Source organism: Aquarana catesbeiana, linkage group LG05 (assembly GCF_042186555.1).
Source record: "Aquarana catesbeiana isolate 2022-GZ linkage group LG05, ASM4218655v1, whole genome shotgun sequence".
Lineage (NCBI taxonomy): Eukaryota > Metazoa > Chordata > Amphibia > Anura > Ranidae > Aquarana > Aquarana catesbeiana.
The window spans coordinates 442,857,272-443,145,629 of NC_133328.1; the positions used below are offsets into that span (position 1 = coordinate 442,857,272).

At 42.2% G+C, this 288,358-nt stretch overlaps 1 long non-coding RNA gene across 1 annotated transcript; it reads right to left on the minus strand.

Moving 5' to 3' along the window:
• Window positions 1–78,114: 78,114 nt before the first annotated feature.
• On the minus strand, window positions 78,115–232,464 carry LOC141145921 (uncharacterized). The gene is made up of 2 exons (XR_012244701.1): window positions 231,754–232,464; window positions 78,115–78,402 (listed from the first exon to the last, which is right to left on the minus strand). It is a non-coding gene; the product is annotated as an uncharacterized lncRNA (long non-coding RNA).
• Window positions 232,465–288,358: the final 55,894 nt, after the last annotated feature.

Here is a 288,358-nt window from a genome sequence, read left to right on the forward strand (position 1 = left end):
CCAGAAGGCCTAAGCCTCCCTGTGATTTAAGGCGGTAAAGTATTTTAGATGGGCATCTATAACCCTTATCGCCCCAGACAAAGCGTGTGATCTCTGATTGAAATTTACAAAGAAAATTCCTCGGAAGCGGGATTGGTAGAGAGCGGAACAGGTATAAAAAGATGGGGAAGGAGAGTCATCTTTACAGAATGCACTTTTCCCAGCCAGGACAGACCACACCTCGACCACTGTTGGAGATCCCCTCTGCACCTGGTGATCATGGAGGGATAGTTAGCTTTGAAGAGGGTATTTATATCCGGGGTTAAATACATCCCTAGGTAGGGGATAGTTGTGGGGGCCCAGGAAAACTCAAAGTTGTTATTTAGTTATGTCACTATGTCAGGAGGAACAGTGATGTTTAAGGCAATTGATTTAGTCATGTTGACCTTTAAGCCCGAGATTTTGCTGAATGAGTTCAGAACTCCGTAAATAATCGGAGTGGTTATTAAAGGTGAGGTGATGTATAGCAAGAGATCATCCACATAAAGTGCGCATTTGTGTTCCTGGTCCCCACACACCACACCCCTGATATCAGTATTTGTTCTGATTGCTATGGCCAGAGTTTCTATGGCCATCGCAAAAAGAAGGGGTGAGAGGGGGCAGCCCTGCCTGGTGCCCCTCCCAATTGTAAAGGAGTTCAAATATCTTCCCATTAACCTCACTTGGGCAGATGGATTGGAGTACATAGAGTTGATTATGTTTAGGAAATAGGGGCCGAAATTCCATCTTCTGAGGATCTCTGTAAGATAGTTCCATTCTATTGAATCGAACGCCTTATGAAGGTTGATAGAAAGAATAAAACCAGATTGGGGGGGCCTCCGTCCCATCTAGATTTAAGGAGGGAGATAACATCTATTGTCCTTGTAATCTGATCCGGACCTTGCCTCCCGGGTATAAAACCCACCTGATCTCTATGCATATATAAGGGGATAAAACTCGCTAATCTATTGGCTAATATCTTGGTCATAATTTTGATGTCGTTGTTAATTAAGGATATAGGCCTATCATTTCCAACTTTGCTTGTGTCTTTCCCCGGTTTGGGAATTACTGAAATGTATGCTGCATTTAAGTCTGCCCCCAGTGGGGAACCATTCCTGAGCAAATTGAAAAACTTTGTGAGATGTGGGGCTAAAGTTTCCCCAAATTTTTTGTAATACCCGGTTGAGAACCCATCAGGTCCATGAGAGGAGACGATTTTCAAGGATTTAATTGTGTCCAGAACCTCCGTGACTGAGAAGGGGCTCTCGAGTAGGTCCCTATGGTCTGAGGTCAAGGAAGGTAAAGGCAAGGAGTCAAGGAAACCTTTATGTGATTGACCTGAAGGGTGATGTTGAGATTTATATAGTTCCGAATAAAACTGGTGGAAGGCTTCCATAATCTTGGTAGGATTCTGGGTCAGGTCACCTGAGTTTAACTTAATTTTGGGGAATGCCAGTTGGCGAGGTTTAGGACTAAGTTTTACCCCTAATTTTGACCCTATCCTATCCCTCTGGGAGTAGAAGTGCGCCCCAGTCCACCTGAGATTCTTTTCAGCAGCTGTCGTTAGGTTCAGGTTGAGGAGGTCACGGGCCCTATCCAAGTGAGCAAGAGACTCCGACGTGGGATTTAGTTTGTGGGCTTTAGCGAGAGATCGGAAGTTTGCTGTTAATTTGATCGTGTCACTTTTGTGTTCCGCTTTTAGTGTAGCTGCTAATTGCATTAGTTTCCCCCTGATCACCGCTTTATGAGCAGCCCAAACTGTGGACGGGGAGACGTCAGGCGCAGTGCTTAGGCTAAAGTATTCCTTAATAAATTTCTCTATAATAGTAGCCTGTATGGGATTGTTAAGAATGGATTCCTGCAGTCGCCAACGGTTGCGCTCCCTATGTCCTGATGATCTATGGAGGATCAAAGTGACCATTGAGTGGTCCGATAGAGGGGAGTCCATAATCCGTGATCGTACAATCAAATGGATCGTAGTAGCATGTGTAAAGATGTGGTCTATCCTGACATAGGAGTTATGGGGTGCTGAGAAATGCGTATAATCTTTAGCGCAAGAGTTAGTTTCCCTCCAGGCGTCTACCAATCCCGCCTCATGTAGTAACTTAGCTACTTTAACGCTCTGTCTAGAAGGGCATGTGGATTTTGCCAACCCAGCTCCAGACTTGTCCAAGGAGAAGTCAAAAGCCATATTGGAATCCCCACCTATAATAGTTATGCCCTTAAAGTAAGGACGGAGTTTATGTAGTATGGATTCAAAAAAAGCCCTTTGGCCTTTATTAGGAGAATAATAGGATACAAAGGTGTATTGTTCACCATCTATGTTCCCCGAGACTAGAATAAAGTGTCCCAGAGGGTCTATAATCATCTGAGGTTGGGAGAGAGTGATATGTTTGGCAAAACATATTGCCACCCCTTTTGTTTTGTTGGGTGCGGATGATATGAAGAATTGGGGGAAGTTGCGATGGAGAAATGTGGGTTGGTATGAAATGGGAAAATAGGTCTCTTGTAAAAATAGAATGTCCGTGTGCATAGACTGATAGAGTTGAAACAGTTTCCTTCTTTTGACGGGCGAGTTCAGTCCCTGTGTATTATGCAATATCATTTTGAGGGTGGGAGGGACTTTAGGGGGGTAAGTCATATTTTGAGTTTTGCAAACTCATGCTTATGAGAAAGGTCTTACCTGTAGGTGTGGGAGAGAGTGCCTCGAAAATCTCTCGGAATAAACTTGACGGAAACCAAAGACCTGGCCAGAAGCAAATGCGGGATCTGGAAGAGCTCACGTGATGAGAGGGAGAAAAAGAAAGAAGAGGGGTGAAAAAAGGTATTAGAGAGAGTAGACAAATTACTGAGATCTGATCCATTAAACTGCCATACATGTAACAAGAACAAAACGCTATAATACAGGGGTCCCCAGACCCCTCCCTTACCCCAAGGTAGGATGGACTGGCCATACCTAACCCTTTAACCTGAGAGGGCCGGTGTCCAATCAGAAGAACTACCGGACTAGAAGCCAAATGCACGATCAGTGCCTCTGGTTTCATCTGGAGGTGCACTAAGTCCACCACGGCCCTGCCACCTGTAAAATCTTATAACTAGCGAGAATAAACCATTCTAATATTTCTTCAATTAAAATTAAAAAAAGGAAAAGAAAAACAGAGCAACCCTAGAATATAATGACTTTGTGTGATATAGGATTGCACTGCACCACCCGGGCCAAAAGCTTCAGTAGCAGAGCAGTGTAATCTGTTTAGGGGGGTCAGCAGGCACATTCGGTCACTAAAACGTGGTCAAGAATATTGCAAATACCAAAGTGAAAACAACTTCAGATTCAACCAGTGAGAAGAGGGTCCGACCAGTACCAGTACCTGAAAGTACCTAACTTTTCTGAGTACTGTTCAGAAATATATATATAAAAGTGGAGAAGCTCCCTCCTGCCCCTACCCCATCCCTGTTATCTCACAGGGTCAGCTGTTGCTAAGCCCGTGACAACCGAGATGGGAGACATGGAAAGTGCTGTAATGAACTAAAGCCTGACCATCATGTGGCTTCGTAACATGGGGCACAAAGTGAAACCTGGGGGGGTCGCTGTCGGATCGAGGATGTCCAAGGGGGATTTCCGGATCAGGTCCCTGATCCAAAAAGAGGACAGTACATCACGGGGGAAGATTTTCCTTGGAGCGTTTGGAGCTCTGTTTAAACCAGGTGGGTTGCAGCGGGCTTGCTGGTGGAGGCCTTTTCGTGGATGAAGAGGAGCTCCTGTTGGTCTGTGAGGACGAAGGGTCCTGGGAGATCAAACCCAGTTGCAGGAGCAGACGTTCTCCCTCAGTGAACAAAGAGAAGCCGTAATTTTTGTTCCTGTAGGAAAATTTCAATCGAAGGGGGAAGGACCAACAATATGTAATCTCTTTCTCCAGCAACATTTGAAGTAGCGGTTTGAGAGAGCGCCTTTATTGCACTGTATATGGTGACAAATCTGCAAAGATTTGGATCCTGTGTCCCATCAATTTGAGATTTTCTGAGCCCCTAGATCTTCTCATGACCTCCTCCTTTATGGAGAAAAAAAGGATTGAGATTTCCGCGCTCACAGACCAAGGCTTGCAGCCTCCCCTTACTCACCCCCTCGGGAGTGAGGTAAAAAATAAAGATATGTATGGATAGGGGCAAGTGGCGCTACCTGTATAGGATACGTACCAACTATGTGTAAGCTATATAGTTCTTAAATTAATTATGTGCTCTCCTAGTAGTGAACTATAAGTGTATTTAGACAAAACCGTGTAATAAAGTGTATATGTGCCCAATGGGATAAATATCCCGTACCGGAAAAAACATCCAAATTGGACCGGTATACCAGAAAAGTGTATATATATATATATATATATATATATATATATATATATATATATATATATATATTATATATATATATATATATATATATATATATACAAGTGTAACAAATAGCATCATCAGTGGTAATTTGACAATAGTTATAAATAATAAGTGTATCAGCACACAACCCTCTACTATTGTATAAGGGGTTAACCATATATTACAATTCGTTCTTGCAGCTGCTGCACTGGCTAATAAAAAGTCTCTTATCAGTCCACATCCAGTGCCATCCACTGGTTACATAGTACCACTAGATCTCCACTGTGCACAAATAACGTGACAAAAAAAATATATATAAATATATAACACATTAGAAATAAAAATAAGAAATTGTTTCAGAAATATACCAATTGTGACACAAATATAAAATATAGAAAATTGTAAATAAAGATCAATATTGTGAAAGTCCAATCTTGAAGATAATTCATTCAAAAGTTCCTGCGTGAAGTGACTGTAGTGATGACAGTTGAAATCCAGTGACTTATGTGCTCCCCCTCAAGGGTCCCCACTCACCCGCTCCCTGCACCCCTGCAGGGGTATAAGGCATCTAGTATCCTCGATGCTTTCTTGGAATCCGATGTAGTTATCCAATGGGGTTGTCCCTAGGGGGCTTCCGCTCCAGGTGTAACTATCCTTCAGGTTTAGGCTTTATCCTCATATAAAAGAAAACAGGGCTCCCATAGTGTGATAACGTATTGTATATATTAAAAAGTTATTAGGTCCAATGACCAGTAATATAAGTAAAAAAAATGAAAATGAAAGGTTTAAAAACAATTAACACTCCTGAGGGAGTGAAAGTATCACACTGCGTAAGGGAGATCAAGCCCGGAGAGGAGCTCGTGGATGTACGCTAACAGCTGAGCGGCGTGCGCCTCAGCTGCGCTCCACACTCTCTCCGACTAAGTCACTGGATTTCAACTGTCATCACTACAGTCACTTCACGCAGGAACTTTTGAATGAATTATCTTCAAGATTGGACTTTCACAATATTGATCTTTATTTACAATTTTCTATATTTTATATTTGTGTCACAATTGGTATATTTCTGAAACAATCGGTCACCTTATATACATTTCTTATTTTTATTTCTAATGTGTTATATATTTATATATATATTTTTTTGTCACGTTATTTGTGCACAGTGGAGATCTAGTGGTACTATATAACCAGTGGATGGCACTGGATGTGGACTGATAAGAGACTTTTTATTAGCCAGTGCAGCAGCTGCAAGAACGAATTGTAATATATGGTTAACCCCTTATACAATAGTAGAGGGTTGTGTGCTGATACACTTATTATTTATAACTATTGTCAAATTACCACTGATGATACTATTTGTTACACTTGTATATATATATATATATATATATACACTTTGCTGGTATACCGGTCCAATTTGGATGTTTTTTCCGGTACGGGATATTTATCCCATTGGGCACATATACACTTTATTACACGGTTTTGTCTAAACACACTTATAGTTCACTACTAGGAGAGCACATAATTAATTTAAGAACTATATAGCTTACACATAGTTGGTACGTATCCTATACAGGTAGCGCCACTTGCCCCTATCCATACATATCTTTATTCTTTACCTCACTCCCGAGGGGGTGAGTAAGGGGAGGCTGCAAGCCTTGGTCTGTGAGCGCGGAAATCTCAATCCTTTTTATACGTATAACCCCACAATATTTGTGGGGTGATCTTTCTGCAGCTATGGACATTTTTGGGTACATGACCAATAGAAATATAGACCTGGGGGGTATCTTTAGCCAGGAACAGGTCACTAATGCACAGGATATGCACAGCCTTATGAAACAACTCAAACATACCCTGGAGAAGCAATTAAGGGTATGGTGGGATGTGGCCACGCTAGAAACTTACATTACAGCAAAAATGACCCCCAGAAGGTTGAGATGGGATGTGCACCCCAATGATAATATCAATGATGGTGACCTGATGGCTGAATGGTTTTCCATCTTTAATAAGTGTGAAGGAGAGTTACTTCGAAATATTGTAAAACGGAGGCAATTTAAATTAAAGATGATAGAGAACAACATCACGGAAATTAAAAGTTTACTAGTACCATTTGCCAATCAGAGGGACTACAAAGATAAGGAAAGGGAGCTACAAGACTATATTAAGAAATATGATGGCGAAGTCCAGGCAAAGAAACAGAAAAAATTCAAGAGGGATGTCCTTGATTACAAAAACAACAGAGTCTACAAGTGGCAATCCACCATAGGTGACCCTAGCAATGATATGGAGGACAACCTAATGGATGAAGATCTGGAGGAACCCACTGAAGATGGACCACTGGGTCTAAGGGAAAACATCCCGATATTGGGAACGCCAACATACCCCACTATGAGCAACAGAGGGAGACCTAGAACACCAAACCAGTATGATGACACGCCTAGCTACAGGAGAGTTAGCTATCGGGAGCCCTCAGATCAGAGAACACCTAGAAACAGAAGCTATAATGTCTCCACTTATAACAGATATTCCCCCCTTAGAAACGCCTATCAATCCCATCCTCCATATAGAAGAGAAGCTGAGGAACAGAGGGATTTTCCCAGGGAAGGATACCGGGACAGACCCCCAGGAAGGTGGAAGGCCCCTGTACCCTACAGGACTCCAGGATGGAGAGCTCAACGTGGCAACGGAGGAGGACCTCCGAGAGGAGGACAAAGAAGACAGGGAAATCCCTTCCCCATGGAGAGGCGGGAAGGAGGGGGGAGACTACATCCCAACAATGGGTGGGAAAATGCTCAAGAGAGAAACAGGGACCTAATATCAAGCCATCCGGAAAGAAGAGACAGACAAGAGGAAGAAGAGGAGGTAGGAAGAAAAAGAAGGAGAGTATACTAGGAAAAGGGATTTTTAATCTCAGCAACTCTATTTTGTCTGATGAAGAACTTAAAGTGTTGGACCTGGGACTCAAGTTTGCTCCGGAAAAAATGTTAGACAAATTAGAAGTTTATATTGACCTCCAGAAGTTCATGAGAAAATTAAATCTCAAAAAATATTTCGCCTTGAACCAAGATACAAGAACTCGGGACATCTCTGAATACATACAAACTAATCTCAAAAATAACTCCATCTATAACCCGAAGACTCCAGGGAGCCAGTGTATGAATGTTTTTAAAAAAATGGTTGAAGAAGACCTCAGAAACCTGAAGAAGAAAGACAGAAAAGGGAAACATGTATGGGATGCCATTAAGAAATTGGGGGAACGGCATGAAGTAGTTATAAGACCAGCAGATAAGGGGGGAGGACTGGTCATCCTGGATAAAAAAGATTACCAGGAGGAAATGGAAAACCTTATAAGGGTGGAGGATACCTACAAGAAACTTAAGAGTAATCCCAAAAAGAGGTATCAGAAGAAATTGAAGACTTACATTGAAAAAGGGAAGAAAATGGGGATACTAAATCCCAAAGAAGCTGAATACCTGTTCTTAAAATCCACCAAAACTCCTATCATGTACTATACACCAAAAATACATAAAAGATTACATAAACCACCAGGAAGGCCCATAATCAGTGGGATTAATTCCATATTTTCAAGACTAGGGGAATATTTAGACAAATATCTGAAGCCGTTAGTACAACAAGGCAAATCATATCTACGGGATAGCCAACAGCTTATCCAGGAACTCCAAGAAATTAAAGAAGGCAGTAATTGGATCCTGGCAACCATAGATGTCAACTCTTTGTACACCAGTATTGTACAAAGAGATGGTCTGGCCGGAGTGGAAAAGGCGCTGCATGAAAATACAGGAATGAAGCAACAGCAGATTAACTATATATTAGAGGGGCTAAAGTTGGCCATGGAATGCAATTATTTTTGGTATAACAGAAATTATTATGTACAAACCAAAGGTGTAGCCATGGGGGCTCGTTATGCCCCCAGTGTAGCGAACCTCTTCCTGAATATGTGGGAGGAAGAATATATCTATGGAAGAAAAATCCCTCAGATTAAGATGTACAGGCGCTACATTGATGATCTGATCATCCTATGGGATGGAACACCAGAAGCCTTTGAAAACTTCCTTGAACAACTTGGTGATAATAAATATGGAATCACGTTCACAGGGAAATGGAATCCCCAGAAGATAGATTACCTAGACCTGGAAATATTTAAATCGGGAATATCCCTTTGTACTCGTACCTTTTTTAAGGACACAGATCGTAATGGGTATATACCCACTTCCAGCTGTCACCATCCAAGCTGGAAGGGAAATATCCCTAAGGGCCAATTAATGCGCCTTCGCAGGAACTGTGACCTAACTGCAGATTTTGATGAACAAGCGGATATGCTAATCCAAAGGTTCCAAGAGAAGGGATATGCAAAAGAGACCCTGGTAAATCTGAAGAAGGAGATAATGAAGGTGGACAGAAAGGCCTTACTAAACAACATGAAGAGGAAAAAGAACAAACAAGAAGAAATTCTGTTTATTACAGGATATAATAATCAATATAAAGAGGTCGAATGGATTATTAATAGATATTGGCCAATTTTACAAGAAGACAGGGTATTATCAAAAATCCTTCCCAGAAGACCCAAATTTGTGTATAGAAGAGCACCTTGCTTGCGGAATTATCTAGTACACAATGCTATAGACCCCCCGAAACAAGCAAAAATTAGTATGAATTTGAAGGGGTTCTATAAATGTCGTAGATGTTTGGGATGTAGGGTTACTAAGCCGCAACCTAGAAAGAAAGAAATATTTAAATCCACAGTTGATCACAAGCAATACAAAATAAAAAAACTAATCACATGTCAGACTACGCACGTAACGTACATTTTGGAATGTCCATGCCATCTTCAGTACGTGGGTAGAACTACCCAGCCTCTAGCAGTCAGAATAAGGGAACACATTAATAATATAAAGAAAGGGTTCCCCAAACACTACCTATATAGACACTTTGATGAGGTACATCAGAGGGACCCCACAGGTCTTGTGTTCTATGGTATAGATCACATTGAAGATCACTGGAGAGGGAACAATAAACTTACACTCATCTCTAGTAATGAAACTGATCTATCGACTACAATCTCTGGCCCCTAAGGGGTTAAATTTGGATATAGATCTAAACTGCTTCATCGCCAACCCTTAGCTATATAGCGGTTTATTATTATATACTGACATGTCATTTAGATGGTTGACTGTGGGGATATTATGGGAACTGTAATGTAGGTCCTGTGTTCATTTTCGTACCCCTTATCATCTTGAATATTGGCTCCCGCTACCTGGAGTAGGTCCCCAGCCCAGATAACCTTGTATGATAAGCTCTGAGGCTATTGTAGAAGACCTGGCAACACACTCCCTATACCCCCCCTTTTTCCTGTGGTCTTTGGATTTAGGTGGGCCCCCCCTTTTTATACCTTTATATTTTTATATTTTAAATTTTGAATTTTTTAGGTATAATCTTTTATTTATTATGTTTTACCATTCATCATTTTTTCATCATTCATCACTTTTGGCATTAGTCTTTTGATCTCTGTACTTTTGAGGCATGACTTGTCTATCTGGGTTTAGTCTATTTTATTTATGTTATTGTATCTTGGGTAATAGGCCTCTTAGAGTAGGATATTAGTGGCATCCCCCCAGATGAGACGGGCTAAGGTGGGGTTTATATGATATGAATCTGATGCCCCTACCTGTATTTAATAAATTGATGTATGCCCACTCTGGTTGGGGTAAAATGTACATCTAGCTGGATAAATCACTTATCTTGCATCTTGGGATATGTAAGCTTGGTGATACTAATTCCCCAAACCAATATATGCAAGTCTGTTTTGGCTAAAGAACCTGGATCCCGGAGGAGTGAGGGGAGTGGCCTATATAGGGACCAAATTGAGCATACATCTAAGCTTTAATTTTGGGATTTGTATATATATATTTATGAGGGCCACCTGTAATATCTTAAAATACCAATAGGGGTCATAATTTACAAACCCCAGTGCTATATTCCCGTGCATACTGGTGGGAGAAATGGTATCACCCAATGATTAATTCAGAATGGTCTATATTGAGCCATATGTAAAAAAGCACTTATGCCTGCATGTATAGGTTTATGTAAATGCCCAAGTCTGTCGTAATGTTGGCAAGCGGGGATAATAATACTCTATTATTGGGGCAATACACTTGAAGCACCCCCCGGCAGTTGGTTCGGTCCATTAAAGGCCGTTTGGGTAACACACACCATGGGACCCCGCCCAAGGGAGGAGAAATGCCCGCTTGCCTTCAAATAGCTTACCATTAGGGACGTTAGCTACGCCTTTGAGAACGTCGATGACGAAACGCGTAAGGCAGAGCTACGTACCTACGTCATACGCGGAAGTCGGAGAGAGTGTGGAGCGCAGCTGAGGCGCACGCCGCTCAGCTGTTAGCGTACATCCACGAGCTCCTCTCCGGGCTTGATCTCCCTTACGCAGTGTGATACTTTCACTCCCTCAGAAGTGTTAATTGTTTTTAAACCTTTCATTTTCATTTTTTTTACTTATATTACTGGTCATTGGACCTAATAACTTTTTAATATATACAATACGTTATCACACTATGGGAGCCCTGTTTTCTTTTATATGAGGATAAAGCCTAAACCTGAAGGATAGTTACACCTGGAGCGGAAGCCCCCTAGGGACAACCCCATTGGATAACTACATCGGATTCCAAGAAAGCATCGAGGATACTAGATGCCTTATACCCCTGCAGGGGTGCAGGGAGCGGGTGAGTGGGGACCCTTGAGGGGGAGCACATAAGTCACTGGATTTCAACTGTCATCACTACAGTCACTTCACGCAGGAACTTTTGAATGAATTTTTGAAATTTATTTACAATTTTCTATATTTTATATTTGTGTCACAATTGGTATATTTCTGGAACAATCGGTCACCTTATATACATTTCTTATTTTTATTTCTAATGTGTTATATATTTATATATATTTTTTTTGTCACGTTATTTGTGCACAGTGGAGATCTAGTGGTACTATGTAACCAGTGGATGGCACTGGATGTGGACTGATAAGAGACTTTTTATTAGCCAGTGCAGCAGCTGCAAGAACGAATTGTAATATATGGTTAACCCCTTATACAATAGTAGAGGGTTGTGTGCTGATACACTTATTATTTATAACTATTGTCAAATTACCACTGATGATACTATTTGTTACACTTGTATATATATATATATATATATATATACACTTTTCTGGTATACCGGTCCAATTTGGATGTTTTTTCCGGTACGGGATATTTATCCCATTGGGCACATATACACTTTATTACACGGTTTTGTCTAAACACACTTATAGTTCACTACTAGGAGAGCACATAATTAATTTAAGAACTATATAGCTTACACATAGTTGGTACGTATCCTATACAGGTAGCACCACTTGCCCCTATCCATACATATCTTTATCCTTTATGGAGAAGAAATGGGGTTTCACGATAATGTCTCTGGGAAGGCCATCTGATCGGGGGAGTTGAGCTCTGTCTAATTCCTGTTGTTGTTCCGTGATATCTGGTATGCGATTCCGTAAAAGGGTCTTCACAGCAGCATGAACATCCTTTTCGGATTCAGGGAGTCCTCGAACGCGGAAGTTATAGCGTCTCGATCTATTTTCGAGATCATTGATCTTTGCAAATGCTGTTTCAAGCTGGTCTTGCAAGTCCTGAATCCTTGCTGAGTTTTGATTAATCCGAGTTATCGTTTGATCCGCTTTCTTTTCTATTAAATCCATCCTCATCCCTATTTGCTGCAGATCAGCATGGATGGATGAGGTAATTTGTGCTGCATTTTGGGCTAAGCTCTTGGAGAGGAGCTCAGCCATCCTGCCCAGGAGGGACTCCGTGGATGAGGGGGAAGTAGCCAAGGGCAGGGGCGGAAAGTCTGTACCTGGAGACTGTGGTGGCTGTAGATGCTGTGAGTCCTGGTCGTTTATAGAGTGCTCCATCTCCTCCGTGTTATGCGGGCCTCGTGGAGCCGCCGCCATCTTGGCATAGCTGGCCTGCATGCCTGCAGCGGCCATCTGCCTCGTCAGGTTCCTGCGGACGTTCGTCATTGTCTAGGCAGAGTTCCTAGGGGTTTCCCCTGTTCGTGTGACCCGGTGAGGTGCTCGGGGGTTGCTCTGCTCGCTCCGGTGGCTATCACAGTGCCGTGGTGGAGCGGAGCTCTAACAGCCTGCGGCCATTTTAGGAGCTGCTGCGCATGCGCCTCCTCCTCTGTATTCTTTGTTCCCAATATTTTATCCCAATTTATGCCTTTTAGCAAGGTTTGTAGTTTAGGGAAGTTGGCTAGGACTTGCTACTATACTTACCTTGTGTTTTTGTGCTTTGGTCAACCTACCACTAATGCCCCCAATACTACCCTCTGGAATATCTTCCGCACTGACTATCTCTAACTCTGGACCCTCCCCCCATCGCCTAGTTTAAAAACCCCTCTAACTTTTTGGCCATCTTCATTCCCAGCAGATCTGCACCCTCCACATCATTGCCCTATGACTAGTTAAATATTTAGCAGTGAAAATAGTAATAAATTCAATAGATAAATGCAATATTCTTTCTGGAAAAAAGATTTTCCAAGGCTGCAAAACCAGACATCATGTCATAAGAAAACAATGTTTCAAATACATGTTTATGTAATTTTTTTGCACTTATCTAATCCTTTTCAACATTGGAATAGAAAATATAGATTTTTATCAATGTCTCAGAATGTTCCGCTTTAGAATTCACATGTTCAGCATTGAAATTTAGTTTTGTAAAAGCATACTGTATATGGAAACAATGTTACTATTTTTCACTGTTTAACCACTTCACTATTGGTGTACATTTTACTTAATTTATTTCTATTAAATTTTCATTGACAGAAAAAAAGTACAAAAGCATAAAAATAAATAAAATATATAAAAGATAAAAGGGGAGGATATAAAAATCTTTCATTTTCCATATTTCTTCTTCCTTAAACATAACCATGTACAGTATAAAATCTAGTCATATGTTTTTATATACATGCCTATATATTTTTCCTCCCCATCTTATATAAATACTAATATCATCATTATTTTTCCTAAAACTCTATTGAGCACCCCAAAAGGAAACAAAAGAACAAGAAAAAAAAACAAAAAAAAAACAAAGACAATAAGAGAGGCATATCCAAATAGATAGCTTATTTTACTTTACCATACTTTACCAACCTTAATCAATTTCAAAGTTTCAAAGCTTTACATTAATGCCCTAAAATCATCTGTTTCCATATACTGTATATTATGCAGGGGTCCACCTTAAACAAAATATCTTGCATCTATCATGTTGTTGTACAACTTTTCCTCCATCCTTATTAAATTGCACATCTCTATTGCCCATTCCCCAATCGTTGGGGATTTTGCAGACTGCCAGTGTCTCGGTATCCGAGCTCTGGCTGCATAAAGAAAGAACTTGAGTAATGGCTTCTTAATTGAGGAAATTGTACATGTGATTTCTAAATGCAACACCATCTTGGGTGTCTGCTCGTAATCTATTGGAACTACCCTGTTATATACCTGTTCTATTTTATCCCAAAACTGCTTAATTAGAGGGCAGGTTCACCAGATGTGTATGAGTGCCCAACACTCGAGAGGCATCGCCAACATTTATTTGAATTTATAGCAGATATTTGGTGCAACTTATAAGTAGGGATGGGTGAACGGTTTTGCCAGAGCATAAGTTGGGGCCGAGCTTTCGCTGTTAGGACTTTCGGCGAGTAGCCGAACAAATGGGTCTTTCGACCGTTTGTTCGCCCCCCCCCGAACCGACCACAATGCATTGCAGCGCTGAACAATGCATTGCAAACACCTGATTGGCTGAAGCAGTGAAATCTTTAGCCACTCAGGGCACAAAGCACTGTCAGAGTCATGATTGGACACCGTCATCATGACTTTATCCAATCATGGCTCATTCCCGCCCCACAGTATAAAAGTATTCTTTCAATGGCAGCCATTTTCGGTGTGATTTTGGCGTGGAGATAGAACAGGGCTCTGTTCAGTGCTATTAGTTAGTGTGCTATAATGTGCTATTTTGCTTCAATTGTCAGTGTAGAATATTAGTTTAGTATCAGTCTAGAGATGCCAGACCAGCGTTGCCAATAGCAGGGGCAGGACAGCAAGAGGGGGCAGGGGAACCCCACAGTGGCAGAACACCAGGGTCCGGTGACAAGACAACCTTTGCAACCCTGATAGTTCTCCCACTGCTTTGGACCCTTATATTTTCTTGGTATGCTGGTGACATATATCTCTTGTTTTCTGGGGGGCCCCAATACAGTAGGAAGAAAGTTCTCTGCAGAACATGTGAAAGGGTCCATTGTGGGTAAGTAAGTAAAGGGCCCCAGGATATATATATATATATATATATATATATATATATATATATTTATATAGGAAGGCCAGTATGGTGGCCTGAATTTATGGGAGGAGCCCGGGGGGTATTTAAGCAGCCCGCTCACCTGTGGTGCTTGTCGGTTTCCTGTGCGCAATATACATCACTAGGCCGACTATTGGAATACCAGCGTCCGCAAGTTCTTGTCTCGCAAGTTCCCGCATTCACAATTTCCGTGCTCGAGAGTTTCGAAATCCGTGTTACCGATTCGTAGTTCGTACCACGCGTCTGGCTCAGCTGTCGCAGGTAGGGTCCCATCGGACTTTTGTTTTCACGCATTGTTAGATATCATGTCACTAAACCGTGATATCAAACTCACGAATCACTCGAAAAATTTCACAACGTAACCGCAATGCATACCACTTGCACCATCGTTATGTTACCATTTCTCGTTATTTAAAAAACCACCGCGACGTAGACGTCGCTTCATTTCAGGCATGTCTAAATTGTTATCATGCGTCAGTAGATAACCGTTGTGATTCACAATTCGCAATTTCTTATTGACCCATGCCAATTCGATACCAAGTCATTTCTCATTTCAGAACATTTCTAAAACATTTCTAACATTTCAAACCATTTCGAATCATTTCATTCATTTCAGTCACGTACTGTGCTCCGATTCGAATCCAGTTGCATCTAAAGATGCACCAATTCGCTCCGTTGTGCCCCAGTAGTTACGGCCTCATTTCAGTACATGCTCCAGAGTCACGTTCATTGTCAGTCGCTCGTTACGACTCACCAATTCGTACCTCTGTCATTGTTATAATTTCACTGCCACATATCATGCTCCGATACAAATTCAGTCGCATGGAAATGCACCGATTCGTCTCGGCGTGCCCCAGGTATTTGCCACATTTCAGTACATGCTCCAAAGTCCGATTCGCAGTCAGCCACAACAGCGGCATGATCGATTTGCGCCTCTGTCATGGCAACAAACTGTTACACCTGCACTTACCGCGCTTCAGGTTCGAATCCAGTCGCATCTTCGATGCACCGATTCGTTACGGCATTCCCCAGGGCTCAGCCTCATTTCTGAACATGCTCCAGAGTCCGGATCGTAGCTAGTCGCAGACATCGGGCGACCGATCCGCATCTCTGTCATGGAATTATTACCATTCATTTCACTCCCACATATCGCATCACCGTTTCGAAACCAGTCGCATCCGAGATGCACCAATTCATCAAGGAATGCCCCAGTTGTTTCGTCCGTATCCATACCTATACCAGAGCTCGGTTCATTGCCAGTCGCAAATGTGGCACAACCAATTTGAGCCTCGGTCAAGGTAAAACATTTCTGTCATTTCGTTGTTTCATACTGCGCTCCAATTCGAATCCACATGCATCCAAAGATGCACCGATTCGTTCCGGTGTGCACCAATGTTTCTGTTGCCTCATTTCGGTACATGCTCCAGAGCCCAGTTTGTGGTCAGTCACAGTCGCGGTATGACCGAGCAGGAGCTCTGTCATGGTAAGAGATTTCATCCATTTCATGATCAAGGCAAACATTTCAAATCATTTTGTTTTCACTATATCACAACCGGCAGGCCCCAGTTGGCTTGGCCTCATTGGCGTAGTCACGGCACACCGATTCGTGCCTCTATCATGGCATAGACATTTCACCCATTCTATTTAATTTCATGCATCTGTCGCTTAAACACATTACAAATCACTTTTCAAGTCAGGTAGTCAAACCCTTCACCGGTTGTCATCTGTCATTTCCTCCAGGTCAGTCAAAGTTAAAAAAAAAAAAAAGCCACACCCCGTCTTCCTTCGAAGTTCAGTCATGGTCCCAATTCATTGGTTAAAACCTGCGCCTCACTACTATCCCCCCTTATATTCGCACAATCCGATTTATGTTGGTATCATTTCATACACCTTACAAACTGATTTGTATCAGGATTCATTGTATACAACATACAAAGATTCGTATCGGTTTAATTTCATACACGCTACAGCTTCGATTCAAATCTAGTCGTGTCGGTGGCACAGCGATTCACATCGGATCTAGATTCATACTCTTCATGATCCAATTTTACATTGGATTAATTTTCATACACTCTACAAATGGTTCTTATCAGAATGATTTCATATGACCGATTCGTATCGGATTCATTCATACACCTTACAACCAGTTCATATCGGACTAAATTTCATACACAAAAAAAATAAATAAATAAATAAAAGCACAACGTCTTGCAATCATTGCAAGCACGCATCCAAGCACAACTCCCCGCAATCGTTGCAAGCACGCATCCAAGCATAAACTTCTTGCATTTGTTGCAAGCACACCCAAGCACAATTTCTTGCAATCATTTCAAACACGCAACCATTCATAAACTTCTCGCAAACATTGCAGGCAGGCATTCAAGCATAACTTCTTGCAATCGTTGCAAGTACGCATCCAATTACAACTTCTTGCAATCGTTGCAAGTACGCATCCAATTACAGCTTCTTGCAATCGTTGCAAGCACACATCCAAGCATAACTCTTGCAGTCTTTGCAAGCACATGCAGTAACATGTACTTTTCACAGTCACCACAAACACATCTTCAGTGACGTAAACTCCCTTGCAACCGTTGCAAGCACATATTTAAGCACAACTCTTACAATCATTACAAGACACGCATCTTAGCATAACTTCTGGCAAACATTGCAAGCATACATCCAAGCATAACTTCTTGCAAACATTGCAAGCATACACTCAAGCATAACTTTCCGCAATCATTGCAAACATGCATCTAGTCACAACCTCTTGCAATTGTTGCAAGCACACATCTAAGCATAACTTCTTGCAATCATTGCAAGCACATATCCAAACAGAACTTCTCGCAATCATTGCGAACACGCATCCAAGCATAACTCCTTGCAGTCCGTGCAAGCACATGCAGTAATACGGACTTCTCACAGTCACTGCGAATACATCTCTATTGACACAAACTCCCTTGCAATCATTGCAAGCACGTATCTAAGCACAACTCTTGCAATCATTGCAGGCCTCGCATCTTAGCATGACTTCTTGCAATCAGTACAAACACATTCCTTAATAGGCCAGTTGTCTCCAGTGGCATCTTCATACGATCCACTCGTCATTTTCTGTATCATTTCTCGCTTAGGTCAGTTGAGTTCAGGTTCCATCCCGCACCAGGTATCGTATTGCCACACACAGCTGGCTCCTTCTCATAACACTATCAGGCTATACCTAGCCAGCATCCAGCATTTCCTGTCCTTACAGGACCCCAGAGAGCCATCTGTGTCTACGGCCCATACAGTAAGATCCCTTCTATGTGGCATCCAGAAGCATCAGCCCATAACTAACGGCAACACTTGCCCATAACAACTGCCATCTTTACGGACATGTCACAAACCTCACACATTCCCCAGTCTAGTCATCCAAGCAGCTATCTACCTGGCCTTCTGTGGTTTTCTACGGCCTAACAAATTCACTTTTACTGGCACTAGCAGCCAGGTACTACATAGACACCACTTGACTCGCTGATAAAACCATTACGTCTTTTCAGCTTGCGGTCTCCAAAACTCAACAACCGGAACCAAGGTCTACAATAACCTCTTCCAAACTAACAACTCAGCGCAGGCCAGCCTCCCCCTTGACAAGCTAACCCACATCAGGCCAGTTCCCCAAGACTTCACCCATACACGGGTGAGTACTAAGAAGCAGCTTCAGTCTTTCCCGGGAATGCTCAATTTTGCAATACAGGTCATTTCCCCAGGATCGATCTTCTGTGTCTTCCTCTCCCACACACAGGACCCCTTGCAGATCCTTAATTTAGATGCTGCAGCGGTAGCGGACCTATCAATGCCGGAAAGTCTCGTACTACGTGGATCGGTATATCAATGTTTATACCATCTATGTCGCCCTTATCACCCCAGGTAGTGACAGATGCCACAGCCTCCACAGGCTTCGCTGCAAATTTTGGCCACCATTTGTTTACAAGAACATGGCCTCCAGAGACACTCCTAAACCCCGTGTTTACATGGACTTCCTCCCTCTTCAAGCTATACCCAGTCATGGCAGCCGCTCAACTCTAGGGTCATATCTGGACAGGACAGCCCGTGGCTTTCGCCACCGACAACCGGTCCGAGGTGATCTTGATGAAGCCAGGTCCGCCTCGCTCTGTTATGTCCTTCCTGCTCAGGCTGGTGCAATTATCTTGGCAACACCAGTTTAATGTCCACTGTACGTTCATTCCAGGCTGCCATCTTCGGTGACATGTTTACTATCTTTACTAGTTCGCCATTTGGCCTTCTCCCCAGTTTGCTCATACAAGCAGCCATTTACTTAGCCTACTACGGGTTCTGGCGGCCCAGCGAGTTCACCCACAGCAATCCCACAGGCCAAGTTCTGAGTAGTTGGCTCTCTACCAACACCATTTCTTCCTTCACCTTGCAGCGTCTAAAACCCAGCAATCAAGCCCCACGATAGACATCCATCTCCATAAAATAAACAACGTCCAGTGTCCTGTAACCATACTCAGCCGCCTACTGTCACTCCTACCGGTACACTCAAACTCTAATCCCCTATTACCTTTTCGGGCAAACCCTTGAGTGCCTGCCAGTTCATCAAACACCTGGGGGTTCTTCTACGCAGTCTACACCTCGACCCCAGTCAGTACTCCGGTCACTCTTCAGTATCGGGGCAGCCTCGGCAGCATTTCGGCATGGGTCCCAGACCACGTCATTAAGAGACTTAGCAGGGGAAAATCTACCTCGCCCGGTACATCCCCACTCCTTAGGTGGAAACGGCACAAGCATCCACCAAACTTGCTCAATAAACAAAGATAAAACTAATAAAACTACACCCCTACCTGAATGTTTTTGCCCCCTTATTTTGGCATACCGGCCATCAGACCAAGGCACACTTTCAGCTCCATTTCATATGGTAAGTCCACACTTCCAGGTCTATTTCCGATGGTATGTCTTATGTTAACTATAAATGTTATCTATGTCCATATCGGACATAGGGCTCCAACCATAAGTAGGAAGGCCAGTATGGTGGCCTGAATTTATGGGAGGAGCCAAGGGGGTATTTAAGCAGCCCGCTCACCTGTGGTGCTTGTCGGTTTCCTGTGCGCGATACCCACCCTCCCATCCCCATTTCAGAGCATTTCTCAACTATTCATTTCTCTTTACAGAATAATCATTTCTTAAACTAGGGTATGCCCCCTTATTTTGGCATACCGGCCATCAGTCCAAGGCACACTTTCAGGTCCATTTCATATGGTAAGTCCACACTTCCAGGTCTATTTCCGATGGTAAGTCTTATGTTAACTATAAATGTTATCTATGTCCATATCAGACATAGGGCTCTAACCATAAATATATATATAATTGCATTTTATAGTTGCCCCCCTACTTTTGTCCCTGTCCCCCTATGTGCCCCCCCTAAATATGAAAGCTGGAGATGCCACTGGTGAGGAGGACCATCATTCAGCTTTGCATAGTGTGCATAGTGTGCAGCTAGAGTAGGGATTTCACTGTAGTGTAGTGAGACCGTGTCATTCATACATACATTAGTGTAGAGTAGGGACAGCTCCAAAAGTTTCAGTGGAGTGTAGTGAGACCATGTCAGTAACCTTTACTTTAGTGTATAGCTAGGGTAGGGACAGTTCAGATAGCATCAGTGTAGTGATGGTTGAACACAGTCTATTTGATTGCGTTACTGCCAGTTTAACGCCATATAGTTCTGTGTGCGTTACTGCCAGTTTAACGCCATATAGTTTTGTGTACTTTACTGCCAATTTAACACCATATAGTTTTGTGTGCATTACTGGCAGTTTAACGCCATATAGTTTTGTGTGTGTTACTGCCAGTTTAACGCCATATAGTTTTGTGCGTTACTGCCAGTTTAACGCCATTTACTTCTGTGTGCGTTACTGCCAGTTTAATGCCATGTAGTTCTGTGCGTCACTGTCCATTTGGTGCAATTTATTGCAGTATATTATAGTGCATCCATGGAGTGTGTCTGTGTGGTTTGAGTACTCAAATTAAAGTGCACCAAACACCTCTTTACATTGATTAATCTACATACAGATTTCAACTTCTTCTTTACATTTGCTTATAAGCGCTGCCCCTCCCTCCCAATAATGTCTGGGAGGACAACAAGGAGAGGCAGATGTTCCCTTGGCACTGTAAGGGGTCAGCAACAAATGTGTCCACAGGCAAAGGTGGACATGGTGGTCAGTCCTCAGGCAGGGCAACATTTCCTCTGTTTAGTGAGTTTGCCCATGCTATCGAGCTACAGCATGCAGAGGAGGTGGTGGACTGGCTTACTAAACCTTCCTCATCCTCTGTCACGCAAGCAGAGACTAGTGGGTAGTCCCCAGCAGTTGCCAGAGTGGGTAAACCTGCCTCCTTGTCCACATCTATTCCTGCCATAGCCCCAACATCAGCCATTGAGGATTCAGCTGAGTTATTTGACCACAGCGTCAGCTACTTGATTCTTGACTATGTCCAGCCATTACTGGATTCAGATGTTCATTCTTAGGTTGAGGATGACAGGAACATGAGCCTAGAGAGAGGGAGGAACACTGGTACACAAATTTGTCTCCAGTGTTAATGATAAAGATGGAGGAGATTGAAATAATGGTGATAATAAGGTCACTGATGCGACTTAGGTGCCAGATAGAGCAGAGGAGGAAACTGAAGGTGAGGCAGCACAACCCCAAGGAGGCCTACATCAAGAAAGAGTAGAGAGCAGCCACCCTATTCCATCACATTCTGAAGCTGTTATCTCCTGGTCCACTCCCCAAAGCTCAGCTGTCTGGGCCTTTTTCAGCACATCTGCAGCAGATCGCACTGTTGCTATCATCAAACGTGGCAAAAACACCAACCTTTTGGGTACCACATGCTTAACAAGGCATTTAACGTCCAACTACTCAGCCCGTTGGCAAGACCACCTAAAAGCCACACAAAAGGGGCACAAATCTGTCTTTCCTCCTCCTCCTTACCCAGTCTGCCCCTGCTATACCGAGTCATTAACTCTCAGCAGCCTCCACTGACAGGGATGATGCTATAGTACAGGTGTCCCAGGTTCTAGCAGTGATCACTGTATAACTGTTACGGGTGACACTGGTTAGTTAGTTTATTATTGATAGTATCAGGGCACCCGCCGTTTATTACCGAATAAAGGTTTAGCCCCCTAATCGCCCGGTGGTGATATAACTTAGGTTTTAGGGTCAGATAAGGTCTGCGTCACCCCAGGCAGCGTCAGGTTAGCACCAGTACCGCTAACACCCATGCACGCAGCAAACACTTCCCTTAGTGGTATAATATCTGAACGGATCAATATCTGATCCGATCAGATCTATACTAGCATCCCCAGCAGTTTAGGGTTCCCAAAAATGCAGTGTTAGTGGGATTAGCCCAGATACCTGCTAGCACCTGCGTTTTGCCCCTCCGCCCAGCCCAGCCCACCCAAGTGCAGTATCGATCAATCACTGTCACTTACAAAACACTAAACGCATAACTGCAGCATTCGCAGAGTCAGGCCTGATCCCTGTGATCACTAACAGTTTTTTTGGTAGCGTTTTGGGGAACTGGCAAGCACCAGCGGCCTAGTACACCCCAGTCGTAGTCAAACCACCCATGCAGTAACACTTGGTGACGTGGCGAGTCCCATAAGTGCAGTTCAAGCTGGTGAGGTGGCAAGCACAAGTAGTGTCCCGCTGCCACCAAGAAGAAGACAAACACAGGCCCGTCGTGCCCATAATGCCCTTCCTGATGCATTCGCCAATCCTAATTGGGAACCCACCACTTCTGCAGCATCCGTACTTCCCCCATTCACATCCCCAACCAAATGCAGTCATTTTCATGAGAGGCATTTTCTTTATGTCCTCCCGAGTACCCCTACCAAACGAACCCCCCAAAAAAGATGTTGTGTCTGCAGCAAACGCGGATATAGGCGTGACACCTGCTATTATTGTCCCTCCTGTTCTGACAATCCTGGTCTTTGCATTGGTGAATGTTTTGAACGCTACCATACACTAGTTGAGTATTAGCGTAGCATACAGCATTGCACAGACTAGGCACACTTTCACAGGGTCTCCTAAAATGCCATCGCATTTTGAGAGATCCGAACCTGGAACCGGTTACAGTTACAAAAGTTACAGTTACAAAAAAGTGTAAAAAAAACCCACAAAAAAATATAAAAAAAAAATAGTTGTTGTTTTATTGTTCTCTCTCTCTCTATTCTCTATCTATTGTTCTGCTCTTTTTTACTGTATTCTATTCTGCAATGTTTTATTGTTATTATGTTTTATCATGTTTGCTTTTCAGGTATGCAATTTTTTATACTTTACCGTTTACTGTGTTTTATTGTTAACCATTTTTTTGTCTTCAGGTACGCCATTCAGCTGCAGCGCGGATTTATTTATCTTGACAGCAACAGCGTTTGCTCCCACGATATATAAAGACATGACTCCAGCGGAGGTGATATATGCCGAAGCATGGGGGCAGCAGGGGCGGAGGAGCGATTTGCTCCTACCTTTTGCGGGAGGATGCCCCCATGCTTCGGCATAAATAAATGGTGCATGTATGCCCATCATTAGAAGTGGGTGGATGAAGTGAGGTATTCTAATGGTGGGCATACCCACCGATCAATCTCTTTTTTTCGTTCAGCCCACAGGCTGCATGAAAAAAAAAAGATTACAATATATGCTCAACAAGAACCAGCAACATACTGGTATGTTGCTGGATAGGGATGAGCCGAACACCCCCCTGTTCGGTTCGCACCAGAACATGCGAACAGGAAAAAAGTTCGTTCGAACACGCGAACACTGTTAAAGTCTATGGGACACGAACATGAATAATCAAAAGTGCTAATTTTAAAGGCTTATATGCAAGTTATTGTCATAAAAAGTGTTTGGGGTCCTGGGTCCTGCCCCAGGGGACATGGATCAATGCAAAAAAAAGTTTTAAAAACGGACGTTTTTCAGGAGCAGTGATTTTAATAATGCTTAAAGTCAAACAATAAAAGTGTAATATCCCTTTAAATTTCGTAGCTGGGGGGTGTCTATAGTATGCCTGTAAAGGGGCGCATGTTTCCCGTGTTTAGAACAGTCTGACAGCAAAATGACATTTCGAAGGAAAAAACCCATTTAAAACTACTCACGGCTATTGCATTGCCGACAATACACATAGAAGTTCATTGATAAAAACGGCATGGGAATTCCCCACAGGGGAACTCCGAACCAAAATTTAAAAAAAAAATGACGTGGGAGTCCCCCTAAATTCCATACCAGGCCCTTCAGGTCTGGTATGGATTTTAAGGGGAACCCTGTGCCAAAAAAAAACCGGCGTGGGGTCCCCCCTAAAATCCATACCAGACCCTTATCCAAGCACGCAACCTGGCAGGCCGCAGGAAAAGAGGGGGGATGAGAGTGCGGCCCCCCTCCTGAACCATACCAGGCCACATGCCCTCAACATTGGGAGGGTGCTTTGGGGTGGCCCCCCAAAACACCTTGTCCCCATGTTGATGAGGACAAGGGCCTCATCCCCACAACCCTGGCCGGTGGTTGTGGGGGTCTGCGGGCGGGGGGCTTATCGGAATCTGGAAGCCCCCTTTAAAAAGGGGAACCCCAGATCCCGGCCCCCCCCCGTGTGAAATGGTAAGGGGGTACTTACCCCTACCATTTCACTAAAAAACTGTCAAAAATGTTAAAAATGACAAGAGACAGTTTTTATTTAAATGCTTCTTCTTTCTTCTATCTTCCTTCATCTTCTTCTTCTGGTTCTTCTGGCTCTTCTGGTTCTTCCTCCGGCGTTCTCGTCCAGCATCTCCTCCGCGGCGTCTTCTATCTTCTTCTCCTCGGGCCGCTCCACACCCCTGGCATGGGGGGAGGCTCCTTCTCTTCATCTTCTTCATCTTCTTCTCTTCTTCTTTTCTTCTCTTCTTCTCTTCTTCTCTTCTTCATTTTCTTCTCCAGGCTGCTCCGCACCCATGCTGGCATGGAGGGAGGCTCCCGCTGTGTGATGGCGTCTCCTCGTCTGACGGTTCTTAAATAACGGGGGCGGGGCCACCCGGTGACCCCGCCCCCCTCTGACGCACGGTGACTTGACGGGACTTCCCTGTGACGTCACGGGGAATGCCACAGGGAAGTCTCGTCATGTCCCTACGGCAGAGGGGGGCGGGGTCACCAGGTGGCCCCCCCCGTTATTTGAGAACCGTCAGATGAGGAGACGCCGTCACACAGTGGGAGCCTCCCTCCATGCCAGCATGGATGCGGAGCGGCCCGGAGAAGAAAATGAAGAAGAGAAGAAGAGAAGAAGGAAGAATAGAAGAAGATGAAGAAGAAGATGAAGAGCGGGAGCCTCCCCCATGCCATGGGTGCAGAGCGGCCTGAGGAGAAGAAGATAGAAGATGCCGCGGAGGAGATGCTGGATGAGAACGCCGGAGGAAGAACCAGAAGAACCAGAAGAACCAGAAGAAGAAGAAGATGAAGGAAGATAGAAGGAAGAAGAAGCATTTAAATAAAGGAATTGTCAAAAACTGTCTCTTGTCATTTTTAACATTTTTGACAGTTTTTTACCATTTCACACAGGGGGGGCCGGGATCTGGGGGTCCCCTTGTTTAAGGGGGCTTCCAGATTCCGATAAGCCCCCCGCCCGCAGACCCCCACAACCACCGGCCAGGGTTGTGGGGATGAGGCGCTTGTCCTCATCAACATGGGGACAAAGTGTTTTGGGGGGCTACCCCAAAGCACCCTCCCAATGTTGAGGGCATGTGGCCTGGTATAGTTCAGGAGGGGGGCCGCACTCTCGTCCCCCCCTTTTTTCCTGTGGTCTGCCAGTTTGCGTGCTCAGATAAGGGTCTGGTATGGATCTTTGGGGGGACTCCACACCGTTTTTTTTTTTTTTTTGGCGCGGGGTTCCCCTTAAAATCCATACCAGACCTGAAGGGAATGGGAAACATGCGCCCCTTTACAGGCATATTATAGACACCCCCCAGCTACGAAATTTAAAGGGATATTACACTTTTATTGTTTGACTTTAAGCATTATTAAAATCACTTCTCCTGAAAAAACGGCCGTTTTTAAAACTTTTTTTTGCATTGATCCATGTCCGCTGGGGCAGGACCTGGGTCCCCAAACACTTTTTATGACAATAACTTGCATATAAGCCTTTAAAATTAGCACTTTTGATTTCTCCCATTGACTTTTGAAGGGTGTTCCGTGGCATTCGAATTTGCCGCGAACACCCCAAATTGTTCGCTGTTCGGCGAACTTGCGAACAGCCAATGTTCGAGTCAAACATGAGTTCGACTCGAACTCGAAGCTCATCCCTATTGCTGGACTTTGAGTGTTTATACCAGAATTATGCCTGCAGGTTTAGGTATCATCTTGGTATCATTCTTTTCAGCCAGCGGTCAGCTTTCATGTAAAAGCAATCCTAGCGGCTAATTATCCTCTAGACTGCTTTTACAAGCAGTGGGAGGTGAATGCCCCCCCCCCACCGTCTTCCATGTTTTTCTCTGGCTCTCCTGTCCCAACAGGGAACCTGAGAATGCAGCTGGTGATTCAGCCAGCTGACCATAGAGCCGATCAGAGACCAGAGTGGCTCCAAACATATCTATGGCCTAAGAAACCAGAAGCTACGAGCATTTCATGACTTAAACAGCGCCATTGTGAAATTGGGAAAGCATTTTATCACACCGATCTTGGAGTGGTCAGATTCTTTGAGGGCAGAGGAGAGATCTAGGGTCTAATAGACCTATTGCTATCATAGGGGATATTTACATTCCCTGAGATAACAATAAAAATGATAAAAAAAAAAAAATGAAAGGAACAGTTTAAAAATAAGATAAAAAAGCAAAAAAATAATAAAGAAAAAATTAAAGCATCCCTGTCCCCCCCCTGCTCTCGCACAAAGGCGAACGCAAGCGTCGGTCTGGCATCAAATGTAAACAGCAATTGCTCTATGCATGTGAGGTATCACTGTGAAGGTCAGATCGAGGGCAGTAATTTTAGCAGTAGACCTCCTCTGTAAATCTAAAGTGGTAACCTGTAAAGGCTTTTAAAGGCTTTTAAAATGTATTTAGTTTGTCGCCACTGCCACTGCACAATTTTAAAGCATGTCATGTTTGGTATCCATGTACTCGGCCTAAGATCATCTTTTTTATTTCATCAAACATTTGGGCAATATAGTGTGTTTTAGTGCATTAAAATTTAAAAATGTGTGTTTTTTCCCCAAAAAATGCGTTTGAAAAATTGCTGCGCAAATACTGTGTGAAAAAAAAAATGAAACACCCACCATTTTATTCTGTAGGGCATTTGCTTTTAAAAATATATAATGCTTGAGGGTTCACAGTAATTTTCTTGCAAAAAAAAAAAAATAATTTTTTCATGTAAACAAAAAGTGTCAGAAAGGGCTTTGTCTTCAAGTGGTTAGAAGAGTGGGTGATATGTGACATAAGCTTCTAAATGTTGTGCATAAAATGCCAGGAAAGTTCAAACCCCCCCAAATGACCCCATTTTGGAAAGTAGACACCCCAAGCTATTTGCTGAGAGGCATGTCGAGTCCATGGAATATTTTATATTGTGACACAAGTTGCGGGAAAGAGACACATTTTTTTTTTTTTTTTGCACAAAGTTGTCACTAAATAAAATATTGCTCAAACATGCCATGGGAATATGTGAAATTACACCACAAAATACATTCTGTTGCTTCTCCTGAGTATGGGGATACCACATGTGTGAGACTTTTTGGGAGCCTAGCCATGTGCGGGACCCCGAAAACCAAGCACCGCCTTCAGGCTTTCTAAGGGCGTAAATTTTTGATTTCACTCCTCACTACCTATTACAGTTTTGAAGGCCATAAAATGCCCAGGTGGCACAACCCCCCCAAATGACCCTATTTTGGAAAGTAGACACCCCAAGCTATTTGCTGAGAGGTATAGTGAGTATTTTGCAGACCTCACTTTTTGTCACAAAGTTTTGAAAATTGAAAAAAAAAAAAAAAAGTTTTTTCTTGTCTTTCTTCATTTTCAAAAACAAATGAGAGCTGCAAAATACTCACCATGCCTCTCAGCAAATAGCTTGGGATGTCTACTTTCCAAAATGGGGTCATTTGGGGGGGGTTGTGCCATCTGGGCATTCCATGGCCTCCAAAACTGTGATAGGCAGTGAAGAGTGAAATCAAAAATGTACGCCCTTAGAAATCCTGAAGGTGGTGATTGGTTTCCGGAGCCCGTACGCGGCTAGGCTCCCAAAAACTCCCACACATGTGGTATCCCGGTACTCAGCAGAAGCAGCTAAATGTATTTTGGGGTGCAATTCCACATATGCCCATGGCCTGTGTGAGCAATATATCATTTAGTGACAACTTTGTGCAAAAAAAAAATTTGTCACTTTCCCGCAACTTGTGTAAAAATATAAAATATTCCATGGACTGGCAAATAGCTTGGGGTGTCTACTTTCCAAAATGGGGTCATTTGGGGGGGGGTTTGTGCCATCTGGGCATTTTATGGGCTTCAAAACTGTGATAGGTAGTGAGGAATAAAATCAAAAATTTACGCCCTTAGAAATCCTGAAGGCGGTGATTGCTTTTCGGGGCCCCGTATGCGGCTAGGCTCCCAAAAATTCCCACACATGTGGTATCCCCGTACTCAGGAAAAGCAGCTGAATGTATTTTGGGGTGCAATTCCACATATGCCCATGGCCGGTGTGAGCAATATATCATTTAGTGACAACTTTTTTTAATTTTTTTTTTGTCATTATTCAATCACTTGGGACAAAAAAATTAATATTCAATGGGCTCAATATGCCTCTCAGCAATTTCCTTGGGATGTCTACTTTCCAAAATTGGGTAATTTGGGGGGGTTTTGTACTGCCCTGCCATTTTAGTACCTCAAGAAATGACATAGGCAGTCATAAATTAAAGGCTGTGTAAATTCCAGAAAATGTACCCTAGTTTGTAGGCGCTATAACTTTTGCGCAAACCAATAAATATACACTTATTGACATTCTTTTTACCAAAGACATGTGGCCGAATACATTTTGGCCTAAATGTATGACTAAAATTGAGTTTATTGGATTTTTTTTATAACAAAAGTAGAAAATATAATTTTTTTTCAAAATTTGCCATGGTCGGGAAGGGGGTAAATCCTTCCGGGGCTGAAGTGGTTAAGGGGAACCCCGCGCCAAAATTTTTTTTTAAAATGGCGTGGGGTCCCCCCAAAAATCCATACCAGACCCGTATCCAAGCACGCAACCTGGCAGGCTGCAGGAAAAGAGGGGGGACGAGAGAGCTGCCCCCCTCTTGAACTGTACCAGGCCACATGCCCTCAACATTGGGAGGGTGTTTTGGGGTCCCCCCAAAGCACCTTATCCCCATGTTGATGGGGACAAGGGCCTCATCCCCACAACCCTTGCCCGATGGTTGTGGGGGTCTGTGGGCGGGGGGCTTATCGGAATCTGGAAGCCCCCTTTAACAAGGGGACCCCCAGATCCCAGCCCCTCTGTGTGAAATGGTAAGGGGTACTTGTACCCCTACCATTTCACAAAAAAAGTGTCAAAAATGTTAAAAATGACAAGAGACAGTTTTTGTCAATTACTTTATTTAAAGTCTTCTTTCCATCTTCTTTCTTCTATCTTCTTTCTTCTATCTTCCTTCGGTTTCTTCCTCCACCTTCTTCTTCTTTCTCTGGTTCTTCCACTGATCTTTTGCTTCTTGCTCCGGTGTTCTTGTCTGGCATCTTCCTCCACGACGTCTTCTTCCCTTCTTCGTTCTCGGGCTGCTCCGCATCCATGATGGGAGGCTCCCGCTATGTGATGCTTCTCGTCTTCTGACACTTCTTAAATAATGGAGGGCGGAGCCACCCAGTGATGCTCTGATGCACGGGGACTTGATGGGGACTTCCCTGTGGCATTCCCCATGACATCGGAGGGGGGCGGCGACCCCAAAGCACCCTCCCAATGTTGAGGGCATGTGGCCTGGTACGGTTCAGGGGGGGGCGCTCTCTCGTCCCCCCGTCTTTTCCTGTGGCCTGCCAGGTTGCGTGCTCGGATAAGGTTCTGGTATGGATTTTTGGGAGGACCCCACGCCTTTTTTTTTTTAATTTTGGCGCGGGGTTCCCTTTAAAATCCATACCAAACCTGAAGGGTCTGGTATGGATTTTGAGAGGGACCCACACGCCATTTTTTTAAAATTTTGGTTCGGGGTTCCCCTGTGGGGAAATCCCATGCCATTTTTATCAATGAACTTTTATGTGTATTGTCGGCCTGACAATTTATTAATAGCCGCGAGTAGTTTTAAATGACTTTTTTTCCTTTGAAATGTCATTTTGCTGTCAGACTGTTCTAAACACGGGAAACATGCGCCCCTTTACAGGCATACTATAGACACCCGCCAGGTACGAAATTTAAAGGGATATTACACTTTTATTGTTTCACTTTAAGCATTATTAAAATCACTGCTCCCGAAAAAATGTCTGTTTTTAAAACTTTTTTTTGCATTGATCCATGTCCCCTGGGGCAGGACCAAGGTCCCCAAACACTTTTTATGACAATACTATGCATATAAGCCTTAAAATTAGCACTTTTGATTTCTCCCATAGACTTTTAAAGGGTGTTCGAATTTGCTGTGAACACCCCAAATTGTTCGCTGTTCGGCGAACTGATGAACAGCCAATGTTCGAGTCGAACATGAGTTTGACTCGAACTCGAAGCTCATCCCTAGTGGTGATGATGCCAGACCTGTGAGCTCTACCCCCTCCTCCTTCTCTTCCTCCGCCACCTCCAGGCCCTCCTCTGCACAATTGTCCTATGAACATCAGGTACCCCCTAAGCATTCAAAAGGCTATTCCCAGAGTCAGGCTAAAAGGTGCCATGCAGTGCTTCAGCTGGTGTGTTTAGGGGACAGGAACCACACCGGAGCAGAGATTCTTGCAGCTCTGCAGGGACAGGCCCAGCGGTGGTTCAAACCATGCAAGCTGGAGGCAGGAATGGTGGTGTGCGTTAATGGCTCAAACCTCCCGTCCACCCTTAGACAGGGAAAGTTGACACTTGTGCCCTACCTAGCACATGTCCTCAAATTGGTGGTGCAGCAATTCCTAAATACGTACCCAGGGTTGCAAGATGTGCTAAAGCTGGCCAAAAGAGTCTGTAGCCATTTCAGGCAGTCATACACAGCCAGTGCTCGGTTGGCTGAAATTCAGTGGGAAATCCACCTGCCCGTAAACCGCCTGATTTGTGATATGCCCACCAGGTGGAATTTGACTTTGTCAGTACTGCCAATACTGCAGCAGCTATACATGCAGCAGAGTGCTGTCAGCAAGTACCTGTGTTAAAACGGCACAACGACAGGCTCAGGCTGCCTCTGCTTTTTTCCCCATGCCAATGGGAAATTAATGGGGACTGCATCATTAAGGATGCATGCACTGTATTGTCACCATTTGAGGAGGCCACAAGGATGGTGAGCCGTGACAGTGCATGCATCAGTGACACAATCCCTGTTGTATTCCTGCTGGAGCAGACTCTGCGTAGCGTTATGGACAGGGCACTGGAGGAACAGCAGCAGAAGGAAGAGGAGGACTTCCTTATCTCTTAAGGCCCACTTTATCCAGACCTCTATCATTCCTATGTCACAGAACACACAGGAGGAGAGAGGGGAGGAGGATGAGGAGGAGGATTCTGGCATTTTCATAGGCTGCGAACAAGAGGAAGACATACATCAATCTGTAAGCAATGGCTTTCCAACCCCAGTACCCTTGGGTGTAGTTTGTGGCTGGGAGGAGGAAGTTCCAGATGCTGCCATCCTGAGTGACCCTGAGGAGTCTGCTTCTCAAGCCTCAGCAAATTTGAGATGCATGGGCAACCTCATGCTTCAAAGCCTGAGAAAGGACTCAAGAATACGTGGCATAAAGGAGAAGGATGATAACTGGTTGCCAACCCTCCTTGGCCACCATTAAAAGGGGAAGGTCTCAGAACTCATCCTGCCCCCACAGAGAGTGCAGAAGATAAAATCTCTTGAGGACACATTAAAGAGGACTTTATTGAACGTTTTTCCTGACTCCACTAGGTTACAGTGTCGTGGAAAATGTAGTTTTGAGTCTTCTGTTGGTCAAGAGAGGAGCATTGGAGAAGGCATCCGCCTAAGTGAGGCATTTCGGAATTTTTTTAGTCCTCGCTGCCCAGGGCTATCAGCTTCCACATCCCATCGGCAGAGTCTGCATCACATGGTGGATGATTACCTCACGGCCAAAACAGAGATGGAGAGCTTTCCAGTTGACGATCCACTGACTGGGTCATGAGAATAGACCACTGGCCAGAACTTGCCCAGTATGCTATTGAGTTATTGGGCTGCCCTGCATCCAGCGTGCTATCAGAATGGGCATTCAGTGCTGCAGGAGGTTTTGTTAATAATCATAGAATGCATCAGACTCCATGGACCGTTTGACTTTTATAAAAATTAATCAGTCCTGGATTACCAGCTATGAAGCTCCTGATGCCGATGTCACTGATTAAGTCTTTTTGGGATGTGGAATCTCTGCAGGACTTCGAGGCTGCCTAGCTTTGAGGGCGTTCAATCATTTCATCTGGAAGAATGTTTTTGGTATAGGTTTCATGGGCACAATTAGTACCCAAAGACCAATTTTTCAGCACCTGTTTGATAGGTGCCTTTAATTGCAATTTTTGTTTGCCTTCATCAAGAGCACCTCTATAGGGTTATGGTGGGAAGGCACCACCGACACCCAAAGACCAATCTTTAAGCACCCGTTACTTCTAAACAAAGTCAAAGTGACACCAGAATGCATCCAAAAAATCTCTAATCTTGTTCCCAGTGCACTACATTGTGGCCTCATCATACACACTGGCTCCCCAGCTGTTGCTGAGCAAAATAAAGGCAGCTTGCAGGGAAAATGTCTTTTTTTGGCTTTATAAATGCAATTATTGCTGCAGCAGATTCTAGACATGGTACAGATCTGCTACTTTACAGGTAGACTAAGGGGACACCCCAAGCACTATATTGGAAGGAATCTTTCATTTTTAAGCTTTCACTTTAAAAATAAAAAAAAACACTGCTCATTTAAAAAATGACGTTTTTCACAAACTCTTTTTTTTATTGATACATGTCCTCCAGGGCAGGATCTGGACCCCTATAACTATTGTATGCCCAATTACTTTTATATAAGCCTTCAAAATGGGTACTTTTGATTTTTGACATTTGGGTCCCATTTACTTTAATGGGGTTCGTTATTTGGGTACGAACTTTTGCGGTGTTCAGAAGTTCTGGTGTGAACCAAATAGGGGTCCATTCGGCCCATCCCTACTTATAAGGAGATCTATACGATTGAGTTAGCAGCTTATAGTTTATTTCTTGCATCTCGCTACTCCATTATGTGTAAGTGGTGGACAGGGGTGGATTAACTGAAACTGCAGAGTGCAAAATCTGGTGCAACTCTGCATAGAAACCAATCAGATTCCAGTTTTTTTTTTCTAAAAGATTAATTGAATGAGCAGAAGTTAGAAGCTGAGTTTCTACCATGCATAGCTGCAGCATACTTTGCACTCTCCAGTCTTGGTAAATCATCCCACAGTATACAGAGCTATATCAAGTGGCTTTGTTCCTTGTGATCCCTGTGATAGCAATCACACTAGAGTTCAAATTTGGGAGCCTTCCCTTTCCTATCACACGGGGGGAGGTAGGGAGGGAAGTAGCATTTATCAAGCAATGGGGAATGAATGCAGGGATAAGCAGCAGATTCATAGTGAGGGGTTTTAACTGATTGTATGATTTTCTTTAAGCCCTTTCATCCCCCCTCCTCTCCTATACAACTCATTGTCATGCTGTCTCTATGTGTCCTGTATATTAACCCTTCACAACCCCTATCCTGCACATTAATCTGCTCATTTAAATCCTCCCTCTGGGTATGACCTATACATTAATGATGCGCTGTGTGCCACTACCAAGCTCCAAGTTTTAACCACATCAATACTAGCACATTTTTTTAATTTCCAAATACATTGTGGCAAAAAATCTGATCACCTTGGTGGCCTACTTTCCAAAAAAAAATGGTTTTCTTTCAAAATAATTTTTTTTTTTTACAAAAAAAACACAAAACAGTGAATATTAAAAACAATTACCAAAAAAAGCTATACCTGGATCAAAAATGGTCTAAATGTAGCACCCTCTACCAATAGGTAAGTGCTAGTAATAGTTTTTTACTAGGGACAGTCACACAGGTAAATTTAGGCAGGCCTTTGCTGCAAGCTAGGCTTGTCTGTTTTGATGTGGGGGCTGGGAGTGGTCAGAGTAGCAGTGGGTGTGACCACCTGTGCTCTAGTTCTGGGGGCAGCCCCCCTGCTTCCAGAGAGAAGATTCTGGAAGAGGAGCTGGGCCTGGAACTGGAGTGGCAGGCCGCTCATGTGGGAGCCCTGACCAATCCCCAATTGGTATTCACAGGGGGCGGGCCTCCTATATAAGCTGAGATGATATGCCACTGGGGAAGAAGTCGGCTGAGTGAAGTGAGAAATGGAATACTAGACAGCAGCAGGAAGACACCCCCATCTGGGGGAGGTGTACCGATCGCAGGAGGAGGCCCAGGAAGTGCTGTGAGGGGACATTGCCTCTACACAGTCATTGGCAATGTCTTTGCCACCACACGGTCGGTGATGAGGAACTCCTGGAGCAGAGGGGCATCGGAATGTATGGTCCAGTCAAATTCCTCATCAAGGACTCAGGGCAGTGGAAGGTCGGTGAGTGTTACCACAGTGGAGGGCTGGATGTGCCAGGAAGTCTGTGAGAGAACTTTGCTTCTACACGGTCATTAGCAAAGTCTTCATAATTCACACAGTGAATAATGAGGAGTCCTGGATCAGAGAAGAGTTTGTGGGGATTTGTGTCAAGTCAATGTGTGCAGGAGGAAACAAGTTTGTGCAGGAGGGGAAAGCATTCTAAGACCATCATTTTTACAAGGTCAAAGGTAGTGTCTTCATCCTTCACACGGTGGTGGGTGGAGAATTCTTAGAAGGAATAGTCTGCGGAGGTTAAGCAGAGGAGGAGCAACAGTCTGCATGGAGATGCAGGAGGAGATTCATATTCAGTGTAAATGCACATCCAATCTTCTGGCTCTAACTAAGTGCTGTTGTGCTTAAATCTTAAAATACGATGGCAATAATAGATTCTATGGGCATCCCATATCCCCGTCCAAGTTGTACCCCCCAATAAAACAACAAAAACAAAACCAGCAAAAGACTGCTCATTGTCTCTGAAAGTGATGTATGAAGTCTGGCAGCGTGAATTGGTGGTTTGTTACTAGCGGCAACTACATCACTACATAAATAATTTGGGCTGTGCTGCATGACCAAGTAATTGTCAGTCAAACTATCACAGCACTAACAATTAAAAAATAGCCTGATAGTAAAGGGATATAACAGGATGGTACTCAAGTGGTTAAACAAAATGTAGTATGTAATATGTTTATTCAGATTTACAGGCAAAGAATCTTTGCCCCAGGCGCGCACTACAGTAATTGTTCAGATGCACAAAATATTTAAATGTAGTGTGCATCATATTTTCCCTATTGAAACCACAGTAAATTTAAGCCATTAGATTGGATATTTGGTAAATGTCATTTTGCTGTAATGAGAAAAGCCATTTGGGAAAGAGAAGAAACAATGGGATAATTCTTTCAAATTATACCATTTAGATCTATTTGAAAAGACAGCATTGTCAATAAGGAATGAACAGCAATCCGGCAGATTTTTCCAGTCCTTGAAATGTTTTGAACAAAAGCTTTCTGTTTACTGTTTGTAACACTTCCTCTTAAACATTTAAATAGAAATTAGGTCACTTTTTAATGTTACATCTCATTTATTATTCATAACAAACAGCATATGTATGGTATACTACTAAAGAACGTATACAGTAGCTTTATACTGTATTAGTTCATATGTATTTCATGTGACACTGTGATCCCAATTTAATAGCAAGTGAAGAGTAGTGCAGTAAAGTGAAGTTTACCTGTGCTCTCATCAAGTATCAATCATGACCATCATTTTGAGTCATTTTTTTTACACATGACAGTTTCAATCTTATTTGTTCTTTATTCAGCTAATGTATATAACAATACAGTACATACCAGTCACAAAGCCAAATAATGAAAGAACTAAACAAAAGTGAACATCACCTCAGTTGTCATGGAAGCATGCACATAGGTATTTGCATGTACTGAAATAAACTATATTACCAAGAGTATTGAGATACCTGCCTTTACGTGAACTTTAATGGCATCCCAGTCTTAATCCGTAGGGTTAAATATTGAGTTGGCCCACCCTTTGCAGCTATAACAGCTTCAACTCTTCTGTGAAGGCTGTCCACAAGGTTTAGGAGTTTGTTTATAAGAATGTTTGACCATTCTTCCAGAAGTACATTTGTGAGGTCAGGCACTGATGTAGACGAGAAGGCCTGGCCCAACAGTCTTTGCTTTAATTCATCCCAAAGCTGTTCTATCGGGTTGAGGTCAGGATTCTGTGCAGGCCAGTCAAGTTCCTCCACCCCAAACTTGCTCATCCACACTATATTGCCAAAAGTATTGGGCCACCCCACCAAATCATTCGGTGGAGGGGGGATTATGGTGTAAGATTGTTTTTCAAGTGTTGGGCTTGCCCCCCTAGTTCCAGTGAAGGGAACTCTTAAGGCATCAGCATACAAAGACATTTTGGACAATTTCATGCTCCCAACTTTGTGGGAACAGTTTGGGGATGGCCCCTTCCTGTTCCAAAATGACTGCACACTGGTGCACAAAGCAAGGTCCATAAACACATTAATGAGTGTGTTTGGGGTGGAGGAACTTGACTGGCCTGCACAAAGTCCTGACCTCAACCGATAGAACACCTTTGGGATAAATTAGAGCAGAGACTGAAAGCCAGGCCTTCTCATCCACATTGCCTGACCTTTACAAATGTGCTTCTGGAAGAATGGTCAAACATTCCCATAGACACACTCCTAAACCTTGTAGACAGCCTTCCCAGAAAAGTTGAAGCTGTTATAGCTGCAAAGGGTGGGCCAGAATATTGAGCCCTACGGACTAAGACTCGGATGCCATTAAAGTTCATGTGCATGTAAAGGCAGGCGCCCCAATACTTTTGGTAATATATTGTGGCCAAATTATTATGTACAAAAATAAAACAAAACAACAGTCTTTGCGCTAAATGTATGGAGTCCAAAACAAAAACACACTGACGAAGGGATTCATCAAGGGAAAGAGTTAATACAAAAGTCTATCCGACACCACACTCCTTGCAGCCCAGTGATCAATAGGAGACTGATAGCTGTGGAAACATAAGAGAAATACGAACGCACAGGCTCATGGTGCAAATAACGTTTGTTTATTGTAATATAAAAGATAAAATCGATACACTTACAAACGTACAGTGGGGACGGAAAGTATTCAGACCCCCTTAAACTTTTCACTCTTTGTTATATTGCAGCCATTTGTTCATTTTTTTTCCTCATTAATGTACATACAGCACCCGATATTAACAAAAAAACACAGAATTGTTGACATTTTTGCAGATTTATTAAAAAAGAAATACTGAAATATCACATGGTCCTAAGTATTCAGACCCTTTGCTCAGTATTTAGTAGAAGCACCTTTTTGATCTAATACAGCCATGAGTCTTTTTGGGAAAGATGCAACAAGTTTTTCACACCTGGATTTGGGGATCCTCTGCCATTCCTCCTTGCAGATCCTCCCAAGTTCCGTCAGGTTGGATGGTAAACATTGGTGGACAGCCATTTTTAGGTCTCTCCAGAGATGCTCAATTGGGTTTAAGTCAGGGCTCTGGCTGGGCCATTCAAGAACAGTCACAGAGTTGTTGTGAAGCCACTCCTTCGTTATTTTAGCTATGTGCTTAGGGTCATTGTCTTGTTGGAAGGTAAACCTTCGGCCCAGTCTGAGGTCCTGAGCACTCTGGAGAAGGTTTTCGTTCAGGATATCCTTGTACTTGGCCTAATTCATCTTTCCCTCAATTGCAACCAGTCGTCCTGTCCCTGCAGCTGAAAAACACCCCCACAGCATGATGCTGCCACCACCATGCTTCACTGTTGGGACTGTATTGGACAGGTGATGAGCAGTGTCTGGTTTTCGCCACACATACCGCTTAGAATTAAGGCCAAAAAGTTCTATCTTGGTCTCATCAGACCAAAGAATCTTATTTTTTTACCATCTTGGAGTCCTTCAGGTGTTTTTTTAGCAAACTCCATGCGGGCTTTCATGTGTCTTGCACTGAGGAGAGGCTTCTGTTGGGCCACTCTGCTATAAAGCCCCGACTGGTGGAGGGCTGCAGTGATGGTTGACTTTCTACAACTTTCTACAACTTTCTCCTATCTCCCGACTGCATCTCTGGAGCTCAGCCACAGTGATCTTTGGGTTCTTCTTTACCTCTCTCACCAAGGCTCTTCTCCCCTGATAGCTCAGTTTGGCCGAAAGGCCAGCTCTAGGAAGGGTTCTGGTCATCCCAAACGTCTTCCATTTAAGGATTATGGAGGCCACTGTGCTCTTGGGAACTTTAAGTGCAGCAGAAATTTTTTGTAACCTTGGCTAGATCTGTGCCTTTCCACAATTCTGTCTCTGAGCTCTTCAGGCAGTTCCTTTGACCTCATGATTCTCATTTGCTCTGATATGCACTGTGAGCTGTAAGGTCTTATATAGACAGGTGTGTGGCTTTCCTAATCAAATCCAATCAGTATAATCAAACACAGCTGGACTCAAATGAAGGTGTAGAACCATCTCAAGGATGATCAGAAGAAATGGACAGCACCTGAGTTAAATATATGAGTGTCACAGCAAAGGGTCTGAATACTTAGGACCATGTGATATTTCAGTTTTTCTTTTTTAATAAATCTGCAAAAAACGTCAACAATGCTGTGTTTATCTGTCAATATGGGGTGCTGTGTGTACATTAATGAGGAAAAAAATTAACTTAAATGATTTTAGCAAATGGCTGCAATAAAACAAAGAGTGAAAAATTTAAGGGGGTCCAAATACTTTCTGTCCCACAGTAGGTGAATCGTGAGCGTCAAAAAGTTCCTCCTGTAAAGAGCCCAGGGCCTGTGTGCTCATATTTCTCTTATTTCCTTGTCAAAAGAAGTTTATTGAGTATACAATGTTATAAAGATACATAAAGTAAGTTTACAAGGATCTATAAAGTAAGCTCATTGTTTTACAGTAGGGTTTATATAGGTAAATATCATGAAATTTCAAATATTAAACATTGGGTTCACATAAACCTAAATTAAAGATATATATCATTTCCTTAGTTACTTTTGTAGGTATTTAAATGATTTATACCTACTATACATATTGTTTACAAGTAGAGTGTATATAGGTCAAATAAATTCTGATAATGAGCTTTAATCGTAAGGTGGAGAAAAGGAAAGAGAAAGAAGAAAAAGGGTTGAAAGGTAGAGGTATGGTCCACAAGGTTGTCCCGCTCGTCAGTTTATTATTCTTTTTAGTTCTCTTTGAAGCCTTAGAATGGGTGTCTCTGTAAGTCATTTCATCTGTTACCATGGCAACAGGACAGAGTCATTGAAGTTTGACAGGAATTGTTGTTTTATCCAAGGATGCCAAAGTTTTTCAAATTTTGGAATTTGATTTTGATCGATGGCTACCATCTTAGCATGGGACATTGTATTATTCATTCTGTGAATTGTTTCTGCTAGTACCAATGTAGGAGATTTCCATGCCTTGGCCACTGTTTGTTTTGCAGCCGTTATTAGTTGGATCATAAGTTTGAATTGAGAGAGTGTTAACCATTCCGGTTTTAGATTAAGTAAAGTTAAATATGGATCTGGTTGTATTATTTTTTTAAATATTTTAGATGCAATCACGAAGACTTCCTTCCAGAAGGTTTGGATTACTGGGCACGTCCACCATATGTGTAAATATGTGCCTATTTCTGGACATCCTCGAAAACAAAGAGCTGAGGTATTAAGTGAATATTTTGCCACTCTAGCGGGTACAAGGTACCAGCGAGTTAGGACTTTATAATTTGTCTCCAGTGCTAAGATGTTGGGTGAAGATGACTTAGATGTGAGCCATATGTTAGACCAGTCCGTGTCTTCTAAAGTTCGTCCCAGGTCCTCCTCCCACCTCTGAACGTAAGAGGGTCTATTAAGATTTGCTGCTCCATATAATTGATTATAAAGTGATGAAATTGTACCTTTAGCAAATGGATCTTTTGTACAGATTGATTCAAAAATGGATAATTGGGATAATGGCGTATCCCCCTTTAGGAATGGTGTATAGAAATTTTTGATTTGGAGATATCTAAATATCTCAGAGTTTGGTAGATCATATTTTTCTCTAAGCAATGGGAATGAAAGGAATGATTTAGATGCTATGAAGTCAGTTAGTGTCTGAATGCCTGATGTTGTCCAAGCTTTAAAAGAATTTGGGTAGATCCATGCCGGATAAAAGGCCGGATTTCTGATAAAAGAAAGGAGAGGATTGTGTGGAGATTGTAACTGATATTTGGTTTTTAGTTTATCCCAGAGAGATAAGAAGTGTTTAGTTATGGGATTATGAATTTTAAAGCGGTCTTTAGGATCAAGCCATAATAAATTTGATATTAATAGAGGGTCATTTTCTGAAGCCTCTATAAATACCCATAAAGGGATTTCCTGTTTTGCATGGTATTTGGACAGACTGGCCAAATGTGCTGCTCTGTAGTAGTTAGTAAAATTAGGGTATCCCAGGCCTCCTTTATTTTTGGGAAGATGTAGTGTGTGTATAGGTATACGTGGTTTAGAAGAGCCCCATATAAACGAAGTTGCTCTTTTTTGTACTATTCTCAAAAAATAGGAAGGAATTGGAATAGGGAGGACTCTGAATAGATAAAGCAATTTGGGTAGAATAGTCATTTTGATTGCATTAATCTTCCCTATCCAGGATAAAGGAAGTTGCGACCATTGTTTTATTAGATTTGTGATCTGTCTTAATACAGGAGGATAATTGGTTGAGAATAAGTCAGAATGAGATGCTGTTAAATGAATTCCAAGATATGGGATTGATTTTTCTGCCCATGTGAATGGGAGTGCAGCCCTAGCCGGGATCAATTCCATGTTTGTGAGTGAAATATTAAGCACTAGGCATTTCTTAGGATTAATCATAAGGCCGGATAGGGCTGCAAATCCATCAAGAGCTGGTATTAAGTTAGGACCAGAGACCTGTGGTGATGATAGAAAAAGTAATATATCGTCTGCAAATATACATAATTTGTGTGTAATACCTCCTACTTCAATGCCAGTTATAGTTTGGTTTGTTCTGATGTATTGGGCCATGGGTTCGAGTATAAGGGCAAATAATAAGGGAGATAATGGGCAACCCTGTCGGGTACCTCTTTCGATATTAAAGGCTTCAGATTTGTATCCAGCATATTTTATATAGGCTTTGGGTTTATTATAATAAAAAAAGGGAATGAAACTGCGCTGTAGACCAAATAAACAATAAATCGTTGAAAAGCTGCAATCCTGACAATAAACATCAATTGTGGGAAAACATAAAAAATAAAAAGAATTGCGCTAATACATGTGCAAGGTAACATAAACAAGTATAGTGATAAGTGCAAAAGTGGAAAAATTAAATGTGAATAACAGTTAATACAAATCCACCATAATGTCCCAATGAAGTAAGAGCTCAATATAGTATGTAGAGAGCTCCAATTCGCCCAAAAAGTGCAAAAGCCAAAAGTCCAAGTGATAATGCGATTAGTGACATCAGAGGAGGGTCCACCACCCGGGATAGAAGGGGTTGCTCCTTACCAGATGGCCATGACTCCCCACTACAGAGAGTCACAGCAAGCAGATAGGATCGTAACACAGAGGTTAGAGACTTCTATCAGCATCCACCAGGGGTCGCCTCACCGCCAGTCACTCCAGCCAATGGCAAAGGTACACCATAGAATGAAAAAGGGGGCTCCTCTACAGACACTTCCAGAGATGTCTTCTCCACTCGTGGAGAAGTGTCTGTAGAGGAGCCCCCTTTTTCATTCTATGGTGTACCTTTGCCATTGGCTGGAGTGACTGGCGGTGAGGCGACCCCTGGTGGATGCTGATAGAAGTCTCTAACCTCTGTGTTACGATCCTATCTGCTTGCTGTGACTCTCTGTAGTGGGGAGTCATGGCCATCTGGTAAGGAGCAACCCCTTCTATCCCGGGTGGTGGACCCTCCTCTGATGTCACTAATCGCATTATCACTTGGACTTTTGGCTTTTGCACTTTTTGGGCGAATTGGAGCTCTCTACATACTATATTGAGCTCTTACTTCATTGGGACATTATGGTGGATTTGTATTAACTGTTATTCACATTTAATTTTTCCACTTTTGCACTTATCACTATACTTGTTTATGTTACCTTGCACATGTATTAGCGCAATTCTTTTTATTTTTTATTTTTTGGGTTTATTATATAATGCTTTGATCCATGTTAAAATGTGGGGTCCAAAACCCCATTTTTGTAATGAATATTGCATATATTGCCAGGATACTGTGTCAAATGCCCTCTTAATATCGAGAGATAGAAAACATTAAGGGATTTTCCGTTTTTTAGCAATATGTGCCAATAACACTGCCCTGCGTATATTATCGCCTGCCTGTCTATTTGGCATGAAGCCTACTTGAACTCTATGTATTAATTTTCCTATAATGCTATTGAGGCGTTTTGCTATTATTTTTGCTAATAATTTAATATCGAGGGTTAACAGAGAGATAGGGCGATAATTCACACAGGAAGTATCATCAGAAAGAGGTTTTGGGATCATACAAACGATTGCCATTAGTGTTTCTTGCCGAAAAGAATGTCCATCTAGAAGTTTGTTAAAAGTTTCAGTGAGAATGGGAGAGAGTATTTCTGAGAATGTTTTATAGTATAAAGCCGAGTAGCCGTCTGGGCCTGGTCTTTTGTTAAGTTTTAGGTCTTTTATGGCGTTAGCAACTTCATCTATAGTTATAGGCTCATCCAAACTGCTTTTTTGATTCTGAGATAACTCAGGTAAGGTTATTTTTGAGAAGAAGGATTCAGCCTCTGTAGGATTAAATTCATTGTTTGTCTTGTATAAAGTTGCGAGATGTGAGTGAAATTTATGGACTATTTTAACTGGATTACAAGTGTAAACATTTTTTGATAATTTCAAACGTATTGGTTTGAAAGATTTGTTAGTTGAATTTAATGCCCGAACCAAATATGTACCTGGTTTGTTTGTATTCATGTAGAAATTGTGTTTGGAGCGTTTGAGGGATTTATCAACTGACTCAGTGAGAAATAGATCGTATTCCAATCTAGATTTTTCCAGATGAGATTTTGTACTCTGAGATGGATTATCTTGAAATGATATGTAGGCTGCATTAAAATTGAGTTCTAGTTTTTTTGCTAGATTTTTGCATTCCCGTTTAAATAGTGCCATTTGTCTTTGTATTGTACCACGCAAGACAGGCTTATGAGCTTCCTACAGTGTTATTGGGGAGATGTCTGTTGTATTATTAATTGATATGTATTCCTTTAAAGCTTGTTCAATGGCCATCTGATGTAGTGGGTGTTTGAGCATTATGTCCGGTAAGTACCACGTTGGGTCATGCGCTTTTGGTATGGCTGAGGCTATAGTAGTGTATACTGCATTATGGTCAGACCACGGAATCGGAATTATATCTGATGCAATAATTTCTGGTATCATTCCTATTGTTAGAAAAATATGATCTATTCTGGTGAAGGTTTGATGAGGGTGCGAGAAATAAGTGAATTTCTTTTTCATTGGGTTACTTTCTCTCCACGAATCTACCAGATTGTATTTGGAAAGAAGTTGAGAAAAAGGTAATCTGGAGGTTATTTTAGATGGTGTAAAAGGTGATTTATCTAGAAATGGGAGGAGGACCTGGTTCAAATCCCCACACATTATCACTGTTCCTATTTTGTGTGTATTAATCACTTGTAATATATGTGAGAGGAATGGTGTAGGTTGTTTGTTAGGAGCGTAGTAGGAAATCACCGTGATTGCTGTATCCATTATATAACCCATGAGTATCAGGTATCTACCTTCTGGGTCTTTAATTTCTGATGATAAGGTGAATGGTGTGGATCGGTGAAATGCAATTAGAGTTCCCCTTTGCTTGGTACAGGCAGAAGCCGTGTAAATTTGTTGATAAAAAGGAGAAATATATTTTGGCGTAGAATCTTTGGTGAAGTGTGTTTCTTGGAGGCATACTATGTAAGCCTTCTTGTTATGAAAAGTACGGAAGGCTTTGGTCCTTTTTTGAGGGACATTTATTCCCTGAACATTCAGGGAAAGTATATTCAGTGGTGCCATGGCAACAGATCAAATAGTTTTGACTTACTTTTTGTTATGCAGAGCTGACTGCGCAGATCAACCTGTGTGGACTGAAGAGATGAATAGATAGAAAAGAAACCAGTGAATTCTGGAGTAAAGAGTAAACAAAAAACATATGAGATTAGATGATACATTGTATAAATTATTTTTTGCAAGTAATCACAATTTACCCGTGAAAGAGAATAAATATCTCTCTCAGGGGAATAAGTGCCTTTGTCACACTCCCACATAATATGGTTGGGAGAATGAGGAGGGCTAATGGGGGTACACTGATCTTCCGCTTACAGGAGAGAAGTGCTATGTCAAAAGACATCAAAATGATGTTTCATTAATTGGAGTGCAGAATATAGTTTTTGTTGAAATTATTTATTCCAGGGTGGTTGTATATGGTTAGTCTTGCCCTAGGCTAAATAATTCAGTTAGAAAGGTACTGTTAATAACTTTGGTATTGATGAAGATAGTTTGAATTATTTTGGGATTTTAACCCTTTTAGAGTAAACAATTACATATTTTATTCATATGTAACTGTTTAGATATGTTAACTCATAAAATTGAGGTTGTATTGCTTCAGATTAGAATAAACAAAAACATAATTCTAGGAACTAGTTAGGTAATAATATATTTGTTTTAAGAAAAGAAAGAAAAAGCTTCCATTACTTCTGGATTATTGAACATATTTGTCCTAAAAAGTAATAAATCTATTGTTATTACCTGATAATATATAACTGAACAAGAATTTCCTTATTTCACTTATATATTCTACGGCTATATGAATCAGAAGTAATAAGAAATATAACTGGAATGTAACATGATCCCACACAGTGTGTGACTATCAGAATGCAGTTACATTCAGTTATAAATATAGGTTTTTTTATAGAGAACCATCTCTTAGTATAATAAATGAAGAGATATCAGGAATTAGGATGTCAGTCCATTGAATCTTCTTGGTCCATGGATGATGTGGCATAACGGCCTCTTTTGTGAGAATGATGATTCCCATTTTGTTCTGAAATTTTCTGAGTGCTGCCTGAAGGTGAAGATGATGCCATTCTTCTGCGTGTGGGAGAGTTGCTGCTTGTGGGTTCTGTCAGATTTAATTTTAAAAGGGTTTGTTGTAGTTCATCTGCTGATCTGCTTCTGTAAATTGTACCTTGGTAGTTAAATCTGACTGAAAAGGGGAAGCCCCATTGATACATAATGTTGTGGCGTTGCAGTTCCATTAGTTGGGGTTTCATGGATCGTCTTTTAGTAATAGTAAGTTGGGATAGGTCAGCAAAAATTTGATAATTGTGTCCTTGAAAATTAAGTTCCTTTTTTTCTCTTGCAGCAATTAGTATTTTTTCTTTCGTTCTGTAATAATGAAATTTTGTGATTATATCACGTGGGGGTCCATCTTTCTTTTTGGCTGCGAGGGCTCTGTGTACTCTGTCCAGTTCTAAACGTTCAATAGGGATATCTGGCTTTAGTTCTTGTAATAGAGCAGTAATAGTAGATTGCAGGTCTGTCACAGTTTCAGGTATTCCCCTTATGCGCAAGTTTGAACGTCTGGCTCTATTTTCGTAATCTTCGAGCTTAGATTGAAGTATTAAATTCTCTTCTTTTAATTGTTCCAATTCTGTTATATTTTCTTGGGTTGTCATTTCAATTTCATCCATTTTTATTTCTAGGGCTGCGGTGCGGTTTCCCAGCTCTCTTATTTCTTTGGTTAGGCTTTTTGTTATTTGGTCTGAGGTTTGTTTTAAAGCCTTATGAAGCATCTTTTCAAATTGTAATAATATTACTGGGGATGCTGAGGAGGCTTGTGGAGAAGTTTGTGAGAGGATTTGTTCTGTATCTGACTCAAATGGAGAGTCTTGCTGTGACATTTTCTGTCTGTGAGAGCGCCCTGATGCTGTATCTTGTGAGGTGACTGGAGCTGCTTTAGTTGCAGTGAGTGCCTGTGAGCTCTTTGTGAGGTGATTTTTACTTCTGCCACGGTTTCCTCCCAGTACCATATTTCCTGCCCAAACTTTCACAGTTTGTTCCCTGGGGCAAAAAGGTTCAAATGGATACCTTTTGAGCCTGCAGGCTCCGCTTTGTCCTTCTCTTCTCTCCTCAGCGGTGCGGAGCTCTAACAATGCATGTCTGCTCTGCTAGGCTCCGCCCATCTCCCCCATATTTCTCTTATTTCCAATTTATTATGTACACCTGTTCAATTTCTTGGTAGCACAGATTGCTAATCAGCCAATCACATGGCAGCAACTCAATGCATTTAGGCATCTAGACGTGGTAAAGATGACTTGCTGCAGTTCAAACCGAGCATCAGAATGGGGAAGAAAGGGGATTTAAGTGACTTTGAATGTGTCACGCACAACCATCTCTAGGGTTTACAGAGAATGGCTCAGAAAAAGAGAACACATCCAGTGAGTGGCAGTTGTGTGAATGAAAATGCCTTGTTGATGTCAGAGGTGAGAGGAGAATGGGAAGACTGGTTCGAGATGATAGAAAGGCAACAGTAACTCAAATAACCACCCATTACAACCAAGGTATGCAGAATACCATCTCTGAATGCACAATACATCAAACCTTGAAGCAGGTGGGCTACAGCAACAGAAGACTATACCGGGTGCCACTCCTGTCAGCTAAGAACAGGACACTGAAGCTACAATTCACACAGGCTAACCAATAGAAGATTGAAAAAACATTGCCTGGTCTGATAAATATCAATTTCAGCTGTGACATTCAGAAAACAGGGTGAGAATTTGGCATACAAAAGATGAAAGTATGAATTCATCCTGCCTTGTATCAATGGTTCAGGCTGGTGATGGTGGTGTAATGGTTTGGGGGATATTTTCTTGGCACACTTTGGGATCCTTGGTATCAGGTGTGCATCACTTTATGACTACAGTGTACCCATCTTCTGATGATTACTTGCAGCAGGATAATCCACCTTGTCACAAAGCTCAAATCTTCTTAAACTGATTTCTTGAACATGACAATGAGTTCACTGTACTCCAATGGCCTCCACAGTCACCAGATCTCAATCCAATAGAGCACCTTTGGGATATATTGGAATGGGAGATTCACATCATGGATGTGCAGGTGACATATCTGCAGCAACTGTGTGATTCTATCATATCAATGTGGACCAAAATCTCTGAGAAATTTTTCCAACTCCTTGTTAAATCTATGCCATGAAGACTTAGGGCAGTTCTTAAGGCAAAAAGACAATACTACTAGCAAGGTGTACCTAATAAAGTGGCCAGTGAGTGTATATCCAGTATATCCAGTATGTTATATATATATATATATATATATATATATATATATATATATATATACTTTATAAATGTTGATTAGTGCATAGATATGTGATGTGAACTTAGTAAAACCATGTGCATGCACAAGAATGACACATTAAAGTGAAAATTATTACATTGTAAAAACTACCATATTTTCCAATTATAGTTTAACCTCATCAGATGGAAGAGGGCCAGAACTAAAGAAATGACAATGCTTCATTATTATTTATAGAAGAATTAATGAATTAACAGCAGGAATGTAATGTTCCTAAGTTAGCTTGCTCCCTGGAAATCATTATAACTCCACAATCTAAATGTTCTATGATAATAGGATTCATGTTGTTTCACAGTATTTCAGATTTGCCATTATCAGACAGAATATCCAACCTTTGTATTTTATGCCAAAGAACCAGCTCATTTATGGGTTGAAAGAGGTACTTCATTATACGGCCACCGGAATGTAAAATGAGGATACATTATGACCAAAAAAATTTCATATAATATGGTCTCATTAATGATTTTTCAGGGAAAACAAATTTGTAAGTTTTAGTAGATACGAGTAAGAGAGGCTTGTGAATTATTCCAGTTCCCAAATTTATGAAGGCTCATTCACATGGGGCAGTCCTTGCCGTTCCCCTGAAAAATGATCAGTGGTGAATCGCTTTCCAGAGGGTGTTTGACAATCAGTGAGGAGATATGTTGCTTCCTCGCCACCTGATTTAACCTTGTAAGTGCTGCACTTCTGCATCGTTTAGACTTAGATTAGTCGTGTTTGGTAAAGTAATGTCCGCCAAATGCTGTTTCATTTTTGGGGCAGCCTGAACCACAACATTGTGGAAATAGCATACAGCCCTGAGAAGCTGCATGCCCAGGTTTATGTGAGCAGTTGGGGGTAGTAAAATCATGGCTCAACTGCCTGGTTTTACCACCCCTTAGCTGCATGTGTGAATGAAGCCTAAGTAGCAGGAATGTGCATAGTTTTTATTAAAACTATGTTGTTCCATTTCCCCATTTTTTTTATTGGTATATTTGGATATACAAAAAACAGAGTATGCAGTAAGTACAAAGAAAAAAATTAGAGTACATTAACTAACCAAGTTAAATCATAGAAAGACAAACACAGCACTATCAATCGGCATAATACAATATAAACCTCCGACATAGCAAACATGAACATGTCAGATAGAAAACTAAGTATGAAAAAGGAAAGTAAGGAGGGAAGGACACCATGGATCTCAGGACATGAAAATTCAAGGGCTCAGCATTGCAAGAACAAATGAACATAGGCTATATCCATCTAGCAGTCTGGAAGGGACAATTTAGGGCAATAGACAGAATCATCAATCAAAGTAGTCAGGTGTTCCATCCTACGTGTATCAGATATGTTAGTTAGGATTTGGGAGATAGTGGGCGGGGAAGAAGACAGCCAACAACATGGAATTGCTCATTTTGCCGCTAATAGTATTAAGGCTATCAGCCTCCGTGCAGGTTTAGGGACACCTGGGAGGGGGAGGCCCAGCAAATGTATAGGATTTAAAGGTATAATCACATGCAATAGGTTTTGTAGAAGGGACTGGACAAAAGCCCAAAAGGGATTTTAAAAGGCAACAATCCCAGAAAATATGATAATGGGTACCTACATCCGTACCGCATCCCCAGTACATCTGGGAGGTTTTTGGGTATGAGCATTTAAAAAGTCTGGGGTCCTATACCAGAAAATAAGGATTTTGAAAGCAGTCTCTCTCTGTGCCACACATCGTGACACCTTAGAAGCAGATTCCCAAATTTTATCCCAATCTGATAGGGAGATAGATTGTTGGAGAGTATGGGACCGTCTACTCATATATGAATGGCTAGACTCGGTCAAGGGAGTAGCCTCGTGGAGAATTTTGTATATAGCTGAAATCAAATGAGGTTCATATGGCCGTTGAACACACATGAGTTCAAAACCAGTAGGTTTGTCCAAAGATAAGTTAGGACATTTAGCAGAAAAAAAAAATGTTTAATTTGTAAATAAGAGTAAAAAAGGGATTTCGGAACCTGATATTTAGATTGTAGATCTGTAAAGGTTAAAAGTGTACGAGTCACTGGATGGACTAAATGGCGTAGTTGAAAAACCCCAGCTTGGGTCCAGGGAAGTATACGGTTATAAGATAGGCTATCAGGGATATCTAGGTTATATAATACATTCAAAAGTGGAGGGCAAGGAAAAGAGAGTACTTTCCAGAACATCTTTTCCAAATGGTCAATGTAAATAACATTGGAGCTAGACAGAGACTTCTTAATTGGGGCATATGTCTGTCTAAAGCTGTCCATAACATAAAACACTCCCACTGATGCCCAGGAGATGACAGCTTGTAGATGTGTGGCATAGTTGTTTCTTACCGTACATCATGGGACACAGAGCCATAGTAGTTGCTATGTGGGTTATAGGCCACCTTCAGGTGATGGACACTGGCACGCCCTAAATTAAAAAGTGCACTCCCTATATAACCCCTCCCACTGGTAGGAGTACCTCAGTTTTTTCGCCAGTGTCTAAGGTGTTGGTCACGAGTAAAGATGTGCAGTGCTGAGCTCCTCTTGAGCAATCCTTGCTGGGGCTAGCCATGCAGCCAGATCCATTTAAAGTGTATTTTTGGCCGAATTGAATGGTACCCGAGCCTCATATCCGAAGAAACAAGGTCTTGCCTGTAACGCTTCTCTTTTTAGAGAGCTGGACCCCAGGATCCAGTACTTTTTGGTATTAAGGCCATAAAGCCTACCAGCCTTACCAGCGGTGGTGCTATTACAGGTCCAGGATTGTGGGTTTCCTCGAGGATCCCCAGCTCCTGAAGGTTTAAAGGAACCCACTGTCAAGGGTGAAGATTGGGTCTGTTGGTTTACCACAGAAAACCCTGCGGTGGGAAATGTAAGTGAAGTTTTCTAAGAAATTTTTAAAAATTTTCTTATGAATGTCTCCTTTAATTTAGTAAATACTGTAATGCTTATGTGTCACAACTGGGGGCTGTAAAGAGCACTCACCATCTCATGCTTCCCAGAGAGCCCACACTGTGTCTTGGAAGCTGCAGATGCCTCCTCCTCCGGCCAAACAGCAGACCTCCGGTAAGTCTAGGGGGGTTCCCTCTCCCCACCAGATGCCCCCCTGTGCTGGTTTTCTTCCTCTCTTCAGTGGGGAAAGAGCACCGCAAGTTTTGAAAAAAAAAAAAAGGCGTGAACGGCATGCCGCTCGGCGGCTTCCAGAACCCCCCTCGCCATTTCTGCTTCCCTCCCTTGAGCCCATAGAATCCGGAGCCTGGGAAAAAGTTTTCTTTTTTTAAAAAAAGAGAGAGGAAGGGCCATAAGCAACGTGGGAGGTGGGGCTTAGTGCAGCGTTGGCATCCTCCAACGTCCAGCATGGGGGGGTATGTGTTTAAAAGGCAACATGTGTGTTGTTGCAAGCTGCGGAGGGACACAAGAGTTAAAAAAGATGTTTTGTTTGCATATAAGAGTTTGGTGACTGTCAGAGAACCATTACAAATGCTCATTTCCGTGCGCCAGCCAGACGTGTGGCACGAACGCGTGAACCCCGGACCAGGCACGCACGTTAGTACTCTCATACGAACGAGTGCACGTTGGCGTGGGCACGTCCGCACGCCAACGAATCACAGCACAGGGCGCCCTATTTAAAGGATCAGCATACTAGTATCAGTGCTGGATTGTCTCAGCTAGTTCCTGTATCCTTGATTGCTGTTTGATTGAACCTTGATCCTGAAACCTTGGCCTTCCTGACTACTCTTTTGGATTATCCCTGCAACTCTGCTTACTTCTGCTTCCTGTACTGAACCCGGCTTGAACTTCTGACCACGGCTCTGTCTTCCGATCTTGTACCTCCCTAGCCTCTGACCATGAACCTGCCTATCGATTGTGTACCTTCCTGCCAGCACGTTGCCGACTCCTGCTTGTTCCCGACCTTGCAAGTTCTCCTGTTGGACTTTCCTGAACCAATCCAGGATCAACATCTCACCAGCACCTCTAAGGCTCCGGTGTTCCTGATCCTGCCAACAGGCACCTGCACCCTTCCGTTGCCCTAGCAGCCCTGTCTCCACCTCCAGGGGTGTTAGGACCGGAACCGTGCAAGAGGCCACCCTCGTCATTTCAGACTCCACAGTAAGGTACGTGACAGTGACACAGGCATTCCTTTGACACATTTACTACTGCATCAGGCCGAGCATTAATAGCAGTGACAGAGCTGGACTATTGCTCAGGCAGTGGATGTATTCGTTCTGATAGTACCTCTGATTTGTGCATCAGGCTATGCTCAGAAGGGGGTTAAAAACATCTAAAAAAAAAAGGGCTCTAGAAAGACTTTTACAAGTCAGACAGAAGCCTAGATCCATCCCAGTAAAGATGGCATCCTCCCCTGAGAGTAATATGGCTGGTCAGAGTGAGCCATCAGGAGGGGCAAGTGTTGCAGCTTCTCTTAAACACTGCAGCCCCTGTGTATATTACTAAGGAGGTTTTTCCTTCAGCCATTTCAAGTTTGAAGCAACAGATTGATGCTTAATCGCATCTCAGAGTGGGACTAAGCGTAGCAGGTCCCCATCCATTGCTCAAGACCCTCTTACTGAGGAACATGGAGCAAGAGATGACAAATTTCTTTTAAAGAACCAGGAAGAGGCTGATGTCTCCTCTTCGGAAGAACCTGATACGGAAGTGTCAGGTTTGCAGGAAAGGTTGTTGGTACAGTCTCTCACTGAATTGGTCCGCTCCACATTTTTACTGCCAATAAGCGCAATCAATTGATGAGCCCACTTCTGGTTTGGGTTCACTAAATCCTCCTCAATCTGTTTATGCTTTTCCTATCCATTCATGGCTAAAAAAGCTTATGTATTCTGAGTGGGAACACCCAGATAAACAGTTTTTTCCTCCAAAAAAGTTTTCAATACTGTATCCTATGGAGTAAGAGTTCTATAAGAAATGGGGATTTCCAGCAGTTGATGCTGCTATATCCTCTGTACCTGATTTGTCCAGTAGACAATGCTCATATGCTAAAGGATCCAACAGATAAGAAGTTGGAATTCCTTTTTAAAAGCTATATTTCGCTTGAAGATTAAGCCCGCACTGGCAGTGATCAGAGTATATCAGTCCTTATTTATAAGATAGAGTTTATGTTTATAGTATACAGTTCATGGAGGTACTCAAGTTTATTCCTTATGAGCAGGCCAAAGATGTAGCTGGGATATCAGAAGCGTTGTGTTTTACAGTAGACGCTATGAAAGATTCTATTCTCCAGGCCTCATGGCTCATGCTAGGGTTAGTACATGTGCATAGAATACTATGGTTGAAAAATTGGTCAGCCAAAGCGCCATGCAAAAGCTCTTGGCTAGTTTCCCATTTCACGGTAAACGGTTATTTGGAGACGATCTGGATTGGTATATCCAAAGAATTTCTAATGGGAAAAGTTCCCTTTTACCGGTTAAAAAGAAGTTTAAGCATTTTTTCTTTTAAAACATGTTTCTTCTCTGGTGAAATTGTTGGGAAAGATGGTGGCTTCTTTTGAGGCTGTTTCCTTTCTACCAGTTAACTGGAAGGTGGTAACAACAGATGCCAGCCTTCTGGGCTGGGGAGCAGTCCTGGAAGAAGCGTCTGTGCAAGGGAAAGGGTCCAAATCAGAGGTGACCTTGCCCATCAATATTCTAGAGATTTGGGCAATACACCTGGCCCTGGAGGCCTGGACACTCAGACTATGGAATTGTCCTGTCAGGATCCAATCCGACAATGCCACAGCTGTGCCCTATATCAATCACCAAGGGGGCACGAAAAGTTGTGCAGCCCAGAGAGAGGTGAATCATATTCTATCTTGGGAAAACAACATTCCTGAAAACAACATTCCTTGTCTATCAGCAATTTTCATTCCAGGGATAATGAATTGGCAGGCTGACTACTTTGAGTCACCAGGAATAGTTCCCGGGAGAATGGTCCCTCCACCTCAACATTTTTCTCTCAATATGCCAAAAATGGGGAGTTCTGGATGTGGATCTGTTTGCGTCCAGGTTCAACAACAAGATCGACAACTTTGTGTCAAGGACAAGAGATCCAATGGCATACGGGACAGATGCCTTGGTTTTTCCATGGGATCAGTTTTTCACTGATCTATGCGTTCCCTCCTGTTCTGCTGCTTCCGCGCCTTCTCGCGGGATCAAGCAAGAAGGGAAGGAGGTGATTCTTGTGGCCCCAGCGTGGTGCAGGAGATCTTGATTTGCCGAGATCATAAAAATGGTGGTAGGGGACCCTTGGACCCTACCGCTATGGCCAGGCCTTCTCTTGCAAGGTCCGGTATTCTATCCTACCTTACCCTAAATTTTGCGGTTTGGCTATTGAGACCCACATTCTAAAAGATTGTGGGCTGTTAGCTTCAGTAGTTCCTACTTGGTTAATGCTAGGAAGCCGGCCTCCGGAGTCATATACTATAGAATCTGGAAGGCATATGTCTCCATGAATCCAGGGGTTGGCACCCCAGGAAATATGTCATAGGTAGGATCCTATAGATAGGTTAGAAATGAAGCTGGCCTTGAGTACTATCAAGGCCAGATGTCGGCTTTATCAGTGTTTTTTCAACGACCACTTGCTTCACACTCTCTGGTTCATAACTTTATTCAGGGGGTAACATGGATTAATCCTCCAATCAGGTCACCTCTGAACCCATGGGATCTAAATTTAGTCCTGTCGGCTTTACAGAAGCAGCCTTTTGAGCCAATACGAGATATTCCCTTGGTCCTCTTGACGAGGAAAAATTATTTTCTTGGTTGCCATATCTTCTGAAGGGAGAGTATCAGAGTTGGCTGCTCTTTCTTGTAAAGAGCCATATTGGTTTATTCATAAGGATGAGGTTGTATTGCGGCCTCATCCTGAATTCCTACCAAAGGAAGTATCGGTTTTTCATTTAAACCAGGATATTGTTCTGTCTTAATTTTTTCCAGAACCTTGTTCTGTGGAAGAAAGGTCACTACATTCTCTTGATATGGTGAAAGCGGTCAAAGTCTATTAAAAGTGTCTGCTCAGATTCATAAAACAGATGTTTTGTTGTGTTGCCAGACGGTCCTAAAAGAGGACAGGCAGCGTCGAAATCTACTATTTCTAAATGGATTCGTCAAGTGATTGTTCATATTAAAGTGCACTTCTCCAGGGCTTTTACTGCTTTTTGGGCAGTGCATCACCAAGCCTCCATGGCTCAGATCTGCAAGGCCGCAACTTGGTCTTCAGTCCATACATTTACCAGATTCTATCAAGTAGATGTAAAAGATCATGAGGATATCGCCTTTGGGCTGCAGCATGAGTCCTCTAGTCTCTTGGTGCCCTACTTTTGTTGTGTCTCCCTCCCTTCAGTTGGCATTGCTATGGGACATCCTACATAGTAACTACTATGGCTCTGTGTCCCGTGATGTAGATAAGAAAATAGGATTTTTATAACAGCTTTACTGTAAAATCCTTTTCTTTGAAGTACATCACGGGACACAGAGGTCCCTCCCTTGTTTGGTATACACGTGTATTGCTTTGCTACAAAACTGAGGTACTAGCACCAGTGGGAGGGGTTATATACGGAGTGCACTTTTTAATTTAGGGCGCGCCAGTGTCCATCACCGGAAGGTGGCCTATAACTCACATAGTAACTACTATGGCTCTGTGTTCCATGATATACTTCAAAGAAAAGGATTTTACAGGTAAGCTGATTTTACAGGTAAAAATCCTAGTATTTCAGTAAATCTGGTGCACCCAGACCACCTCTAGATCTTAAAGTATGGACCACCGACCCTGCAATCCTATGGGAAGCTAGCTTCCATATAAAATTGAGAAAAGTTATTTGAAGTTTCAATTGGGATAGCGGGATCGGAACTGGAAGTGTCTCAAACAGATACACCAATTTTGGACGAATGGACATCTTAAGCACGTTAATTCTTCCAATAAGGGAGAGAGGGAAGGTGGTCCATGCTTCCGTAAACGATTGATTTCTGTAAATAAGGGGGGAAAATTGGCCTGATAAAGGGTAGAGTAGGAAGGGATTAGATAGACACCTAAATGTTTGAGCGCATGGGAACACCAGTGATATTTGAAATTTTGCTGGAGAGTATTGAGGAGAGGTGAGGGAATGTTTATGGGCAGGGCTTCAGTTTTGATAGGGTTACACTTAAAACCTGATAGAGCACCGTAAGGACCTTAAAATCTTATGTAATGAAGGGAGGAAGATAAGTGGGTGAGTTAACTTTAGTAGTACATTGACAGCAACAAGAGAAAGCTTATACTCCCTCTGTCACAGTCGCACCCCTCAAATGTCAGGTTGAGAATGTGAATGACAGCATTTAGAGGCTCCAAGCTGAGAATAAACAGTAAGGGTGATAGTGGCCATCCCTGCCTGGTGCCATTGAACAAGGGAAACGATTGCGACAGATGGGAGGCAAGTTGTACCTGGGAGGTGGGTATAGAATATAATGCTCGTAAGGCGTGAATTAATGGACATAAAAACCATAATGGGAGAGTGTAGCAAACATGAAGGACCAATTCAGGTAGTCAAAAGCCTTTTGGGCATCTAGGCTTAAAACCAGGGCAGGGCATTTAGTTTTAGTTAGGAGATCTAAAAGATCAATAGTACATCTAGCGTTATCACCTTTTTGTCTAGTAGGGACAAAAACCCACTTGATCCCTATGAATTAAGGATGGTAGAAGTAGTGAAAGTCTGTTTGCAAGCATTTTGGTAAAAAATTTGTAGTTTGAGTTTAATAATGCAATAGGGCAGTAATTATCGGGAATGGACAGATCCTTGCCTGTTTTCGGGATGACTGTAATATGGGCATAAAGAAATTGAGGATGGGGGATAGTACCCTTCATCAGGGAGGCAAAGAGGTTTAACAAATGTGGAGCTATAGTTGGGAGAAAGGTCTTATAATAGGAGTAAGGTAAACTGTCTGGACCCAGATATTTATGTGATGACAAATGTCTGATGACCTTCGCTATATCTTCAGCCGTATTAGGCATGTTTAGAGTAGATCTATTTGCTAAGGATAAGATAGGGAGCTGCAAAAGATGCAAAGAAGGAGTCAAACTCTCTCTGGGAAAAACTGAGAATGTGGGTCTGCACTCAAACAGTTATATAGCTTGTGGTACACAAGTCCCCAAAAACCTTGGACATAGTATGATAGCAATACATTGGAGTACCATCTGGTTGGAGGAGAAAATCAGGTATGGTAAGAAAAGCGCGGGGTTTAAGCCTTTGTACAAGCATTCTATGGGGTTTGTTAGCATATTAATACATTTTTTGTGTGGCCCAGAACATTGACTTTGAGATATTACTCATATCTAAAGATTTAATATGGTTACGTAAAATAACAGCATGTAGACGATCCACCATAGGGGAAAGCAGCAAGCGCAACTCAGCAGTACGCAATTGGTCAAGTAACAGCATTTTCTGAAGGGTGGACTCCTGTTTCAAATGAGAACCAGCAGAGATACATTTGCCCCTAAAAAAAAGTCTTATGGGCTTCCCATAGGGTGGAGGTCTCTGACACTGTACCGTCATTAAGTTGGAAAAACTCTGACAGCTTTTGTAGGAGTTGATCTTTGATTTTAAGATGCCGCAGGAGGGATTCATTGAGACGCCAATGACCTGTTTTTTTAGTTGGGGCAGACAGGGTGAGATCCTGAAGCATAGGTGCATGATCCGACCAGGTTATGGGATCAATAGGATACTAATTGCATTAATAAGGGTGCAGACACAAAGAAATGGTCTAGGCGGGAATAAAGTTTATGTGAGGGGGAGTAAAATGTATATTGCTTATGAGTGGGGTGTTTGACCCACCAGAAGTCGTAAAGGTTATGGGACCTAGTAAGTTTACAGAAAGATGTGGACAGTCTTTGAGTATGGATTGATGGGGTGGTTTGGAAAAGGGTGCGTCTGTCTTTAGTTGGGCACATGCACATGTTAAAATCACCGCCTATAATAATAAAGGGTTGTAAAAAGGTGTGCATTTCTCAAATACCTCTGTTAAAAACCCTATCTGTATATATATATCTATATATCTATATATAGATATATATATATATGTTAACCAAAGTAAAAGTTGTGTTCATGTAAGCACAGTTCAGGAGAATAAACCGACCATAAGGGTCCAGGAAGGATGATCTAATATGTAATGGACATGTACGTTTAATTAAAATCACTACACCAATCTTTCCAGAAGGATCAGAAGTGACAAAGGCGGTGGGAAAAAGTTTGGAAGCAAACTTAAAAGAACCCTCTGCATGAAAGTAAGTCTCCTGAATCATGATCATTTCAGCTTTAGAAGTTTTGAATTCCTTCAAAGCTAGCCATCTCTTATGGATAGAATTCAAACCTTTGACATTACATGAAAAAATACTTAAAGCCATAATGCCCTATACATAATCAATGCTGTCGTCATCTGATCAAAAGAAAATATGTTGTTCATGGTGTACAGAAAAAAAGAGTCTGTGGTGAACAAAAAATCAAAAAAAATTAAAGAGATAGCAAAAAATAGAAGGTGTAACCAAATACAGGTAAAAAAAAACCTGGCAAAAATAACAAAAAAAAAAAAAGATAATGGTGAGTGGCCTGAGGGGGTCCAAACCCTCAGGAATCCAGGGTCTATGCCAAGGATAATAGAGAGAAGCATAGGGGCCCATAAGACTAGACAAGTAGGCCCCGTCATCTTCCGAACAGCTTGAAAGTTGAAACAAAGTGAAGAGCCAAACAAATATGTTCATCCCACGGGTGAAGGAACAGATCTCTACACCGAGATCTTCAACATGCAGATGGAACATCAACCATCTGCACAAAAACAAATCAACTGGGATATCAGTAGGAGGCCATTAGGTGCGGTATCTAGATGATGCAGCCCGTTGAGGGGTGAAGGAAGCTTTCTGTGATCTCTGTCACACAGGGGTCCAGATCTTTCTAGGGGTGAAGAACGGCCGGTGAACAGGAAGGGGCAGTTGGAGCTCATGTCCAGGTAATGGTGGAAGGCCTAGATTACGTAAAAAGTCTTCGCCCTTGTAGAGATCCCACATTGAGTATTGTACCCCATCTTTGGAGGCTGACAGCTGAAAGGGGAACCCCCATGGATAGACGACCTGATGGTTTTGTAGGTGGGTAGTGACAGGTCTCAGGTTCTGTCATTTTGCCAAAGTGATAGCTGATAAATCACTAAAGATGTGGATCTTGGTGCCTTTATAACCCAGATGACTTCTATTACGGGTGGCTGTAGTGAGGATTTCTTTACTCTCATAATAATGGAAGCAATAATGTCCCTGGGATTGGCCCCAGATGGTGGTGTGGGGGACAGAGATCTGTGTGCCCTATCAAGACACCAATCAATATCTGGAATGTGGGGGGACAGGGTAACAAAAAGGCCCAGAAGATAAAGAAGTATTTCTTAGTCAGTTATGGACTCATGGACTCCACAAATCTGTAGATTCTGGCAGTGTTCCCTGTTTTCCAGGTCTTCTTGCTGTATTTGAATTGGAGAGACTGTATGCTTGAGGGCAGCATTATCTTCTTCCAAAATATGTACATACTGCACCAGTTCATCAAATTTGTTTTCAAGAGTATCGGTACGTCCCCCTAGTTGAGTAATTTCCCCCTTGAGTTCATGTGCAATCTTCCCCACCTCTCTGATAATATTGTGGGTTAAATCCTGTAGCAGGGTTTGCAGCTTCACATCCAGAACCTCCACAGTGACTGCCACGGCAGGCCCTTTTAGTGGTAGTGGGGGACCACCTATGGGTAGCCCATCCATGAGTGTAAGTGGGTCAGTGGGCTCCGGCGGGTCATCCTGAGTACCTGAGGCCAGGGATGGCATCCTAAGCAGAAACTGCTCCATGAGCTGAGAGGGCCGCGACTCGGTGTAAGACTTGTATATGTGTTTTTGAAAACCCATCTTACCTTACGGGATGCTTGGGCTCTTCCGGAGGTAGATGGTGTAGCTCCTGTGGTGATAAATGCAGTTGGAGCAGAGTGGGGGCCTCGGAAGAAGAGACGGGAACTGGAGCCTGGAGCTCACATGTTCGCTAACCTACAAGCCACGCATGCGCCCCCCATTTCCCATTTTTCACATTTGCAATCCATTAATATTTATTTTTCTTTATTCAGATTTTATTTATTGAAGAGTTTTTACATACATTTTATCCATATTAAAGTCTATTAAAGTGGAAGAAATTCCTAACTATAACTATTTTTAAAAATGTTTTATTCCCCTCCTCCTACCTATCCTGCCTAACCTGTATAAAAAAGACCTGTGTACTTACCTATTTTCAATCTGTTCTGGTCTCGTCACATGATCCAGAAGTGCTGTATAAGGGAATGCTTGACCACAATTGTGAAATGTGTGATGTCCACTGCCCATAGGCTTTCATAGCCCAGCCATTGCCGGTGCTCTCTCCTCTTCCCTGCAGCAGCCGCTGACTGACACAGAGGAGCTGGAGCTGCTGGATAACATGACCCCACAGGGGAATATTCAAAAGAGGTAAGTACAAACATCTTTTTAAAAACAGATTAGGCAGGATAAGTAGGAGGAAGGCAGAGGGAACAATTTTAAGAATCGTTTTGTTTGGGCTTTTCTTCAGCTTTAATATTTAACCACTTCCTGCCTGTAGGACATCATATGATGTCCTGAGGTTGAAGTGGTGATATCTGAATGATGCCTACAGCTACAGGTATCATTCATATATCTTTGTTTTCAGCCAGCGATTCCCTGTAATGTAAAAGCCACCCTAGCAGCTATTCAGCCACTGGATTGCTTTTACAAGCAGTGCTTTTACAGGCAGTGGAGGGGACATTTTTGATCTCATGCTTTCCAGGGAAGAGGAGATATATGGGGTCTTATTGACCCCAGATGTATCCATAAAGAGGACCCGTCATGCCTTATTCCACATAAGGGATGTTTACATTTCTTGTAATAGTAAATAAAAGTGATAAAAAAATAAAAATAAATTAGGGGACAGTGTAAAAATAAAAAATAAAATAAATATTAATTTTAAAAAAATGTTAAAAGTGGCAGTCCCCTTGTCATCGCACGCAGAGGCAAATGGATATGTAGGTTGTGCCCCCATATGTAAACCGCGTTCTAACCACACATGTGAGATAACGCTGCGAATGTTGGAGCAAGAGCAATAATTCTACCACAATACCTCCTCTGTAAATCTAAACTGGTAACCTGTAAAAGTTTTTAAATTGTTGCCTATGGGGATTTTTAAGTAGCAAAGTTTGGCGCCAGTGTAACATGTCTATTTACTTGGCATATCATCATCTTTCACATTATACAACATTTTTTTTTTTTAATTCGTTAAAGTATATTTTTTCCAAAACAAATTGCATTTGAAAAATTGCTGCTCAAATTTCATGTGACATACTGTATATATATATATATAATGTTTGGGGTTCCGAGTACTTTTCTAGCAAAAAAATTATGATTTTTACATGTAGGAGAGGAATGACAGAATTGGCCCGACATGGAAGTGGTTTTTAAAAAATATCTGCTTCATAATCTGCATATTATTATGTAAAGTTGGACCTCAAAAAACATAATTGGGAACTCTTTAGTTCAGCTATGTGCTACTTTAAAAGTAGGTATGCCAGCAATGTGGGCCAATCAGACTATGCTCCTGACATGTTTTAGATAATGTCTGGAAGGGGATGTGCTTCAGGCATCATTGTAGTGATGCATATTCATTTCAAGAGCAGGCAAGGAAGAAAAACAGGACGACTGCACATTGCAAATACTGGTATTTTAATTGTTTTTGGAAGAATAGCAAGCAAAAGAAAGTTCTGAAAATGGATGTGCTATGATACAAACAATATAGAACCGGATTAGGGCATGTTTTGCAGATTGCCTTGTTGATGTGACTACAAAATCCCTTGTTAAACCCCAGAATGTGCTCCTTGCTTGATGATAGGATTGACTATGCAGAATTGCACTTTTGTCAGGTAAAATATTTTATACAGCTTGTTTTTAATTGTATTTTAAAGGCCAGCTCCAGGATATTAGAAACCCCCCCCCCCATCCATCCCGCTTACCTGCTCTAACTAACGACTGGTATGAAAGCAGAAAAAATTATTGAAATGCCCATTTTACTTGCCTGAAGCCAAGGTCATGTGACTAACCCTCTCCCATCACTGCCTGTGTGATGTGGATGCCTCCTATTGTAGAAATGACACTTCCAGCTACTGGGTTCTCTCTCATAGGCTCCAGAGGCAGGGGGAACTCATGGGGAAGATAATTAACAGGGAAAAATGTCTGCTCCCCAGGGAAGGAAATTAGCTTGACTCATAGAGGAAACTGTGACTTTGATCTATTACACTGAAAGATGGCTTAGAAAGAGGTATTTGGAAATAAGGAAGAGTAAGGTAATCAATGCAAATGCACTATATAAATTTAATTATTGCCTGGAGTAAGTACTGTTATTATTTAACTGGATTTTATAGTGACAACAGTTTGCACAGCACTTTACAGAGGTTGAGCCAACAAGATTTGCACAGTGATTGTATATGGGACTGAAAGGAGACCTTAGATTCCAGAATTACATCTAGCACACTGCCAAGACTGTACATAAGTGATGCGCGAAGGAACATCGTGAGCTGATGAGTAGAAAGATAGATTTGAGTGCTGTTAGCATAGAACTAGTATAGGGAGCCATGGAAGGTTATGAGCTGATCCAGGGAAGAGGTTTAGATATGGAATAAAAGTTGTCAGAGGACAGAACCTTGGGGCAAAGAAGATGAGGAGAGGAGAAGGTAGAGTCGTAAGAGACACTGAAGGTGTGGTGAGATAGGTAAAAGGAGAATCAACAAAGAGCAGAGCCACAGAAACCAAGGTATTGGGTTTTTTTCTGGAGAAGACAGTGATCAACTTTATAAATGGCAGCAGAGAGGTCTAAGAGAAAGAGTATAGATTAATGACAAGATTGTATCTGCCAGTGTCAACCTCTACCTGTGGAGTTAGGATTTGACTGTTTCTCTTCAGTTGCACTTTAAACTAAAATTTAGAAAATGATTATACCATAACTTGGTCCCTCATTTTAATGTAAGAATACTGCCTCCTTGCTATGTTCAAGTCCACCTGTTATCATGCTGCTGCTCACAGTTTAAAACACTTGTTTTTAACATATCATATACCACCTTTAAGATGCACTTGCCTTTCCATCATTGTCCTTGGTCTTATGACACATGTACAGTCTAAACTTTTCTAAGCAAGCCCATAAGTGGCTGTGGTAATAATATCCCACCCTATGGCAACACCTAATCTATGGCAACTGACTGTGTTGATGGGGCAATTTTCTTTCCTGCAACCATGGGTGAGAAAATCGAATCATCCATGGCCGGTGTAAGAAAATCAATCAACTCTAGCAATATAGCTACACTAATATCTGCTTAAAACAATACAAATATTTGAAAGTGGAGGTGCATGCTTGAGGTTTTGAATGGTATTTGATCTCCCAGCTCTGTCGTGTACTGGCCATTGCTCCCAGAATCTGGTTGCACACTGGGACCCTGCAGACCAAAATCAGCACACATCAGGGCCTGACATAGCTAGCAAACATACCATGGCCAGGGGGAAGCTGAAGCTTACCTTCTCCAGGCTCCCAGGTGATCAGGAACTTGCCACAGCAGAAGATATCATAGCAACTGCAGCACAGCACAGTTCCTCTGGTCTGACCCATGAGTAAGAGATTGCTGCTATATTTACAGGGACTACGCTGCTGACATGGGTGAGCCCATTTCCCCTTCTGCATAATCATCAGTACATTTAGAGGGCAAGTCACTGGGCAGAGACTCTACACAAGCCACAGTCTCTTCCTTAGCTAGAGCAATGGGGGAAATAATTACAAGCCAGAGCAACCTTATATCCAGTTCAGAGCTTCATTCAGTACCATCCACAGCTGGAGTACTCTGTGAATCTCATTATTTTGGCAAGATTTTCTACACTATTGGAATAAGGTTTGGAAAAGGCCAGCAGGTATATCACTGTAGAACTTAAGCAGGAATTTAAAGAGCTGGGTAACTGTGTGCAAGTTATAGAGACTAAACTTGATGCTATGGTGGGCAGAACAAATCAGTGAACTTCATGTTCAATAGGATGCATCCCTAACCAAAATAGACCACTTAGAGAATAGGTACTGAAGATACAATTTCTGAATCAGGAGGCTCCCTGAACCCTTTACGCAGTCAGCGTTAGAGGATTCACTTCTGTCTGATCTGACTAAGCACAAATTAGAGCTCAATCGAGCTCATAGTGTGTTGACATGTCTGCATCCCAATGGCCATCCTAAAGACATTATCGTTAAGCTCCATTTTTATGGGGTCAAGGAACAACTCACGCAGAAAACCAGAGAGGACCCTAATATTCAGTTAGGTGGCTACAACATTCAAAACTTTGTAGACATTTCTCCAGCTACTGTCCAAAGGAAAACATTCAAACTTCTGCTTTAACCTTTACAAGAAAAGGGGATACAAATATTATTGGCTGTTTCTTTTTCATTTGCTGCTAACTTATTATGGAATGATTAATTTACTCTTTCCAAAATTCAGGGTCCTCCTTCATTTGAATCTCAGTACCCTTTTTTAGGGATCATTGGGATTTTCTCTCCATATAGTAGCAACTTTATCTCTGGTTTGTTTTATTAATAAAAGCTGAGATTATGGTTTATAGTCTATTGCTTCTTATTCATGCGTTTGAGATGTTTACCATTTCACCTATTCTAGGATTGATCACATCTTCACTTCATCCAGTGACATTCCTCTTCCTTTTGCTTGGTATTTAAACAAAACCCTTCTTAGTAACTCTTCTATCTGTTTTGACATTGAGTTGCATTTTAAACAAATTGTTACTATTAATGATTCTGAGCAAACTTCATCCATGATTCATTTGGAGTCTCATAAGGCTTCTACCAGGGGCATCTTCATTCAGTTGGCATCCAGATATAAAAACACTCGGAAGCCCTTATACAGCAGAAAGACTGATGCAACATTTTTTTATCAAGCTGACCAATCCAGAAAGTTGTTAGCCATCTTGCCGTTCTAAACGTACATTTATGAATTATTAACCATAAGATATGAGGTTGGTTAAATAAGGATTCTTATAGCCAGAAGTGAAAGCTTAAATATAATAACATTTATTAAAGAAGCATTAAAAGTCTACCTAATACACAGACAATATCTATAGTCTTAAGGGAGAAAATATTAGGTTATAGTACAAGAAGACAAAGTATAATCATTACAATACAAATGGTAAACAAACAAACATGACAAGCAGGTATACCTTTAAGTGCTGGAAGATGCTCTGATAATTACCTATATTATGAATGTTCCTGGGCCCAGGTCAGTTTTCATCTCCTCACTACTCTCTTTGGGATACCTTCTTATAGGCCCATCTCTCATTGAATTGAATAGGGCCAATCTGATTGGTTTATTCTGTTAGCCCTCTATTCCCACCAGGCGTATCTCCTAATTTGGGCAACTTCCTCCTGTTGTGGTAACGAGCTGGGGATAATTTGTTTGAAGAGGGATTAAGGTGAAAGTCATCACCTTCTCTTGAAAGGGGTACTTAACTTATGCATGGCCTTAGCCAGGGCAAAACCTCCTTTCCTGAACAGATGAAAGAAATATTCTCATCCTCTCAAACACCCCTTTGAAATGGACAAATGGTTGATTAGCATGGAGGAATACAAAGGCCTTTATTGACCTAATGAATTTGGCCCTGTAACAACTACACTTCAGATGGTATCTGTCCTTGACCCTTTGAACATCAAATATACGTAATCATCTGATTGTCTTCCCAGCACATCCTTCTCACATACTACAAGTAGCTGTTAAATGCATTAGCTCTTTTCAGCCAGATCCTGTCGCGTATTCACATCTAGCTAAATTACCCCTTTACTGAAACCCTGTCACATACACACAACTATTATTCCTTATCCAAAAATATATATATATATATACACATCTATATACAGATATTCTCAGTTGCTAATGGATATTACTCATAAACTCCTCATAAGGCAACAGATGACCCCTTGTGGCAAATTGAGACAGATGAGACGAGGCCACACTTAACTGAGTAATTGTTTATGTCTAATCTCCATTAGTGAGTTGAGTTTCTCCCTCTGCCATTTTAGAAGTCGGCCCAGATATATTACCATGCCCGTCATAAATAACAGTATCCCACACTGCAATATGAGAAGACCTTTTATCCCCATTTCCACCCAGGTCCTAGTGATGACTAAGCTGAAATCCCCATCATGTAAAAGTTCATTTAACCTTTTCCCTGTTTTCACCATATCATTACTGATTTGAATTATATGTGTATCCTTCCTTGCAAGCAGATTGTGAAGGTTTACTGACAGAGTATCAATTTTTATATCAAAATGGGGTATGTAGTTTCTAGGATCTGGGACATCAGGGGGACTCTCAATGATATAGTCTTCTGTTAGCACTGGTATGGGGGTTACTACTGTTTCCCCAATAATAGTGTACTCATGTGGAATGAAGCAGAAATTTGGATAGGGTATCGGACATGACTGACCCCCATAGAGAAATGTCTGGTGGTTGGTAACGACACAGTACAGTCCATCCATGTGGTAGGTGACCCTTGTGCTGGGTGTTCTCCATTTTGACAACTTCACGGGGCAGTTAGCTTCCATCTCACTTGGACTAGTTTCTTGAGGTGGTTGGCGTGGACTTTCCAGTTGGGGGTCCCTGGCTACTTTGGCTGTGGGATCCGGGTCATTGCTTAGACCACAGACTGGAGTGTCAATTTCGAACCCATCACAACGGCATAAGTACCTATTGTCTTTGACAGTGTAGCAGGCAGTGTGTGGTGCTTTCCATCGCCCTTGAACTTGAATGAGCATTTCGGGGAGGTGCAACCTTTCCTTGTACACGTCGTTTTCGAGGTACCCGAGGGAGTGTATGGACGCCATCGTGTTAAAGTAGTCGTCTTGGGGATGGAACACTGGCAGTGACATGGTGAAGGACACATACATCAGGTCACGGTAGGCGCACAGCGACTGGCTCTTCTTGCAAGCAAATGGCCCTCTATTGGGGTGTGGTGTCACTATCCCTATGTTTCGAATTGTGGAAACCGGCAAAGGTTTGCACTTGTCTCCAGAATGTACATTCATTCCACCACTAATATTAGTGTGAGTACAATACCATTGGGTAAGGTCTGTATCTTTTAATATATCAGGGATTTTACCTGCTTGAATATCTCTAATAACATTAGTGACTTTGGTTAAAACAAAATTCCCATATGCCGTGCATATCACTTCTTTGCCCATACCATCCTCTCTAGCTTTCTTATTATTTATATTTATGATTTCGTTTATTTTCTGTTGTGTTTTTTCAAACAACTGGGCAATGTCTTTCATGTTATAGACCGTAAACCTTTCCTCCTCTGCAAGCCCCTCAACACCCTGCAGAACCGGTTTCAGCACTTGCCGACCCTCTTTCTGTTCAAAATTTCCGATATGCCTGCGAATCGCTGACAAATCGGCTCGGTTCCAAATTGACATGCCAGATCCAAAAAGTCCTGGGATGGACCCAAGTATGTTGTCCAAGCCCTTTAACTTTCTGGATCTGAAAATGCCCCTGTGGGGAGTGAGGTTTGGTTCTGCAAATGGATCATGAGTTCGGCTTGCATGGGAGGCAATCAAATCTACCAGCAAGGAAGAATAAAACAAAGACACATTTGTCCAGGCACATGAGCCGAATTCAGCCATGTTCCACTGGGACAAATTAAGTACCACAGGTACATGAATGAACTTCACATTATCGAACAATATTCCCGGGATTGATGTTGCCGTTAGGCCACTAGGTGGTCCCTCTTGCAGTGATGGGCATTCCAATGATGTTGGTTTGTAATACGGGATTGCAGCTGTAGTTTTGGGCAAATTTGTAGAAGCAGGGGTGGTGTTACTCTTTGGGGACACATGCAAAGTAACTTTTCCTGGGACGTACTGAAGAGTGGATGCATGTGTGTTGCTGGCCAAGGGGATGGAGATAACAAAAGAATATTTCCACTCTCCTGCATCACTCAACCGTGTCTCTTGAATCAACAAGGATCCGTTTTGAAAGCTCATGACTCTATCCCGGTAGTCAGTGATATTCCCAGCAACGCCATTAACCCAGACTAAATGATTATCAATGGGACTCCACCAATAAACTTGCTTCCCCACAGTTCCTACAATGGCCACAGGCAATAAGACGGATTCCCCCTCTATGCAGTAGACCGGATTCTTCTCCACGATCACGCTGATGAGTGGTCCAGTCTCCTCTCCCTTGGTATGTCCGAACAGATGGAGCAGGATAACAATCCACATCGACTTCATGGCTCTAAAAGGGAAGAAAGCAGCACATTTTAGTTGATTTCTTTGGCTCCATGGAACTGTTTCAGTTGGTTCGCATGAACCCATTTATCTTGTGTCTTTTTGCCCGCTTCTATTCTGATTTTATATACAGAAGGACTTAACTTATCAATAATGGAAAATGGGCCTCTCCATTTTTGACATAAACTGTTATCCAGGGGACGTAGCTCCAAGAACATAACTCGGTCTCCTATGGCCCAAGTGCATTCTCGAACCCCTTTGTCAAAATACGCCTTGGCTTTCTTTTGACTTTTCCCCATTTGTGCTGCTGCAAATACATGGATCTCCCCAGTCTCATTTTGCAGTTTTTGCATGATTTCCTTAATGTTATCATCCTGCCTTTGTATGTCCGAAATATCCGGAACTTCTGTGCAGGATTTTGTGAGGGCACAAACAATGGGGCACAAGACTGGGTCCGGCAAATTCGAAGGAATTTCCCAGATCTCCCCTCCCTGTGCTCCTTGTTTGGCCAAGCAATCCGCCACCTCATTTTGTTCCCAGTATGGGGCAGTACCTGAATGACCTTTTACTTTGCACACCCATGGTTTGACTGGCAACTTTTGCACCAATGATACAATATATTTCAACAGGGATGCATGTTTAAGTGGAGACCCATCTGAGGACCTGTACTGGTGGGTGTGCCAGAAGGGCAGAAATTCTGTAAGAGCATTACAGACCCACGCAGAATCTGAGTATAAAACAATTTCTTGGTCCCCTTTCATCAGTTCTAGGGCATGAGCGATTGCAGCCATTTCAGCAAATTGTGCTGATTTGACTTGACATGACCGAAAGATTGATGTTTGGGTTTTTGCTTGTGAATTGATAAAGTATATTCCAAATCCTGCATGTGGGGACCCCTCCACGTAAAAACATGATCCATCTGTGAAAATTTGGACTGCGTTTTCAGGGACTATTTCCTTTGCTGACAAAGGTCTAAAGAATTGTTGCGCAGATGATTGGGGGGTGATCTCACATTCATGTGGTACTCCCTGGTAAAGGAGGCCATGGGCCCTAGTGGACGGATTATTTGTGTGTTGGACTTTAATGTCTCGGTCTTGAAGCAACAGTGCCCAGTGGGCTAATCTGGCATTGGATACATTGCCATCCTTCACTCGGTCTGTAAGTAAAAATTTAGTGGGAGTGTGCGTTGTGTGCAGGATGACTGGGTTAAGCCCTATGATGTACGTGAAGTATTTCACTGCCCAAAACGTAACTAGGAGGTGTTTTTCACATAGAGAGTACTTCATTTCCACAGGAGACAAAAGTTTAGATGCATATGAAATGGGTCTCTGTTGCCCATGGATTTCCTGTGACAGAACAGCTGACATGGCTGTCTCTGATATGGCATTCTCAATGTGAAAGGGCAGTTGGTACTCTGGGTTGGCTAACGCTGGCGCTTGCGCTAAAGCTTCTTTAAGCTCCTGCACTGCATTGGTGTGTTGCTCAGTCCAGTGCCATTGGGTATCCTTTTTTAACAAATCATACAGAGGTGCAGACTTTTGGGCAAAATCAGGGACGAAAGCCCGTGAATAATTTACCAATCCTAGAAAAGATCTCAGAGTAGGGATGCTCACTGGCAGAGGTAATTGTAGAATGGCTTTTACCTTTTCGGTTGCTATCTTACGCCCGTTTGCTGTCACTGTAATCCCAAGAAAAGACACAGATTCCTTCAACAATTGTGCCTTGATGGGATTACACTTCAGTCCCGCCTTTCCTAGGATCTGCAGAAGTTCCTCCAATAACCGCAAATGCTCTTCTTTGTTGCATGTGGCTAGCAACAGATCATCAACGTACTGGAAAAGATTCTTTGGAGAAGAAAAATCAATTAAAATATCTCTCATGGTTGCATGAAATAACGTAGGAGAGTTATGGAATCCTTGCGGGACAGAATTGAACGTATACTGTTTTCCCAGAAACGTAAATGCAAATTTGTATTGACATTCTTCTGACAAAGGTAATGACCAAAAACCGTTCGATATATCCAATACGGTTAAATATTTGTGTTTGGGATTCAACATGCTCAAGACATCAGGGACAGATGCAACTGTGGGAGCGCAATTGTTTGTAACACTGTTCAATTTGCGGTAATCAATTGTTAATCTCCACGAATTGTCAGTACTTTTGCGAATTGGCCATATTGACGCATTTGTTGTGGATACACATGGCCTGATGACCTTTTGGTCAAGCAGTGAATCTATGGTTTCCTGTATGTAGCTGATAGCTTCCTGTGGAAAGGGGTATTGTTTTTGCGGAGGTGGGTCTGGCCCACTGATGTGTATCACTGTATTTACCTTTCCACAGTCATGTTTATGTGTTGCAAAGGATCCCTGCTGTCTTTCTATCACCGGCTGTAGAAGCTGATGTTCTGGGTGATCTTTAATGATCTCCAGTATGTTATATTTTGAATCATTGAGTTTGATGGCTGCAATTGTGTGAGAATCAGGTATCACTATGGTGCTACCCTGATCAGTCGGAGCCCCTTGCAATAGTAAAAGGTTGGTCAGATCTAACATACATCCATTGGGAATTAAGAAGTCTGAACCCAGGAGGCTGGTTTCATTTGGCAAACACATTAATGCTACTGGCTGTTTTAGGGATAACTCACCAATTTGGATTGTCAGTGGCTTGGAAAAGGCAGACTCAACATTATGTCCAGCAAAGCTCTGGAGATTCAACGGCTTTCCTGAAGATAGTGTTGAGTTTAAGGGATCTTTGTCATGAATAATTGAAATGGCCGCACCCGTATCTAGAAGCACAGTACATTGACGGCCCCTAATCAATGCTGAGACTACAGGGCGCCCACACCTATCCAGAGAAATAGGTGCTAAAATTTTGGGGCCTTGTGGTTGTCACCATTGACGACGGTCAGCCTCTGTCTGAGAAGCTACCTGTACTTCCTTTCCAGGGCCTCCTTGAAAGGCCTGTAATTGTTGTCGTAACTCTGCATAAGTAGGAGCTCTTTGTGTCTCACTGACATGCTTGCCCTCTGATGGGTGGCTGTAAGAGTTTCCTCTTCCTCTGCCTCTGCCTCTGTAACCTGACTTCCCCCTATATCCCCTACCCCTCCCTTGTAAACTTTTGTCCCAATTAGGGTTGTATGGAGGATTTGATTCTCCAGGGGCGTGGGGGCCTTCTATGGTGGTAGTCCTGCATTGTAATGCAGCCACCTTCCTAAACAGCTGTTTCTCTTCTCTTTCCTTAAGCCTGTGCTGTTTATATGCTTGAATGGCATGGAATGATCTATGTATTAATCCAATGACCTCCTCATAGCTGTGTTTTCTTGGATCTATCAAATGCTCACATTTTATGCGAATAGCTGGATGGGCATTATGAATCAATAAGTTCTTATATTCCATGTCCTCTCTAGTGGTATTACCATTGTTAGTGTTATATGCTGCCCACAATCTATTGGCATACACTAAAGGGTTTTCCTCATTACTTTGTGTAATTTGATAGGCCACCATCAAACCTATAGCTGCGGGGTTTATGACTTTTTGCAATTCTGCTACAGTTGCTTGGTAGCTACCTTTGCCCTCCTTAATTTGATCTGGGAGTGCATTCCAGGTGTGGGCGTCAAGGGTTAATTGTAACACCTTAACCTGGTCACTAGGACTTTCCACACCTAAAAGCGCACACCTCTGTTGTACATTGTTCGCATGTGAAGTAATGTGTTCATTCGTTTTAATTTTGCCAATGAAATCAGCTACACTCATGAGGGTTTTTACAGGTTGAATTGGATATACTTTGGAGCTTACCTCATTCCCTTCACTATCAAACCCCAAAAGTGTTTGATTTCCTTCAGGAGAGGAGAAGATCTGTGTCCTACCCATGATGGGGAACTTGTCTTGCTCCTCACTTGTGGATAGCTGGTCCCCATTGTCTGGTGGGTCTGTGCCCATGGTGGCTTCTCGATTTTCCTGTGGCTCTGCGATTTCTCCCATCGCCACAGGAAAAGTAGAATTAGGACCCATATCTTCCTCTCCCCAGTACTTTTCATATTCCTCTGTGTCCCCAATTTCATAGGCACAAGTAGGTGCTGTAGCATTAGTATGTTCACATCTGCTAGCCACAGCCGCCTGTCCTTTAAGCATTGAAATTGTTTGTAGCAACTGTGACTCTGTTTGCATGCAATGTGTGTGATCTATACTTTTTCCTTGCTTAGCTTCATGTAACTGATTTTGGACTACTTTGTATGCAATCGTTATGTGGTCCAGTTCAGTCTCAACTTTAGTTAGCATGTTTTTATATTGTACCACTTCGTTTTGAGCCAATTTGCAATTTTTAACATTTTCCTCCTGTGAGGCATTAACCATTTGATTAAGGGTGGTTAAGGTTTGTATTTGGTTACGTAAAGCTGTATTCTCCTTTTCCCTCTCTGAAATTGTAATATTTATATTATTGACTATATCTTCCAATTGCTGTATTTTAGCATTCATAGCCATACAAGCCGCATACATGCCTGCTACAGCTAAACTTTTGAGTTTTTTACTCTTTTTGGTTGTTTTAAATTGTTCTTCAAATAATTCCTGCACATATACCCAAGGGGATAAATGCAGTTTAGCATCACAGGCAAATTCATTGCTTTTATGTTTTAGAGTATACGTTGCTATAAACTTTTCTAGACAGGACATGGCTGCCATTATTAACAACTAATATGCAGAAATTGTAAGGTAAATTACGTTAACTGTTCCCTTGTACTATACAGTCAATTTTGAGATTACCGTATAGAAGGAGGGAGAAAAAGACAATAAACAGAAACTCAAATACAATTCAGAAAATATAGTAAAGTTAGGAAAATAGAATATATTTTCAGATCTCTATAAAACAATCTTTTAGCTTAATGGAGACACGCTAACAATAGCCTGTAGCCTACACGGCATAGACAATAGCAACAATAGAATGGTAAACACAGCCGTGTTTACATCAATCTCTGTTAAAGGCAACTTAGTTTAACCACTTGACAACTGGGCACTTAAACCCCCTTCCTAACCAGACCAATTTTCAGCTTTCGGTGCTCTCACATTTTGAATGACAATTACTCAGTCATGCAACACTGTACCCATATGAAATTTTTGTCCTTTTTTTCACACAAATAGAGCTTTCTTTTGGTGGTATTTAATCACCGCTGGGTTCTTTATTTTTTGCGCTATAAAAGAAAAAAGACTGAAAATTCGGTAAAAAAATGAAATTTTCTTTGTTTCCGTTATAAAATTTAGCAAATTTAGTAATTTTTCTTCGTAAATTTTGGCCACAATTTATACTGCTACATATCTTTGGTAAAAATAACTACAAATCGGTGTAAATTATTTGGTCTTTGTGAAAGTTATAGAGTCCAAAAGCTATGGTGCCAATATCTGAAAATTGATCATACCTAAATTACTGACGGACTATCTATATTCTTGATACCCTAACATGCCAGAAAAGTACAAATACCCCCCAAATGACCCCTTTTTGGAAAGAAGACATTCCAAGGTATTTAGTAAGAGGCAGGGTGAGTTTTTTGAAGTTGTCAATTTTTCCCACGATTCTTTGCAAAATCAAGATTTTTTTTTCTTTTTTTTTTTTCCACAAAAATGTCATATTAGCAGGTTATTTCTCACACACCGCATATGCATACCACAAATTACACCCCAAAACACATTCTGCTATTACTCCCGAGTATTGCAATACCACATGTTTGAGACTTTTACACAGCGTGGCCACATACAGAGGCCCAACATGCACGGAGCACCTCCAGGCGTTCTGGAGCACCCAGGCCAATTCTGACATTTCTCTCCTAAATGTAAAAATCATCATTTATTTGCTAGAAAATTACATAGAACCCCAAAACATTATATATGTTTTTTTTAGCAAAGACCCTAGAGAATACAATGGTGGTTGTTGCAACTTTTTATCTTGCAAGGTATTTGCGCAGCAATTTTTTGAACGCTTTTTTGGGGGGAAAAAACAGTTTTGTGCTTTAAAAAAAAAAAAAAAACAGTAAAGTTGGCCCAATGTTTTTGCATAATGTGAAAGATGAAGTTACGCCGAGTAAATAGGTACCTAACATGTCATTCTTCAAAATTGCAAACGCTCGTGGAATAGCGCCAAACTTCGCTACTTAAAAATCCCCATTGGCGACGCTTTAACATTTTTTACTGGTTACATGTTTTGAGTTACAGAGGAGGTCTAGGGCCAAAATGATTTCTCTCGCTCTAACGTTCGCACCGATACCTCACATGTGTGGTTTGAACACCGTTTTCATATGTGGGCGGGACTTACGTGTGCATTCCCTTCTGCATGCGAGCACACGGACAGGGGCACTTTAAAATTTTTTTATTTTTTTTTATTGTTCATTTTACTTTATTTATTTTAGTTTGACACTTTTTTCCAAAAAAAAAAAAATTTTGATCACTTTTATTCCTATTACAAGGAATGTAAACATCCCTTGTAATAGGAATATGGCATGACAGGTCCTCTTTACAGTGAGATATGGGGTCAATAAGACCCCACATCTCACCTCTAGGCTGGGAAGCCTGAAATAAAAAAACAAAAAAAAAAAAAAAAAAAACGATCCTGGCTTCGATCGTAGTGGTGAGGCGGTAGAAGCACCGGAGGGCGGCGGGAAGGGGGGGTGGTCCCCTCTCGCCTCCCATAAGAACGATCAAGCAGTGGAATAGCCGCTATGATCATTCCTATGGTGTAGGGAATCGCCGGCTGAAAAAGATGATATCTGAATGATGCCTGTAGCTGCACCCATCATTCAGATATCCCCACACAAAGTCAAGGACGTTGTATGATGGCCGGCGGGCAGGAAGTGGTTAAAACACATTTTTTTTTAACACAAAGTTGTCCAGTTATACAATATTTCGAACACATAACATGTACATACCAAAAATGACACCCCGAAATAGATTCACCTACTCCCCCTGAGTACGGCGATACCCCATGTGTGAGACTTCCACAGCCTGGCCACATACAGAGGCCGAGTACAGCTGAATATGGCCGAGCATGGCTGCGCATGGCAGGGTATCGCCGAGTATGGCTGGGTATTGCAGGGTGTTGCAGAGTATTGCGGGGTGTTGCAGAGTATTGCGGGGTGTTGCAGAGTATTGCAGGGTGTTGCGGAGTAGTACAGAGTATTGCAGAGTATTGCGGGGTGTTGTGGAGTAGTGCAGAGTATTGCAGAGTATTGCGGGATGTTGTGGAGTAGTGCAGAGTATTGCGGGGTATTGCAGGGTATTGAAGAGTATTGTGGGGTGTTGCGGAGTATTTTGGGGTGTTGCGGAGTATTGTGGGGTATTGCAGAGTATTGTGGGGTATTGCAGAGTATTGTGGGGTATTGCAGAGTATTGCAGAGTATTGTGGGGTGTTGCAGAGTAGTGTGGGGTATTGTGGGGTGTTGTGGAGTATTGTGGGGTATTGCGGGGTATTGTGGGGTGTTGCGGAGTATTGTGGGGTATTGCGGGGTGTTGCGGAGTATTGTGGGGTATTGCTGTTTATTGTGGGGTATTGTGGGGTATTGTGGAGTGTTGCAGAGTAGTGCGGGGTATTGTGGGGTATTGCGGGGTATTGTGGGGTGTTGCAGAGTAGTGCGGGGTATTGTGGGGTATTGCGGGGTATTGTGGGGTGTTGCAGAGTAGTGCGGGGTATTGTAGAGTAGTGCAGAGTATTGTGGGGTATTATAGTATGGAGGGATGGCTGAGCATGGAGGGATGGATGGCTGGATGTGACTGTATTTGTCACAGAGCAGCGTTGTGGGCACTACAGATGCAGCCCACAACGCTGCTACCATCCGATCCCTCCCCCGCTCCTCCCCTTCTGTACCGATCGGTACACAGAGGGGAGGGAGGAACCGGCGTCATGACATGACGCCGGTTTGTTTACATGTGATCGCTCCGTCATTTGACGGAGCGATCACATGGTAAACGGCCGCGATTAGCGGCCGTTCACCGTGATCCGTGATGCGCCGGGTCCTCTGGACCCGGCGGTCACGGAAGTTCTCGGGTGCGCGCCCCAGGGGGCGCGCGAGAGCAGTATTCTGGGAGGACGTCCATGGACGTCCTCCCAGGATAAGCCGACCGCGCTGTGGCCGTCTTTCGGCTATGGCCCGGTCGGTATGTGGTTAAAGAAAAAAAAAACTGCCAAATAAACAAAAAAAAAACCAAGATACAACAATTTGAGTTTGTCAAAATATTGTATAATAGCGTATGCTATACTATATTAATAATCTTTATCAGATATTAGATTCAGTACCAAGACGTCCACCGTTTTGTACTTTAACTGACAACAATGAGAATGTTACTGCTTATAAATTCCCACAGTTAAAACAACTAGCAAGGCAAACAAACAAAATAAATAAAAAAACAAAAAAAATGCTAAACAAAGCAAAAAAAAAAAAAAAACGCGAAATCAAAGCAAGAATAAAAAAAAAAAATTTCTTAGTAGGTTAGTTTCAATGTCCATAAACCAATATCATTCCTTTTAGTGGACATACAATTTGACTACCAACCAAACCTATGAACCTGTTTCAAACTACACACAACAGAAAACAAGCACGTTTTTGTGTCTTAGACCTAAAGCATCAAACTAAACTAGTTCCAAAAAAAAAAAAAAAATTCAAAAACCAAATTAATACAATAAAAAAAAAAATTATTAATTATGAGAAAAAAAAAATTATTATTATTATTATTTTTTTTTTTTTTACAAAACGAAGGACCACTCTTTCAGCGTCCTCTTTCCATAAAACAACAATATTAAGAAAAAAAATCAAAACAGAATATTTCCCAATCTGTACTTCCTCCCCCTTAAATTTACCGGTTTTCTAAGGGTACATCCAAAGTACTATTTTCAAGTATAATTTTGGGATATTAAACAAAAAAAAAAAAAAAAAAATATATATCTGTGGTGTATATTCTCTCCTTAGAGTTACCCACTAATAAAAACACAAAAAATATTTACCTATATTTTTCCCTAGATAGATTGGATAAGCTGACTCAGCTTCAATTCCCCCTCATAACGTTAATCTCTAATACAAAAAATTTTGGTATTATATTAAATACTTTCAGTCCTGTGCTGGCTTAGTGGTCGCCACTCTTGCCGTTCTAAACGTACATTTATGAATTATTAACCATAAGATATGAGGTTGGTTAAATAAGGATTCTTATAGCCAGAAGTGAAAGCTTAAATATAATAACATTTATTAAAGAAGCATTAAAAGTCTACCTAATACACAGACAATATCTATAGTCTTAAGGGAGAAAATATTAGGTTATAGTACAAGAAGACAAAGTATAATCATTACAATACAAATGGTAAACAAACAAACATGACAAGCAGGTATACCTTTAAGTGCTGGAAGATGCTCTGATAATTACCTATATTATGAATGTTCCTGGGCCCAGGTCAGTTTTCATCTCCTCACTACTCTCTTTGGGATACCTTCTTATAGGCCCATCTCTCATTGAATTGAATAGGGCCAATCTGATTGGTTTATTCTGTTAGCCCTCTATTCCCACCAGGCGTATCTCCTAATTTGGGCAACTTCCTCCTGTTGTGGTAACGAGCTGGGGATAATTTGTTTGAAGAGGGATTAAGGTGAAAGTCATCACCTTCTCTTGAAAGGGGTACTTAACTTATGCATGGCCTTAGCCAGGGCAAAACCTCCTTTCCTGAACAGATGAAAGAAATATTCTCATCCTCTCAAACACCCCTTTGAAATGGACAAATGGTTGATTAGCATGGAGGAATACAAAGGCCTTTATTGACCTAATGAATTTGGCCCTGTAACAACTACACTTCAGATGGTATCTGTCCTTGACCCTTTGAACATCAAATATACGTAATCAGCTGATTGTCTTCCCAGCACATCCTTCTCGCATACTACAAGTAGCTGTTAAATGCATTAGCTCTTTTCAGCCAGATCCTGTCGCGTATTCACATCTAGCTAAATTACCCCTTTACTGAAACCCTGTCACATACACACAACTATTATTCCTTATCCAAAAATATATATATACACATCTATATACAGATATTCTCAGTTGCTAATGGATATTACTCATAAACTCCTCATAAGGCAACAGCCACAAAGTTAAATTCTAAGCCGTTAGTTACTTCTGTCCCTAAACTTAGGATCTTTTATCCAGAATCTGCAAGTGGTACTCAAAGAATCTCACTCTTATTACCAAAATTTATATAAAGATAATCATATTTCTTGTCAGCAGGAATCTGAATTTACATCACTGTGTCAGAAACCATGAAATCAGGCCGAGACAGAAGTACAGTTAAATCACACTTGTTTAATAATAAAAGTAAAAAGAACAAACGTAGTCAAAACATAACCAAAGTTCAGTAATGGAATAAATAGTCAACCAAGCCAGAAGTCATGAATTAATGTAGTGAACAGCAAGCAGGATCTGGAGCCAGAAGGGATGTCAGCAAAGCAAGTCTTTAACAGGATCGCAGGAGATTTCTGTGATGTTGACTAAGGCGAAGGCAGAGATCCTCTGGATTAGACAGCTTAAGTAGGCAGGACTGACGAGCAGGATATCATCAACAGCTGAGTATCTGTGGAAAGATAGAAGGTGGCAATTAGCCAACAGCTGAGCAGCCAGTTCAGAGAAGGAAGGGCCGAGCCCAGCCCTGACACACTGTTACCTATCCCTTCACTGTCAGAAGCTCATAGGGCAACTTGGAACAGGATATTACTCCAGAATCAAAAATTGTCATAATAAACAATCCAAATCTTCTAAGGCGCCTGGGCCTAATTGCTTTACGGCTTTATATAATAAAAAAATTGCAGTCATTATTATTGTTTTTCATACCCCTTTTAGTCAGTTAATTTAATGCCTTTTGACTATGGATATTGACTCCAACAGAGCCTTTATAAGTCTCATGCCAAAATCAAATACAGATCCAAGTGACATAGCAAATTATAGACCAATTTTTCTAATAAACTGTGATCCTAAATTGTTAACAAAAATATATGCTACTCGACTAAATCACTTTATTGCCCACAATATTTATGTTGATCAAGTTGGATTCAACTCCAATAGGCAGGCAGCTGACCAGATTTGAGAGGTCTATAGAGGACCTACATAGGAAAGGAATGGTATTCTCGCTTAATATTCAAAAAGCATTTGAGGCAGTCTCCTAGACCAACCTTTTCTAAATTCTGACCAAATGCAATTTTGGATCTAAATTCCTCTCTTTCATACATACCCTTTTTAGTACTTTATTGATCCAAATAACAGTAAAGGGTTATAAATCTGAGCCTATCACTATTGCATTAGGAACTAGACGGGGTGTCCCCTTTCCCCCCTTATTTGTTATTGCTATTAAAACTTTGGCTATTGCTGTTCGTTCTAACCGCAAGATTCCTGGGGTAATTATCACAAATGTGCTTTGTTTTTGTTTGCTGATTCTTTGTTCCTTTTCCTTATCCCCTTACATACCAACGTGCCAATTTTGATCTTTTTAGTCTGTTTTGGAAGGCCTCAGTTTAAAACCATGAATATCAATTTGGAGAAATAGATTTCAGTATGCATTTGCTTTGCAATCAAGCTTGATACCTTATCTAGGGATTAGATTGACCTCCAACATAGCTACACTCTATAGGACAAATTATTGAAATGTGTTTGATAAACTTATGGGGAAGTGGAGACGTTAATTTATTTTAGGTTTTTAGCTAAGTAAAATTGCAATAGGTATGGCATGGAAAAGTTCTGTGGTAGATCTTTCTATAATGAAATGAAAATTGATATTGATAATTCTTAATTAAAAAATTGTTAGTGCACTGAATGATACACAACCAGAGTTTAAGTAGGTCTGGTATCCTTGGATACTTCATATAAAATGGATAGGTCACTATCTTCTCTTTTTTTTCTCTTATTCTCTTCATCTTTCCTTCTTCCTTTACATGATAATGGATCTATGTATATGGTATCCAATTATTGCAATATCTGAAAGGAATAAATGCACCCTCCTTTATTGGTAGTGTGTGATCATCTTTCTTTCTCCTTGAGAATGGTAACACGATAAGCATACAATGGTTATGGGGGTCTGGGTACTGCCCTGGGGGACATGTATCAATGACAAAAAAGTTTGTAAAAACGTAATTTTTAACCACTTCAATACAGGGCACTTGTACCCACTTCCTGCCCAGACCAATTTTCAGCTTTCAGTGCTCCCACAATCTGAATGACAATTTCTCAGTCATGCTACATTGTACCCAAACAAAATTTTTATCATTTTTTTCACACAAAATAGAGCTTTCTTTTGGTGGTATTTAATCACCACTGTTTTTTTCCGATATAAGTAAAAAAAGAGCAAAACTTTTGAAAAAAAAAAAACACTTTTTTTAGCTTCTATTATATAGTGTGGCAAATAAGTAATTTTTGTTCATCAATTTGGGCCAAAATTTATACTGCTACATATCTTTGATAAAAATAACCCAAATTAGTGTATATTATTTGGTCTGTGTGGAAGTTAGAGCCTACAAGTTATGGTGCAAATTTATTAAAAATTGATCACACCTGGTGTATTGACAGCCTATCTCATTTCTTGAGGCCCTGAAATGTCAGGACAGTACAAATACCCCCCAAATTACCCCTTTGTGGAAAGTAGACAGTCCAAGGTATCTAGTAAGAAGCATGGTGAGTTTTTTGAAGTTGTAGTTTTTACACACAATTCTTGGGAAAATTATGTGTATGTGTGTGTGTGTATATATATATATTACACAAAATTGTCATAATAACAAGTTATTTCTCACATACAGCATAAACATACTTCATTTACACCCCAAAATACATTCTGCTACACATTTAATACGGGTACAGCTCACAGGGAACAGGCAAATCAACAAGAGGAAGGGGCAAATGGAAGGACAGGGGCACTTTAGACAGAACGACATGAGAACAGAATCAAAAAGTGTAAAAAAGGCAATGTCCCCTAAAGAAGACCTCAAAGTCATTAATTTATCTGACTTCACATTAGAAATTAGATATGCCCATCTATTACAGAAAGGAATGTCTTTCTCTCCATTAGACAATATTGATAAGTTCATGGTCTATAAAGAAGTTGTACTCTTCCTACCTAAAATCTTTTTCAAACCCTCTACGATCAATCTGAGTTACCTCAATCCGCCAATAAGGGGGAGGACACTAATGACAATCATGCTCTGGATATCCTAGTCTCGCTCCTTGAAGAAAATGAGGGAGAGGTTTCTTCCCCTATTTCTCCCCCCCTAAAAGAAAAGTGGACCTGAAAATCAAAAAAAAATGGCTGAGCCTATTTTTAGACATGTTCCAAATGATCTTTAAATCAATTAAATCAATTAAATGGAATGGTAATTTGAAGGACAACTTATCCACGGAGGAACAAAAGGCACTGAAGGAATTGAGGGAAGCTAGGGGTCTAATAATAAAGATAATAATAATTGGCATAATGGGCAGCACAGTGGTGTGAAAATAATGAAGTGATAGAACACTGTTCAAAGCTAGACAGCCTCGAAGTCCTGCAGAGATTCCACATCCCAAAAAGACTTAATCAGTGACATCCACATCAGGGGCTTCATAGCTGGTAATCCAGTACTGATTCATTTTTATAAAAGTCAAACGGTCCACGGAGTCTGTAGACAGATGCGTTCTATGATCAGTAATGAAACCTAGTGCAGCACTGAATGCCCGTTCTGAAAGCATGCTGAATGCAGGAAAGCCCAGCAACTCAATAGCATACTGGGCAAGTTCTGGCCAGTGGTCTAGTCTCATGACCCAATAAGTCATGGATCATCAGCTGGAAAGCTCTCCATCTCTGTTTTGGCCCTGAGGTAATTGTCCACCATGTGAAGCAGCCACTGCCTCACTTAGGCGGACACCTTCTCCAACGCTCCTCTCTTGACCAACAGAAGACGCAAAACTATGTTTTCCATGACACTGTAACCAAGTGGAGTCAGGAAAAACGTTCAATAAAATCCTCTTTAACGTGTCTTCTGCACTCTCTGTGGGGACGGGATGAGTTCTGAGACCTTCCTCTTATAACGGTGGTCAAGAAGGGTTGCCAACCAGTAATTATCCTTCTCCTTTATGTCACGTATTCTTGGGTCCTTTCACAGGCTTTGAAGCATGAGGTTGCCCATGCGCCTCAAATTTGCTGAGGCTTGAGAAGCAGACTCCTCAGGGTCACTCAGGATGACAGCATGTGGAACATCCTCCTCCCAGCCATGTACTACTCCCAAGGGTCCTGGGGTTGGAAAGCCATCGCTTACAGATTGACACATCTTCCTCTTCTTCGAAGCCTATGAAAGTGCCAGAATCCTCCTCCTCATCCTCCTCCCCTCTCTCCTCCTGTGTGACATAGGAATGATGGTGTCTGGATAAATGGCCTTGGGAGGAAAGGAAGTCCTCCTCTTCCTCCTGCTGCTCTGCCTCCAGTGCCCTGTCCATAATGCCATGCAGAGTCTGCTCCAGCAGGAACACAACAGGGATTGTGTTGCTGATGCATGCACTGTCACGGTTCACCATCCTTGCGGCCTCCTGAAATGGTGACAATACAGTGCATGCATCTTAATGATCAGCCATTGGCATAGGGAAAAAAAGCCGAGGCAACCTGAGCCTGTCACCATGCCGTACTTGCACTCAAACCACCTCTGGGCCTGTCCCTGCAGAGCTGCAAGAATCTCTGCTCCGGTGTGGTTCCTGTCCCCTAAACACACCAGCTGAAGCAATGCATGGCACCTTTTAGCCTGACTCATGGAATAGCCCTTTGAATACTTAGGGGTTACCTGATGTTCATAGGACAATTCTTCAGAGGAGGGCATGAAGGTGGCAGAGCAGGAGGGGGAGGAGGGGTAGAGCTCACAGGTCTGGCATCATCACCACCAACTGTATGGAGATATGGGGCACAACAAGCTGCAGCACCAAGCCCTGTCCTGCATCCTTTTAAGCTGCAAGCAGCGTTACCCAGTGTGCTGTGAATAAAATATATCGTCCCTGCCTTGCTTGCTTGACCACGTGTCAGCAGTAAGGTAGATTTTACGACTGACTGCCTTGTTCAACGATGCCAAAACATTTCCATCCATGTGATGGTAGAGAGATGGAGCGGCCTTACGTGAAAAGTAGTAGCGACTGGGAACCTGCCATTGTGGTACAGAACATTGTGTGAATTCACGGAAGGGGGCCCAATCCACCAGGCTGAAGTTGGAGAGTCAACAGCTTTGACAAGCTTGCATTTAGACACTGGGCATGTGGGTGGCAGGGACTGTATTTTTTTCCACTGCAGCAGATGGGGCAGAGAAATTTTCCGGCTACAGTCTACAGCTGGTGGTGTGCTGCTGGCAGATGTGCTGTTATGACCTGGGACACCCTGTGCTATACCATCATCCCTGTTAGTGGAGGCTGCTGAGAGGTAATGACTCAGTATAGCAGGGGCAGACTGAAGTGGGTAAGGAGGAGGAGGAGGGACAGATTTTTGCCCCTTTTGTGTGGCTTTTAGGTGCTCTTGCCAGCGGGCTGAGTGTTTGGACGTTAAATGCCTTGTTAAGCATGTAGTACCCAAATGGCTGGTGTTTTTCCATGATTGATGTGCCTGAGACAGTTTGCAAATAACAACAGTGTGATCTGCTGATGATATGCTGAAAAAGGCCCAGACAACTGAACTTTGGGGAGTGGGATGGGAGATAACAGCTGCAGAATATAATGGAATAGGGTGGCTGCTCTCTACTTTTTCTTGATGTAGGCCTCCTTGGGGTTGCGCCGCCTGATGATGGTATAGCACAGGGTGTCCCAGGTCCTAGCAGCACATCTGCCAGCAGCACATCACCAGCTGTAGACTGTAGCCAGCAAATTTCTCTGCCCCATCTTCTGCAGCGGAACAAAATACAGTCTCTGCCACCCACATGCCCAGCGTCTAAATGCAAGCTTGTCAAAGCTGTTGGCTCTCCAACTTCAGCCTGGTGGATTGTGCCCCCTTCTGTGAATTCACGCAATGTGCTGTACAACAATGGCAGGTTCCCAGTCGCTACTACTTTTCACAGAGCAAAAAAACAATAATAACCCGGCGCCAATGAGTGTACGCCTGGGGAGCTCAATCAAGACATGTGAAAAAATAATAACATATAATATGTAGTCAACAATCCATGTAATACATAGCATGTACTGAGTGAACTAGCATGACTTGAACTTGGGGGAGGGAAAGGGGGAGGGGGGAAAAAAGAGAAGGGAAATCAGTGCAGCTGGACTGACTATAACTGATAGATACAGATATAAAACAAAAACCAAAAGACAAACAGACTGTCTGCCTGTTGCTGATTGGACTTTTTGGCTGTTATATACTTTCTATTCAAGTGCAATATAGTGCTATTTACATGGGACTATTTTATACATTGTTTACCATTTGTTTTTATTATATACATTTATTAAATCTCTCAACTTTTATTTTTGGACTGCTGCTATTTGTCTGTGTGATATTCAGAGCGCTGGACATTTTTTGGTTTTTGTACTATTTTTCACATAAGGCTGTTCCATCTCTCTACCATCACATGGAAGGGAATGTTCTGGCATCGTTGAGCAAGGCAGTCAGCCGTAAAATCCACCTTACTGCTGACACTTGGTCCAGCAAGCATGGGCAGGGATGATATATTTTGTTCACAGCACACATGGGTAAACTATGTAGCTATTGGCAACCTTACTCATGAGTAAAGACTATGTAAATAATATGATTTTAAGGGGTTTTTTTCAATTTAAGTTAAATTAGTAGGCAGCTCCCACCCCAAGACAGTTCTCTATTTAAGGACAGGAGGCGTGATGTCACGCTGTCTTGACGAAGCTACGCTTGCACATAGCGAAACGAGTTGACGTCACAGCAGATGTCACGGACATCTGAGGTGGCATGCCTCATACAACAAGTAGCTAGCTGAACGCAACTAGGAATTTCCTTCACATCATATACTCCATTTTGCCGACACATGAGGGCGCACTAGTTGCATGTATCACACTAAGCTGGAAACAGGAAACCTATTCTGTCTACTAGGAGAAGTTAATCATGGTTGACTATGTGAAGCTAATCACCAACAGGTGTGTGGATCAACATTGACAGCAACACTGGACAGACATGCCGACATGGATGGGGATTGACTCACATTGGTGAGGTAAGACTGTCAGCTATCCAGTATTATCCGCAGCATATTTGCTCCACAGGACAGAACTGCTTCATTATTGCCAAAGAAAGTGTACTATACTCTTTTGGTCTCACCTAATGGCATTTCCCCAATGTATGTGACCTACACATACCTGTGAATACACAGCAGCTTTTATTTTCTTTCAGCGTGCCACTGCCCCCCGATGATCACTGGCTAGTAAGTAGGAATGCTACCTATCACTTTCCCTATCTGCATGTTAGGACTGTACCTCACTAAGGTCAATGGTGGATATATTGCATATTTTTGATTCCTTACTACAGCTTTCTGCTACAGTGCACTTAGGTATTGTGTGTTACCCGGGGGACATAGGTTATAAAGGTGTTTATTATATACTGTATGTCATTATTAGACACCCAAAGCCAATTTTGGGCTTTTGCATATACACAAGAACCCTATTAGCTCCCATATGATACGGATCTGTGTGTTGTGACTTGTTTTTAATATTGGTGAAGGATTTACCGTTGATACAGTGTTTACTACAAGGGCATGATACATACATTTTTTCAAACTATACGTTTATATAAGTTTTTTGTTCTACTACCAATATTAGCCGAGTCTGCTCAATTAACCGCTTGGATGCACCCTTTTGGGTTCTTTCCCAAGTGCATCCCCTTTTCTACTTTTTGCTATATGTGTATGGTTAGAGGGCAGACCACCTAACAGTGTTTCGGCATTGGAGTAGTGCAATTTCATAAAACCAAACCCCCAATTCCTCTTTTTCTTCATTGTACATTCTGCTACACCTCCTGAGTATGGTGATACCACATGTCTGATACTTTTTCACATCCTGGACACATAAGAGGCCCAATATGCAGAGAGCACCATCAGGCTTTCTAGGAGCATAAATTACACATCTAATTTCATTCTTACCTATCACACTTTTGAAGGTCCTGGAGCACCAGAACAGTGGAAGTACCCACAGAATTACCGCATTTTGGAAAGCAAAAAGTCCAGCGTATAATCTATGAGGCATTATGAGTCTTTTGAAAATGTCATTTTTTTCCACAAATTTTTGGAAAATGTGGAAAGAAAGGGAAAACATATTTGTTCTTACACAGAGTTGTCAATTTATAAGATTTTTCTCGGACATACCATGTACATAGCAAAAATTACCCCCAAAATATATTCTGCTACTTGTCCTGAGTATGGCAATACCATATGTGTGAGACTTTTTTACACAGCCAGGCCACAAAAGAGGCCGAATAGGCAGCATAATCAGGTGTTCTGGGAGCATAAATTACACATTTAGTTTCCTGACAACCTATCACACTTTTGAAGGTCGTGGAGCACCAGGACATCGGAAACACCCACAAAATGACCTCATTTTGAAAAGCAAACACCCCAATGTATATTCTGTGAGGCATGGGCTGGTGACATGTATTCTGGTACTCTGATGAGCTGGTGACAGGTACTCGGGTACTCTGATGGGCTGGTGACAGGTACTCGGGTACTCTGATGGGCTGGTGACAGGTACTCGGGTACTCTGATGGGCTGGTGACAGGTACTCGGGTACTCTGATGAGCTGGTGACAGGTACTCGGGTACTCTGATGAGCTGGTGACAGGTCCTCAGGTACTCTGATGGGCTGGTGACAGGTACTCGGGTACTCTGATGGGCTGGTGACAGGTACTCAGGTACTCTGATGGGCTGGTGAATGGTACTTGGGTACTCTGATGAGCTGGAGACAGGTGCTCATGTACTCTGATGGGCTGGTGACAGGTACTTGGGTACTCTGATGGGCTTCTGACAGGTACATGGGGTACTCTGATGAATTGGAGATAGGTACTCTGGTTATCTGATGGGCTGGTGACAGGTACTCGGGTACTCTGATGGGCTGGTGACAGGTACTCATGTACTCTGATGGGCTGGTGACAGGTACTCTGATGCCAGTGCCAGGTACTCTGATGGGCTGGTGACAGGTAATCTGGGGCTGGTGACAGGTACTCTGATGGGATGTGACAGGTACTCTGATGGGCTGGGACAATACTCTGAAGGGCTGTGACAGGTACTCTGATGGGCTGTGACAGGTACTCTTTATTTGGGGGGAGATCAGGCACTGTACTGTATTTATGGCAGCCAGGTCTCCTCCTCACACACTGAGGAGGGAGAACCCGGAAACAGCTCTACAGCCCTTTGTTGATATTTGTGATCGGCTGTGATTGGACACAGCCGGTCACGTGGCAAAGAGCCAATTTAATTGGCTCTTTACCCTGATCGGGGATGGGCTGTGACCGAGGGGCATGCCAAATCCCCGATCGCCACGCTGCGGGCCCCAGGGGCCTGTAAGAGTGTCGAGAACTGGAGGACGTCATATGAGGGAGGGAGGAGATGTTCCTGCTGGCATCATTTTCACTAGAATCCTATATTAGCAATAAAATAATTCCGCGTGGCCTAAGGGAACGAGTGGTGCCTGCCACCCATTTACAAACTAAGAAATTTTTTGATAAATGGCGGCAACAATGTATTGATCATGGGTTGGAGGTCATGAGACTTATTGTTGAGGAAGAAAAGCTACAATTGGAGACACTACAAACACACATTGCTGAAAGCAGCAACAAGCTTGAACCCCTCAAAGAAAAACCTTAATTTGATAAACTCAACAATCTCTTTAAAAAAAGAAATTGACAGGACGCAGAAAAATCTCAAAATGACCAAACAGTCTAAATTCAAAAGGGATCTTAATGACTGGGCTAGGGGTGAGAGCTTCGATCTTACTCCTAGAGGCAGCCGGAGTAGATTGTGGCGAAGCAGATTTCTCTCACAACAGTGCACGAGTGGAGGTACCCAATCCTCTGGAAGTGAGGACGAGTCACACCACTCGGTAACTTTTTTAGAGAAGGACCTGCAGGATCTGGAGGACCTTCCCCAAACCAGGGGAATATTAAAAGAAGGCAGATTAGACACAACTGAAGGAGGAAGGGGAATAGGAAAATGGAAACACAGAGAAAGAAGGGATCCGAGGAAAACTAACCAGACGACCACCAGGAGTCAGAATAACTCCTATTAAATAGTCCTATACCAGCAACTATTCCAATTGATGACATGAAAGTCATCTATCTTTCTGAATTTCAACTTAAGGATAAACATCTGAATCTCCTTAGAAGAGGCCTATCCTTTTCAACTACAGTATCTCACAAAAGTGAGTACACCCCTCACAATTTGCTGTCCCCTCAAAATAACTAAACACACAGCCATTAATGTCTAAACTGGTGGCAACAAAAGTGAGTACACCCCTAAGTGAAAATGTCCAAATTGGGCCCAATTAGCCATTTTCCCTCCCCAATGTCATGTGATATGTTAGTGTTACAAGGTCTCAGGTGTGGAGAGCAGGTGTGTTAAATTTGGTGTTATCGCTCTCACTCTCTCATACTGGTCACTGGAAGTTAAACATGGCACTTCATGTCAAAGAACTCACTGAGGATCTGAAAAAAAAGAATTGTTGCTCTACATAAAGATGGCCTTGGTTATAAGAAGATTGCTAAGACCCTGAAACTGAGCTGCAGCATGGTGGCCAAGACCATACAGCAGTTTAACAGGACAGGTTCCACTCAGAACAGGCCTCGTCATGGTCGATCAAAGGAGTTGAATGCACATGCTCAGCGTCATATCCAGAGATTGTCTTTGGGAAATAAACATATAAGTGCTGCCAGCATTGCTGCAGAGGTTGAAGGGGTGTGGAGTCAGCCTGTCAGTGCTCAGACCATACGCCGCACACTGCATCAAATTGGTCTGCATGGCTGTTGTCCCAGAAGGAAGCCTATACTAAAGATGATGCACAAGAAAGCAAACAGTTTGCTGAAGACAAGCATACTAAGGACATGGATTACTGGAACCTATTTCCTATTTTGGTCTGATGAAACAAGATAAACTTATTTGGTTCAGATGGTGTCAAGCGTGTGGCAGCAACCAGGTGGGGAGTACAAAGACAAGTGTGTCTTGCCTACAGTCAAGCATGGTGGTGGGAGTGTTATGGTCTGGGGCTGCATAAGTGCTGGGGAGCTACAGTTCATTGAGGGAACCATGAATGCCAACATGTACTGTGACATACTGAAGCAGAGAATGATCCTTCCCTTCGGAGAACGGGCTGCAGGGCAGTAATACAACATGATAACGACCCCAAACACACCTCCAAGACGACCACTGCCTTCCTAAAGAAGCTCAGGGTAAAAGTGATGGGCTGGCCAAGCATGTCTCAAGACCTAAACCCTATTGAGCATCTGTGGGGCATCCTCAAATGGAAGGTGGAGGAGTGCAAGGTCTCTAACATCCACCAGCTCCATGATGTCATCATGGAGGAGTGGAAGAGGACTCCAGTGGCAACATGTGAAGCTCTGGTGAACTCCATGCCCAAGAGGGTTAAGGCAGTGCTGGAAAATAATGATGGCCACACAAAATATTGAAACGTTGGGCCCAATTTGGACATTCTCACTTTTGTTGCCAGCTGTTTAGACATTAATGGCTGTGTAGTCAGTTATTTTGAGGGGACAGCAAATTTACACTGTTATACAAGCTGTACACTCACTACTTTACATTGTAGCAAAGTGTCATTTCTTCAGTGTTTTCACATGAAAAGATATAATAAAATATTTACAAAAATATAATAAAATATTTACAAAAATATTTACAAAAACGTGAGGGATGTACTCACTTTTGTGAGATACTGTATATCAAAAATGGATCATTTTGAAACCTGATTATTTTTGAGAAAAGTACACTACAAACTGTTATACTCAGAAAAACCTGCCATAGATCCTTCCCCCCATGAGGACAATCGGTTCGACCAAGAAGCCTTGGATCAACTGGTATCCTTATTAGATGAGGGTGGACCATTGTGGGAAAATGATGAACCCCTAACCATATTGCCTTCAAGAAGGAACCCTAATCTTAAAATAAGATCAACGTCCATGCCCCAATTTCGTAAAAACAAGTGGTTGGGGGTGTTCCTTGACCTCACCCAGGAGGACCTCCAAAAAGTCAACTGGATGGTTATAGGCAGTGATAATCTTACAAAAGAGGAATGTAAAGCTCTAACTGAACTCCAAAATGATGAGAGTGTGATTTTAAAGCCAAGTGACAAAGGTGGTAATGTGGTGCTCTTGTCAGCCAAGAGGTATGAGAGGGAAGTATGTAGACTGTTATCCGATAGCTTAACCCATAGAAAATTAGAATTAAATCCCTTTCAAGCACTAGTGGCCCTTATCAATGATAAATTATATTGGGCCCTCGAGGCTGATCTAATCACCAAAAAAGAGTTCAATCATCTGCGAGTGGAGGACTTCAACATTCCCACGTTCTACATCATCCCTAAGATCCATAAAAACCAGGAGGACCCCCTCAGGACAGCCAATTGTCTCAACAATTAAGGGTCCACTTGAAAGAGTCGGTAAATATATTGACTCCCTTATAAAGGACCTTGTAAATACCTTACCCTCATAAGAACATGACACTGGAGATGTGCTCAACAAAATTGAGAACTTGGCCTTCCTTGGGGATGTCTTCCTGGAAGGAATAGATGTTGAGGCCCTTTATACCTCTATACCACATGAGTGGGGTATCTCTGCGGTGGTTCACTTTTTAGAGGAACATTACCCCACCATGGGTGCTCAAAACAAGTTTATTATTGAATTGTTGGACTTGGCTTTAAAACACAACTATTTCCAATTTTCGGGAAATGGCTATCAGCAACAAAGTGGCACTTCCATATGAGTACCTTTGGCACCCACGTATGCCTGCCTACACCTTGGATAGTGGGAGGAGGGTGTATATGGATCACCGATGTACCTTGGAAACGCTCGCAGCTAGCTAAGGTACATCAATGACATTTTGATGATATGGGAGGGTTCCACTACTGAATTGAAAGCATTTATGGATGAGATAAGACATAACTCCAGGAACATACATCTCACCTTTGTAGTGGACCCTCGAGAGATATATCATTCCTTGACCTCTCCATTAGGTTGGAGAATGGCAGATTGTTAACCAAAACTTACAGGAGAGCTACAGCTGCTAATACTTTATTATTGGCAGACAGCCACCACCCCAGACCACTTGTCAAAGGCATTCCGGTGGGCCAGTTCCTGAGAATTCGCAGGAACTGCTCCACTGAGGAGGACTATCACCGTGAGTCTGATATGCTATACTGTTGATTCAGGGAGAGGGGTTACTCTCACCGTACCCTGAAGCGGGCAAGGAAAATTGCTGGATCTAAAACAAAAAACCGGTCAGAATAATTATGCAGTACGGTGTCCAATGGAACCAGATTGGCTCCATTCTTCTGAACCACTGGCACATTCTGACCCCTCCAAGCGGCAGGGAGGATATTGTAGGATCTAGGCCACATATGGTCCCAAAACATGCCAGGAACCTAGACGACACATTGGTCCTGTCTGAGTTTTTAAAAAATCTAATAGGAACTGGCTCACTGATATGCCCAAACTTAATGGGATGTTCCCTTGTGGTCACTGTGGAGTTTGCCGTCATGTTGAACGCTCAGCGGTGTCCATTGATTCTGAAAAGAAACACGAATTTGGGATTAAACATTTTATCAACTGCGCTACTGCAAGGGTACTGTATATCATTGAGTGCTAGTGCAAAAAATGATATGTTGGGAAGACAAAACGTCCACTTCGAATCAGAATCAGTGAGCACCTAAAAAGCATACGCTTGAAGGAGGAGACACCAGTCGCACAACATTTCATACAGTGCCATGATGGTAAACTCACTGGCCTGAGATTCAAGGGATTTTTTGCCCTGGATTTGTCAGCCCGTAAAAGTGACTATGACAATGTTCTACTTAAAAAGGAGAAATCCTGGATTTTTAGGCTTAATACTTTAGAGCCTAATGGCTTAAATAATGAGCTAAATCTCAAGGTTTTCCTTGATCCTTAGCACAGTCACTAATCCGAGGTAATTTTGAACCTATAAATACCCTTCATTCAGCCTAAATTCACAATCAAAATGTAATTATAACTAAGATCCTTCACCAAAAGCCATGGGTGATGTTGTAACATGTCTTTACATGATAAAGGTATTAGACCCCTTTCACACTGGGGCGTTTTTCAGGCGTATTTCAGGCGCTTTAGCGTTAAAAAAAAACGCCTGTAAAGCGCCTGAAAGAAGCCTCATCTGCAATCCCAATGTAACACCCCAAGCCCTTTCACACTGCCAGTGCCTGAAAAACGCTGGTAAAGCGCTGCTTAAGACCTCTTTCACACTGGGGCGTTTTTCAGGTGTTTTTCGGGTGCTGACAGTGTTAAGGGGCTCGGGCCATCTGTGCACCCAGCCCTGGGGCAAAAACACGAAAGCACTGCAAAGAAGCTGCTTGCAGGACTTTTTTTGATGCCCTGCCAGCGCAGCGCCCCAGTGTGAAAGCACTCGGGCTTTCACATTGAGATTGCAGATGAGGCTTCTTTCAGGCACTTTTTTTAACGCAAAAGCGCCTAAAAAACGTCCCAGTATGAAAGGGGTCTCAGTGTGAAAGCACTCGGGCTTTCACATTGAGATTGCAGATGAGGCTTCTTTCAGGCGCTTTACAGGCGCTTTTTTAGCGCTAAAGCGCTGAAAAACGCCCCAGTGTGTAAGGGGTCTTAGGTAGAAGTACTATGCAAATATGTAAAATCCTTAGATCAATTGACTTTTTCTTGCTTTTGTCTTTTTTAATCATACAATATGTTTTGTCACCACAAGATGGCCCCTATTATGACTGGTAACTACTGATTGGACACTGGGTCCTTTAAAATGACTGGGATAATTCATGTCATATGTCTTGAAAAAGCGCACGGTTGTGTGAGCAAAATGCATCAACGGAGGTAGCGCCAGACTAGCCTCATGCTCTGCCATATGCGCCATCAATTTTGTGTGGCTTTGCCGCACCGTCATCTTCCTCTGCTTCCTATGGATCAGTCTGCTGATTACTGAACTCACGAGCCACCTTAGTTCACTTCCCAGTCAGCTGATCAGCAGCTCCTATGCACAGTCAGGACACTACAGATCACACTAGCACAGCCTTTCACGGACACTTTTCAAATTTCAACTAATGCAGCAGCATTAACCTTTATCTCAGTGACCCCTGGGAAAGCACGGACCAGATTGAATGGAGACTGCCTTAGACACTACAACAGAGTGGTGAGAGCCTACGGGCTGTAATATGTGTTTGCCGGCCCTTCCCATATTCGTTCCCCCTTGTATATGAAATGAAGACTGAGATACATTCAAATATACCGTGCATCTATCAGCTGTGTTAATGTGCCTAATTATACTTGCAGAACTGCATGAATTACTGTGCTTAAAGGACTTGTTCATCTCATTTTCTGATCGGCCTGTCTTAGATCCGGGATGCTTATCTATGCATAATATTCGATCAGCCTACAACTACTATTATATCTTAGACCTGGGACGCTTATCTATGCATAACATTCGATCAGCCTACAACTACTACTATATCTTTTTGTTTCGAATTTCATTTATTAACTCTCCAAGGCTCTGCATCAACTAACAGACACTGGTCCCATTATCTAATCTCTAATGGATATTTAACTATGAGCATACTAGCCTATCTAGGTTCCATATTATCCATGTGACATATATATATATATGTGTGTGTGTGTGTGTGTGTGTGTGTGTGTGTGTGTGTGTGTGTGTGTGTGTGTGTGTGTGTATATATATATATATATATATATATATATATATATATATATATATATATATATATATATACACATATATATATATATACACACATATATATACATACACACATATATACATACATATATATATATACATATATACATACATATATATATATATACATACATATATATATATATATATACATACATATATATATATATATATATATATATATATACATACATATACATATATATATATATATATACATATACATATATATATATATATATATATATATATATATATATATATATATATATATATATATATATATATATATATATATATATATATATATATATATATATATATATATATATATATATATATATATATATATACACACACACACAATTGTGCCCATGAAACCTACATATAAAACATTCTTCCAGATGAAATCAACACCCACAATGCTAGGCAACCTAGAAGTCCTGCAGAGATTACACATCCCAAAAACACCTAAATCGGTGACATTGGCATCAGGAGCTTCATAGCTGCTGGCAATCCATGGCTGACTCATTTGTATAAATGTCAGATGGTCCACGGAGTCTGTGGACAGACGCATTCTATTATCAGTAACAAAACCTTCAGCAGCACTGAATGTCCATTCGGAAAGCACGCTGGATGCAGGGCAGCCCAGCAGCTCAAATGCATACTGGGCAAGTTCTGGCCAGTGAACTATTCTCATGACCCAGTAAACCAGTGGATTGTCAACTGGAAAGCTCGCCAACTCTGTTTTTGCCCCTAGATAATTGTCCACCATGTGATGAAGACGCTGCCGATGGGATGTGGAAGCTGACAGCCCTAGGCGGCGAGGACTAAAAAAATTGTAAAATGCATCACTTAGGTGTCCGCTTTCTCCACCGCTCCTCTCTTGACCAATAGAAGCCTCAAAACTATGTTTTCCACGACATTGTAAACTATCGGAGTCGGGAAAAGCATTATATAAACTTCTCTTTAAAGGTGTCCACAAGAGATTTCATTATCTGCACTCTCTGTGGGGACGGGATGAGTTCTGAGACTTTCCCCTTTTAACGGTGGTCAAAAAGGGTTGCCAACCAATAGCGATCCTTCTACTCCACATATTCTTGGGTCCTTTCGCAGGCTTTGAAGCATGAGGGAGCCCACACATCACAAATTTGAGGCATGAGAAGCAGACTCCTCCGGGTCACCAAGGATAAGAGTATCTGGAACTGCCTCCTCCCAGCCACGTACTACTCCTAAGGGTTCTGGGGATGGAAAACCATCTCTTACTGTTTGATGTATGTTTTACAATGCTTCAATGCCTCCAAAACTGACAGAATCCTCCTCCTCTTCCTCCTTCCTCTCCTCTTGTGTGTTCTGTGGTGTAGGAACAATGTTGTCTGCATAAAGTGGGCCTTGAGAGGAAAGGAAGTCCTCCTCATCCTCCCGCTGCTCTGCCTAGAGTGCCCTGTCCATAATGCCACGCAGAGTCTGCTCCAGTAGGAACACAAAAGAGATTGTGTCACTAATGTATGCATTGTCATGGCTCACCATCCTTGTGGCCTCCTCAAATGGTGACAGTACAGTGCATGCATCTTTTATGAGCAGCTATTGGGGTGGGAAAAAAGAGCAGATCCAGCCTGAGCCTGTCATTGTGCCATACTCACACAGGTACTCAATGACAGCTCTCTGCTGCTTGTGCAGCCCCTGCAGCATTGTCAAAATTGGGTTCCACCTGATGGGCATAACACAAATCAGGCAGTTTACGGGCAGGTGGAATTGAGAAGATAGTCAGCGCAGAACATATTCCAAAGGGTAGTATTGGGGGCATTAGTGGTAGGTTGACTAAAGCACATAAACCCGAGGTAAGTATAGTAACAAGTCCTATTTGCAACCTTGGAACACCCAATAGGAAGACAGTATGCGACCGGTCTAAACTATGTGGCATGTTTACCAATGACAGAAGTCTGGCGGACAAGATGGGAGAACTAGAGATACTGTTGTACAAGGAGGATTTAGATTTTGTGGGAATTTCAGAGACTTGGTTCAACAGCTCTCATGATTGGCTGGCAACCATTCAAGGGTATTCCCTTTATCGCAGGGATAGAGAGGGTAAAAAGGGGGAGGGGTATGCCTGTATATCAAGAATAATGTAAGTGAATGTGAGAGATGACATCACTAAGAGAGATAGGGAGGAGGTGGAATCCTTATGGGTAGAGCTCCAAAGGGATGTAACTAAGGGGAAAGTAATACTGGGATTATGCTATAGGCCCCCTAACCGGGGGGAGGAGGGGCAGACGGAACTCCTATCACAATTTGGATTAACGGCAAGGATGGGAAGTGTCATCATAATAAGAGATTTTAATTATCCAAACATAGACTGGGCGAAAAGAACCGTGCATTCATCTAAGGCTCGCCAGTTCCTAAATGTCTTGCAGGACAATTTCATGGGTCAGATGGTAGACGCGTCAGAAACAAACCATTACTAGACCTACTGATTACCAAAAATACAGACCTGATCATGGATGTGGAAATACGGGGCAATTTAGGAAACAGTGATCACAGGTCAATTAACTTCGGTATAAATCACACAAATAGGAAACATAAGGGGAATACAAAGACACTGCATTTCAAAAGAGCCAACTTCCCTAAACTATGAATCTTGCTAGAAGATATTCATTGGGATAAAATCTTAGGAACAAAGAACAGGGAGGAGATATGGGTTTGCTTTAAGAGCATATTAAAAAAGGGGATTAGCCAGTACATCCCATTGGGAAATAAATTTAAAAGAGCGAACAATAGTCCTGAGTGGCTTAACTCCAATGTAAAAATGCATATAAAAGCAAAGGAGAAGGCCTTCAAAAAATACAGCACCCTCATAGCTAACAGAGGACAGAATTAGGAATAGACTTGAAAAACTTAACATTAATTAGTCACCGGGACCAGATGGCTTGCACCCGGGGGTCCTTAGGGAACTCAGTCAAGTAATTGCCAGACCATTGTTCCTAATTTTTACTGACAGTCTACTGACTGAAATGGTACTAGCTGATTGGGAAAAAGCTTATGTAGCACCAGAATTTAAAAAAGGGCCAAAATACATCCCTGAGAATTACAGACCAGTTAGCCTAACATCCATAGTATTCAAGCTCTTGGAGGGAATGATAAGGGACTGTATACAAGATTTTAGTAATGAAAACGGTATCATTAGCAATAATCAGCATGGGTTCATGAAGAATAGTTCTGCCAAACCAATCTATTAACCTTCTATGAGGAGGTGAGCTGGCATATAGATAAAGGAAGGCCTTTAGACATGGTGCATCTGGATTTTGCAAAAGCATTTGACACAGTTCCTCATAAACGTTTACTGTTCAAAGTAAGGTCCATTGGCATGGACCGTAGGGTGAGTACATGGATTGAAAACTGGCTACAAGGGCGAGTTCAGAGGGTAGTGATAAATGGGGGAGTATTTGGAATGGTCAGGGGTGGAAAGTGGGGTACCCCAGGGTTCTGTGCTGGGACCAAGCCTATTTAATTTGTTCATAAACGACCTGGAGGATGGGATAAACAGTTCAATCTCTGTATTTGCAGATGATACCAAGCTAAGCAGGGCAATAACTTCTCCGCAGGATGTGGAAACCTTCCAAGTAGATCTGAACAAATTAATGGGTTGGGCAACTACATGGCAAATGAGGTTTAATGTGTAAAAATGTAAAATAATGCATTTGGGTGGCAAAAATATGAATGCAATCTACTCACTGGGGGGAGAACCTCTGGGGAAATCAAGGAGGGATAGGGACCTGGGGCTCCTAGTAGATGATAGGCTCAGCAATGGCATACAATGCCAAGCTGCTGCTAACAAAGCAAACAGAATATTGGTATGCATTCAAAAGGATATTACCTCAAGAGATAAAGTGACAATTCTCCCACTCTACAAAACTCTGGTCCGGCCTCACTTGGTGAATGCTGTCCAATTCTGGGCACCAGTCCTCAGGAAGGATGTGCTGTAAATTGAGCGAGTACAGAGAAGGGCAACAAAACTAATAAAGGGACTGGAGGACATTAGTTATGAGGAAAGGTTACAAGCATTGCACTTATTCTCTCTAGAGAATGGACTCTTGAGAGGGGATATGATTTCAATTTACAAATACCATACTGGTGATTGTGACCCCACAATAGGGAAAAAACTTTTCTGCAGAAGGGAGTTTAATAAGACACGTGGCCACTCATTAAAATTAAAAGGAAAAAGGTTTAACCTTAAACTGCGTACAGGGTTCTTTAATGTAAGAGCGGCAAGGATGTGGAATTTCCTTCCACAGGCGGTGGTTTCAGCGGGGAGCATTGATAGTTTCAAAAAACTATTAGATAAGCACCTAAACAACCACAACATACAGGTTTATACAATGTAATTCTAACATAAAATCACACACATAGGTTGGACTTGATAGACTTGTGTCTTTTCAACCTCACCTACTATGTAACTATGTAACTCTGTTTAGGGCAAAAAAAAGAAGGCGCAGCTCTGGGATTCTTTTTCAGGGTTTTACAGCCATAAGTACTGGTAACTTACATCTTGTTCAATTGCATATACATGAGAAGATCCACATTCATTTTAAAAGAAGGCACTGTCACATGGAGTCTCTGATCGTCCTGCCCACATTATAGCTGCTTGCAGTAAACCTCTATAATAGAGGTATCTCCAGCCCAAAACATATAATAGTAATGGAAAGATATAAGGAGTGTGCCCCAGAATGATACGAAGGGGTTTAGTGCATAATTCTAGCGAAGCCACGTGTACTGGGACCTACAAAACGGGAATCCTGGGAAAAAACACATAATGTAATGAAAAAATATAAATAAAATGCAAAAATAAAGAAGTATGAACATGCATCCATGATCACCAAAAGGCTATACTATGGTCAGATGTACCTAAAATGTGAGGTCACATTAAACACCGGCAGCCAGGCTCAGGAGGACAAAGAGATCAGGAGATGCTGTAGAGTGGTCCAATGAGAAAAATTACTCTTGTAATTTGGACTATATAAAGTCCCAAATTGGAAAAAAGAAAGAGGAAATACCGTGCGTCAATAACCACCCCTAGGAGTGGGGTATTTCAACTGTAATGGCAATAGAGAGAGATCAGCAAGATCCCCATGTTACTCACTGTGACTGTATTCAATCTCTCGTCAGCATCTCCGGATACGTCTCCCTGGTCGCCATGATTGTCTGTTTAAATAGGTGACAGCTGTGTGCGTCCAGAAATCGCCCAGGGCTCCAAAAGGCCCCGAGTCAAGCTCGCGCCGCATCACCCCACCACGCATGCGACATGACCTCATACGCATGCATTGCGGAGTGATGCGAAGCGTGCATGTCTCCAGGAAGACACAAAACAATCGCCCTGGAAACAGATGGGAGTGGCAAGTATAGATGACAAGGCATGTCACTCCTTGAGAAAGCTCTGAGGGAAGTGTCTTTGCCATGCCAGGCACACGTGATTACGCCATGTTGGACGGTAAGAAAAATTAAATAATAGCTGAGGGTACATTTTGCAATGGAGAAAAAAAAGAAGGAAATTTAGATGGTGTAAAAAAGGGATATATCCTATAAAGCTACAGTGAGCTATAAAACACAGTGGCAAAGTAACCTAAAAATCCAAGAACAAATGAAGGCATATAGTAGCCAAAGTAAATCGTGGCCAGGACGGTTGAGACTGCATGCTCGACTACATCAAGAGAGCAGCAAGAAAAACTCATATGCTAGGATTAAGCAAAAATGGACAAACAAATTTAATACAAATAAATCACAAATCAAAGATCAGAGAGGAAAGATTGTTAAATAGTTCAGGGCCTATACAGACAAGGGAATAAAAAAACAGAGAAGCAAATGATATACGAGTTCCACTGTCAATCTCCAGTGATAAGGCCAGATATATGGCTACTTCTCCATCCCCGCTGAGGTAAACCCCTCAAGAAAGAGCTTGAAGCAAGGCTTCCAGCAGCCGAAGGAGATGGCGCGCTCCCGGTCCTCATAACTGTTCCCGGTCTCTTACAGCCACCAAAGTCAGCCCAAAAGTGCCTCACCAGCATCTATTAGTCGGTGCCACACCACCGACAAGCATGAGGAAATGCAAGCCACCTTTAGGCACCCTCAAGCTGACTACCTACTTCAGGCCAGCCGAAGACCGCTCAGCTAAAGATGGCACCGCTCGGGACATGTCAGGCTCTCCCTCCCGTCACAGCACTCCATGTGGATCTCATTCCAGTGGTGGCAGCCACTCCTCTCACAGAGATTCTCCAGGTAACAGCCCTGCTAAATCGAACCCCAGGAAATCTCCAACGCGCCAATATGCAGGTGAGAGGGGACGAGGGGACATATCTGAGGACTCCACTCATGAATTCATTGAGTGTATAGATGATTATCCAGCCATGGGACAGCCTCTCTCAGATAAAACACTGAAAGACATGCTGGTGTCACTGAGGGGATCACTTCACAGGGACATGATGTCCATGGTCTCACAGATTAGAAAGGAGGTAGATGATATGGGAGACAGAGTACTCCATGTAGAAAACAAAATGGGGGACTTTGCAGTGGCACATAACGAGCTAGTAGACACCCATAACAAAGCTGAGGATGTGCTAATGACCATTAAATCAAAATTAGCAGACCTGGAGGACCATTCCAGGTGGAATAATGTAAAATTCAGGGGGGTTGCTGAAACAATACCCCCAGCTGACCCGCGCAACCATATCCAGCAGCTAATTGCATCTCTCCTGCTGGAAGTGCCAAAAAGCGGAATTATCGTGGATAGGGCGCACAGACTCCCTAAACTGCCCTTTCTGCCTGAAAATGTTCCACGAGATGTGATCGCCTGCATTCATTTTTACCATGTGAAGGAGGCACTCATGCAACGGGCAAGGAGGGAAAGCTGGTCTTGCTTACTAAATTGTACCGCAACAACAATGTTGTCTATAGCTGGGGATTCCCCACCAAGTTGATAGTCACATGGGAATGAAAGAATTACACTGTACTTACAGTAGAATCAGGAATGCTCCTGGTGGAGCAATGGGGCCTGCTGCCCACTGAGCACCAAAACCAATCAGAGGGCATCACACCAGCGAAAGTCGATCCCTTATGGAACACAATTCCCAGCTGAATAAGTCAACTACATTACCTTATGGCTGGTAGGCTCCTAAGTGAAACTTAAGGGAACCCTGTGGCTCCGACACCCCCACCCTAAAAAGCAGTAGTTACTGCTTCAGATGACATGTTACTTTTTTATGCCTTATCTTTTTTGTTCATGTTTATTTTCTCTAAAGTTTTTGTTGACACCATCAATACCAAGTAAATCTTCAAGAGAAATCCAGATCCACAACCGACATGCCCAATACGTCTATGACAATGGATGCCGCAAAGAAGATCCAACTACCAGGTACTTTTTACTCTATAACTTTGAGCAACGGTCCTTAAAATCATCTCATTAAACGCCCATGGGCTAAACATCCATTACAAATGGAAAGCAATGTGGCAAGAAGAAAAAAATCTTAACAAAGACGTTATTTGTGTACAAGAGACTAATTTCTCGGCTAACAAACCACCCAAATGTACACATAAGCTGTTTCCGCACATATTCACAGAAAACGCTATTGTAAAAAAAGAGAGGAACGTTGATAGAAATTAAGAACTCTGTCTCTTGACAGGGGTGTGTGGCCTGACGCGGGAGCTGGATGGTCACATAATCCCAGAGCTCTGGAGACATAGGGACACAGCGGCTAACGCCAACCCCATCCAAGGCACTCATCACACTGCATCCATAGCGAACTGACTGAGGACATCGCCGGGACCATGACTAACAAGCGGTGCAGTGAGAGAAAGCCCCAGCGCCTCATGGACTTCTTTATACTGACCACCAATAGAGGTAGGCAAAATGGCGCTGAGGCCTACTCTCCTCCAGCCGCCTCCTCTCACCCAAAAGCCCTACAACAGGGCAATCAATCACCAAAAAGCAGCTCCCAGCTCCCAAAGAGCAGCAGTCAGCACTCCTACCCACCTTCTCCATCCACAAACAGCCCTGTTAAGTCCAAGCCCAGGCTGGATGGCGCTGGATTGCAACTGGCGAGGTGCCTGGCCTCAGACTCAGGGGAGGATACAAGGGAGATGCCGGAACCCATAGAATCTTTCCCCACACAGAACCAGTCTGTGCTGGATACAGTCTTAAAAGATATGCTTTTATTCCTGCAGATCACAATCCAATCAGATATGGCCACCTATATGCACAGATTTAACAAAGATATACAGGCAGCGGGGAACAGAGTGGATCATATAGAGACCAAGATGGAGGAATATGCAGAGACTATTAATGACCTGGTTGATGCCTATGATGAGAGGGAGGGAGAACATGAATGGATCAAAGCAAAGCTAGCTGACATGGAGGACAGGTCAAGAAATTACAATTTAAATATAAAGGGGATCCCTGAAACAGTGCAACAAACTGACCTGAACCTCAATGCAGCGGCACTGTTTAAAAATCTTCTGCCCAGTCTCACTGACTTAGATGTTACTATTGACAGGATACATCGTCTCCCTAAGCCGTTACATCTGTCAGAACATATCCCCAGAGATGTGCTCCTACGCCTACATTTTTTTTAAGTGAAAGAACGCCTTATGGCAGTCATGAGGAAGCAAGATCAAATCCCCTCTCAATTCCAAAGCCTTCAATTCTTTGCTGATTTGTTACAATACACACTTCAGAAAAGAAAGATCTTAAACACGGTAACCAAGGTTCTCCAAAATCACAAGACTGCATACAGATGGGGTTAACCCACAAAAATTACTATTATCAAAGACAACCATAAGCACATAATCACATCTTTGGAAAAGGGGATTGCCCTGATGAAAGAATGGGGCATCTTCCCAGATCAAGATGGTGATACTCCTACCATCAGTACCCCACGCCAAGTTGAACGAGAGTGGAAAAAAGTCACCGCAAAGAATGCCAAATCCCATGCATAAACAAGACAGGATGGTCCGCTATAACTACCTAGTCCTTAAGAAATAATGTCAGGGACTAAACAGTCTAACTTAACCCCAATGCAAATTAGCAGCAAAATGCAGTCCAAGGGTGAATTCCACCCAAGCAGTTTGGTGCACCATGTTTGGTGTTCACTAATGTTTTTCTTGTTATACTGTTCTTCTCTTTTTTATCTCCCTACAGGGGGTCCCCTAGTTACAAACATCCGACTTACAAACGACTCCTACTTACAAACGGAGGGAGACAACAGGAAGTGAGAGGAAATCTATCCCTAGGAAGGGAAATTCTCTCCTGTAAGAGCTATTATGGGGAAAAGGTACCTCCACTGATGCTTTCTTACCAAGGCTTGTTTCCACAACAACCCAAAATTTTCAAAATCCAATTGTCATTGGGACAGAAAGTGAGGTGAAATCTTCTGAACAGGGGCACACACAGAAAAACAAATGTTACAGGGGTGATAACCCTTCCCTATGTTATCCAAAAAGCTTAAAAATATTTTTTTTGGCTGGAGCTACACTTAAAAAATGTACCTGTTCCGACTTACGAACAGATTCAACTTAAGAACAAACCTACAGTCCCTAACTTGTTTGTAACCCGGGGACCCCCTGTATATTGTTACCAAGCTTTTTGGATGTTGGCAAACTCAGGAACAAAGAAAACCATTCTCAACATTGCGAGGTCCGAAGCTCCAACACCTACAATGCAACCCCTCCTCAAATGACTTTCCACACCATAGGTAGAAATCACATTGCCCAATGTGAGTACACTTCTGCATTTTGCAAATATCAATCCTTCTTCACCTGCAGTAATAATTACATCCACTAGAGGGAATCTACTCTCCACCACAGAAATCCTTTGCCTTACCCACAGCATCTCTTATGATTTCAAGAAATGACACTTAACGTTTTATCTGTCAATGCCAAGTGGCTCAACCATCCTGTGTAACGTAGCTCTCTCTAGAAGGAGGCTCTGTTGCATCACACCGATGTACTATGAGTACAGGAGATTTCTGCTCACTAAACCCTCCTAAATGCTCACATAGGAATTACCCCCAAGTTTTCACTGCAAACACTGAATGTAAATCTAAAGGTGTCCTTATTGCTATCAGAAACTCAGTGCCATTCAAAATGCTCAAAGTAACTTGAGATCTCCAAGGCAGATTCTTAATACTACTCTGCGAGTTAAACTCTACTACCTACACTATAGTCAATGTGTACTCTCCCAATAAACACCAAATTCATTTCTTCAACAAGTTAATGAAGAAGGTTAGATCCCACCAAAAGGGTCCACTGATACTATGCAGAGATGTCAATGCCACTCCAGATCCTTCCTTGGATTCTGCATCCCACTCCAGAGGATCAATTCCCACACTCCTATCCACAAGCAGAATATCCACGATGCATGGTGTTGTTTCCATGCAGGTGAGAGGGACTTTACTTTCTGCTCCCCGCCCCATCGCATCTACTCCAGAATAGACCTTTTTCTGGTAGATCAACAAATTCTACTCCAAACCAAATCAGTTACCATAAACTCAATTACCTGATCAGACCATGCTTCTATTGTCCTCTCCATAGCAGACTCGACATCTAGTAAAATGAGCCCGATATGGAAAATAAACTCATCTATTGCAACAGAAAGAAATCTCTCCAAGACCAACTATTGGAGTTCTTTAATACCAATGCAGGCTCTGTACACAACCCATTTATATTATGGAACGCTCATAAAGTGTTTATGAGAGGTATTGGTATTCAGATGGGAGCGAGGGTTAGGGAGGCAGAGGCAAAAGCAGTTAGCCAATCTAACAAAAGAAATCACAACCATAGATATCCAGAATAAATGAAGTACTTCCCCGGCCCTCTCTCAAAAACTGCTGCAACTTAGATATGACCTCAGACTCCTTCTGTTGGAGAACTTTGAGAAATCCAGTAAAAGACTAAAGATGACCTATTATGCAAACGGTAATAGAGCAGGCAAATTGTTAGCACAAACTCTTAAGGGGCATAGACATAAAACTAAAATCTCGTAACATCATTCACCCAGGCACTAAACAAAAAGAATATCATCCCCAAAAAATAGCAGACGTCTTTAGTTTTTACTATAGTACATTATATAACCTAAAAAATAATCTAACAACCCACCAACCATCCCCAAAAGAGATCAACAATTTTCTATCAACCCTACCCATACAAAACTGACACCTAGCCAACTACAATCCTTAAACGCACCATTTACAGAAGCGGAGATCCACAAAATTATAGATTCTCTACCCCCAAACAAATCTCCTGGCCCAGATGGTTTCAACAGAGCATACTATAGAGAATTCAAAACCCTTCTATCCCCATATCTACTTCAAATTTTCAACACCGCCGCTGCCTCTGCCTCTTTTCCTCCAGAAATGTTGGAAGCTTTGATTGTAACCTTGCCTATGCAAGGGAAGGAGCTGGACCCTTCCTCCAACTTCAGGCCAATTTCTTTGTTGAATGTAGATCTGAAACTTTATGCAAAACTGATAGCATCACTTATTCATCCTGATTAAACAGGTTTTACCAAACACAGAAAAATCTGGTGCCACCCATAGACTAGTGAATATAATCCACATGGCAAAGGAGCAGCAAAGGCCTTCTCTGCTCCTAACGTTGGATGCGGAGAAGGCCTTTCACAGTATTCACTGGTCTTATCTGATCAGAATGTTGGATTTGTTCGGCTTTGGAGGAAACATACTATCAGCTATTATGGCTTTATACTCCAAACCGTCAGCCCGAGTTTATCTGGCTGGTATACTATCCTCCCCATTTACCATAACAAGTGGTATGAGAAAAGGGTGCCCGTTACCACCCCTAATTTTAAACCTAATAATGGAACCCTTTGCTCTTTACATTAGAACACATCCAAATATCAAAGGATTCCCAGCAAGCGTTAGCGATCATTCCATTAGCTTATTCACCGATGATAGCATCATGATCTTGACAGAGGTGGAATCTTCCCTGGCTGCGCCACATGGAGCTCTAGCTGTGTTTAATCAAATATCGTACTACAAGGTAAATGAAAGCAAATCTCACATATTGGGTTTGGGAATTGATAACTCTCAAACAAATTGCAGAAAATATATCCGTATACCTGGAGTGCAAGAGGAATAAAATATTTAGGCATCACCTTGACAGCACAGGTAGACCAACTAATAGATGCAAACTACCTCCCCTTTCTCAATACACTAGACCAGTGATGGAGAATCTTGGCACCCCAGATGTTTTGGAACTACATTTCCCGTGATGCTCAACTACACTGCAGAGTGCATGAGCATCATGGGAAATGTAGTTCCAAAACATCTGGGGTGCCAAGGTTCGCCATCACTGCACTAGACCATAAACTGCAGGACATAACTAAAAAGGAAATGACCTTGTCTGGTAGATTGACGGCCTTTAAAATGATCACTTTACCCCAATTTATTTATCTATTCAGAGCACTTCCCATTCCAATACCCAAAAGTTTTTTTTCTCAAAAGCCCAATCTATCATCAACACATACCTGTGGCAGGGAAAAAAAGCTAGATGCGCTTTCCGAAAACTGATAAAGTCCAGGAAAGTAGAAGGGGTAGGCCAAGTTTTGCTAAAGGACTACTTTATTGCTGCCATATTAGCCCATGTCCAGAATACACATGCAAAACTCCTTCAAAATATAATATCTAGGTAAACAATGTTCACTAAAAATCAGAGAGAAACACAATTTCAGGTGGCTTTATCCCTAGCACTATAGACAAAGCTCCTATTTACATAAACAATGCTTTTAAACCAAAATATTTATGTGGGAAGGTTTAACCCATTGCAATCATGGTCCACGAGTGACATGTCCAAACAAAAGCAATGAAAAAAATATAGAAAAAATGGAAAAAATATATAAAAAGAAATAAAGAAAAAATAACATAAATAAATAATATAATAAAGTAGTATAAAAAAAATGTTTTTCTTTTTTTCTTTTTCTCACTTGTTTTTATTTTTCCATCATATATTTTGCACATGATTTATGTATTTTTGGATTTTTTTGAATTTCATCATTTATCGGTTCATATTTGTGTTATCACAATATTGTTTTTCACTATTCACGGGGTGTCACTTGTAATAATAATATACATGTCACTATATGTTTAAGTAATGTTATATTAGGATTAACACTTCCAGGGTATTTGTATTATATTAGTAGTCACTATCACATTGAGCAATTGATGTCTTGTGCGACTACTGATATTCAAATTCACTTTCTTTAATTGGGATTTAGGATTTATTTAATATATCAGGAACATTTCTAGCCAATTATCTCAGAAAAAGACAAATTAAATCCAAATTAGCTTCCCTTACTGATCCTGAGGCCCTAACTAAAGTATTCCACCCTGAGCATATTGCCAACGTCTTCCGCAAATACTATAAGGACCTTTACAATTTGGCTAATGACCTATCGACCCCTCAACCATCTGAGTCACTAATATCTAACTTTTTAGACTCTGTATCTCTTCCAAAGATAGAGGAACTCGAAGCTTTGAATTCCCCTATTAGAGATGATGAGATTCTAGCTGTCATAAAATCACTACCAAATAACAAATCACCAGGCTGATGGGTTCACTGCTGAATATTATAAAGCTTTTCAGGATGTACTAACATGAATACATTGTTTAATCTAACAGCATCTACCGTTTTCGTCCGAAAAATACATTTTTTTAGTTAATCCCGAAATTCGTTTTTATATCAGCCAATAACATTCATCATCATCATTATTTTTATGTATCTTTTCTCCCCTACGTCGAATCTTTTCTTCCCTACGTCAAATCTTTTCTCTCTATGTCGGATCTTTTCCCTCTTGGACTAATAGAGTTAAGGTTAGGCACATTCGACCAGAGGTTTGATGGACACAGATTGTTATTGTCATCATCATGTCGAATCTCCTATCTATATCGAACTATTGTAGCAACGAAAACGAAAATAAAGCATTTGTATATGTCGGATGTTTCGTTTTTCGGGTTCTGCACTTTCGTTATCGTTTGTTAAAACGATAACGAAAATACCTGAAATTCAGATGAAAATGCATTCGGACGAAAACAAATGCACATGTCTACTCCTTGCCCTCGATGCCGAAAAGGCATTTGATGGGGTACATTGGAGCTACCTACAAGCTACCCTGAACAAATTCGGACTTGAAGGAGTCTCCCTGTCAGCTATCTCTGCACTGTATTCTAATCCATCTGCAAATTTCTATACATCCGATGCCTTGTCTGAAGCTTTCCAAATCTCCAATGGTACCAGGCAGGGGTGCCCCTTGTCCCCTCTAATTTTTACCTTAATGATGGAGCCCCTTGCTGAATCAATTACAAACAATCTAGAGATCCAAGGAATCACAGTAGCAGGCCGGCAACATAAAATAGGACTGTTGGCCTCGCCCTCACAAATCCACAATTCTCCCTAACAGCAGTCCAAACTATAATCAATCATTTTTGTAAAATCTCATATTATAAACTAAACGCCACTAAGTCTACTGTCCTACCAATAAACATTCCCAGACTACTCCTAGATTCCTTAAAACATTATTTTCCTACACATGGGCTCAAGGTAAACTACCCTATTTAGGAATAGTCCTAATGTCTCCATCAAACAATGTATATATATATAAAGCTAACTTCCTGTCGCTCATACAAACAGTTTGTCAAGATACCCTACACATTGCAAAGTTTGAACTTAACTGGCTAGGTTGTATAGCAGCATTTAAAATGATGGTACTTCCTAAGATCCTTTACCTTTTTAGGACAATTCCTACCTCAATACCAACTAGCTTTTTTCAGAAGATAAATGCCCTTTTATCTGGCAAGGAGAGATTCCAAAAATTGCGTTCTCGACGCTGATAAAGTCCAAACAAAATGGAAGGGTGGGCCTCCCAGCATTGGAAACCTATCATAAAGCAGTGTTGCTAGAACAACTGCACGCCTGGTTTGATTCTTCTTCTGATCATGATTGGGTCACGCTGGAAAGAGCCGCAACGGACTCCTCAGACTTCATCTCCTTATTACTAGCCTCCAGAACTGGGCTTCCAGTAAATGTGCCCAATATCCCGGCGATCCAGGCATCCATGTATGCCTGGAACGCAAGCCATCAAACTCTTAGAAATAAAACCACGAATCTCCAAATTATTGCACCAGTCCCAGTATTAGAATATATAATACTCTCTATAAAAATACAACCTTGGCTCTCCCGTGAGATAATCTATGTTAAAGACATTAATGTAGCTAACCCGCAATTACCTGTATGAGACCCTACAGGTAAAACATTTACTTACTAAAAAAGATATAAGGTCTGTTCAGGTAAATAGAGAAATATGACAGGAGCTCCAAGACAGACCACATAAAAAGGGAGTAATCTCAAGATTCTATGCCCATCTACAACCCAAAGATACTAGTACCAAAACAGCCCCAATGTTGGCATGGGAAAGAGATCTAGGTATCACCTTTAGCCACTTGGAATGGAAACAAGCTAGGGGAACTATCTTTAAGGCATCAAGGTGTGTCAATCACTGGGATAACTTCTTAAAAATTGTAAAAATAAGCAATCTTGTCCCCCTTAAGTTAGCAAAAATCTTCCCCGACTCCAAGGTTGAATGTTGGAGAGGATGCGGGGACACAGGGACTTTATTCCATGTATTCTGGAAATACAGATGCTTTCACAGCTTCTGGAATGGAATATTCTCCCTAATCTCAAAGGTCACAGGCTTCTTCATGCCCCCAAAACCGGAGTTGGCGCTCCTACATGAAACATTAGACAAAATTCCAAAACAATTCCATTTTCTAATTGTCCAAATTCATACAGCAGCCCGCATGACCATAGCATCTCTCTGGAAAACTAATATAGCCCCTAATGTGTCAGAAATGATCAAAATAGTACAAAATTCTTCCCAATATGAATGGTTACTAGCAAATAGTACAGATTCTATACAAAAATTTTACGATAATTGGAACTGTTGGCGCTACGAATTCCCGATTAAGGATATATCATTTGATGGTCATACAAGATCTGGTCTCTTGAAGCCATTGAATCTTGGTATAATATGGTATCTATGTTCTGTTTTGCTATGCTTGTTTCTTCACACTTTCTTCTTTTAACCCTTTTTTTTCCTATGAAACCCTTATGTTTTACAAAAATAATCCCCCAATTGGGGAAAAAGTTATAGTAATAATCTTTCTGTCAGTGTCTTGATTGCTTAAGTTACTAAAAAGCACTTGTCAAGTTAGAGCAGTGTTGTATAATGTACTTGATGAGCTTATGATTGAACCAATGGAAATTGCAATGCTGCTTAAAGGAAAGAAAGAAAGGGCTTGAAGCAAACCGACTGGTTAAGTCCTCTACACTCTACATCATCTCCTGATCTTTTTGTCCTCCTGAGCCCGGCTGCCAGTGTTTGATGTGACCTCACATTTTAGGTACGTCTGACCATAGTATAGCCTTTTGGTGATTATGGATGCATGTTCATACTTCTTTTTTTTGCATTTTTTTTATAATTTTTCATTACATTATGTGTTTTTTCCCAGGATTCAAATTTTGTAGGCCCCAGTACATGTGGCTTCAATAAAATCAGGGACAAAACCCCTTCTTATTGATCTGGGGCACAGTCCTTATATCTTTCTATTACCATTATATGCTCTGGCCTGGAGATACCTCTATTATAGAGGTTTACTGCAAGCAGTTATAATGTGGGCAGGACAATCGAAGACTCCATGTGACAGTGTCCTTCTTTTAAAATGAATGTGGATCTTCTCATGTATATGCAATTGAACAAGATGTAAGTTACCAGTACTTATGGCCCTTCCATGACTGTTCATTATTGGATGGATGTACTAACTTATTGCTGATTATTTGTATTTTATAGGTTATATACACCCCTGATGAAGGAAACAACACTCATCTTCGAAAAATGTTGGGTATAGGATTTTGTATCTTCATTTTGCATATCTTGATTCCTCAGTATTGTTCAATATTTCATGTGTTTTTTCATAATAAATGAAAATTATATTTTTTACTTTAAAATCCCACCCCCAGAGGTTCTCCTTTTCTTTGTTCTTCATGGGATGTGGCACACTTTTGAAATCTTAATATCAGAATTCTTTTCTCATAGAAGAGTGACTTATCCATTTTCCAATTCTTTACAGCTCCAGAGTTTTATTTAGAATATTCTGAATGAGAAGTCTTTTGAGAAGTCCTTTAATGCTCTGGAGAATCTGTGCCATAGGTTCACACTGTATTAGACTGATTTAAAAAAAAAAACATAATTTATACATAATTAAAATATGGAGTACTTCTAAACCTAAACTGGAGCTAAAGTCCATGTTACCTATAGAATTGGCATCCTTGGCTATCTTGATTGGCTGGCTTGAGGTGATTTAACTCCCACACATACGCACAAGAGCTGAATCAACCAATCAGTAAGGCATGCCGAGACATATATGCGGCCCTAAAGAAGTGGGCTTTTTTCTGTACGGCTGTATATATATATATATATATATATATATATATATATATATGCTCTGGCCGGGATCGTGCTCCAATCGTGTGCCCGCAGCAAGGAGACTGGGGTGCAAGTGACAGCTTCCAGTCTCAAACTGGATACCTTGTGCTTTCGCACAGTTTGTCAAATGTTATGCCGTACTGGGCACGCTTGGATGATATGAACTGCTTAGAATGCAGTCGGGCTGCCCAGACAATCTTGGAGTCCATGGGAAACTTGTCTGGCAGCTGATCCAAACTTTGCTCCACCAAGACTAACATCTTTATGTCGACAACTACTACAGCTGTGTGCCACTTTATAGAACTCTGCATGCTGCTGGCATGGGAGCGTGAGGATTTTCCACAGCAACTGGTGAGACAATGTCTACAGAGAGGCACATCGCTCAGTTACCAACAGGATGAAATGATGGCTGTCAAATTCTCAGACAGAAAAGACATCTATATGCTGACAACAATCTACCAAGAGGGCACAGTGACTGTAAAAGAACGGGGTCAGCTACACCAAAGGAAAAACCACTGTGCATTATTGCATACAACAAACACATGGGTGGAGTCAACCTCTCTGACCAGGTCTTCCAGCCCTACCTGGTGCTGAGGAAATCAAACACATGGTACAAAAAGGTTGTGATATACCTTATCCAGGTGACTATGCACAATTTATTTTTCCTTTATAAAAAATCTGGTGATACTGACACCTTCCTGCGGTACCAAGAAAAAATTATAGAACACCTGATGTTTCAAGAAGATCTCAGACAACCTGCAGAATCAGGGGATGTTAGGAGACTAACAGAAAGACATTTTGTGTGCCCTATCCCCTCCACATTAACAAACAGAATCCCCAGGAAGAAGTGTTGTGTGTGCGGCAAAAATGGTAGAAGATGTGTTACCTGTTACCACTGTCCCATATACTCTTCCAAACCAGGCCTGTGCATCCACCCTTGTTATGAAATTTACCACACCATCCCACATTATTAGAAACCAGCAATATCGTGAGGGAGGCGGTAACATGTTGCCTTATTTCTTCCCTTTTATTTATTTTAACTTTTTATTATATTATTATTATTATTATACAGTATTAAAATTGTGCCAGTCATTTAACCAGCATTTTAAGGTTTTGGGTTAGCCCTTAATGGTTAAGTTCACCTTTACAAAAAATTCTAAATGCACATTTTTTGCAGGTAAAAAAGTATGCATTTATTCTTTTTTTCTTGGGAACTTGTAAAGCATTGCACCCATGGTCAGCGGATCATGGGTGTAATACCACAGACCTTCAGACTGTCTGTAGCTGTCTGCTTGAACCTCCGATATGAAAGGCAGTTTCACAATGACAGGAAGCATCGCTAAACTACCTGACAGCAATCGGGAGGGATCTTCTCCCCCCCACTCTCTGTAACAAAAATGGGGGATCGAGCAGGTGTGAGGACAGATGCATCTGTAACATGTTACATGTTACACTCATATTCAGGGTGTAACATATAACATGTTACAAAAGGTGAACTTATCTTTAGTGCACACTCTTAGCACAGTTCTGTGTTTACATAAGGCCTCTCTGCGTTAAAGCTTACCTGCTGAAAGGCTGCATATATGCATGCAGCTTGTGGGAAGAGGTTAAAAAGTAACATCACACTGCAAAGTGTGTAATGTATGCATTTATAATTAGAACGGATGAATTGCCCTCTCTGAATGCAAAATTTCAAACCATTGTTTTGGACCCCACTATGGGTAAAAACAACATATATTGCACACATATATGGTATCCCCATGCACATCAGATGTAGAAGAATGTATTTTGGGTTGATTTTTGGTGGTGGGTCATGGTAATGGCATGAAATATATAGCTAAATTAAAACATTTGTGAAAAGAAGTGTAATTTTTGTTTTTGTCTACCAAATTTAAAATTATTCCTACAAATATAGAGCTACTAAAACCCAAGATTCACCCATAAAAAATACAATAGGGGTCATGACTTAAAGATGGAGTTATTTGGGGGGTAATTCCATTATTTGGATAACTCAAATTGTCTGTCATGAATGCATGGTACCTGAAATGTTAACTTTGACCAATTGCCCTCCTAAGAGCAAAATGTACACTATGGTTTCTGGGCCCAATTATGGGTACAAACAACAAACAACATCTAACACACACATATGTGACATATATATTGATTTGGGGCCAGTTTTACTTTTATAACAAAACAAAATTTATGAGTTATCCATCAACATTTACCACCAAAAGAAAGCCCAAGGTATAATCCACCTGGGTAGACTAAGCAGTTATATATATATATATATATATATATATATATATATATATATATATATATATATATATATATAGTTTAACTAACTCATGTCAAAATGGCAAAACAGCATTCAGTTTGCAATTTTTAAGAAAATGAGAAAATCACCCAAAATAAACATTATAATGTCTACTGTATTTAACTGCCAAAGCTCCATTAGCGATGCAGACCTTTTTTACTACATGTAAGGCTGCAGAACTTGTAGGATAGTTGAAAGAAAAGACTTTCCATGAACCCCTTCTGCTTCACATAAAACCTTTAGGTAAAGTTATGATTTATTTGTGTCAATACGGAAGGGGATCCTTCCTTAGTATATGAATATATAGATCTCTCTTGAAAAAAATTTGACATTAGCTGTTCTCATCACTATTGATTGCAGATAGCTCAAATACAATATAAAAATGTATATACAGGGGGGCGTGGCTTGGCGCGCGATTTAGATGGCAGCCTAAACGAGGAGCTCTGTCAGACCAGCGGACGATGAGCAGGCAGAATCGTTTCTCACAGCACACCCCTTCCCGCCGCTCTACCGCTGCATCAGCCGGGAGGAACATTTCAGAGATTTTTAAGAATCAAGCCGTGATACAGAAAGTGACTGCAGGAGGGTAGATGGCGCCAGTGCAGCGTGAGGAGGATCTCAGCGAAGACTCCCTGTCTGCTACAGAGGACAATGGTAGGAGAGGGGCACGTCCTGATTAGGGATGAGCTTCGAGTTCGAGTCGAACTCATGTTCGACTCGAACATTGGCTGTTCGCAAGTTCACCGAACAGCGAACAATTTGGGGTGTTCGCGGCAAATTCGAATGCCGCGGAACACCCTTTAAAAGTCTATGGGAGAAATCAAAAGTGCTAATTTTAAAGGCTAATATGCAAGTTATTGTCATAAAAAGTGTTTGGGGACCTGGGTCCTGCCCCAGGGGACATGGATCAATGCAAAAAAAAGTTTTAAAAACGGCCGTTTTTTCAGGAGCAGTGATTTTAATAATGCTTAAAGTCAATCAATAAAAGTGTAATATCCCTTTAAATTTCGTACCTGGGGGGTGTCTATAGTGTGCCTGTAAAGGGGCGCATGTTTCCTGTGTTTAGAACAGTCTGACAGCAAAATGACATTTTGAAGGAAAAAACTCATTTAAAACTACTCGCGGCTATTGCATTGCCGACAATACACATAGAAGTTCATTGATAAAAACGGCATGGGAATTCCCCAAAGGGGAACCCCGAACCAAAATTTAAAAAAAAAAATGACGTGGGAGTCCCCCTAAATTCCATACCAGGCCCTTCAGGTCTGGTATGGATATTAAGGGGAACCCCGGCCAAAATTAAAAAAAAAAAGAGACGTGGGGTTCCCCCAAAAATCGATACCAGACCCTTATCCGAGCACGCAACCTGGCAGGCCGCAGGAAAAGAGGGGGGGACGAGAGTGCGGCCCCCCCTCCCTCCTGAACCGTACCAGGCCACATGCCCTCAACATTGGGAGGGTGCTTTGGGGTAGCCCCCCAAAACACCTTGTCCCCATGTTGATGAGGACAAGGGCCTCATCCCCACAACCCTGCCCGGTGGTTGTGGGGGTCTGCGGGCGGAGGGCTTATCGGAATCTGGAAGCCCCCTTTAACAAGGTGACCCCCAGATCCCGGCCCCCCCCCTGTGTGAAATGGTAAGGGGGTACATAAGTACCCCTACCATTTCACGAAGAAAGTGTCAAAAATTTTAAAAATGACAAGAGACAGTTTTTGACAATTCCTTTATTTAAATGCTTCTTCTTTCTTCTATCTTCCTTTATCTTCTGGTTCTTCTGGTTCTTCTGGCTCTTCTGGTTCTTCCTCCGGCGTTCTCGTCCAGCATCTCCTCCGCGGCGTCCTCTATCTTCTTCTCCTCGGGCCGCTCCGCACCCATGGCATGGGGGGGAGGCTCCCGCTCTTCTCTTCTTCTTTTCTTCTCTTCTTCTCTTCTTCTTTTCTTCTTTTCTTCTCCGGGCCGCTCCGCAATCCATGCTGGCATGGAGGGAGGCTCCCGCTGTGTGACGGCGCTCCTCGTCTGACAGTTCTTAAATAACGGGGGGGCGGGGCCACCCGGTGACCCCGCCCCCCTCTGACGCACGGTGACTTGACGGGACTTCCCTGTGACGTCACGGGGAATGCCACAGGGAAGTCCCGTCAAGTCACCGTGCGTCAGAGGGGGGCGGGGTCACTGGGTGGCCCCGCCCCCCGTTATTTAAGAACTGTCAGACGAGGAGCGCCGTCACACAGCGGGAGCCTCCCTCCATGCCAGCATGGATTGCGGAGCGGCCCGGAGAAGAAAATGAAGAAGAGAAGAAGAGAAGAAAAGAAGAAGAGAAGAGCGGGAGCCTCCCCCCCATGCCATGGGTGCGGAGCGGCCCGAGGAGAAGAAGACAGAAGACGCCGCGGAGGAGATGCTGGACGAGAACGCCGGAGGAAGAACCAGAAGAGCCAGAAGAACCAGAAGAACCAGAAGATGAAGGAAGATAGAAGAAAGAAGAAGCATTTAAATAAAGGAATTATCAAAAACTGTCTCTTGTCATTTTTAACATTTTTGACACTTTCTTCGTGAAATGGTAGGGGTACTTATGTACCCCCTTACCATTTCACACAGGGGGGGGGCCGGGATCTGGGGGTCACCTTGTTAAAGGGGGCTTCCAGATTCCGATAAGCCCCCCGCCCGCAGACCCCCACAACCACCGGCCAGGGTTGTGGGGATGAGGCCCTTGTCCTCATCAACATGGGGACAAGGTGTTTTGGGGGGCTACCCCAAAGCACCCTCCCAATGTTGAGGGCATGTGGCCTGGTACGGTTCAGGAGGGAGGGGGGGCCGCACTCTCGTCCCCCCCTCTTTTCCTGCGGCCTGCCAGGTTGCGTGCTCGGATAAGGGTCTGGTATGGATTTTTGGGGGGACCCCACGCCGTTTTTTTTTTTTTTTTTTTGGCGCGGGGTTCCCCTTAAAATCCATACCAGACCTGAAGGGTCTGGTATGGAATTTAGGGGGAACCCCACGTCATTTTTTTTTTTTAATTTTGGCCGGGGTTCCCCTTAATATCCATACCAGACCTGAAGGGCCTGGTATGGAATTTAGGAGGACTCCCACGTCATTTTTTTTTTTTAATTTTGGTTCGGGGTTCCCCTTTGGGGAATTCCCATGCCGTTTTTATCAATGAACTTCTATGTGTATTGTCGGCAATGCAATAGCCGCGAGTAGTTTTAAATGAGTTTTTTCCTTCAAAATGTCATTTTGCTGTCAGACTGTTCTAAACACAGGAAACATGCGCCCCTTTACAGGCATACTATAGACACCCCCCAGGTACGAAATTTAAAGGGATATTACACTTTTATTGTTTGACTTTAAGCATTATTAAAATCACTGCTCCTGAAAAAACGGCCGTTTTTAAAACTTTTTTTTGCATTGATCCATGTCCCCTGGGGCAGGACCCAGGTCCCCAAACACTTTTTATGACAATAACTTTCATATAAGCCTTTAAAATTAGCACTTTTGATTATTCATGTTCGTGTCCCATAGACTTTAACGGTGTTCGCATGTTCGAACGAATTTTTTCCTGTTCGCATGTTCTGGTGCGAACCGAACAGGGGGGTGTTCGGCTCATCCCTAGTCCTGATCATCCACTAACTTATGCAGATATGTCAGGCTTTGCTGCTGACATCAAAGCCTTGTTCTCTGCAGCTATCACGGACCTCAAAACCAACCTGTTAGTTCTCACAGAGAAGATGGCCACCGCTGAAGCAGCAGGAAAGCACAGAGATAAAGCCATAAACAGGCTGGACAGGGTGGTTTCCTCTCATGCACTCCATTTTATCGAGATGAACAGACACATGGAAGATCTCGATAACAGGGGGAGAAGGAACAACATTAGAGTTCGAGGTATACCAGAATCAGTTGATGCAGACCAAATAACTCATGTACTGCAGAGGGTTTTTAATAGCCTCCTGGAGAGACCAGAGGACACGGACATTGAATTTGTCAGAGCGCATAGAGCTCTAAGAGCCAGAGGCCCAGATACACTTCCCCCTCGTGACATCATTTGTTGCCTGCAAAGCTTTTCCCTTAAAGAGGAGATCATGTACAAGGCACGCAGAAATGAGCAGATTGTGTTCAACGGCGCTCACATAACTTTATTTCAAGATCTTTCCCAAATTACGCTGAAAAATCGCAGGGCCCTGCGACCCTTGTTAGAGGTGCTACGGGCAAAAGATCTCCGGTACACGTGGCGCTTCCCCTTTGCCCTCTCAGTGTCGCACAATGGCAAACAACACTTCCTCCGCACTCCAAGTGACCTTCAGGAGTTTTGCAGCGCCCTGCAGTTAGGTGAGATTGACCTACCGGAGTGGTATCAGGAGTTTTTACTCCCATCCGGAGACAGAAGCCCACCACACTCCCCTATGGTGACCCCAGAGAAGCATCACGCAAAGAAACAGAAGCAGAGTCGGCAGGAAGGTTCAATTGCTGGTACTCCAGGGGGCAAAGCACACTCCTCCAGGATATTGATGGATGCATGAGCGCGAGAATCCTTTTACCTACCGATGTTCTGTTTCGCTCAGGTTTCAACTCACACCTTAGCATGTGTGCTAATTGAGCAGGTACTCTGTTAATTCTACAGTTAAGTTTTCACGCAAGGATTCCCCATTCTGGATCATTCGACACTTGGAGGAAAAGACCTACTACTGTCGTCCTTGTTTATGGTCCCTCTCCCTTTTTTTTTTTTTCACACATGGGAGGGATAGCGTGGGCTGTTTGGCAGAGATCTGGGAACCTCCTAACCACTCACCAGGGGGTCCCACAAGATCCCTGTGGTGAATCACACTAACCTTTGCTCCACTCACTGTGAACTTGTCAGCCTAACGGGAACTTGGGAGACAAAGTTTCAGCCCAGGGCATTGCTATGTACCCCACTCAGAGGACACGACACATCTTGCTGGTTGGTTTGTCTCTACAAGAAGCCCAGATGGACTATGGTGCTTGTTCGGCCTACCTAGGGACTTAGCAAGATTCTCTTACCTCCTATCTATTTTAAATGTCACTACAAGCCAGATGGGGACTCTTAGCTCAATGTAGAGTTTCTGCTTATACTTCCCTCTGTGTGTTTCTGTGTTTGTTTTTTCTGTTTTTGGTTCCTGCACTAAGTGACTCCCGTACGGGAAGGGGGAGGGGAAGGGTAGGGAGGCGACTATGCCTTTCACGTCCTGATCCCACCACCCCATATATTTCGACAAGTTATTATAGTTATTGCTTGTTCCGCTCCGTTTTCTTGGTTGGAGCTCCGCTCTAACAGTCTAAGCGGCAGAAAAGACCATCAGGCACTATCCACTTGCTAAAATGGGCTGTGGTCTGGCTGTCCTAAGTCCCTGATAGTTCATTTCATTTTTTTTTTCTACTTTTGTTAAGTTGGGACTGATATCTGACCGTGTGCCTCCCGCGTCCCCACAGAGTGTGTCAGAGGGGTTATAGACCCACTCTCACACACTAAATATTGATCCACTCAGACGTTGTTATTGTCTGGGAGGGTTGTAAATCTCACTCTCCGTACTCTTATTTCTAATTTCTCACTATACTCATATCTTTCTGTCTATTTCTTCCCATTTTTCTTAGTCACTGATTGAGGTGGTACAACTACGTTTAAGTATTTAAATTCTAACAAGTACTTTTTATAGTTGTGATTACAGGTACTGTCTGCAGTCTCTCTCTGGTCCTGAACAATGGCTTATTCTGCGTTAGGTCGAACCCCTACGGTGGTATCTCACAACGTCAAAGGCCTAAACATTCCGGAGAAACGCACTACTCTCTTGCGGGAATTAAAAAAAGGTAAGCCTAAAATTGTTTTCCTGCAAGAGACCCATTTTAAGACAAACCAGGTTCCCAGGCTCACCGACTCCTACTTCACAGAGGCACACCACGCCACAAACGACAGCTCCAAATCCAAAGGAGTGACAATACTGCTCAGTAGGGAGGCTTCATTCGAGACCACAGACAAATTGGTTGATCCAGGGGGGAGATATATTTTTGTCAAAGGGAAATGTTCTGGGGTGCCCACCACATTAGCGAATGTTTATTTCCCTAATACCTCCCACTTGTCCTTTTGCAAAAAGCTGATGAGGGAGTTAGAGGGTTTCAGCACAGGCTGCTTAATCTTAGGGGGAGATTTTAACATTCCCTTAAACCCGTTAGTAGATACGTCAACAGGAAAAACCTTCATTACCTATAAAATATTTTAAAAAATCAAAATTCTCCTCCACACTTTAGATTTAGTTGACACTTGGCGCTTCCTACACCCTGAGGACAAAGATTTCTCCTTCTATTCAATCCCACATGATCGCCACTCCAGGATTGATTACCTCTTTATCACACAGAGGGATCTCCATATAGTCAGAGAGGCAAACATAGGGATACAGACAATTTCTGATCATGCTCCAATTTCCATTGGCCTAAACTTGACCTATACCCTGGCCAGATCGGGAACTTGGAGACTAAATTCCTTTCTCATAACAGATCCAGTTCTGCTGTCCACACTGACCGCAGCTCTGAAAGAGTTCTTCAGGCATAATGTGACCCCGGGCATGGACCCACTGATGGTTTGGGAAGCCCACAAATGCTCCATCAGGGGAGAGCTAATTAGGATGGGTGCACAAAAAAGAAAGACCAAGAAAAGGAAATTCTCCAATTAACGCAAAAAATCCGTCATCTAGAAACCTTAAACAAGCAATCCTTGACATCCAGATCAGCGACTACTCTTCTCGAGACAAGATTGACCCTTAAACAGCTTCTAGAATCCAAAACCAAACGCTTCCTTTTCTTTAGAAAAAAAATATACTACGAGCAAGGTGACAAACCCGGCTATCTGCTTGCCAGGGCATTGAGGGGACCCACTCCTAAATATAACATCTCAGGCATTCAAAATAAGGGTGGCAGGGTGGATAGAACAACGGACAAAATAGCACAATACTTCCAGGAATGCTATACCAATTTATATAATCTCCCAACCCAACATAGACCACATGATTTGCAGGGAGAAAGGCTCCAGGTGATGCGGGAATACTTGAGGGGTTCAGGCCTCCCTTCGCTTACAGCGGAGGACGCCGCATCACTCGAGAGTCCCGTGGACCTGTCGGAACTCAAACTCGCTATTAAAGATTTAAAACACAGTAAGAGCCCAGGTCCTGACGGATTCACGGCCATATACTACAAGACATTCGTTGACACATTATCTCCACACCTCCAAGACGCATTAAATTCCCTATCAAAGCCAAGAACGGTCCCCCCAGAGTTTTTATCGGCCTTTATTACCCAAGCCAGATAAGGATCCGCTTCACTGCTCTAGCTATATCCTATATCACTACTGAATTTAGATGTGAAGATACTGGCCAAAATCATCTCCAATAGACTGAAACCTCTACTACATAATGTGATAGGACCGGAACAGGCGGGCTTTATGCCTGGAAGAGAGGCAAGGGATAACGTCACCAAAGCCCTAAACCTGATTCACGCTGCCCATGGACGAAAGATCGAGGGTCTTCTCCTGTCTACGGACGCAGAGAAGGCCTTCGATTGAGTAGCCTGGGACTACATGTTTGAAACTTGCAAACACATAGGCCTGGGACCAGGAATGATGGCCTGGATAACCTCCCTCTACCAAAACCCTTCAGCCAGACTCAAAATAAACGGTTCACTATCCAATAAAGTAAGCATAAACAATGGGACAAGACAGGGTTGTCAATTGTCGCCCCTGCTATTCATAATATCACTAGAACCATTTGTTAGACGAATCATAGCAAATACAGCTGTAAAGGGATTTGAGGTCATAGGGCGTGAATTCAAAGTAGCGGCATATGCCGATGACCTACTCTTCTTCTTGACTGATCCACATATATCCATCCCCTCCCTTATGAGAGAGTTCGCAATATTTGGTTATATTTCTAACCTTAAGATAAACTTTTCGAAATCGGAGGCGATGAATATTTCACTCCCAGAACAAACACTAAAGACAATCCAGGACAATAGTCCATTCAAGTGGGAAGCACAGGCCGTCAAATACCTGGGAGTTTGGCTTACACCTAAGCTGTCCTGTATCTTCTCCCGAAACTTCCTTCCCCTTCTCAAAATCATAGAAAAGGATTTACAAACCTGGCACACGGGGTTCTTTTCGTGGTTTGGCAGGGTGGCCATTTGCAAAATGGCCATACTGCCTAAAATTCTATATTTATTACGCACACTTCCCATTAAGATCCCACTAAGCTTTTTTAGATCGCTTCAGGCCCTTCAAATGCGATTCATTTGGACACACAAATCACCACGTATTAAATTTTCCCTACTAACAAGAGCCAAAGCAGTGGGTGGGTTGGGGATACCAGTTTTTAAAATGTACTACCATGCCACGCACATTGCCAGGATCATAGACTGGCACTTTCATGGCAGCATAAAGGATTGGGTGTCGTTGAAAAATGATTTGAGCCCAATTCGACTGATGTTCTCCCCCTGGATACCAAAACTCAAATACCCCCCGACTCTGAGAGTCCACCCTTTGATAGGGACCACTTTAGAAATCTTTCATCATCTAGCTAAACAACCCAAACTTTCTTCTCCTCTCAGTCCTCTGACCCCATTGCAAAACAATCCAGACTTCCCACCTGGAGTGGGGAACCGCCTCTTGCGCTCCTCTGATCAAAAACTACCACTTCTGACTTCCCACTGCTTCGATAACAAGATAATGAAAGACTTGACTAATCTAAAGGCTGACAACAATATACCTTCCCTTCCCTTGTGGTTGTACTTTCAAGTCAGAAGTTACGTTAACAATGTCACCCGTAAGAGACACTTCACTAGAGAACCTACTGAGTTGGAGTCGGTGTGCCTAAAGGGAGAGCAGGTTGTAAAGACCACATCAGTCGCTTATCAGTGGTTACAAAATTCGAAAAAACCTGCAGATAATAGGCTAAAAGAGAGATGGTCAGACTGCCTTGACATGACAATTTCAGATACCCAATGGGAAAGAGCCTGTATTATGGCGCATAAATGCTCCTTAAGCACGAGAATGCAGGAGACGGCTTATAAAATGCTCACTCATTGGTATGCAACCGCAGCAAAGATTCACAAATGGTTCCCCCCAATCGTCAGACACATGCTGGAGGTGCAACAAAGAGAAAGGAACTCTAATGCACATTTGGTGGCAATGTGAACGAATAACACCGTACTGGAACAGGGTTAAAGAGGTAATATACCGAATCACGGAGACCAAGCTCAAACTTAACGCAGCATGTTGCCTGCTTCACATTACAAATTTTACCTTTAGAAGATACAAAAACTCTCTCACCAAATGCGGCCAAGTCTCTCATTCCACTGTTCTGGAAATCAACAATAGTCCCCTCCCTGAAAGACTGGTTGCACAAAATTTCATATATTTGTGAAATGGAAGACACACGGGCACAGTCAGAAGAAAAAGTTGAGCGTTATCACGAAACTTGGTCTCCCTGGTTCATATATAGATACTCCCAAGATTATGAAAACTTGATTAAATAACTGGTCAATACTTACCATTACTTGATCGAATACATAACCATGTAATAACCTGAACCGTTTTGTTATACTGAATTTAAGAAAGTACATTAGACGTTAGAGCCCAATAAGCTCTAAATAACTCCCTCAAATCACTGTGGCTTATAGGTCATAACACCTATCCTTTTCACTAGATTTCTTACCTCTTCTTTTCTTATCTCCACTCTGTTCTTTACCCTACTCATCAAACAAATGCAGATTTCAAAAAGATACCTAAAGGTGGGCATAGTTTCCTGAACACACAGAAGTTCTTATCTAAAGACAGCTTGCTTAATTGTCAGAATGCATAGCTATGACTCACGGACATGTTAGATACGACTTTGATTTTAAGTTTGATACCAGTTGATTGATGTATATCAGCTCCTATCTGCACTCATGTATGTTTATATATGCTTCATTTTCTTCAATAAACTATTTTATGATAAAAAAAAAATGTATATACAGTGTATATATATATATATATATATATATATACCGTATTTATCGGCGTATAGCACGCGCCGGCGTATAACACGCACCCCAAGTTTAGGAGGGAATTTTAAGGAAAAAAACTTTTAGGAGTAAAGTTTAAGGAAGAAAAACTTACATTAAAATGCCCATCAATGCAGCGTTATCGGTGTCCATCTGCAGCCTTTTCAGTGTCAGTGCAGCCTTGCCCCAGTGTCTATTGCAGCCTTGTCAGTGTAGCTTTGCCCCAGTGCAGAATTGTCAGTGCAGCCTTGTCAGTGCAGCTTTGCCCCAGTGCAGAATTGTCAGTGCAGCCTTGTCAGTGCAGCTTTGCCCCAGTGCAGAATTGTCAGTGCAGCCTTGTCAGTGCAGCTTTGCCCCAGTGCAGAATTGTCAGTGCAGCCTTGTCAGTGCAGCTTTGCCCCAGTGCAGAATTGTCAGTGCAGCCTTGCCCCAGTGTCCATTGCAGCCTTGTCAGTGCAGCTTTGCCCCAGTGCAGCCATGTCAGTGCAGCCTTGTCAGTGCAGCTTTGCCCCAGTGCAGCTTTGCCCCAGTGCAGCCTTGCCCCAGTACAGCTTTGCCCCAGTGCAGCTTTGCCCCAGTGCAGCCTTGCCCTAGTGCAGCTTTGCCCCAGTGCAGTTTTGCCCCAGTGCAGCTTTGTGGGATCGCCGTGGTCCCTGCCGACATACACAGCCGTGTGTAAATTCAAATATGGTGCAGAGACTGCAGGGACTCGGCGGAGCCGAGATACACATACCCGAGAGTCCGCGGCTTTTCTCGGCGCCGCTTACAGTTCCGCCCAGTCCCGCCCTATGGGCGGGACTGTAATCGGCGCCAAGAAAAGCCGAGGACTCTCGGGTACGTGTATCTCGGCTCCGCCGAGTCCCTGCAGTCTCTGTGCCATATCTGAATTTACACACGGGGGAAAAAAGTGCGTGTTATATGCCAATAAATACGGTATATACACACACACACAGTATCACACAAAAGTGAGTACACCCTTCACATTTTTGTAAATATTTTATTATATCTTTTTATGTGACAACACTGAAGAAATGACACTTTGCTACAATGTAAAGTAGTCAAAATAACTCAACACACAGCCATTAATGTCTAAACTGCTAGCAACAAAAGTGAGTACACCCCTAAGTAAAAATGTCCAAATTGGGCCCAATTACCCATTTTACCTCCCCGGTATCATGTGACTCATTGGTGTTATCACTCTCATACTGGTCACTGGAAGTTCACCATGGTTCACCATGGCACCTCATGGGAAAGAGCTCTCTGGGGATCTGAAAAAAAGAATTGTTGCACTACATAAAGATGGCCTAGGCTATAATAAGATTGCTAAAACCCTGAAACTGAGCTGCAGCACGGTGGCCAAGACCATACAGCGGTTTAACAGGACAGGTTCCACTCAAAATAGGCCTTGCCATGGTTGACCAAAGAGGTTGTGTGCACATGCTCAGTGTCATATCCAGAGGTTGTCTTTGGGAAATAGATGTATGAGTGCATTGAGCATTGCTGCAGAGGTTGAAGGGATGGGGAGTCAGCCTGTCAGTGCTTAGACTGCATCAAGTTGGTCTGCATGGCTTTCATCCAAAAAGGAAGCCTCTTCTAAAGATGATGCACAAGAAAGCCCGCAAATAGTTTGCTGAAGACAAGAAGACTAAGGACATGGATTACTGGAACCATGTCCTGTGGTCTGGTGAGACCAAGATAAACTTATTTGGTTCAGATGGTGTCAAGCGTGTGTTGTGGCAACCAGGTGAGGAGTACAAAGACAAATGTGTCTTGCCTACAGACAAGCATGGTGGTGGGAGTTTCATGGTCTGGGGCTGCATGAGTGCTGCCAGGACTGAGTAGCTACAGTTAATTGAAGGAACCATGAATGCCAACATGTACTGTGACATACTGAAGCAGAGCATGACCCCCTCCCTTTGGAGACTGGGCCGTAGGGCAGTATTCCAACATGACCACTGCCTTGCTAAGGAAGCTGAGGGTAAAGGTGATGGATTGGCCAAGCATGTCTCCAGATCTAAACCCTATTGAGCATCTGTGGGGCATCCTCAAACGGACGGTGGAGGAGCGCAAGTGATGCCATCATGGAGGAGTGGAAGAGGACTCCAGTGGAAACCTGTGAAGCTTTGGTGAACTCCATGCCGAAGAGGGTTAAGGCTGTGCTGGAAAATAATGGTGGGCACACAAAATATTGACCCTTTGGGCGCAATTTGTACATTTTCACTTAGGGGTGTACTCACTTTTGTTGCCAGCTGTTTAGACATTAATGGCTGTGTGTTGAGTTATTTTGAGGAGACAGCAAATGTACACTTTAATACAAGCTGTACGCTCACTACTTTATATTGTAGCAAAGTGTCAGTTCTTCAGTGTTGTCACATGAAAAGATATAATTAAATATTTACAAAAACGTGAGGAGTGTACTCACGTTTGTGAGATACAGTACTGTGTGTGTGTATATATATATATATATATATATATATATATATACACACACACATACATACACACACACACAGTATATAAATATACAATATATAGAAAAGCATATTATTAGGAATATCTTTTTAGAGAGAAAATATAATGGTTTGGGGGTCCTTTTTATTTTTGAGCTTTTTTTTTAACTGAATATTATTTTTAACTTTTTTTTATATCTTTATGATTGTATTTTTTACAATATATACACACTTTGATTCACAAATAAACATTTATTACATATCAAAATATTTTTATGGTTTGTTAGTAGGGATGAGCTGAACACCCCCTGATTTAGTTTACACTAGAACATGCGAACAGGCAAAAACTTTGTGCGAACACCATTAAAATCTATGGGACACGAACATGAAAAATCCAAAGTGGGGACCCTGGTACTGCAGGGGACATGTATCAATGCAAAAAAAAAGTTTTAAAAATAATAGTTTGTTCAGGAGCAGAGTATTTTAGAATGGTGAAACAATGAAAATGTACACTTGCACTTTTAAAGGAGCGCGGTTTATAATTAACTTGTTAATTAATTTTTGTTAATGAAAATGTAATATTACTTTAAATATTGTGCGGGGGGGGGGGTCTGCCTGTAAAGTAGCACATCTGTCTCATGTGTTTTACAGTCCCGCATCAAAATGACATTTCTAAAGGAAAAAATTTTATTTTAAACTTGCTCGCAGCTGTTATGTATATTGCCGGCTCCTGGTAATATAGATAAAAATCAAGGAAAAAAACGTTGTTGGTTCCCCCCCAATCTATACCAGGCCCTTTGGCTGAGATCTGGGGGCCCACTTGTTAAAGGGGGCTTCCAGATTCTGATAAGCCCCCCACCCGCAGACCCCCGCAACCACCGGACAAGGGTTGTGGGGATGAGGCCCTTGTCCCCATCAACATGGGGACAAGATGCTTTGGGGGGGACCCCAAAGCACCCTCCCCATGTTGAGGGTAAGCGCCCTGGTATGGTTCAGGGGGGGTGCGCTCGCTCCTCCCCCCCTCATCCTGACCTGCCAGGTTGCATGCTCAGATAAGGGTCTGGTATGCGATGTCTACATTCAGGGTCTCGAAGCCCCTCTTGCGGGACTGTAATAATGCTCGGTAACGAGTAAACCTTAGTGGACCGTGATCTCTGGGGATGGGCTTCTCTACATAGGGAGGCTACTCCCAGAGATTGATCTTTACGGCGGTCTTGACCTCAAAATCACTTGCTTATTGACCCACATTATGACTCAGGGGGTGATTGGAGACCACCCCACAGTGTTTATAAGGTTCTGGTTGTTTCTACATCCATGTTATAGCACAAAACATATCATTCCTGCTTTATTCCTGACTAAATGCTCACCTGAGTTTAAAGAAGACATCACTCAATTGCCGAGAGATTCTGTAACCTTGCTTTTCCCCTACTCATGTATCATCTCTTCCTGTTTATAAAGAGCACGAAAAGGATTGTTTGTGGCTCTGCACAATGTTCATAATGTTTTTACTCTTTAAAAATTTCAATAAAAATGATTGAAACAGAAAAATGTATCCATTATACTAAGTTTGAAAAAATAGAAACATTAAAACTTTTTTTATTCTGTAAATGTCAAAAACATACATATTTAAAAATAATTTCATTTTAAACAATGAAATGACCTTACCTAAAGCTGCCTAGCTCCTGAAGACCTATGTAAATGTATTATACCAGACTATTCTACCATGGCTTGAATTTAGAGACTTGATTTGAGGCTTTTTTCAATTTCTATACTCCATAAAATCAACCAGAAAGTTTTTTATTTTTTCAATGAAAAAATTAAACAAGCAAAAAATACAACTAATGTTCACTTAATAAAGAGGACCTTAACTTTGGTAGCTGTGCCAAAAATAAAAGTAGGAGGCTAGGGACTAACCTCCAATACTTCATGTGGGCTCCTTGTTGCTGATCTTTTGTTTTCAGAACTGACTGAAATTTCCATTTTCTGAACTGTATATCTGTATGGAGGCAGGGGGATCTTGATAGAGGTAAGCCTTTGCTTTCTCATATTAGAGCTGACCCCCTCAGAACTGGTGATTAAAAGTTCAGACTAAACTTTGGCTATTCAGGCTTTAGGAAGAACAATAGGTTTTAGTTCATTTGGCAGGAGCCAAACATCATATATGGAATCGGTATTTATCCCTTTCATGATTAAGCCTATTTTTGACATTTGGTGTTTACAAGTTAAAATACGTATTTTTTGCTAGAAAATTATTTAGAGCCCCCAAACATTATATATATTTTTTAGCAGGGTATCTAGAGAATAAAATGGTGATTGTTGCAATATTTTATATCACACGGTATTTGTGCAGCGGTGTTTTAAACACAACTTTTTGGGAAAAGGGACTCTTTCATGAATTTTAAAAAAAGTAAACAGTAAAGTTAGCCCAATTTTTTTGTATAATGTGAAAGATGATGTTACACCGAGTAACTTTATAACCGAGTAGTGCTTTATAACTGCACGCACACGTGGAATGGCAACAAACTACAGTACCTAAAAATCTCCATAGGCGACGCTCTAATTTTTTTTTACGGTTACCAGGTTAGAGTTACAGAGGAGGTCTAGAATTATTTCTCTAGCTCTGATGATCACGGCGATACCTCACATGTGTGATTTGAACACTGTTTACATATATGGGAGCGACTTCCGTATGCGTTTTCTTTGCTGCGCGAGCTCAGGGACGGGGGCGCTTTAAAATTTTTTTTTTCTTATTTATTTTATTTATTTTTATATTTATAAATTGTGTTTTTAAAAAAAAGACATTGATCACTTTTATTGCTGTCAAAAGGAATGTAAACATCCCTTGTGACAGTAATAGATTGTGACAGGTACCCTTTATGGAGGGATTTATGGATGCACTTCAAAGTATTCAGATCGCCATTTTCGGCAATTCTGAATACTGTATATATTTTTAAAACTGGCGCCATTGGCAGCCGAGTAAACGGGAAGTGACGTCATGATGTCGCTTCCGTGTTTACTATTAGGAGGCTGGAACGAAGCCGCTTACGGCTTCGTTTCAGACTGTCACTAGACGCCGGAGGTGGCGGATTAGTGATCGGGCCTCCCGGTGGATCGGGAGGCCTGGTAATAGTGGCAGGAGGCAGCAGGAGGGTGGACGTCCCCTCCTGCTCCTCCAGTATAACAGCCGAGCGGCTTTTAGCTGCATCGTTTGTCATACCTGGAAAGCCGATCGCCGGCTCTAAAAAACAGTACTGGGATGATGCCTGCAGCTGTGTACGCTCGGTGGGAAGGGGTTATACCACTACTACATAACAGCTTCCTATTTTTCCGTGGTTCATAAAGAATTGGTGGGTGCTGACACCCACAGTACCTTTAGCAATCATTACCATCACCCTGCCCCATTCATTTACTGGCTGGGGATTCTTGGTCAAAGAAAAAAAAGGCTAGGATAGCATGAAATCAATGACCAAATAAAACTTATAGTCTGGTATAGTTCAGGAGGAGGAGTGGCATGCTCATCATCCCTCTTTCATAGCCTGCCAGGCTGCATGTTCAGATAAGGGTCTGGTATGGAATTCAGCCCCAGGTGATGGGAAGGAAGTCACGTGAGCCAGGTAATGAAATGTGTAGGGGTGGCGCTTGCTAGATGACATCAGGATGTTAGAAAGTAGGGAGAGGATAATGAAGCTCAGTATAAGTCACATTGAGTGTTATAGGAGCATTTGTCAGCTTAATTGTAAAACAATGGAGGCTTGTTTAACCACTTTCCACCCGGCCTATAGCAAAATGACGGCCGGGCGGTGGTTCAGTTATCCTGACTGGGCGTCATATGACGTCCTTCAGGATAACAGCTGCCATGCACCCGTGGGGGCGCGCATCGTGGCGATTGGTGGTGCGTTGTGTCAGTCTGACACACTGCTACACCGATCTCGGTAACGTGCCTCCGGCGGAGGCTCTTTACCACGTGATCAGCTGTGTCTAATCACAGCTGATCATGATGTAAACAGGAGAAGCTGTTGATCAGCTTTTCCTCACTCGCATCTGACAGACACGAGTAGAGGAGAGCCGATCAGCAGCTCTCCTGACAGGGGGGTCTGCGCTGATTGTTTATCAGTGCAGCCCCCCCTCGGATGCCCACACTGGACCAGCAGGGAAGCCACCAGGACCACCAGGGAAGGGGGCAACATGTGGATGGCCAGGTATGTACCCCATGGCCATGCACATGTGCAAATGAATGCCCAATCTGTGCCAATCAGTGCCCACAAATGGGCACTGACTGGCATCATTATGTAACACATTACATCAGTGATGTCCAGCAATGCCACTCATCAGTGTCATCAGTGCCACCCATCAGTGTTCATCAGTGCCACCTATCAGTGTCCATCAGTGCTCACCTATCAGTGCCCATCAGTGCCTATCCGTGCCACCTATCAGTGCCACCCATAAGTACCCATCAGTGCCACCCATAAGTACCCATTAGTGCCGACTATAAGTGCCCATCAGTGCCACCTATGAGTGCCCATCAGTGCCAGATACCAGTGCCACCTATCAGTGCCCATCAGTGCTGCCTTATCAGTGCCCATCAGTGCAGCCATATCAGTGCCCAACATACTTTACAAAATTTTTTAACAGAAACAAAGAAAAAACATTTTTTTAAAAAAATTTTCGGTCTTTTTTTTATTTGTTGCGCAAAAAAATAAAAATAGCTGAGGTGATAAAATACCACCAAAAGAAAGCTCTATTTGTGGGAACAAAATGATAAAAAATTTGTTTGAGTACAGTGCTGTATGACCGCGCAATTGTCATTCAAATTGCGACAGCCCTGAAAGCTGAAAATTGGCTTGGGCAGAAAGGTGTCTAAGTGCCTGGTATTGAAGTGGTTAAGCACTTGATCATGTGAGTTTCATTCTGGAGAATGGCAAACTAAATTAGTTTTAAGGATAAAATACTATATGCAGTTTGTCTCTTTGTGTGTTGGCTGAGTAGAGGAGAGAGCTGAAGAGTGCTTGGACAGATAACGGTAGAATAACCATAAGGTGGAAATTATTGATTAATCACTTTTGAGATCATATGTGTTATGTGACATCAAGGAGTTCAGGTGATGGTGGCAAGGATTGATCACCCAAGCACTTCATTTTGTGAGTTTTAGGGGGTGTGCAGTAAATATTTTCATTTTAATCAAGAATAAAGCAATATGTAGTGTTTTGTTTTTCTGTATGCCTGCCGAGCACAGGAGATATCTGCAGAAGCATCTTAAAGGGATAGTACAGCAAAATTACCCTAAAAGAAGCAAGATATTGAATAAAACCAATTCCATTCTGCGAAACTACAGAGAAATGTATAAGTATATAATCTTTGACACATTTGAGCATCTTTTGTGAGTATTTCAAGAGTGACTGGACTGTTGTATATAAGGATAAAGAACTACATAGTATTTTTTTTTGGGGGGTGGCCCCTTCCTGTTCCATCATGACTGTGCACCAGTGCACAAAGCAAAGTTCAAAAAGACATGGATGAGTGAGTTCGGGGTGGAGGAACTTGACCGGCCTGCAAAGAGCCCTGACCTCAACCCAATAGAACATCTTTGTGATGAATTAGAGTGGAGACTGTGAGCAAGGCCTACTCATCCACATCAGTGCCTGACCTCACAAATGCGCTTCAAAGGGTGGGCCAACTCAATATTGAACCCTACACACTAAGACTGGGATGCCATTAAAGTTCATGTGCGTGTAAAGGCAGGTGTCCCAATACTTTTATACGTTTGGTAATATTTTTATTATATATATATATATATATATATATATATATATATATATATATATATATATATATATATATATATATAAACACACACACACACACACACATACTGATTTGCCTACTTGTTATAAATGAATGTCTGCACAGTTCATTGTGTCCTCTTTGCAAGAGAGAGATTTAATTAGGCTGATAAACAACACTAAAACTTAGAAAAAAATGCTAAATGTGGCTTGTATACAAAAAGACTGTGCAACAATAAAAACTACTGACCTTTTATTTTATTGGTCACAAATTAAACTGACTGGGAAAAATGCACAGCAGAAGGAAAAAAGACTTTTGATGGCTGTTGGACCTCATTTGACAGTTAATAAAACCCATCAAGTGTACATTGTGTTAGATTAGCCAAGATCTTGATTCCATATAACAACTCATTATTAAAGGCAAATGGAAGATATTTTCATATACACCCTGGAGTGATGCATGTTAAAATATGTATAGCAAGCTATTGAATGTCAAGGACACTTTTTCTACGTGCAATGATAAAATTTATGCAATGTGTAGTTTGGAAACTATTGTATACACCTCCAAGGACTTGGAAACAACACAATCAATTTTTATTGAAAGCTATCATTTTCTGGACTTAATCCAGTAGTTCAGTAAACAGGTAATAACAAAAAATATTGAAAAACAGGCCAAAAAACATGAAATATCTTTGATTCAGAGTCCTTCTTTAAATTTAAGTCATATAAGCCTATATTTCAGAACATTCATTGTACTAAGCCAGAACAAGTAGCTAAAAGAAGCTCCTGTAATACAACGTAAAAGAGCACACTTTTATACACATGTTAGAGAAAATTGAGTACTGTCCGTGATACTTTTTTTATTTGCACTAACATACAATTTTTCAGGACAAGCTTTTGAGGTATGTCCCCTTCTTCAAGGTCCAAGCAGTACTGATTCACAAATTTTTAAGCAGAATGTTAAAGAAGAAGAGAAAAAAAAAAAAAAAAACAAGAGAAAACCACGAAGCCAGTTCGAAACTGGGGAGTTCCCACATGTTCCAGTATGCTTCTACTAACAAATAGACTTGGGTAAAGTTTATTTCTGTTTTTATCCCTTTTTATTTTCATAGCAAATTGCCAATTGTGTGTCTTTCTGCATTTTTTGTATCTTTTTTGGTAAATCCTTTTTCTTTGTATATCTTATATGCACTGCCCACTTTCGGGATATTAAATGATAAAATTAATAAGTGACTTCTGTGTACTAAGCTAGGACTCATATCTCTGGAGAGGTTGTTGTATTTTAGTGCCTAAGTACTCGGTCTAAGTTATGTGCCAATCGGTATGCAATTGCACTGTGTGTTGACAGATTGCATGCAGATTGTAAGTTAACAGATCTGCCAGACGCAGATCTGTGTGTGTGGTGGCTCAGCAGACCAGTCTGCGGACAAACAGTTGGGTGGTGGCAGGCTATTGTTTATTGTGTGTCTGGTGTGTGGGTGTGGGGACAGTGGGAAGAGTGATTAATACCAGGGTTCAAGCTTGCAGGATAGCTGGAGGAACCCTAGAAGTGTATAGTAATTGCTAGACTGCTCCCCAACCCTTAGAGTGCACCAGATTGTATGTAAGATTTGTATCTGCCTTTGTGTGGTCAGCTAGCTGGATTGGAGTGGAGTCTCCCTCTAGTGGTGGCCAAAGGTAGTGTAGGCTGTGAAAGTACCGCAGACAGTCTTACATGCGCAGTATAAGTTCCCCCTTATTCCCTTAGTTCCTCATATCCCCGGTCACGGAACGCATGCCGCGGTTAGTTAGTTAGTTGACCAATCTGTCACGAATTCACACACCCACAGCTACTAACTAACCGTGACGTGCGTTCCGTGACCAGGGATATGAGGAACTAAGGGAATAAGGGGGAACTTATACTGCGCATGTAAGACTGGCTGCGGTACTTTCACAGCCTACACTACCTTTGGCCACCACTAGAGGGAGACTCCACTCCAATCCAGCTAGCTGACCACACAAAGGCAGATACAAATCTTACATACAATCTGGTGCACTCTAAGGGTTGGGGAGCAGTCTAGCAATTACTATACACTTCTAGGGTTCCTCCAGCTATCCTGCAAGCTTGAACCCTGGTATTAATCACTCTTCCCACTGTCCCCACACCCACACACCAGACACACAATAAACGATAGCCTGCCACCACCCAACTGTTTGTCCGCAGACTGGTCTGCTGAGCCACCACACACACAGATCTGCGTCTGGCAGATCTGTTAACTTACAATCTGCATGCAATCTGCCAACACACAGTGCAATTGCATACCGATTGGCACATAACTTAGACCGAGTACTTAGGCACTAAAATACAACAACCTCCCCAGAGATATGAGTCCTAGCTTAGTACACAGAAGTCACTTATTAATTTTATCATTTAATAGCCCGAAAGTGGGCAGTGCATATAAGATATACAAAGAAAAAGGATTTACCAAAAAAGATACAAAAAATGCAGAAAGACACACAATTGGCAATTTGCTATGAAAATAAAAAGGGATAAAAACAGAAATAAACTTTACCCAAGTCTATTTGTTAGTAGAAGCATACTGGAACATGTGGGAACTCCCCAGTTTCGAACTGGCTTCATGGAAGAACAATGTCCATATCTCAGGCTACCCAATTTATTGAAATATGGATGTGGGCTGGACTTTAGCCCTTGGCCAATCAACCCTGGGGGGGTGTTCCTGTCTCAGCCCACAAATGTTTTGTGTTCTGAAATGACCAGAGTCAAATTGGCCCAGAACGGCGCTGATTGCTGTGTCATGGATAGGATTTCCGATACCAGCGCATCAGTCCGATCGCAACAGTACCAATCACTGCCTGCCTGCCCCAATCAGGCGTCATATAATGGTTTTGTGTGGTTCTCTAGGATTCCACCTCTGCTAAACATACAGAGTAAGGATGAGCTTCGAGTTCGAGTCGAACTCATGTTCGACTCGAACATTGGCTGTTCGCAAGTTCGCCGAACAGCGAACAATTTGGGGTGTTCGCGGCAAATTTGAATGCCGCGGAACACCCTTTAAAAGTCTATGGGAGAAATCAAAAGTGCTAATTTTAAAGGCTAATATGCAAGTTATTGTCATAAGAAGTGTTTGGGGACCTGGGTCCTGCCCCAGGGGACATGGATCAATGCAAAAAAAAGTTTTAAAAACGGCCGTTTTTTCAGGAGCAGTGATTTTAATAATGCTTAAAGTCAAACAATAAAAGTGTAATATCCCTTTAAATTTCGTACCTGGGGGGTGTCTATAGTATGTCTGTAAAGGGGCGCATGTTTCCTGTGTTTAGAACAGTCTGACAGCAAAATGACATTTTGAAGGAAAAAACTCATTTAAAACTACCCGCGGCTATTGCATTGCCGACAATACACATAGAAGTTCATTGATAAAAACGGCATGGGAATTCCCCAAAGGGGAACCCCGAACCAAAATTAAAAAAAAAAAATGACGTGGGGTTCCCCCTAAATTCCATACCAGACCCTTCAGGTCTGGTATGGATTTTAAGGGGAACCCCGCGCCAAAAAAAAAAAAAAAAAAAACGGCGTGGGGTCCCCCCAAAAATCCATACCAGACCCTTATCCGAGCACGCAACCTGGCAGGCCGCAGGAAAAGAGGGGGGGACGAGAGTGCGCCCCCCCCCTCCTGAACCGTACCAGGCCACATGCCCTCAACATTGGGAGGGTGCTTTGGGGTAGCCCCCCAAAACACCTTGTCCCCATGTTGATGAGGACAAGGGCCTCATCCCCACAACCCTGGCTGGTGGTTGTGGGGGTCTGCGGGCGGGGGGCTTATCGGAATCTGGAAGCCCCCTTTAACAAGGGGACCCCCAGATCCCGGTCTCCCCCCTGTGTGAAATGGTAAGGGGGTACAAGTACCCCTACCATTTCACTAAAAAACTGTCAAAAATGTTAAAAATGACAAGAGACAGTTTTTGACAATTCCTTTATTTAAATACTTCTTCTTTCTTCTATCTTCCTTCATCTTCTGGTTCTTCTGGTTCTTCTGGTTCTTCCTCCGGCGTTCTCGTCCAGCATCTCCTCCGCGGCGTCTTCTATCTTATTCTCCTCGGGCCGCTCCGAAGCCATGGCATGGGGGGAGGCTCCCTCTCTTCTCTTCTTCTTCATCTTCTTCTCTTCTTCTTTTCTTCTCTTCTTCATTTTCTTCTCCGGGCCGCTCCTCACACATGCTAGCATGGCGGGAGGCTCCCGCTGTGTGACGGCGCTCCTCGTCTGACAGTTCTTAAATAACGGGGGGCGGGGCCACCCGGTGACCCCGCCCCCCTCTGACGCACGGTGACTTGACGGGACTTCCCTGTGACGTCACGGGGAATGCCACAGGGAAGTCCCGTCATGTCCCGTGCGCCCCCCGTTATTTAAGAACTGTCAGACGAGGAGTGCCGTCACACAGCGGGAGCCTCCCTCCATACCAGCATGGATGCGGAGCGGCCTGGAGAAGAAAATGAAGAAGAGAAGAAGAGAAGAAGATGAAGAAGAAGAGAAGAGCGGGAGCCTCCCCCCATGCCATGGGTGCGGAGCGGCCCGAGGAGAAGAAGATAGAAGACGCCGCGGAGGAGATGCTGGACGAGAACGCCGGAGGAAGAACCAGAAGAGCCAGAAGAACCAGAAGAACCAGAAGATGAAGGAAGATAGAAGAAAGAAGAAGTATTTAAATAAAGGAATTGTCATAAACTGTCTCTTGTCATTTTTAACATTTTTGACAGTTTTTTAGTGAAATGGTAGGGGTACTTTTGTACCCCCTTACCATTTCACGCAGGGGGGGGCCGGGATCTGGGGGTCCCCTTGTTAAAGGGGGCTTCCAGATTCCGATAAGCCCCCCGCCCGCAGACCCCCACAACCACCGGCCAGGGTTGTGGGGATGAGGCCCTTGTCCTCATCAACATGGGGACAAGGTGTTTTGGGGGGCTACCCCAAAGCACCCTCCCAATGTTGAGGACATGTGGCCTGGTACGGTTCAGGAGGGGGGGCCGCACTCTCGTCCCCCCCTCTTTTCCTGCGGCCTGCCAGGTTGCGTGCTCGGATAAGGGTCTGGTATGGATTTTTGGGGGGATCCCACGCCGTTTTTTTTTTTTTTTTTTTTGGCGCGGGGTTCCCCTTAAAATCCATACCGGACCTGAAGGGTCTGGTATGGAATTTAGGGGGAACCCAACGTCATTTTTTTTTTTTTATTTTGGCCGGGGTTCCCCTTAATATCCATACCAGACCTGAAGGGCCTGGTATGGAATTTAGGGGGACTCCCACGTCATTTTTTTTTTTAATTTTGGTTCGGGGTTCCCCTTTGGGGAATTCCCATTCCGTTTCTATCAATGAACTTCTATGTGTATTGTCGGCAATGCAATAGCCGCGGGTAGTTTTAAATGAGTTTTTTCCTTCAAAATGTCATTTTGCTGTCAGACTGTTCTAAATACAGGAAACATGCGCCCCTTTACAGGCATACTATAGACAGCCCCCAGGTACGAAATTTAAAGGGATATTACACTTTTATTGTTTGACTTTAAGCATTATTAAAATCACTGCTCCTGAAAAAACGGCCATTTTTAAAACTTTTTTTGCATTGATCCATGTCCCCTGGGGCAGGACCCAGGTCCCCAAACACTTTTTATGACAATAACTTGCATATTAGCCTTTAAAATTAGCACTTTTGATTATTCATGTTCGTGTCCCATAGACTTTAACGGTGTTCGCGTGTTCGAGCGAACTTTTTTCCTGTTCGCATGTTCTGGTGCGAACCGAACAGGGGGGTGTTCGGCTCATCCCTAATACAGAGTTACATGTACACGTAACCCATCAGGTGTACGATCAAAAGGAATTATTTTCATCTCTCTGCCGTTAATATTTTAGCTTTTATGAGAGATAATATCAAGAGATCTAAGGAACCTATTTTAAGCAAAGCTTGCAGACTGGCTGGGGCCTTATGAATGCCCCCTGCAGATCCGTGTAGCCAAGATGACTAGCTGTTTTCTTTGAGCCCCAGGAAGGTGGCAATCTATGTTTACTCTAATGGGAGCTTTTATTGGCATCTAGGTGTCACTTAGATCCTAGAAAAAACTATCTCTGTCCTTTTCAAATGCTAATGAAAGAACATATGTGCATGACTGATATAGAATACTATATTTTTAATAACCCAGACTTAAACTACATCTACAATTACACTACTTCTACAGATCACATCACATCTTGTTAAGGCAAAACTATCTTACGCTTATATTTTCGTCACATCTCCCCCTTCCAGATGACGCACAGCTGAGCCTAAACGGGTCAGCTAACGCGTCTGCATGGAAGATTCCCTTTTGGTTTTCTCTTGTTTTTTTTTTTTGTTTTTTTCTCTTCTTCTTTAACATTCTGCTTAAAAATTTGTGAATCAGTACTGCTTGGACCTTGAAGAAGGGGACATACCCCGAAAGCTTGTCCTGAAAAATTGTATGTTAGTGCAAATAAAAAAGTATCATGGACAGTACTCAATTTTCTCTGTCACAATTGCACTAATACGGCTACAATCAAATCAAGTATACACATGTTAAGAAGCCAATGTTTATTTATGTACAGTATATTACTAATACCTTGCCATTTTACAAACAAGTGTATTCACTTTAATTCCTTAATACACTTTTTTTTTGTTAATTTCGGAATAGTTATTATTTTATTCTCCTCCATTAATACGCTACCAGATCTGTGATCCAGAGCTGTGAAAGTACCATTTGAGTGAGTTTCCATTTAGGAAAGTACCATTTATTCTAATAAAGATTACATCAGAATTCACAGGTAATTCTAAACCAAAACTTGTACTGCTAACAAATATTTACACCGCTGGATCACAAAAAAATAGGTTTCATGACAAGGGGGTCTATTTTGGGTTGCTAAGGCTGGAGGGAAGAGAGCCATTACCGAGATTTAGGCTGTTCCTTTAGACCCTTTTCACACTGGGACAGTACGGTCGTTAGCGGTAAAGCGCCGCTAGTTTTAGCGGCTCCTTACCGCTGTTATAGCGGCACTTTTCGGCCGCTAGCAGGGTGCTTTTAACCCCCAATAGTGACCGTAGAAAGTGTTAATTACGCCCATGTTGCGACGCTGCCGAAGTGCATTGCAGGTGCTTCAGCAACACTGCCCATTTATTTCAATGGACAGGGCCGGTGTGGGTGCGGTGTATACACTACTCCCACACTGCCCGAAAGATCCTGCTTGCAGGACCTTTTTCCCGTCCTGCAAGCGCACCGCCCCAGTGTGAAAGCACTCCATCTTTCACACTAGAGTGGCTTGAGAGGCACTTTTCAGGTGCTTTACAGGCGCTATTTTTAGCACTAAAATGCCTGAAAAGTGCCCCAATGTGAAAGAGATCAATAGGCTGAGAAAAAACTCAGTTCTTACCTGAAAATGAAGGTGATTGGCTAGCTCCCTGCTGACCATGTTTAAAGCACCTGTTGCACACACCACCTGTGCTTGTGAAAGTAGATGCTACCTTGTGTGCTCTTGCTTCACCCAGCTTGTATCTTCTTTGTTAATTATCATCTATGACAGGGGTCTCCAACCCCTAGGCTGCGGCCCACTGCTGGGCCATAGCCTCTTTTCAGCTGGGCTGCGAAGGCTGCACTTTCAGAGGTTCGGCAGGAGCGGGTGAGCAGAGAGATTACATAACCTCTGCGGCCCGCCCTGCATCACAGCTGTTCTGCCCACACAGCTGGCCGAGAACACAACACTGTCTGAGGTGTTCTGTGAGAGCAGAGAGATGATAAAATCTCTTAGTGCCCGACCCGCATCGCTGCATGTTCCACCCGCATCTCGCAAGTGACAATCCACATCTGGCAAGTGACAGTCCGCATCTGGCAAGTGACAATCCACATCTGGCAAGTGACAATCCACAGCTGGCAAGTGGCAGTCCACATTTGGCAAGTGACAGTCCACATCTGGCAGGTGACAATCCGCATCTGGTGGTAAGTGACAAGCTGCATCTGGTGGCAGGCGATGGGGGCAAGTGACACACTCAGGGTTCCCACTGATTCTGCATTATGGTGAGTTTAACTATTTCTTTTTTATTACAAAGTAATAATGGAAATTATGCCCTTCAATCATCCTGACACCATATCAACCATGGTGTTGTGATGATTGAAGTGCCAACACCAGCCATTTCCCTAACAAATTGCCCACGAAAAAAAGCATTCCCCCCCCCCCCGGGCCTTAGCATAATTTTCCTCCACGCAGCTGGTCCCCGGTGTCAAAAAGGTTGGGGACCGCTGATCTATGACCAAGCTTGTTCTGACCTTGCTCTCTCCTTGCTGTGATTGTGTACTGTTTGGACTCTGATCTGCTTGAGAGTGATCCTCCTCATCTAGACTAAGCTTCTGTTTGACTCTCCTGTCTTATCAAACTACTTCACAAGTACCCAGAAGCTTGCTCTGCCTACAGTCCTGCTTGTGATATGTTCTATCTATTACTAAAATAATAAAATTACTAAAATGTTTCAGTGTCATCTATACTCCTTTCCTGACACAGGGCATCAGTATACCAAAATTAAAAGTTTACAAAAGGAATCTAATTGAGGAGTTCAGTTTGAAAAGAAAAGGCTCTACATTTTTTCAGGATATCTCAAGTGGGATTATGCCAAGACAAAGGTGTAAGCCAGGACAGCGGTATGGAATGGAAAATATTATCATGCTTTCAGCAGAACTCACTAAATATATTGCAAATTAATAGAGCAGCAGGCTAGAACCCTAGAGTACAAAAGAAAGATGTTAACAAAAAGAAAAGAGGTTATGAAAATGGATCATTCCAAAAGAAAGCTGAAAGCTGGGACCCCACTTTACAACTATTGGTCCATGTCATGCTGTTCACAATGTCATACTAGCATACTACATATCAGGAAGCCAGGATTCAAAGGTAATATGGGTAAACCTCAAGGCCTCATTCACATGGAAGCACCTATTAACATCTTACATGGAATGTTTATCAACAGGTATGCCTGTGTATATGAGGCCTTAAATATATATTTATACAGCATATATTTATACAGTATATATAGATATCTATATCTATATAGATATCTATATCTATATAGATATAGATATCTATATAGATATAGATATCTATATCTATATATATATCTATCTATATATATATATATATATATCTATCTATATCTATATATATATATATATATATATATATATCTATATATATATATATATATATATATATAGATATATATATATATATATATCTTTCTTTCTCAAACAATAGTGCTGGAACTCAACCACAACCCCTCAAAACCCCTCCACCCACACACACCATCCAAATCACATCAAATAGTGGGTGTGGTCAGTCAAATTTCATGAACAGTAGGAGAGTCTTTGTAACGACACCCCGAGTATGAAAGGGAGTTAAAACTGTTTAGGACATTCCATTTCCAAACACAAAGGCAGCTACCGAACACTCCAATCAGCCGAACAAGAAACCCATACAAATAATTTTTCCCCCCAAGTACGAGATGAGGCTCTGTACATGGGGTCAAACAGGAATCAGACTCTTTATTAAAACCAAAATTACAAGTCTTTATATACAGTTAAAGAGGAGGTTCCCCCCTCCTGCTCATTACTCTAACAATACAACTGTAACCAGAAACCTAATTAACATGAGCTAGTTTACTAAATCATTTACCCAGACTAGGTGACTCAGAGACATGACCTTTAGGACAGACTTGTGGTCACCAAGCTTCACACATTGGTATAAATACAGGACACCTTCTCACAATAGCAGGAACTAATCACAATTAACAATACAAACAGTGATCCCCCCTCCTCAGCCTAGTAGGCAACAAACTATAGTATGAGTAGACTTTCTGGCTCCTACTCAGTTCTAGAGGCCAATGTGATCAGCTCTCTCAACTAACATGTCGAGTTTAGAATCAAACAAACCAAGAAGAGTCTTTACATATATCCTGGGAGATATTGTGGATAAATATTACTGTCCCATTTTAAGTAATCCAATCATATTCTCAGGGTTCATTCTTTTCTGGGTCACCCTGCGCCCAACAGTGACTCACAGTCTTAAAGGGGATTTAAATACCAGGATTGCATTACATACAGAGTGCAGCGTTCAGGAGGGTTACACACAGAGTGCAGAGCTGTCACTTGTAAACACAGAAACCGGACTTCTGTGTTTATAAATGATTGTGGTGAGCAGCCCCCCCAAGGCTCTTTGTGAGCTGTATGCCTGGGGACCCTTGAGGTGGTAGTACTGTGGATTCGGGTCCTGGTCCCCCAGGACACACAGACTCTGGGGACCCTGGATTTGCCATATTAGAAATAGTGGCTGATTCATAATGCTGGGACAAATACTGTTAGGTGATGCGATGTCAATTCCAGCCACCTGTTTGTCTGTTGCCTGCTAGAATGTGTATTGTAAATAAGTCTAGTATGGGATCTAAGAGTCATTAGATCCCCATTGTTGTTTGTGTTAATTAACTCTGCTATTGTGTGAAGAAGAGTTCTGTGTTGATTTGTGATAATGTTGATTGGGTTTTCTGAGCTACAAGACGGCCAGTCTGGCCTAAAGGTCATGTCTGAGTCATCTAGGCTGTCTAAAGGGTTTAGTTAATAGCCCATGTTAATTAGGTTTCTAGTCACAGGTGTATGTTCAGAGTAATATGAGCAGGTGGTATGCACCTCCTCTTTTACTGTATAAAAGAGCCTGTATTCCTTTCAATAAAAGAGATTCCTGGTTGAACTTACATACAGCCTGCCTGGTGTTTGTTCTGAGCTACACAACTGGATTAGAACGGCACATAGCTGTAGTTCTAGTCCTGGAGCATCGGATGACCGAACCATCAGATGTTGCGATCTGCAATCTGATTCTATAGCCGCAGAGGAGTGTCGAGAGAGTGGAACCGAGCGAGCAGGGGCTCGTTACAATATATATATATATATATATATATATATATATATATATATATATATATATATATTAGTTATTGTGCTGATGTACTAACATTCCCTGTAACTTCTCTCTGGTGTATACTCCACCCTGACAATATGCACTCTGTTGTGACAGTCAGGGGCAGCAATATATGCCCCCCAATAATACTCCTTCCTTGAGGCTGGCTTCACACCAGTGCGAATTGCATGCCCGATTCCCCATATCCAATTTTCATGACAGGAGACTGTGACCAGCTCTCAATGGAGCCTGTTCACACATCTCAGTGGCAGCCACAAAGTGGATTGCACAGGAGTCCTGTGCATTTTTGGCTCTGTTTCAGGTCCGAATTCAGGCAAAAATTCTGGCCCGATTCTTCCCTGAAACAGGGACGCACCGGACCCCTGCTGTGAGCCACGTCCGCATTAAGTGTGAACTCAGCCTAATAGTACCTCATACCCCCTCTGATAAAATGTCTTCCAACAACAGCTTGTAAAGCCTCCTACACACGATCAGATTTTCGGCAGGGAATTGTGTGATGACAGACTGTTTGCCTAAAATCCGAACGTTAGTACACTCCATCAGACAATTGTTGTCCAACTTTCAGCCAACAAATGTTGGTTAGCAGGCTAGTAAATTTTCGGTGGACAATGGTCTGTTGTCAGATTTTCATATCGTGTGTACACAAGTCCGTCACACAAAGGTCCAAAGTACAAACACGCATGCTCGGAAGCAAGGTCGAGCCTGAAGAGGTCGGTCTTTTAAATTAGCATTCATAATGCTAATTCAAATTCATCTTATTTATTGGGATAATAATGAAGCTGCTTTGCTGGTGATACTGATGGAGTTCTGCCAAACGTATTTTCAAAGGCATTTTGTTTAGTGATATCAAGAATAATATTATTATGCTTGTTTTTTTTTTTATTTGGGCAAGTTACCACAACATCATTATCCCGTAGTTTTTAAGATCAAAGATACAACTATATTGGTGTTCCTTGTTAGTTTTACATTGTATTTTTTTAAATGTAACTGCCTACTCCCAAACTGTCATTTGAAGTAAAACACATAGCAAAGTATTATTCTACTCATTTTTTTTTTATTGTGCATTAAAAAAAAGCAAAAGAATTAAATTAGAGATGCTATCTGCCATCCAAATATAAAGAACTTAAACAAAAAGTGCATTCTATACATACAAAAGTATAGAAAATATAACAAATAAAATCATTAATCCGAACAAAAAAAAAGGAAATTAGTAATTGGTGAAGGGCTGAAAATCCCCAGTCCAGCAGCCTTGTTGGAGGTCTTGTGGCTGGTAATGCCACTGTCTGTCATGATGCTGTGGTGGGTGGGGTGGCTGTGGTGGGGGGTGTGACTTGGAGGTGGTGTATGTGGGGCCACAAAATCACACAGGTGTGTGTTTACTTTAATTTGGCCCCTCACCCCCTTGTTGAGGAACTGCAAGATGAGTTCCTTACTCCTGCTCCTTTGCTCACCATCCATCTGCCTTAATTTATTGGCAGTCAGCACGGCAAATCCCTCAGCCTCATTTGGGTCTGTCCTGAAGGCAGTAGTGGTCTGGCTGAAGAGGGCAGCTGTGGCCTCGTCCAGATTCCTGCTCTTCCTGGTCCTTTTAGCAGGAGGACATAGGGGAGGGATCTGGGACTCCGTCTGGCTGCTGGCCACGGGCTCCTCCTGAGTGACACTTTCCTGTGTATGAAAATGGGACATAATTAGAATCTCTTTTAGGGTACACTGGCTTCACCAACTCAAGCAGTTTCTCCAACGCTGCCTTCCTCATGATTTCATTGGAGTAGTCTTGACTCTTGACCTTCCAGAGACAGGACAGCTCCCTGTACAGGTCAATGAATTGGCACAAAAAATCAGGTGCAGTAAATTTATCTGTCATGATAAATGACATGATGCCTGCAAGACAGAACACAAGACAAAACATAATGTCTGGCTTAACTCATAAGCTGCTCTCAATCTAGGCCTCAATCTAAGCAATATAGGCCACTAACCACCTATGCCCCAATTTCCAATTGTCTCTTCATTTTCTGGCTCCTTTAGTGTGTTGGCGATGGCGAACGTTCATCCTCCACTCCAAGATCATCCCTACGGCCGTTCCATGAACCGTGCGTTATGGCTTTATATACACTGCGTATGCGTGAAACTCCACTCTCAGTGCGTCATGATGCTGGGGCGTGACCATCTCTTCTGCATGCAACACACACGACGGAAATTGATTCTAGAAACAGATGGGACTAGGGGTGGCTTCATGAATGGTATATTGTTTCTTTTTAGAGGAAAGTGAGTGTGGTCATCTCACTCAGGATGTAGGTTTGGTGGCATGGGATCTGACTCCTGGACCAAGCACAGACCTGTCCATTGTGGATGTCAAATCCCTTGACGCAAGTCACACTGAGGGCCAAAGCGATCCAGAAGAGGAAGAAAGTACAGGAAATTCCAGAGTCACGAACACAATAGGGACTGTAGGTTTGTTCGTAAGTTGAAGTTGTTCGTAAGTCGCAACACTGCATTTGTAACTGTAACTTCTGGTCGGAACACTGCATTCGTAAGTGTAAAGTCTGCCTGTGCATGGATGTGAGATGTTCCGGGCTCTTATGTTATCTGGGGCTCTTCTGGCCATGCAGTACATGTAGTACTGCAGTATGGGATGTGTCCGGAGGTATCCAGGACCAGCGTGGAGCACAAGTGGCCGGCATTTGAGGCCGTTCGTAAGTAGGAGTCGTTCGTAACTTGGGTGTTTGTAACTCGGGGACTGCCTGCATTCGGGAGCCTCTTGTTTGCGCAAGTAAGTATTCTTGGAATCTGGCTTCAAATGTGTCTATGTGTCCAGTGTTTAGCTGAACAAACAAAACACCCACTCCACACATTAGCAAAGTATGTAGTGCCTTGACATTAGCATGGAGAATGAAGAGGTGGAAGGAGCTGTCATTTTTGCTAGGTACCCGAGTTTTGGAGACCCAGGCACCAGGGCCAAGATTACTTAGTAGTTGCAGTGTGTACATTCCAAGTAGTGTAGACACACTGTGTGTTTTGTGGGTTTAAGAAAAAAGTTGTTTGTAACTGCACACATTTGTGGCATTGGATCATAAGGGTAATTTAATTGTTATGCCTCTATGTGTACGTGGCTTCAAACATCCACACAGTCTTGGGATACTAATCTTTCATTTGGCCTTCACTTTACCAAAATCGATCTTTGTAAGTTCCAGAGTTTGGGATGTGTATCTAATGTTTTTGAACATGCCTGTTTAGCCCCAAAAAAAAGGAAAATAATGCAAAACATACATGTTATACACCAAGATGTTGTTTTTTTTTTTTTTTTTTTTAAACCTTAAAATGCACATGTGAATGTGCTTTGAGTAAATTGTTTTTTACTAAACAATGTGTGGCTTATTATTTCAAAGCTCAATACCAGTGTATTTGTTAAGTAGTTACAGTGACAATGTGCGTGGGTAGCATACCCACAGCACACCCTAATAGTTAGCTGAAGAAGATATTGTCACCTCATGTAATAAGGTACATTTGCGCTATTGGAGCAAGTGGCCAAAATAAAGCCCATTTGTGAACATATTAGACAGACAAAAAACACAGACAACAGTAGTTCAAATGAAATATGAGTTTATGATCTCGAAATTATATAGGCATACTCAGCTACAATTTGCTGCCAAGTCACTGCTCCTCTACGGACAAAATAATCTAGGTATTTCTGCTGTACATCTCTGGCAATTTGTGAGGACAATCCAGCATGGAAATTTTCAAGAGCCGTCAGCACGTCCACAGATGGCCGAGCTGCAGCCTCTTCAGCTGGGCCTGCCACTGCAGGGTCCACATCAGTTGGCAGTGAGGCAAGACAGCTAGTTGCATTCCTTAAAAAAATATGTAAAATACAACAGCACAGAACCACATGGTTGATCTTGTAGAGTGCCAGGTTAATTGGAGTCCAGATACAAAAACTCATAGTTGGCAGACACTACAGCTAGCATGACTATGCTGCAAAAGCCCTTATAATTAAAATAATATGAGCCAGAATTGGGTGGTGGGTCAATCCGGACATGCTTGCCATCAATAGCACCACCATAGTTGGGAAAATCCCACTGATGCTGGAACTGGGCTACAATGGCCTGCCATTGCTGTGGGTTGGAATGAAACTGGATTAAAAAAGGAAAAATAAATTACTACTTCTGCACATAACATTGCAAGCAGATTTGACACAAACATGTTTAGCCAACATAAGGATAAAACTGAAATGAATATTTAAAGACAAATGTGTAAGGTCAACTTATCTGATTCCTCACCCCCTCTGGTGGCCCATTCTAAAAATGTTATGGTGGGGGTAATGGGTAGATGTTTTGGACAGGTAATCCTCTCCACTGCCATGAGAGCTGTTTGCATAAATAATGTGTGATACTTCGGTGATCCCCTCCTTACTCACACTATTGGCAGCCCAGTGGACAGGTAAGAAGTGTCATAATCTAAAAGTATGGATCCACACTGTCCAAATTGCAGCACATTTTGACATTCTGAAAATACTGTTACAATTTGTAGGTAATCAGGCAGGCCCTTGCACTACATGGTTGGGTGAATTTATACAACATTTTCAACACAAAAGAGGGATAGTGTGTATGGGTTTGGCAAAGTCAGCAGATAGAGTATTTGTATCTGTTGACTTTGCACTTTTGTGAGGGGAGGGAGGGTTCCAAATGAGTCTGTGCCCAAAAAAATGGTCTCTTGCACTCTGAATGAATTTGAGGGCAACAATAACATTTGTACACATTTTAGGGGTTGTTTAGGGTAAGCCCCAACATTTAGATGACAAAAAACACTACATACACTGCAAATATGCATATAGGCCAACAAAGGAGCAGGAAAAGCTTACAGCATGCACGAGGACAAAGAGGCCATTTCCAGCAAATTACAATATTGAAAATTATGTAATCAACAAATTAAGCCAAGACATTAGCAAACATTAATACATAGAATGTGATTTTAAAGGGAAAAACGTACCTGAATATAGTCCTTCTGCAGTACCTGAATAATGGCTGAGCAGGTGTCTGGAATAATGAATCCCAGAGCCTAGGGGGAGATCCCAGTGGTAAACTTGAGGTCCTGGAGACTTCTCCTCGTCGCCAAGTAACACCAAGCAAAGCCTTTGCTCAGGAGTGATGGCAAGCCTCATGCATGTGTCCTGCTTCTTAATATAGGGGTCACCAATGCCAAGAGTTGGTGAAAGCAGGGGTCCATCATCCGGAGATAATTCCGAAAATCATCCGGATTATTCTCCTGAAGCTCCTGCAGCAAAGGCATATGACATAATTGGTCACAATTAAGCAACCAATTTGTGGTCCAAGAACTTCTCCTCCTCCTGTTCTTGGACTGGACTTGGGTCAAAGCAATAACTCCAATGCCAATAATAGCATGTTCTCTCCTCCGATTCCACAACATGGCTGGTTGACGAACGGCCGTTCAGAAACGAGATGACAAGCACGAACTGAAAAGCGTGAATCAACACTCACCAAACTTCTACTAACATGAAATTAGCAGAAGGAGACCGAAGGGTGGCACATGACAATTGAACTTCCTCTTTATTGGCTCATAGTAAATCTAGTACGTCACTACGTTGTGTTGGTTGGCTGACAATTGTTTACCGTTTGTATGCAAGACAAGTCCACGGCACACGCCCTTCGGACAAAAGTCTGGTGCTTTGTCTGCCAACAATCTGATCGTGTGTACTAGGCTTTAGGAGATGGGTTCATCATAACTGCAGCTTTTTCTTGACTCAGAGTGTTCAGAACACTTTCCCAAGACAAGCTGCAGCAAAAAAAAAAATGGAGAGAGACAGGAGGCTGACACATCCTCCTCTCCCTCTGCATTCCTCTTGTCTCAGAAGGTTACCTAAACTGAGACAAACTGCACTTAAAATGGATCAGTCGCCTTCCAAGCTGTTGTTGGATTAGCCATGTGGGGAGGGGGCCAGGTCAGACTTCATAACTAGACTTAGGGAGCACCTAGCTAAAAAGGACAAAATACTACATGTACTTTGTCCCATGGCAATGAACAATGTAAAATATTGCAATAATAGTTCTTCTTTAAATGTAACTGAAATATTCCTGGAATTTCATTTTCTCACATTTTCATATGGTATGTTGTTTGTTACAGATTCAGTTAACTGTAAGAAAATTGTGTTGTTTAAAGTGTAACTCCACTTTTGTTAAGAAAAGAACAAACCCCTCTGGATGATCAATGTACATTGCAAGGACCTCCATAAATGTTGTCACAGACTCCTAACTTTTGTTGCTGTGAACTAATAGCTCTTTGTTTTACCAGACTGATCACATACTAATTGAGAATGGGAGGGTCTTGTTAGTTATTCAGCTGGTGCACTTTCTGTATTCTAATGAGGAAAGCTGCAGGGGCTGCATCCCTTTAGAGGTGGTTAACTCTTGGGGAATATCTCACCAAAACTGAAATTTCTTTTGCAGGGTTTAACTACAATCTGACTTTTATATTAATGTAGACATTTTGGAAAATCAGTGAGCCAATCACCCAAGCAAAAAATTATATTTTTTGGAGGCATTCTGTATACCAACTGTGTACAGAATGCCTCCGGGTTACCATATTACATTCCATTTTACAGAAAACTACAGTGCTGCAGATCAAAAAGGAAAGGTACTTTTTAATAACATTACATTACAACATGGCTTGTGTAGCAACCGTAAAAGCTACAATATATTCATTTTTTAATTGCTATATTGTTTATGCCATGAAATTGGTGGAACAACAGAAAAATGCCTATACAGTAAAGATGGATATACATTAGCATTTTTTTAAAACAAATGTTTGTGTGAAAATTATCAATACATTCAAAGTCTTTATGAATGTCATTCAGAAGTCATTCATAAATAGTTCAAAATGTAGATTTCTTTTGATATTCGATTTTGGAGTAAATGGACTTTACCAAACATAAACCACATTCAGTGTTAGAAATTCATTAATTTGAGGCAAATCTGCCATCCTGCTGCGTCAATTTTTTCATCACTGTGGTCAAAAACAAATGTCGATTTACTCCTTGAGATTAAAGTAACATTGGTTAATTTGTATCTCCGCAATGACGACTAACTTTCACATTTAAAGGCATCACTAAACAAAACAGAATGATGGAAAGAGGGCCTACTTCTGATAGGAGGCAATTGTAACTTAGCCTTAGTTCCAACCTTTGATGTCTCCAAAAGGGACCTTTCATTCTCTAAACTGTGATGAGCTAGAAAAATGCTCCATGACTACCAATTGATTAATACCTGGAGGATATTCAATCCCAGAGACAGGGATTAAACATTCTATTCATCTGTCCTCTGGGCCTGTACCAGAATTAACTAAATTTTCATACAAGATGGTTTTTCCCCCACTGACCTCAGCCAATATAGGCTCCATCACACTCTCAGACCATGCTCCTACTAGTTCTTTAGTGCTGGGGGAAAATACTCCTCGACATTGGCACTGGAAGCTCAATGAAGCACTTATACAAAACTATACATACAAAAGTCAAATTCAAAATTATTTGAACACTTTCTCCATGCCTGATACTATACCTTTCTGCCTGTGGGAAGCATGTATGTAATTCATTAGGGGCACTCCTATTCAACTGCATGCTCATAGGAAGAATGAATTCTCTTCCCAAATCGACCTGCTGCTAGCTGACATCTAAAAGTTAGAAAACTCACATAAAAAAATCTGTAACATAACACATAGGGGCACAATTTAAAGTCCTATGGGATAAAACGTAATTTCTTACTGATCGATAAGGCCAAGGCTAAGCTTGCTTGTTGTCATAGAACCTTCAAAGAACTTAGTCATAAACTTGGAATGATGATTGCTAATGCCCTCAGAAAGACTAGAGCTAGGAACTATATCTATCAAATTAAAACGCCAGAACACATAACAAGTACTTCCTCATCTGCAAATTCCAAAGCCTTTAAACATTATTAAACAAATCTCTACAACTTAGCTGCGGGCTCCTCTACTTCATCACCTGGAGCAAACCACTCACTGGCATATCAATATATCCAAGTGTCAGGCGGTCCTAAACTATCTGAAAAAGCTATACTTGCTTAGGAATGCCCAGTAACAGTGGATTAATTTACCCATGCCATTAAATATATGAAATCTGGAAAGGCACCAGGCCCCCACTGGTTCATATTATCTTATTAAGATGTTCCAAGATACCTTTACTAGTAAATGTGTTGGCGCATACGTTCCTGTTCTAACTGGCCATTTGATTCCTAAGGAAACCTTACAGGCCCATATTTCTGTAATCCCTAAAGAAGGGAAAGACCGACAACTATGCCAAAGCTACTGTCCGATATCTCTACAGAACATAGATCTCAGAATACTTACCAAGATCTTAACCACTATATTGATCCCTCACATAACTCAGTTAAATCACCCTGACCAAGCCGAGTTTACTCCAGGAAGAGAAGGTAGAGACAACACACAGAAGGTTCTAAATGCGATCCACTATGCCCACTCCAATGGTCCTCTTATCCACTGATACTGAAAAAAGCATTTGATAGAGTACACTGGAAGTTTCTCCAGACTACTTTAGAGTACATTGGTTTCAGCGAGGGGATGCATGAAAGGCTGACCATTGTCAATGAGGTCATATCTGAATCTTGTGACATAAGTAATGGGATGTGTCAAGGCTGTCCACTGTCACCGTTGATAGTTATACTTACTTTGGAGCCCTTCATAAGAACAGTTCGATTTTATGAGGATTTCCAGGGCCTTCAAACCAACCTCAGCTCCCACAAAGGGGCAGTCTGACCCTGATAACCTGATCTTGTTTGTAACATTACCTTTAATATCCCTTTCCAATTTATTTGATGAACTTACTGACCTTTGTTCTTTGTCTGATTTTAACTTTAAATTGTTCCAAATCAGTTGCATTGGCAATTGAGATGGGCGATAACATGCAAAGTCTAATCATTGAATCATTTAGATGATCATTTAGATTTAGATCATTTAGATGATCCACCTCTTATATTTCGCTACCTTGGAACTCATTTTCCTATAATCCTCCAACAAGTGTTTGAACTTAATTCCAATTTCAATTGCTAAATAAATAAAATGAGATGCACAAAGGTGGGAGAAGTGTTCAATTTGTTTGGCAAAAAAAACAATATCAAAATGTGTTCTTCCTCGGCTGCTATATTTGATGCAGGCCCTTCTAATTCTGTTACTACCTGGTTCTCTTAAGGCATTGGGAACAGAAGCTCCTTCAGTTTTTATAAGGGGTGAGGGGCAGGGCAGCCCACTCATGTTACTTAATCTTACTATAAACCATGGGTCAAATTTGAACAACCCCTGTTTGATTCTTCACTAGCAGGACTCCCATGGCTTCCTAACTTTTCAGACCATATGCCTATTAGCAAACATCTACTAGTATATGCTACTATTTGCAACACTCCAAACCCTTAGAGGGCAAGATATTCCTCTCCCCAATGTCTAGCCCTATGTTTGCTATTGTAGGATCAGGAGAATTTTGACACTCTAGGTGTGACCCACAATTCAACATCCTCATACAGAAGAGATTTTTTTTGTCTCGTTAATTTCTTAAGCTTGGTACACACTATTCATTTTTTTTCCATTCAACCCAGCGTGTTGAAGGAAAAAAACTGTTAGCTTCAGTCAGAGCTGCTGTGCTAACGATCCAATGTTAGCACAGCGATCTCCCCCCACTGAGCTGTTGTGCTCTGATAGGGGGATGCCCCCCCTGCCAGAACACTCCAATCAGCGCTCTCCGCCATTATCTGAGAGCACTGATAGGGAGCCAGTCAGCTGCTGGTTTTCCAGTTTGTTCATCCAACAGAAACCAGCTAAATGGCTGGCTTCTTTCAGACAGGCAGGCATATAGACGGGCCGAATGTTGGGCGGTTTTTATTGTGCTGGTAAATGTTGGCTGGCATTTGGCTTGTATGTACAGGGCTTTAGGGGGCAATCGTATTTTAACCAGCAGGGAGTTAGAGGCTTAATTGCCCTATTTAGATTTTCTGAGATTGTCTGAATTGAGCAGCTTCTTACATGACTTGCCTGAATTTCATAAGACTGTATATTCTCACACTTACTTTGAACATCTATGTCTCGACAGAACTCCTTTAAAGGCACTGTTTTTTCACTCTTTTATTCTTTTCTGACTAATAAAGAGATCAAAAATGAACTACATTTCCTGCAGCACTGAGAAGGTGAAGCTTTTCCCAAGCTCAGAAGGACTTTTCATGCATAAGGCCTCTATTGCCTGTAAATATCAAGAAAGTGGTTACAAACTATTAACCAGATGATACAGGACTCTCACTGTTCCCCATCACATTTCCACAAGTGTCCAACTGTTGTTAGAGATGTTTGGAGGCAGAAAGCATCCTTTTTCATATCTTCTGGGACTGCCCCAAGTTGTAGGACTTCTGGGATTCTGTAGAACAAATGGTAAAGACCCTTACATATGTGCCTCTAGCAAGAACGCTGGTACCCCTCTTTCTATTGAGAAATGGAAAAGCATCTGACATCTTAATGCTGCTAAATTCTTCCAGTAATGCAGAAACAAAGTTCTCTTCCCACCATCTCTTTGTGGCAAGCTAGGATCACAGAAATATGACAAATGGAACAACTCACTATAGCATGATGAGAAATATTGGAAAACCTGGAGAACCTGGTTATTTTATAGGGATCAAACCCAGCTAGACTCCAAATTTGAGACTTCACCCTGAGCTCTAGCAATTTTCAAAATATTTTGCGCTGATACCTTGGACAACGAGAGGGAAGGGGGGTGACTAGATGGCCCCCACCTCCTTTTCCCCTTTCCCCTCGATCCACTACCCTACTAAATATTTTGTCCCTTTCACCTTGTCTCTCTATCCCACTCACTTTTAAAATTAACTCCCCTACTATTACTTTACATTCTTTACTACAGTACTTACTATACCTCTAACATTATAAAAAACTTATAGCTATATATTTGTCATATGGAATTTCTCTATGTTGATGCTTAAAGTGGTATGTTGATGCTTAAAGTTGCACTCATATATACCGTGAGTGATCACAGAAAATTAATAAATAAATGAAATAAAGTGCAAGTGAAATACAAATATAAGTCTAATTGTAAAGACTCTGCATAGAAGAAATAAAGAACGATTAAGTTAACACAATGTGAAAAGACGTATTTCCAATGGGGTGATGTACCCCAAGTCACTGACACCGTCACCAAGGAGATGGGGGTATCTTGAGTATAAAGAACCCACTCGGTATATGGGGACTCTTACCAGAACTGGTGGACCCTCTAAAGAGCAAGATCATATACGCCATCAGACTTAGCCCTCTGCAGGGTCTATAGGTCCTTATCCCTGGAGCTTTCCGGAAGTGGTTGGAAGTCCTCCACGGTATCCAACTTGAAAAAAGGAGTCACATTTAGAGGACGCCATTTCAAATGAATAAAAACTGCTTTTAAAGTGCTGTGGGGTGATAATGTCACCTGTGGTCCGGTCCGGCGTTTACCCTGTCCTGTACCTGCTCTGCACAACACTTCCTGGTACCTCATATGTCAGCCAGTGAGCCAATGAGGAGAGGTGCAAGCTGCTTGCTCTGGGGGCACTCAGTAGAAGGGAGGGGCCAGGAGCGGTGGGGGGGACCAGAGAAGGAGAGGATTGGGGCTGCTCTGTGCAAAACTGCTGCACAGAGCAGGTAAGTATAACATGTTTGTTTTTTGTTTTATAATTGCCTTTAATATTACTTTAATAATTTATTGCTTTGAACTGTTGTAATACCCTATGTCTACAGTACATGCCTTCTGGATTGTTTTTTTCTTTAGATAAAAGAATTTATTAAAAAAAAAAAAAAAAACACATATAGTCTTATTAAGTTTTGCGCTGAATGTTTTAAACCGTGTGCTAAGCACTCATTTGTAAATTGGAAAAAATGTTTGTACTCTTAACCAGAGTTTGTATGTCTGCCACTAATTATGTGTAGATTATTTGTTTTCTAATCTAAAATCAGCAACATTGGTGTTTTCTAACTAACTCTGGACAGATATATATTAATTGTATTTCAATAAGACTTTTCAAAGGCAAGAGACAATTGGCTTTCAATTGTAAGTTCATTTTGATTAGTTGAGTTCCAGATAAAAATTGGACTTGCTGAATAATAAAGTGTAACTTTGCTTTTAGGAGTAAGTCCAGGCAGCAAGTAAAATCAATTAGCACACTACAATGCAACCTAGAAAACATTATTACTTTGTTTTAAGTTAGATAATCTGCTGAATTTAATTCAGAGATTCCTATTTATATATGGCTTTTAACAATGTTTGGTTAGCTTTAACTCTGTTTAATTTATAAAATAGTGAACAGAATTATTTCCCAACCAATTTGTGAATTTGGTTACATTTGTTTCACACAACTGGTGTATATGTTTGCATTTGTAGTTGGCATTTCTACCAAAGGTTGTTTCAGCAGTTATTTATGCTGTACACTGATTGCTTTTGGGTTTATACTGGGTAGTGAGCCTGTTTGGGGCTCAATGAGGTTTAACAGAGCTCAGGTGAAACAGAGCCTTGCAGCCCAACAAAAGGCTCACCAACAGAACCTTGCAGCTCAACAGTAGGCAAATGCAAATCAGCATCAAGCCCTAGAACAGGCAGAGGCCTGCCATAGGGAATTGCTGACACAGCAGGAACAGAGACACAAGCAGCAAATTGAGGCTATCATGACACAGCTTCAGCAGAGGCAGCAGACCAAGGCTGGGAGTAATGCCGGTAACATAACGACTTTTCAGGTAAGCCACCTGTTGCCAAAGATGGCTGCAGATGATGACCCTGAGATGTTTGTGACCACCTTTGAAAGGACAGCAGAAAAGGAAAGTTGGCCAAAGGAACAATGGGCTGGACTAGTGGCCCCCCTACAAACTGGAGAATCCCAAAAGGCTTATTTTGACTTGGAGCCTGCAGATGCAAAAAACTATGATCGTTTGAAAATGGAAATATTGACACAACTGGGTGTAACCCTGGCTCTCCATGATCAAAGTGTTCACAGTTGGAGTTATCGGCTGAGAAAGCCACCCCAGTCACAAATGTATGAACTTATCCACTTGACCAGAAAATGGCTGCAGCCAGAAACTCTGTCCGGACCAAAAATTGTGGAGCAGGTAGTCATGGACAAATTTACGTGGCATTTCCCTACCACCTTGCAGAAATGGGTTAACCATGGAGATCTGGAAACAGCAGACAAACTTGTAGACCTTGTGGAAAGGTACCTAACAACTGAGAATCTGTCATCTTCCCTCAGAGACTCACGCACTTTCCACCTCAAGACCAGACCATCCCCAGCTGTGGGTAAAACTTCATCAAGGGATGGGGTTGGAGAGAGTAAAAAAAGGGGAACTAAAGGTATTTTTGGGACTGCACCCATGTCACATTTCTGCAGTCCTTTGGTACCCCTGCCCATCATTGAGGTCCGTTTTGAGAGGATCGCCATGGATTTGGTTGGCCCCTTGCTGATGTCTTCTAGAGGGCACCAGCACATTTTGGCGATAATGGACTATGTCACCTACTACCCATAAGCAATTCCTCTCCAAAACACTTTTGTCAAAACCATTGCCAAAGAGCTATTTCAGCTTTTCAGCTGCGTGGGCCTAGAAGAAGTACTAACTGACCAGAACACCCCGTTTATGTCTATAGTAACCAAAGAGCTTTGCAAACTTCTGAAAGTGACACAATTACAAACTTCAGTGTATCACCCTCAAACAGATGGGCTGGTTGAAAGATTTAACAAAATGTTAAAACAAATTCTGAGGAAGGTGGTTAATAAAGACAGAAAGAATTGGGATTGTCTACTCCCTTATTTGATGTTTGCTATCAGAGAGATTCCCCAATTGTCCACAGGGTTCTCTCCTTTTGAGCTACTGTATGGGAGGCACCCACGGGGACTACTGGACATTGCCAGTGAAACAATGGAGAGTGAGAGTTCCCCTCATAGAAGTGTGATTGAACATGTGGTACAAATGCAAGACAGAATTGCGCAAGTGATGCCTATTGTGAAGGAACATTTGACACAAGCGCAGTTGACTCAGCAGAAGATTTACAATCATGGGGCCCAGGTCTGTTCTTTGTCACCTGGTGATAGGGTTTTGGTGTTGGTCCCATGGTCAAAAGAAAGTTCTTAGCCAAATGGCAAGGTCCCTATGAAGTGTTGGAAAAAATGTGTGATGTAAATTATAAAATTAGCCAACCAGGAAGACGAAAGCCTAAGCAGATATATAATGTGAATTTGCTAAAACCGTGGAAGAAAAGGGAATTCTTGGTCGCTGAGACTACCTCACTTTCTGCTCCATATAACCTGGTTATCCCTGAAGTCGGGATAACTGAAACTCTGTCCAAAACTCAGCAACAGGAAGCTAGAGAGTTTGTGCTCTGAAATAAAGAGAAATTTTCAGAATTGCCAGGTTAGGTGTCTGGGGTTGAACATGACATTGTCACCACACCAAAGGAAAGGGTCAAGTTAAAACCTTATCAAATTCCCAAAGCCTGGCAAGAGGCAATTCTCCAAGAAGTAAAAAAAAAATGCGTGAGCTGGGAGTTATAGAAAAGTCAAATAGTGGTGGGCCAGTCCTATTGTGTTAGTGCCCAAACCAGATGGAAGTTGGCGGTTTTGTAATGACTTTCGCCACTTGAATAAAATCACTAGGGATGAGCCAAACACCCCCCAGTTTGGTTCGCACCAGAACTTGCGAACAGGCAAAATATTTGTGCAAACACTATTAAAGTCTATGGGACATAAACATGAAAAATCAAATGTGCTCATTTTAAAGGCTTATATGCGTGTTATTGCCATAAAAAGTGTTTGAATTTTTTTTTTAAACGGCCATTTTTTCAGCAGTGATTTGAAAATTGCTTAAAGTGAAACAATAAAAATTAAATATTCCTTTAAATATCATACCTGTGGGTTGTCCTTAGTATGCCTGTAAACTAGCGCATTTTTCCCGTGTTTAGAACAGTACTACTGCAAAATAACATTTCCAAAAGGAAAACCTTCATTTAAAACTGCTTGCAGCTGTAATGAATTGTCAGATCCTGGCATTATAGATAAAAATCATTGAAAAAATAGGCATGAGTCCCCCCGTCCATTACCAGGCCCTTTGGATCTGGTATGAATAGTAAGGGGAACCTGGCACCAAAATAAAAAAAAAAACCCATGGGGGTCCCACCAAAATCCATACCAGGCCCTCCAACCTGGCAGGCCGCAGGAAAATAGGGGGACGAGAGAGCGAGAGAGCGCCCCCCTGAACCATACCAGGCCACATGCCCTAAACATAGGGAGGCTGTTTTGGAGTCCCCCCAAAACACCTTGTCCCCATTTTGATGGGGACAAGGGCCTCTTCCCCACAACCCTTCCCTGGTGGTTGTGGGGGTCTGGGGGCGGGGGGCTTATTAGAATCTGGAAGCCCCCTTTAACAAGGGGACCCCCAGATCCCGCCCCCCCATGTGAATGGGTATCGGGTACATTGTACCCCTGCGCATTCACCAAAAAAAGTGTCAAAATGGTAAAAATGACAGTAGACAGTTTGGGACAAGTCCTTTATAAAAGAAAAAAGTGTCCCACGATGTAACTTCATCTTCAATGACAGCACAGATGACCCGAGAAAAAAAATTAAAATAAACGGAAATACTCCGCCTCCATGGGAGGCGTCCCGAGACTGCAGGCTTTTTGCAATGATAGCTGAGGGCAGGGCTACTCGGTGACATAAACGGGTGACCCCGCCTCCTTGTGATGTCATGTGACGTCACGTAATGTCAGGGATCACCCGTTTACGTAACCGGATGGCCCCCCTCAGCTAGATAGCAGCTGTCATTGCAAAAAGCCTGCAGTCACGGGAGTTTTTCCAGTTTTTTTTCTTTTTTTCTCGGGTCGTTGGTGCTGTCATCGAAGATAAAGTTACATTGTGGGACACTTATTTTTTATTTAATTTTTTTAATAAAGGACCTGTCCCAAACTGTCTCCTGTCATTTTTATCATTTTGACACTTTTTTTGGTGAATGTGTAGGGCTACGATGTACCCAATACCCATTCAAATAGAGGGGGCAGGATCTGGGGGTCCCCTTGTTAAAGGGGGCTTCCAAAATCCGATAAGCCCCCTGCCCACAGACCCCCCCAACCACTGGACAAGGGTTGTGGGGAAGAGGCCCTTGTCCCCATCAACATGGGGACAAGGTGTTTTGGGTGGACCCTAAACCACCCTACCCATGTTGAGGGCATGTGTCCTGGTACAATTCAGGAGGGGGGCGCTCTCTCGTCCCCCCTTTTTCTGCAGCCTGACAGGTTGCGTGCTCAGATAAGGGTCTAGTATGGATTTTGGGGGGACCCCCACGCCATTTTGTTTTTATTTTGGCACGGGGTTCCTCTTAAAATCCATACCAGACCTGAAGGGACTGGTATGAATTTTGGGGGACCCCATGCAATTTTTTTTATTTTGGTGAGGTGTTCCCCTTAATATCCATACCCAACCCAAAGGGCCTGGTAATGGCCTGGGGGGACCCATGCCTTTTTTTAAAATGATTTGTATGTGTATTGCCGGGGTCCGGCAATAAATTACAGCCACGAGCAGTTTTAAATTACATTTTTTCCTTTATAAATGTCATTTTGCTGCTCTCATTCATAAAACTATGTACGGCTGCCATGTAAGCAGCCTTACATAGTTCGGGGCGTTGACCCAGCCCCATGAGCCATGATTGGCCAAAGGCACCCTGCCTTTGGCCAATCATAGCTCTCACAGCAGAGCGTGCTGTGATTGGCCAAAGCATGCAGGTCAGGTGCATGCTTTGGCCAATCAGCAGCCATCAATGCACTGTGATTTCATTATGGGGCGTTCCACGGGCGCTTGCATTTCCCGCAAATGGCCCATAATGTTCGGTATTCGGTGAACGGGCGAACACCCGATGTTCAAGTCGTACTTATGTTCGACTCGAACATCGGGCTCATCCCTAAAAATCACTAAGTTTGACACCTATCCCATGCCTCGCATAGACAAACTGATTAATTGCCTAGGGACAACCTGGTATATGACGACGTTAGTCCTGACCAAAGGGTATTGGCAAATTCCTCTCTCGGAATCGGTCAAGCAAAAAATGTCATTTGTAACTCCAGAGGGATCTTTCCGGTATTGGAGGATACCTTTTGGGTTACAGAATGCTCCAGCCACATTTCAATTGGTAATGAATAAGACCCTTCAACCCTTATTGAGCCTATGCTGCTGCATACCAAGATGATGTGGTCATCCATTGTGAGGATTGGGACTCACACTTACCAAAGGTTCAGTCTGTGTTAGATTCCACCTGGAAGGCTGGGTTTACAGCCAATCCAAAAAAAATGTACCCTTGGGCTAGAGGAGGCAAAGTATCTGGGATATTCCAGTGGGAGAGGTCTAATAAGTCCTCAAGTAAACAAAGTTGAGGCTATTCAGAGTTGGCCACGCCCCACCAACAAGAAGCAGGTTCGAGCATTTTTAGAAATCACTGGCTATTATCGCTGCTTTATTCCCCATTTTGCCTCACAGGCTCTCCCCTGGCCAATTTGACAAAAGAGAAAGTGCCTGTCATGATCAAATGGACCCCCGAAGCAGAAGCAGATTTTGAGGCCTTAAAACAGGCCTTATGTATTCGGCAAGTGTTATACTCGCCTGACTTTTCAAGGAACTTTGTAGTCCAGACTGATGCATCAAATGTTGGGTTAGAAGCTGTGCTGTCTCAGGTTTTCAAGGGGGAAGAACACCCTGTAATTTACCTCAGCCGGAAATTCAAGGGCCATGAAGAAAATTACACCACCATTGAGAAAGAATGTTTTGCGATAAAATGGGCTTTAGATTCTCTCTGATACTCTTGAGTAGACAATTTGAACTGGTAACAGATAATGCTTCATTAAAGTGAATAGCAAAGAATAAAGAGACTGATAGGAGGGTGAATAGGTGGTTCCTGGCCCTTCAAGAATTCAGTTTTACAGTGAATTATTGTCCCGATGTTAGAATGGGAAATGAAGATGCTTTTGTCCCAAGTGCATGCATGCCTGGTAACCTGTGTTACAACCCTAGGGTTGAAAAAAGGGGGGGGTTGTGACAGGAAGCTAGGGAAAATCTATGGGTTGTGTCCAAGATGGGAGATATATTTCTCCCAGGTTTATGCTGTACACTGATTGCTTTTGGGTTTCTGCTGGGTAGTGAGCCTGTTTGGGACTCGATGAGGGTTAACGAGCTCAGGTGTAACAGATGAAGCACTCAGGGCTCTATAAAATTCCTAGGTTGCTCCAACAAGGAGCTCCACCCTGGAACCAGATTCCTGCATAAGGACTGGGGAGCAGCTTCTTCTGAGTGGTGAGATTAAGTCTGTATGACTAAAAGACTGTTTCTGTGTGGGCAGCGGTAGGCTGTTCCAGACCAGGTAGATAGGTTCCTGTGTTTTGCAGTTAGATGCCCAAAGTGGCAAGGTTTTATTTTCTGTTTTGTTTTATTCTTGCTGTTTTTGATACCTGCACTTGTAACCACAGACTTGGAAGACTGTTTTGTTTTCACAAAGATCCTGTTGTCTGTCCATGCCTACTTCACTATGCTGTGACCCACCCAGGGGGTCCTGGACACCCTGCTACTGAGCAAATCCCTTACAATATATTATATTTACATACAGCACTGTGCAAACGTTTTAGGTAGGTGTAGAAAAAATGCTGTAAAGCTAAGAATGCTTTTAGTTTCAGTTTCTGAAGGAAGGACATTTTTAGAAAACTAACCACAGATCTTCTATGGATGTAGGCTGCCTCAAATCCTTCTGTCTCTTCATGTAATCCCAGACAGACTCAATGTTGAGATCAGGGCTCTGTGGGAGCTGAACCATCACTTCCAGGACTCTTTGTTTTTCTTTACACCGAAGAAAATGACATTGGCAGGCATGTTTAGGGTCATTGTCCTGCTTCAGAATAAAATTGGGGCCAATCACGTGTCTCCCTGATGGTATGGCATGATGGATAAGTATCTGTATCTCTGTATTTATCAACATGATAACATTGATCCTGGCCAAATCTCCAACTCCATTTGCAGAAATGCAGAAAAAATTGTTGGGCCAGTAATGTTGAGCAAAGGGTTAGCGCCACATCCAATAATGAAGAAGAAATAGAGGAATCCCCTATGTGGTGGACTTTTAAGGCACAATAATTTTTAAGAAGATTTTAGTAAAGTGTTTTTATAATTTCAAAAATATTTATTAGAAAAATGTATAAAAAAAAATATAAAAAAACATGGAATGTTTAAACACATTTAAAACGTATACACCGTCATAAACAATGTAATACAATACAGTCTATACTTCTTGCACCCGATGCGTTTCAGAGTACTAAGTTGTCTCCTTCTTCAGGGGTATTTAGCAAGAAGAAACTATGTTTCTAGAATAAAACAATAAATGAATGAGTACATAGTGTTCACATTGATGTCTAGTGATATACATTATTAATAAAGTACAATGTTAAAAAACACTTAAAAATGTTGTGACGGTATAGTTAACATTCCAAAAGTTGTCTCTTTAAAAACATATGAGAGTACAAATACTTTCAAGTTCTCATCCTAGAAATCCTTAGTGGTATGTGTGTATACAAATGTCAGCCCAGGAGGGAATAGAAACCTGCTATTCCCAACCCCCCCTCCTCTTCAGAGGGAGGGAAGACCAAGGAGCAAAAGGAGCCTGAAAACCCACTGGGGTCGGGAAAGAAAAAGCCCTGTGAAATGTAGACAGACAGTCTGTGAATAATTTCTTCATATAAATTTAATCATAACTGAAAAATGCTTGGTACCTGTTGATGGTAAAGATTGTTCCCACACAGTAGGAGCAGGTAGGAAAGTATTGGACCACAGCTATAAAATAAATAAATAGCAATGATAAATATAAATGTCTGTCTATAACCTATATAGTGTAAGCAGGGTCTTTATTAGAAAGAGGACCTAATTTCAATGTATATACATATGTATAAAGTAATGTGTGTTGCTAAATGCACCATTATATTTCATCAACAAGTGAGAAACTTTTAATATATAGATATCATTTTACTTTCTTATTTTACATTTTTCAAAAGGTCACTATATATATTGGATGTTGAATTAAAGGTGCTCATATGCCCAGAAGGTATAGAAGATGACCCAAAACATACTTCCATTTAAGCATAGTAATCCACACTACAAGGTACATGGCCAGCTAAAGAGAGTTGATACATAGGCTGGTGAAGGGATTTGAAAGGAAAGTGACGTTTTTACCTTGAAAAGCAGAGATTTGTGACCCCTCGTCTCGACATCCAGCAAACAAATGAGAGGGATGTGAGACCGAGCAGACCTTACTAGGTATATAATTCCCTCCTTCCCCAATCAGCTATCAAGGGCACAGCTGATCATGAGGAGATGGGAGGGAGAACAGACCTAATGGACCCGGCCCCCCGAGTTGTGTGCGCACCACCATGTCCCGGATGTTCCAAACAGTTGATTTGGCCACACCCAATGTTTTTGCTATCTCAACATGGTTTTGTTTTGTTTTTTCAGCCTAGTGATGGCTTGCTTCACTGATAGTGACAGCTCTTTGGATCTCATATTGAGAGTTGACAGCAAAAGATTCCAAATGCAAATAGCACACTTGAAATTAACTCTGGACCTTTTATCTGCTCCTTGTAAATGGGATAATGAGGGAATAACACACACCTGGCCATGGAACAGCTGAGCAGCCAATTGTCCCATTACTTTTGGTCCCTTAAAAAGTGGGAGACACATATACAAACTGTTGTAATTCCTACATCGTTCACCTGATTTGGATGTAAATATCCTCAAATTAAAGCTGAAAGTCAGCAGTTAAAGCACATCTTGTTCTTTTCATTTCAAATCCATTGTGGTGATGTATAGAGCCAAAAAGATTCAAATTGTGTCAATGTCCCAATATTTATGGACCTGACTGTATCTAATGTCAGATCCATCAAGATAGGCCAGTATCCGCAAAATTATTTTTCCATAAAATTATTATTATTTTTCCATTCCTCCAGAGGAGAAGCCCTTGAGAAATGGCTTAAAGCAGGTGGCTTCATTTAAGCCTGGCGGCTCTGTTGCCTTTAATTTGTGGATCCAGTGTAATTTGAGCTGGAGAAGGGCTTTATTCCATTCCCCTCCCCTGGGGTTGGGGTGGATGCAGTCCAAGATAAGAAACGTAATTTTTGGGAATACACAGTTGTGTACAATCCTGGTATGTTGACCAAACGGGAGATCAGGATTGCATACCTGCAGGCTCCTAACATGCCTGTAGGCTCTCCTCCAGAACTCCTGCTTGGTCTTACCAATGTAAAAACATGTACAGTCACATAGCAACATGTAAACTACTCTGAACGTTTTACAATTAGCGAAGTGCTTAAATAAATATAATAATTAAAATATCTGACAATTCGGTAAAATCATGTTTTTTTGGGTAAGCATGAACTTACAATAGTGGCATGACCCACAAATGTAAGTCCCTTTATATTTACAGTGATCTTTTTTATTATCCCTTTTAATTCACTGCTTACAATTTGCTCCCTCACAGAGGTTACTCTTCTGAAAGTGAACAATGGTTTTTCTGTCACGAATTGTCCCAAAGATGGATCCAATGCAAACATGTTCCAATATTTCTCTACAATATTTCTTATTCTCTGTTGTTGATTCGTATACCTAGTAATTATTCTGAGGGGGTTGGTCTCATCCTTTGGTTTCTTTGAATGTAAAAGTTTTTCCCTCGATTGTAGGGATGCCTGCTGATAGGATCTCTTAAGAGAGGCGTGCGAATAACCTCTCAAAAGCAATCGATCACGTAGTTTGTCTGCCTCTATCTTGAAGATGGCATCATTGGTACAGTTTCGTCTCACCCTAAGGAATTGACTGTAAGGTATTGAATCTAAGGGTGGTTTTGGGTGAAAACTTGTGGCATGTAATATTGCGTTTCCAGATGTTTCCTATAGAGTAGGGTTTCCTCTAGAGTTTGCTGAAAAGGGATCCCCCTCCCCCCCTATAGATCTCCACATCTAGAAATGTGATGCTATGTTCATTGTGGGACATTGTGAAACTGAGATTAAAGCCGTTTCTGTTCATTCTCGAAAGACATTGTTCTAACATCTCATGTGACCCATCCCAAACAATAAAGACGTTGTCAATGTATCGGTACCACCCTATGATGTGGTCTATGTACATTGACAAGGCCTCATCCTGTAGAAACATCTGCTCCCAATCCCCCAGGTACAGGTTGGCGTAGGATGGGGCACAATAAGTCCTCATCACCTCCCCCTGCACCTGGAGGTAGTGGGAGCCATTGAAGGCAAATATGTTATGCTCAAAGATAAGTTCCAACAGGGAGACAATAAACTCTCTGTATGCGGGGTCTACATTCTTGTCTCTCTGTATAATATGTTTGATGGCTACTATGCCCTTTCCATGTGGGATGGAGCTATATATATCTATATCCAAAATGCATGATCTTTTTTATATTAATCTATCAGGATTTTCATCAGACCTTGTGAACAGGCCTTCAGTACTTCCTCTCAATTGGTTTTACATTCAGAGTCCAGGCCTTCCAGGGTGGGGAAAATCTGGACTCTGAGGCCTAGGGGGTTGATGTCTTCCTTAATATATCCTGATAGATGAATATAAAAAAAGATCATGCATTTTGGATATAGATATGGTCAATATATGTGGTAAGCTTCAACAATTAAAAACTCAGGAGCCAATAACAAATAAGGAAGAAAAATTAAAAATACATTTAGAGGCATTTAATAGTTATATACTAATTAAAAAGGGACTCAAGCTCACTCGAGATAGGAATGCATTTAAAGACGGTAGGGCTGCACGCAAAGCCACCCTGGTTTCACTGAGCCTGTGGCGGCATCATGTGGGGTCTACGGTGCCTATTTACGGTGCCGGACCTTCATCTTGCTTCACCTAGTGGACATGCATTGTCCGTTGGTGAAGCTTTGTGTGCCGGCGGGCATGGTGAGTGTGGCTACGTTCCAGCGTGCAGCTGATCTGCGAGCACGCCGGGAAGTGGCGGTATGCATACAACTCTGGGGGCCGGGCCCATTAGCTCTGTTCTCCTTCCCATCTCCTCATGATCAGCTGTGTCCTTGACAGCTGATTGGGGAAGGAGGGAATTATATACCTAGCAAGGTCCGCTCGGTCTCACATCCCTCTCATTTGTTTGCTGGATGTCAAGACGAGGGGTCACAAATCTCTGCTTTTCAAGGTAAAAACTTCACTTTCCTTTCAAACCCCTTCACCAGCCTATGTTTCAACTCTCTTTAGCTGGCCATGTACCTTGTAGTGTGGATTACTATGCTTAAATGGAAGTATGTTTTGGGTCATCTTCTATACCTCTTGGGCATATGAGCACCTTTAATTCAACATCCAATATATATAGTGACCTTTTGTAAAATGGAAAATAAGAAATTAAAATTATAACTATATATTAAAAGTTTCTCACTTGTTGATGAAATATAATGGTGCATTTAGCAACACCTATTACTTTATACATATGTATATACATTGAAATTAAGTCCTCTTTCTAATAAAGACCCTGCTTACACTATATAGGTTATAGACAGACATTTATATTTATCATTGCTATTTATTTATTTTATAGCTGTGGTCCAATACTTTGCTACCTGCTCCTACTGTGTGGGAACAATCTTTACCATCAAGAGGTACCAAGCATTTTTCAGTTATGATTAAATTTATATGAAGAAATTATTCACAGACTGTCTGTCTACATTTCACAGGGCTTTTTCTTTCCCGACCCCAGTGGATTTTCAGGCTCCTTTTGCTCCTTGGTCTTCCCTCCCTCTGAAGAGAAGGTAGGGTTGGGAATGGCAGGTTGCTATTCCCTCCTGGGTCTGACATTTGTATACACATATACCACTAAGGATTTCTCAGATGAGAACTTGAAAGTATTTGTACTCTCATATGTTTTTAAAGAGACAACTTTTGGAATGTTAACTATACCGTCACAACATTTGTAAGTGTTTTTCAACATTGCACTTTATTAATAATGTATATCACTAGACATCAATGTCAACACTATGTACTCATTCATTTATTGTTTTATTCTAGAAACATAGTTTCTTCTTGCTAAACACCCCTGAAAGGGGAGACAACTTAGTACTCTGAAACGCATCGGGTGCAAGAAGTATAGACTGTATTGTATTACATTGTTTATGACGGTGTATACATTTTAGATGTGTTTAAACATTTCATGTTTTTTTATATTTTTTCTATACATTTTTCTAATAAATATTTTTGAAATTATAAAAACACTTTACTAAAATCTTCTTAAAAATTATTGTGCCTTAAAAGTCCACCACATAGGGGATTCTTCTTTTTGCTTAAAGCGGTTGTATACCCGCTGACTTTTTTTTTCCATACACCTGTAAGGGAAAAGGCATAATGAGCTAGTATATAAACGACCAAGGGGTTAATATGGCCCACAATGGATGTAGCCGAGTACATGTAACTAAAAATGGTGGGGGGAAGGGGGTGGGTTGGGGGTTCCTGAGAGGGGGAACTTGGTGGTGGTAGTTAATGTTTCACAACAAGTTCAGGTATTAGTCCATGTAAGGATAAAATGATGCTGAATAATTGGAAGGCAGCCAGTCTATAAAAGCTAGAAGAAGCTCTGGAACAATAAAAAAGAAAGAAGGACGGCACCCTCTAAGTGCAGCATGTATGTTGAAAATATTTATTACAATAGATAAAAACACTCACATTTGAGTTGCTAAAAACCAGCATGTAAAGTAGTTTCATCCGCGTGCTCTTGGGGGATGTGGGTGTCACAGGCCAGTGGGGGGTTCCTGGGATTCGAGTCCTGTGACCTGGGTCCTGGTAGCTGTTCCGGTGGTGCCGAGGGTCCTCAGAGCCTCCGGGCGGCCAGGATGTCGGTCATGGATCCTCCGTGGAGCGCCATTCTGACCTGCGTCTTCACTTCCGGGAGCGGGGTGAGGAGGGCGGTGCTTCGCGTTCGGAGCATGCATGCTCCTTCATCAGGCTATGCTGGTGGCCATATTCAGTGTGGGAATTTATACCATAGGCACTGGGAGGGGTGGAGAGGTGATTGAGAGGAGGGCGGGAGTATGTATAATGATTGGGCGCATAGGTAACCATGGAGATGGGGTGTACACAATGTGGAAGGGGAGTGAAGGGAGACGGGGAGTGGGCGGGGCGGGGAGTGAGGAGGGGGGGAGGAGATATGTAAATGAGTATGTTGTGGTAAGAACATATATGTGTGTATATGGATCGTGGGGTAAGGAGAAGGCGGACTATATGAAGAGGAATGTTGTATTGATCATAGTGGACGGTAACAATATATATATATATATATATATATATATATATATATATATATATATATATATATATATATATATATATATATATATATATATATATATATATATATATATGGGAAGGGAATACAAAAATGCAGAAAAACGGTATATAATTAAAGAGGTATATAATTATAGGGATAGATGGGTGGTATATATGAGAAGAAATGACGCAATGATGGAAAAGGAATAAAACATGTACAATGTATATATGTGTGTAAACATAAAGAACCATTTATATAGGATCTTTGCACACACATATACACATATATACACATTTAAATGACGCGTAAGATTGGGTGAAAAGGAGGGGGGGAGTGTGTTTCCAGATGGGTATTTGGGAATGAGAGGAATGTTATGGGGAATACTGGAAAATAAATAAAAATAAAAATAATAAAAATAAAATTAAAGATAAACATAAAAATAAAAATAAATCTAAATAAAAATAAAAATAGAATAAAAATATTAAAAATACAAATACAAATAAATAAAAATAAAAATAAAAATGAAAATAAAAATAAAAATAACAGTAATAAAAATAAATATAAAAATAAAAATAAAAATTTAAATAAAAATAAAAATAAATATAAATATAAAAAATAAAAAATAAAAATAAAAATGGTATGTGTTATACACTAGGGCTATGTGGATAGGGGTAATGGGTGGGAGACAGGTATAATTTCACACTAGTGTACGGGTATACCCATACACGTGTTCCACGTAGACTGTAAGTTAATGGGGTAGTGACTAGATGATGGATAAAACAATGAATGAGACAACAGGTAGGACAATGGATGAAACAATATGTGGTGAATTGAGATGAGATGATGTGATGAGGCAGGGATGTGGTTGGGGTCACAGCAAAATGTTAATTTCGATGCCTTCATTGAGGCCTTCCTTTTGATAAAGTGTCTAGTGTGTATATCCAGTAGTTGTCTCTTTCACACAACCTTTTGTAGCGTTCAGCGGTAGAGAGGGTGGGTGGAATAGACTCAATAACCCACACGTGTAGCCCTGAAGATTTTTGTCCATGATATTCTTTAAAATGTCTTGGTACGGAAGTGCGCAGGCGCGGGACTTCCAAAATGGCCGCGTAAGCCGGGAGCTCTGCGCTGCCCAGCCCAGCAAGCCACCCAAGCGCCGGAGTAAGGCCGATAGGACGCCCGCCACTCGAGGGACCGGACTCAGGATCGCTTACAGCACTGACCCATGCCAAGCAGCTCGGTCTGCCGTGATCTGGGACCGCAGTTTGCAGCACAAGGATTCCCATGCAGGGGGACACGTGGACACAAGGCAAGTGATAGCTCCGGCTGTTTTGGCTTTCACTTCCCAATCTGCTCCCCACAATCAAGCTATGGCGACACCCTCACCGGCTTCCACAGAATCGCTCTTAGAGCGCACATTTGACAACTGTACATTGTCCCCACTAAACAACACACCGGCTCATCAGGGTGTCGGGATGTCCCTGGGAAACTCCGAGGGGGACCTATCCATTAATGCAGGAGACTTATTGCTCAAACTTTCTGATCTTTTAGACAGGGGGCTAGCAAATACAGCCACTAAAATCACTAATGATATCCGTTCTGACTTTCAAAACCTGGGTGCAAGGATGGAAGTGATAGAACATAAATTGGATATCACAGTGTCCAGGGCTAATCAGAATACTGATCACATACACGTCATCCAAGAGTAATTGGAGGTGGCTTTGAACAGGATCGAAGACCTCGAGAAGAGGTCAAGAAGGGACAACTTCAGAGTTAGAGGAATCCCTGAATCAATCACAGATATCCCGAAAGCAATTCAAGAATTAATTAAATCCCTCATTCCAGAGCTTGCCCCCATTAAGTTAGAACTGGACAGAGCACACAGATCCCTGGGCACCCCTAGAAAAGACGGGACCCCCAGAGATATAGTAGTGAAACCACACTTCTATAGCGTGAAGGAAGAGATCATGAGAATTTCACGCCATCTACCCCATATTCTCTTCCAAGGTCAGGAAATCCAAATTTTTGCTGACATTTCACCTACGACCATACAAAAATGCAGAGCTCTGAAACCTCTACTGTAAAGGGAAATCAAATATTGGTGGGCATTTCCCTTCGCGCTAAAATTTTCCCTCAAAGGTAAAACCCACTCGTTCACCACTTTCCCAGAGGGTGAACAAGTTCTTCTATCACTTAAACTCATCTCACAGGATCCTGCAATGGACACAACTAATATGCAAGCTGGTTCATCTAAACGTCCAACCCCCAACAGCCCAATCTCCCCTTCCTGGAAATCCAACAAAAGCAGACGAATGAAGGATCGCATGCCAACCTGAAGATGATCGTTACATGACTTTTGTTTTGTGCCTTTCCCGCTTTGATCCATCGGCATCTGGACCCCACCTAAGGGACTTTACCTGACACGGATCTCCCACCAAGGTTTCTAAAACCTTCACGAGGACATTTGTCCATACACTCCCCAACTATAGTTTCAACACTTCCACTCTAGCTGGTCTACACTAGCTACTTCTTTGGATCGGATTCCTGTCTAGTTACCTAGCTCCCACCTACGGGAATTCCAAGGTTATGTTCACAAACCTATGCAAGAATGTTTATGTCATTTTCTGAAGAACACTCCCCAGAATGTCTTCACTTCTGCTCGAGACCTCTGAGTCAGGTGAGGGGTTGTCCTTCTTTATGACTATTTTTATTTTCATTTTTGGGTTTCAAAAGAGTTGGCCTTCCCCTCCTGTCTCACCTTCCCACAGCAGATCGTTGAATCCTAACGTCTCCCTGGACTACCCCGCTTTACCCGAACTTACTTCTTCCACAGCAGGTCCCACAGTGGCCCTATCAAAGATTGTAACTCACCTACCTGTCAAGTATTACTCCTAAGTGGAAAGATTGATTCAACGTTTGAATTTTAATTGATTGTTTTATGTTTTTATTATTTTTCTTTTCTCAGCAGTATGTTTCAGGCTACAGGGCTGGCTCTGGCTGAGGCAGTTGCCCTGTGACTCCATCCATCTTACGATAATGGAGCTTCTATTCTCGTTCAATGGACTGGTGGTCCATATTCCGGATCACCTTAGTTTGTTAAAGCTGGGAAGCTGGGAAAATTTCTTCCTCCCCCCGTCATCGGCATATGTTAGGCCAAATTGTTCTTTTATATCATATTCTTCTTTGTTTCAGCTCTAATCTTTCTGTTTTTCTCTTCCCCTTTTTCTTCTACCGGGTTACCAGACCATATTCATCTCCTTCTCAACCAGCAACTCCAGGTCCCAGGCATTACTCCCCGCTCACCAGCTGTTTGGTCTGCATCACTATGGGTAGGGTAAGTGTCTCACACATCGATACACCCATACACCCCAAAGAATATGCCCAATAATACAATGTCTTCTCCTCCTCTAAAAATTATTTCACACAATGTCCAAGGCCTCAATTCTCCAATTAAGAGGAGAAAAATCCTCCAGTCTTACCGCAATCAAAGGGCAACAGTGGTAATGCTACAAGAAACCCATTTTCCTACTCGATACTCCACCTCTTTCCTCCACGCTCACTTCCCCCAGTTTTACTTAGCAAACGCTGAAGACAAAACCAGAGGAGTAGCGATACTTTTCGCTAAGGAATGCCAATTTAAAGTTATCCAGACCCTTAGAGATCCTGAGGGCAGGTTTTTATTAGTGAAAGGCCAGACTGAAGACCAAATCTTTTCTTTTGTTTCCTATTACTCACCCAACAAAGGACAGGCAAAATTTTTCACTTCCCTATTTCAAACCCTAGGACCACTTCTAGAAGGGACGGTAATTTTTGAGGGGGATTCTAATGTTGCATTTGACCAGAGCCTTGACAAATCAAAACCCCCCTCTAAACAGCTCACTAGGCCAACTAAAACCAGTTTCAAAATAGCTAAACTTATCTACCAACAGGGACTTACAGACATTTGGAGGGAACTTAACCCAACCACAAGGGACTACTTTCATTTCTCAATACCCCATCAACTTTACTCAAGAATTGATCATATTCTTATTTCCTCCGTACATATACCAGCAGTAATTAAAGCTCATATTAAGGAAACTGCCCTTTCGGATCATTCGATGATCACCCTAACACTCCAAGGACTGCTCCTTAGACCCCCATCTCCCCTCTGGCACATCAAAGACCACATAATCAAAGACCCCATTCAGGTCTCAGTAATAAATGGGGCTCTGAAAGATTACTTTACCTTTAATAACGTAGAGGGAATCTCGGCCGAGACCTTATGGGCGGCTCATAAAGCCGTGATCAGAGGCAAGTTTATTCAAATTTCCTCCCAGCTAAAAAAAGAAAGAACCATGGACATCATAAAACTGGAGAAAGAGTTTAATCTCCTTTACAAGAAACACAAAAAAAACCCATCCCTGGTTCAAACCGCACAACTCGACGCTGCACGCTGCATTTTAAGCAAAATCTGGCGCTTACGGTCAAAGCCGAGAATTCTCTACGTTGGAACGGGGTGAAATTCTACCTAAATCAGGATAAAATGAGCACAATGTTGGCCTCAAAGCTTTCTCCTAAAACAGGGTCATTCGCACTCCCCAAAATAAAACTACAAGACGGCACGTCTTCCCAAAACCCCCAACGCATCTTACAATCATTTCATTCATTTTACTCGAAACTCTACAGAGCAAGTGACTGCAATGACGTACAAGCTATAGACGCATTTCTAGAAAAGCTACCTATCCCCACTATACACAAGTCCCACAAAGAAATCATGGAAGCCCACATTTCAGTAGAAGAAACTTTAGAGGTCATTAAAAATCTTAACGGGGGGCTCGGCCCCTGGACCAGACGGACTGTCCAATCTATATTATAAGACCTTTGCCGAGACTTTGGCCCCTTACTTAACTAGACTGTTTAACGCCAAAAGGAAGGGCGACCCCATGGAATCACAGTTAAATGCCGCTTTCATCTCAGTTATCTCCAAACCCGACAAAAATCCCGAACTGATAGAAAATTACAGACCCATCTCACTAATAAATAATGATTTATTGATAAAATAATTGATAAATTGATCAAATATTAACCAAAATTTATGGACTAAACACATTTATTGGCAGGTACATTCACAAAGATCAGGTGTGATTCATCCCTGGCAGACAGGGTCCGGATCAGGTCAGAAGGGCTATAGACATTGTTTCAATCTTACAATCGGGCTGGGATGGAGGAGGGACTTTTTCTATCGTTAGATCTACAAAAGGCTTTTGATTCCCTGACATGGCCCTTCATATTCGCCTCTCTCAAATTTTTATCATCCCCCATTAAAATTGCCAGGGGAACGAGACAGGGGTGTCCCTTATCCCCCTTAGTGTTCGCTCTAGCAATAGAAACTCTCGCTATAGCAATTAGGTCAGACCCAAACATTAAAGGAGTTGACTGCGGAATAAATACACATAAATGCGCCCTATTTGCGGATGATATCCTCTTATTTATCACCTCCCCAATTACTTCCTTACCCAACATTAACAATCTTCTCCAAAATTTTGGTGATGTCTCGGGCCTGCGAGTCAATATGATTAAATCTCAAGCTTTAAACATCTCACTCAATCCAGCCTTAGTTGATCTGCTAAAACCTGCCTTTAAATTTAAATGGGGCGAATCTTCAATCCACTATCTAGGAATAAACCTCACATCCAGAATAGAATCCCTCTATCAAGCTAACTATCCCCCTATGTATCGCAAATTAGAAGATGACCTACGGGGGTGGTTATCTCACAAATTATCGTGGTTAGGGAAAATTCACTCTATTAAAATGATCCTTCTCCCTAGAATCTTATATCTTTTTGGAGCCCTCCCGATTCCAATTAAAAAAGACCACCTCAAAAAATTTCAGGGGAAGATTATACAATTTATCTGGGGGGGGGTTATAAGTTTACCATAAAAACACCCTTTAAGCCCTGAAAACTAAGGGAGGCTTAGGCCTTCCAGAGCTATTCAAATATTATCAAGCAGCTAGATTGGCCCAACTGTCAACTATCTATTTCGGGGGTAAAAAACCCGATTGGGTTAATATAGAAAGGCAGGCAGTCCCAACATACACTTTAGATTTTCTCCTATGGAACTCCAACAAATCCATTTGAGCCAACTACCCTCCTTGACCTCACAACTATGTCCACTTTTGCATATTTTCCACAATCCCCTCTTCAAACCTGGGTTAGACATCAAATCCTTCCAGTGGTGGTTGGATAAGGGGATGTACCACATTGGACACTATTTCTCCGCTTCCAGACCGATCTCCTTGAAACAATGCGTAGACAAATTAGAGCTCCCTGACTCGGAGAAATTTAGATATCTCCAAATCTCTCACTTCCTACACACAATTTGGAAAAACAAATCTGCCCCCCCAGAATTCACACCTTATGAACGGTGGTGCAGACAAGCAACGGAGCAAAAAGGGGGCATATGTCTGATTTATGTAGCTCTGACTGATCCCTTATCCAAACTATCATATATGACAGATTGGGAGAGCGACCTAGGCGAGTCATGGGACCTGGAGATGTGGCACAAAATGGGAACGAGAGCCTACAAAGGTATAGTAAACATTTTGTTGATTGAAGCAAACTTGAAGGTTCTTGCAAGATGGTACCTGGTCCCATCCAAACTTGCACAGATGTTTCCATACTCATCTCCTCTATGCTTCAGAAATTGCCAAGCCCAGGGTTCCATGATACACATCTGGTGGGAACGTCCCAAAATCAGAGGATTCTGGAATAAGATCTTTAACTTGATTAGAAAAATCACGGATGTTTCTGTTCCGAAATCTCCCCCAGATCTCCCCCAGATAGCTCTCTTAAATGGCCATATTCCCAAAATTCCCAAAACATCTGATAAACTCATATCTTTCATGTTGACGGGCGCCAAAATCTCCATAGCGAAGGCCTGGAAACAACCAGGAGTCTCTCTGGTAGCCACTAAAAGAAAGATTTCGTGGATCATGTCCCAAGAAAAATTAGCAAGCTCTCTAGCGGACTCAAACAAATCTTTTGTGGCAATCTGGGAACCCTGGGCTAAGCATGTAGGCATCTCCCTCACACCAGGAGTAGGAGCTTAAGATCTGAACGCTCTATTAAAGAAGTCTGGCAACCCTCCAACCTCCACTTTCTCCCATTCTAGTTCTATCTTTTCTCTTTCTTCCTTCTATCCTTCTCTGTCTCTAGATGCTTAAATTATTACATTCTAGCATTTATATAGTCATCATATTATGTATAAGTACATTATGTTCTTGTTTTCTCAAGTTTTTTCAGCACCTGAGTTTGGGGTCCCAGGAGACTCTCCTACTATTCCATTGACTCCTGGCCCTAGCCTTCGGAAGGTCTGAGCAGGATCTTTCTCACAGCTCGGGACTCCCCTGTATCCCCGGGAGGCGCGAAAGATCTTGGTATGTCCAATGCACACCTATAATATTCCATTATCTGTTGGAGCTCGACAAAGTTTGTTCCCGTCGGGGGTGTCAGGCCTAACGTTTGTTGGTGGTGCTTTACTTTACTTTCCGAGGATAACTTACTCATTAATCATTTTGATGTTTGTGGCTACTGTTTGATTTAGCAGATGCGGCCTTTCTATGTTCTATAAAATAGAGGTGGGCTGCATCCTACTGAATTCTGAATGCCTTAAAGTGTAATGTACTGCTTTTCAATAAATATTTTTGAAATTCAAAAAAAAATAAATAAATAAAATGTCTAGGTACGCTATGCTTGTCAATGCCCTCCTCTACAAGGTTACGATGCTCACCATACCTTTTGCGGAGCGGGCGTATAGTGCGGCCTATGTATAGTAGGCCGCAGGGGCATGTGAGGCAATAGACCACATAGTCTGAACCACAATTGAAGAAGTCGGGGATGACATATAGTTTACCCTTACGATGAAAGTCTTTTTGCCTATGTGTAACATGGGCGCATGTGAGACAGAGGGGCTTCCTACATTGATACATGCATTTGATGTTAAAGAAGGTTAACGGGGCACTGGCGGTGGAGCGTGCTGTTTTCACTTTGCTTGGTGCTATTTGGGCCTTTATATTCTTAGCCCGTCTGTAGGTGACCAGTGGTTTATCACTTATGGTGCATTTTAGATGTGGATCCTCACGCAGAATGGACCAATGTTTGGTGAAGATCTTTTCCATTTGCTTAAATCTGTTGTGGTGTTGTGTCACAAATCTGACGGGTTGGGTAGTGTCGTCTGTACTGGTTTGTCTCTTGTCCTTCACGTTTTCACTGAGATAGTATTGGAAGGCATCTTCTATGATGTGGTCTGGGTAACCCTTGTCTTTGAATTTGGCTTTGAGTAGTAGGCCGTGTGTTTCATAGTCCTGTAGGTGCGTGCAATTGTGTTTTAGGCGGCAGAACTGGCTTTTTGGGATGTTTTTAACCCATCGTGGGTGATGGCAACTGTTGAAGTGTAGGTAAGAATTCCCTGAGGTGGATTTTGTATCATTCTGGGTGCAGATGGTGTTTTCATAGTGGAAGAGTTCCAGATCCAAAAAGGCCAGTTTGTTATTGTCTGTGACTGATGTAAATGATAGACCCATGGTGTTGTTGTTACAGTGTTGGACGAAGGGTAGGATGGAGGTTTCTGGACCATCCCAGATAATGACCATGTCATCTATGTAGCGCCCGTAATAGACTATGTGGGGCGCATATGGGTTATTGTTGTGTATATATTGTAGCTCCCAGTAACCCATGGTAAGGTTCGCATAGCTGGGGGCAAAATTGGCCCCCATGGCAATTCCTTGTGTTTGAATGTAGAAGTCTCTGTGGGATTCAAAATAATTGTGGGTTAGGCAGAATTCTAATATTTCCAGTAAGAATTGGTTCTGATGTGGGTTGAGTAATGGATCATTGTTGAGGTAGTGTTGTACAGCTTGTAAACCAATGTTGTGGGGAATGGACGTGTATAGTGAGACCACATCTAGCGAGAGCCAGCGGTACGTGGGTTCCCAGGAGTAGTATTGTAGCATGCTCAGAAGGTGGATGCTGTCTTTGATGTAGGAAGGTAGGTTCTGTACTATACCCTGTAGAAAATGATCAATATAGATAGAGAAGTAGCTGGTTACGCTTTCCATGGCCGCCACTATTGGTCTACCAGGAGGGTGTGTGGGGTCTTTGTGCACCTTCGGAAGGTGGTAAAAGTAGGGCCTTTTGTAAAAGTCGTGTAAAAGTCGTGTTTAAGAAATGAGGCTTCGGATGCAGTAACTATACAATCTGCTTGTGCTCGATCTATTAGGTCGTGAGCTTCAATAGAGAATTTGGGTATGGGATCTCCGGAAAGTTTTTTGTATGTGGATGTGTCAGATAGGAGTCTAGTTGTTTCCAGCATGTAGTCTGCACGATTTCTGGACTACGATACCACCTCCTTTATCTGCGGGCTTAATGACCAGTTGCCTTTGGTTGGTGAGTGATTCAAGGGCCGTGCGTTCTGCTGGGGTTAAGTTGGATGGTGGATTGGAGCGTGAGTTGGACATTTGACACATTCGTAGTATATCAGCATATACAACCTGATAGAAGGTCTGGATGTAGGGTCCATTAGCAAATGTGGGATAAAAGATAGATTTCGGTTTGAAATTAGTGTGTAAGATGGGTGGAGAGGTAGGTGGATGTTGAGTTAGAGATTTAATCTGGTCGTCAATGTAGAGATCTTCTAACTGGTCTAGGGCTATGAGTTCTGCGGGTCCTAGGGTGGAGGAGTCTTCTGTAGTAGTACTGCATTCAGCGTGGTCATTAGTAGTATATGGAGTAGTGTTTGGGGTAATGTTTGGGGTACCATTACCTTTCTTGGTGTCTTGAATTTTGAAATATTGTTTGATGGTGATATTTCTAATGAACCTATTGAAATCCAAGAAGAGAGTAAAAGGGTTGGGAGATGCTGTGGGGGCGAAGGTGTGCCCGCGTGCTAGTAGAGATTTTTCAGGCATGGATAAGGTGTGATCAGAGAGGTTGAAGATTTTTACAGTCTGCGCAATTTCTCCCTCCCTTTTGTGTCTGTGTCTCCTCCCTCTCCTGCCTCGTCGGTGAGCTTTCTTTTTGGGCAGGGTTGGAGGGTGATCACTAAAAAAGAGGGGGTAGGGGTGGAAGATATATGTTTATTGGTCGGACTGTAAATGGGGGGTGATGAGATGGCGTGGATACTGGGGTGGTCCGTGGTGTGCCCAGATGCATGAGTGATCTTGGGCTGTGTGGTGTGTAGATTCCCAATACCAAAATCCAGCGTGGATGACTGGGGATCCTCATAGGGACTGTGATCTGATATGTCACTGCCGGTCTGTGTTTCTTTGAGGGTAACCAGTATGGAAGGGATTGAGGTAAGGATGCCAGTGTGGGATTTCTTCTTTATACTCTTGGAAGTTTTGGGTGTACTGGAGGAAGAAACTGGCATGGTGGGTGGTGGACGATGATGGTCCTCTTTTGGTTAAGAGGGCTGTGGTGGGCCTTGGTACGCATTCCATCAGGGGGACCGGGGGGTGTGGTTCTCTTGCCCTGATGGGGTGTGGAAATTGGGGTGGTTGTAAACTTTGGGGAGGGTGTGTATTGCGTCTGTTTTTTTCCGACAGTGGATCCTGTTGGAGTTGTAATCGTCAAAGTCTCTGCGTATCTTCTGTAATTTACATTTGATGAGGCAATCCTCTTGGTACTTAGTGTTAAGTTTCAGTTTTTTGTACCATGAGGTGGGTAAGGGCGTAATGTACGATCTTAGTTCATCTATAAGATTAGTTAATTTGGATGATAATGAGTTGAATAGGGTATCCCTTTGCTTGATGATGATTTCCATCCATTTTTGAGTGCAGAATTTGGATATGGTGGACCATTCAGCGGCTAAATCTGCGCCCAGAAATGAGCAAGTCTTTTGGTTTCTGAGACCTCTGGGAGAAATTTTGTAGTTCAAATACAGTTCCAAGAAGAACTTATCCCACCATTGTTGGTTAATGTTATTGATGGTGTCCTCTATTTTGCGAAACTTCGTACATATATGTCTGTATTCCAGACGGGGGATATTTACTGATGGGAGGAAGTATCCATCTGGGAAGTGTGCGTATAAGTCATCTAATATGGTGTACTTGGCTGGTTCTATTTTTTGTATAATTTCCATGGTTACTATACAGCATAGGCTGAAGTATTAGGTATGTAGAATGGGGGGGGGGGGTAAATCATATGAACATAATGGGTCTGAAGATGAATGTACAATAATAATAATTGGCATAGCTCCAGAGGCTGCGCATATATGTGAACTTCTTAAGAGGAAATAAATAAACGATCAAGGGGTTAATATGGCGCACAATGGATGCAGCCGAGTACATATAACTAAAAATGGTGGGCGTTCCTGAGAGGGGGAACTTGGTGGTGGTAGTTAATGTTTCACAACAAGTTCAGGTATTAGTCCATGTAAGTATAAAATGATGCTGAATAAATGGAAGGCAGCCAGTCTATAAAAGCTAGAAGAAGCTCTGGAACAATATAAAAGAAAGAAGGATGGCACCCTTTAAGTGCAGCATGTATGTTAAAAATATTTATTACAATAGATAAAAACACTCACATTTGAGTTGCTAAAAACCAGCATGTAAAGTAGTTTCATCCGTGTGCTCTCGGGGGATGTGGGTGTCATGGGCCAGTGGGGGGGTTCCTGGGATGTGAGTCCTGTGACCTGGGTCCTGGTAGCTGTACCGGTGGTGCCGAGGGTCCTCAGAGCCTCCGGGTGGCCAGGATGTCGGTCATGGATCCTTGGTCACGCCTACAGGACTATGAAACACACGGCCTACTACTCTAAGCCAAATTCAAAGACAAGGGTTACCCAGACCACATCATAGAAGATGCCTTCCAATACTGTCTCAGTGAAAATGCGAAGGACAAGAGACAAACCAGTACAGACGACACTACCCAACCCGTCAGATTTGTGACACAATACCACAACAGATTTAAGCAAATGGAAAAGATCTTCACCAAACACTGGTCCATTCTGCGTGAGGATCCACATCTAAAACCCACCATAAGTGATAAACCACTGGTCACCTACAGACGGGCTAAGAATATAAAGGCCCAAATAGCACCAAGCAAAGTGAAAACAGCACGCTCCACCGCCAGTGCCCCGTTAACCTTCTTTAACATCAAATGCATGTATCAATGTAGGAAGCCCCTCTGTCTCACATGCGCCCATGTTACACATAGGCAAAAAGACTTCCATCATAAGGGTAAACTATATGTCATCCCCGACTTCTTCAATTGTGGTTCAGATTATGTGGTCTATTGCCTCACATGCCCCTGCGGCCTACTATACGTAGGCCGCACTATACGCCCGCTCCGCAAAAAGTTTGGTGAGCATCGTAACCTTGTAGAGAAGGGCATTGACAAGCATAGCGTACTGAGACATTTTAAAGAACATCATGGACAAACATCTTCAGGGCTACGCGTGTGGGTTATTAAGTCTATTCCACCCAACCTCCCTACCGCTGAACGTTACAAAAGGTTGTGTGAAAGAGAAAACTACTGGATATACACACTAGACACTTTATCAAAAGGAGGCCTCGATGAAGGCATCGAAACATTTTGCTGTGACCCCCAACCACATCCCTGCCTCATCACATCATCTCATCTCAATTCACCACGTATTGTTTCATCCATTGTCCTACCTCACCTTCGCCCCCACAGCATCTCCCAACCCTTTTACTCTCTTCTTGGATCTCAATAGGTTCATTAGAAATATCACCATCAAACGATATTTCCACATTCAAGACACTAAGAAAGGTAATGGTATCCCAAACATTACCCCAAACACTACTCCATATACTACGCTGAATGCAGTACTACTACAGAAGACTCCTCCACCCTAGGACCCGCAGAACTCATAGCCCTAGACCAGTTAGAAGATCTCTACATTGACGACCAGATTGAATCTCTAACTCAACATCCACCTACCTCTCTGCCCAGAGACACTAATTTCAAACCGAAATCTATCTTTTATCCCACATTTGCTAAAGGACCCTATGTCCAGACCTTCTGTCAGGTTGTATATGCTGATATACTACGAATGTGTCAAATGTCCAACTCACGCTCCAATCCACCATCCAACTTAACCCCAGCAGGACGCATGGCCCTTAAATCACTCACCAACAACAGGAAACTGGTCATTAAGCCCGCAGATAAAGGAGGTGGTATTGTAGTCCAGAACCGTGCAGACTACTGCTGGAAACAACTAGACTCCTATCTGACACATCCACATACAAAAAACTTTCCGGAGATCCCTTACCCAAATTCTCTATTGAAGCTCATGACCTAATAGATCGAGCACAAGCAGATGGTATAGTTACTGCATCCAAAGCCTCATTTCTTAAACACAACTTTTACAAAAGGCCTTACTTTTACCACCTTCCGAAGGTGCACAAAGACCCCACACACCCTCCTGGTAAACCAATAGTGGCAGCCATGGAAAGCGTAACCAGCTACTTCTCTATCTACATTGCTGCTCTATACTATGTATGATGGATAATGCAGGGAGATCCTTGCTGATTGTGGGCTGTGAGGATCAGGGAGCAGCCTGAGGTAATCCGTATTTTGTCTCCTTGCTATACACACTGTATGATTGGTAATGCAGGGAGATCCCTGCTGATTGTGTGCTGTGAGGCTCAGGGAGTAATCTGAGGTGAATAATAGTATGTCTCCTTTCCCTGTACTTTATATAATGGATCAGGGGAGATCAGGGCAAATTCCTACCCCTATCCTCTAAGTGAGATGGGCGCCTTTATAGAGATGAGAAATCCTCCCTGTATGTCAGTGACAAGGCTCAGGCTGTCTGTCACATCTGAGGTGTGCCCGCCATTTTAGGCTGTGCAGGCTGAGCGGCTATGTCCCGTGCTTTCCCATCACTGTCAGCCAGCCGTATCTGCTGATTTATCTGGTACCTGGGTGATCCGGTTGATGTCCCCCGTTCCGCTAGCTAGAACATCTAGCGATTAAGGGGTGTAGACGGCTTAGAGAAGCGTCGAACGGCCGGAGCTGGAAGGAGCTCCCAGATCAAGCATCTCCACCATGCTTTACTGATGCCTGCAGACACCTATTATTTTACCACTCTCCACCCGTTCGCGAACATACTGCCTCCTGCAACAGCCATATATTTCAAAATTTGTCTCATCAGTCCAGAGCACCTGCTTCCATTTTCTGTTATGTTTTTGTGCATAGTTGAGTTGCTTAGCCTTGTTTCCAAGTCCTATGCACACAAACATAGGAACTGAGTTGCAGAAAAATGGCAGCAGGTGCTCTGGACGGATGAGACAAAATGTGAAATATTTGGCTATAGCAGGAGACAGTTTATTCACAAAGGGTTGAAAAGTGGTGCAATGATGAGTGTCTGCAGGCAGCAGTGAAGCATTGTGGTGGTTCTATGCAAGTTTGGGTCTGCATTTTTGCAAATGAAGTTAGAGGTTTGGTCAGGATCAGTGGTATCATCAATGTTGAGAAATACAGGCAGATAGCCATCATGCCATATCATTGGGGAGGTGTGCGATTGGCCCAAAATGTATTCTGCAGCAGGACAACGACCCCAAACGTGCAGTCAATGTCATTAAGAACTATCTTCAGTGATGTTTTGGCCCCCACAGAGCCCTGATCTCAACATCATTGAGTCTTCCTTGGATTACATGAAGAGACATAAGGATTTGAGGCAGTCTACATCAACAGAAGATCTGTGGTTAGTTCTCCAGCATGCTTGGAACAGTTTGGAACAGCCTACCTGCCAAGTTCCTTCAAAAATAGTGTGCAAGTATACCTAGAAAAATGAAAGAATTGATGATGTTTTGAAGGCAAAGGGTGATCACACCACATATTGATTTGATTCTGATTACTTTCCATTTTGTTACTTGATAAAAAAATAAACTATTAGCACTTCTATTTCCTAAAGCATTCTTAATGTACAGCATTTTTCCAATATATATATATTACACCTGTGTATATACTGTATATTCATAAAATGACAACAGCTACATCCTTTTTTTTGTTTCATAAGTTTTATTCAAGAGAAAGTTATAACAATGAATACAACAAGAGAAAAATACATAGTAAAGTTTTCATAGATAAAACATTTTACTTTCAACAGGTTAGTGAACTCTTAGGCATCTGAGATAATGTCATCCACTCGTGGATTCAGAATGGATAGTGTGTAAGGAAGAAGTCTATCTGTAAACCAAGTATAGTGTCCATTATCATTATAAGGTATAAGTAAAAATGAGTAACCAGGTGCAAACTAAAAACATTGAACGAGAGTTAAATGATTCTGCAGATCAACTGGAACAGTTGTAAGTGAGGTTGATAAGAGGATGTATGCAGTAGTTGACGGTGGACCATCGCAGTACCACTCTCTCCCTTCGCACCCCTAATGGGATCAAACTGTGCGAGGGGGGAGGGTAATAGATACTTAATGAAATATATTGTGGATGGTGGTTCAATATGTGGGATGGAATTCTCACCAATTTTTATATGTCGTGTTAGATGTTATTATCCTATTGATCTTTAGGAGTTCAAATTGGGGGAGAGGGGGAAGAAGGTCAAAGGAATTGGCGGACTCAGTTTTAGATTCGGGGGAGGGTATAGGGTTAGGTGTGATTGGTGTGTAGTAAATAAATTTCCTGCTGATTTGAGCCAGTATACAGGATTATCAAAGGTATTTACGATAAGTCGGTGGGGGGCAGGAGATAAAAGCGAGCGTGTGTGGGCTTGGCAGGTAGGGCGGTTTAGTTGGGGATGGAAATGGAAATGGAAATGGTGGACACTCCAACATAGTCTAGTGTAGGTGAGTTGATGTGTAGTTCTGTAGTTGTCAAGTGGGAGTCTAGGTCACGGGTTGGATAACAGTGTTTGGAACTCTGAGGAATCTCTAAAATGCATCCAGCAGGCCCATGTCTTACGATATTTTGTTGGGTTGTCTGTGGCTTGGTGTATTAAGTCCTCCATCTCAGCTATTCTCTCTACCCGTTTCAGCCAGTCAGATATCTGAGGTGGAGTAGTAGATCTCCAACGCAAAGGGATACATTGTTTGGCTGCGTTAATGAGGTGAAGCAGTAGAGATTTCCTGTACGTGGACTGAGGCAAAGATGTGTGGTGCAGTAAGTATTGAGCCGGAGTGAAGTCTGGTGTGTAGGTAGTAATTTGAGTAATCAGGTTGTGTATTTTTTCCCAGAACAGTTTGATGTTAGCACAATCCCACCAGATATGGAGAATAGAGCCTACTGTGGAGTTACATCGCCAGCATAGTGGTGAGATCGTTGGGTGGAAAAGATGTATTCGGTCGGGGGTGCGGTACCATCTTGAGTAGAGTTTACAATTATTTTCCTGTGCTGAAATGTTAATAGATCCCTTATGTATGTGTGTATATATATTTTCCCATTCTTCTTTAGTGAGGTCTATGTTTAGGTCCGTCTCCCATTTATGAATAACCGTATCAGATTTGTGGTCTGAGTCAGCAAAAAGTAAAGAGTATACGGTTGAGATCAGGTGAGTTTTGCGGACTGCTATTGGAGCAAAGTGCTTCAAAAGGATGTAGATCTCTGCACCATTGAGAGACGGGATGTATGCTATGCAGAAAGTGTCTTATTTGTAAGAATGTAAAGAAAGGTATTGTACTATCTGGGAGTCGAGTAGGTAAGTCATGAAAAGCTAGAACCGAGCCATTGTGGAAGAAATGACGTGCTCTCAATTTATGTTCTGAGCTGGTTAGATGTCTATCGTTATCTGGAAGATCAGGGGGGAAGTCGGGGTTTCCCGTCAGAGGAGTCATAGGTCCTGGTGAGGTGGTCATTTTGAGGGTGTGATACGTGTGTCTGAAGCTGGTTAGTGTGGGTCCCGTTAATGGGTGAGTAGAATATTCTTTAGGAGTGGCTTGAGCGTTAATCCAGGGTATATGAGAGAGAGGGATCTGGGCATAGGAGTCCTCGATCGTGATCCAGTCTTTAGAATGAGCATGAAGGTGCCAGTCAATTATTCTGGGGATGTGGCATGCATCATGGTATCTACGGATATCCGGTAGGCCCAGTCCACTTTTAAGTTTAGGGAGAATCATTCTATCCCAGCTAATTCTTGGGGACTTGTGTGCCCAGATAAAGCTTCTGCAGAGTTGTTTGTATGTTTTAAAGAACGTTGGTGGAAGTTTGATTGGTATGGTTTGTAGGATATATAATATACGAGGTAGAACATTCATTTTTAGAATGGCAATGTGCCCAAACCAAGAAAATCGACCTAATGACCATTTGGTCAAGTCAGATTGGCGTATGAGGGAGTGATTCCTATCGTAAAGTTCTGTCAGTCTGGAAGGTATTTGAATGCCTAGGTAGGTAAGGGCGTGAGGTTCCCAAGAAAAGGGGAAATTAGTTTGACATTGTGTGACCATCAACTGAGGGAGGGAAATGTTGAGGGCTTTGGATTTTGGGAAGTTTATTTTTAAGTTGGATAATTAATGAAAAAGTTTAAAGTCTTGTAGGAGATTGGGTATAGTGATTAAAGGGTTGGAAAGGAAAAGAAGAATGTCATTGGCATATTCCGCTAATTTGTATTGTTTGCGTCTAATATCAATACCTGATATGTCTGGGTTAGTCCTAAGTTTATGTAAGAAAGGTTCCAGGGAGAGTACAAATATGAGGGGTGTGAGTGGGCAACCCTGTCGGGTGCCATTTGAGATGGAGAAGGCGTCCGACAGATGTCCGTTGACCCTTATTCTGGCCATGGGTGAGGTATACAATGCCATAATCATTTGGAGGAAGGGTGCTGGGAATCCCATGGCCTGTAGTACCGCTGTCATGTAGTCCCAAGCTACCCTGTCGAACGCCTTCTCCGCGTCAAGTGAAAGGAAGAAGCCTGGGGTGGAAGAAACTGAGAGCCAGTGATGGATGTTAATGGCTTTTATAGTGTTATCCCTGGCCTTCCTGCCAGGGATAAAGCCGACCTGGTCTAGAGATATAAGTTTGGGGAGAAAAGGGAGTATACCATTGGCGAGAATTTTGGCATACATTTTTAAGTCGACATTCAAGAGAGATATCGGCCTGTAGTTAGAGACTAAAGTTTCATCCTTTCCTGGTTTAGGGTTGTGGGCTTCTAGGAGGTCATTATTTATTTGTGAGGGGGAAGAGAAAGTGTTAAATCTTGCTGCTAAATGAGGTGTAAGTATGTCTTGGAAGGTCTTGTAGTAGCCTACGGTCAGACCGTCTGGGCCCGGGCTCTTGCCCGTTTTAAGTTGTTTCAACACTGCCGTAATTTCATCTGTGCTTATGGGACGAACCATGCTGGCCGCATCCTCTGGGGTAAGAGAGGATGGGCAGTAGCGGGTTAAGAAATTTTGAATGGAGGCTTGCCTGTCATGGGTGGTCCCCGTTCCAGTAGAGGGGGGTAGGTTATAAAGTTCGGAAAAGTATTTGACAAATTGTGTGGCTATGGCTTCCGGTGAAACTAATGCTTTTCCTGACGGGTCTCTGATCGAGTGTATGGTGTTAGATGCTTTCCTGGATTGTAGAGCTCTAGCTAGTAATTTTACAGATTTATTTCCGAACTCATAGAACAATTTTTGAGTCAGAACGTATTTGCGTTTAACGGATTTACCAAGTACTGTAAGTAGTTCTTCCCTAGCTTTTGTCAATTCATCAAGGGATTTGGTGGCTACAGAGAGTTTATGTGCCTGTTCTAAAGAGTGTATTTTAACGTATAGTGCTGCGATGCGATCCCTATGGAGTTTGTTCCTATTAGTGGTAAGTGATATGATTTCTCCGCAGATAACGCATTTATGCGCAGCCCATATGCTGGATTGTTTGAATCCGCGGTCACGTTTTCCGCAAAGTACTGTAGGAGGCGAGTAGTAAGTTTTTGGGTGACATCAACGTCAGTTAGGATAGAGTTATTGAGTCTCCATATCATATTTTTGGATCGGTAAATGCCGGTAAATCAAGGGTGATTGATATCGGATTGTGAGAGGACCATTGGCTCAATGGAGGCCTTGGAAAGTAGCGACAGGTCTGCTTGTGTTATAAAGAAGTGATCAATTCTAGTATATTTGTTGTGAGGAGGAGAATAAAACGTAAAGTCCTTCTCGTTTGGATGTAGCGTTCGCCAGGTGTCGTGCAGGGTTAATTCTTGAAGGTGTTTTTTATGGCCCTAAGGGCTCTGTATGACATGGAGGACGTCCCTGTGGAGGAGTCTTGTGATGGGGATAGCGCCATGTTGAAATCTCCACCTAGAACGAGTATGCCTGTGTGGAATTCAGTTAGCAGCTGTAGTGTTTTGCGGAAGAACAGAACCTGCTTTGTATTGGGGGCGTGATGGGTTTGTTGTGTAAGGTCCCTTTAAGGAAAAGGTATCTACCCTCAGGGTCTCTTTTGACCTCCGAGACTAGTAATGGGGAGTTCTTTGCTACTGGAATCGAAACGCCTTTCATCTTAGAGTTGTCATTGAAAGCACGATAAGCTGTAGGAAAGTGGTTGTTGTGGAGTTTTGGGATGTAAGGTCGTGCCGTAGGGTGTGTAGTAGTTTTGATATTTTTTTGGGTATGTTAAGCCCGCAAGTTAACGAGCATAGTTTTACCCGAGAGGTGGGTGAAGAACTTGTGTGACCTGGTAAGTTAATAGTTGGAGTGTCCGCCATTCTCTGTGGGGAAGAAGCATTTATATCGAGTTGTGGGATGTAAAGTAATGTACAATTAGGGTAAGCCAAAGGGGATTGTAAGTTGTCCGCCTGTGTAGTACAGCAGAATGTGGGGGGGGACAAGGTGAGAGAGGAGGGGGGTTATTTCAATAAATCTCCTCTAATGCCCAGTACACACAGTCAGATTTTTCGACGAAAAATGTGCGATAGGACCTTGTTGTCGGAAATTCCGACCGTGTGTACACAAATCCGACGGACAAAGTGCCACGTATGCTCAGAATAAATAAAGAGATGAAAGCTATTGGCCACTGCCCCGTTTATAGTCCCGACGTACGTGTTTTAGGTCACCGCGTTCAGAACGATCGGATTTTCCGACAACTTTGTGTGACCGTGTGTATGCAAGACAAGTTTGAGCCAACATCCGTCGGAAAAAATCCTAGGATTTTGTTGTCGGAATGTCCGAACAAAGTCTGACCATGTGTACGGGGCATAACAGTAGAGGGGTAGATGAGTACAGTGTGTTGTCCGGGGAATTCGGTCCGAATCCAGACCACGTTGTTCCACTGCACTGTGTGGGGGTTGGAACATACCGAGCGTGAAAGATGTGTCAAGAATCAAGTATGGCTGCCATTACCAGTATTAGAAGTGTATAGAGGGAGGAAAGGGAGTACCAGAAATGGTTAGAAAAGTAGAGGTAACTGTAACTGTAATAAGGGCTGCAGTATGCAGTGTGTGTTGATGGAAAAGGCAGGATAGGGTAAGTGGTGTTCCGGAAGGCTGCGGGGAAATGTCTCAGGAGTGTATGCGTGTGAGAGGTCTAACATACTGCGCCACTATAATGATATCATGTCATATATTAGATGAGAATTATGTCACGTTGTAAGAACATGTGTTGCAGGAGGTGAGGGTTCAGAAAAAGTATGAAGTGGGACTCATAAAATACAATCGGCATCTAAAGACACATAACCATGCTAAACAAGAAAACAGAAAGAAAACAAAAACAACCCCCTAAACTTGTGTTATGGCTAAACGAGGTATAGTCATACTGTTCCCACAATTCTGACTTAGCCTTGTAAGTGGATATGGGTGATGTATGTTTAAGCTTGAAAGGATGTTTCCTTCCTCACTGTCATCACCCCTATCATGTGTAAGATTGGTAGTCGTCTAAGTGAGTATTCAGAGAAGCTGTGAGTACCCTGTCGTTGTGAGTAACTGGTAGTTGGGTGTAGGCAGATCCAGGTGACAATACCTCCCAGGAGGAGAGCTATAAGCTCCGTATCGTATCTGAGTGTCGGGTTGATTAGGAGAGACCCCTATACTCCGCATCCTAATGAGCATAAGTCTGTTGGTGTGTAGCCATACCGGAGTAAGGTGTGTATGTGCAGTCCACTGGAGCGTTGCACTGTAAGAAGCCTTTTATGTATTTCAAGCCAAGTGTGCGTCTCCTGATTACTGGGGGAAAGGAGTCCTGTAAGGTGACTCTATGGATAAACATATCTACTGTAGACTGTGGTCTGGTCCATGAATGCAATGTGCATTTTATAAGGAATACAGAGGTAAGGTGCGTTAGTAAGAGCTGTCTCTATCTGAATCTTCCTGTCAGGTGGTATAAGTATTGGAGATACAATCTTCAAGGACGTGTGGTGCTACGTGCGGTTAGGTTTGCCATGCAGAAAAAGGGGGGGTGGGAGATTCAAACGCAAGGTCATAATATAGTTGGGTAGTATTGGTCTATAAGCCAACTGAGGTTTGTTCAAGTCCTTAGCGTAAGGAGAGGAGATCTTGCATAAGGGGTTAAAAGCGATGGGATGTGTTATATAATATAAATTGGGACACTTATGTCCGCTTAGTATGGAAATGACGGGGATCGCTCAGTGTGTAAATCAGCCTGGATACCCCCGTACCATGAAGTAGCATTATCCATTCATAATCATAACTAATATACATTACCGAGTCCAGTATAAAACCATATGTAGGAATCACGGAGAGTATATAAAGCTAGAAATGCTGTTGGTAAAGTTCGGGGGGAGGAGAAGTCCTTCAGTACCGTTATAGAGCGGTGTAATCATAGGGAGAAGGAGGCGGGTGGAGACTATAGGTAGCGATCAAGCTAGTGCAGGAAAGCGTTTGCGAGTGTCCGGGGATGCAGATCAGGCATCTCTGTGCAGTCGGAGATACATTGGATGAGTCAGCAGTGTCAGAGTTGTGGAATAAGAGTAAAGGGGGGGAGTTTGCAGCCATTTTACATTATCCAGCAATGTCCTCTTGCAGCCGTTCAGGTTCGGTGTGACACTTTCCGTGCTTGGCGATCCAAGCAAAATGGGGATAGTGAAGCGGTGGAGAAGAGATTTGCCGGTGTCAGAACTAAGAAACAATCAAATAACTGTGCCAGAACATGGCAATGAACAAACAGGAAAAGAACCCATGGAATGGGCTTTTCAGTAATCTTGTCGGGCTCTACGTTGCCGCGGAGAGTCAGAGTGGCCGGAGTTGAGTTGCGTACCTTGGTGTGGGTAGTTTCTTCTGCTACCAGAGGGTGATCTTCATCCGTTGGTTCTAATACTCTGTGCTTCCATCGGCTCTTCCGGAGGTGGGGGCTTCTTCGTCGGAGAGTGGCGGTATTCTGCATACCAGTTTGGTACATCCACTAGGGGGATATCCAGAATGTCGCAAAATGAATGCAGGTCCTCAGGGACTTTTACTAAAGCAGTGCGACCTTGGTTAGTAGCCGAAAGGCAAAAGGGGAACTTCCACCTGTACTGGATTCCCTTGGAGCGGAGAACATCCAGTAAAGGTTTAAGATCTCTACGGTGTTGGAGAGTGATACCGAATAGGTCCTGGAAGATCTGGATGGGGGTCCCCTCATGTTGCAACTGTTGTCTGCCTCTGGCTTGTCGGAGGATCTCTTCCTTGAGCCGGTAATCCACCACACAGCAGATTATATCTCTTGGGGGGTCCATGTCCCTACCTTTGGGACGTAGGGCCCTATGTATTCTGTCCATGGCGATCTGTGTTTCAGGCGGTCTGTTTAATAAATCATTGAACAGTCCTGTCACAGCCTGGGAGAGATGTTCAGCGGTTATGGCCTCAGGCAGTCCTCTGATCCTGAGGTTATGACGGCGACCCCTGTTATCGAGGTCCTCGACTCGTCTTTGGATTTCCCTCATGTGCATGGTGTGTGTGTCGATTCATCTAGTGGCCTTGCGGAGTACACGGTCATGTTGCGCTGTCACTTGTTCCACTTCAAGCAACCTGTCATTCAGTGTATGGAGGTCCAGGCGTAGCTCCGTAATGGCCGCGATAGGGTGTCCTTAATGTCAGCGGCAATTGTCCGCAAGTCATGTATGTTCAGATAAGGCTGAGCAGGAGTGGCAATATCACTCATAAGCAGAGGTGCGGAGGAGTGAGGTAAAGGAGCGGGGTCGGATTGAGGCAAGTCCGAGGTCTGAGGCGGCCTGTGGCGGGAAGATGCCATATTGCTCCTTTGTGTCCGGAACATCTCCGGTATATTTTGGCTGATTCCTCCTGTATGCTCTCTAGGGGAGCGGGATCTGGAGGTTGAGGATTGTCTGGAAGCTGTGCCCATCATCAGGAGTGGGGTTGCTCTGTGAAATTCCTCTGTTATTTGAGAAAAAGGACTGGCAATGGCAGGAGCTCTTCAATTATGCGGCCATCTTCCTGCTTGGCCAAACCACACCCCCAGCTACATCCTTTTTAATGCTTTTATGTAGGGATTGGTCCTGATGATACACCCCACATCTGATTGGCTATTGTGTAGGGGTAGGCCAAGGAGAAGTGAGGAGGGTTTTTAAAGACAACATTTAAAGTCCACCCAGCAACTCATGAAACTAAGAAATTTTACTGACATACAGTAAGCTAACAAGGATTTACAAATATCCACAAAAATTAAAATATGTAATTCAAAACAAAATCTGTATTTTTGTGAATCTATTTTTATGTGTTCACCACTTATGTAATGATGTACTTGTAACTATCTCATTAGGTTCAAGAAAAATACTTGCTTCTTGGAAATCTAATTAACTTTCTCAGTGCCACATTGCAGTCTCTTATTATATCACAAAGAGCAGAAAGGTAAAGAAATTTTAGTGAATTATGCAAAACGTTTGATTTTATTTTATGTATTGTGGTTAGTACCTTGCCATTTCAAAGTCAGCACTTTCATATTAAAGAAAAACATGTCAGCAAATACATTTTGAAGATTTACAATGAATAGGTAAAGATTCAACCACTTCAGCCCCAGAAGATTTTACCCCCTTCCCAACCAGAGCACTTTTTACAATTTTGCACTGTGTTGTTTTAACTGGTAATTGCGCGGTTATGCAACGCTGTACCCAAACAAAATTTGCGTCCTTTTTCCCACAAATAGAGCATTCTTTTGGTGGTATTTGATCACCTCTGCGGTTTTTATTTTTTGCGCTATAAACAAAAACACAGCAACAATTTTGAAAAAAAAACAATATTTTTTACTTTTTGCTATAATAAATATTCCCAAAAATGTTTTTAAAAAACACGTCTTCATCATTTTAGGCCAATATATATTCTTCTACATATTCTTGGTGAAAAAAAAAATCGCAATAAGCGTATATTGATTGGTTTGCACAAAAGTTATAACGTCGGCAAACTATGGGAAAGGTTTATGGTTTTTTTATGGCATTTTTATTACTATTATTTATTTTTTTTTTACTAGTAATGGCGGTGATCTGCGATTTTTATCAGGATTGCGACATTGCGGCGGACAGATCGGACAATTTTGACACATTTTTGGGACCATTGACATTTATACAGCTATATTTAGCTATAAAAATGCACTAATTACTGTGTAAATGTCACTGGTAGGGAAGGGGGTATTCCTACTTAGTAGGAACAAACGACATGTCTCCTCTCCCCTCTCACCGGCCACACACATCGGGTCCCCCGCCGTGCAGTGGGGGCACGTGCATGCCTCCGGCATCGTTCGCGTACCCTTTGGCGGCCGGCGTACCCATACGGAATTTTGCGCACCCATGTCACTTTTCCAACGTATATCGGCGTGAGCCAGTCTGCAAGTGGTTAAAATTATCTATTCAAAAATTAACTATGTTACAATTAACATTGAGGGAGTGATTCCACCATTAACACTGACTGTGTTGATGGAGGAATCAAGTGATTTTTTTCCCCTGCAAACAATGCTACTGGTCAGCATGTGATTGAGCCATCTTGTTTTCAGTTAACTGTCACAGAGGAAATTCAGTGCAGCACACAGTTTTGTTATAGTTTTGTTATATTGGCTCACACAAAATAACCAGTCTTTATTTAGCATTAAGTACAAATCCTTCAACTGATGTTATTTTTTTTCTTGGAATCTTGCCTAAAAATATTATTATACCTTACCATGTCCTACCACTGCTGCTAACCTACCACCATTACTAACTATCTCATGCAATCATTACCAGCTCCGTCCACTGCTGCTGGCCGGCCACAATTATCAGCTCCTACCACAATCACTGGCTCCTTCTATGCTGCTAATCTAACACTGTAACTATATTTTGTCACAGTTGCTTACCTGTTATGGTCACCATGTCATGTCACCATTACTATCTAGTTATTACTTTCATTGCTGCTGGCTTGATATGTTTACAATCTCTTGCCACTGCTGAAGGCCTGCCACCATTACTCTCTCATGCATTCTCTAATGCTTTATTCTGGTACTCCACCACTGCAAATGTACCAAGCTTTTTTTTTTAACAAATGGGCCTCAGCTGCAAATGTGTAATTTTTTTTTCTGCAGAATCAATTCTATAGTATGTTGTACTTTAAAATTTCAGTTTTTTTTCTTGGGTTCAGATAAGGTCTTTGTAATCAGTAGTTTATCATGTATGGTAATGTCTAGAGTATCTAGAAGCATTTGGGTGCACATTCCCCTAAAAAAGACTGTATCACATGGCACTGCCAGCTAATGTGGAGTACCAGTCTCCACCTCCCTTGTGCTTCTGCATCAGCAGTCTTAAATACATAGTTAATCTGGTTGAAAAAAAGACATCCAATTCATCAAACAGAGAAAAAAAAAGAAAACATGCAAAAAGAAAACCTCCATATACTGGAAACTATCCAATACCCACAGTTGATCCAGAGGAAGACAAAAAACCTTTTTTAGATTTACCATCAGCTATGTAGTGCACTGGTCTGCCTGATTGGATATAGATTGATTAGATAGATAGGTGTGTCCTCCTATTATATATATTTGGTACATCTAAAGGAGATTGTACATAGATTGTACAATCAGATTGTATAGTGTATGGCCACCTTTATACACCTAAAATGAACTAGTTTTGCTTTTGGGTCCAGCACCCAAAACCTGGAAGCAAAGGCACATTTGTGAATTCAATATGCTTCCTTATGCGTGTCACGGAAAAAGGGCACCAAAAATTGCACCTCCACTGCACTGGATATGAATAGGGCCTGAGAGCGAAATTGACATGTTTGCCCAATAAAGTGTCTCCGTTCACTTGTTCCCATGCACTTGTATAAATCTGGCCATAAACTATACAATCTCATTGTAAAATCTCTGTACAGTTTCCATTACATGAACCAGAACTATGGAATAGGAGGACCCACCTAAACAATCTTATTAAATTTGTATTAAATCAAGCAGGCTCTTGCACTACATAGCTAATGGTAGATCTAAAGGAGATTGTAAAATCAGATTGTACAGTGTATGGCCACCTTAAAGGAAGAAGTAGGGCAAGGGGTGGAAATAGAAAAAGAGGTGATATATTATTGAGGGATACATGGTACACAGAAGTAAACACACCATATTCTGTGATGCAGTAAGGCAGTGCATGATGGGCTATGAAGTTTCCTGGAAGGTCACATGGTGATGCAAAAAGTAAGGACTCAGGACTCAGGTGAAGTTTCAAAGCTTCCATGGATTAGGTAAATGAGAGTTAAGCACATTGGGATGGCTTGGAAATAACATTAGAAGAGGCTTCTATTTATTATGAAAAGTGAAATTCTGCCTGAAAAGATAAACTTGGGTACGATGGGAACAGGATTTAGGGGAAGGGTTAGAAGCAGCAGACTGGGGAAAACTAGCCCAATTCAATTCTAAATCTTACATTAATACCTCCTCTTTGCTGGTGCTGTTCATTTGCTGGACATGTGAGCAAGATTGGGAGCAGAGAGAAAATTGCCAAAGCCAGGTGGTGCTGCTCATTTGCTGGACGTGTGAGCAAGATTGGGAGCAGAGAGAAAATTGCCAAAGCCATGGTGATTGGATGAGTAATATTTGGGCTCCATTCCGACGCCTTACACAGATCTAAAATTGGATGCCAATTAGCAATGCTTTTTTCAACACACATTAAGGTGAGAGTTCTGAGAGACTGGTGTCAGTAGGAGACCATCTGTGAAGACATCTATGAACTTTTGCCAGCTTATTTATTACTTCATTTACTTATTTTCCCACCGTTTGAACTGTGCCAATTAGTAATTGTGATTTTAAATTTTCTTACCCTCACTGCACGGTCAGAGATTACTTTGCGGAGCACCTTTTTATTCATCAATATTTTACTACTTGGTTGTGTTTGAAATATTATCCACCTCATTGTGATGCACTTTATGGTTATGCACTTTACACATGTTTTAAGTATTTTTATTACGTGTGATTACATTGATTGCGCAAGATCACTTTTATTTATTATAACTTCTAATACTGTTCTTGCTTGGCTGTATGAATCAACAGTGAATGTTAACCCTCCATTTTTATTTTACCACTCTCTTCAGCTTAGGCAGGCCATACACGGTGCAACCCATAGTTGCAGGAAAGAAATTTGCACAATTCCTCCATCAACACAGACAGTGCTGACAGGGGAATCCCTCCTGCTGAGCCATTGTCTGTTCCCATTGTGGTGTGTGTGTGTGTGGGGGGTGGGGGGTGTTGCTCGGGTGAAGCCATCGGGAGAAGACAGTTATTATCACCAGCGGCTATAGCAGCCGCTAGCGATAATCTCAAGAGAATCCGGCAGGCTGGTTGTACCCAAGTTGGTCGATCAATCAACTTTGTACATTCAGCCTGCCCAATAATGGTTAGAATTTCAGCTGGTTCTGTTGAATGGGTTTTTAAACATGTATGGCGGGCCTTGGTCACAATGTGCGGGATTGCAGTATAACCTCTTCAATTTACTATCATTCACATTTTCATAGTCACAAACCCTAGTAAGTCAAGCCATGTCCATAATGACATCATGCCCAACCACTATTGATCATGATAGGCCACATGTCAAGCTAATACATTATAATACCTCAACAAGCTAGATACCAGTGGAGCATCAAGAAACAACTGAATTTAACATAATGACCAGATCTGAAAAGCAACTTAACTAACATTTTTAGATACATCAGCTAAAATAAAACATGCAATTGATTCTAGCATCACTTGCCATAGTCAGGTCATGTAGAGATACAGTAAGGTTAATTCTCGGTGTGACATTTGCCAACTATAGAGAGCTTGACTAATTCTTAAAAAAAAAAAAATTGAAAAACTGTGGAAAAGTACATTTGCAATGGACAAACACATAATTACATTCAGGGTCTGAGTACATGGTTACAAATGTTCTTAAGTTTTTCCTGAGTCTTTTTCAAGTTTCTTTTGCATTTACATTACCCTGTAGACTAAAGTAAAGCAAATAAATGGCACACACTTTAAATACCATAAATAAATGATAAAAAGAAGGCTGAAAGCTAAAGCTACATACTCCTTGGCTAAATGAGAAACCAACTTTCTTTTAGGTACTTTAATAAATTACTCAGTAAAATATTTCATCTACTGTGTATGGTGTCTTTTAACAGTCTATTTCAGGATAATATATCTTTCTCAAAACAACATACTGTATGTTTCAAAAGTACCTTACAATGATGTATTAATATAAGGTATCACATTTATTATTTTCCCTTTCATTTATGAAATCCTTTCTTTATATTATACTCTATATACACTAAATGTGAAAGACAGTTTACATTCATTGCTGTTTCAATTAACTGATGCCCACACTAACTAGATCCTGATATTGCTGCATAGCTTCTGTGATTTCTTGATAGTATGCAGTATATCTAATGATTTGCTTTGCAAATTGTATGTTTTTGTGAAGTGAATGTTTCTCATTGGGGGTGATTTACTAAGAAGAAGGCACTGCACCAGTTTGTACACTAATTGGTGCACCAGAAAATTCATTAAGCGAATGTGCGAACCGTTGCACATTGAAGCACAAATAGTGATAATAAATAACTGCATATGTAAACTGCAACTGTCGCTAGGGTAACTGCGGTTTTATCATTGATAATAGCATATATACATTTTTAGCATAAATACATTTTCTTTCAGATCTTGATCTTTAAAGGTGACCATACACTGCAATCAGTTAGATCTTAACTAAATTAGATTTAGTGCAAGAGACTGTTTGATTTCCTATAATTTGAATTAATTGTTTCAAGTGCGTTTTCCTATTACCTATTTTGCCTTAATATTGAGTTGTACAGAGATTAGCCAATCAGATTGCATTGCTCATGACCATCTTAAGTGCCAAATTTGGAATATAGATGTGCCATGACCCACTTGTATTTTACAAATGATATTTCTTGTGCATTATATAATGCACATGAAAAACACCTTTTTTCAAGACATGCTAGAGTGATCAGGAAACTACGGCTCTCCAGCTGTTGCGGAACATACACATGAGGTATTGTAAAACTCTGACATTCACAGACATGACTAGGCATGATGGGAATTGTAGTTCCTGAACAACTGGAGGGCCGTAGTTTGAAGGCCCCTGTGCTAGACCATTATTATGCCTCCAGAATTGGGAGTGTGGCATCTACCCAACTTCTCTCTGCTGGTGGACACAAGAGCCTACATCTATAGCTATACACTTACACACACACACACACACACACACACACACACACACACACACACACACACACACACACACACACACACACTGAAGCAGAAAGCAATATACATATTGGCCCGGAAGTGAATCAGTACACAGGAAGTAGGTGTGTGTTTTGAGGCCAAATCATTTAGACATACACACATGACCCACAGAAACACCACCCCATGTAAAAATAATTAAAACATTATCTTAATTTGCAAATAAGGATCATCTCTTCCTCAGAGAACAGTGAGTGGGGCATGGTGGTGGGAAGAAATTAGCAGCAGTACAGCAGCGCATGCGCGAGGGACTCCAAGATGGCCGCGTAAGCCGGGAGCTCCTCACTACCCCAGCCAGCCAGCCGCCCTAGCGCCATTTCGGAAGCCACAGCCAGTCCGTGCACAGCAGATTCGGCTGGGGGAACACAGCGGTTCCCCACCCATGCCATCCACGGCAGCTAAGAAGGACCTGGGACCCCGTTTTGAGGCTGAGAAGTTACAGGCCGAATCCAAGATGGTGGCCGCGCCTCAGACACAGGCAGCGCCTCAGACACAGGCAGCATCAGGGGGAATACAAGAACCCAGGCAAGTGATCGCCCCTGCTACTCTCCCATACCCTACCTCTGCAATCTCCTATTCTCATCCCACCACAACCCCCCTCAGGCCACAACTCGGCTTTCCTGAATGAGAGCCCCCTGGCAGCCCCCTTGCTATCTCCTATGGGTCATTCTCCTCTCCCTCAGCACAATAATGTCATTATGGGAAGCGCAGGCACAGACATGCCCCAGAATGCGGGGGACCTCTTCCTCAAGCTATCTGACTTACTGGAAAGGGGCTTAGCTAATACAGCTCTCAAAATAACAAATGACATTCGATCTGATTTCCAGAATCTGGGCACCAGAATTGAAGCAATTGAACAAAAACTGGATTACACTGTCTCCAGAACCAATCAAAACATACAGATCGTGCAGGAACAGTTGGATGCGGCCTTAAGTAGGATTGACGATTTGGAAAACAGATCGAGAAGGGAGAACTTCAGGGTCAGAGGCATCCCAGAATCTTGCACGGATGTCCCCTCAGCAATACAAGAATTAATAAAATCCCTTATCCCTGATATCTCCACACATAACCTGGAATTAGACAGAGCCCACAGATCTCTGGGTCCCCCCAGGAAGGACGGGTCTCCCAGGGACATTGTGGTGAAGCCGCACCACTACGGAGTGAAAGAGAGCATCATGAAGCTCTCCCGCCAGCAACCGCACATATTATTCCAAGGCCATGATGTTCAAATATTTGCCGACATATCGCCCATGACGATTCAAAAACGCAGAGCCCTTAAACCTCTACTACTAATCCTGACACAAAAGGAAATAAGATACTGGTGGGCTTTCCCCTTTGCTCTAAAATTCACCTACAAAGGCAAGACACACTCCTTCACCACTCTACCTGAAGGAGAGCGGATTCTTCTATCACTGAAGCTTATATCTCAGGATTTAGAGATGGACACATCAAATGCGCAATCCGGATCTTATAAGAGACAGACCCCTACCAGCCCAGTCTCCCCTTTGTGGAAAACCACAAAGAGTAGACGAGTTAGGGAACCGATGCCCTCCTGAATTTCCTATACACGTCCGGGCAGCACCCGGATACATTACTCAGGACACTTTCCAAGTCGTCAACCACCCTAAAAGATCATCCTGAACCACTTAGGATCAGGATGCACGAACCCTGAACCCATCAGGGACACAGGACTCCCACCTTCAGATGGATTTCTCCAGATATCGACACAACTGACCGGTTGGGTCACCCCACACCTAGAAAAAGAATCGCTTCATCTTGCAACCTCACCCATTGGGGCTTCTGTTCCTACTCAAGCGACTCGCTAACACTCGGCTTCCACCCCTTCCCACAGAGGGCGCCTAGATCTTCTTCAATCAACTTTTCAACGTACACCGAAGAACAAGTTGTTGGGACTTCCCACCTGCGGGTCCGCCTTACCGCCGGCTGGTGGTGTGGTGGACCAGAGGACGGACACAACGACACATGGGCCTACTGGGAAAGGACAGCTCCTAATGGGGTCTTTGACAGTCCCTACAACTCCCCCCCCCTCTGGAACTCATCCTCATCCCCCGTTCCCCCTCCTTCCCTTCACCCCCCTTACCCTTCACACATCCCTCCTGGGCGTTTTTGGCCTACAGCAGGACTTTCTTTTTGTTTTGTTTTTTATTAAGCCGGCTGGCTTCGATACACTCGGTTTAAAATGTTATAGTGATGAAATGGTTGTCCTCACTGGGTTTTGTTAATTTCATATTATAGGATTACCATTTGGGCAGGCTCTGGCTGGGGTAGCAGTCATGCGCCTCCACCAATCTCACGACAATGGGACCCCCATGGTCGGGAGATGGACTGACAGCCCCTTCGGAGGGCTACTTTTGTTTTTTGTTGGGCGACATGGAGGAGATCTTTGCACCCCCTCGATGCCGCAGGTTCCTCTTGGGACTGTTCTCACGAGAATACATGCTTTTACTCTCTTTCTTTTTCTCTTTCTTTTCTATCCTTTTCTCTAACCCTATTATTTATTTGTGCCAGTCCACAGGTTTCTTGATCGGCCCACTCTCCTCCAGGCTCCAGATCCCATCTCGCGATCCGAATAACCATGCTCCACCACGCTCCGGAGGAGGTAAGAGATGCCGCACCACAAACGTTCACCCCAATTAGCCAACATGTCTAGTGACAATTTGGTTCTTCCGTCCTTTAAATTAGCCTCCCATAATGCCCAGGGACTAAATTCAGCGGTAAAGAGGCGTAAATTACTCCATTCTTACCACGCACAAAAATTGACGGTAGTCATGATCCAGGAAACACATTTCCCTTCCAATTATAACCCAACATTTCTGCATGCTCAATATCCCACATTCTTCCTAGCGAATGCAGAGGATAAGACCAGAGGTGTAGCGGTATTATTCGCAAAACAGTGTAAATTTAAGCCCGTTTTAGTGCACAGAGACCCTGAAGGCAGATTCTTGTTGGTTAAGGGTAAAATTGATGAAAGCCTATACTCTTTCATTTCTTATTACTCCCCCAATAAGGGCCAAACAAAATTCTTTCAAGCAATGCTACAAATTCTAAACCCACTATTAGAAGGAACGGTAATTTTCGGAGGTGACTCCAACGTAGCCTTTGACCCAGGTCTAGACAAATCCAAACCATTAAAAGCTCAATCAATCCGCCCCACTAAAACAAGCTCCAAAATAGCGAAAATAATATATCAACAAGGCCTAGCCGATATTTGGAGAGAACTCAATCCCACTAAGAGGGATTATACACATTTTTCAAACCCTCACAAAACATACTCCAGGATCGACCACATACTCCTGTCGGTAGTTCATATACCCTATGCGATTAGGGCCTATATCAAGGACACTGCCCTTTCAGATCACGCCATGGTGATCGTAACACTAAGGGGCGGTTCTCACAAACCGCCCAATACACAGTGGAGACTCAACGACACTATTCTTAATGACCATATTTCAGTCTCAGAGCTTGAGAAAGACATAAAAGATTATTTCTTGCGGAACAATGTGGAGGGGATATCAGCTGAGACTCTTTGGGCCGCTCATAAAGCGACCATAAGGGGAAAGCTCATTCAAATATCTTCCAGAAAAAAGAAAGAACAGAAGGCAGAGATAGAGAAACTAGAGAGGGAATTCAAGGCTCTATGCAAGCAACATAAACGGGACCCTCCTTCGGTCAAAATAGCCCAACTAGACGCAGCCAGAACAGCAATAAATCTGGCCCACACAGTGAGGGCAGAGACACACTTGAAATGGAATAGCGCAAAATTCTATGTTCAGCGAGATAAGATGAGCACCCTCCTAGCAAGAAAGCTATCTCCCAAAATCTCTAATTTCACCATCCCCAATATTAGACTTCAGGATGGCACCTCAACCCTTAACCCCCCAAAAATCCTGCAAGCTTTTCACTCCTTCTACTCTAAATTGTATCAGCAAAATGACACAATGTCCGACTCCTCCTTAAATGCATTCCTAGATAGCATTAACATTCCAACCCTCAGTAAAGATCATAAGGATATCATGGAAGCCCCCTTCACCATGGAAGAAACATTAGAGGTAATTAAACACTTAAAAGGGAACTCAGCTCCTGGCCCCGATGGCTTCTCCAATCAATACTATAAAACATTCCAGAAAACTTTGGCACCCTTTATTACAAAATTCTTACAATTCCAAAAGAGAAGGAACACCCCTTGAGTCACAACTAAATTTGGCCTTTATCTCGGTCATCCCCAAGCCCGACAAGGATCCATCTCTAGTCGAGAACTATAGACCGATCTCGTTGATTAACAACGACCCGAAAATACTTACCAAAATCCTAGCTAATAGAATCAACTCCTTCATCAATGAATATATACATAAAGATCAAGTGGGTTTTATGCCGGAAAGACAAGGCCCGGACCAGGTCAGAAGGGCGGTTGATATAGTATCTTTATTACAATCGGGATGGGATGGAGGCCCAAGGCAGGAAGGTTTATTACTGTCTTTGGACCTCCAAAAAGCCTTTGATTCCTTATCTTGGCCCTTCCTATTTTCAGTCCTGGGGAGATGGGGATTTGGGGACAAATTTATCAATACCCTGAAAGCACTTTATTCCACTCCAAGCACCAAGGTCAAATTGCACGGCTTCTACTCTGATCCCATTCAAATAACCAGGGGAACCAGACAGGGGTGTCCCCTTTCTCCTATGATTTTTGCCTTAGCCATAGAGATCCTGGCAATTGCGATCAGGTCTAACCAAAACATCAAGGGGGTTAAGTGCGGAGCGCATTCCCACAAATGCGCCCTATTTGCGGATGATATCCTCTTATTTGTCACTTCCCCTACTACCTCTCTACCCAATATTTGTAACCTCTTGAAGGCATTTGGATCCTTGTCGGGCTTAAAGGTCAATATGGATAAGTCACAGGCATTAAACATTTCTCTTCCAGACGCAGATGTGAATAGGCTCAAGCCTGCATTCAAATTTAAATGGAGCGATTCCTCGATCCGATATCTAGGGATAAACCTTACCCCCAAGTTTGAGCGACTTTTCCAGGCTAATTTCCCTCCCATGTTCCGCAAACTAGAATCGGACATCCAAACGTGGTCCAAATTCAATATATCATGGCTGGGCAGAATTAATTCTATCAAAATGACACTACTGCCCAAGCTCCTATACTTGTTTAGGTCACTCCCGATAGACATTAGAAAACACCATCTTAAACCCCTACAAGGAAAGATAATAAAATTTGTTTGGGGTAAAAAAGGATTTAGAATAGCCCGTAATGTGCTATGCAGCCCCAAAACCAAAGGGGGTCTGGGTCTTCCAGACCTGTTCAGATACTATCAAGCTGCAAGGTTGGCCCAACTATCTATGGTATACTTCAAAGTCGAGAAACCCGATTGGATAGAAATAGAGAGACAAGCTGCTCCGACGTACACCCTGGACTACCTGCTCTGGTGCCCCATGAAATTGAGGCCCACCATTTTAGCTCCAACATTGTCTCAATCCTTTAAATTATGGGACTCAACGAAATGCTCTCCAGCTTTGACATCACCTTCTCGCCCTCTGGAGCACATTTTTCATATCCCCCGCTTTGTACCGGGTCTGGACATCAAGTCCTTCAAATGGTGGTTAGACAAGGGGATGTACCGTATAGGTCACTTTCTTTCCCCATCTGGCCCAATTACGCTAAAGCATTGCATAACCAAACTTAAACTCCCAGGTACAGAGAGGTTTAGATTTGCTCAGATATCCCATTTTCTTGCTTCCCTCACGAAGGGACAGGCACTCCCTCTGGAATTTACACCTTATGAGCGTTGGTGCGGTCAAGCACTTGACACAAGGGGGGGTATATCTCTCAGTTACGCGTCACTGGTGGAACCCACCACAAAATTCTCATACATGGACTCGTGGGAAAAGGATCTACAGGAGTCCTGGAGCCTGGAGGAATGGCATCAGAGAGGATTCTCAGCCTTTAAAGGTATTCTAAATATAGCATTGATAGAAGCTAATATAAAAGTGCTCATGCGATGGTACTTAGTACCCACCAGACTTGCAACTATGTTCTCTTCTGCCTCCCCGTTATGCTTTAGAGGGTGTCAAGCCCAGGGCTCTATGATCCACATCTGGTGGGAGTGTCCGAAAATAAGAGGTTTTTGGAACAAAATGTTCACATTGATCCGTAAAGTAACGGATCTTCCCATCACTAAATCAGTCCAAGTGGCCCTTCTCAATGCACCATCCCCTAAAACAACAAAACACTCTCAAAAATTAATTTCCTTTATGCTACTAGGAGCTAAGACTACTTTAGCCAAAGCCTGGAAGCAACCCACAGTGTCTTTCCAAGCTGCCAAAAGAAAGATATCGTGGATTATGTCCCTTGAAAAAATAGTCAGCTCTATGATGGACACCTCTAAGTCATTTGAAGCGACTTGGGAGCCCTGGGCTAGTCACCTAGGCATTTCCCTTATCCCAGGTATTCAAATGACTCAGCCAAGTTGAGTCTTATATTTAAAAAAGGGCAAACAAAAAAAAAAAAAAAAACACCTTGGACTGGATACAAAGATTTCTCCCATGATAGCGAAATCTGTCTTCTTCTTCTCTACTCCTTCTCTTCTTTTTTTTCTGCCTCATCCTATCTTTCTGTTTTGTACAACAAAATGACTCCAAGTTAGCAGTGTAACAGTTATGTTCTACTTTCTAATTACATAATGGCAGAATCTCTCTTGTCACCATCAGATTGTCTTTAATGAGCTCAAGCTCCAGACTCAGAACGGATTAATGCTAGTTGAAGGGAATCTGATGGAGGGATCTTTTGGCCTCATTAGGGGTCTTTTATCCCCACCTCTGGGGCGGTGGCAGGCCCCCGGGAGTGGGGACAGTAGGGTTTTTGGGTTAGCCTCACTGCTTTCCCTGTGGTGGGTGGAATCCTAACACAGTGTGTTCCCGTTAGGGGTGTTGGGATTGTCAACCCACACATGGGACATCAACAATAGTTCCACCTACTGTGTCAACGGCTACTGTGGGTGGATTTGAACCTATGTTTACTAACGTTATACATGCATAATAACTATCCCATACTTACAAGGGATTCTTTCAATATACCTATGTATCTTATGTTCATCAATGTACTGCACTGCTCTTTAATAAAGCTTTGAAGTATTAAAAAAAAAAAAAAAAAGAAATTATCAGCAGTACAAGCAACTTCCTGTAGGGGCGTGATGTCATTCCTGTGTGCTGGCCACCCCTTCGGGGAACCAGATATGCGCCATGGGTACATACCTCTGCGCACACAGCAGTTGCGCATCTCACACACACACTGAAGCAGAAAGCAATATACATTGGCCCAGAAGTGAATCTGTACACAGGAAGTAGGTGTGTGTTTTGAGATCAAATCATATAGACATACACACATGACCCACAGAAACACCACCCCATGTAAAAATAATTTAAAAAAATCTTAATTTGCAAATAAGGATCATCTCTTCCTCAGAGAACAGTGAGCGGGGCATGGTGGTGGGAAGAAATTAGCAGCAGTACAAGCAACTTCCTGTAGGGGCATGATGTAATTCCTGTGTGCTAGCCACCACTTCCGGGAACCAGATATGCGCCACGGGTACATACCCCCACGCACACAGCAGTTGCGCATCTCACACACACATCGGTCACGCATCTAGATGCATTTCGAGCATCTAGCTGCAGGAACCCAATTTTTATGGAAATTAATAGTAAAGCAGATGCAGATTTCCAGGACTGGACTAACAAATGTATCTAGTGAAAGACAATTGGTGTTTTCTATTAAACAAGGTCAAATAATTGAAAAACAGGGCAAAGAGGTAACAACCCTCGGGACTTTAAAGGTGTTGGGTATAGAGATCAAAACTCATCAAGTAGCATAAAAATGTAAGTTTTTTATTAAAGAAAAAAATAAAAACATGAGAAGGAAGGATACATCCATATCAAAAGATAAGTTAATTAATAAAGCATATACAAGCAAAGCACTACCACGCTCGACATGTTTCACTCGATAGAGTTTCTTCAGGAGACTGATGATGTGGCTCTTTTTATACTATGAATGACAAAACAATTGAGTAAGTATCTCATGAACGTATTAGAGGATAATACACTGACATGACTAAACATGCAAATTGGCATAGAGTTTAAAAGGGAACTATGCAAAATGTTTTGAAGAAAAAATAATAATATCAAAACATAAGGACACAGAAACATATGGACACAAAAAGGAACCAAACCTCACCAGGACTGCATTAATTCCATAAAAGATGTAAACAAAACAATTAAATCGATCAGTGCGTTTAACATCCCATTCATCCACCTCAACCAATATATAAATAAGCCTATAGAACAAGGGTTTAGAGTAGCCAGTACCAAAAGTGTAAAAGTATAGCTCCTGACCAAAAAAGTTTCAGAAAAAATGATTACCTTGATTTTCAATAAGGTTGAATCAATAAGGGGTTAAACTGGTACTGCTGAAGGCAGATAACTGATTATTCTCAACCTGGTACTGGACATCAAAACAACAAGGTTTGGAGAAACCGGACACCAATTGCGGGATGGACCTATAAGTAATATATAGTGTAAAGTATAAATCTGATAAAATTTTGAATAATGCAGGAGCAATTAATTGACTGAGTGTGCAAAAAAAGGGAAGGCATCTTACCGAAAGGTTTATAAGGCAAATACTTGAGACCCGGGAGGGATATCAGCTCATCCCTATTCAGAAGTCTCAGGCAGACTGTAGAGGCATGTTGCTTCCATTTACATAGCCCCTCTCCGACTCGATGGCATCTGACGTCACCGCCGAATCGCGGGCGCAGTGAGGAATGCCACTGCGTATGCACCAAGGATGACGGACGGCACGTGAAGCATCAAAGGAACAAGGCCGCCATCTTGGAAAGTCCAATGTCCTCATCAAGGCATGACGAGGACATAGCCAATGCATAGGGGATGGGCGGAGGAAATCGAACAGCTCATCCCGATCACACAGGGAAAACTCTACAACCCAAGGCTGAGCAAATGGACAAAACCAAAATAAGAACAACACACCGGTCAAATGATTGATTAACATATCAACCAGTGAATGCCCCAGGCGCCCATACAAGCAATACATGACAGAGTTCTAATTCCTCTGCACTCTATCCCCAAGCAAAAATAAGAAAGGATTTAATTTAGTTTAACTTTGCTAAGACACATTCCTAAGTTCAACTGTGATGCATATCAATGGCCCATTTATACCTTGTTTAATAGAAAACACCAGTTGTCTTTCACTAGATACATTTGTTAGTCCAGTCCTGGAAATCTGCATCTGCTTTACTATTAATTTCCATAAAAATTGAGTTCCTGCAGCTAGATGCTCAAAATGCATCTAGATGCGCGACTACTGTGTGTGTGAGATACGCAACTGCTGTGTGCTTGTCTTTTTTCTCCCTGCTGCCTTATAGCTGATTACAATTACAATATTGTTTTGTATAAATTTGATGCTTTCATTAGAAATGATATTGTATTAATTTTTGTACAAACGTGCTCACTTTATTTGAACCAAACACTACCATTCACTGCTAACCTTCCTATGCATGTTTATTGACTACATATGCAAATCATGCTGTTTATTCACTAATTTGATTAATATTTAAATGCATTCCTTGCAGATTTTGTGTTATCCATCTTCCGCCTGTCACTATAGGTATTCCTGCATATCTAGTGGTACATAGTTTCTATATGTACTAGTCATATCAAATTGTCATAACAAGAAACATGTCCTATTCATGCTACATGTAATGCCCCATACACACGGTCGGATTTTCCGATGGAAAATGTCCGATCGGAGCGTGTTGTCGGAAATTCCGACCGTGTGTGGGCTCCATCGGACATTTTCCATCGGATTTTCCGACACACAAAGTTGGAGAGCAGGAGATAAAATTTTCCGACAACAAAATCCGTTGTCGGAAATTCCGATCTTGTGTACACAAATCCGACGGACAAAGTGCCACGTATGCTCAGAATAAATAAAGAGATGAAAGCTATTGGCCACTGCCCCATTTATAGTCCCGACGTACGTGTTTTACGTCACCGCGTTTAGAACGATCGGATTTTCCGACAACTTTGTGTGACTGTGTGTAGACAAAACAAGTTTGAGCCAATATCCGTCGGAAAAAATCCTAGGATTTTGTTGTCGGAATGTCCGAACAAAGTCCGACAGTGTGTACGCCCTATTATCGGTTTTTGGGGATGTCTGCACCCCTGATAGGGTGAAGATACATCCCAAATTTTGCCAGTATCTCCTTTAAATTTATTCACGTCCTGTCACATAGCTAAACAGGAATTGAGCGTAAAACTCTACCAATGTCTTTCCTTGGGGACACATGGATCAGTCTAAATAGCTTCCCCATTAGGTAAATTGCACTCTATCATTATGCTCTGTACACCCCAAATTATCAGCCATCTTGGACTTTATTTACTAAAGGCAAAGCCACTTTGCACTACAAGTGCACTTGGAAATGCAGTTTTCTGGAGATTATTATTATTATTATTATTATACAGGATTTATATAGCGCCGACAGTTTACGCAGCGCTTTACAACATTAGGGCAGACAGTACAAGTACAATACAATTCAATACAGGAGGAATCAGAGGGCCCTGCTCATTAGAGCTTACAATCTAGGAGGGAGGGTCAAGTGATACAAAAGGGTAATAGCTGTGGGGGATGAGCTAATGGAGAAAATAGTGCAGTTGTTAGATGGAGGCAGGATAGGCTTCTCTGAAGAGGAAAGTTTTCAGGGATCGCCTAAAAGTGGATAAAGTTGGAGACAGTCTGACAGATTGGGGTAGGGAATTCCAGAGGATGGGCGAGGCTCGGGAGAAGTCCTGGAGGCGGATATGGGAGGAGGTGATGAGGGAGCTAGAGAACAGGAGGTCTTGGGAGGAACGGAGATGGCGATTAGGTTGGTATTTTGAGACTAGGTTAGTGATGTAGCTGGGGGCAGAGTTGTGAATGGCTTTGTAACTTATTGTTAGTATTTTGAATTTAATTCGTTGGGCGAGTGGTAGCCAATGGAGGGATTGGCAGAGAGGGGTAGCAGATACTGAGCGGTTTGTAAGGTGGATGAGTCTGGCAGCAGCATTCATGATGGACTGAAGGGGGGATAGTCTGTTTAAAGGTAAGCCAATGAGGAGTGAGTTGCAGTAGTCAAGGCGAGAGATAACCAGGGAGTGAATCAGGAGCTTTGTGGTTTCATTGGTTAGAAAGGGACGTAGTTTAGAGATGTTGCGGAGGTTGAGGCGGCAAGCTTTGGAAAGTGATTGGATGTGGGGCTGAAAGGAGAGTTCAGAATCCAGGATAACACCTAGTACCCTGACATGTGGGGACGGGTGGATGGTTTTGCCATTGCTCTTGACAGAGAAGTCGGGGGAAGAGGAACGTGGGGGAGGAAATATTATAAGCTCGGTTTTGGACAAGTTGAGTTTGAGGAAGTGGTGTGACATCCATACAGATATGTCGGTTAGTAAGTTAGTGATGCGTGAGGAGACTGATGGAGTGAGTTGAGGGGTGGAGAGATAGATTTGTGTGTCATCAGCATAGAAATGATATTGAAAGCCGTGAGAGGCTATCAGCTGACCCAGGGAAGAGGTGTAGATTGAAAATAAAAGAGGTCCAAGAACAGAACCTTGGGGGACCCCAACAGAGAAGGGAAGAGGAGTGGAGGAAGTAGAATTGTAAGTGACACTGAAGGTGCGTTGGGATAGGTAGGATGAGAGCCACTGAAGAGCACAGTCACGGAGACCGAGGGAGTAAAGTTTTTTTGAGGAGGAGGGGGTGGTCAACCGTGTCAAAGGCAGCTGAAAGATCCAGAAGTAGGAGTACAGAATAGTGTCCATTGGTTTTTGCAGTTAGTAGGTCATTTGTGAGTTTTAAAAGAGCAGTTTCTGTGGAGTGTTGAGGGCGAAATCCAGATTGAAGGGGATCAAGAAAGTTGTTTTTAATGAGGTGGTCACTCAGTTGGTTGTAAACCAGGCGTTCAAGGAGTTTAGAGGAAAAGGGGAGCAAGGAGATTGGGCGTAGGTTGTTAAGATTAGTAGGGTCCAAGGACGGCTTTTTGAGTATGGGGGTGACCAGTGCATGTTTTAGAGCATCGGGGAAGATGCCAGAGGTGAGGGAGAGATTGAAGATGTGGGTTAGAGAGTGTAGGATGGGGTCAGAGGATGACCGTAGCATTTGAGAGGGAATAGGGTCCAGGGTACAGGTGGTTAGGTGGGCGATAGAAAGGAGTTTAGCAACTTCATCTGTAGTAGTAGATTTGAATAGGGGGAGTGTCAGTTGTATCTGTTGACATGGGGTCTTAGCTGGGGGAGATACCTGTAGAATAGAGATTTCATCACGGATTGTATCAATCTTGTTTTTGAAGTGATTAGCGATTTCCTGGGCAGTGAGTAAGTCAGTGGGTGGAGGCGGTGGAGGACAAAGTAGAGAGTTGAAGGTAGAGAAGAGTTTACGGGGATTGGATGAGAAAGTGTTAATAAGAGTAGTAAAATAGGTTTGCTTGGCAGTGTGGAGGAAAGAATAGTATATTTGGAGGGCAGATTTGTATTGGTTGAAGTCTTTGAGAGACTTAGTCTTGTGCCACAGACGCTCAAGAGCGCGACTACGTTTTTTGAGAATTTTAGTGTCATCTGTTTGCCAGGGTTGTAGGGGTCGAGGCCTGATTCTGCGTGTAGTGAGGGGAGCGAGCTTATCCAGGGTGGAGGACAGAGATTTATTGTAGATGGACATGGCTTGGTTGGGGCAGGACAGGGGAGAGATTTTGTCATAGAGGTGGTCAGTAGCAGAATAGAGGAGACAGGAGTTGAAGTTGCGAAAGTTTCTACGGGTGATGGTTAGGCGATTGGAGGGAAAGGTGGTGGAAGACAGGGGGAGAGAGAAACTAATAAGGTGGTGGTCCGAGAGAGGAAAAGGATTGTTTGAGAAGTTGCATGGAGTGCATAGGTAGGAGAATACAAGGTCAAGGGTGTTGCCATCAGAGTGAGTAGAAGCCTGTACCCATTGCTTCAGGTCAAATGAAGAGGTTAGACTAAGAAGTTTAGAAGTAGCAGGAGTGTTTGTATTAGCAGGGATGTTGAAATCACCGAGAAGGATTGTGGGAATAATATAGGGGGGAGATAGGGGGACATGCAAGGAAAATCTTTGCTTCTATCACCAGTGCTTCCCCTCAGATTTACAGCGAGTACACTTGTATTGCAGAGTGGCTTTACCTTTATTAAAACCCAAAATACCTAATAATTTTGGGTGTACACAACAAAGTGCTAGAGTGCAATTTGCCTAATGGGGACACTGGTTAGATTGACCTATGTGTCCCCAAGGTAAGACATTTGTAAGGTTTTACCCTCACTTCCTGTCTATGTGACAGGAAGTTGAGCCAATTTTCAGAAAAGGGACACAAAGCCCAACCTAAAAAAGACAACCAGGTGTTCTAACACTCCCTTGGTTTCCCTAAAATGCCCACAATTAGAATAGGATTGTCTTGAGCTAGATTTTAGCTCAGTGCTCTAAATCAGTGGTTCTCAACCCTGTCCTCAAGTACCCCCAACAGGCCAGGCGTTCCCATTTTTTAAAAATAATTAAAAGTCAGCAGCTACAAATACTGCAGCTGCTGATTATTAATAATCGGACACTTACCTGTCCCAGGGTCCAGGTAACCCGCTCGTCTCCCCCTCTGTTCAGCGGCACTGGCATTGCAACTGTGAGCGCCGGGCTGTGGCTTCACAGCCAGGCACCCACTGTGCATGCGCGAATGGCGCCGCGTGCCGTGATTGGCCGCTCAGTCATCTGGGACCTGTAATGTGTCCCAGATGATTGACAAGAGGGAGGGAGCAGAGCTGAGCCCTTCCTGTGTCAAGGGGAAGTGATGTCACCAGCCCAGGCACTGAAAGAGGCAGACTACGAGGGACCCCCTAGCAACAGGCATTTAGAGGTGAGTTAAAAAAAAATTCCAAATTTTTTTTAAATTTTTTTAAGGCACATTCATGCATTTTTTTGGGGTGGAACACCACTTTAAGCTGCAGCTTGGAAATCTGTTGCATGAAAATTGTTTGGGGGGGAGGGGGGAGTGTAAAATGCATTACTTGGATTGAGCATGCACCTGCAAAACAACTTATTAACAAAACACATAAAACATAAGAATTTGCTACAAATATTAATGGTCAACAAAACTGGACTTGGAAAAGAACAAGGAAAGCAAAAAACACATGTACAGTATGTTAATTTGAGACACTAACAGAATATGGTTTTATTTCAGTGAAAAATATCCCCCCCAAAAAAACAAAATAAACAAAAGTAAAAAATACTTGCTCTAAAACACATCTGTTTTGCAAAGACATAACAAACAAAATACAAAGAGAAAATACATGTGTTACAAACTCTATAAGGACACCCAAATGTACTCACTTGCCGCACACCATCAAGCAATCTGGCCTCTTTTTAGAGCAAGGTGAAGAATGATATCTGCAAGCTTTATATAACATAGGTTTGTGTGCTAATGAGGCAATTGATATGCACAGTCCATGAAACACACAAAATGCAAGTTCACCCAATGTTCACACACAAAAAAAAAAAACAAAGTCCCTGAGCATGCTCAGACCAACCCAAATGCAGCTAGCACAAAATAAGACACCCCCCTGTCCAAAATTAAGCACATCATCCAGCATGCTACAAAATTACAGATGGGAACAAACCCCCCAGTCCAGGGGGGAAAACAAAGAGCCTATCATGGGCAAAAGTTATACAACAAATACCATTGCAGTCTATGGGAATTGACTTGTTAATTTTGCTAGTCCCCACTTGGCTGGCTTATATTCTAGTTATTGGCCTTAAAATGGATATAAGGGCCCAGGTCCCACCCTGAGGGACATATATTAATGTCACCAATTTGGACAACCCCAAAAACAAAACAAGAAGTGCCTTTAAAAATCAAATTTTCTTAAAAGTTAGTAACTTGGGGGGGGGGGGGGGGGGCTTTGCCTGTAAAGTGGTATATCTGTATCATGTATCCAAAATGCTGCTTCAAAGATGTATGGCTTTGGAGAAAACTTACAAATCTGGAAGATTTTAACCCAAAACAAAAAATAGCCTGCCCCCCAATACATACAAGGCCATTCTGGTCTGTTAAGGCTTAAAATGAGAGCCCCCACGTGAAAAATACCACCCCAAACTAAAAAAATATTGTGCCCCTCCCACACACTAACAAAACCCTAGCCAAACACACAGCAAGCCAGCCCATGAAAGGGAGGTGGATGCTTGAGGACAGGAGGGACCCAGGCACCCCAAAAGTCAACCACCTTGTTGCCATATTCAGGGGGATAAGGGCCTCTTCCACACAGCTCTAGGCTGCGGTTGAGGGGGGGCTACAGACAGGGAGTTTTAAAGACTATGGAAAGCCCCTTTAAACTAGTGAGAACAAGGTGATTTGTGTTTGGTATTGGACTAACATGCCCCAAAGGCAGCCATCTATATTGAGTGCATGTGGCCTTGTATGGTTCAGGAGGGGGTTGGGCGATCACTCTTCTCTCCCCTTTCCTAGCTGGCCCTGTTGTATGCTCTAAAACAGGATGTGGTTGGATTGGTGCATGGTGCATGTCACATGTTGGCAACGTAACATGCTAAGATGACCTGTGTGCAAATCTCCTTAAAAAAATACAGGTGAACCAGCGTAAAAAAAAATGTCAAGTTTAGAGATGGGCCCGTTTAACCCATGCACTTGCATGTACGTTGCTTAACATACACTAAGATTTTTGGCCACGCAGTGAACAAATGGATGTGAATGAGTGCAAGAGCCGCTTGCGCATGCGCACTGCTTACATTGATGCTTTGAGGAAATAAAAGTAGGGCTACAGTAATATAGATATAGATATAGATATATATATATATATATATATATATATATATATATATATATATATATATATATATATATATATATATATATATATATAGATATCTATATCGATATAGATATATATCTATATCTATATCTATATCTATATCTATATCTATATCTATATCTATATCTATATCTATATATATATATATATATATATATATATATATATATATATATATATATATATACACACACACTAGATAATCAGCAGGCAAAAGAGTAGGGAATTGAGATTGGGAACCAAAGGTTTATTTGGGTATCATCATTATAAAAGTCATATTGAAGGCCAAATAAGCTGTCCAAGTACATTGGTATACAGTAAATAACAAACAGAAGGGTCCTAAAACAAATACTTTTAATACACCAACAGATAAAAGGCAGGAGAGAAAGTGTTGTGGGAAAGTCTATCTAGAAAGATAAAGAAGATATTCAAAAGAGTGCACAATCTTTTGTACTTAAAAATGAAATCGTCTGAGGGAATGTGGCTTAATGGTGGACCTGGCCAGACTTTAATTCCCAAGCTCCTTCCCTTCTACTTGCCTCCTGCATCCATCCTGTGGTGTCTCCATTCAAAAACTCAGGTGCCTTGCTCCCCTGAAATTGCCCTGCCTCCTCGCCTCCCCATTGGTGAAAATGGAGCAGATCCGGCACCCCACACCTTCCTGAACATGTCTGAAGGTACTGCTGCCATCCAAAATGACTCTGCCTCACCACACAGCCCACCAGCATAAAAAGAAAATGAGTACCCTGACAATGAACCCACACTAGCTCAGATTATGCAGGCTATACAAAACAGCAGAGTCGCTCTCACAGCCCACATTTTAACTATACACATGTTTTTCTCTCTTCTTAAACAAGATCTGCTAAACTTGTGTGAGAAGAGAGGAGCTCTCTGTAAGACACCATGGGTCCCCGTTTCACATCTGTGCAAGATGTCACCTGTGAAATGGCAGGTCTGAAACCTAAGCTGGATGATTTGGAGAATTGTTCACTCCACAACAATCTGTTTTGTGGGCTTCCCTGTCCCCCACCACCCCAAAGCACCTTGTCCCCATGTTGATGGGCACAAGGACCTCTTCCCGACAACACTGGGCCAACAAGAGGGCCCCCAGATCCTGCCTGCTCCCCCCCCATGTGAATGGGTATCAAGTACATCATACCCCTACCCATTCACCAAAAAGTGTCAAAAAGTAATAAACCACAAGAAACTGCTTTTGACAAGTCCTTTATTAAAAAAAAAAAGTGTCCCTTGATGTAAATCCATCGTCAATCAAGACACCCACTGGACCCGAAAAATAGAAAAAAAATAAAAATGCTCCGGCTTCTGGGAGGACCCCTGCCGACTGCCTGCTCTGCACTTTGACAGTTCTTATATAGGCAAGGGGCATATATGCTACAGATTTGCCACTTTACATGCAGACTAAGGGGACCCCCCAGGCACTATATTTAAAGGAATTTTTTATTTTAATTGTTGCACGTTAAGCATAATTAAGAACAATGGAGAGGAATTGGACTGGGTGTGAAAGTGATTTGGTCTGTCTGACCCAATAGTACAAATAGCAAAAAAAAACACCTGGTGCCAGACAGCACGGTGAACCCCTTAGGCTCTTTAGACAGGCCAAAGCAAGGAATATAAAGAGTAAAAATTGTTTTATTTATTAAACATGGATAAAGTATGCATGTAAAACATGTACATAAAACATGAGAGCATTGTACCAATACCCAGAATGATACAGTTGTATGAACTGGTCACTGTCCTATGGCCAAGTGTACTTAGTGGAGCTCTGGTGAACTTAGACTCTGCACCTCAGGAGAGCTTGTGTCATTCACCAGGATGACCTGCTTCTGTAGTTTTCCAGCAGGTAGGTGGGTGCATCACTACTGCTATAGCAACTAAACTCAGAGCCTGACTCCATAGTTACATAGTTTGTAAGGTTGAATAAAGACAGCAGTCCATCCAGTTCAACCTGTGTAGGTGTGCGTGTTTGTAGAAAAATAATTTCCCATATCCTCACGCTTTCGCTAAGATGCACATCCAAGAGTCTTTTAAACTATCCATACTTCCTGCCGACACCACCGATTGTAGAAGAGAGTTCCACATCCTTACCGCCCTGACAGTGAAAAACCCCCTACTCAGCTTAAGGTTAAACCGCTTCTCTTCCAGTCTAATCATGTGGACCTGAATCCTCTTATACACCATGGGACTGAAAAGGTTCATACTTACACTGGGATTACCATTGAGATATTTGTATATCACTATCATATCTCCTCTCAAGCGTCTCTTCTCCAGGGACAATAAATTTAGCGCTTGCAGTCATTCCTCATAATTGAGGTCCTCCAGTCTCCATATATTAGTTTAGTTGCCATTCTCTGGACTCTCTCCAGCTCCAGCACATCCTTTCTGAGGATTGGTGACCAGAACTGGACGGAATACTCCAGATGCTGCCAGGGCCGTCTTAAATATTGATTGGACCCTGGGCAAAAAAATTATTGCCCCCCATGCAGTTTTGATCTTGTTTCGATCAATGGCAATGCTGATTTTTATTTTTTTTACCGAATACCAATATAAAGAGGAGTTTCAACACTGGTCACCAATGTAATAGAGGTTTACACTGACCACTAATGTAATAGAAGCTGTCACAGACCTAGCCGGGACAGAGGCTGTTGGAGAGGACTGTATGCAAGCCTGTTGCCTTTTGATTATGGGCCCTGGATTTTCAATGGATTCATTCTGTTGGGACACATCCTGTGAGGAGATGCTGGTGTCATCAACCTGTGTTTATGTTAATTGAATGAGCTAATGACATTGTCCTCTATACAATGTAGGAGACGGGACGACTGCTATTGTGTTAATTAACTGTATGAAGCTCGGTGACCACAAGTCTGGGCGAAAGGTCATGTCTCAGTCACCTAGGCTGTATAAAGGATTAGATAATTAGCTCATGTTAATTAAGTTACAGTTGTATTGTTAGTGGAGGTTCCAACGGCATATAAAGTCTTGTAACTTTGATTCATAATAAACAGTCCATGTTAGCAGTGAAGCAAGTGTCGCCTTGTTTTCTGCTCAGAGAGGTTGGAATATCTGATATCTGTATACAGACTGGGAGAAAGTGGTATATGACGGAAGCACTCAAGCGGAGTGTGGGACGTTCCGTGACATTGGTGGCAAGCAGCGGGAAAGCTTCCTGCAGTCTGGGACATCCAAACTTCCATCTGGATCCAAGGTCCAGATAGCAGGAGAGGAGAGGTACAGATACCAGCCGCCATGGATGAGGAATTCAGAAGGAGGCTGCGAGAGATGCAGATACAGCACAGAGGACCAGTATCGGAGCAGGTCCTGCTGGGATGGTGTGATTCTATTCGCTGCAAACTCTGGAAGGAAGCGCTAGCCCGTGAGCAGCGACACCAGGGAAAAGTTCTCCCCTCCATCGAGGAAAGGTACTGGTCGCAGTACGGACTGCGGGTGCAGTTTTTGGGAGAAAAACCACACAAGAAGCAGACAGCTGAATTAAGCAGCCTGGTCTGGGCAGAGATAAAGCTGGATGAGAGCTACAGAGCCCTCCGGTGGCATGTATCCCAAGCATGTCCCTGGATAGCGGATGACAGCCCAACGGAAGGCTTAAGCTACGGCGGCTTGGGACTGTTGTTTGTGAAGCTGACAGGGGACCCTAACTTTGGGAGTAATTTGGAGCGGCGGGTGGACGAAATCATGGATTTCAGAGAAGGGCTACTGAACATTTCGGAAGTGCACTGGGCACAGGAAGATTTGGAGTTTCTGGCTGTTCAGGAATGGGAGCTAGAGATCGCCTACAGACGGCTGCTAGACATTGCTCAGTGCCAGGGCTGGGCTCCCTTTGCCTGGGACTATCAGGAAATACCAGCTGACAACCCTGAAATCCTGGCTGAAGAGTCGGCAATGTGGCAGAGCAATAGTGTGCTTTGCCAACCTGCCCCCACAGCTATGGAGGCGGAGGTCTTATGGCGGATGCAGCAAGTGCTGACTGACCTTGATGATCCTGTTTCTGCATGGGATGATCTTGGATGGAGGAATGTGCCTGTCCAGCAGCATGCCAGAGAATCTGCAGTGGAAAATCTGGAGATTGCCATCCCCAAAGCTGAAGTGCTGACAACAGGGCTGAACTCTGCTAACCTCTGCCCAGCACTGATAACATCTTCTGGGTTCCATGGACAGGAGATGGTGAACCTCCATCCCCAGATACCAGTTGCAGAGACGGGGGATTTAATAGACTTTTCTGCTGAGGAAGAACAACCTGATGCACCTCCAGCAGAAGAGCTGCTATCAGGGCCAAAGTTCACTTTGTTCTGCCCAGCACCAACAGTGGCTTCGGCCTTCTTGAGAGAAGAGGTAGTCGGCCTTTCTCCCACAACACTGACAGGGACATGTGATTTTCTGCCAGCAGCATCTATGGAGTTAAAACAAACTTCTCCAGCTGAAGATCTGGTAACTGAACAGAGGGTCCAAGACCTCTGTCCCACACTTTTACCAATTCCAGAGACTGGGGATTTAATAGACGTTTCTGTAGAGGAGGAACCACCTGGCAAACCCCCAGCAGAAGTGCTGGCAACCGGACAGAGGGTCCAAGACCTCTGCCCCACACCTGCAGCAATTGTGGAGGCTCAGGCTGAGAAGATGGCAATCACTTCCCAGCAGCAGATACAGGGGGAGAAGGGAGAGGAGGTGTGTGTTGTCCCTCCCCAACAGTTGGCCAGGGTGGAGGAAGTGGGCTTTCCTCCCCAGCAAGGATCCGTGTACCTGGGAGACAGTACCATCGACATGTCGTCCCAGCAGCCAGATGAGGGAATGGAAAAGGAAGCAGCCGGCTCACCTCCCCAATGGCAGCTACACAGTTTGGGAGTGGAGGAAGCCAGCCTCCTGCCCCAACAGTTAGCCAGAGCAGAGGATGCGGAGTCCCCAGCAGAAGGGCTGGCAACAGGGCAGAGTGCTACCAACCTCTGCCCAGCACCGGCAACAACTACAGAGTTCCAGGGAGGCGGGGCAGTCGGCCTCCCTCTCCAACAGTTAGCCGGAACAGATGGTGTGGGGTTTCCAGCAGAAGGGCTGGCAACAGGGCCGAGGACTGCTGGACTCTGCCCTCAACTAACAGGATGGATTTCCTGTGAAGGTGGATGGGACTTCAGTCTCCACCTGTATACCCCAGGGATGCTGGGCAGTGGGCCCCGATCCCCAACAGCATGACAGAGTGAGCCCAGACACCCTGTCTTCTCTCCAGTGGCAGAAAGGATTCCAGGGAGAAGAGCCAGTCCAGGCCTCTCCCCAGCGGCAGATATGTTCTCTGAGAGAGGCAGAGGTTGGCTGGGTGAGTAATACTCTGTTTGGAACAATTTGTTTAGGGTACTGTGTGGGTACAGGCAGTAGAGGACTGGAACTATGGACTAACTTCGGAGTCAACCCGTCTGGGGTCTCCTCCTGTGTTAGTCTCCTGCCGAAAGGGGAGAAATGTCACAGACCTAGCCGGGACAGAGACTGTTGGAGAGGACTGTATGCAAGCTTGTTGCCTTTTGATTATGGGCCCTGGATTTTCAATGGATTCATTCTGTTGGGACACATCCTGTGAGGAGATGCTGGTGTCATCAACCTGTGTTTATGTTAATTGAATGAGCTAATGACATTGTCCTCTATACAATGTAGGAGACGGGACGACTGCTATTGTGTTAATTAACTGTATGAAGCTCGGTGACCACAAGTCTGGGCAAAAGGTCATGTCTCAGTCACCTAGGCTGTATAAAGGATTAGATAATTAGCTCATGTTAATTAAGTTACAGTTGTATTGTTAAAGGAGGTTCCAACGGCATATAAAGTCTTGTAACTTTGATTCATAATAAACAGTCCATGTTAGCAGTGAAGCAAGTGTCGCCTTGTTTTCTGCTCAGAGAGGTTGGAATATCTGATATCTGTATACAGACTGGGAGGAAGTGGTATATGACGGAAGCACTCAAGCGGAGTGTGGAACGTTCCGTGACAGAAGCATTCACAGTAACCACCAATGCAAGGAGGGATTTACACTGACCACCAATGTAACGGGGGCATTCACACTGGCCACTAGTGTGAATGAAAGCATACAAACCAAGCTCCAATGTAATGAGAAGATTTACACTGACCACCAATGTAACTGAGACATTTAGCCTGTGTTCATATTTGTGTGTGTCGGGAACGCATGCAAAATCGCTTTCCTGACACTACAGAAACATGCTGCCCTTTAGCAGATACACAGCAGTGCCATTAATTGTTTTTTTTTTTAATTCTTTATTTTATTTTATAAGAAATGCCATAATGCAATAATACAAAACACATATTTACTAACATCTATGATTTTACATGACATTATTCCATGTTTCCAGCCCCCCCTCCACCCCCCACCTGACCCCGCCCCACCCCTCCCTCCCTCCCCACCCACACCAACCCTACCTCGTACTTAAGGAACAGTTTTCACCCATTTCAACCACTACCCCCTTCCATTATCGGCTTATTACCTCGACGTATCTCCTTTTGGTCCTCACTTTCTTCTTCCTCCCCACTATAGTTTAAGCTCTCCAGATTGTATGTTTTGTCTATACCAAGTATCCAGTCCTAGAATTTGGGGCTTTTTACTGCCTGAAATTTTTTGGTATAAGACTTTTTCGCTACGTTGATCAAGATGGGGATTACTGATGCTTTATATTGTTTAACTGAGCCGTCCACGCCATGGAACAAGCATGTCCATGGATCTTCAGGTATTACTTTGTTGCTGATTTCCTTTATTAGTTGTAAGACCTCCTTCCAGTACTTTTTAATTATAGTGCAATCCTACCATAAATGGGCCATTGTTCCTACTGCCTTACATCCTCTCCAGCACTCCGGGGATTTCCCTGGTTGGTATTTACTTGTTTTATCTGGGGTTGCGTACCACCTTGCCAGGCACTTGTAGTTCATCTCGGCCGTCTTTGTATCTACAGCGGAACTATGTGTCAATTTCAAAATCTTTTCAATAGTGAGCTTATTGCTTCGTGACCCCAATTCATTTTCCCATTTTTTAATATATGGCGGGACCTCCAGATCCTCCCTTGCTGATATTATTTTATATATCCGGGATATATTATTTCTTAATTTTTCCATCATGCAAAGCTGCTCCAGCAGCCTAAGATCTTCCCCAGATCTTATTCGTTGAGGCAATTTCTCCACAAAGTGCCTTAGCTGGAGGTACCGCCATCTATCAATCACCATTAAATCAATGTCAAGTCTTAACTCTTGGAAAGAGCTTATTTTGCCCATCTTTATTATATCTTTCAATTCCGCGTTAACTTTTTTTTAATCTAATTCCCCCTATTGACCTTTTCACAGGTGCAAAATAGTTGTTTTCCTTTAAAGAAATCAAAGGTGAATTGTACACCCATTTATTTTGTTTGTGAATCATATCCCAAATTTTGAGTGCATTTCGTGTCATTTCGTGCGTGTTCACTCTCAGTGCCTGGTATTGTGGAGGATTCCATATTATACTTCTTAATTGTGTGCTACTCATTTCATTTTCTAAGTTAACCCACCTTTTTTCATTTTCCCCTTCACCCATTCCACCATGGCGCCACTGCGTTCTAGTACTTTTTAAGGTCTTGAACGGCTAAGCCCCCTTGTTTTTTCCCCTTTCCTAATACAGAGGATGCGAATCTCGTTTTTTTTATTTTGCCATATAAACTTCATTATTATATTTTTTAAAGCTTTAAAATATGGTTGCGGAAGTGATATTGGCAGCATTTGGAACTTGTATAAAATTTTTGGGACCACTACCATCTTTACAGTGTTGATACGCCCTGTCCATGATAGGGATCTAGTTGATATTTTTTTAATTTCGTTCTTAATTTTATCTAACAAGGGAATAAAGTTTATTAAATATATTTTCCGTAGGGAGGTAGTTAATCTGATTCCTAGGTATTTTAAATCCTTCCTCCATGGGAAATGGAATTCTTTTTGCAGATTCACTTCTTCCTGTCTACTTATATTTATATTTAGGATCTCAGATTTACTAAGATTAATTTTAAAGTTTGATATTTCTCCATACTGATTTAATATCTTCAGTAGATTTGGCATTGTGATCATAGGGTTTGAAATATAAAACAACACATCATCAGCAAACGCTGAAAGCTTATGCTCTTCCTCCCCAATCTTGATCCCTTTAATATCTGGGTTATTGCGGATTGAAGCAAGAAGGGGTTCCAAGGTCAACACAAACAGGAGTGGTGACAGTGGACACCCCTGTCTAGTTCTGTTTTCCATTTCGAAGGGAGAGGACGACACGCCATTCACTTTTACGGTGGCAGAAGGGTGGTTGTACAGTACTTTAATCCATTGGATCATTCTTGGGCCCAGGCCCAAGACTTACAACGTTTTTTATCATAAGTCCCCAGTCTACCCTGTCAAATACTTTTTCAGCATCAATCGACAGGAATAGACCTGGGGACTTACTAGTTTTAATAGACTGGAGGAGGAGCAACATTCTCACACCATTGTCCCTACCTTCTCTCCCTGGGATAAACCCAACCTGGTCAGGGTGGACCAGATGAGTCATCCACTCCTTCAACCTGGTCGCTAATACTTTAGCATATAGTTTGGTATCTGCGTTCAATAAGGCTATTGTCCTATAATTTGAACAAAGCATAACATCCTTCCCCTCCTTCAAGATGACCGTTATTGACGCCGACAAAGCCTCCCCACCCATCTCATATTTTACTCCCAGCCCTTCATATACTGGCATAGCTTTGGGACTAAGATCTCTTTGTACTTTTTTTTTTTTTTTTCCAAATAACATTTTTTTTTATTGTGGTATTTGTATTACAGGAATACATAATATGTGGAGAACGACAAAATAAAAGTGGGAAGGAGGAAGGAGAGAAGGGGAGCATGCAATAATAGACATGTGTATAACAGTTCCCCACATCCTTCCCCATAACCCTGTTCAAAACTGTACAGGTCGTTCATACATTCTAGGCATAGAGAGAGAAAGAAGAGGGAGAAGAGGATGAAAAAAGAGAAAAAAAAAAAAGGAGGGGGGGGGTTGTTATAGTAACTCGTTTACTTGTTCATGGTGGATCCTCTCGAAGATGCCACAGCTCCCAAACTTTGTTATGCGCTTCCAGCCTATCCTGTATTCTGGCCGTCATCTTCTCCATCAACTCCACATCTTTGATCCTAGCGTATAGGGCTTCAGGAGTGGGGGGAGAGGTTTTTTTTCCATTGTAGGGCAATTAGACAGCATGCTGCTGTGAGAATGTGGCGCATTAATTTTTTATATGGAGTAGGGATCTTCAGTTGTAAGACTCCTAGAAGAAAGGACATGGGGATCATGGGGATCTGTACTTCTAAAAGACCGATCAACAACTGATGGACCGCAGCCCAATAAGGAGCTATCAATGGGCAGCTCCAATATATGTGGAGGAGTGTTCCTCTTTCTTTTTGACAGCACCAGCAGCGATCGGAGCTGGAGGGGTATATGGTGTGGAGGGTATCCGGGGTCATATACCAGTACAGGAGGATTTTATAAGTATTTTCCTTGTATAGGGTACAGAGGGAGCTTTTTGCCGCCTGGGTCCATATCGTCTGCCACTGCTCCATGGGAAGTTCCTCGCTGAGGGCCCTTTCCCATTTGATCATGTAAGCATGTTTACCTTTGGTTTCTATTGGGTGGGCATTTATTATTTTGTAAATGTCAGAAATTAGGCCCTTCTGGGCTGTGCCACCCAGGATTAGGTTTTCAAAAGGCGTTGGGCGGGAGAATTGTAGATCAGACGATATGGACAGGGCATAGTGGCGTATTTGCAAGTAACTGTAGAATGCTTGGTGCGGAAGGTCATATTTGGTCTGGAGATCAGAGTAGGGTAGGAGCCTGCGGGTTCTAGGGTCTACTATGTGTCCGTAGTGGAAGAGATTCCGTGACGACCATGTGTGGGACATCTGGTGAATGAGACTGTCTGGGATTTTGGGGTTGCAGATAAAAGACGTTAGGACCGATTTTTCTGAGGACAACTCATGTAAGTGGGATAATTTGTTCCACACTTGACGGAGGTGGGACATGGTTCCCAGTAAGCGCTCAGGGGGGACCTCCGCCCTCGCGTTCCATAATAGGCTATTTGGGTGGGTTGGGGCTAACCATAATTTTTCAATCTCTGTCCACCTATTATAGGACCTTTGAGTGAGCCATGAGGCTGTGGCACGTAGTTGGGTGGCTTGGTAATATTTAATGAGGTTGGGGAATGCGAGACCTCCATCTGAGCGTGCCGCCATCATTACCGATTGAGGGATTCTGTGTTTTTTGTAGTTCCAGGTGAATTTAAATAGATCAGATTGTAGTTTACTCAGGTGACTGCGGGAGACAGGGATGGGTAATGTTTGGAAAAGGTAGAGTAATTTCGGAAGGATTGTCATCTTAATTGACACATATGGTAGGGTCTTTATCTGGTTTAGGGATCAAAGTGATAAATGAGCGGTGCATGTCTGACGGGATGGGGGAGTCTCGGTAAAAGGCAGTAAATAGTTTGCACATATGTGGTAAGAGGATGGGGAGGATGGCCTTGTAATATTCGTAGGGTAATCCGTCTGGTCCGGGGGCCTTGTGGGATGGGAGGGTCTTTATAGTCTGTTCTATTTCCTCCTCGGTAATTGGCATGTTTATAGTTGCCAGATCAGAGGTTTGGAGCTGTGGGACTCCGCTTTCCGCAAGGTAACGCTGCATTCGGTGGAGAAGGTCCGGGGGGGCGGGATTACTAGGGATATTAGGATTGTTGTAGAGGTCCTGATAGTAGTCTGCAAAGGTGTCAGCAATGTCCTTGGGGTGGGATAGTAGGGAGCCTAGTTTGTTCTTAATTTGGTGTGGCATGGATATGTGGGAGTTATCATGTAGTTTCTTCACTAATAAGGAGTGTGCTTTGTTGCCTTTGTCGTAGTACAGTTGTCTTAGTCTGAGGATGGCTTTTTCTACCCGTCCCATAGCTAAGTCGCTCAGGGTTGTTCGCAGGTGTATGACTTTTTTAAGTAGGGTTAGGGTAGGGGACCGTTGCAGTTGTATTTCTAAAGCTCTAAGTTCTTTTTCGGTTTGAAGTTTTGTGGCCAGGTCATCTTTCTTCATGGCAGATGACAGTGCAATGCAACTGCCTCGGATCATGGCCTTGTGGGCTTCCCATAATGTGGATGGGGATATATCGGGGGTATTGTTTTCTGCAAAATAGTGTGTTAGAGTGGATATTATTTCCGTTTTTGCTGGGAGATGTTGAAGAAGGAATGTGTTTAATTTCCAGTTGTATGGCCTACATGTGGCAGAACCTAGTTCCAGTTTAAGTAATATGGGTGCATGGTCAGACCATGAGATTGGTAATATCCGTGCCTCTTTTACATGTCTAAGCGTGAAATTATTTGCAAAAAAATAGTCGATGCGTGAGTGTATTCGATGGGGGGCTGAGTAGAACGTGTATTGTTGATCGCCAGGGTGGAGAGCCCTCCAGGCATCGAAGAGAGCATAACGTCTAGTGAGTCTGCGAAATAGCTTCGAGTCCCTCAGGGCACGAGCCGGTATTGCCCTGGGGCTCACCGCCTGGCGATCCGCCGTTGTTGAATGAGTTAGGTTAAAATCGCCCCCCACCACCAACATCTCATGCTCGGATTTAAAGAGTCGAGTAATTACTCTAGATAGGAAGTTATATTGCTTAATGTTGGGAGTATAGAGGGAACATAGGGTGAGTGCCTGTTTTTGCCATTGTCCCTGAAGAATGACAAAGTGGCCATATGGGTCGCTATATTGTGCTGTGCATTTAAAGGGAGATCCATTTTTAATGAGAATGGCGACCCCTGCTCGTTTATGTGGACCTGAAGAGTGGTATATTTGGGAGAAATGTTTGGATGCAAATGCAAATGAGCCCCCCTTATTAAAGTGTGTCTCTTGGACAAAAATAATATCTGCTCCAGATTGTCTAAATTCCCTCAACGCCAGATGTCTCTTTTTATTGGAATTTAGGCCGTGGACGTTTAAAGATAAGATCTTAGCCATGGTGTCAGTTTGAGTGGGATAGATGTCTTACCTGATGTGGAGAGGATGTTCGGAAGGCGGTGGGTTGGCTGTGCACATACCTCGAGAGGAGAGCCAGGTAGTTTCCATGGATTACCCGTTGGGTCACATGATGGTGGGTAGACGAGGGGGGAGAGACATGTAGAAAGGAGGGGGAAAGGGGAGAAAGAAAAAAAGAGAGAGAGACATGAGATTAGTATAAGTCAGACAAATATAAATTCGAACAACTATTATCAATTGACCTTGAGAGGCAAAAAGGCCTAGGTTGGTACAGGATTCCAGGGATCCTCCCAACTGGGGTCCAGTAGGGCCTGTCAGGTGGATGCAAGGGAGCCCTAATTCGGTTATATAAAACATAAACCGTAGACTAGCTACAATTGCTATCTATTAACCAGGAGGGGGGGTGGGCGGAAGTGATATCTCCTACTCTCTCAGATGTCCTTGGAGACATGCCCAAATTGTAAACTGGGATGTAAACTCGGGGCGCAAAGAAGGGGGGACTAAGTAAACTAAAATGTCCAGGGCTAGTTCACCAGTGATGTCTGATGGTCCAATAGGCCAACAGTAAGTATCTTTAAGCTGTTGTTACTTCAGCCGAAGTCAGCCATTTCCGTGCTTGGTGCTCTTGCGTGAAGCATCTTTGTTTCGGGATCTGTTGGATGAGGAGACCTTCTGCCAGGTTGTGGGTGGTGTAGGTGGATTGGTGACCAGATCCCAATCTGGAAGGCGGGGGACGGATATTCCCATTGTGTCGCAAAAGGTTTGTAGGTCCTCCGGGTAGCGTAGTATGGCGGATTTGCCTTGGTTTTTAGCTGTAAGGCTGAAGGGGAACCCCCAGCGGTAGGGGATATTTTCTTCTTGTAAGATGCGTAGTAGTGGTTGAAGAAGTCTTCGTTTTTGTAATGTGATCCATGATAGATCTGGAAATAGTTGTACTTGAGCGTTTTTGTAGGTCACTCTGCGTGCTAAGCGAGCCTGCCGCATAATGTCCTCTTTCAGAGGGTAGGAGTTAATCCTACAAATAATGTCTCTTGGTTGTGCAGTGGCGTTTTTAGGTCGCAAGGCTCGGTGGGCTCTGTCCATTTCTATGAACTTAGTGACGGGTTCACCCAGGAGATTGTTAAACACATCTTGTAGAGTATGTTGGATATCTTCTGGGCCTTCAACTTCTGGAATTCCTCTCACTGGTATGTTGTTCCTGCGTCCCCTATTGTCTAAATCTTCCACATGTCGTTGCATATCTCTCAACATGGTGTGGTGGTCTGCTCCCTGAAGTTGGGTTCTGTGGACTGCGAGCTTGGTCTCTTGGATTTCTTCTTCGGCCATTTCCACTCTGTCAGCCAGGTGTTTAAGGCCTGATTGGAGCACTTGTATTTCCGAGCGACACGTGGACTTTACATCTTCTATCAGTTGTCTAAAGTCCTCTTTAGTGGGGATCGCCTGTAAATATGTTTGCCAATGTGGGGGTGCTGGCTGGGGGTGCTCAGGTACTGTGGGCCATTGAGCCAGAGGTGTACGGGGTGGCAAGGGTGGAGGGCCTGTGGCGGTGAGGCCTAAGGTCTGGTGTGCTGTTCTCGGTGGAGAGTCCCATGGTTCACTCCAGGTTGGTGTCTGAGCGGGAGGGATTGCCCCTGATGCACCTATCCCCTGAAAGCGGGGATCAGGCAGGCCCACTTTTTGGGCATAAGTGGCCTGTGGTACTGACCATTCTCTGGGCGAGCCAGTTGCTTGCGATAGTGCTAATTTTTGGGCCTTTGGTGGTGGTGAATCAGGCTCTGCGTAGTTGCAGAGTGCTGGGTTTACTGCAGGTTCCGGAGAGGTCCGGTTGGTTGGGCACATAGGGACCGGTAAAGCCGGAAAGTCCATAGAAAAGACTGAGGATGTTGGGGAGTCCGGTTCCGTGCCCTGCAAACAAGGGTCTGATGCTGTTCTCAGCAAACGAGGGAACGCTTCTGAGCATTGTGTGTACTGCTGGGGAGGGGGGGCCGTCATGGTGCCTTGTGAGCCTTGCTGTGGTGTCTCATGGGTCGGGGTTCTGGAGGGGGGACTCACCGCTCCTGAGTTAAGTGGTCTGGTTGTGCTGCCCGACGGAGCTGATGTGGAGTCTGTGGGCTTCCGCTGCGGCCAATGGGGCGGTGGAGAGATCCAAGCGGAGCTCCAGGAGTAGGCCGCGGGAGTGTCCGGCGCCATCTTGGCTGCTCCGGCCTGAGGCATGTCCGTCGGCGGGAAGAAGGACTGGAGGTCTGAGGAGGTTCCCGGAGGGGGTAATGATGATCCCCTGGCTGCCGCGGATCTGGTGGTCCTGGATTTGCCCATAAAAAAGCTGTGCAGTGTCCCCTATGCGCTGGTTTTTCCCGGGCTGAGAGAGAGCAGAGAGATCAGGCTGCCATCCAGAGCGGCTTCCGGTCACGCGCCCTCTTTGTACTTTTTAAGGTAATAGGTCATAAACCCATCTGGTCCTGGGCTTTTACCCGTGGCTGATTCTTTTAGTGCTTTATGGCTCTCCTCCTCTGTTATGGGCTTATCCAATATGGATCTGTTGCATTCTGATAAATGAGGCAATCTAGCATTTTTTAGGAATTCTTTGATCTGCTCTGTTTTCTCTGTTTCCTGTTGTCCCTTCTGGTTTACAGAATAGAGAGCCCCATAATAGCTCCTGAAAACTTTCGCTATCTCGTTGGTTGTATATTGCTCTGTTCTTTTTTAACATTCTCGTTAGATGTTTACTCGCTTTATTTCTCCATTGGTATCTTTCTTTTGCTATTCTGTTAAATGTCCTTTTTGACTCCTGTTCCATAATATCCTTAAGTTCGTCTCTCTTATTGACTAGTTGGTGGAATATCTCCTGATGTTGACCTTTATATTTTTTATGTTCTTGTTCTAGCCTGTGTATCTCTTTTATTAAAGTGTTCATTTTTTTAACTCTCTCTTTTTTTTTCCCCCGCACTAATAGATATAAGGATACCCCTAATGTAGGCTTAATTGGCCTCCCACAGGGTAGCTTCTAAAATTTCCCTTGTGTCATTGATTAAAAAGTATTGTTCTATTTCTTTATTAACCACTTCTACTACTTTCTCGTCTTGTAAAAGGGCTTCATTCAATCTCCATGAGTATGGTTGTCTTTGGGTTCCCGGTTTCCTCATCCTCATTGACACAGGAGAGTGGTCAGATAGCATAGATATTTCTATATTTGTTTCGGTTACACGCTCCAATAGCCCAATAGCCTATGGTCCACCATTATATAGTCTAGTCTCGAGTATGTCCTGTGTACAGGGGAGTAAAATGTGTAGTCCAGTGTCTTCGGGTGCTGAACCCTCCACACATCCATCATTTGACATTGATGCATTTTCTGCTTTATCATTTTTAACGGGGCATTTTTTGTCCCCTGTACACGAGACATACTATTCAAAATCGGGTCCATACAAAAATTCAGGTCTCCAGTCAATACTCCCACATCCCTCATTTTAAAGTCCATTAACTTTCCCATGACCTGTTTCAAATACTTTATGGGGTTCCTATTGGGGCAATATATGTTTGCCAATGTACATGTAATTTCCCCCAGTCTACCCTTCAAAAAGAGGGGATCTGTCATTCTATCGCCCAACATGAATCTCGCCGCTTTCGCGAACCTATTTGCCACCCCCTTGGGCCTCTTAGTTGTTGAATCCCCATAATACCAGGTCAGGAAATCTTTGGAGAATAATTTAACGTTTGTATCCTGAGAAAGGTGGGTCTCCTGTAGGAACACCACTTCTGCTCTATACAGCTTAAGCTCTTTTAAAATTTTATGTCTCTTGGCTGGTGAGTTTAGTCCTCTAACATTATATGCCATAAAGTTTATTTCTGTCATATATTTTTTCCCCCAACCGATTGTGTTTTTCTCTGCCCTTCTAGATTTAAACTGCTTTGGGGGGTTTCCATACCTCCAATGAAATGCGGCCCGTTGGAACTGAAGTCTCTCCTGAGTGATTCCTTTCCTATTTCTGATTGGTAGGTGGTAAGTCCCAAAATGGGGTTTCTGTCTTCTACCAGTCATTCCAGATTTCCCCAGCACAGCACCTCTCTCGCTTTCATTGCGGGGGTCCCAATACTATTAAGTGTCTGAGGATATTGAGCCCTTTGATGTACGCCTGTCTACTGTGGGTAGTTACTATTCGTCCTTGCAAAGTACTTCTTCCCCCTCCCCCCTTTTCTCAAGTCTTCTCCTCTTTCTTCTGGCAGCGCATGAATCCTCAGGTTTTGTCTTCTATTTTGATTTTCCTGATCTTCTAATTTATATAGGATTTTCCTCTGATCTACTTGCATATTTTAACATGCTCTTTTAATTTTCTTAATTCTTGAGCTTGTTTATCCGATCTCTCTTCTGTCTCTTCCACTCGTGTCAGCAATTGCCCCAGGTCAGCTCGTAATGTATAGATTTCTACTTTAATAGCATTTTTCAATCTTGAGAACATCTCAGTCATTTCCATTTTTCTTGGTATTTGGGCACCCAAACTTCGTTCGTCCGTTTTACTTGTCTACAATTCACTTTCTGTACTTATGTCTTCTCTAGATTGGTCAGAGATCTTGCCTTTCTTTTTCCCTGGGTCTTTTTTCTTATCCTTATTCACTTGTGGTGGTTTTCATAGTCCTGGACTCTTTGGGCTCACTTCTTTAGTCAAATATTGTTTAATCATGCTTGTATTTGCATTTTCTTTTGGGGTTTTTGGTTCACTGCCCTTTGTAGGTCTACTTTTCATGATGTTTTTTTTACTCGTGGTTTTACGTTTCCCCAGTTTAATTTATTTTTAATTTGTCTTCCTCAAGACCCTGTATGTATGTTTCTACAGATTTCACAGCTGTGTTTTTTCACTGCTCATGGAAAAATACCCCAGTTCTTTAGGAGATTTAAATAGGACAGTTCAAGTTTCCTCCCTACCCAGCTGGTACTTTTTAAACACAGCCCATCAGCATATCATATGCGTTTTCTGTATATTTCAATGAACGGTTCTATATTTAACTTGTGGGCACCTTGAAGATCCCTTCAAGCTCCATTCTATATGCGTTTAATGCGCAGTATCATGTGCAGATGTTTTTTCAGATGGGCCTAAGGCTGCTAATCACACACAGGCTTTTCAGGGGGTCTGGATAGTTCTCTCACAAAAATATATTCCCCCTCCAGTCCTAGAGTCATTCATAAGTAAAATACTTTGTAAACCATTCAAGCAAAACAAGATTCTTAAGCAGATGGGAAATAATTTCCTTAACACTTCATAAGCTTTCCATTTACAGTTGGTATACGTTTTCGCTGTACATATGCAATTCCTTATAAACTTCTACGTCAAGGTTTATATTTTTAATTACGAGTTGACACCTTTAAGGGACATAAGTAGATCTATGCAAAATATGAAGGGTTATGCAGCAAGTATTCTCCCCTTTCAGTCCTATCCCCTTCCAGGGCAGTTCAGTGTCAGTCAAAGTTTGTAGCTAATTTCACCACAAACCAATTCCCAAACGTATGGCCAACAATTTCCTTGACACTTCATACAGATTTCATCTACAGTTCATATGCAAGTTCATTAATGCTTCTGTAGGCAGTTCATTATGGTCTTTAACGTCAGAATTTATACTTTTAAATACACGCTGACACCTTTGAGGAGACTGAATTCTTCTATGCATAGAATATTTTCACCTTGCAGTTCCTAGACCCTTTCTAAGGCATCTATGAAACAACTTGAAAGCAATTTCTCCACAGACAGATTCCAAAGCGGATGGCTAACAATTTCCATAACACTTTGCACCAGTGTACAGTTCATATGCAATCAAACTGCTATTTAGATTGTAAGATTCTAATTCTACATTGCTTCATATACAGTTTATTAGAGGCTTAAGCAGGGTTCGCACATCAAAACTTGTGTATTTAGGTGCAGATTAACACTCACCCCCTCTTCAGCTTTTCTTATAGTTTTGCCAAGTCCTATGCATTCATGGGGTAATTCATCATCTCCTCTTTCTCCTCCAATTCCTGCACAGTGTGATAAAGGCTTTAAGGAAAAGAACAGGGAACAGAGAGAGGGATAACAGCAGTTCCAGCAGACAACCTTTGAGGGAGGAGTACTGTTTCTGTGTCAGAATCTGTCTTTGTCCTACAGAGCTCAGGGGCCCCCCCTCTCTCCTCCTGCTCTCTTTCAGTCCCCACGCTCACCTCTTCTCCCATTCGCTGCCCTTCACAATCCGGCAGGAATGCAGCTAGACAGGCATGCAAACATACAGACTCTGTTCACAGCTGTACTTCCTCCTCAGCTGATTCAGCTTCAGTGATCCCAGTCTCCGTTTCACTCTCTCCCCTCTCCTCCCTTCTCTATTGCTGCTTGCCGCTGCCTTCCAATATCTTTTTGCTCAGCCGTCCGCCTGGTCTCCTATTAACTTGGATCCACAGCTTGGCTTCCTCTAGCCCAGTCAGACAGTCTATTTCAAAGGCAAGTGGATGTAGTCACAGAGGGGGTAACGGGGGGGTTCTCTGGTTATCCAGAGTTTTACCGCAAACAAGTGTCAAGCTTATCCAGATAGAGGAGTAGATGAAATCCGGGGAGACTCGGGGGCCATCATATGTAGCAACACCGCAACCTCTCACGCTGTGGGTCAGCCACAGTTCTTCCTGGATTGCTCCTCATGCTCCTTTCGGTGCCACGGTCAGGCCCCTCCCTCAGCAAGAGAACGTTCCATCACATCCTCATCACTCCACTCCTAGCAGTGCCATTAATTGTTAATGACACCCTCACGCATCTGCTGACATATACCCTGGCACCGTGTGATTTTGAAAAAGGGTTTGAGACTTTCTTCCGCAAGGGTAGCGCATAGAGCAGCCCTTTGAAATGACTGGGATGCCCTACACATGACCTGCATCTTTATCCACCCTGTCAATACACCTTTGCAATCCTAAAACCCATGCCAACCTCTGCACCCCAAACATCCCCCATCCTCTCCACTCCAATCCCCCTCCCCTTTAACTCTACCTGCCTCCTCTGCTCATCTTTGCACCCACCTTCTTTACCTCCATACATCCACTCCTTGCTCACCTGTACATCCCAAACTGTAATTCCTTCTCTGCCTACCTCTGCACACCCCACACTACTCTCCCCCCCACACCAATTTGCTTACCTTTGCAGAACATGCTGATGGTAGGCTTAATGACACAGTTGTAGGCAGGACCTTCAAGCATGCCCCTTTATCTCCCCAGTGGGCAGCATTCAGAATAGGTGATGGTGGATTTGACCTCAGGGAGGCATGATATACACATGAATAACACCTCTATTAACGTATGAATGCTGTCGGTCCACCCTTATTTACATATGAATGCTGCTATTTACATATCAATGCTGGTATTTATATGTAAACACAGGGTCTGCAGGTGAGTTATCTGTACACAAGAATAGGGCAGAGCTGGGCAGCATTAGTAACACAACTTCAAACTGAGATATCAGGACACAGCACGGGACTAAAACTTCAAGGAATGAAGGAATTTAACCACTTCAATACCCAGCCATAGTCAAATGACGTCCACAGATGGGATCTCCCATCCTGGGTGGACGTCATATGACGGCCTCGGCTTTCCGCCACTACTGCGGGCCCCCAGGGGCCCACAGAGCGGCGATCGGGGTACCGTTGTGTCCCTCAGGACACAGCCGTTCCCCGATGGCGGCGGCGGGGCGAAAGAAGTAGGGCCCAAACCCATCTTCCAGATTCCTTGGCAAACCCATTGTGGCTGCCTTCTACCACAGGGTCAGCCACGATCCCCCTTTTACAGCACAGCCGGGTGTGCAGGTCAACACTGCAGGATTTTCACAAATGGATTTTTAAAATTTATTTCTCCCTAACTAATTGATTCAAGGCATCGTGGACCAAACTAATCTATTTGCCCAACAATTCATTGCAACCAACCCCAGCTCCAGCTATTCCCGCCCTTTTGAATGGAGACCCCTAACAGTAGTGGAGCTAAAATTGTTTTTAGGCCTAACCCTCAACATGGGGCTTATAAAAAAAAAATGAAATTCATAAGTATTGGTCGACCAAACCCATCCACCATATGCCAGTTTTTTCATCAGCCATGTCCAGGTCCCGATACGAAATCATAATGCGCTTCTTGCATTTCAATGACAACTCACAGTGCCCCCCCCGAAATCACCCAAACTTTGACAAATTATATAAAGTTCTCCACCTAATTAATTTTTTTTCCCAGAAGTTTGCCGAAGTTTATGTCCCTGAAAAAAACATATCTGTGGACGAATCCCTGGTGCATTTCACAGGCCGGTTGGGAATCAAGCAATATATACCCAGTAAGAGAGCGAGGTATGGCTTGAAGCTTAACAAGCTTTGTGAAAGCGCCACCGGTTATGTGCACTCATTCCGCGTGTACGAAGGCAAAGATTCCCAGCTCCAGCCCCCTGAGTGTCCCTCGTACATGGGAATAAGTGGGAAAATTGTTTGGGAGTTGGCATTCCCACTCCTCCAAAAGGGGTACCATATTTATATGGACAATTATTATACTAGTTTGCCCCTTCTCCGCCACCTATATCTCAAACAAACTTTGGCCTGTGGTACAACAAGAAAAAACTGAAAGGGCTTCCCACAGTGTCTTGTCACCAAAAACATTCAAAGGGGGGAATCGACAAGCTTGAGGAACGAAGAAGTGTTGGCTGTGAAGTGGAGGGATAGAAAAGATATGTACATCATGTCCACCATCCACAATGACACCTCGGTGGAACTTCACAGAAGACGCGGTACCGTTCGCAAGCCTACCCGTATCACTGAGTACAATAAACACATGGGGGGGTGGATTTAAACGATCAGTTGTTGCAGCCCTATCTTTCACCAAGAAAATCCTTATTCTGGTACATAAAAGTCGCAATTTACTTTTTTCATTTGGCCCTTTTAAATTCTTTCATAATCTACCAAAAATCAACAGAAACACCCACCACCTTCATAAAGTTTATTGAAGACATTGTCACTGCCCTGATTTTTCAGAAAGTTTTCCCCCCAGAAAGCATTCGCTCCGATTCTGTCAGCAGACTACATGAGCGCCATTTCCCGGACCATATTCCACCAACAGGATCCGGAAGACGACGCCAAAAAAAATGTCAGGTGTGCACCAAAAAGGAATTAGGAAAGATACCAGCTTCCATTGTACCGACTGTCCCTCCCAACCTGGCCTTTGCATCGAAGAATGCTTCAGGCGATATCACACTCTGGAAAATTATTAGTCCATATTTCTAATACTGCCATTTCCCCGTTTTTAATTTCTGTCCTGAATATTTCCCTTCCTCAACCAACCATATCATTGCCTTCCATGTGAACCGACCCTGGCCTGTTTCTCGACTATGCCTCTGCCTACCGTCTGCATTGTTTTTCCGCCATGTTTTTGCCTTTCATGTGAACTGACCCTGGACTGTATTGACTATGCCTCTGCCTACCGTCTATTTCTGCCTTTTACCTGCACTGACCTCGGCCTGTTGACCATGTTTTTGCCTGCCCCTTGGATTGATCTTTCACCCTGCTACACAGGGGTCTCACATATGTGAGGGGCTCCAGAATAGTGTTCGGAGTTTAGAAAACCAGTTTTTGGTTTTCTGTGTTCCCATAACAGGGTCTGGTTGCCCGGAGGCTTCAAAGCGATTTGGGTGGGAGAAGCCTCTACCCCTGTCCCCATTCTTTCCTGACCAATGCCCTAAGCTTGATGGTACTGCCTGCTCCCTGGACAAATACTCTGGCTGTGCTGACCATACCTCTGCCTGCTGCATGTACTAACTATGGACAGCATTCTTGCCTGCTGCATGGACGATCCTTTGATCCTTTTGCTGCTGCTGACCACATCCCTGCCTGCTATCTGGACTAATGCTTTGGCTGTGCTGACATCTCTACCTGTACTGACTATTTCTGCCTGCTGCCTGTTTTGCTGTCGCTGTCCACGTTCCTGCCTACTGCCTGGACCGATGCTCTTCTCTGTGGACCACTGCACTACTAAAACTGCAGGTAATTTTTTTTTTTACCCTTTACTCAGCAGAATGTATTTTGGTTTGTAATTGGTATGTACAGTACATGCTATGTGTTAGAAATATGAAGGGCCTTCAACAATGTGATAGGTTGGCAGGAATTTGTGTGTAATGTATGCTCCTAGAACAACTGACAGTGCTACTTGGATGTTGGGCCTCTGTATGTGCCCAGACTATGTAAAAGTCTCATACATGTGGTATCGCCATACTCAGGAGGAGTAGCAGAATGTATTTTGGGGTGTCATTTTTGCTATGTACATGCTATGTGTTAGAAATATCTTATGAATGGACAACTTTGTGTAAAAAAAATGCGTTTTCATTTTTTTTCCACAGTTTCCAAAAACTTCGGGAAAAAAATGAACCATTCAAAAGACTAATTATGCCTCATAGATTATACGTTGGGGTGTTAGCTTTCCAAAATGGGGTCATTTTGTGGGCATTTCCATTGTCCTGGTGCTCCAGGGCCTTCAAAATTGTAATAGGTGGTTGAGAAATGAGATGTGTAATTTATGCTCCTAGAATGCCTGATGCTGCTACTTCAATGTTGGGCCTCTGTATGTGGCCAAGCTGTGTAAAAGTCTCACACATTTGGTATCGCCATACTCAGGAGGAGTAGCAGAATGTATTTTGGGGTGTCATTTTTGCTATGTACATGCTATGTGTTGGAAATATCTTATGAATGGACAACTTTGTGTAAAAAAAAAAAATGCGTTTTCATTTTTTTTCCACAGTTTCCAAAAACTTTGGGAAAAAAATGAACCATTCAAATGACTAATTATGCCTCATAGGTTATACGCTGGGGTGTTAGCTTTCCAAAATGGGGTCATTTTGGTGGCGTTTCCATTGACCTGGTGCTCCAGGGCCTTCAAAAGTGTGATAGGTTGTTATCAAATGAGATGTGCAATTTATGCTCATAAAACGCCTGACGGTGCTAGTTGGATGTATTTTGGGGTGTCATTGCAAGTATGCATGTACTGTGTGAGAGAAATAACTTGTTATTATGACAATTTTGTGCAAAAAAAAAAAAATTTCCAAGAATTGTGGGAAAAAATTACAACTTCAAAAAACTCACAATGCCTCTTACTAAATATCTTGGAATGTCTGCTTTCCAAAAAGGGGTAGTTTGGGGGGTATTTGTACTTTCCTGGCTTGTTAGGGCCTCAAGAAATGAGATAGACCTTCAGTACATCAGGTGTGATCAGATGTGATCATTTTTCAATGATTTGCACCATAGCTTGTAGACTCTATAACTTTCACAGAGACCAAATAATATACACTAATTTGGGTTATTTTTACTAAAGATATGTAGCAGTATATATTTTGGCCCAAATTTATAAAGAAAAATTACTTATTTGCAAAATTTTACAATAGAAACTAAAAAAAGTGTTTTTTTTTTCAAAAATGTCTCTCTTTTTTCGCTTATATTGCAAAAAATAAAAAAACCAGCAGTGATTAAATACCACCAAAAGAAAGCTATGTTTGTGAGAAAAAAATGATAAAAATTTGGTTTGGGTACAGTGTAGCATGACTGAGTAATTGTCATTCAAAATGTGAGAGCGCTGAAAGCTAAAAATTGGTCTGGGAAGGAAGGGTGTATAAAAGCCCTGTATTGAAGTGGTTAAACTGGGATAGTTGGCAAATATGAGGCAGCTGCTTTATGCCCCACAACAATGACAGGGCCCTCTTTTGCCCTACCTTAAAGATGGCCCTGGATGCAGCCAAACCAGAGTTTTATAAAGTTGCAGAATAATCATTTTATCTCTGGAGTAAATTCCCTTTTTAATGCATGCTAACATTCTGCTGGATTTGTAGCCACAGCTTGATACTGCATGCTATTACTCGGTTTGTCTTCTACTAGGAACCCTAGATCCTTCTCCATCCTGGAAGCCCCTAGGGGTTCTCCCCCTAATCAGTAACGTGAGTTTATATTTTTACCCCCATTACCTTATATTTTGCAATGTTAAACTTCATTTGCCATGTAGTAGCCTACTCCATTAATTTATTCAAGTCCTCTTGTAAAATTTCTATATCCTGCTGTGTTATTGCCCTACATATTTTTGTGGCAGAAGCAAACACTGAGATCAAGCTTGTTATCCCACCCTCTATATCATTTATAAATACATTTTACAGAATTAGTCCCAGGACAGAGCCTTGGGGTACCCCACTAACTACTCTAGAACATTCTGAGTATACTTTATTTATTACAACCCTTTGGACACACCCCCGTAACCAGTTTTCTATCCAAGAACAAACCTTATGGTCCATGCCTACAGACCTCAGCTTGTAAATTAAGCGTTTGTGGGGGACTGTATCAAATGCTTTTGCAAAATCCAGATACACCACATCCACCGGCCTACCTTTGTCCAGATGGTAGCTCACTTCCTTGTGGTATGTTAATAGGTTGGTTTGGCAAGAGCGACCTTTCGCAAACCTGTGCTGATTACTGCCAATGATACAGTTTTTATCAGCAAATTCTTGGATCATCCCCTCAAATAGTTTCCAAACTACCAACGTTAGACTATAGTTTCCAGGAATATATCTCTGCCCTTTTTTGAGAATGTTTCTCAAGTGGAAAAAAGAAAAAACACTATCCCCACAGTGAAACATGGTGGTGGCAGCATAATGCTGCGGGGATGTTTTTCAGCAGTCAGGACTGGGAAACTGGTCAAAGTTGAGGGATGGTGCTAAATACAGGGATATTCTTGAGCAAAATCTGTACCACTTTGTGTGTGATTTGAGGCTAGGACAGAGGTTCACCTTCCAGCAGGACAATGACCCTAAAACACACTGCTAAAGCAACACTTGAGTGGTTTAAAGGGAAACATGTAAATGTGTTGGAATGGCCTATCAAAGCCCAGACCTCAATCCAATAGAAAATCTGTGGTCAGACTTAAATATTGCTGTTAACAAGTGCAAACCATCCAACTTGAAGGAGCTGAAGCACTTTTGCAAGGAGGAATGGGCAAAAATCCCAGTGTTAAGATGTGGCAAGCTCATAGAGACTTATCCAATGCGACTTGGGGCTGTGATAGCCACAAAAGGTGTTTCTACAAAGTATTGACTTTAGGGAGGTGAATAGTTATGCACATTGACTTTTCCTGTTATTTTGTCCTATTTGTTGTTTGCTTCACAATAAAAAAAAAATCAAAGTTGTGGTCATGTTCTGTAAATTAAATGATGCAAATCCTCAAATGATCCATGTTAATTCCAGGTGGTGAGGCAACAAAACACAAAACACGAAAAATGCTGTTTCATCTGGACTCTGCTTTCATTTCCCCACTGGGGGACCGGCCAGTGTTCAGGACATTGTTGAGCTGATCTTATTGACACCGCTTATGGGATTACAACATGCTCTCAACCATTGCAGGCTGACATGGATTTGAGACACCTGTACACACCAGTGTGCTGTGTGATTCACGGCTACCACCCTGTTTTTTCATCTGTAATTTCAGCAGGACATGTCTGCTCAGTGCACAGCACACATAGAGAATTCGTTAGACGGCAATCACGGGACAGTGAGTATATGACAGCCTGCACACTGGTCACATCGGTCACAGTTAGTTGGGACCCAGCGACAGCACTGGCTGGACCATATGCAGCAGGAGAGACTTCTCTGTCATCATTATATTGGCTCACATAGATCCTGTCTGTCGGTGTGGAGCAATCAGCAACACACACATCTCATGGTTCACTGACTGACATGCACCAGTGGAACAGCAGCTTTATGGAATTTCTGCATTTGTTATAGAGAGCCTCATCTGACATTCATTCTGTCCCATATTTATCGACTGTCATCCATTCACCCTTAGCATGCTATTACTGACCCAGCTGTTTAGCAGTGTTCTGGATACTGGTCTCAGGATTCCTGTTTTTTGGTTCCACTGCATTTGCTCATTGTGGTTTTAAGGCACAGTGTCACCACATTCGGGACCCTGTGTTACCAGTACCACTATTCACGGACTGTGGTCCAATCAGCATTCAGGTGCTGTTATAGGGGATCCATCTTTTAGGGGGGTTGTGGTCGCACTGTCCTAGATCCGTAGGAGGGATGCTCTAGGCTCCTGCAGGGGAGTCAGTGTTGGGGATCCATTATCTTAGTGGGAGGGTGTAGGTTTTCTGGGGGGAGGGGGGTGTTTCTGTAGGGTATAGCAACCTCTGCTTTATGCTGTGATCTTTTTCATTCAATAAACATACATTTTTGAGGAGATAGCCTTTGGGTATTTGCATTCATTTTTTTGTTTTTTGCAATTTTTATAAGTTAGATATGGGAAACTATTGTCCAGAGCATTGTTGGTTTTTTTTTTTTTTGGTACCAGGGTAATGGGGGCAGTTTTGAGGATTGTTGGTGCTAAGGGAGTCATTTATTATATTAAGACTAATGGGGCATAGAGAACTAAAACAGGACTTAAATACATGGATGGGAATAGGATTGAGTATGTAGGTGGAAGATTTTATATTAGAGACCAATTTAACCGGTTCCGGACCAGCCACCGCAGTTTTACTGCGGCAGGTTGGCTCCCCTGTGCGAAACTACGTAACTGTACGTGGGCTCGCGGGGTCCAGATAGCAGGCGCACATGCACCGCCGGAGGCACCCGCTGCACAGCGGGGGTGCCGGTGCTCGTGGCCAATGATCATGAAGAGGAGAGACAGAACAGGGATGAGTGTGTGTAAATACACACTTCCCTGTTCTGTTCTGACAGGAGTGACAGATCGTGTGTTCCTATTAGCTAGGAACCATGATCTGTCACTTCCTGTAGTTAGTCCCTCCCCCTTCAGTTAGAATCACCTCGCATGGAACACAGTTAACCCCTTCACTGCCCCCTAGTGTTAACCCCTTCACTGCCAGTGACATTTTTACAGTAATCAATGCATTTTTAATCGCACTGATCGCTGTATTAATGCCAATGGTTCCAAAAATGTGTAAAAATTGTCCGATGTGTCCACCATAATGTCGCAGTGACGATAAAAAACGCAGATCACCGCCATTAATAGTAAAAAAAAAAATAATAATAAAAATGCTATAAATCTATCCCCTATTTTGTAGACGCTATAACTTTTGTGCAAACCAATCAATATATGCTTATTGCGATTTTTTTTTTTTTAACCAAAAATATGTAGAAGAATAGATATCAGCCTAAACTGAGGAAAAAAAAATTTATAGATTTTTTTGGGGATATTTATTATAGCAAAAAGTAAAAAATAAACCTTTTTTTTTCAAAATTGTTGCTCTTTTTTGGTTTATAGTGCAAAAAATAAAAACCACAGAGGCGATCAAATATCACCAAAAGAAAGCTCTATCTGTGGAGAAAAAAAGGACGTCAATTTTGTTTGGGTACAACGTCGCACAACTGCACAATTCTCAGTTAAAGCGATGCAGTGCTGAATCGCAAAAAGTGCTCTGGTCAGGAAGGGGGTAAATTCTTTCAGGGCTGAAGTGGTTAAACAGAGATGCAAGTCAAGTAGATAGAAGTGGGAAAGAGAAAGATCAGTAAAAATGGGTAGGTCAGGAAGTGATGTGGACGAAACGTGTGGAGTAGTAAGAATTTGATGCCTTATTTTGTCAATTTTTGAGGCAATTAAATCTAAATCTAACAATGTGTTACAGAGCTGTGGTGAGGCTGGCAATGTGATTCAATAATCTAAGATTTTTTTCAATGGCCTGAGCAAAATAGTTTGATTCAGCAGTCTTAATTTGACCCTTATAGACCCTTATAGACATACAAATGATCCTTCTAAACCTTATAATGAACAGTCAGGCCTGAACGGCACCACCTACATGCCACAGTCTCCGCGAGACTGCCTTTATTGATCACAGGTGGTAATTATACCATGAAGTAGGACTGGAGAATGAGACATTTTGAGTTTTTAATGGGGCAAAGGTGTCAATGGAAGATAAGAGCTTATGATTAAGTACTGTACGTCTATTTGGTCAACAAGGGTGTGATAGAAGGAGATGCAGGATAGGGAGGAGGTAACAATTTACAAATTTAGGCTGATCAATAGAAGTCCAGTTGCAATAATTTACAGATTGAAAGACAAAGAAAGGATTCCACTTGGATTGGACTTTAATTGCACTCAAATATGAGTAGAAATAGTATTAGAGTAGAAAATTATTTATTAATGGCACAAAGTATAAAAGGGATAAAAAAGAAATAACACAGAGTGTACGTTACAACAAGCAACTGATAGTGATAGTGCTGTAATGAGTAGATGGTGTAGAAGAGATATCCTTCATCTGGTGCGTTTCAGAGTCTATTAGATCTCCTTCCTCGGGGGTGGAAAAGATATCAAATCTTTACAATGTAAATACAAAAATCAATGACAGTTTATATTATATTATATACATACACACATACATAAACACACACACACACATAGTATTCCAGCACATATATTTCCACATCTATAACAACTTACAGTCATGTGTTTATAGACACTCTATGTAGATTAAAAACAAATAACACTGCCCTGGAGAGTAGCCGCCTTCTTCATCCCAGAATAAGGTGTCAGATAGTTAGGATTTGTAGATATAGATAAAAGCAGAAATGTTTCCAAAAATACTTTAGGGGAACATCAAAGAGAATCCCCTATGCCTGGGAGATACAGACCCACTGAGGCCTAGAAATGGAATCCTGTAAATGAGACATAATAATAAATGATATGTTCGCAAACAAGAGATGAGTGAATTTCTCTAGCTGTATAAATATGCAGACTATGTCAGGACACATAGTTGAGCAGGACAGACCTTCATATGGTAGCTGTGTGGTAGACAGACCCTGTCCTATTAGATGGTGTAACAAGGGAGCACTATAAAAGTGAAAAATACATGCAAAAATATATGCATATACAGTTGTGTGAAAAAGTATTTGCCCCCTTTCTGTTTTTTTTTTTTTTTTGCATATTTGTCACACCTAAATGACTCGGATCATCAAGCAAATTTTATTATTACACAAAGATACCCCGAGTAAATAAAAAATGCAGTTTTTAAATGATGGTTTGATTTATTAAGGCAAAAAATCTGTCCAAACCTGCCTGGCTTTATGTAAAAAAGTAATTCCCCTAAACATAATAACTGGTTATGCCACCCTTGGCGGCAACAACTGCAATCACGCTTTTGTGATAGCTGGCAATGAGTCTTTCACATTACCGTGGAGCAATTTTGGACCACTCTTCTTTACAGAATTGTTTTAATTCAGCCACGTTGCAGGGTTTTCCAGCATGAACATTCTGTGTAAGGTCATGATACAGCATCTCAATTGGATTTAAGTTCGGGCTTTGACTAGGCCACTCCAAAACCTAAATGTTGCTTTGTTTGAACCATTTGGAGGTGGACTTGCTGTTGTGTTACAGGTCATTGTTCTGCTGCATAACCCAAGTTCACCTGAGTTTGAGGCCACAAACTGATGGGTGGACATTCTCCTTTAGGATTTTCTGGTAGAGCTCATAATTCATGGTTCCATCAATTATGGTAAGTCGTCCAGGCCCTGACCATCACTCTACCACCACAATGTCTGACTGTTGGTGTGATGTTCTTGTTATGAAATGCTGTATTAATTTTATGACAGATGTAACAGGACGCACACCTTCCAAAAATTAACATTTTTGTCTCATCAGTCCACAGAATATTTGCCTAAAAGTCTTGGGGATAATCAAGATTTTTTTGGTAAATGTGAGATGAGCCTTTGTGTTCTTTTTGGTCAGCAGTGGCTTTGGCCTTGGAACTCTCCCATGGATGCCATATTTGCCCAGTCTCTTTGTTATTGTTGAATCATGAACACTGATCTTACCTGAGGCAAGTGAGGCCTGCAGTACTTTAGATGTTGTTCTGGGTTCTTTTATGACCTCCTAGATGAGTTGTCGTCATTCTATTGGAGTAATTTTTGTAGGCTGGCCACTCCTGAGAAGGTTCAACACTGTTCCAAGTTGTCTCCATTTGTGGATAAAGGCTCTCCCCATGGTTCCCTGGAGTTCCAAAGCCTTAGAAATGGCTTTGAAACCCTTCCTAGACTGATACATGTACATTACTTTGTTTCTAATCTGTTTTTGAATTTTTTTGGATTGTGGCATGATGTGTGGCTTTTTGTGATCTGTTAGAGTTCTTCACTTTGTCAGACAGCTTCTATTTAAGTGATTTCTTGATTCAACAGGTCTGGCAGTAATCAGGCCTGGGTGTGGCAAGTGAACTTTAACTCAGCTTTCCAAAAAAGTTGTGGTTAATCACAGTTCATTCACGATTCAGCATGGGAGGGGGCAATTACTTTTTCACATAGGGCCAGGCAGGTTTGAACAGCTTTTTTCCCCTTAATAAATGAAATCATAATTTAAAAACTGCATCTTGGATTTACTGTTGTTGTCTTTGTGTAATATTAAAATTTGTTTGATGATCAGAATCATTTAAGTGTGAGAAATATGCAAAATATATCGGGGGGGATACTTTTTCACACAACTGTATATCCATCTAAATCAGAGCCAAATATGTCAAACACCAATCACAGCAGTACTGAACACAGCATGTCACCAAACTGGTGTCTATAAGTGATTCAACTGTGTATCCATCTGTGCATGTCCAGAAACTCTGTATGATTGTACTAAGTGCCTAAATAAAGGCTAGATGTGCAATGAAGGTAAAAAGATATATATATATATATATCATAAATAGTAGCCTAATGATGGGCCAAAAAAGCTTCTTTAGAAGAATTATGTGGGGCAAACCTATATCATATAGACAGTGCAAGCACATCCAGCATAGCCAGCAGCAAGAGATGTATGGAGCAAACATAAACCATGTGGATGGTGTAAGCACATCCAACATAGCCAACAGCATGTAAAGTCAGAGAAGGTTGGGATACAAATAGTGGTGGTATCAAAGCTTACCCTAAATCAAATAAGGTATCCACACTGTCCCAGCCTCAAGCAGGTAGGTTCCACTCCTGCCAGAGACTAGAAGGTAATGTGCTTATATTGGCCTCTCATTGATGGGTGTCAGCTGTGTGCAGCACTGAAGAAGAATTGATTCCATCTATGTTGGCCCCCTGAGAGGCGGACACACACAGATGTCCCGATGCGCATGCGTGAATGACATCACCGTGTGGCTGAACATCATGCGCGGGCGTCCCACCGACATGGCCATACTCCTCATAAGTGTGTGACACTTCAGGAGAGAGTGGAAGCTGGAAATAGGTAAAAAAATGATCTGTCCACTATCTCATATATGTAACTAATAGTGATAGAACTGTAATGAGTAGATGGTGAAGAAGAGATATCCTTTACCCAACGTATTTCAGAGTCTATTAGATCTCCTTCCTCAGGGAAGAGAAGATATCAAATCTCTACAATGTAAATACAAAAATCAATGACAGATTTTATATATATATATATATATACTGTATATATATATATACACATACACACACAGACATATACATATACACAGTATCTCACAGTGAGTACACCCCTCACAGCAGGTGTGTTAAATTTGGTGTTATCGCTCTCACTCTCTCATACTGGTCACTGGAAGTTCAACATGGCACCTCATGGCAAAGAACTCTGAGGATCTAAAAAAAAGAATTGTTGCTCTACATAAATATGGCCTAGGCTATAAGAAGATTGTCAAGACCCTGAAACTGAGCTGCTGCATGGTGGCCAAGACCATACTGCGGTTTAACAGGACAGGTTCCACTCAGAACAGGCCACACCATGGTTGACCAAAGAAGTTGAGTGCATGTGCTCAGCATTATATCCAGAAGTTGTCTTTGGGAAATAGACGTATGAGTGCTGCCCACATTGCTGCAGAGGTTGAAGGGGTCAGGTGTCAGCCTGTCAGTGCTCAAACCATATGCTGCACACTGCATCAGCTTGGTCTGCATGGCTGTCATCTCAGAAGGAAGTCTCTTCTAAAGATGATGCACACAAAAGCCCGCAGTTTGCTGGAGACAAGCAGACTAAGGACATGGATTACTGGAACCATGTCCTGTGGTCTGATGAGACCAAGATAAATGTATTTGATTCAGATGGTGTCAAGTGTGTGTGGCAACCAGGTGATAAGTACAAAGACAAGTGTCTTGCCTACAGTCAAGCATGGTGGTGGGAGTGTCATGGTCTGGAGCTGCATGAGTGCTGCTGGCACTGGGGAGCTACACTTCATTGAGGAAACCATAAATGCCAACATGTACTGTGACATAGTGTATCAGAGCATGATCCCCTCCCTTCGAAGACTGGGCCACAGGGCAGTATTCCAACATAACGACCCCAAACACGCCTCCAAGATGACCACTGCCTTGCTAAAGAAGTTGAGAGTAAAGGTGATGGACTGGCCAAGCATGTCCCCAGACCTAAACCCTATTGAGCATCTGTGGGGCATCCTCAAACAGAAGGTGAAGGAGCGCAAGGTCTCTAACATCCACCAGCTCCGTGATGTTGTCATGGAGAAGTGGAAGAGGACTTCAGTGGCAACCTGTGAAGTTCTAGTGAACTCCATGCCCAAGAGGGTTAAGGCAGTGCTGGAAAATAATGGTGGCCACACAAACTATTGACACTTTGCGCCCAATTTGGACATTTTTACTTAGGGGTGTATTCACTTTTGTTTCCAGCGATTTAGACATTAATGGCTGTGTCCAAGGCCAAAAGGAAAAGGACCTAGGCAATACAGGCATTTTTAATCTTAGCTCCTGTACTTTGACCAAGGCAGAACAAACAGTCCTTGACAAAGGACTGAAGTTCGTCCCCCCTAGACCCCTTAATAGGTTTTCCACCTTTATTGACGTTCTCAAATACACGTGAAAACTTAGTGTCCAGAGACATTTTTTGGCCCAAACTGCCTTAACCCCGCAGATGGAGAATATTACTCATAGAATTTCAGCTACCACGTCTGAATCAAGGACCGTTTTACATTCAGGATTATGCAATCCCTCCTTATTCAACCCCCCTGGATTTTTGGCCCCCTCAGTGCAGGTGTTTAAAAACCTTGTGCTGGAAGACCTTGAAAAACTGTCCCTTACCAAGAAAAGAATGTATATTAAACCTGATGTCAAAAAGGGACTTGAAATGTTGTGCGAAAGGAAAAATCTCATAATCCGCCCTGCTGACAAAGGGGGCGGTATTGTTGTTTTAGATAAAGCTAATTATCTTAAGGAAATGGACAGATTATTGAGCGACACTGATACCTATAGTGGTATTCCTAATGACCCCACCACTGTTTATAAAAAAGAGTTGTTACATCTTCAGGGTTTTGCTTTAGGGGTTCTAAATAGGGATGAGCTTCGAGTTCGAGTCGAACTCATGTTCGACTCGAACATTGGCTGTTCGCAAGTTCACCGAACAGCGAACAATTTGGGGTGTTCGCGGCAAATTCGAATGCCGCGGAACACCCTTTAAAAGTCTATGGGAGAAATCAAAAGTGCTAATTTTAAAGGCTAATATGCAAGTTATTGTCATAAAAAGTGTTTGGGGACCTGGGTCCTGCCCCAGGGGACATGGATCAATGCAAAAAAAAGTTTTAAAAACGGCCGTTTTTTCAGGAGCAGTGATTTTAATAATGCTTAAAGTCAATCAATAAAAGTGTAATATCCCTTTAAATTTCGTACCTGGGGGGTGTCTATAGTGTGCCTGTAAAGGGGCGCATGTTTCCTGTGTTTAGAACAGTCTGACAGCAAAATGACATTTTGAAGGAAAAAACTCATTTAAAACTACCCGCGGTTATTGCATTGCCGACAATACACATAGAAGTTCATTGATAAAAACGGCATGGGAATTCCCCAAAGGGGAACCCCGAACCAAAATTAAAAAAAAAAATGACGTGGGAGTCCCCCTAAATTCCATACCAGGCCCTTCAGGTCTGGTATGGATATTAAGGGGAACCCCGGCCAAAATTAAAAAAAAAAAATGACGTGGGGTTCCCCCTAAATTCCATACCAGACCCTTCAGGTCTGGTATGGATTTTAAGGGGAACCCCGCGCCAAAAAAAAAAAAAAAAAACGGCGTGGGGTCCCCCCAAAAATCCATACCAGACCCTTATCCGAGCACGCAACCTAGCAGGCCGCAGGAAAAGAGGGGGGGACGAAAGTGCAGCCCCCCCTCCCTCCTGAACCGTACCAGGCCACATGCCCTCAACATTGGGAGGGTGCTTTGGGGTAGCCCCCCAAAACACCTTGTCCCCATGTTGATGAGGACAAGGGCCTCATCCCCACAACCCTGGCTGGTGGTTGTGGGGGTCTGCGGGTGGGGGGCTTATCGGAATCTGGAAGCCCCCTTTAACAAGGTGACCCCCAGATCCCGGCCCCCCCCCTGTGTGAAATGGTAAGGGGGTACATAAGTACCCCTACCATTTCACGAAAAAAGTGTCAAAAATGTTAAAAATGACAAGAGACAGTTTTTGACAATTCCTTTATTTAAATGCTTCTTCTTTCTTCTATCTTCCTTCATCTTCTGGTTCTTCTGGTTCTTCTGGCTCTTCTGGTTCTTCCTCCGGCGTTCTCGTCCAGCATCTCCTCCGCGGCGTCTTCTATCTTCTTCTCCTCGGGCCGCTCCGCACCCATGGCATGGGGGGGAGGCTCCCGCTCTTCTCTTCTTCTTTTCTTCTCTTCTTCTCTTCTTAATTCTTCTCCGGGCCGCTCCGCAATCCATGCTGGCATGGAGGGAGGCTCCCGCTGTGTGACGGCGCTCCTCGTCTGACAGTTCTTAAATAAGGGGGGGCGGGGCCACCCGGTGACCCCGCCCCCCTCTGACGCACGGTGACTTGACGGGACTTCCCTGTGACGTCACGGGGAATGCCAAGGGAAGTCCCGTCAAGTCACCGTGCGTCAGAGGGGGGCGGGGTCACCGGGTGGCCCCGCCCCCCCCCCCCCGTTATTTAAGAACTGTCAGACGAGGAGCGCCGTCACACAGCGGGAGCCTCCCTCCATGCCAGCATGGATTGCGGAGCGGCCCGGAGAAGAATTAAGAAGAGAAGAAGAGAAGAAAAGAAGAAGAGAAGAGCGGGAGCCTCCCCCCATGCCATGGGTGCGGAGCGGCCCGAGGAGAAGAAGATAGAAGACGCCGCGGAGGAGATGCTGGACGAGAACGCCGGAGGAAGAGCCAGAAGAGCCAGAAGAACCAGAAGAACCAGAAGATGAAGGAAGATAGAAGAAGCATTTAAATAAAGGAATTGTCAAAAACTGTCTCTTGTCATTTTTAACATTTTTGACACTTTTTTCGTGAAATGGTAGGGGTACTTATGTACCCCCTTACCATTTCACACAGGGGGGGGGGCCGGGATCTGGGGGTCACCTTGTTAAAGGGGGCTTCCAGATTCCGATAAGCCCCCCGCCCGCAGACCCCCACAACCACCGGCCAGGGTTGTGGGGATGAGGCCCTTGTCCTCATCAACATGGGGACAAGGTGTTTTGGGGGGGGCTACCCCAAAGCACCCTCCCAATGTTGAGGGCATGTGGCCTGGTACGGTTCAGGAGGGAGGGGGGGCCGCACTCTCGTCCCCCCCTCTTTTCCTGCGGCCTGCCAGGTTGCGTGCTCGGATAAGGGTCTGGTATGGATTTTTGGGGGGACCCCACGCCGTTTTTTTTTTTTTTTTGGCGCGGGGTTCCCCTTAAAATCCATACCAGACCTGAAGGGTCTGGTATGGAATTTAGGGGGAACCCCACGTCATTTTTTTTTTTAAATTTTGGCCGGGGTTCCCCTTAATATCCATACCAGACCTGAAGGGCCTGGTATGGAATTTAGGGGGACTCCCACGTCATTTTTTTTTTTTAATTTTGGTTCGGGGTTCCCCTTTGGGGAATTCCCATGCCGTTTTTATCAATGAACTTCTATGTGTATTGTCGGCAATGCAATAGCCGCGGGTAGTTTTAAATGAGTTTTTTCCTTCAAAATGTCATTTTGCTGTCAGACTGTTCTAAACACAGGAAACATGCGCCCCTTTACAGGCATACTATAAACACCCCCCAGGTACGAAATTTAAAGGGATATTACACTTTTATTGATTGACTTTAAGCATTATTAAAATCACTGCTCCTGAAAAAACGGCCGTTTTTAAAACTTTTTTTTGCATTGATCCATGTCCCCTGGGGCAGGACCCAGGTCCCCAAACACTTTTTATGACAATAACTTGCATATAAGCCTTTAAAATTAGCACTTTTGATTATTCATGTTCGTGTCCCATAGACTTTAACGGTGTTCGCATGTTCGAACGAACTTTTTTCCTGTTCGCATGTTCTGGTGCGAACCGAACAGGGGGGTGTTCGGCTCATCCCTAGTTCTAAATAAAAAAGAAAAAAGTTTTCTGGTCCCCCTTGCTCCTCGTATCCCTACAATTTATTATCTCCCCAAGATCCACAAAGACCCAGTCAATCCCCCTGGCCGACCCATAGTCAGCGGGATTGACTCGATCACAGCTCGAATTGGTAAATATGTGGACCACTATTTACAACCACTGGTTTGATCTACCCCCTCTTATTTAAAGGATACGAGGGACACTATTAAACTTTTAGAATCTACGCCATTTAAAAAGGGGATGCTCCTTGCCACAGCCGATGTGGCAGCACTATATACGTGCATACCCCATGAGCTAGGGTTCGATGCTGTTGAGAGTTTTTTATCTGGGGATTTCCAACTTCCCCTCCTACAGCGTAACTTTATTATGCAACTGTTGCGGTTTGCCACTCGGCACAACTACTTCTGGTTTCAGAACAAGTTCTACTTACAGAAGGGAGGCGTGGCTATGGGCGCTAAATTCGCTCCCAGCCTCGCCAATCTTTTTATGGCACAATGGGAGGAGGATGTCGTCTATGTTGACCGTAAGCCAAAGTTAGTTCTCTGGGCCAGGTACATCCTCCTCCTATGGGATGGAGACCGTAAATCTCTAGATGACTACATGACTATCTTGAATTCTAATGATAGGGGCATCTCCTTAAGTTATGAGGCCAGCTCCTCTCATGTTCATTTTCTTGACGTAGAGATTATGGCCATGGAGGACCATCTGGAATTCAAAACCTATTTTAAGCCCACCGACCGGAATGGGTATATTCCGGTCGAGAGCTGCCATCAAGAACAATGGCTTAAAGCAATGCCACGTGGCCAATTTCTTAGGTTACGCCGCAACTGTAGTAGAACATCAGATTTTCTGGCCCAATCACAGTTACTCAAGAAAAGATTTCTTGAAAAAGGTTATGGATCTGACCTCTTAGATGAGGAGATCAATGCAGTTTTAGCTATAGAGAGAACAGCCACATTAATGGAGCGTCCCAAAAATACTTCGGACTCCAGATTTAAGTGGGCCTTCACCACTACCCACTCTATACAGTCCAAACAGGTCAAAAACATTTTCAAGAAACATTGGAAGGTACTTTTGAATGATAGGTTATTAGGTCCAGTTCTTCCTGAACGAGCCGCAGTGATCTTTAGGGGTGCACGATCCATTCAGGGGTAGATAGCCCCTAATGTGATCGATCCTCCCAAAAAGATATCTTTCTTTCAAGACTGCAAGGGTTTTTACCCTTGCCGTAAGTGCAACGTGTGCCACCACAACAGTGCAGGCAGACAAAAGATACTAACCTTTACATCAACAGTAACGTCTCGTGTATACCATATGAAAGAGTTTGCCACGTGTGCTTCCCAATATATTGTTTATCTGATAACATGTCCCTGTCAAAAACAATATGTTGGTCGTACCATCAGGACTTTCTCCATTCGCGTTAATGAGCACATTACCGGCATTAAAGGGGGGAAGAGTAAACACACGGTACCGAGACACTATTTACAACACCATAATAAAGATCCTTCAGGTACCCTCTTTCAGGTCATAGATAGATTCCACATTGGAGGGGTGAATCGCGACTACGAGGCGTATCACGCCTCGAAACTTACTGGATCTACGAGTTGAGGTCCTACTTCCCGTTTGGGATGAACGTGGAGTGGGACCTCAACTCGTTCATCAATACATCTTAGTAGTCATTTATCAATTGCATATGATTCTTCTATTTTAGATTTCCCTTTCAATATGTCCCCTTAGGGCTATCGGGGCCCCCTTTGTTCATTCATTTTTACGCTGTTCTATTATTGTTTTATTTTTTTTTATTTTTTTTTATTTTATCTTTCTTTTCACTTTGCATAATTAATGTAATTCAGTGTTTTTTGATTTTGAACTTATTGTTTTAATATTTTTTTAGATCAATTATTGGTCGTCTAATCTATTGCCATAACAGCCATGCTATACACACTTTTTCTATTTTAATATTTATTTCTTTTTGTCGTGTACATTTTGAAAGTACTACTCTGGTCTTAGTTCTGACATCTAGCGTCCGATTTAAATAACGCTGCTTAGTATTGTTTAGTAACATTTATTTCTGGTTCATTGTTTATCACATTTTGAAAGCACCAATTTAGTTTCAGTGCCGACATCTAGTGTCCGATGTGAGTAATGCTCTTCGGTATACTGATGGTCTTTATCTCCTACAGTCACGTGACAAGATCCGATCCGATCAAATGATCGGGACTTATGCTTGAGACGTCCGGTTTCCCTGACCGCCCCCTCCCGTCTCACGTACCTCCTGGCATCAGACGATTGGGACGGTGAGCCATGACGCGCCCTTCTCACATCACGTGATCAGGAAGTGACGTCCGGCGGGCTTTTTCCCGCCGGACGGCTCACTATTGTTTGACATGCGGTTGTGTTATTTCCGGGCGGGAGTCCCACTGTCAGACCGCGCTATTGGATCTCACACTCTCATGTCATTTAATCCATGAACCTAATTGGTTTAGATGCTAAGATGATCTAATACTGGATCACCTGACTTTATTAGCTCTAATGTGATTGGCTTTAGGTGTTATCCTTTTAGACAAGACATTTATATATATCAGCAGCGTGGAGGGGGAAACTCATGCCCCTGTTAAAGACCCTCTTGGTCAAAACGCGTCGGTCGATCTCCCCTTCCTTACGCTGCCTTTGTTTATTTTAATAGTGATCACTTTTATTGATTTTGTGTACGGTGTTTTTAGAAATAAAAATCCCTGGTTTACCTGCACTATGCGGAAGCTTTTATTTTTTATTTGAATATCATCCCGATGAAAGAAACTGCCTTCCAGTAGCCATTTCCATCAGAAGGTCTGGACCGAGTTTGCCCTCTGTTTCTTCTCGGACGATATTTGGATGTCCATCGGTTGATACCCATCGGGCCGCCCCTCTGGATACCCCTTCATTTCATCAGGGAGGTCGAGGAGTGAGACAGAGGTTCCATGGCTCTGGACATCGTTCCCAGCCCAGGTGGGGCTCCATGCCTTATCGACTCCATGTCATATGACAGGGGAGTCCACGCCATCTGGTAAGAGTACCCACCCTTAGGCATGTGCATTTCGTTTCGTTCCGAATCGAAATTCGGACGAATTTTTCATTATTCGGAAATTCGGATGCATCCGAATTTCCGAATGACAAAAGTAAAGAATTTAAACGAATCCGAAAAAAACGAACAAATTCGAATCGAATTCGAAAACATATTCGAATCGAATTCGAAAACATATTCGAATCGAATTCGAAAACATATTCGAATCGAATTCGAAAATATAATCAAATTTAAAAAAAATAGAAAACGTTTTTCTAAAAAAAACAATAAGGTAGAATATAAAATAATAAAGCAATAGAATATGTATATGTGTGTATATATATATATATATATATATATATATATATATATATATATATATATATATATATATATATATATATATATATATATATATATATATATATATATATATATATAATTTTTTTTTTTTTTTATGCTTTTCTTTTCTATTATTTTATATTCTATAATAGTATTTTCAATTCAAATTCAAATTCATTCTATACGAAATTCGAATTTCGGAACATGGCTTCTGAAGTTTGAATTTCGTATAGAATGAATTCGAATTTGAATAGAAAAGATTAGAATAGAAAATAATAGACTAGACAAACAATAGAACAGAACAGAATAAAATATAATATATATCATTTATTCTATTCTGTTCTATTGTTTTTCTAGTCTTTTCTCTTCTACTCTATTCTAATCTTTTCTATTCAAATTCGAATTCATATTATAAGAAATTCAAATTTCGGAAGATGGTTTTATTTATATATATATATATATATATATATATATATATATATATATGTGTGTGTGTATATGTATAATATAAATATAAATATATATATATATATATATATATATATATATATATATATATATATATATATATATATATATAACCATCTTCCGAAATTTGAATTTCTTATAAAATGAATTCGAATTTGAATAGAAAAGATTAGAACAGAGTAGAAGAGAAAAGACTAGAAAAACAATAGAACAGAATACAAAAAATTATATATGTTATATTTTATTCTGTTCTATTGTTTGTCTAGTCTATTATTTTCTATTCTAATCTTTTCTATTCAAATTCGAGTTCATTCTATACGAAATTCCACTTTCAGAAGCCATCTTCCGAAATTCGAATTTCGTATAGAATGAATTCAAATTCGAATAGAAAAGTTTAGAATAGAATAGAAAAGAATAGCATAGAAAAACAATGAAACAGAATAGAAAATTTTATATATATAAAACATCTTCCAAAATTCGAATTTCATATAGACCGAAATCAAATTTGAATATAAAAGATTCGAATAGAATAGAAAATAATAGAAAAGAATAGACTAGAAAAACAATAGAACAGAATAGAAGAAAATATAATATATAATATATATATATATATTATATTTTCTTCTATTCTGTTCTATTGTTTTTCTAGTCTATTCTTTTCTATTATTTTCTATTCAAATTCAAATTAATTCTATACGAAATTCGAATTTCAGAAGCCATCTTCCGAAATTCGAATTTCGGATAGAATGAATTCAAATTCGAATAGAATAAAAAAGAATAGCATAGAAAAACAATGAAACAGAATAGAAAAAAATATATATATTATATTTTATTCTCTTCTATTCTATTGTTTTTCTAGTCTATTCTATTTCTATTCTAATCTTTTCTATTCAAATTCGAATTCATTCTATACGAAATTCTAATTTTAGAAGCCATCTTTCGAAATTCGAATTTCGCATAGAATTAATTCAAATTCGAATAGAAAAGTTTAGAATAGAATAGAAAAGAATAGCATAGAAAAACAATGGAACAGAATAGAAAAAAAATATAATATATATATTTAACCATCTTCCAAAATTGGAATTTGGTACAGAATGAATTCGAATTCAAATAGAAAAGCTTAGAATACAATATATTATATTTTTTTCTATTCTGATCTATTGTTTTTCTATGCTATTCTTTTATACTTTCTATTCTATCCTAATTTTTTCTATTGGAATTCGATTTCATTCTATACGAATTTCAAATTTCGCAAAATGGTTATATATAGTTTACTTTTTCAAATTCAGTTATTGTTTTTTTCGAATTTTATAGTTTTTTTCGAATGTGGTAGAAATTTTTCGAATTTGACAGTTTTTTTCGAATGTGGTAGAATTTTTTTTCGAATTTGACAGTTTTTTTCGAATGTGTTAGAATTTTTTCAAATTTGATAGTTTTTTTCGAATACGGTCGAATTTTTTCGAATGCGGTCGAATTTTTTCGAATTTGACAGTTTTTTTCGAATGTGGTAGAATTTTTTCGAATTTGATAGTTTTTTTCGAATGTGGTAGAATTTTTTCGAATTTGACAGTTTTTTTCGAATGTGTTAGAATTTTTTCGAATTTGATAGTTTTTTTCGAATACGGTCGAATTTTTTCGAATGCGGTCGAATTTTTTCGAGTTCGAAAACGAAACGAATTCCGAAAACGAATGTAATGAATGCAACTAATTTAACTAAACGAATTAAGTTAAATAACGAATCGAAACGAAACGAAACTAAACGAATTTTTTCATCCTGCACATGTCTACCCACCCTTCTTTACTTTTTGATGTTTTAACTCTGACGTCACACACCGTGATGTTGGTTTGCAGTTACGGATGTCCTGTACCTTGATGTCGGTTTACAGTCACGGATCCACATTGTTTATTATTGACTTTGCTTTCTCTCACTTAAAGACTTACATCATTCACACCTGCTTATGCAGGTTTTCCTCAAACATTTGAGTTTTGAATAATTCCTCTACTGTATGTTGACTTTTCATATAGTGGTCTTATACTTTCTTTTATATGTTTTTTTGAATACATGTTTCACTGCCAGACACAACATTCCCCTTTAATAGGTTTTGCCATACCTAACTTTTCACATTTTTGTAGCGCTGCATTTTCTTCTCATTTATTACCGATTGCTTGTCACAATGTATGCAGCTGCTGGTCTATATATATTGCATTTTTTGTACTAGAGCACAGTGTTTTCTTAATCTTTTGTATAAATGGCTGTGTGTTGAGTTATTTTGAGGGGACGGCAAATTTACACTGTTATACAAGCTGTACACTCACTACTTTACATTGTAGCAAAGTGTAATTTCTTCAGTGTTGTCACATGAAAACATATAAAATATTTACAAAAATGTGAGGGATGTACTCACTTTTGTGTTCGATACTGCATGTATATATATATATATATATATATATATATATATATATATATATATATATATATATATATATATACTGTCATTGATTTTTGTATTTACATTGTAGAGATTTGATATCTTCTCCTCCCCTGAGGAAGGAGATCTAATAGACTCTTAAATGCGTCGGGTGAAGGATATCTCTAATCCGTCTACTCATTACATTTCTATCATCACTATCAGTTACTTGTTGTAATGTACACTACTGTACTGTACGCTATCCCTTTTATACTTTGTGTCATTAATAAATGATTTTCTACTTATATTTGAGTGACGTTAAAGTCCAATCCAAGGGGAATCGTTTATTTGTTTCTACTTAGGATGTTGGCACCTTGAAGTAATCACTGATACCCTCCATAATTTACATATTAAGACAGGAAGGTGCTAGAAACAGCTAGTTCTAGATTGAAAAGAATTGCTAGGTGGTCAGACAGTCCTAAGTCAAGGTAAGAGCAGTCAGACCTACAATTGAGGACACAGTTTCTTACTACAGCTACACCTTTCCACACTCTCAGAATCACATCTCCAACAACTAAATGCCCCCTATACAACCACAGAAATAGAAAAAGTAATCTCGTCCCTACCTAATGGGAAGTCACTAGGCCCAGATAGCTTTTCCAATAAATATTTTTACATTTTCAACACAATCCTATCCCCACATATGTAAAGTGTTTTCGCCAAAGCTGCCCTCACTTACTCATTCCCCCCGGAGATGCTGAGAGCTTATATTGTTACTCTACCCAAACCTGGGAAAGATCCCACCATACTGGCTAACTTCAGGCCAATTTCACTTCTAAACACAGACATCAAAGTCTATACTAAACTACTGGCCAAACGTTTAACAGATATCATTCCTTCTTTGGTACAACAGGACCAGATGGGTTTCGTGAGGAGTAGGCAGATCGCAGATGCCACTAGAAGGATCCTGAACATTATGCATAATGCTGAAAAAAACCTGAACACCTTCTCTGCTGCTTTCTATAGATGTAGTGAAGGTGTTTGACAGGGTCCATTGGCAATACATGTCACTAGTACTATCCATGATCGGATTTGAAGGCTTCATACTGCCTGCTATTTAGCGCTGTACTCTTCCCTGATGGCACAGGTCTATACATCTGGATTTCTATCCAAAACATATAATATTTCAAATGGGACTGGACAGGGTTGCCCCCTCTCCCCTACCAGCTTCAATCTAACAATTAAACCCCTGGCTGAGAGGATTCGCTCCATCCCCTCATCCCTGGTTTCAAATTTAATTCTAGATCACATGTGATCAATCTGTTTGCGGATGATGTTATTCTTATCATGACTAACCCGCTAACCTCTCTCCCACATGCCCACCAGGTATTGTCAAGTTTCAACGCTGTATTCTATTACAGGGTCAACTTTGCAAAAATTCCCTCATTTTAGATCTGGGAATACAGGCAACCACTAAACAAAAACTCCAGTGTATGTTACTCTTTATGTGGTAATCACAAGGGATGCCTTACTTAGGCATTATACTAATTGCCAACTCCACCTCCCTGGCTATAACCAATCTCAAACCACTCACCACAAAAATTGAAACCCAACTTAGGAACATATCACATGATCTCTCTTGGGCTGGCAGGGCAGCCACATTCAAAATGACAATTCTGCCCCAAATTTTGTGTGTATTTGGGGTCCTGCCCAGTCCCATACCCCCTCACTACTTTAGCACCCTGTCAGGACTACTCCAGAAATATATTTGGAAAGACAAAAAATCCAGATGCTCGCATTCCAATCTGATTTTAAAACAGGTCTGATGAAGGTGGAATGAATGAACACCTTTGGAATGAATTAGAGCAGAGACTGCAAGCCAGGTCAACTTGTCCAACTTCAGTGCCTGACCTTAGAAATGCGCTTCTGGAAGAATGGTCAAACATTCCCAAACTGCATCATGGCTCAGATAATGTAGTAAGTTGAAATGGTAAGAATAAATATTAAAAAAAATAAAAATATATAAAAAAATATATAAAAACAAAAAAAAATTAAATTAAAAAAAGGGGAAATGGAAATAAATTACTGAATGTGGATTTCTATTGATAAAGAATAATCTCAAAGTAATCTCCAAGTAATTGTAAGGTAAATAAATAATATAATTTACCTTACAATTATTTTGAGATTATTCTTCATTGATAGAAATCCATTCAAAATCTTTCCTCCCTAATGAAAACTTTAAAAACTAAAGCAACGTTTTTGTACTGATCACACTCCAGGGAGGGGGTACAAATAGATAGAGAGATATATATATTAAATATAAAAGTAATATCTTGGCATAAGTATTACATATTTTTTTCAACAATCATTAACATTATAAACCATTACATCAACTATAAATACCAAATTCAGCTTGAATACTATGTTAACCTTAATTCCAGTGTTACTTTAAACTGGCATTGTAGAAGCCCATGATGACCAATAAGAAGTATGTGCAAACGAGTCATTGCAGGTACATTTTTGTAATGAATTATGACCAGCAAATCTTTTCTTGCTATTGTTATATGAGACCTGCCTATTTATGCACAGAAACATTTGGATAGAAAACCAATAGATATTTTCAATTAGAAGGTCCCTTGTTCATTTTGGTCTTTCTTGAAATCTTTATCAGCAACAAATGAGCTACATAACCAGAAAGCATAAAACAGCTGGAAAATTCACTGATCCATCATAGTACAAGCAATCAGGTAAAGGTTAAATACTATTAGGCCCCAAGCACACGAGACACTGGTGCAAACTCTGCTGAACACATGTTTTTAAAAGCTGAAACCAGCGTTTGGAAACGCTCATTTTGCTGCGTTTGCATGCCGCGTTTAGCCGCGTTTGTGTCTAGAAGCGTTTAGTTAAGATAACAAAAACCCTCCCCGAACACTTTTCTGCCGCAGGGAATGAAATTTTGCAACCTGATTTTGGGGCCCCATATATCAGGGCCACTTGGGGCTAGGAATTCCACATTTGGTGTGCAAACACAGTGAAACTAGCACTACAACATATCCAAAGTTGGGGTTCCTAGCACCAAGTGGCCCAGAGATATGGAGCCCCAAAGTTGGATCGCAAAATGTCATTCTCTGCTGCAGAAAAGTGCTTGACATTTTGTGACCTAACTTTGGGGCTCCTTATCTCAAGGCCACTTGGTGCTAGGAACCCCAACATGTTGTAGTGCTAGTTCCCCTGTGTTTACACACCAAATTTGGGGTTCCTAGCATCAAGTGGCCCCGAGATATGGGGCCTCAAATTCGGGTCGCAAAATGTCATTCTCTGCTGCAGTTTACCATCGTATTTTTGTGTTTTCTGGTCCAAAAAATAGGGTTCCTTTAAAAACACTTATAAACGCAAATGCGGCTAAACGTGGTACCCGTAGTAAGATAAACGTAGTAAGACAAAGCATTCCCTCTAGAGTTGAATTTCTGCTCCACACGCTATAATGTGCTAACATAAAATACACAGTAGTGTATTAGATATGTTGAAGAACTGCTCTGAAACTATAGTCTAAGTACTTGTCAAATTATTTAAAGTGATGTTGAGTAGTTTACAGTGTCTTAACACCAGCTGAGCATGGAATCATCACATGATATAACCTAAAACTTTAATTAAAGTCATTTTTGGTTTCATTAAGGAAGGAGTAGAAAAAGAGGGTCACTTAGTCTGGAAAAAAGCAGTGTATTCCATCAGACTTTTTAAATAAAGCAGTACATCTATTGAAAAAGAAAACCAAAATGGTGGAGCTAAAAACAGGGAAAAAGTTCTGTTTACATTAGGACTCAGAGAACGATGGCTGTATCTCTGCAATGGATAAAAATAAATCAGTTCAAATGAGCATAAAATCTTTAACAGCCAGCACATCAAAACAAACTAGTTGTTCCCAAATTTTAAGCCACGTGTACAAATGAATAATCATTCTCCCTTTTCATTAGTCTAAAAATTAGTCTTATATCATATGTCTCATAGTGGAAGGAACATTGAATAACATTTTTGTAACCCAGAAACTAAGAACAGAATCACTCAAGCCATGATTCACACTAAAATAATGTTGTTGTACAAGACAGAGTCATGAAGTACACAAGGTTATGGTGAACCTGTGTGAACAATTTTCTGCCCTGACATTTTGATGACTTTCTAGTGCACTCCTAATACCCATGCCCTTGATCTACTTAGATTCCTTTTTTTCTGTCCGGTTTTGGCCAGACCCAAGGAAGCCCCTTACTCTCCCACTCTGTTCTTTTCCCTCTATCTCTTACTATCTTGCTGCTTGGATTCTGCTACACTCTACGCACATTTGTAGAGAGAGCAATGATGAACAGTCATTTCTCTCTAAATATGTGCATATTATGTATTGATCACCTTGTACCATACAGTTGTTTTTCTCCAAACATTTCTACTTCTATAGTTGGGTAAGGTCCCAATAGTTCTTCTAGCAGACTTTCCACTCGATTGATTAATACCAGATTGTCATTAACCCTGTTGTCTCACTGTTTTGTGAATTCGCTGTTTGGGCTACTTTACTATTGCTCTCCATTATCCAAGTGACTTACCCATTGTCTAGCTCAATAAAAATATTCCACAAAGAAAATATTTTGTGAGCACATTTTTTTCATTCACTTTTCTTCTTTACCTTGTGTTATGACTAATTTCTGATTGGGACTCTAAAACAAAAGTTAAAGAGGAGCTCCACCTTAAAAAAAATATTAAAAGCCAGCAGCTACAAATACTGCAGCTGGTGACTTTTAATAAATGGACACTTATCTGTCCCAGGGTCCAGCGATGTCGGCAGCCGAAGCCGATCGATCACTCCTCTCTCGGCTGCCCCCGCCGCCATCCTCGGTCAGGGAATCAGGAAGTGAAGCGTTGCGGCTTCATTGCCCGGTTCCCTACTGAGCATGCGCAAGTCGCGCTGCGCATCTTCACTGGTCCCCGTTGTGTTCTGGGAACTGTGTGTTTCCCAGAACACAACAGGGGGGCTGGCATCTGTGGATATTCTTCGGCTATCTAAGCCCGGAAGTGGCTGCAGATACCTGTATTAGACAGGTATGTGCACCCCCCTGAAAGGTGCCAATTGTGGCACCGGTGGGGGGGAGGAATCCAATGAGCGGAAGTTCCACTTTAGGGTGGAACTCCGCTTTAATACTGCAGCTGCAGGAACAGATTGACAGGACACAATGACTGTGTTTAACCATTTGCTTACTGGGCACTTAAACCTCCCTCCTGCCCAGACCAATTTTCAGCTTTCAGCTCTGACGCACTTTGACTGACAATTGCGCGGACATACAACACTGTACCCAAATGAAATTTTTATCATCTTTTCCCCACAAATAGAGCTTTCTTTTGGTGGTATTTATTCACAGCTGGGATTTTTATTTTTTGCTAAACAAACAAAAAAAGATGGAAAATTTTCAAAAAAAAAAAAAATCATGTTTCATAGTTTGTTATAAAATTTTGCAAACAGGTAATTTTTCTCCTTCATTGATAAGCGCTGATGAGGCAGCACTGGTGGGCACTGAGAGGCTGCACTGATGGGCATGGATAGGCACAGTTAAGGCGGCACTGATAGGCACAGTTAAGGCGGCACTGATAGGCACAGTTAAGGCGGCACTGATAGGCACAGATAAGGCGGCACTGATGGGGACAGATAAGGCAGTACTGATGGGCACAGATAAGGAGCCACTGATGGCCACTGATGGGTGCTGATGGGTGGCACTGATTGGTGGCACAGATGGGTGGCACTGATGGGCACTGATAGGTACTACTGATGGGGGCACTGATGGGCGGTGCTGATGGGGAGCACTGATGGGTGGCATTGATGGGAACTTATGGGCACTGGTAGGTGACACTGATAGGCACTGATAGGTGGCACTGATGTGCAGCACTGTTGTTGTTGCACTGATTGTGGGTGCTGATGGGTGGCACTGTGGGCGCTGATGGGTGGCAATGTGGGCGCTGTGGACTGACCCCTTACTCCGATCTGTGATCAGGCGAGTCTCATAGACTCTCTGATCACAGAGCGTGCCGCACACGCCCTGCAGGGGGAGCGCAGGCCACTCGTGCATGGGACGACATCAATAGACATCGTCCCGGCAATGTAGGTCCGCGCTGTTGCCGTCATTCGGCAATAGTGCGGATCTGAAGAGGTTAAAATGTCCGTTCAGTGTCAAAATGTATTATTACATGTTATTTTATACATAGATAAGAAAGGGGTGGTGTGAGATGTTATTAAAAACTAACAAATAGAAATATGTTTTTAAAAGCTAGCGAATAGAACAATTGCAAACGTAAAACCTTGAGAGGGGAGGGGGGAGTCTGTGGAGGGAGAGAGCTTCTAGCAGAAGATGTGTCTGTGTGTTAGGTGAAGGTTACAGAACACGTTTCAAAAGTGAGAACAAAATGGAGTCTCTTGTGCTTAAATGAACAATACAGTGAATGTCCATGTCATTTCCCTCCTTTCGTTTATTTGACGCCATTCTTCTCCGCGTTACATTCAGCCGATTGCTGGTAACTCCTGTTACATTGGCGCAGAGAGAGCATCCAGTTCAGCTCTCTCCTAGCTTTCTCACAATAATGGTTTCATCAGGGCTGGTGGACCATTTGTTGGTACAGCGGGTAGTCACACAGAGGCATAGCCTGATGAAGAAGTAAATAACAAATATGAGAAATAGAAGCATCACAATGCAAGCGCCTAGTTTTTGTAACCATGTTGCTATGCCATATAAAAAGTCACCAAAACCTTCTAAACCCTTAAAGGAGTTCCATCCATCTTTAGCAATTTCTCTGGACTTATTCTGTAGTTCTCTTATCTTAGCAAGATGCCCTTTAATAATGTCCTCATTATCAGAAATATATATACAACAGTCAGTGAGAAATACCTTACACATCCCACCTTGAGCTGCAGTGAAATAATTTAGCGTTGATCTGTGCTCTAATACTTCTTTTTTAAGCTGAGCCATTTCTTCACTTAATAAACCTATATCAGTGGTAGTAAGGTTAATAATCTCATCTACAATTCTAGTGTAATTATTTATTCTTTTCATTGCTTCAATTCCCCATCCTGTCCAGGAAGGGAACCATGATCATGCCATGTCACCTTCAGTGAACAGCTCTCTTTTGAACACTAAAGGATATTTTGGATTTTGACCTGGTCGTACTGTATCTTTGTGAACGGCCAAAGCAGGTGCTAACTTCCCAATATAACATGTACCTGTAACATTAGTAGGTTATTTCCACATATATAATATAACCCTCTACATATAGATAGTATTCCTGCTCCTAAAAAACTGGAAGCAATAACATGGAATCTCAGCTAACCAATATTTTGACATTTTGGGAACTGTGAGCAATTTGTACTATAAAGGGTTCTATTTAGATCTGGGATATAATAATATTGACCATAGTTTTCTCCATAAACTGTAATTTTTGCTCCGGTGCAATCCAAATTGCCCAACTGTGTACATTTAGTGTTAAGTGGGCATGCAATGTTTAAACAAATCTGTGGAGTGTCTATCTGTTTTGAAACCATCAAAGTTACTGATCTGTGCTCATTAGCTCTGGAGACCATGTATGAGCCATTTATTCTGGTCCTGTTTAGATTAGTGAAGTTGAGAGGCATTGCTATTATGGGTATTGTTCTTGTTTGGGGATGTAAGTGAGAACACACCCAGCAGTTACTAGCGCTGCTATGGGTTGCATACAATTTTAACATTTGGATGAAAGGGCTATTTTTCCATGTCTCAGTTCTCACAAACAACAAAAAGAAAAGAAACATCATCATAATTTTTTCAAAGGATATCCTCACTTCAGGATTTTCTTGCCGTAACTGGCGTGAATCCAAGTGGGCTTTCCTTCCAACTTGACAGCAGAATCGGTTGTCAAAAGCACCAAATGTGGTCCGTCAAATTTTGATTCTAGCGGCTTTCTGACGTGTCGCTTGACCACCACCCAGTCACCTGGTTGGATTCTGTGAATACCCGAAACAGAATCTGGGTCAGGGATAGATTTATAAACACCTTCATGTATTTTGATCAATGTTCTTTGCAAAATCTGAACATATTCTAACAGACTAGAGTGAGAAGCCTGCATCTGTTGGGGAATATAGCCCTGTTTTGGGTGGCCCTCCAAATAAAATCTCATAGGGGGACAGCCCATGTGGTTGTTTAGGGGTAGTTCGTACAGAATATAGGTCTAATGGCAAAGCTTCCGCACATCCTTTTTCTGTATCTGCTTTAATTTTTGCTCATCTGTTTTTCAAAATTCCATTAAGTCTCTCATCTTTACCACTACTTTGTGGAGGATAAGGTGTATGGAAAGCTTGCTGTATGTGAAAGGCTTCCATTACCTCTTTCATTGCTTCCCCAGTAAAATGGGTTCCTCTGTCACTCTCAATAGTTTCAGGAACTCCATATCTACAAACTATTTCATACAACATTTTCTTTGCTGTTGTTTTTGCATTTGCTTTAGCTACCAGCCAGCACTAGGGCCAACCTGAGAACATGTCAACACACACTAAAGAGTACATATAGGTGCCTATTCTGGGCATCTGAATGTAGTCTATTTGAATTCTTTGGAAAGGGAAACCTGGCTTAGGAGAATGCTTTTGGGGAACATGGACAGGCCTCCCTGCATTGTACAGAGCACAAGTGAGAAATAAAGCACAAAACCTGGCTGCAAATGCACTAAAAGCAAAAGCAGTCAGTAAGTGCCACCATCACACCCTTAGCAAGATGACTGACGCCATGTGCCAGTTGTGCTAAAACTGGGTACAAACTCCTGGGTAGACACCACCTGTTGTCAGCGCTCCACAGGCCCTGCTGATTTTGGGTAGCATTACATTTGATCCACTTATCCTTCTCTTCATCAGGGACTTGGTTCTGCAACTGAATTAGAGTTTCTACATCCCACTTCTCTTGATGAGGGGAATCTGTCCCCACTACCTGGGCAACCCCTACAGTGGGGGTGACTCCAAATGCCATAAGGGCAGCATCCGTTGTTGCTTGGTCCGCTAAAGCATTTCCTCTGGCTGTCATGTCATTTCCCCTTATAAAAAGGATTACGCTGCGCTAGAGTGTGTTAGACATGCTACTAAATTATAGCATGATAGAACAACTGCGTCTAAATAAATGCATGTGGATGTGGAAAACACAATACCTCTACAAAGTAAGCGGACCTAATAATAGATAAATACCCTGAATACAAATGTGAAAATTGACAAATGCATATAAACGCATCAAAGTATAAATGCAAATTCAAATGTGAAATAAGACAGATTAACGCATCAAAGTGCACAGGTACCAATAAGCATAACTGAATCACAGCATTACTAGATAGTGACGTGAATAAATGAATATAAACGCATCAAAGTGCAAATGTGCCAATATGCATAACTAAGTGACAATATTGCTCAAATGTGCAAAATATAAACGCATAAAGTGCAAATGTGCAAATAAACATACTTATTACAATATAAATATATATATGAGCATATACAAAGTGCTAAGTGCAAAAAACACAAAACAAAAAGTACCGTATTTATCGGTGTATAACACGCACCCCAAGTTTAGGAGAGAATTTTAAGGAAAAAAACTTTTAGGAGGGAAGTTTAAGGAAAAAAAAAACTTACATTAAAATGCCCATCAATGCAGCCTTATCGTGTCCATCTGCAGCCTTGTTAGTGTCATTGCAGCCTTTTCAGTGTCAGTGCAGCCTTGCCCCAGTGTCCATTGCATCCTTTTCAGTGCAGCTTTGCCCCAGTGCAGTCTTGTCAGTGCAGCCTTGTCAGTGCAGCTTTGCCCCAGTGCAGTCTTGTCAGTGCAGCTTTGCCCCAGTGCAGCCTTGTCAGTGCAGCTTTGCCCCAGTGGTCAGTGCAGCTTTGCCCAAGTGATCAGTGCAGCCTTGCCCCAGTGGTCAGTGCAGCCTTGACCCCAGTGTCCATGCTTGGACAGATCGCCGCCGACATACACATAGCATGTAGTTTTAAACATGGCACCGCGGAGTTCGGAGGGACTCGGCGGAGCTGAACAAACGCCGCAGAGATACACATAGTTGAGTGTACTCGGCTCTTTCCGGCACCGCTCACAGTCCCGCCCAGTCCCGCCCTATGATGGACATAACACAGGTCCAATGGCGGGACTGGGCGTGACTGTGAGCGGCGCCGGAAAGAGCCGAGAACACACGACTATGTGTATCTCGGCTCCGCCCAGTCACTGTGATTTCGGCGGCGCTCGTTCAGCCCCGCCGAGTCCCTCCGAACTCCATGGCACCATATTTAAAACTACACGCTATGTGAATGTCAGCGGCGATCGCCGCCAATAGATCACAATTAGCGGGGATCGGCGTATAACACGCACCCACGATTTTCCCCTGATTTTAAGGGGAAAAAAGTGCGTGTTATACGCCGATAAATACGGTAATTTGGTGTCACACAGTTCATGTGTAAAAAAATCCTCAATGGAATCAAAAAATAGTTCACTATGAAGTCCCACAAAAGGTATAAAGGTGCCTAAACGTGATGTCCACTGGTGATACAATCAGCTTGCTAGTAACTCTCAAAGTGCCACAGACCATGCAATGGTGCGATTCGGTGACCCCAAAGGTAATGCGCTCACCTCAGAGCCTGTGACCAAGTCGCTAGACAAAGTCAAACCACTCTTGTGAACCACCCCGGGTTCTAAGTAGATCACAGGATCCCAGGCTTCAATGCAGTAAAGAGTATATAGATGGGAAGAAAAAACTACATAGTATAATACCGTTTTAAAATGTATTAAAAGATATAGATACTCTCCCCAAAAGGGTACTCACAATATATAGGTGCGTCAGTGCACCGCTCTAAACATGGCAAGTATGATATTTTTCGTGAGGGTATGGTGTGCGTCTCCTCAATAGGCAGCTCAGCTGTCTCTCACTCCATCCTGGCCCCTCCCCTAATCGTGTTCGACACAGGGATCACGTGTCATCATCAGAGGTATACTGATTGGACGCCGATCTATTGTTTTAAATACACTCCCTGCGGCCATTTTGCTGTAGTCTGCAGACATTCTAGGGTTAGGCTACAATGTAATGAGTGCTAATTGCCAGTATTCGTTAGCGAAAAAGATCTTCTAATATTAAATAAAATTGCAATACTTTGTCCAGGTCGGAGGTTGACGGAAATCACACCATGCCAGCTCATATCAGATACAAGACCAATCACCTAGATGTTCAATATCATGGAGAATATACTGAAATAAGTCATTAAATAAATAAATAAATATAAATCTAGAATAGTATTTCAAACTACATGAGTAAAAACATTATGTGACTATAATTAGTCACTACTAGGGATGAGCTTCGAGTTCGAGTCGAACTCATGTTCGACTCGAACATTGGCTGTTCGCAAGTTCAGCGAACAATTTGGGGTGTTCGCGGCAAATTCGAATGCCGCGGAACACCCTTTAAAAGTCTATGGGAGAAATCAAAAGTGCTAATTTTAAAGGCTAATATGCAAGTTATTGTCATAAAAAGTGTTTGGGGACCTGGGTCCTGCCCCAGGGGACATGGATCAATGCAAAAAAAAGTTTTAAAAACGGCCGTTTTTTCAGGAGCAGTGATTTTAATAATGCTTAAAGTCAATCAATAAAAGTGTAATATCCCTTTAAATTTCGTACCTGGGGGGTGTCTATAGTGTGCCTGTAAAGGGGCGCATGTTTCCTGTGTTTAGAACAGTCTGACAGCAAAATGACATTTTGAAGGAAAAAACTCATTTAAAACTACCCGCGGCTATTGCATTGCCGACAATACACATAGAAGTTCATTGATAAAAACGGCATGGGAATTCCCCAAAGGGGAACCCCGAACCAAAATTAAAAAAAAAATGACGTGGGAGTCCCCCTAAATTCCATACCAGGCCCTTCAGGTCTGGTATGGATATTAAGGGGAACCCCGGCCAAAATTAAAAAAAAAAAATGACGTGGGGTTCCCCCTAAATTCCATACCAGACCCTTCAGGTCTGGTATGGATTTTAAGGGGAACCCCGCGCCAAAAAAAAAAAAAAAAACGGCATGGGGTCCCCCCAAAAATCCATACCAGACCCTTATCCGAGCACGCAACCTGGCAGGCCGCAGGAAAAGAGGGGGGGACGAGAGTGCGGCCCCCCCTCCCTCCTGAACCGTACCAGGCCACATGCCCTCAACATTGGGAGGGTGCTTTGGGGTAGCCCCCCAAAACACCTTGTCCCCATGTTGATGAGAACAAGGGCCTCATCCCCACAACCCTGGCCGGTGGTTGTGGGGGTCTGCGGGCGGGGGGCTTATCGGAATCTGGAAGCCCCCTTTAACAAGGTGACCCCCAGATCCTGGCCCCCCCCTGTGTGAAATGGTAAGGGGGTACATAAGTACCCCTACCATTTCACGAAAAAAGTGTCAAAAATGTTAAAAATGACAAGAGACAGTTTTTGACAATTCCTTTATTTAAATGCTTCTTCTTTCTTCTATCTTCCTTCATCTTCTGGTTCTTCTGGCTCTTCTGGTTCTTCCTCCGGCGTTCTCGTCCAGCATCTCCTCCGCGGCGTCTTCTATCTTCTTCTCCTCGGGCCGCTCCGCACCCATGGCATGGGGGGGAGGCTCCCGCTCTTCTCTTCTTCTTTTCTTCTCTTCTTCTCTTCTTCTTTTCTTCTCCGGGCCGCTCCGCAATCTATGCTGGCATGGAGGGAGGCTCCCGCTGTGTGACGGCGCTCCTCGTCTGACAGTTCTTAAATAACGGGGGGGCGGGGCCACCCGGTGACCCCGCCCCCCTCTGACGCACGGTGACTTGACGGGACTTCCCTGTGATGTCACGGGGAATGCCACAGGGAAGTCCCGTCAAGTCACCGTGCGTCAGAGGGGGGCGGGGTCACCGGGTGGCCCCGCCCCCCGTTATTTAAGAACTGTCAGACGAGGAGCGCCGTCACACAGCGGGAGCCTCCCTCCATGCCAGCATGGATTGCGGAGCGGCCCGGAGAAGAAAATGAAGAAGAGAAGAAGAGAAGAAAAGAAGAAGAGAAGAGCGGGAGCCTCCCCCCCATGCCATGGGTGCGGAGCGGCCCGAGGAGAAGACAGAAGACGCCGCGGAGGAGATGCTGGACGAGAACGCCGGAGGAAGAACCAGAAGAGCCAGAAGAACCAGAAGATGAAGGAAGATAGAAGAAAGAAGAAGCATTTAAATAAAGGAATTGTCAAAAACTGTCTCTTGTCATTTTTAACATTTTTGACACTTTCTTCGTGAAATGGTAGGGGTACTTATGTACCCCCTTACCATTTCACACAGGGGGGGGGCCGAGATCTGGGGGTCACCTTGTTAAAGGGGGCTTCCAGATTCCGATAAGCCCCCCGCCCGCAGACCCCCACAACCACCGGCCAGGGTTGTGGGGATGAGGCCCTTGTCCTCATCAACATGGGGACAAGGTGTTTTGGGGGGCTACCCCAAAGCACCCTCCCAATGTTGAGGGCATGTGGCCTGGTACGGTTCAGGAGGGAGGGGGGGCCGCACTCTCGCCCCCCCTCTTTTCCTGCGGCCTGCCAGGTTGCGTGCTCGGATAAGGGTCTGGTATGGATTTTTGGGGGGACCCCACTCCGTTTTTTTTTTTTTTTTGGCGCGGGGTTCCCCTTAAAATCCATACCAGACCTGAAGGGTCTGGTATGGAATTTAGGGGGAACCCCACGTCATTTTTTTTTTTTAATTTTGGCCGGGGTTCCCCTTAATATCCATACCAGACCTGAAGGGCCTGGTATGGAATTTAGGAGGACTCCCACGTCATTTTTTTTTTTTTAATTTTGGTTCGGGTTCCCCTTTGGGGAATTCCCATGCCGTTTTTATCAATGAACTTCTATGTGTATTGTCGGCAATGCAATAGCCGCGGGTAGTTTTAAATGCGTTTTTTCCTTCAAAATGTCATTTTGCTGTCAGACTGTTCTAAACACAGGAAACATGCGCCCCTTTACAGGCATACTATAGACACCCCCCAGGTACGAAATTTAAAGGGATATTACACTTTTATTGTTTGACTTTAAGCATTATTAAAATCACTGCTCCTGAAAAAACGGCCGTTTTTAAAACTTTTTTTTGCATTGATCCATGTCCCCTGGGGCAGGACCCAGGTCCCCAAACACTTTTTATGACAATAACTTTCATATAAGCCTTTAAAATTAGCACTTTTGATTATTCATGTTCGTGTCCCATAGACTTTAACGGTGTTCGCATGTTCGAACGAACTTTTTTCCTGTTCGCATGTTCTGGTGCGAACCGAACAGGGGGGTGTTCGGCTCATCCCTAGTCACTACCTAAACGTCATGCGATGCCCCATAATGCACCACCCAGGGGAAAGTTTAAAAATGCTCAATCTTTATTCACATTCAAATATGTGTGCTAAATAATGTTAAAAAAGGGGGTATAGCCACCTTTACAAAACCAAATTAAATTAAAATTAATATTAATTATAAATATAAAAAATACAGTTGAGCATATGTACACATATATATATTGTGACAGTAGGAGATGTTGTCAAGGTAAAATTGATAGTTTGGGGGATATAGGGTATGCACATTTGCTTGGTGCAAGGCTACAGAGCATAAATGTGGACTGGAGAAAACTGCTTTCGCAGCTTTCTCCAGGATTTGGTATTCGGTCATGGGCCTCTGTAGTTTGGAGATTCCATAGTGTCTTGGGTGGGACGGGATCTCCAACCCTGTGTCCAGACTTTGTAGATTACCAGCAGGGTGTGTGCTCAGGTGAGCACAGCACTTATAATGAGGGTATGGGAAGACCTCATGGCTCCCAGTTGGAGACTGCTCCACACCCAGAGAGACAGGAGGTCTTCAGGAGTCAGAGGGGCTGCAGGAGGCAGCCAGAATGTGTGACTGCAAGAGGCAGTGGAACGGCCCGAGGACTAAGGCCAAAGCGGAGCTGTGGGTGCTAAAGTGAAGCCATCCACATTGAGGAATCCTGTGGTCTGTGTGACCAGGATAAAGAGCAGAGGTACTGCTAAAGAGAGCCAGGTGGGCTAGCATTTTCTATTGTGTTTATTTTCTAGAGATGAACCCCTGCATGGGAACCCTTTATGTTACAGACTTTTATTTGCCTTTTAATAAAAATGGGCTACCATGCTCTTAAATATAGTTCCTAACTGGCTTGAATCACTGACAAACACATCTGCCATGAGAACTAATGGTCTCCGATATTACAATATATATATATATATATATATATATATATATATATATATATATATAATATACACACACATTCTAAACTGCATCACACCCATACAGCATATATGGTAAAAAAGACATGGGTACATAATATAAGTATAGCCAACCAACATGCTCATAAGGTGTAAATGGGTTCTGAACATAGACCGTGGGCACTAGCCATAAAAAATATATGTATGTAGCGCCCTTATCACGCGTGCTACTATATTATGAGATCTATGGAACACCCCTAAAACATGAATAGATCGCAAGTTGAAATCAAAGAACTAAATAACAATGGTATACTGACTGACTATTAGTGATTGTTTAAAAAACATCCCAGGTCGAATTCTTTGTTCAAACCACCAGGTGATAATGAGCCAAGCTGGTGTATCCACCAAGATTCTCACTTATTTCTCTGGTATAGTTAGAACCCCTCCAGTGACACTTGGGTGCCTCTATACCCCAGAATCGCATCCCAATCATGCTCTGATTATGAACATCTCTAAAATGTATGGATAAATAATGTTTGTCGAAACCTTTATGTATGTTCCTAACATGTTCTTCCATATGAACAACAGTATGGAAACCTTGATGGGATTATTGGAGTCTATGAACAACAATGATCGAAACATCTCTCTCACTTGGGACATCAGCAAAAACAAAGTACACTTCCTAGATTTGGAAATATGTAACACCACACAAGGAATTGTAACTAAAACCTTCTTTAAGGCCACTGACTGCAACTTGTACATCCCCACTACGAGTTGCCATTTTAGGCCATGGCTGGATAACATACCTCGGGGTCAATTTTTTCTAAGAATAAAGAAAAATTGCACACTGGATTAGGATTTTGAAACTCAATCCAACATATTGAACAACATGTTTGCAAATAAAGGATATCATAAAGAATTTCTCACCAAGGAAAGAACCAAGGTCAGGCATCTGAACAGGGAAGACTTGCTAAAGGAAAAAGCTGGTAATGGAGATACTAATGATGATACGGGTTTGTGCATACTGCTGGATTACAACCTACAAAATAAGGAGGTGGAAAGGATTATACAAAAATACTGGAACGTGTTGAAACAAGATATCCATCTGAAAGGTTGTTTACCAGAAAAACCAAAGATTGTTTACAAACGCGCACCTAATCTACAAGATAGGTTGGTGCATAATGTTGTAGAACCACCCCCTCCGAAACCCATGATGTTTTGGTATTTAAAAGGCTTTCATGGATGTGGTAGATGCTATAGCTGCAAAAGAGTTCCGACAAATATAAGGAAAGTAAAGGAATTCTGCAATCCTCTGACTAGTCAAACTTATAGCATTAGGGATTTTATATCACGTGATACTTTGGGAGTTGTATATGTGGTCAAATGCCCCTGGAATTTATTGTATGTTGGCTGCACTATAATGCCCCATACACACGGTCGGATTTTCCGATGGAAAATGTGTAATAGGACCTTGTTGTCGGAAATTCTGACCGTGTGTAGGCTCCATCACACATTTTCCATCGGATTTTCCGACACACAAAGTTTGAGAGCAGGATATAAAATTTTCCGACAACAAAATCCGTTGTCAGAAATTCTGATCGTGTGTACACAAATCCAACAGACAAAGTGCCACGCATGCTCAGAATAAATAAAGAGATGAAAGCTATTGGCCACTGCCCCGTTTATAGTTCCGATGTACGTGTTTTACGTCACCGCGTTTAGAACGATCGGATTTTCCGACAACTTTGTGTGACCGTGTGTATGCAAGACAAGTTTGAGCCAACATCCGTCAGAAAAAATCCTAGGATTTTGTTGTCGGAATGTCCGAACAAAGTCCGACCGTGTGTACGGGGCATTAGAGTTCTTAAAGATCATATGGAAGAACATGTTAGGAACATACATAAAGGTTTCGACAAACATTATTTATCCATACATTTTAGAGATGTTCATAAACAGAGCACGATTGGGATGCGATTCTGGGGTATAGAGGCGCCCAAGCATCACTGGAGGGGTTTTAACTACCAGAGAAATAAGTAAGCGAGAATCTTGGTGGATACACCAGCTTAGCTCATTATCACCTGGTGGTTTGAACAAAGAGTTTGACCTGGGATGTTTTTTAAGCAATCACTAATAGTCAGTCAGTATACCATTGTTATTTAGTTCTTTGATTCCAACTTGCGATCTATTCATGTTTTAGGGGTGTTCCATAGATGTCATAATATAGTAGCACATGCGATAAGGGCACTACATACATATATTTTTTATGGCTAGCGCCCATGGTCTATGTTTAGAACCCATATACACCTTATGAGCATGTTGGTTGGCTATACTTATATTTTGTACCCATGTCTTTTTTTACCATATATGCTGTATGGGTGTGATGCAGTTTAGCATGTGCGTATGTGTGTGTGTGTATATATATATATATATGCAAGTTATTGTCATAAAAAGTGTTTGGGGACCTGGGTCCTGCCCCAGGGGACATGGATCAATGCAAAAAAAAGTTTTAAAAACGACCATTTTTTCAGGAGCAGTGATTTTAATAATGCTTAAAGTCAAACAATAAAAGTGTAATATCCCTTTAAATTTCATAGCTGGGGGGTGTCTATAGTATGCCTGTAAAGGGGCGCATGTTTCCCATGTTTAGAACAGTCTGACAGCAAAATGACTTTTCAAAGAAAAAAAAGTCATTTAAAACTACTCGCGGCTATTGCATTGCCGATCCGACAATACACATAAAAGTTCATTGATAAAAACGGCATGGGAATTCCCCACAGGGGAACCCCGAACCAAAATTTAAAAAAAAATGACGTGGGGGTCTCCCTAAATTCCATACCAGACCCTTCAGGTCTGATATGGATTTTAAGGGGAACCCCGTGCCAAAATTTAAAAAAAAAACGGCGTGGGGTCCCCCCCAAAAATCCATACCAGACCTATATCCAAGCACACAACCTGGCAGGCCACAGAAAAAGAGGGGGGGTGATAGAGCGCCCCCCCTCCTGAACCGTACCAGGCCACATGCCCTCAACATTGGGAGGGGCTTTGGGGTAGCCCCCCAAAACACCTTGTTTTCCCCATGTTGATGAGGACAAGGACCTCATCCCCACAACCCTGGCCGGTGGTTGTGGGGGTCTGCGGGCGGGGGGCTTATCGGAATCTGGAAGCCCCCTTTAACAAGGGGACCCCCAGATCCTGGCCCCCCCGTGTGAAATGTTAAGGGGGTACAAAAGTACCCCTACCATTTCACTAAAAAACTGTCAAAAATGTTAAAAATGACAAGAGACAGTTTTTGACAATTTTTTTATTTAAATGCTTCTTCTTTCTTCTTCCATCTTCCATCTTCCTTCATCTTCTTCTTCTTCTGGTTCTTCTGGCTCTTCTGGTTCTTCCTCCAGTGTTCTCGTCCAGCATCTCCTCCGCGACGTCTTCTATCTTCTTCTCCTCGGGCTGCTCCGCACCCATGGCATGGGGGGAGGCTCCCGCTCTTCTCTTCATCTTCTTCTCTTCTTCATCTTCTTTTCTACTTCTCTTCTACTCTTCTTCATCTTCTCCGGGCCGCTCCGCATCCATGCTGGCATGGTGGGAGGCTCCCGCTGTGTGACGCATCTCCTCTTCCGACGGTTCTTAAATAACGGTGGGGTGGGACCACCCGGTGACCCCGCCCCCCTCTGATGCACGGTGACTTGACGGGAAGTCCCGTCATGTCCTGTGCGTCAGAGGGGGGCGGGGTTCTGGTGCGAACCGAACAGGGGGGTGTTCGGCTCATCCCTATTCTGATGCATTTGGAATCCAGTCCCTACAATATCCCACTAACCCCAGAAAGGCACGTAGTTGCCATACATTTTTTGGCTTTTCAAAGTTTTGTAGAGTTTTAACTCGATCTGCGGTTAGGTGATGGATTCCATGTGAAATGCAGTGACCCAGGAAGATCACTTTCTCTTGGCAGTATTGTAGCTTATCTTTGCTAACTTTGTTGTTACTGTTATAGAGAAACATGAGAAGGCTTACTGTTTCTCTGCTACAAATGTCCTTTGTATCAGAACAAATAAGCAAATCATCTATGTACTGAAGAAAAACTGTTTGGGTGTGAGGGGGACCATTGGTAGAATACTTGCTTTAACGCAGTATTATATTCAGAGGGGCTACTCACACAGCCTTGGGGCAATCTTGTCCATGCTAACTTTTGGGCATCATGGGTAAATGAAAAATGGTGCCAGCAATCTGGGTTCAGGGGCACCAAAAATAAAGTGTTTGCAAGATCAATCACTGGAAAGCAGGTGCTGGAGGCAGGTATTCCACTTAGTAAAGTTCGGGGGTTGGGCACGATCAGGGTATCTGCCTCAATTATATTGTTAATGGTTCTCAAATCATGCATCATGCGGTATGTCACCTACCCACCCTTCTTGTCTGGCTTCTTGCAATTGGGAACAGGGATGTATTGGCTTGGGACTTAATTGGTACAACACTAAAGAGAAAACAAATCAGCGCAATAAAATATCACAAAATAATAGCTGCTGAACACCAAGGGTCAAAATCTCAAATCCCTGAGGTAAAGTCATAAAAAAAAGCAGTGCGAAGCTAAATAAATAAGTCCATAATAAAAATTTAAAAATGTAATAAAAAGACAATCCGTGCAGTCTTCCGTGATGAACTACAAGTAATTGCATGCAGGTGACTTCGTGGGAATATCAAAACCTCCACCAAAGTAGAAGATGGCCGCTCACCTCACTGAGTGGACCCTTTAGTTATAGAGGGTCTAATACGCCTTCCCACTTGGGGTATGAAATTATGAAAATGGCACACATGTCTTAGACAATCCCCTCTAGGATGGATACAATACTCAGCACTGTCCGCTCCAGAGTCACATTAGGTACTCTGTTGATGGCTTTCAGTGGTCTGAGGACACGCACGGTTCAGATTGCAGACAGGTTTGTATTCTGCAGATCCAGAGAGTATTCCACCATCCAGCTACCACTACCCCTGCAGGGGTGAATGGCATATATAGTATACAGCAGCTGAGGTCTCTGATGTCTCTCCGGGTCAGGATACTTCCAATTCCCCATCAGGATATCCTGTGTCAGCCGAATAATAGGAGGTAGCTAGTATATTCCAGTGTTGATCCCAGCATAAAGTCCTCATATGGAAAAGATAAGGGCTCCAATAGTGTAGTATCAAAAAAGTTTTAAGCTTACTAGAAACTATAATTAAAATAACATAACCATCTCTGTCCGGCCGGCTTTCCAACATTGCATATAGACCCTGTTTTTTTCTTGAATGTTCAGTTTTTAATTTTAATTACAGTTTCTAATAAGCTTAAAACTTTTTGATACTACACTATTGGAGCCCTTATCTTTTTCATTTGGGGACTTTGTTTCTCCTCCTAAATAGGGGAGTTCTTGTAAAAATACTTTTACTCTGGCCTCAGGACCATTGTCTCCCCTATTTAACATGATTGATACTGGAATGCCGTTTTCTATGCCTGATCCACTGCTTTTGGCAGAGAACTGGGATCAGCATGAGGTGCCTCTAAGCTCTTTTCCAGTCTATGGTCAGGAAGATGGCAGAATTTGGCTGTGTCCTTCCCCATTACAATTGTAGCGTATAATTGGTCCCCGATTGCCATGATTTCTGAAATTGCCTTTGCCTCTTCCTCTTCCTCTTCCTCTCTGCTTCCCCATGTACAAAGCCTTGGGTTTGCTGTCTTTTTGGTTAATCCTGTTTTCTATGGATAACAGGATAGGCAGGATGTCTCAAATAGATATATTGCCTGCCTCAGGCCTTGCTGCGAACAACTTTTCTTTTAACTGGGGTATTAACTACTTCAGCCCCGGAAGGTTTTACCTCCTTCCTGACCAGAGCACTTTTTACAATTTGGCACTGCGTCGCTTTAACTGTTAATTGCGCGGTCATGCAATGTTGTACCCAAACTAAATTTGCGTCCTTTTCTTCCGACAAATAGAGCTTTCTTTTGATGGTATTTGATCACCTCTGCGTTTTTTTAATTTTTTGCGCTATTAACGGAAAAAGACCGAAAATTTTGAAAAAAAATGATATTTTCAACTTTTTGTTATAAAAAAATCCAATAAACTGAATTTTAGTCATACATTTAGGCCAAAATGTATTCAGCCACATGTCTTTGGTAAAAAAAAAGTCAATAGGAGGGGCAGGAGGCGGAGCCTAGCGGAGCAGGCATGCATTGTTAGAGCTCCACACCGCTGAGGAGAGAAGAGAAGGACAAAGCGGAGCCTGCAAGCTCAAAAGGTATCCATTTGAACCTTTTTGCCCCAGGGAACAAACTGTGAAAGTTTGGGCAGGAAATATGGTACTGGGAGGAAACTGTGGCAGAAATAAAAATCACCTCACAAAGAGCTCACAGGCACTCACTGCAGCTGAAGCAGCTCCAGTCACCTCACAAGATACAGCATCAGGGCGCTCTCACAGACAGAAAATGTCACAGCAAGACTCTCCATTTGAGTCAGATACAGAACAAATCCTCTCACAAACTTCTCCACAAGCCTCCTCAGCATCCCCAGTAATATTATTACAGTTTGAAAAGATGCTTCATAAGGCTCTAAAACAAACCTCAGACCAAATAACAAAAAGCCTAACCAAAGAAATAAGAGAGCTGGGAAACCGCACCGCAGCCTTAGAAATAAAAATGGATGAAATTGAAATTACAACCCAAGAAAATATAACAGAATTGGAACATTTAAAAAAAGAGAATTTAATACTTCAAACTAAGCTCGAAGATTACGAAAATAGAGCCAGACGTTCAAACTTGCGCATAAGGGGAATACCTGAAACTGTGACAGACCTGCAATCTACTATTACTGCTCTATTACAAGAACTAAAGCCAGATATCCCTATTGAACGTTTAGAACTGGACAGAGTACACAGAGCCCTCACAGCCAAAAAGAAAGATGGACCCCCACGTGATATAATCACAAAATTTAATTATTACAGAACGAAAGAACAAATACTAATTGCTGCAAGAGAAAAAAAGGAACTTAATTTTCAAGGACACAATTATCAAATTTTTGCTGACCTATCCCAACTTACTATTACTAAAAGACGATCCATGAAACCCCAACTAATGGAACTGCAACACCACAACATTATGTATCAATGGGGCTTCCCCTTTTCAGTCAGATTTAACTACCAAGGTACAATTTACAGAAGCAGATCAGCAGATGAACTACAACAAACCCTTTTAAAATTAAATCTGACAGAACCCACAAGCAGCAACACCCCCACACGCAGAAGAATGGCATCATCTTCACCTTCAGGCAGCACCCAGAAAATTTCAGAACAAAATGGGAATCATCATTCTCACAAAAGAGGCCGTTTTGCCACATCATCCATGGACCAAGAAGATTGAATGGACTGACATCCTAATTCCTGATATCTCTTCATTTATTATACTAAGAGATGGTTCTCTATAAAAAACCTATATTTATAACTGAATGTAACTGCATTCTGATAGTCACACACTGTGTGGGATCATGTTACATTCCAGTTATATTTCTTATTACTTCTGATTCATATAGCCTTAGAATATATAAGTGAAATAAGGAAATTCTTGTTCAGTTATATATTATCAGGTAATAACAATAGATTTATTACTTTTTAGGACAAACATGTTCAATAATCCAGAAGTAATGGAAGCTTTTTCCTTCTTTTCTTAAAACAAATATATTATTACCTAACTAGTTCCTAGAATTATGTTTTTGTTTATTCTAATCTGAAGCAATACAACCTCAATTTTATGAGTTAACATATCTAAACAGTTACATATGAATAAAATATGTAATTGTTTACTCTAAAAGGGTTAAAATCCCAAAATAATTCAAACTATCTTCATCAATACCAAAGTTATTAACAGTACCTTTCTAACTGAATTATTTAGCCTAGGGCAAGACTAACCATATACAACCACCCTGGAATAAATAATTTCAACAAAAACTATATTCTGCACTCCAATTAATGAAACATCATTTTGATGTCTTTTGACATAGCACTTCTCTCCTGTAAGCGGAAGATCCGTGTACCCCCATTAGCCCTCCTCATTCTCCCAACCATATTATGTGGGAGTGTGACGAAGGCACTTATTCCCCTGAGAGAGATATTTATTCTCTTTCACGGGTAAATTGTGATTACTTGCAAAAAATAATTTATACAATGTATCATCTAATCTCATATGTTTTTTGTTTACTCTTTACTCCAGAATTCACTGGTTTCTTTTCTATCTATTCATCTCTTCAGTCCACACAGGTTGATCTGCGCAGTCAACTCTGCATAACAAAAAGTAAGTCAAAACTATTTGATCTATTGCCATGGCACCACTGAATATACTTTCCCTGAATGTTCAGGGAATAAATGTCCCTCAAAAAAGGACCAAAGCCTTCCGTACTTTCCATAACAAGAAGGCTCACATAGTATGCCTCCAAGAAACACACTTCACCAAAGATTCTACTCCAAAATATATTTCTCCTTTTTATCAACAAATTTACACGGCTTCTGCCTGTACCAAGCAAAGGGGAACTCTAATTGCATTTCACCGATCCACACCATTCACCTTATCATCAGAAATTAAAGACCCAGAAGGTAGATACCTGATACTCATGGGCTATATAATGGATACAGCAATCACGGTGATTTCCTACTACGCTCCTAACAAACAACCTACACCATTCCTCTCACATATATTACAAGTGATTAATACACACAAAATAGGAACAGTGATAATGTGTGGGGATTCGAACCAGGTCCTCCTCCCATTTCTAGATAAATCACCTTTTACACCATCCAAAATAACCTCTAGATTACCTTTTTCTCAACTTCTTTCCAAATACAATCTGGTAGATTCGTGGAGAGAAAGTAACCCAATGAAAAAGAAATTCACCTATTTCTCGCACCCTCATCAAACCTTCACCAGAATAGATCATATTTTTCTAACAATAGGAATGATACCAGAAATTATTGCATCAGATATAATTCCGATTCCGTGGTCTGACCATAATGCAGTATACACTACTATAGCCTCAGCCATACCAAAAGCGCATGACCCAACGTGGTACTTACCGGACATAATGCTCAAACACCCACTACATCAGATGGCCATTGAACAAGCTTTAAAGGAATACATATCAATTAATAATACAACAGACATCTCCCCAATAACACTGTGGGAAGCTCATAAGCCTGTCTTGCGTGGTACAATACAAAGACAAATGGCACTATTTAAACGGGAACGCAAAAATCTAGCAAAAAAACTAGAACTCAATTTTAATGCAGCCTACATATCATTTCAAGATAATCCATCTCAGAGTACAAAATCTCATCTGGAAAAATCTAGATTGGAATACGATCTATTTCTCACTGAGTCAGTTGATAAATCCCTCAAACGCTCCAAACACAATTTCTACATGAATACAAACAAACCAGGTACATATTTGGCTCGGGCATTAAATTCAACTAACAAATCTTTCAAACCAATACGTTTGAAATTATCAAAAAATGTTTACACTTGTAATCCAGTTAAAATAGTCCATAAATTTCACTCACATCTCGCAACTTTATACAAGACAAATAATGAATTTAATCCTACAGAGGCTGAATCCTTCTTCTCAAAAATAACCTTACCTGAGTTATCTCAGAATCAAAAAAGCAGTTTGGATGAGCCTATAACTATAGATGAAGTTGCTAACGCCATAAAAGACCTAAAACTTAACAAAAGACCAGGCCCAGACGGCTACTCGGCTTTATACTATAAAACATTCTCAGAAATACTCTCTCCCATTCTCACTGAAACTTTTAACAAACTTCTAGATGGACATTCTTTTCGGCAAGAAACACTAATGGCAATTGTTTGTATGATCCCAAAACCCCTTTCTGATGATACTTCCTGTGTGAATTATCGGCCTATCTCTCTGTTAAACCTCGATATTAAATTATTAGCAAAAATAATAGCAAAACGCCTCAATAGCATTATAGGAAAATTAATACATAGAGATCAAGTAGGCTTCATGCCAAATAGACAGGCAGGCGATAATATACGCAGGGCAGTGTTATTGGCACATATTGCTAAAAAACGGAAAATCCCTTTATGTTTTCTATCTCTCGATATTAAGAGGGCATTTGACACAGTATCCTGGCAATATATGCAATATTCATTACAAAAATGGGGTTTTGGACCCCACTTTTTAACATGGATCAAAGCATTATATAATAAACCCAAAGCCTATATAAAATATGCTGGATACAAATCTGAAGCCTTTAATATCGAAAGAGGTACCCGACCGGGTTGCCCATTATCTCCCTTATTATTTGCCCTTATACTCGAACCCATGGCCCAATACATCAGAACAAACCAAACTATAACTGGCATTGAAGTAGGAGGTATTACACACAAATTATGTATATTTGCAGACGATATATTACTTTTTCTATCATCACCACAGGTCTCTGGTCCTAACTTAATACCAGCTCTTGATGGATTTGCAGCCCTATCCGGCCTTATGATTAATCCTAAGAAATGCCTAGTGCTTAATATTTCACTCACAAACATGGAATTGATCCCGGCTAGGGCTGCACTCCCATTCACATGGGCAGAAAAATCAATCCCATATCTTGGAATTCATTTAACAGCATCTCATTCTGACTTATTCTCAACCAATTATCCTCCTGTATTAAGACAGATCACAAATCTAATAAAACAATGGTCACAACTTCCTTTATCCTGGATAGGGAAGATTAATGCAATCAAAATGACTATTCTACCCAAATTGCTTTATCTATTCAGAGTCCTCCCTATTCCAATTCCTTCCTATTTTTTGAGAATAGTACAAAAAAGAGCAACTTCGTTTATATGGGGCTCTTCTAAACCACGTATACCTATACACACACTACATCTTCCCAAAAATAAAGGAGGCCTGGGATACCCTAATTTTACTAACTACTACAGAGCAGCACATTTGGCCAGTCTGTCCAAATACCATGCAAAACAGGAAATCCCATTATGGGTATTTATAGAGGCTTCAGAAAATGACCCTCTATTAATATCAAATTTATTATGGCTTGATCCTAAAGACCGCTATAAAATTCATAATCCCATAACGAAACACTTCTTATCTCTCTGGGATAAACTAAAAACCAAATATCAGTTACAATCTCCACACAATCCTCTCCTTTCTTTTATCAGAAATCCGGCCTTTTATCCGGCATGGATCTACCCAAATTCTTTTAAAGCTTGGACAACATCAGGCATTCAGACACTAAATGACTTCATAGCATCTAAATCATTCCTTTCATTCCCATCGCTTAGAGAAAAATATGATCTACCAAACTCTGAGATATTTAGATATCTCCAAATCAAGAATTTCTATACACCATTCCTAAAGGGGGATACACCATTATCCCAATTATCCATTTTTGAATCAATCTGTACAAAAGATCCATTTGCTAAAGGTACAATTTCATCACTTTATAATCAATTATATGGAGTAGCAAATCTTAATAGACCCTCTTACGTTCAGAGGTGGGAGGAGGACCTGGGACGAACTTTAGAAGACACGGACTGGTCTAACATATGGCTCACATCTAAGTCATCTTCACCCAACATCTTAGCACTGGAGACAAATTATAAAGTCCTAACTCGCTGGTATCTTGTATCCGCTAGAGTGGCAAAATATTCACCTAATACCTCAGCTCTTTGTTTTCGAGGATGCCCAGAAATAGGCACATATTTACACATATGGTGGACATGCCCAGTAATCCAAACCTTCTGGAAGGAAGTGTTTGTGATTGCATCTAAAATATTTAAAAAAATAATACAACCAGATCCATATTTAACTTTACTTAATCTAAAACCGGAATGGTTAACACTCTCTCAATTCAAACTTATGATCCAACTAATAACGGCTGCAAAACAAACAGTGGCCAAGGCATGGAAATCTCCTACATTGGTACTAGCAGAAACAATTCACAGAATGAATAATACAATGTCCCATGCTAAGATGGTAGCCATCGATCAAAATCAAATTCCAAAATTTGAAAAACTTTGGCATCCTTGGATAAAACAACAATTCCTGTCAAACTTCAATGACTCTGTCCTGTTGCCATGGTAACAGATTAAATGACTTACAGAGACACCCATTCTAAGGCTTCAAAGAGAACTAAAAAGAATAATAAACTGACGAGCGGGACAACCTTGTGGACCATACCTCTACCTTTCAACCCTTTTTCTTCTTTCTCTTTCCTTTTCTCCACCTTACGATTAAAGATCATTATCAGAATTTATTTGACCTATATACACTCTACTTGTAAACAATATGTATAGTAGGTATAAATCATTTAAATACATACAAAAGTAACTAAGGAAATGATATATATCTTTAATTTAGGTTTACGTGAACCCAATGTTTAATATTTGAAATTTCATGATATTTACCTATATAAACCCTACTGTAAAACAATGAGCTTACTTTATAGATCCTTGTAAACTTACTTTATGTATCTTTATAACATTGTATACTCAATAAACTTCTTTTGACAAGGAAAAAAAAGTCAATAAGTGTATATTTATTGGTTTGCGCAAAAGTTATAGCGTCTACAAACCAGGGTACATTTTCTGGAATTTACACAGCTTTTAGTTTATGACTCTCATTTCCTGAGGTGCTAAAATGGCAGGGCAGTACAACCCCCTCCCCAAATGACCCCATTTTGGAAAGTAGACACCCCAAGAAAATTGCTGAGAGGCATGTTGAGCCCATTGAATATATTTTTTTTTTGTCCCAAGTGATTGAATAATGACAAAAAAAAAAAAATTTTACAAAAAGTTGTCATAAATGATAAATTGCTCACACATGCCATTGTTATATGCAGAATTTCACCCCAAAATACATTTTTCTGCTTCTCCTGCGTATGGGGATACCACATGTGTGGGACTTTTTGGGAGCCTAGCCGCGTACGGGGCCCTCGAAAACTAATCACCGCCTTCAGGATTTCTAAGGGCGTAAATTTTAGATTTCACTCCTCACTACCTATCACAGTTTTGAAGACCATAAAATGCTAAGATGGCACAACCACCCCCAAATGACCCAATTTTGGAAAGTAGACACCCCAAGCTATTTGCTGAGAGGCATGTTGAATCCATGGAATATTTTATATTTTGCCATAAATTGCGGGAAAATGACAAACTTTATTTTTGCATATGTGGGCATTAGGGATGAGCTTCGTGTTCGAGTCGAACCCATGTTCGACTCGAACATCGTCTGTTCGATCATTCAACGAATTGCAAACGATATGGGCCATTCGCGCTGAATTCGAGTGGCGCGTCACGGCCCATAATTCACTGCGGCATCGCAGTGCATTGCTGGCTGATAATTGGCCAAGCATGCACTATGACCCGCATGCTTGGCCAATCACAGCACCGTCTGAACAGAGAGCCGTAATTGGCCAAAGCCAAGGAGGCTTTGGCCAATTATGGCTCAGGGGGTTTAGTACACGCCCCACACTATATAAGGCCGCCTGCACAGCAGCCCTGTGTAGTGTGTTCCGGCATTCAGATAGAGAGAGAGAGCGAGAGAGAGAGAGAGACAGACAGACAGTGTCATTTGATTTAAGTTAGATAGATTAGGTAGAACAGTCAGTCAGTTAGCTGCACTTACAATGTATTGTGTGTGTATATATATGCATCTCAGGTGTTGTATATGTGTGTATATGTGTATGTATATGTGTATATATATATATATATATATATATATATATATATATATATATACACACACTGTATTCAGTTTAGCTAGATCTGTTCCTGTTATTATCTTCCTACTGACAGGCAGGCAGGTGTTGTTACAGTATTTGAAGAAAATTAGTGTAGTGCAACCTCTGCACAGTGTTTAGCTAAAGCTCCAAGTTAGTGTAGTGCGACCTCTGCACAGTGTTCAGCTAAGCTACCTGTAGAAGGTTGGTGGTGTTTTCCTGATCCTATCACTACTGCAGGCAGCTACATTATTTCCACGTTAGTGTAGTGCGACCTCTGCACAGTGTTCAGCTAAAGCAACCTGTAGAAGGTTGGTGTTGTTTTCCTGATCCTATCACTACTGCAGGCAGCTACATTATTTACACGTTAGTGCAGTGCGACCTCTGCACAGTGTTCAGCTAAAGTTACAAGTTAGTGTAGTGTGACCTCTGCACAGTGTTCAGCTAAATCTACAAGTTAGTGTAGTGCGACCTCTGCACAGTGTTCAGCTAAAGCTACAAGTTAGTATAGTGCGACCTCTGCACAGTATTCAGCTAAAGCTACCTGTAGAAGGTTGGTGTTGTTTTCCTGATCCTATCACTACCCCAGGCAGCTACATTATTTACACATTAGTGTATTGCGACCTTTGTACAGTGTTAAACTAAAGCTACCTGTAGAAGATTGATGGTGTTTTCCTGATCCTATCACTACTGCAGGCAGCTACATTATTTACATGTTAGTGTAGTGCGACCTCTGCACAGTGTTCAGCTAAAGCTACCTGTAGAAGGTTGGTGGTGTTTCCTTGATCCTATCACTAACGCAGACAGCTACATTATTTAAACGTTAGTGTAGTGCGTCCTCTGCACAGTGTTCAGCTAAAGCTACAAGTTAGTGTAGTGTAACCTCTGCACAGTGTTCAGCTAAAGCTACAAGTTAGTGTAGTGCGACCTCTGCACAGTGTTCAGCTAAAGCTACAAGTTAGTGCAGTGCGACCTCTGCACAGTGTTCAGCTAAAGCTACAAGTTAGTGTAGTGTGACCTCTGCACAATGTTCAGCTAAAGCTACAAGTTAGTGTAGGGCGCCCTCTGCACAGTATTCAGCTAAAGCAACCTGTAGAAGGTTGGTGTTGTTTTCCTGATCCTATCACTACTGCAGGCAGCTACATTATTTACAAGTTAGTGCAGTGCGACCTCTGCACAGTGTTCAGCTAAAGTTACAAGTTAGTGTAGTGCGACCTCTGCACAGTGTTCAGCTAAAGCTACAAGTTAGTGCAGTGCGACCTCTGCACAGTGTTCAGCTAAAGCTACAAGTTAGTGTAGTGTGACCTCTGCACAATGTTCAGCTAAAGCTACAAGTTAGTGTAGGGCGCCCTCTGCACAGTGTTCAGCTAAAGCTACCTGTAGAAGATTGGTGGTGTTCTCATACTAATAATACTACAGGCAGGCAGTTGATTTTGCTAGCTGCATTATTAGAGTATATATATATATATATATATATATATATATATATATATATATATATATATATATATATATATATATATATATATATATATATATATATATATATATACACAGTGCCTTGAAAAAGTATTCATACCTCTTGAAATTTTCCACATTTTGTCATGTTACAACCAAAAACGTGAATGTATTTTATTGGGATTTTATATGATAGACCAACACAAAGTGGCACATAATTGTGAAGTGGAAGGAAAATGATAAATGGTTTTCAAAATGTTTTACAAATAAATATTTGAAAAGTGTGGCATGCATTTGTATTCAGCCCCCTTTACTCTGATACCCCTAACTAAAATCTAGTGGAACCAATTGCCTTCAGAAGTCACCTAATTAGTAAATAGAGTCCACCTGTGTGTAGTTTAATATAAATATAAATACAACTGTTCTGTGAAGACTCAGAGGTTTGTTAGAGAACCTTAGAGAACAAACAGCATCATGAAGGTCAAGTAACCCACCAGACAGGTCAGGGATAAAGTTGTGGAGAAGTTTAAAGTAGGGTTAGGTTATAAAAAATATCCTAAGCTTTGAACATCTCACAGAGCACTGTTCAATCCATCATCAGAAAACAGAAAGAGCATGGCACAACTGCAAACCTACCAAGACATGGCCGTCCACCTAAACTGACAGGACGGGCAAGGAGAGTATTAATCAGAGAAGCAGCCAAGAGGCCCATGGTAACTCTGGAAGAGCTGCAGAGATCCATAGCTCAGGTAGGAGAATCTGTCCACAGGACAACTATTAGTCATGCACTTCACAAATCTGGCCTTTATGGAAGAGTGGAAAGAAGAAAGGCACTGTTGAAAGAAAGCCATAAAAAGTTCAGTTTGCAGTTTACGAGAAGCCATGTGGGGGACACAGCAAACATGTGGAAGAAGGGGCTCTTCTCAGATGAGACCAAAATTGAACTTTTTTGGCGGAAAACACTTCACTTTCCGTGTGGCGGAAAACACTTCACTAACACTTACCCTGAACAAACCATCCCCACCATGAAACATGGTGGTGGCAGCATCATGTTGTGGGGGTGCTTTTCTTCAGCAGGGACAGGAAAGCCGGTCAGAGTTGATGAGAAGATGGATGGAGCCAAATACAGAGCAATCTTATAAGAAAATCTGTTAGAGGTTGCAAAAGACTCGAGACTGGGGCGGAGGTTCAACTTCCAGCAGGACAATGACCCTAAACATACAGCCAGAGATATAATTGAATGGTTTAGATCAAAGCATATTCATCTGTTAGAATGGCCCAGTCACAGTCCAGACCTAAATTCAATTGAGAATCTGTGGCAAGACTTGAAAATTGCTGTTCACAGACGCTCTCCATCTAATCTGGCAGAGCTTGAGCTATTTTGCAAAGAAGAATGGGCAAAAATGTCACTCTCTAGATGTGCAAAGCTGGTAGAGATACCATTGAAAAGACTTGCAGCTGTAATTGCAGAGAAAGGTGGTTCTACAGAGCATTGACTCAGGGGGGCTGAATACAAAT